This window comes from Lissotriton helveticus, chromosome 3_1, assembly GCF_964261635.1.
Source record: "Lissotriton helveticus chromosome 3_1, aLisHel1.1, whole genome shotgun sequence".
NCBI lineage: Eukaryota > Metazoa > Chordata > Amphibia > Caudata > Salamandridae > Lissotriton > Lissotriton helveticus.
The window spans coordinates 1529704140-1529992497 of NC_136061.1; the positions used below are offsets into that span (position 1 = coordinate 1529704140).

Genomic DNA, 288358 nt, shown 5'->3' on the forward strand with positions numbered 1-288358 from the left:
GCTTCCGGGGACCGGTTTCTGGCATTTCAGCCGTCGTCGGCCCGGCTTGCTTGAATCCTGATGGTGCAATGAGCAAGGGACTCACATCTGAGTATACCCTTCCACGCTTATGGTGGACAAAATGATTCAGAAAAGGGGGTGGTGATGCACAGAGTGTCTGAATTAAGCAGACCACTCTTACCCAGTCCAAAGATCAGGGCTTGATCCATCACCGTTTTTTAGCTCACTGCACCATCCCAGCTCAGAACCTGGCTACATGCAAATTAGTCTGTTCCTGTCCCAGTGCATGATGGGAACAGGGCAAACCAAACTACCAAGCCAATTCTTATACTGGGAAGGAAACAAGCTTCCGGGGACCGGTTTCTGGCATTTCAGCCATCGTCGGCCCGGCTTGCTTGAATCCTGATGGTGCAATGAGCAAGGGACTCACATCTGAGTATACCCTTCCACGCTTATGGTGGACAAAATGATTCAGAAAAGGGGGTGGTGATGCACAGAGTGTCTGAATTAAGCAGACCACTCTTACCCAGTCCAAAGATCAGGGCTTGATCCATCACCGTTTTTTAGCTCGCTGCACCATCCCAGCTCAGAACCTGGCTACATGCAAATAAGTCAGTTCCTGTCCCAGTGCATGATGGGAACAGGGCAAACCAAACTACCAAGCCAATTCTTATACTGGGAAGGAAACAAGCTTCCGGGGACCGGTTTCTGGCATTTCAGCCATCGTCGGCCCGGCTTGCTTGAATCCTGATGGTGCAATGAGCAAGGGACTCACATCTGAGTATACCCTTCCACGCTTATGGTGGACAAAATGATTCAGAAAAGGGGGTGGTGATGCACAGAGTGTCTGAATTAAGCAGACCACTCTTACCCAGTCCAAAGATCAGGGCTTGATCCATCACTATTTTAGCTCACTGCACCATCCCAGCTCAGAACCTGGCTACATGCAAATTAGTCTGTTCCTGTCCCAGTGCATGATGGGAACAGGGCAAACCAAACTACCAAGCCAATTCTTATACTGGGAATGAAACAAGCTTCCGGGGACCAGTTTCTGGCATTTCAGCCGTCGTCGGCCCGGCTTGCTTGAATCCTGATGGTGCAATGAGCAAGGGACTCACATCTGAGTATACCCTTCCACGCTTATGGTGGACAAAATGATTCAGAAAAGGGGGTGGTGATGCACAGAGTGTCTGAATTAAGCAGACCACTCTTACCCAGTCCAAAGATCAGGGCTTGATCCATCACCGTTTTTTAGCTCACTGCACCATCCCAGCTCAGAACCTGGCTACATGCAAATTAGTCTGTTCCTGTCCCAGTGCATGATGGGAACAGGGCAAACCAAACTACCAAGCCAATTCTTATACTGGGAAGGAAACAAGCTTCCGGGGACCGGTTTCTGGCATTTCAGCCGTCGTCGGCCCGGCTTGCTTGAATCCTGATGGTGCAATGAGCAAGGGACTCACATCTGAGTATACCCTTCCACGCTTATGGTGGACAAAATGATTCAGAAAAGGGGGTGGTGATGCACAGAGTGTCTGAATTAAGCAGACCACTCTTACCCAGTCCAAAGATCAGGGCTTGATCCATCACCGTTTTTTAGCTCACTGCACCATCCCAGCTCAGAACCTGGCTACATGCCCGAGCAGAGTGGCCAGCAGCAGGTGACCCTGCCCCTCCGGAGACCGTGAGGGAGCCAAGAGGGGCCGAAGGAACGAGCGCTGAACCGCTCAAAGAAAAGAAGCTGATCGCGCCGAAGCGCGACCCACGCTGGAAGCGTGTGCCTTAGGTGAGCGCTGGAAGTGCAGAGGTCGGGAGCCCACTCCGACCCTGCCTCGCACCCAAGAGCGAAGAAGAAGTGCCCAAGCGTGGAGGACGCTGTCCCTGAAGGCCCGCTGGCAAGCGCCACCGAGCGTGTTGAAGTCGGGGCTCGAATGCCCGTCGACGTCAGAAAACCTCACGCCCGATGCGTGAGTTTCGGCACGCTGTCGCCGAAGAAAGCGCGGGACCTTGCAAAGTAAGGCGGGAGCCCACCCCAACCTCACCTGGTGGTAGCAGTGGCAGGAGAGAAGTGAATCCTGATGTGTGCTGCCTCCTGAAGTCGCCTGCCGGTGAGTCCTGAGTGAACTGGGACCGAGTGAAGAGAGAGAGAAAGCCTCGTGTGCATGCAGTGACGGCGGCCATCTTGGAGTCAGGCAACTTTCAAGACAGACCCCTTGGTCATTGTAGAGCGGCCATTTTGAAGTCAGGCATACAGTAAGAATAAACAAGCATTGACAAGAGCAAATAAACAAGCATTGGCGAGAAGAAGCAAACAAGCATTGACAACATCAAGTCAACAGACAATAATAAATGTGAGTGAACTACAAGAACGAACATTGACAAACGCAAGCAGTGTAGTGAGAAAACATGCACAGGCAAAGGAAAGAGTGAGAGGGAAACAGCGACACAATGGTGACCCCCAATACTTCGCCACAGCGGAATGAAGCTAAGCCCATCATCGCGGGAGGATCACACCTCTGAGCCCCAGAACCCCTGACCGTGACCACTGGAGGGAGCATGGGCCCCAAGTGGCAAGAATGGCTAGAAGACTTCGAAGTTTATATTGAGGGGTCCAAAGTGACGGTGGACAAAGAAAAGTTAATTGCCCTCCGCAACCTAGCAGGCCGAGAAATAAGCAAAATAATCAAGGACCTTCCGCCTGCAGATGCTGCAACCTATGACAAGGTACGTGAGGCATTAAACAAGAAATTCCTCCACAAAAGGAATGTGGACTATGAACACCATGCATTTCATCAAGCGCGTCAAGGAAAAGAGGAAGCAATGAGTGCATTCATCACCCGGCTGCGGCGGCTGTCGAGACACTGTGAATTCGAAACGTTCTCGCCTGACGCTGCCATCAAATCGCAAATCATAACCGGTTGCCACTCGGAAACACTCAGAAGGCGGCTGCTGAGAAAACCACATGAATTAGAAGAGATCGAAGAAATGACTTGTGTCTATGACCAAGCTGAAGAACACGCCGCCACCATCGAAACAGGACACAGTGTAAGCCATGAGCAGGCGCACCGCGTTCAAGAAAAACCCAGTAGCAGACGACAGTACTCGCAAGAGAAGCAATGGAGACAGACCGTCATCGCGCCAAAGACGCCCAGAATACAGGAGGAGAGAACCCGGGCGAAGGGACCGGAAGCCAGAAAGGACTAAACGATGTTACCGATGTGGATATGACTATCCCCATGCAGACACCTGTCCCGCCATGGGTCAGCGATGCAGGAAATGTGGGCGGTCGAACCACTTTGAAGCAATGTGTGGAGACTATCACAAGGAGAGGCGAAGTGAGACAACGAGATCGTCTCGCTCAGACACAAGAAAGCATCACATACAAGCTGTTCGAGGTGAGTCCATGCGGTCCCCAGGCTCATCACATTCCAGCCGAGAATCGCGCAGGTCACGATGGGAACGCAGGTCCCCGTCTCGGGACTCGAGATCATCATCATCCAGGGAATCGGCGTACACCGTTGAATACTTAAACATGATTGCAGATCCTGACCAACTCAAAAGGTATCCACGCCTGGACATTAAAGTGGGGAATCATGACACCAAATTCGTAATGGACAGCGGAGCTTCGATAAACTACATTCCTGTTATGGAATACGAGAAAATGACCCCGAAGCCCCCATTGACTTTTGCACCAGTCCGTGTTTTCACGTGAATGTCCAAAAAGCCACTCCCTTGTCTGGGCAAATTCCACACGGCACTCACTCATGACACCATTACCATACCAGCGGTCATCCATGTCATCAAAGGACCTGAAGCCGACTGCCTACTCAGTCTCCCCACTGCAGAGCGTCTTCGTCTGGTGGCTATTTTATTCAAAGTCAATGACAACCAGAACTGTGTCAGCAAGTTCCCCAAGCTATTTCAGGGCCTGGGTAAGCTGAAAGGGTACCAAATTCATCTGCACATTAACGAACAGATCAAACCAGTTGCTCAGCACCCACGACGTGTTCCATTCCATCTTCAAAGTGCCGTCGAGGACGAACTTCAAGAACTCCTGTCTGCGGACATCATAGAGCGCACGGATGGCCCAACCCCATGGGTGTCGCCAATGGCCATCGTGCCTAAAAAAGGGACTCCCAACAAGGTGAGACTGTGCGTTGACATGCGCCTATCCAACACTGCGATTGAAAGGGAGCGGCACCCTGGACCGCATCTGAGCGACATGATCGCTGCACTGAATGGTGCAAGGGTATTCTCGAAGCTGGACTTAAACAAAGGCTATCACCAGCTCGAATTAGACACAGAATCTCGCTACATCACGACGTTTGCAACGCACCTTGGCCTTTTTAGGTACAAAAGGCTGAGCTTTGGTGTCTCCTCCGCCGCAGAAATTTTTCAGGAGGCAATCCGGCAACTTATTCAACACATCCCCAACACCTTGAACTACAGCGACGACATCCTGGTCTATGGGTCCGATGTTCGTGAGCACGACATCGCTCTTGATCGTGTTTGTCATGCCCTGTTGGATGCAAATCTGACGCTGAACAAGGAGAAATGTGAGTTTCACCAGGCTACTCTAAAATTCTTTGGCCACATTTTCTCAGATGAGGGCATGAAGCCTGATCCGGACAAGATTGCAACCCTGAACAATACCAAGAGCCCGCAGGACGTTAACGATTTGAGATCGTTCTTGGGGATGGCCAGCTACTGTGCCCGCTACATCCGTGACTATGCGACCATCAGTCACCCCCTTCAGATCCTCACCAAGCTGGGTCAACCATTCGACTGGACCCCTCAGTGCGAGCAAGCGTTCAAAGACATCAAGCGCGCTGTAGGGTCGGCAGACAGCCTCTCATACTTCAACCCTCAATGGAAGACTGAGATCACTGTAGACGTCAGCCCCGTTGGCTTGGGAGCCATCTTGGCGCAATATGAGAACGACTCTGACCAGAGACGGATTGTTGCCTATGCCAGTCGCAGCCTGTCTGATCCCGAGAAGAAGTATTCGCAGCCGGAGAAGGAAAGTCTTGCGGTGGTCTGGGCATGTGAACACTTTCATGTTTTTGTATATGGCAAGCACTTTACCTTGATCACCGATCATCAGGCGCTGGTCACCATCTACGGCAACCCAAGGTCCAAGATGCCTCCGAGAATTGAGAGATGGGGTCTCAGACTGCAAGAGTACACATTCACCATTGTTCACAAACCGGGGAAGGCGGATAACCCGGCTGACTACATGTCCCGTCATCCTCAGCCATCATCAGAATCCAAACCATCGATTGCTGAGGAGTATATCCACTTTGTGGCTGATCAAGCACTGCCACCTGCCATTCCCATGAACGTCATCCGGGAGGCCACCGCCCAAGACGCCGTCTTGCAGATTGTACTCCGCCGGATTCAAACCAATCGATGGAGACATGACCCACAAGAAGAAGACATAGACCCCACAGTCCGGCAAGAGATACAAGCATTCCGGCATGTCTGCGATGAATTGTCGGTCACCACCGATGGAGTCATTCTACGAGGTCAACGACTTGTGATCCCTAGTCAACTAGAGTTATCAATTTGGCCCATGAAGGTCATAGAGGAGTAGTATCTACAAAGCGAGCTCTCCGGGAACGCGTCTGGTTCCCCTTCCTTGACCAGATGGTAGAGTCTACCCTGAAGGATTGCCATCTCTGCCAGTTGACCAGCAAAAGCAATCCACCGGCACCACTACAAATGACCACCCTGCCCAGCGGAGTGTGGCAAGAAATCGCCATGGACTTCTACGGACCGCTGCAGTCTGGAAAATATGTGGTTGCCATAATTGACGAATATTCAAGATTTCCCATTGCACAAATAATGTCGTCCACAAGTGCCTCTTGCACTCTCAAGGTGCTAGATGAGGTATTTGCAACATGGGGTGTCCCCAAAGAGGTTAAGACGGACAATGGGCCCCCATTCAATGGACACGAATTTAGTGCATTTGCAAAACACATGGACTTCAAGCACAGGAAAGTTACACCACTCTGGCCACAAGCAAATGGCACCATCGAAAGGTTTATGGCCACGATCAAAAAGACATTTCAGCAAGCCACGGCTGAGAAGAAGGAGCTGCAGGCCGCACTGAATGAAGTCCTCAGAGCTTACAGGACCACCCCACACTCAACCACCGGACAATGCCCAGCGACCCTCATGCTAGGGCGACCGATGAGAAATCGCATCCCAACATGGGAAGGGGCCTTGCAAGCTGTGTCGCCAACTCACAATCACCAAGAGATGGCTGTGACTGACAAACATAACAAGGACAAAATGAAATCATGCGCCGATGACAATGGACTCTTGCCGAGTGAGTCCACTGGGGCCATGTCCTTGCGGCCACGTCGTGATATCCAACCACCAAAGAGACTCATTGAAGAGATGGATTGACGCACTGTTTGTTTTTGTTTTATTAAGAAAAGGGGAGATGTAATGTAGTTGACAGTCTAGTAGTTGGGGGGGCGGAGCTAGTCGGGTTGAGGGGAAGAAGAGGAGCTAGGACAGGATAAGGGCAGTTAGAGTAGGGACAGGGTTGACACTGGATGTGAGTAATAAAGCTCCAGTCAAACCACAAGCTGTGTCTGTGATTATTAGTAGCGCGATGCTACAACTGGCGACGAGGGTGGGATAACTAAGCCCACTGTCCACAGACCCCCACGAGAGCACCCTGTCCCGAGCAGCGTCGAGGAGAAGGCTGCCGAGTGAAGCCGAGCTGCCGCCCGAGCAGAGTGATTCAGAAAAGGGGGTGGTGATGCACAGAGTGTCTGAATTAAGCAGACCACTCTTACCCAGTCCAAAGATCAGGGCTTGATCCATCACCGTTTTTTAGCTCACTGCACCATCCCAGCTCAGAACCTGGCTACATGCAAATTAGTCTGTTCCTGTCCCAGTGCATGATGGGAACAGGGCAAACCAAACTACCAAGCCAATTCTTATACTGGGAAGGAAACAAGCTTCCGGGGACCGGTTTCTGGCATTTCAGCCGTCGTCGGCCCGGCTTGCTTGAATCCTGATGGTGCAATGAGCAAGGGACTCACATCTGAGTATACCCTTCCACGCTTATGGTGGACAAAATGATTCAGAAAAGGGGGTGGTGATGCACAGAGTGTCTGAATTAAGCAGACCACTCTTACCCAGTCCAAAGATCAGGGCTTGATCCATCACCGTTTTTTAGCTCACTGCACCATCCCAGCTCAGAACCTGGCTACATGCAAATTAGTCTGTTCCTGTCCCAGTGCATGATGGGAACAGGGCAAACCAAACTACCAAGCCAATTCTTATACTGGGAAGGAAACAAGCTTCCGGGGACCGGTTTCTGGCATTTCAGCCATCGTCGGCCCGGCTTGCTTGAATCCTGATGGTGCAATGAGCAAGGGACTCACATCTGAGTATACCCTTCCACGCTTATGGTGGACAAAATGATTCAGAAAAGGGGGTGGTGATGCACAGAGTGTCTGAATTAAGCAGACCACTCTTACCCAGTCCAAAGATCAGGGCTTGATCCATCACCGTTTTTTAGCTCGCTGCACCATCCCAGCTCAGAACCTGGCTACATGCAAATAAGTCAGTTCCTGTCCCAGTGCATGATGGGAACAGGGCAAACCAAACTACCAAGCCAATTCTTATACTGGGAAGGAAACAAGCTTCCGGGGACCGGTTTCTGGCATTTCAGCCATCGTCGGCCCGGCTTGCTTGAATCCTGATGGTGCAATGAGCAAGGGACTCACATCTGAGTATACCCTTCCACGCTTATGGTGGACAAAATGATTCAGAAAAGGGGGTGGTGATGCACAGAGTGTCTGAATTAAGCAGACCACTCTTACCCAGTCCAAAGATCAGGGCTTGATCCATCACTATTTTAGCTCACTGCACCATCCCAGCTCAGAACCTGGCTACATGCAAATTAGTCTGTTCCTGTCCCAGTGCATGATGGGAACAGGGCAAACCAAACTACCAAGCCAATTCTTATACTGGGAATGAAACAAGCTTCCGGGGACCAGTTTCTGGCATTTCAGCCGTCGTTGGCCCGGCTTGCTTGAATCCTGATGGTGCAATGAGCAAGGGACTCACATCTGAGTATACCCTTCCACGCTTATGGTGGACAAAATGATTCAGAAAAGGGGGTGGTGATGCACAGAGTGTCTGAATTAAGCAGACCACTCTTACCCAGTCCAAAGATCAGGGCTTGATCCATCACCGTTTTTTAGCTCACTGCACCATCCCAGCTCAGAACCTGGCTACATGCAAATTAGTCTGTTCCTGTCCCAGTGCATGATGGGAACAGGGCAAACCAAACTACCAAGCCAATTCTTATACTGGGAAGGAAACAAGCTTCCGGGGACCGGTTTCTGGCATTTCAGCCGTCGTCGGCCCGGCTTGCTTGAATCCTGATGGTGCAATGAGCAAGGGACTCACATCTGAGTATACCCTTCCACGCTTATGGTGGACAAAATGATTCAGAAAAGGGGGTGGTGATGCACAGAGTGTCTGAATTAAGCAGACCACTCTTACCCAGTCCAAAGATCAGAACTTGATCCATCACCGTTTTTTAGCTCACTGCACCATCCCAGCTCAGAACCTGGCTACATGCCCGAGCAGAGTGGCCAGCAGCAGGTGACCCTGCCCCTCCGGAGACCGTGAGGGAGCCAAGAGGGGCCGAAGGAACGAGCGCTGAACCGCTCAAAGAAAAGAAGCTGATCGCGCCGAAGCGCGACCCACGCTGGAAGCGTGTGCCTTAGGTGAGCGCTGGAAGTGCAGAGGTCGGGAGCCCACTCCGACCCTGCCTCGCACCCAAGAGCGAAGAAGAAGTGCCCAAGCGTGGAGGACGCTGTCCCTGAAGGCCCGCTGGCAAGCGCCACCGAGCGTGTTGAAGTCGGGGCTCGAATGCCCGTCGACGTCAGAAAACCTCACGCCCGATGCGTGAGTTTCGGCACGCTGTCGCCGAAGAAAGCGCGGGACCTTGCAAAGTAAGGCGGGAGCCCACCCCAACCTCACCTGGTGGTAGCAGTGGCAGGAGAGAAGTGAATCCTGATGTGTGCTGCCTCCTGAAGTCGCCTGCCGGTGAGTCCTGAGTGAACTGGGACCGAGTGAAGAGAGAGAGAAAGCCTCGTGTGCATGCAGTGACGGCGGCCATCTTGGAGTCAGGCAACTTTCAAGACAGACCCCTTGGTCATTGTAGAGCGGCCATTTTGAAGTCAGGCATACAGTAAGAATAAACAAGCATTGACAAGAGCAAATAAACAAGCATTGGCGAGAAGAAGCAAACAAGCATTGACAACATCAAGTCAACAGACAATAATAAATGTGAGTGAACTACAAGAACGAACATTGACAAACGCAAGCAGTGTAGTGAGAAAACATGCACAGGCAAAGGAAAGAGTGAGAGGGAAACAGCGACACAATGGTGACCCCCAATACTTCGCCACAGCGGAATGAAGCTAAGCCCATCATCGCGGGAGGATCACACCTCCGAGCCCCAGAACCCCTGACCGTGACCACTGGAGGGAGCATGGGCCCCAAGTGGCAAGAATGGCTAGAGGACTTCGAAGATTATATTGAGGGGTCCAAAGTGACGGTGGACAAAGAAAAGTTAATTGCCCTCCGCAACCTAGCAGGCCGAGAAATAAGCAAAATAATCAAGGACCTTCCGCCTGCAGATGCTGCAACCTATGACAAGGTACGTGAGGCATTAAACAAGAAATTCCTCCACAAAAGGAATGTGGACTATGAACACCATGCATTTCATCAAGCGCGTCAAGGAAAAGAGGAAGCAATGAGTGCATTCATCACCCGGCTGCGGCGGCTGTCGAGACACTGTGAATTCGAAACGTTCTCGCCTGACGCTGCCATCAAATCGCAAATCATAACCGGTTGCCACTCGGAAACACTCAGAAGGCGGCTGCTGAGAAAACCACATGAATTAGAAGAGATCGAAGAAATGACTTGTGTCTATGACCAAGCTGAAGAACACGCCGCCACCATCGAAACAGGACACAGTGTAAGCCATGAGCAGGCGCACCGCGTTCAAGAAAAACCCAGTAGCAGACGACAGTACTCGCAAGAGAAGCAATGGAGACAGACCGTCATCGCGCCAAAGACGCCCAGAATACAGGAGGAGAGAACCCGGGCGAAGGGACCGGAAGCCAGAAAGGACTAAACGATGTTACCGATGTGGATATGACTATCCCCATGCAGACACCTGTCCCGCCATGGGTCAGCGATGCAGGAAATGTGGGGGGTCGAACCACTTTGAAGCAATGTGTGGAGACTATCACAAGGAGAGGCGAAGTGAGACAACGAGATCGTCTCGCTCAGACACAAGAAAGCATCACATACAAGCTGTTCGAGGTGAGTCCATGCGGTCCCCAGGCTCATCACATTCCAGCCGAGAATCGCGCAGGTCACGATGGGAACGCAGGTCCCCGTCTCGGGACTCGAGATCATCATCATCCAGGGAATCGGCGTACACCGTTGAATACTTAAACATGATTGCAGATCCTGACCAACTCAAAAGGTATCCACGCCTGGACATTAAAGTGGGGAATCATGACACCAAATTCGTAATGGACAGCGGAGCTTCGCTAAACTACATTCCTGTTATGGAATACGAGAAAATGACCCCGAAGCCCCCATTGACTTTTGCACCAGTCCGTGTTTTCACGTGAATGTCCAAAAAGCCACTCCCTTGTCTGGGCAAATTCCACACGGCACTCACTCATGACACCATTACCATACCAGCGGTCATCCATGTCATCAAAGGACCTGAAGCCGACTGCCTACTCAGTCTCCCCACTGCAGAGCGTCTTCGTCTGGTGGCTATTTTATTCAAAGTCAATGACAACCAGAACTGTGTCAGCAAGTTCCCCAAGCTATTTCAGGGCCTGGGTAAGCTGAAAGGGTACCAAATTCATCTGCACATTAACGAACAGATCAAACCAGTTGCTCAGCACCCACGACGTGTTCCATTCCATCTTCAAAGTGCCGTCGAGGACGAACTTCAAGAACTCCTGTCTGCGGACATCATAGAGCGCACGGATGGCCCAACCCCATGGGTGTCGCCAATGGTCATCGTGCCTAAAAAAGGGACTCCCAACAAGGTGAGACTGTGCGTTGACATGCGCCTATCCAACACTGCGATTGAAAGGGAGCGGCACCCTGGACCGCATCTGAGCGACATGATCGCTGCACTGAATGGTGCAAGGGTATTCTCGAAGCTGGACTTAAACAAAGGCTATCACCAGCTCGAATTAGACACAGAATCTCGCTACATCACGACGTTTGCAACGCACCTTGGCCTTTTTAGGTACAAAAGGCTGAGCTTTGGTGTCTCCTCCGCCGCAGAAATTTTTCAGGAGGCAATCCGGCAACTTATTCAACACATCCCCAACACCTTGAACTACAGCGACGACATCCTGGTCTATGGGTCCGATGTTCGTGAGCACGACATCGCTCTTGATCGTGTTTGTCATGCCCTGTTGGATGCAAATCTGACGCTGAACAAGGAGAAATGTGAGTTTCACCAGGCTACTCTAAAATTCTTTGGCCACATTTTCTCAGATGAGGGCATGAAGCCTGATCCGGACAAGATTGCAACCCTGAACAATACCAAGAGCCCGCAGGACGTTAACGATTTGAGATCGTTCTTGGGGATGGCCAGCTACTGTGCCCGCTACATCCGTGACTATGCGACCATCAGTCACCCCCTTCAGATCCTCACCAAGCTGGGTCAACCATTCGACTGGACCCCTCAGTGCGAGCAAGCGTTCAAAGACATCAAGCGCGCTGTAGGGTCGGCAGACAGCCTCTCATACTTCAACCCTCAATGGAAGACTGAGATCACTGTAGACGTCAGCCCCGTTGGCTTGGGAGCCATCTTGGCGCAATATGAGAACGACTCTGACCAGAGACGGATTGTTGCCTATGCCAGTCGCAGCCTGTCTGATCCCGAGAAGAAGTATTCGCAGCCGGAGAAGGAAAGTCTTGCGGTGGTCTGGGCATGTGAACACTTTCATGTTTTTGTATATGGCAAGCACTTTACCTTGATCACCGATCATCAGGCGCTGGTCACCATCTACGGCAACCCAAGGTCCAAGATGCCTCCGAGAATTGAGAGATGGGGTCTCAGACTGCAAGAGTACACGTTCACCATTGTTCACAAACCGGGGAAGGCGGATAACCCGGCTGACTACATGTCCCGTCATCCTCAGCCATCATCAGAATCCAAACCATCGATTGCTGAGGAGTATATCCACTTTGTGGCTGATCAAGCACTGCCACCTGCCATTCCCATGAACGTCATCCGGGAGGCCACCGCCCAAGACGCCGTCTTGCAGATTGTACTCCGCCGGATTCAAACCAATCGATGGAGACATGACCCACAAGAAGAAGACATAGACCCCACAGTCCGGCAAGAGATACAAGCATTCCGGCATGTCTGCGATGAATTGTCGGTCACCACCGATGGAGTCATTCTACGAGGTCAACGACTTGTGATCCCTAGTCAACTAGAGTTATCAATTTGGCCCATGAAGGTCATAGAGGAGTAGTATCTACAAAGCGAGCTCTCCGGGAACGCGTCTGGTTCCCCTTCCTTGACCAGATGGTAGAGTCTACCCTGAAGGATTGCCATCTCTGCCAGTTGACCAGCAAAAGCAATCCACCGGCACCACTACAAATGACCACCCTGCCCAGCGGAGTGTGGCAAGAAATCGCCATGGACTTCTACGGACCGCTGCAGTCTGGAAAATATGTGGTTGCCATAATTGACGAATATTCAAGATTTCCCATTGCACAAATAATGTCGTCCACAAGTGCCTCTTGCACTCTCAAGGTGCTAGATGAGGTATTTGCAACATGGGGTGTCCCCAAAGAGGTTAAGACGGACAATGGGCCCCCATTCAATGGACACGAATTTAGTGCATTTGCAAAACACATGGACTTCAAGCACAGGAAAGTTACACCACTCTGGCCACAAGCAAATGGCACCATCGAAAGGTTTATGGCCACGATCAAAAAGACATTTCAGCAAGCCATGGCTGAGAAGAAGGAGCTGCAGGCCGCACTGAATGAAGTCCTCAGAGCTTACAGGACCACCCCACACTCAACCACCGGACAATGCCCAGCGACCCTCATGCTAGGGCGACCGATGAGAAATCGCATCCCAACATGGGAAGGGGCCTTGCAAGCTGTGTCGCCAACTCACAATCACCAAGAGATGGCTGTGACTGACAAACATAACAAGGACAAAATGAAATCATGCGCCGATGACAATGGACTCTTGCCGAGTGAGTCCACTGGGGCCATGTCCTTGCGGCCACGTCGTGATATCCAACCACCAAAGAGACTCATTGAAGAGATGGATTGACGCACTGTTTGTTTTTGTTTTATTAAGAAAAGGGGAGATGTAATGTAGTTGACAGTCTAGTAGTTGGGGGGGCGGAGCTAGTCGGGTTGAGGGGAAGAGGAGGAGCTAGGACAGGATGAGGGCAGTTAGAGTAGGGACAGGGTTGACACTGGATGTGAGTAATAAAGCTCCAGTCAAACCACAAGCTGTGTCTGTGATTATTAGTAGCGCGATGCTACACATGGGTGCACTACACGGGCTCCTAGAGAGGCGCCGGGATTGGTCTGAGAGGGCTGGTTTTGTGCTCAATCAGAGACTGGAAGCCTGTGTCTTTTCTCCACCCGGCGTTGCAACACAGCTCGGATTGGAGAGATCTAAGTACGCATGTGAGTTTGGCCGTCCTAAGACAGAGAGCCAAATATACATACACACTTGCCGTGCCCACCACTCCTCCTACTCCTGTTGTAGCTGCTGGCCGGCGCCAGGATGGCCCTTCCCTGCCCTAAGATTGGCTCAGATGCTCAGTCGGCTGCTCTAGCAGCCTGCAGGACGAAAAATAGAATACGAATAAATTGTTTTATCATCATTGTATATTCATGCTTGAATTCACATGGGGGTGATGCTCCTATGCTATAACAGAGGAGCCGCCGCTGCTTAGGTTAGAAGGGCTTCCTCTCAATTTCTACAAAAGCCACTCGTGCAAGTCCACTGGAGTGTGTGATTTGTGTCTCAAGACATATAATCCATATTCTACCGCTGTCTCAGCAGCGCACCGTCGTTTTATAACTCCATCATGTTGTAACTTCAGGATAAAAAGTAGAGACGAAATTTTACATTTTCGGAGGTCTTCCCCAAATGAATGTTTGTGTTATAAAGTATACACATTTTTTTTAAATTGTTTTGAAGGTTTTACTTATCTGTACACTTGACTTTATAGTTTGAGTCCAGAAATGTATTTTATGTAGTTGATCCGTGTCGGGGTCTTAATCAATAAAAACTTTTTGGACTACATTCAGGGGCGTTAGAACTTTGCCAAAGTTGTCCCTGGCTTTGTGGGTGGCGCTGTGGCATAGTTCAGACTGCCGTTGGCAGAGGACATGGGAGCGAAGGATCGTCTCCAACCCAGAAGGCAAGCTGAGCCCCATAAACTTCCACGGTTTGCTCCGGCACCCAGAGGGCACTTACTTGACGTGCAAAGAGCTGGGTGCCAGAGGACAGTCTAGGCCCAGAGACTGCTGCATTGTAGCCCAATGGCTCATAAATGGATTTGTGCCCCACTCCAAGCACAAGGTCAGTATGGGTAACGGCCAGGGCCTACTGAAGAAATTAAACTGCTTTAGCTGTAGATACGCAGGTCACTGGATGAATCAACAACCAACAAGACAATCCAACATTACCAACTTAACTGGAAGAAATAACCTACTGGACTTGGCCACGAGCTGAAGAGATTATCGAGGGAACGTAAAGCTGTTGAAGCAAAAAGTGAGCGACGCCTGCACTGCCACAAAATAGCGACAACCCCCACACCATCAGACAGATGGCCCAGCAAGCAATAAGTATCACCACGATGGCCTACCAGTTATTGAACCCTTCCCCATTTCTGGGCCACCATCCGCGCATGACCCCAAGTGGAAGTTGTAGGTGGAACCCCTGAACATGTATTTTGCCCCCGCAGCAATATAAGATAACAGGAGACACTCTCTGGTACTGCACTGAGTGCCTGGAAGACCTTTACAAATTTTCCCAAAATCTACCTGAGACCCTCTGTTTACATATGCCACCACTGCTGCCGCACTCAAACTGTGTCAGCTAGGACACAACTCTCAAGGTCCATTTTGAACCAATGGCAAACATTGATCAAGAGTGGTTCCTACTGCAGCAAGCTCGACAACGCCTGGAGGAGTCGGGGGATGCATTCTACACCCTGCTTAATGAGCTGGCCAGTACATGCTTGCAATGGCGGCTCCTCCGTTTGAGCGGAGGAGCATCGCCCACTTAAAAATCCCCCCCAAAGATGAAAAATAAAATGGTAATTAATTACAATTTCATTTTTCATCCCCTATCTTGAGCCAAGTGTCAGGACGAGGGCGGGCCGCTGCTGAGTAACAGAAGCGTATCACTCAGCAGGGAGGAGGTTGTGCTGGTATGGTACTGCTTAAAGTGCGCATTTTTTTTGGTCTGCCCTCTCGTGATGGCCAGCCACACATGCACACTTTAAACATCTCTAACCCAGCTAGACAGCTGGGTTAGAGTAAGCCAAAGCCTCCACGGTGCTATGGAGCACCGAGTGAGGCCGCTCCCACCAATCCTAGCGCTGCTCTAATGCTGGTGAGAGCAGCGCCAGGATTGGCCAAGGGAGTTTTAGCATCTTGTTCCTGTGTCGAAATAAGAGATCCGGAGCGAGGACGTCGCTGAGTACAGGTATGTTTCTTTTAATATATATTATTTTAAGGGTGCACACGCCACCCCATCCCGCATTGATGCCAGCCACCACTGCATGCCGGGTCCAGGATGAAACAGAATAGGTCAGAGCCCAGTTTATCCAGGGATACACCACTTCTAAATTTAGATAGTAGATACTGCAAGAGCAGGGCAAATCCTTACAAGACACCCAAACACTAGAGCACGGCAAAGAACTGTTAAAGGCCCAAGCCCCTCACATGGAAGCTGCATTGAACAAACTGATAAAGAGTGAGTCAATGAATCAGAGAAGCAAGGGAGAGCACCCCGAATCGAAAACAAAACTGCACTGCAGAGGCCTGTTTCCCCTTAAGGGAAACGTCAGCAGGCTCTCAGGGCCCCAGAAGGAACTCACCAAGGAGATCATGCATGCCGTCACCCCTCACGCAGGTGAGCAACAGGTTGGTGACATGGATGATGATGAAGGGGAAGAAACAGTACACATCGTACATGCCATAGACCAAAACTACACAAAGCCGGTATCTCCCCAAACAAACATGTACTAATTGGAAGGAGGCCGCTAATGGTCACAATCAAGCACCTGGATACACTTTTGGGTGATTAGTGCGCTATACAAATCAACATAACATAACACCATTCAGACGGGTGCCTCCATCCATGTAATGGCAAAGCAGCTGTTCGGCATCCTGGAGAATCAACCACCATTGAGGCCCACAGGAATTAGGGTGTGTCCATGTGCACATCAGTGTCCACTACCCCAGGCTGGCATGTTCACCACTTCAATTTCGGAAGAATACTCCACCACTCAACCCAAAGTGGGTGTCACGCAAGGCAGTACTGACATGCTGCTGAGCTGTGGGTATGCTGAGGATTTGTGGCTTATCTAGTTTGCCTTCCATTGAACTTGAAGGGCTCCTAGATGGGTTTGAGGGGTTGATTTAAAGAATTGGACCATTCCCAATCCCTGGTGGACAGTGCAAGTTTGCGACACTAAGTGACATCACGCTGAGGGGTTGAGGCAGTTACTGTAATGTGTCATTCTCAAAGAATTTGTCTGAACGGGATATGATGCAGAAGATCCCCAATTTTCTCAGGCACAAGATCGAGCCATGTCAGATGAGGCTGTGGTATTGTCTGCGACGGGGTGGAAGGGCGTCCTGATCTGTCTCCTCCAGAGAAGGTGAGAGTGCCCAGTCCTCACAGAATGTCTAAGTCAGGGGAAGACTCTGAAGGGAATGTGAGGGGAGGTTTGTATCTGGGGCCTCTGAGCATCCTCAGTACCATATCCAGGCTCATCCTACTCCTTGAAACAGATACTGTGATTAGAAACAGTAGGGTAAGGGAGCTGGAGGATTTGAAGAATTCTGAATTTTGTCAAGTTGAACGTTTATGTTGTGGAAAGGAATGGAGCATTGCACACGCTCGATTGGAGGTGTGGTATTATGTTGATGTGAGGGGAGTTTCTGGTGGCACCCCATTACTCTTTTGTGGTTTGGTTTAGCCCATGTGACCTTGGCAAGTTAATATTGAGGCCGAGGGGGAGGGCCTGGCTTGGGACGGCCGCCCGGGATCCTGTGGGCACGCTCGACAACAAAGAACTTACTGAGGCCTTTGGGTTGCAAATTTTTGAGAATAAGATCCTTGACAAAAAGGTCCAGCATCTGTCCCTCCGATTTTTCCGGAATCCCAAGGATGTGTATGTTATTTCGAAGCAGGCGGCCTTCGTACTCATCCAACTTGAGGTCGGTAGAGGTACGGAAGTCCTGGAGTTCCTTGCCTGCTACTTGGAGTTGTGAGACATCGGCCACTAGGCTAGCTGTCGTAATTTCCACTTGCTAAACCTTTTCATTTAGTTTGCCCATATCAGCCATAATGAGGTTGACATCTATAGCCACAGTGTCCAGAGAAGTCTTTACTCCAGTGATGGCGGCCATAACATCTTTGAGCATGATTTCCTGCTCCTCCTCACCCAGTTCCCAAGATCCGGAGTCTTTGGGCGCTCGGGCCCGTTGTGCATCTTTGGGGACAGTATAGCGGTCCAGTTTGTTTGATTGCGTATTCTTAGATCCACGGGGTCCCGTGGCCTGGACGTGCTCCATCACGGCCTGCACCAGCCAACTCCAACCAGTCAATTACAAGGGACAGCGAGGAGTCGTCGGATACGGTGCAGAGGTGCTTCATACGAACAGACAAGGGTGGCAGAGATGAGATAGGCGGAGGATTGATGTCACCTTTAGGAATGTGCCGCCACCATTGACCACCGCACGGCCTGCGCACCCACCAAGCACGCTGCTCTGCATCCCACTTCTCCTCCAGTGCACCCCCGGCCAGACTCAGTCTCCTTCACTGCTTCCGGCCCCACAGATCCCCCCGGTGTCGTAATCCACTGCTCCGTAAGGTATCCTCCAATGGGGGTCACGAGAGCTCGCCCCGTCTCAGTGCCTTGCCCAGGTACAGCTGCGGGCCTGGCCCGGAAAGAGGCAGACTCAACAGGCCTCTCCACAAGTCCCGGGCACCTTCGTGCACTGTCAGGATGAGAGGGGGGAGCCCCTAACACAAGCCCCATGCTCCCCACCGACCCTTACCACAATTGAGCTGGCCCCGCTCAGGTTTTCCAATGCAGGCAGCACCACGATCCCTGCTGGCAATAGGAGACCAGCGCCCCTGGTCCTATTGGACCACACCAGCCTCGCGGCTCCTCTTGCACCCACGGCCTGGGATCAAGCAGGCCAGAGCAGGGGGGAGCAGACACTCTGAAATCGTCAGGATCATCTAGGCAGGGCCCGCCAGTCCAGTCCCCCGCGGTCCGCCGATCATTAATTTGAGGGCACAACTGCGCGCTGAGTTATCACGCCACCCCCGCAAAAGGAGGGCACCGCCACAAGCGTCTCGCCGGGGGGTGCAGGCAGCAAGGGGTGCGGGTTAGAGATGTCGATGTAGTCCACGATTCTCCCGGGGGCAGGGAAGTCCACACCAAAGGCAGAGGCAACAGGAGGTCCCCAGAGTCAGGGACGCGCTGCCGCCATCTTGTGCCTCGTGGCCAGCACGCCCTGCATCGACCAGATCAACTTGCCTCTCTGCCACATCGGAGCCCCGACTAGGCTCTGCGATCTCGGCCGCTACCGCCACTGTGCACACAGGCAGTCTCTACCCAAGCGGCTGCCGCGCCAGGGATTTTCGTGCCGGCTCCCCGAGTCGCCGGGCCACCGTCGGACCGCAGAGGGCCAGATGGAGCTCCACAACCGGCTGCCCCGGCACTGTGGGCCCCGGCTTCAGGCCTTGCCGCAGGCCAAATCTTCTGGGGGCGGTCCCTCCTCCACTGGGCACCCTACGATCACCGAAACCGGCGGGATGGGCTCCGCTCGCGTTCCGATCCCAGAAGTTGTTGATGGGTAGGACGGATTAGTGTTCAGGATAGTCGTGGGCTAGGTAGGACGGCGGAGCCCCCTCACAGCACGGCCATCTTCAGCCCGTGCTTGGCCACGCCCCCCTTGGCTAGTGACATTTGAAAGTGGTGCAACGTATGGGGGTGGTGAAATGTCAGGTCTCTGCTATTGTTCGACAACCATTATTTTAATGTTAATGAAAATTTTGCACATTTGAAGTGCAGCCTTTAGTAATCCTGATTGATGCATTTTCGTCTTCTTACAAGGCAGGTAAAAAGCCTCGAATGTAGCCATGACAAAGGGAAATCTTTGGCACGCAGCACAATTATATAAAAAAAAGACTTTCTCGCCTGTTGCTCATCCTACCTAGCACTACTGCTGGCTGCAGACTCAGTGCTCTTCTCCTCCTGTCTGGAGTCAGAAGCCATTAACATGAGAATAGCTACTGGAGGCCATTAAAAAAAAACAACTACAGCTACCAAACTGCCTTCAACAGAAAGAGAAAGCTATGCATACCTCACAGCATGCAACACATAGCATGTGTGATCTTGACTCACTCATGAGCTTATATTAACTAACAGACTTTCTTTGAGCAGGAAACAATCTGGTAAAACCAGGAGTGACTGTAATCTATGGCATGTGACTACACAACTTTAAAAAAATGCATTGCCATTGTTCTAACGAGCACATATGGCCAGCTGGAGGGAGCTATATGCCTACCCCAAAGACAACAGAACCCCCCCCTTACCCTCCTCTGCTCCCCCTGGTCCAGGAGGTACTGAAATTAATGACACTTATCGGAGGTGAGTGCTGGAGTACTGAGGCGGCTGTGGAACCCTCTGTTCAAGAACGACCTGACCTTTACTGCTCCATTCTCAGAATACTGTGTGCCTTGAAGCAAGCCCAGTGCCTCGTGCAGCAGCAGCTCCAAGTAACCTTCCTCTCACTCTATGCAGACTGAAGTGATCCGTGCAAGGAGTGACCGACTCCCGGCAGTCCATGGTGTAATGTAGTTGACAGTCTAGTAGTTGGGGGGGCGGAGCTAGTCGGGTTGAGGGGAAGAAGAGGAGCTAGGACAGGATAAGGGCAGTTAGAGTAGGGACAGGGTTGACACTGGATGTGAGTAATAAAGCTCCAGTCAAACCACAAGCTGTGTCTGTGATTATTAGTAGCGCGATGCTACAACTGGCGACGAGGGTGGGATAACTAAGCCCACTGTCCACAGACCCCCACGAGAGCACCCTGTCCCGAGCAGCGTCGAGGAGAAGGCTGCCGAGTGAAGCCGAGCTGCCGCCCGAGCAGAGTGATTCAGAAAAGGGGGTGGTGATGCACAGAGTGTCTGAATTAAGCAGACCACTCTTACCCAGTCCAAAGATCAGGGCTTGATCCATCACCGTTTTTTAGCTCACTGCACCATCCCAGCTCAGAACCTGGCTACATGCAAATTAGTCTGTTCCTGTCCCAGTGCATGATGGGAACAGGGCAAACCAAACTACCAAGCCAATTCTTATACTGGGAAGGAAACAAGCTTCCGGGGACCGGTTTCTGGCATTTCAGCCGTCGTCGGCCCGGCTTGCTTGAATCCTGATGGTGCAATGAGCAAGGGACTCACATCTGAGTATACCCTTCCACGCTTATGGTGGACAAAATGATTCAGAAAAGGGGGTGGTGATGCACAGAGTGTCTGAATTAAGCAGACCACTCTTACCCAGTCCAAAGATCAGGGCTTGATCCATCACCGTTTTTTAGCTCACTGCACCATCCCAGCTCAGAACCTGGCTACATGCAAATTAGTCTGTTCCTGTCCCAGTGCATGATGGGAACAGGGCAAACCAAACTACCAAGCCAATTCTTATACTGGGAAGGAAACAAGCTTCCGGGGACCGGTTTCTGGCATTTCAGCCATCGTCTGCCCGGCTTGCTTGAATCCTGATGGTGCAATGAGCAAGGGACTCACATCTGAGTATACCCTTCCACGCTTATGGTGGACAAAATGATTCAGAAAAGGGGGTGGTGATGCACAGAGTGTCTGAATTAAGCAGACCACTCTTACCCAGTCCAAAGATCAGGGCTTGATCCATCACCGTTTTTTAGCTCGCTGCACCATCCCAGCTCAGAACCTGGCTACATGCAATTTAGTCAGTTCCTGTCCCAGTGCATGATGGGAACAGGGCAAACCAAACTACCAAGCCAATTCTTATACTGGGAAGGAAACAAGCTTCCGGGGACCGGTTTCTGGCATTTCAGCCGTCGTCGGCCCGGCTTGCTTGAATCCTGATGGTGCAATGAGCAAGGGACTCACATCTGAGTATACCCTTCCACGCTTATGGTGGACAAAATGATTCAGAAAAGGGGGTGGTGATGCACAGAGTGTCTGAATTAAGCAGACCACTCTTACCCAGTCCAAAGATCAGGGCTTGATCCATCACCGTTTTTTAGCTCACTGCACCATCCCAGCTCAGAACCTGGCTACATGCCCGAGCAGAGTGGCCAGCAGCAGGTGACCCTGCCCCTCCGGAGACCGTGAGGGAGCCAAGAGGGGCCGAAGGATTGAACGCTGAACCGCTCGAAGAAAAGAAGCTGATCGCGCCGAAGCGCGACCCACGCTGGAAGCGTGTGCCTTAGGTGAGCGCTGGAAGTGCAGAGGTCTGGAGCCCACTCCGACCCTGCCTCGCACCCAAGAGCGAAGAAGAAGTGCCCAAGCGTGGAGGACGCTGTCCCTGAAGGCCCGCTGGCAAGCGCCACCGAGCGTGTTGAAGTCGGGGCTCGAATGCCCGTCGACGTCAGAAAACCTCACGCCCGATGCGTGAGTTTCGGCACGCTGTCGCCGAAGAAAGCGTGGGACCTTGCAAAGTAAGGCGGGAGCCCACCCCAACCTTACCTGGTGGTAGCAGTGGCAGGAGAGAAGTGAATCCTGATGTGTGCTGCCTCCTGAAGTCGCCTGCCGGTGAGTCCTGAGTGAACTGGGACCGAGTGAAGAGAGAGAGAAAGCCTCGTGTGCATGCAGTGACGGCGGCCATCTTGGAGTCAGGCAACTTTCAAGACAGACCCCTTGGTCATTGTAGAGCGGCCATTTTGAAGTCAGGCATACAGTAAGAATAAACAAGCATTGACAAGAGCAAATAAACAAGCATTGGCGAGAAGAAGCAAACAAGCATTGACAACATCAAGTCAACAGACAATAATAAATGTGAGTGAACTATAAGAACGAACATTGACAAACGCAAGCAGTGTAGTGAGAAAACATGCACAGGCAAAGGAAAGAGTGAGAGGGAAACAGCGACACAATGGTGACCCCCAATACTTCACCACAGCGGAATGAAGCTAAGCCCATCATCGCGGGAGGATCGCACCTCCGAGCCCCAGAACCCCTGACCGTGACCACTGGAGGGAGCATGGGCCCCAAGTGGCAAGAATGGCTAGAAGACTTCGAAGATTATATTGAGGGGTCCAAAGTGACGGTGGACAAAGAAAAGTTAATTGCCCTCCGCAACCTAGCAGGCCGAGAAATAAGCAAAATAATCAAGGACCTTCCGCCTGCAGATGCTGCAACCTATGACAAGGTACGTGAGGCATTAAACAAGAAATTCCTCCACAAAAGGAATGTGGACTATGAACACCATGCATTTCATCAAGCGCGTCAAGGAAAAGAGGAAGCAATGAGTGCATTCATCACCCGGCTGCGGCGGCTGTCGAGACACTGTGAATTCAAAACGTTCTCGCCTGACGCTGCCATCAAATCGCAAATCATAACCGGTTGCCACTCGGAAACACTCAGAAGGCGGCTGCTGAGAAAACCGCATGAATTAGAAGAGATCGAAGAAATGACTTGTGTCTATGACCAAGCTGAAGAACACGCCGCCACCATCGAAACAGGACACAGTGTAAGCCATGAGCAGGCGCACCGCGTTCAAGAAAAACCCAGTAGCAGACGACAGTACTCGCAAGAGAAGCAATGGAGACAGACCGTCATCGCGCCAAAGACGCCCAGAATACAGGAGGAGAGAACCCGGGCGAAGGGACCGGAAGCCAGAAAGGACTAAACGATGTTACCGATGTGGATATGACTATCCCCATGCAGATACCTGTCCCGCCATGGGTCAACGATGCAGGAAATGTGGGCGGTCGAACCACTTTGAAGCAATGTGTGGAGACTATCACAAGGAGAGGCGAAGTGAGACAACGAGATCGTCTCGCTCAGACACAAGAAAGCATCACATACAAGCTGTTCGAGGTGAGTCCATGCGGTCCCCAGGCTCATCACATTCCAGCCGAGAATCGCGCAGGTCACGATGGGAACGCAGGTCCCCGTCTCGGGACTCGAGATCATCATCATCCAGGGAATCGGCGTACACCGTTGAATACTTAAACATGATTGCAGATCCTGACCAACTCAAAAGGTATCCACGCCTGGACATTAAAGTGGGGAATCATGACACCAAATTCGTAATGGACAGCGGAGCTTCGCTAAACTACATTCCTGTTATGGAATACGAGAAAATGACCCCGAAGCACCCATTGACTTTTGCACCAGTCCGTGTTTTCACGTGAATGTCCAAAAAGCCACTCCCTTGTCTGGGCAAATTCCACACGACACTCACTCATGACACCATTACCATACCAGCGGTCATCCATGTCATCAAAGGACCTGAAGCCGACTGCCTACTCAGTCTCCCCACTGCAGAGCGTCTTCGTCTGGTGGCTATTTTATTCAAAGTCCATGACAACCAGAACTGTGTCAGCAAGTTCCCCAAGCTATTTCAGGGCCTGGGTAAGCTGAAAGGGTACCAAATTCATCTGCACATTAACGAACAGATCAGACCAGTTGCTCAGCACCCACGACGTGTTCCATTCCATCTTCAAAGTGCCGTCGAGGACGAACTTCAAGAACTCCTGTCTGCGGACATCATAGAGCGCACGGATGGCCCAACCCCATGGGTGTCGCCAATGGTCATCGTGCCTAAAAAAGGCACTCCCAACAAGGTGAGACTGTGCGTTGACATGCGCCTATCCAACACTGCGATTGAAAGGGAGCGACACCCTGGACCGCATCTGAGCGACATGATCGCTGCACTGAATGGTGCAAGGGTATTCTCGAAGCTGGACTTAAACAAAGGCTATCACCAGCTCGAATTAGACACAGAATCTCGCTACATCACGACGTTTGCAACGCACCTTGGCCTTTTTAGGTGCAAAAGGCTGAGCTTTGGTGTCTCCTCCGCCGCAGAAATTTTTCAGGAGGCAATCCGGCAACTTATTCAACACATCCCCAACACCTTGAACTACAGCGACGACATCCTGGTCTATGGGTCCGATGTTCGTGAGCACGACATCGCTCTTGATCGTGTTTGTCATGCCCTGTTGGATGCAAATCTGACGCTGAACAAGGAGAAATGTGAGTTTCACCAGGCTACTCTAAAATTCTTTGGCCACATTTTCTCAGATGAGGGCATGAAGCCTGATCCAGACAAGATTGCAACCCTGAACAATGCCAAGAGCCCGCAGGACGTTAACGATTTGAGATCGTTCTTGGGGATGGCCAGCTACTGTGCCCGCTACATCCGTGACTATGCGACCATCAGTCACCCCCTTCAGATCCTCACCAAGCTGGGTCAACCATTCGACTGGACCCCTCAGTGCGAGCAAGCGTTCAAAGACATCAAGCGCGCTGTAGGGTCGGCAGACAGCCTCTCATACTTCAACCCTCAATGGAAGACTGAGATCACTGTAGACGCCAGCCCCGTTGGCTTGGGAGCCATCTTGGCGCAATATGAGAACGACTCTGACCAGAGACGGATTGTTGCCTATGCCAGTCGCAGTCTGTCTGATCCCGAAAAGAAGTATTCGCAGCCGGAGAAGGAACGTCTTGCGGTGGTCTGGGCATGTGAACACTTTCATGTTTTTGTATATGGCAAGCACTTTACCTTGATCACCGATCATCAGGCGCTGGTCACCATCTACGGCAACCCAAGGTCCAAGATGCCTCCGAGAATTGAGAGATGGGGTCTCAGACTGCAAGAGTACACGTTCACCATTGTTCACAAACCGGGGAAGGCGGATAACCTGGCTGACTACATGTCCCGTCATCCTCAGCCATCATCAGAATCCAAACCATCGATTGCTGAGGAGTATATCCACTTTGTGGCTGATCAAGCACTGCCACCTGCCATTCCCATGAACGTCATCCGGGAGGCCACCGCCCAAGACGCCGTCTTGCAGATTGTACTCCGCCGGATTCAAACCAATCGGTGGAGACATGACCCACAAGAAGAAGACATAGACCCCACAGTCCGGCAAGAGATACAAGCATTCCGGCATGTCTGCGATGAATTGTCGGTCACCACCGATGGAGTCATTCTACGAGGTCAACGACTTGTGATCCCTAGTTAACTAGAGTTATCAATTTGGCCCATGAAGGTCATAGAGGAGTAGTATCTACAAAGCGAGCTCTCCGGGAACGCGTCTGGTTCCCCTTCCTTGACCAGATGGTAGAGTCTACCCTGAAGGATTGCCATCTCTGCCAGTTGACCAGCAAAAGCAATCCACCGGCACCACTACAAATGACCACCCTGCCCAGCGGAGTGTGGCAAGAAATCGCCATGGACTTCTACGGACCGCTGCAGTCTGGAAAATATGTGGTTGCCATAATTGACGAATATTCAAGATTTCCCATCGCACAAATAATATCGTCCACAAGTGCCTCTTGCACTCTCAAGGTGCTAGATGAGGTATTTGCAACATGGGGTGTCCCCAAAGAGGTTAAGACGGACAATGGGCCCCCATTCAATGGACACGAATTTAGTGCATTTGCAAAACACATGGACTTCAAGCACAGGAAAGTTACACCACTCTGGCCACAAGCAAATGGAACCATCGAAAGGATTATGGCCACGGTCAAAAAGACATTTCAGCAAGCCACGGCTGAGAAGAAGGAGCTGCAGGCCGCACTGAATGAAGTCCTCAGAGCTTACAGGACCACCCCACACTCAACCACCGGACAATGCCCAGCGACCCTCATGCTAGGGCGACCGATGAGAAATCGCATCCCAACATGGGAAGGGGCCTTGCAAGCTGTGTCGCCAACTCACAATCACCAAGAGATGGCTGTGACTGACAAACATAACAAGGACAAAATTAAATCATGCGCCGATGCCAAAAGGAGAGCGAGGTCTCCATCCTTGCATGAAGGAGACTATGTCCTTGTCAAACAGGATCAACAGAGAAAGACTGATTGCCAATTCCGTGATGAGCCACTGCTGGTTACCCAGCAGAAGGGCACCATGCTGACTGCGGAATCTGACCAACGTCGAATCACCAGGAATGTCTCTCACTTCAAGAAGTGTCCTCTTGACATGAAAGGACCTTTGGTGAGCCTGACTGGCAATCTCGCACCGGAAGAACCCGACCATGGTGATACAGACGGCCGAGGTCAGCAGAATGGACTCTTGCCGAGTGAGTCCACTGGGGCCATGTCCTTGCGGCCACGTCGTGATATCCAACCACCAAAGAGACTCATTGAAGAGATGGATTGACGCACTGTTTGTTTTTGTTTTATTAAGAAAAGGGGAGATGTAATGTAGTTGACAGTCTAGTAGTTGGGGGGGCGGAGCTAGTCGGGTTGAGGGGAAGAGGAGGAGCTAGGACAGGATGAGGGCAGTTAGAGTAGGGACAGGGTTGACACTGGATGTGAGTAATAAAGCTCCAGTCAAACCACAAGCTGTGTCTGTGATTATTAGTAGCGCGATGCTACACATGGGTGCACTACACGGGCTCCTAGAGAGGCGCCGGGATTGGTCTGAGAGGGCTGGTTTTGTGCTCAATCAGAGACTGGAAGCCTGTGTCTTTTCTCCACCCGGCGTTGCAACACAGCTCGGATTGGAGAGATCTAAGTACGCATGTGAGTTTGGCCGTCCTAAGACAGAGAGCCAAATATACATACACACTTGCCGTGCCCACCACTCCTCCTACTCCTGTTGTAGCTGCTGGCCGGCGCCAGGATGGCCCTTCCCTGCCCTAAGATTGGCTCATATGCTCAGTCGGCTGCTCTAGCAGCCTGCAGGACGAAAAATAGAATACGAATAAATTGTTTTATCATCATTGTATTTTCATGCTTGAATTCGCATGGGGGTGATGCTCCTATGCTATAACAGAGGAGCCGCCGCTGCTTAGGTTAGAAGGGCTTCCTCTCAATTTCTACAAAAGCCACTCGTGCAAGTCCACTGGAGTGTGTGATTTGTGTCTCAAGACATATAATCCATATTCTACCGCTGTCTCAGCAGCGCACCGTCGTTTTATAACTCCATCATGTTGTAACTTCAGGATAAAAAGTAGAGACGAAATTTTACATTTTCGGAGGTCTTCCCCAAATGAATGTTTGTGTTATAAAGTATACACATTTTTTTTTATTGTTTTGAAGGTTTTACTTATCTGTACACATGACTTTATAGTTTGAGTCCAGAAAAGTATTTTATGTAGTTGATCCGTGTCGGGGTCTTAATCAATAAAAACTTTTTGGACTACATTCAGGGGCGTTAGAACTTTGCCAAAGTTGTCCCTGGCTTTGTGGGTGGCGCTGTGGCATAGTTCAGACTGCCGTTGGCAGAGGACATGGGAGAGAAGGATTGTCTCCAACCCAGAAGGCAAGCTGAGCCCCATAAACTTCCACGGTTTGCTCCGGCACCCAGAGGGCACTTACTTGACGTGCAAAGAGCTGGGTGCCAGAGGACAGTCTAGGCCCAGAGACTGCTGCATTGTAGCCCAATGGCTCATAAATGGATTTGTGCCCCACTCCAAGCACAAGGTCAGTATGGGTAACGGGCAGGGCCTACTGAAGAAATTAAACTGCTTTAGCTGTAGATACGCAGGTCACTGGATGAATCAACAACCAACAAGACAATCCAACGTTACCAACTTAACTGGAAGAAATAACCTACTGGACTTGGCCACGAGCTGAAGAGATTATCGAGGGAACGTAAAGCTGTTGAAGCAAAAAGTGAGCAAAGCCTGCACTGCCACAAAATAGCGACAACCCCCACACCATCAGACAGATGGCCCAGCAAGCAATAAGTATCACCACGATGGCCTACCAGTTATTGAACCCTTCCCCATTTCTGGGCCACCATCCGCGCATGACCCCAAGTGGAAGTTGTAGGTGGAACCCCTGAACATGTATTTTGCCCCCGCAGCAATATAAGATAACAGGAGACACTCTCTGGTACTGCACTGAGTGCCTGGAAGACCTTTACAAATTTTCCCAAAATCTACCTGAGACCCTCTGTTTACATATGCCACCACTGCTGCCGCACTCAAACTGTGTCAGCTAGGACACAACTCTCAAGGTCCATTTTGAACCAATGGCAAACATTGATCAAGAGTGGTTCCTACTGCAGCAAGCTCGACAACGCCTGGAGAAGTCGGGGATGCATTCTACACCCTGCTTAATGAGCTGGCCAGTACATGCTTGCAATGGCGGCTTCTCCGTTTGAGCGGAGGAGCATCGCCCATTTAAAAATCCCCCCCAAAGATGAAAAATAAAATGGTAATTAATTACAATTTCATTTTTCATCCCCTATCTTGAGCCAAGTGTCAGGACGAGGGCGGGCCGCTGCTGAGTAACAGAAGCGTATCACTCAGCAGGGAGGAGGTTGTGCTGGTATGGTACTGCTTAAAGTGCGCATTTTTTTTGGTCTGCCCTCTCGTGATGGCCAGCCACACATGCACACTTTAAACATCTCTAACCCAGCTAGACAGCTGGGTTAGAGTAAGCCAAAGCCTCCAGGGTGCTATGGAGCACCGAGTGAGGCCGCTCCCACCAATCCTAGTGCTGCTCTAGTGCTGATGAGAGCAGCGCCAGGATTGGCCAAGGGAGTTTTAGCATCTTGTTCCTGTGTCGAAATAAGCGATCCGGAGCGAGGACGTCGCTGAGTACAGGTATGTTTCTTTTAATATATATTATTTTAAGGGTGCACACGCCACCCCATCCCGCATTGATGCCAGCCACCACTGCATGCCGGGTCCAGGATGAAACAGAATAGGTCAGAGCCCAGTTTATCCAGGGATACACCACTTCTAAATTTAGATAGTAGATACTGCAAGAGCAGGGCAAATCCTTACAAGACACCCAAACACTAGAGCACGGCAAAGAACTGTTAAAGGCCCAAGCCCCTCACATGGAAGCTGCATTGAACAAACTGATAAAGAGTGAGTCAATGAATCAGAGAAGCAAGGGAGAGCACCCCGAATCGAAAACAAAACTGCACTGCAGAGGCCTGTTTCCCCTTAAGGGAAACGTCAGCAGGCTCTCAGGGCCCCAGAAGGAACTCACCAAGGAGATCATGCATGCCGTCACCCCTCACGCAGGTGAGCAACAGGTTGGTGACATGGATGATGATGAAGGGGAAGAAACAGTACACATCGTACATGCCATAGACCAAAACTACACAAAGCCGGTATCTCCCCAAACAAACATGTACTAATTGGAAGGAGGCCGCTAATGGTCACAATCAAGCACCTGGATACACTTTTGGGTGATTAGTGCGCTATACAAATCAACATAACATAACACCATTCAGACGGGTGCCTCCATCCATGTAATGGCAAAGCAGCTGTTCGGCATCCTGGAGAATCAACCACCATTGAGGCCCACAGGAATTAGGGTGTGTCCATGTGCACATCAGTGTCCACTACCCCAGGCTGGCATGTTCACCACTTCAATTTCGGAAGAATACTCCACCACTCAACCCAAAGTGGGTGTCACGCAAGGCAGTACTGACATGCTGCTGAGCTGTGGGTATGCTGAGGATTTGTGGCTTATCTAGTTTGCCTTCCATTGAACTTGAAGGGCTCCTAGATGGGTTTGAGGGGTTGATTTAAAGAATTGGACCATTCCCAATCCCTGGTGGACAGTGCAAGTTTGCGACACTAAGTGACATCACGCTGAGGGGTTGAGGCAGTTACTGTAATGTGTCATTCTCAAAGAATTTGTCTGAACGGGATATGATGCAGAAGATCCCCAATTTTCTCAGGCACAAGATCGAGCCATGTCAGATGAGGCTGTGGTATTGTCTGCGACGGGGTGGAAGGGCGTCCTGATCTGTCTCCTCCAGAGAAGGTGAGAGTGCCCAGTCCTCACAGAATGTCTAAGTCAGGGGAAGACTCTGAAGGGAATGTGAGGGGAGGTTTGTATCTGGGGCCTCTGAGCATCCTCAGTACCATATCCAGGCTCATCCTACTCCTTGAAACAGATACTGTGATTAGAAACAGTAGGGTAAGGGAGCTGGAGGATTTGAAGAATTCTGAATTTTGTCAAGTTGAACGTTTATGTTGTGGAAAGGAATGGAGCATTGCACACGCTCGATTGGAGGTGTGGTATTATGTTGATGTGAGGGGAGTTTCTGGTGGCACCCCATTACTCTTTTGTGGTTTGGTTTAGCCCATGTGACCTTGGCAAGTTAATATTGAAATAACCAGAGCTGGTGGCTCAAGGTAAGTACCGGCGGATTGTAATTGATGTCCTTATAATGACCTCAGGACACACCACATGTGATGTGCTCTCATGGACGGAGGCTTACTACTGCAGCTACTTTCGAGAGTAACATATGAATTAGCAAGAAATCCTATTTGTTTGGTCAGAGACAGGGGCGCTGGCTGTATCGTCACCTTCCACATACTTTCTAAATCTGCCAAGCAGTTACCAATCAAGTCGGATGAACACTCCACCGACCGAGTTTTCCTTGCACCACTCTCTGAAACTGAGGATTTGCTGTTCACGTCCTTGTTCTAGCAGGGAAACGGAAAAGGCTTATGGCATGCAGCAGCTGAGCCAGTACCAAGTCAGACTGAACTTCTTGCAGTGCGCTCACTGGAGCAAATTTTGCGCCAAAATAAGGACACAACTGGCAGGGGCGGCTCTAGGCTTATGGCTGCCCTGGGCAGGGAGCGTAGGTATGGGGCCCCTGGAAGAGGGGGTACGGGCGGGGCGGAGCGCGGAGGCCAGTGAAGAGGGGGGGTTCAGGGTGTTTGGAAGTGGAACAGAGCCAAATCCCTGCCAGGGGCAGCCACGCAAACATGTATTCATCCTCAGAGGATTATTATATTAAGGATATATATTGGCGTGGGGGCCCCTGGGGTTTGGTGGCCCTGTGCAGGTGCACAGCTTGCACATGCCTAAGGCCGCCCCTGCGACTGGTGCCAAGCGAGCTGCTACCGCCTGCAGCCTGACAGCCACTGATGCCTACTTTCGCTTAGCGGTTGTTACACGCAAGCAGACACTTGCCAATTACTGAGGCATATCCCTCCCCTAATAGAATACTACCTTATCCTTGTCCAGCATGTAGCAACCACCAGTCACAAACCCAGTGGTGATGATATGCCCCGGAACTGCACCTAATGCATCCTCCTGGTGTGGCTAGAGGCTATGTAATAAATGGACAGAGACCTCACGAGGTCTTTTGGCCACACTATAGCTCTGTGAGCGTGTGCATCATTGATACAGCAAGGCATGCTTAGACCTAGTGCCTGAAGCGTGAGGCCCTATTACACTGGCGATGAGGGTGGGATGTCCAGGCCCACTTGCAACGAGGGCTACACTGCTGTCACTACAGTGACTCCATGGGCACTACACTGCCGACTCTCGCTAGCCACCATCGACCTGTTCAGCGGTGGCGTCCGCAAGGTCTGTATCGGCTCCAGTCTAGTCAACTTATGTCAGCGGTATGCAGAACACGCATAGCAGAGATGGCATTGTCCAGCGCCCGCTGTGACGGACTGCCGACCAAGTACCTGCCTGATTTCAGAGGTGAGAACTGCACCTGACCATCGTCAACACTTAGCGCTGCTTCTGCCCCTCGGTTGGCTGTGCATGCCTCTGCTCACCTCCTCACTACTCCACCCACATCATGTGGCTCGCATCAGAGCATGAATCTCGGCCGATCGCTTAACAGCTGCCCGGCCCAGCTCAGCTGCACGCAGCGCTCAGCGGCCCTCTTTTCCAGCGTTTGCAAGCTTGGATGCCCTGTTGAGAGGGCCCAAGACCTCCCTCTGCATCGTTATGCCCGACTGCTGCCGCACTCAGCCCCTGGGCACCTATCAGAGGTAGATGCGCAAATCTGATACTGTGAAACACCAGCAAACTGAAAGAAAAAAAAAGAAAGAACCAGTTATAATAAGAGCCACAACACGTGTTAAGTGGATCATACTGAATAACAAGCATTTACAATGCAATGGTTTCGCCTTTGGAAAAGTTACAGCTATTGGCATTGCTCACACACAGAGCCCCACACACAAATACACACACACACACACAGAGCCGGACACACACACACAGAGCCAGACACATACACAGAGCCAGATACACACACAGAGCCAGATACACACACAGAGCCAGACACACACACACAGAGCCAGACACACACACACAGAGCCAGACACACACACACAGAGCCAGACACACACACACAGAGTCAGACACACACACACAGAGTCAGACACACACACACAGAGCAAGACACATACACAGAGCCAGACACATACACAGAGCCAGATACACACACAGAGCCAGATACACACACAGAGCCAGACACACACACACAGAGCCAGACACACACACACAGAGCCAGACACACACACACAGAGCCAGACACACACACACACAGAGTCAGACACACACACACACAGAGTCAGACACACACACAGAGTCAGACACACACACACAGAGTCAGACACACACACACAGAGTCAGACACACAGTCAGACACACACACACACACAGTCAGACACACACACACAGAGTCAGACACACACACACAGAGCCAGACACACACACACACTGAGCCAGACACACACACAGAGCCATACAGACACACACAGAGCCATACAGACACACACAGAGCCAGACAGACACACACAGAGCCAGACAGACACACACACAGCCAGACGCCCACACAGAGCCAGACGCCCACACAGAGCCAGACGCCCACACAGAGCCAGACGCCCACACAGAGCCAGACACCCACACACACAGAGCCCCAGAGCATAATTCCAAGAGCCGCATGCAGTGAATTCCGGCGCCACCCACGCCCCCTAGCACCTTTCTGCAGCTCACGGGACGCCGCCCGCACCCGGCCTGCATCCGCCTCTGCCACCATTAACTGGTGCTAGGCCGCGCCGCACTCACCACCTCCGGCGCTGGGTACACAGGGGCCCGCCTTCACTGCAGCCGCCGCAGTCACCAGCTCCAGACTCCCCCTGCTGGCAGGACCAGTGCACCTCACGTAGGCCCGGGCTCTTTATATGCTATTTATTCACTGCACAACGAGGCGCTCGTGTGGCCTCCAGAAGCAGTTACTTAGTTCACTCCAAACTTAGACCGCACGCCCGCAGGCTCTCGATCCCAGCTCCGACGGGTGGGGGAGGGGACATGGGGGGGGTTACTGCTCACCTCAGGTTGTATCTTCACGCAATCTCGTACCCCCGATCCAGGTAAGTACTGGCACACCCTGTTGTGAGAGCGGCCTGCGCACATGCACGCTCGTGAGCCGGCTGCCTCTGTGCGCCCCGAGGTTGGGAAACATTTAAGAAATGCGCCCAGGGGCGAATTTCTTCGAAAAGACTGATTAATCTACCAATAGGCACAGGCTTCACGGGCGCCAGAGAAAAGTGAAAAACAGCCAAATATTTGTGGCAGAGGCCGGTGGAGGACAAACGGGCGAGAGGTCGGACTCCCAAAGAAAAGATCCGTCTGGGGTTGAGTCAACAGGCATTTCAAGTAGATTTGGTAATAGTGTCCAGTTTTCTCTCTCCTGTAGCGGCATTACACTACATTACACTAATTACACTGCCACGCCCCTTTGAGAGACCCCCCAGTTTTTTAATCCCACTTAAAGCCCTGGTGCACAGTACATGTACAGATGCAAGAACGCAAGCATATCACTCTGGTATCTTATCAACGGACTATCACTGATTGGGTGGGAGGTGCAGCACTACTTCTAGATTCGGATAAAGAATGATGGTAAAAAAAGCCATAAAATATTTTACTGTTGTACTTATTATTAAAAAAAGCCATGATGGCGAATAGTGAAAATAACAATGAGACAATTGTTTTAAACTAAAATAACTCTAATGATTCCAGCATTACAAAACATTTTACGAAGTGAAAACTACTTTAAATGTTTACATACATTATCAAAGGTCACTTTCACTTCTATGAAGGGAAATTGAAGGACTAGCCAGGGGATAATTAACAATCAGGAGTGTCAACGGTAATCTCGCAGCATTTCAGATATACAAAAATCTTTAAAAAATATTGTCAGACGAATAGGTCTCCTAACTTATTCTCTGGACCCAAGAGTAATGCACTCGACCCTTGAAGTTGATGCAATATTTTATCTTCAGTGTACCAACTACAAAACAGGTCTAAATGAGTCTTACTACACTGTTCTTTGTACCAACATGTACAGCCTTAAAAGCAGCACTGGTTTCCTAATGAACTCTGGCCACTGTCAGGCAAGAAACAAGGACACATATATACCAACACATTTTCCCGTAGACACAGAATGGGAAAACCCCTAGGGTGCAACAGTCCCTAGATGTATAAAGCCCCCGTGAGCTCGCAAATACTGTGATCTGCAAAAGGTTTACAACTGTAAAGGTGCTTTTTTGTAATGTACAAAAGCCCTGTGTGGAAAATGATTACTGACTCTTAAAATAGCACTTGCTACTCTTTCCAAATTGCAACTGGGAGGGACCATGAAAGGGCTGAAACCCTTTTATTTACAAAACGAAAATATATACATACATTTTATTTTATCGGAATAGTGGTCAACACCATGGAAAACGTTTTTTGACAAAGTACTGTGAATCAGCACTTTTGTGAAATTGCTTGAATTCAGTGCAACCAGTACTACCACTTTTAGAATGTGGTATTGCTTGAATGGGCATAATTTTTAAAAAGTGTCCATGATTGCAACGAGTCAACTCATAACTTTAATTACACCGCACATTGAAAGCAGAAATAACAATATTCTTGTAAGTCTTTTACCTACTAGTACTACCTAGTGTGATACAAGTATCTTCGGGGTGAAAAATATTCAATTCTAATCTCAATGCCCTAGATTTGCATCCACAAAATTAGACTGTCATATCAGAGTTGCTGTACTTTGGAAACTCCTACTGTGCAATTCTAGAGCGCTCGGTATCATAGCTGAAGCTTGTAGACACATTTGAAACTTGCTGGACTCAATCTGCAACAAAATGTTTACCCTGTCGGAGATGAACAAGGAAGTTAGATCGATCCACTGCCATTGTAATCGTTTTGTGTTCTCATTTAATATCTTAGTCAGTGCATTCGAGTGACTGTTGTCTTCATTTACTTTGTTGAGATTAATACACCATTTTGTTAAATATAAACCCAAAATGGAAAACATCGTGTTCTGTTGACTTGGAATATTCTGACAAGTGAAGTGGGCTTTAAGAACAACACCCCTCTCTGGGCTATCCCGTTTGCCGCATGCGCCTTAAGGAATCAAAAGCAACCTCAACAATCAGCACAGCAAACAATGGATCGATGTGCTGGCTCAATTCCCTTAAGTGGAACTACACTGTTTGGAGACAGACCAAGTTGACCTGACAACTAAAAGGGACATGCACGATGTTCAACATCTTTCACCGGAGGTGGCACAGGGAGTTTTCCAATTCACGGATGTCCATAAAGACAATTGGAGCCTCCCCACCCCCACGCACACCCACCCCAATATTGTAGTGCTTTGCCAACATAAGCATACCATAAAATAGCTGTTAAAGTCTGATCCAACCGGTCATAAGGCAAAGCAAATGGGTAAAAAACGAACATATATAATATCTTCTCTATACGTTCGTTACAAAAACTTGTAGATGCTGAAAGTCATACTCCGCCCTTCCAACAACCATTAAAGTAGTTACAACTCGACAATATCATATCAACAGTGATATGATTATATAATGTGGCATGTCGTCTAACATAATGTGCAAGGTCCTGAGCAGTTTCTTTGGAGATGCTGTGGTTGTGTAATTTAAGTGAAATGTGTCGGTTTTGGATTATTACAATGTTTCGGCAACTTTTGTTAATTAACAGAACGAATGCATGCCAACATTTGGGCTGGACATCGGGGGGAAAGGGCGAATGCAATTTCACCATTTACTTGCATTGAAGTGGGGAAGGTTTTGATTAGAAAAAGGGGGATAAAAATAAGATATTTTGGCTTCAATAGTCACCCGTCTAGATCGGAAGTGTGAAAATGTGGGAACGGCTAGATGAAAAATTGCCAGTTTTTTAAATTTCTGAACGAAAACATACAGCTCATCTTGCAATACGAATAACCATGTATGTGTGTAAAATATATGCAAAGCATTACTATACTCATGAGTAGGAGGGCTGGGTGTTTTGCACAGATATAAAGATGCCCGTGCCGTGCGTGTTCTCTGCTGTCATAATTTCTTATCGTTAATGTGAGCTGTAATCTTCATGTGACCTCGGGCAGCACAAATACTCCTCCCCTACTCACCCGGAGGGACCGTAGCATACCTTCAAAGACATACGTCTCAACACACCCCAAGCAGGGGCCACTTACCAAGCCCAGCCAGGTGTCTGCAACGTCAGCCACTGTCCCCAAAGCTTGTAAAAGACAGCAGCTACTTTCCATTAAACGTAACGATTTAGGGCAGGCTCATGTATCACGTGGGGACGGACGTACCAAACCTGCGGGGGAGTGAGGATAAAGCCATGTCCCCCGGACGGAGCCGGAGAGCTAAGGAGCTGTATTTGTCGGGATTATAATCCCCAATATGGTCGCTAGATGACGCCAGAGCTATCTATCGAAGACTTTCTTGTGGTCCGGAGCATCCTTTACTTAAAGGAAATCTTCGCGGGTTTAACAAGGTGCGCGGGGACACGCGGTAAGAGGTTTGGCTGAATGCGGTTTCTTGGGTTCCTCTGTTTATAGCACCTTCAGGCTGCTTCGCGCCGTGCCCGAGGGCACACACCTCCTCTGCGGGGTGGTACCCATTGGCAATGCCCTGCTGTCTCGAGGTTCTGGTGGAGCAGCCTGCCTCCGCTTCACTGCAGTCCTCATCCGAGGGAGCGGGAGGGGGGCGGGAAAGACACAGAAGCGGGAGGGGGGGGCGGGAAAGACACGGACAGCGGGGGGGGGCGGGAAAGATACGGACAGCGGGGGGTGAGGGAGGCGGGAAAGACACGGACAGCGGGAGGGGGGGGAAGGAACGCACTCACCTGGACTTCTTCCGGCGGCCGTGGTCGGCATGAAATGAGGAAAACAAACACCAAAAAAAAACCGAAACTCCGCCCACCGCCCAATGACGATGCAAAAAGGGTGGAGAGCGAAAAAAATGCAGGAACGCCCACGAATCTGGTCCGGCCATGACGGACAGATCTCTGTTCCAATGGCTAGCCTCCATTTATGAGGCTAGCCAATGGAACAGAGGGCGGATTCAAGTCCCCCATACTGCAAAACTAAAGATTTCTCCTGGGGGCGGAGCTAAAGCTCCGTGCCCCAGGCGAAACCTAAAAACACAAACAAAGTAAAAGAGGGTGAAGGGACATGCCAAGGGACGATACCTTGTCACATCCAGATGATGCTAATGTAGCACCTCAGCCAAGGGTGTCACAAGATCTGCCTGCCCCACCACATGCAATAGTTGGTGACCTGACACCCTTCAGAGGGTTAGTGAACCCAGCAACAGCCTCACCATGTTGGTAGACATGGCTTGGAAGGTTAGAAAACGACTTCATAGCTACCCGTGTTTCTGATGGGGCCAAAACGCTTTCTCTCCTTCTTCATTATGAAGGCAAAGAAATCTACAAATTATTTGAGCACCTCCCTAACACAGGTTCTGCAACTGACTATGAGGCTGCAGTGAAAGCACTCAGTGTGCATTTTGACCCAGAATTAAACCCAGACTTTGAGCGTTTCAAGCTCCGCCAAGCTTGCCAGAGGGAAGGTAAGTCGAGAGACACTTTCTACGCACAACTGCGTGAACTAGCCAGTACTTGTACAGTTGACAATCAACCCAAAGAGGTGTTGGCCCAAATCATCCAGGGCTGCAGGAGCAAAGTACTAAGAGGGAACCAAATATCAGCCTGGATGATATTTTGATTCTGGCCAGGTCTCATGACCTGTCTGTTGCAAGAGATGCTGTATGGATATCGCAATCACTCAACAGCTAGAACGCATGCCCACGGTGAAAGTGGAACGCGCTGACGCTGTGCACACTGGCAGCAAGGCAAGGTAAACAAAGACGTCAGTGTCATGTTAGCTGGGATTGAGTTGTGATTATTGCGGCTGCAGTGAGCATATACTGAACGAATGCCCTGCTCTAAATGAGGTAAGTTAAACCATTTTACCTCCGTCTGTAGAAGTGACTGTTTAAGACGTGACACACGAAGGGGCAATATCCGGCCAAAGTGAGTCTGACGGCTGTCCACGGATTACCATACATCCTTAGGGGCCGCCAAGGTACCTCCACACCAACTGGAGAACTCCTCACCTGATGACGAGGAAGAAGTATTCCTAATATCCTTCACAATAGAACTCAAACAACACCGGTGGCCACAACCGACCTGCCTAGCTGACGTTTCAGGGTCCAGCATCAAAGCCCCCATTGACACAGGTGCTTCTGTAAATGTAATGGGAATCCAACAATATCAGCGCCTACAATAAAAGCCACTGTTAGTCAGTACGAATACCAAAATATTCACATATGGAAGCCAATTGCCGCTCCCGCTAAGAGAACAAGCATTTGCAATGCAATAGGTCTCGCATTAGGAAAGTTTGAGCTATTGGTCTTGTAAATGACAATTTTTTTATTTATGTGTTGTTTTTGAAAATAGCTAAATTAATAGCTTTGTCATTTACAATGCCAATAGTTATAACTTTTGCAAATGTGACACCTATAGCATTGGTAATGCAACATGTTTTGTATTTACGTGACTTAGATGTATTGATATTACAAATAACAATGGCTTTTAATTTTTTTAAATAATTAATACTTAAATAAAAGTGATTGTAATGTATAATGGCAATAGCTTAAACTTTTGTAAATAACTTTTGTGAAGATTATGTTCAGTGTATTTTATTGTGACGAAAATCCAAGAACAGAAGTGAAATATTAACATCTTTTTGTGACATTTGTAATAAAGCTTGAAACATTGAGAGAACATATTTGAACCAGTGATTCTGTGGTGGTGCTGAGTGATGCTGTGGTTGCACTGAGTGATGCTGTGGTTCCACTGAGTAATGCTCTGGTTGCACTGAGTAATGCTGTGGTTACACTGAGTAATGCTGTGGTTGCGCTGAGTAATGCTGTGGTTGCGCTGTGGTGGTGCAGAGTGGTGCTGTGGTGGTACAGAGTGGTGCTGTGATGGTGCAGAGTGGTGCTGAGTGATAATGTGGTGGTGCTGAGAGGTGCTGCTGAGTGATGTTGTGGTGGTGCTGGGTGGTGCTGTGGTGGTGCTGAGTAATGGTTGCTTTTGGTGAAGGCTTCTTCAGGGCAGGGTGAATTCTCTTAGCCATTCTAGCATTCACTGAAATTAAAATAAAAGGTACAACCCTAACTATACACAACTTGTGAGTTCAACAAATTCAGAGCGCCTTGTCTAGCCGTGAGACTAAAATATAACTATCCTGTTTGCACACATATACAGATTTGAAGGGTGAAGCTTTTTCCCATGATGGAAAACAATGAAAAATATATTATCTCTCTCTTTCTCTCTTATTTGTGTATGTTTATCAAGGCCGTCCCAGTGAAAAAACGTGGCCAAATAAAACATGCTTTTTGTTATAAGTGCACTAATAATCACATTTATTAATACCGCCAGAAGGCGTTATTACCTCAGATACAGGTAGCTGCCTTGAGAAATCACAGATTTCAGTGTAGAATCACTTAATAGAAGAATACAGCTCACAGGGCCAAGCTTGTGCAATTTTAACTCACTTCATGGTTTTACCTCGTGGGTCCTGGCTAAACAACTAAACAACTTTGTTTCCAACTCCTGCACATGAAAAACCAGCACAGCACAAACCTTATATATGTAGATGTGCAAAGTGCAATATGCTATTTATTGCCACAGCAGTGGGGGAGGGGCGTGGGGGCATCATGAGTTACTCAAGGCTTTACCTCTCCCGAGTCATGGCTACCTACTCCTCATACTCAGCAATGAGAATACACTGTATATTACACCCCCATCTAATCATTAGTACACGCACGCACAGCCCTGCCCCCATCACCAGCCTCCCGCACATCTGCCCTCCCCATCACCCTGTCCACCTGACTCCCGTTACCTGGCAGCTGGCAGGGCACCCCAGCTGCTATGGAGACCCGCATCTCCCGGACACAGGCGGCGCGCGCTGCCAGCAGGCCCTGCCCGTGCGACTCACCCGGTACAATGACCTCCGCGAGCCTTCGGTTATTCCGCATTCGTTGTCAGCAGTTAAGAGCCCGGTTTACCCCGCGAGCCCCGCAGCCTGGGGACTGGGTGTTTCATTTCAGCTTAAAGGCGCCCGGGGCTGGCTGGGTTGAATTTTTATATGTAGCGCTTGCGGGCCTTCTTTCGGCACTTCACGCCGCTTTGATATTATCCAATAGCACCGAACGGCCCCTTTCCGGGGACATCAATCCACGGAGGACACATTTATCTGTGTCCCACACTTGCATTTCTAAAAGCGGCACTGTAAGCAAAATAAACATTTTTTAGGAACATTTGTGGTTGGAAGAGGGACAACTAGTATCCCTGGATGAGCCGAGTACCCTTACTGATTGACTGCTCTGCTCCACGAACCACAATACAGTGTGCATTAAAATGGTTGTAACTAAACCTGCTTAGTGCAAGTAAAAACAGTTTGTGTACCATGTAATCTACTTCAGACCCATATATTAAATACCCTGCATGCCCTCATTGAGCAGCCATAGGACCCACATGATGCAATATGTATACATTTAGACAAAGATTAGTCTGCATATTTTTAATTATGTCACTACACTTTAGTTGAGGTTATTTTCCTAGCATATGTATGATTTCTGACAGAGACATACAGAGAGGTTACACTACATCTCCCAGAACTCCTTTGTTGAGCACAACCGCATGGTAACAGGAATTTGCAGCCGAGATAGACAGTCTGTCTTCCTTGACGGGTCTACGTCGCCAGTGCCTGCTCGCAAACACAAGCTGAAGAAGCAGTGTTGCCGGCGGGGGCGAAACCAGGAAGTCAGGCATCCTTGCCCGTGACATGGGCGGGGCCTGTGACGCGGCCGGAAGAGGCCAGTGTTGCTCGTTGATGCGGGGCTCCCATCATGGAGGGAGAGCCCAGCGGTAGCGTGAAAATCCAGAGAAGTGCCCCGCCTGTGGAGATGCGCTGGAGAAAAGGAGCGCAGCGAGGCGACGAGACAAAAGGGCACGGTGAGTGGAGGGGGGGATATGTGTATCTGTGTGCATCTGTGTGTGCGCGCGTGTGTGTGCGCGCGCGCGTGTGTGTGCGCCCGTGAGCCCGTGAGTGGTGGTGGTGCTGGTGGTGGGGGAGGGGGGTGCGTGCGTGTGTGTGTGTGTGCGTGCCTGCCTGTGTGTGTGTATGCCTGCCTGCGTGTGTGTGTCTGTGTGCGTGCCTGCGTGTTTGCGGGGAATCTGAGCCAGGGGACGGGCAGCCAGATACAAAAGCGCGCTCACACGGACAAATCTGAGACAGCAGAGGCGCATGGCCGAATGCTGTCTCAGATTCCCACGAAACTAAAAACAATAGGTACCGAGCTAGACAGCGCATGTTACGCATGCGCAACTCTAGCTCGACCTAAAAAATGACAGAACAAATAAGATCTGAAGACTGAGAAGTCATAGCAACTGTCCATATTGTTGACAAAGAGGCCAATACCCACATCGGCAGTCACACTGCGGAAGACCTCGGATTAGAATCTTTTGCAAGGAACATGAAAGCATTTCAAGTAGACAGATTCATCGGTCGGTTCCGCAAATTGTTCCAAGGGTTCGGGTGCCTGAAGGCCCTACCAGTGAAGTTACACATCGACAAAACTGTGAAACCAATCGTTCTTCACCACAGGCATGTGCCTTTCCATCTGAGACCACAGGTGGAGCAAGAGCCAAGCAAGCTGGAAAGCCTAGTGGTGATAAAGAAAGCATCCGGTCCAACCCTGTGGGTGTCTCCGATGGTCATCGCTGAAAAACCAAAGCAGCCTGGCAAGATACGGCTCTGCATTGATATGCAACTTCCCAACCAAGCCATAAAGTGAGAATGACATATCACTCTAACAATGGATAACCTAATTGCTGACCTGAATGGATCAAGGCAGTTCACTAAGCTGGATCTCAACACAGGATACCACCAGCTGCTTCTAGCGGAGGAGAATCACTACATCACCACCTTCAAAATGAATCTGGGTTTACGCAGATATAAGCGGCTGAATTTCGAGATCTCGTCCGCAGCGGAAATCATCCAAGATGCTATCAGAGAGACACTCTCTGGCCTTCAATGGGTCCTGATTCACTCTGCAACCACAGAGGAGCGCCAGAGACACCTCTGAGCAGCACTGAAGAGGCTGTCAGAGCACAGTGTCACCATCCACTGGGAGAAGTGCTTCTTCTTTTGAAATACTATTGGGTTCTTTGGCTATGTCTTCGACCAAGATGGAGTCCAGATTGATCCACGCAAGTTGCATGCCATCAAGCAAGCCCCAGCACAAACAACAGTATCTGAAGTTCGAAGCTTCATGGGCATGGCTACCTATTGTGGTTGGTTCATCCCAAACCTAGCAACTATTGCTGAGCCTCTACACGCCCTAACGAAAGTGGATGCCCATGGCAGTGGGGCCAGACGGAGGCAGAGGCTTTCCACAAGGTGAAAGAAGCCTTGCTGAGCAAAATCACAGTGGCCTATTTCAATCCCAAGAAACATATTGAACTCCTGGTTGATGCCAGCCCCGCAGGCTAGGCAGCCATACTCAAACAAGAAGTGGAGCCAAGAAAATGGGCACCCCTTGCATTCGCTAGCAAAGCCCTCACGCCAACAGAGACCCAATACTTCCAAATAGAGAGAGAAGCAGTGGCCATCAAATGGGTATGTGGCCACTTTCATCTATACCTCAGTGGTAGGCCATTCTGTGTGGTCACGGACCATCAGCTGCTTGTCTCTCTATTTTGCGGCACAGCTGCACATCCTCCTCCATGGATCAGGCACTGGGACATTCACCTTCAACACTACCACATGGAAATAACTTATCGACCTGGGGCCAAGAATCCACCTGACTTTCTATCCCGACGCCCACCAGCTCATGCCAAAGACAACCTCGACAGCTTGGAAGCCATCGAGGAGTATGTCAGCATGGTGACACACAGTGCATGCCCAAAAGCATGGACCATCAGCCGCTTGTCTCAGTATTTCGCGGCACAGCTCCATATCCTCCTCGATGGATTGAGTGTTGGGACATTCACCTGCAATACTACCAGATGGAAATAACTTATCGACCTGGGGCCAAGAATCCAGCTGACTTTCTATCCCGACACCCGCTGGCTCATGCCAAAGACAACTTCAACAGCTTGGAAGCCATCGAGGAGTACGTCAGCATGGTGACACAAAGTGCATGCCCGAAAGCACTCCCCCTCCAGGAGATCAGCGATGCCATGTGGTCAGACTCAGTCCTAATGAAGGTTATGGATGCCCTCCATCAAGGGTCGTGGCAGAATTTCTTAAGACAGGGCCAATGACTAGCTTGGCCCCAAAAAGGAACGCCTGATCAAAATGTAGAAGGTTCATGATGAGCTAAGCGCCATCCCAGAAGGATTAGTGCTGCGATGCACCCCCATTATAATTTCCGAAAACCTGCAAGACAAGGTGACGGCCTTAGTTCATGGAGGACACCTAGGGACAGTTCGAATGAAGTCCAGAATGAAAGAAAAAGTCTGGTTTCCGGGGCGAGAGGTAGCTGTTGATGAAGCCGTGAAACGCGGTCCCTTGTGTCATCTCACATGTCTCCAATAAACACCAGCGCCCATCATCACTAAGGAACCGAGCACCACTCCATGGTCTCAGGTGAGCCTAGACTTTGGGAGCTTCCCAGATGGACACAATACTATCGTAATGTCCGACAGCTAATTTAAAGTTTCCCATTGTTGATGTGGTAGAATCCATAGCCTTCGCAAACATAGCCGCGATGCAGGAAATAACTTTTGTGCTGTTTGGCCTCCCACATGAAATAAAGACAGACTGTGGCCCACCCTTCCAGGGATTGGGATTCAAAGAACTTCTGGACAACTTGGGGATCGAACATCGCAGCATTACCCCTCAATGGTCACAAGCCAACTGCGAAGTTGAGCGCTTTATGCACACCCTGAACAAAACCCTCAGAATTGCTGTTGCTGAAGGTGCCAATCCAGAACTGAGCTTGCACAGGTTTCTAAGAGAATATAGAGGGGCACCTCACTGCACCACACAACAGTCCCCATGGTCCCTTCTGCTCAATGGACACAGGTGTGACACCATCCCAGTCTCTCCAGAAAGAGTCACCAGAAAGGTGTCATGGTTCCGGAGAGTCGACTCACCAACCCATCCTGTCTCAGAAGCGGAGGAACAAGAGAACGAGTGGAAGAGCTCATATTAGCAGCCAGGTTCTGGGAGGCCCCGGCAAACAGCCCTACCCCTGTGTCAAGTGACACGAGTCACAATGTCGTCAACACCAATCAGGGCAGCCAGGAGTCTGAGAACAGTAACAACTGCTCCCATCACCAGCAGTACAACCTCAGGCCCAATACACTCCTAAGCCAGAGACTCAGAGATTTTGCATGCCAAGCACGACAGCAAAATCCAACAGCAAGTTAGGGAGGGATGTAACAACCAACAGGCACCGATCCCGCGGTGACTATATGCGCCGGAACTGAATCTAATGCATCCTCTGGCCAGGAGTGGCCAGAGGCTATATAATAAACGGACAGAGACGAGCTGGCTCACACTATAGCTCTGTGTCATTGATCCAGCATGGCACGCTTAGGACTAGTGCCCAAAGCGGGAGGCCTTGTTACACAGTGCACTAATTCACACAGGTGCAAGACAGTAACCCTTGCTGGACAGCTTACAGTGACCGTGATTTAGAGATTTGTGTCACTCAGGGACATCTTAATGATTTTGGGGGCCCTGGACCAAACGTATTTTGGGAGCCCCTGTTCAGAACAGCTTTGAATTGATGATCCAGTTTCAGATCTTTCATGCCCTCTTTGGCCAAGTCGCTGACAGTGGACAGGCACAGTAGTCCATATTCTAAATGTGTTTACATCTAATATTTATGGATAGTGAGGTGTGTTTTCAAAATTTTAACACAGCGGCAGCTCACTAAAATTACTGCAAATAATCTCAATCTGACATATGAATATGTGAGGTCCTGGAGGGGCGTGGCTAAGCACGCAATGGCGGAGGACGTGCTCGGGTAGAGCTCCGTGAAAAGCTCCCCTTTCCCCGAGCCGATTATCCGCTACAATACACCGAGGCCGCCGGAAACTGCAGGCGGGCAATCGTGGAGGTCGTCTCGGCAATCTGGCCGACTTTTGTTCCGAGGCTCCGTCGGGCCAGACCCCGGCCCGTCTTACGACTCTCCTGCGGACCCGGAGACCTCCCGGTCGGCAGAGCAACCACGAGAGACCGGGGCTTGGGCCTAGCACACAGGCCCCGGCCCACACACCCCGAGAGCCGTAATGGGACTGCCGCCGCACTGAGGGACGACGCCGAGGGTCCGGCGACGAACCAGCCCTGCCGCTGCTGACCTGCCCGGTGGACAACGGACGGCGGAGACACATCACCCACATCGTAGCCCCAGCGGGACTGCTGCCAGCGCGCCTGAGGCACTCCGGGAGCGCGAACAGACCCGGTGAGGAGGAGGTGAGACGGGGGGCCCCTGGGACATCGCGAGCCACCGGGCGATACCTGGGGAGTCACGGGCACGAGGGCCGGCACGAAGGAACCGGGACGGAGAGGCCGCCCACGGCTCGCCGCCACACTTGATTCGCACTCCCCGGGGGCTGCCAGCGGATCACTGCCGCACTGGGGGCGGGCCCTGAGGGTCCAGCGGAGGCCCGGCCCCACCGCCCCTGTCCTGCCCGGCGAACGACTGAGATCCAGCACCTGCACCACAACTCAGAGGTGGCTGCCACCGGCGAGTCTGTGGCGCCTGGGGTGCGCGAACTGACCCGGCGAGAGGGGGGAGACTCGGGCGGCCCCTGGGGCGCAGCACGGCATCAGGCGCTATCCGGAGAGTCACAGACCTGAGGCCAGGCACGGTGAGACCGGGGCGGCGGAACCGCCCGCGCCTTGCCGGTGCCCCCGGTCGGGCCCACACTTCGCAACTGCCGGCGGTGAGGGCGCCTGGAGGGGCGCCTGCGGACCCCCTCTCCCCCCCACACGCAAAGACACATGTGAAGAGGGGAAAAGGCCGTGAGGAAGCAGCCGACCACACACGAGACGCCCGAATCCTTGGGACACTCGCTGCGCTACGGGCTGCGTGGCGCTGCTGGACTGCGGCGAGGAGGTGACCTACTGGACCCCCACAACCCTCCCTACGAAGACGCCAACCACGGTTGGGGGGGGAACTCCGGACCAACGGACCCTTGGCACCGACAGGGGGTGATCTCGGAGGTGCCACCTGGGTGACGGAGAAGACGACTCTGCTGGACGCACACCCCCGCACATGTCAGGAGGGGTACGGTCCCGCACCGGGACTGGTGGGGCACCGCCGAAAGGGAAAACGAGCAAGCAGCTCGACAAAATGGCAGCCGAGCAATTGGCCACGAGACTTGACAGCGTGCTGGCGGCCGTAGAGCGAATGGAGCAATCGCTCCAGCAAACCAGAACATCCCTGGAGTCCAAGATAGACGGCGTGGCTGTGGACCTGACCCTCCTGCGGGACGACCACAGGAAGCTGTCCGACCGAACTAAGATCCTGGAGGGCACGGTGAAAGAGATCGAACCCAAAGTCACCCAAACGGATAAGCAGGTACAGGACCTCCTGAATAGAGTAGAGTTCCTGGAAGACAGGGCCGAGGATGCGGAAGGGAGGGCGAGACGCAATAACATTAGACTCGTGGGCGTCCCGGAAAAATGGGAGGGGAACCACCCCGCGCAACGTGTGGAGGACTGGCTACGGACCCTGTTGCCGGAGGGCACGCTATCGCCTCACTTTGTCGTGGAACGCGCGCACCGAGTGCCGACCAGGCCCTACACGACTGGCACCAACCCACGACCACTGCTCTTCAGGATACTGAACTACAGGGACCGGGATGCAGTTCTGCGGGAAACGAGGCGCATGGGTGACATACGCATAGACAATGCGTCAATCATGTTTTTCCCCGACTACACCATCCAGGTGCAACGCCAGAGACACGATTTCCTGGAAGTTAAGAAGAGGTTGCGCACTGCAGGCCTCAAATACTCCCTACTCTTCCCTGCGAAGCTGAGAGTGGTGGCGGGAGACAGCACCTACTTCTTCGGGACACCCGGGGAGGTCAGCGAGTGGCTAGACGGAGGCACGGACTCAGCGCCCAAGCACACTCGTGGGGGCGAGGCGAGGCCCAGGCGGCGAGGCCCACGAACCCGCCGGAGGCGTGGAGCCCAACAGTCCCAGCGGGCGGAAGAAGGATTGCGGCACTCTCCCCCGCTGGATCAGATGCTCCAGGAACAGCGTGACGCACTACGGAAAGTTTCCCAGCTCAGCAACCCACTCTCCCAGGACTCGCACCCCGAGGACGGACAACAGACAGCGCCCAGCGACGATGATGAAGCCATCTACGGGATCCCGAACTCGCAGATCTCTGTAGACTTGCCGGTGGTCACGCCACAAACCTCTGATCTGGTCCACTGACTCCACCGGAGAAGTATGCTCCATGGCCGCACAGGCGAGGAGGAAGCGGCAAAGGCCATTGAGACGCTGCGACATAACCGACGACGGGTGCACCCAGGGGCGCGCCCCTCTCCCCCATGCCTACCAAATGAACAGTGGACCACGGGAACAGTGAGTACTGCATAAGTGGCGCTGGCGATTGACGGGGTTGGAATTGGCGGGGTTGCCCCCTGACCCGTACCAGTCCTTGGCCGTCTGCAGGTACGGCTGGAGGCCGGTGAAAGACTTGCAACTTGAGGCTTGGGGATGGAACTAGAATCCCTTTAACAAACTTAACTTCCTCTTGGCCTCTACCGTGCTTATGCGCACTGCCCCTTAGACTGGAACTGTTGTCCCTCTCACTTGAGATTATGGACGGTGGCCCGTTTCGCCACTGCCCCTTTGGTATTTTGGTGGGTCTCACCCACAGTTGGTTATTGTTATCTAATGTTTTTCCCCTACCCAATGCCTACCAGGACAATGCGAAGTGTACTACGGGGGGTGGAGATGGGCATGTTGAGATTGACGATGGGAGAGCCCCTAGCGGAGCTGCTGTCAGTGCGAAAAATGGGGGGGGGGTACGCACCACCAACATGACTTCGATTAAAATATGCACTTGGAATATCAGGGGCATGCACACACCCGCGCGCAGGTACCAAATATATTCCTACTTGAAACGGCAGCAGGTACAGATCGCACTCTTGCAAGAGACACACTTATGTGGGGCGGAGGTGGTTACACTACGGCGCAGGTGGAGGGGTCAATTGTACGCCACAGAATATTCCTCGTTTGCCCGTGGGACACTACTATGGGTTAGGCCAGGCACCCCTTTCACAATGACTGAAGTGATAACAGACATGGGGGGGAGATATGTACTGGTGAGGGGTCGGTTGGACGGGCAGCCGGTGGTCCTGGCGTCCGTGTACTCTCCAAACACAGACCAGGGAAGCTTCCTAACACACCTCTCGGAGAAATTAGCGCCTTGGCACGGAGTCCCCTGGGTACTGGGAGGTGACTACAACACAGTGCTAGACCCTGTGTTGGACCGCTCGATCCCGCCCAGGCCAGATGCCACATCATTGGGGGCTGCGAGGGCATTCACAGGGTGGGCAATGCAGTGGGACCTCAGAGATGCGTGGCGCGCACGCCACCCAGACACCAGGGTATATTCATATTACTCGGGGGCACACGCGCTACACGTCCGCCTGGACAGATTCATGGTGACAACGGAAACGCTCCCACACATCACTGAGACACAATATCTCGGCCGGACACACTCAGACCATAACCCGCACACGTTGGCGATAGCTTGGGAACGCCCACACCCGCCCATACCCACGTGGCGGTTACAGCCCGCTCTGCTACTGGACGCCCCCTTCAGGGACGCCCTGCAGGCCCGAGTGGCACAGTACTTCACCGACAACTCAGGCACGGCGTCCTCTCCAAGTGTGGAATGGGACGCCTTCAAAGTGGTGATGCGAGGTCACTGCCTGGGCACACAAGGGGGCATACAGAAGGAATTAGAGGCAGATCTGAGCAGGGTGGAGGCGGACTTGCTCCGCTGGGAGCGAGAAGCAGTGGCCGGCACGGACGACAGGCTACGGGAGGCCCGCGAGGAACATACGTCACTACTAGAAAGGCTGAGGCACATTAATTTTGCGGCCCACTCCGCGCGGGTGCACCAACACGGCGACAAGCCAGGGAGACTGCTGGCGTGGCTGGTCAAACAGGAATCCCGCACGGAGCCGGTGTCCGCTATTAGGACAACTGGAGGGGAGATAGTGTACACACAGAGCAAGATACACCAGGCGTTTGTGGGACACTATCAGGCCCTATACAGGTCACAGATGAGGGTTTCCGCAGTCACCGTTGCGGATTTCCTTGCAGATGTCCAACTGCCCTCCCTGACGAACGCGCAACAGGAGGATCTTGGGGGACCATTCACCCAAGAGGAAATGCGAGAGGCCATCTTCGCATTGTCCAACGGCAAGTCCCCGGGCCCAGATGGCCTGCCTGCTGAGTTCTTCAAGGCTTGCTCGGACGTATTGATCCCAGAGATGCTCAAGCTATACACACATGCGATCGAGGACTCGGCGCTCCCAAATTCACTAAACGAGGCGAACCTGGTTTCGCTGCTGAAGCCAGGCAGGGATGGCACGTACATGGGATCATACAGGCCTTTAGCCATGTTAAACACAGATTACAAAATATTCACCTCCCTGCTGGCCCGCCGCCTGACCCTGGAGGTCCCGACCCTGGTACACGCAGACCAGAACGGGTTCATGCCGGCTAGGAACACTTCCCGTAACCTGCGTCGCCTCTTCAGAGTCCAGGAGGCGGCCACAACACACTGGCCGAGGTTGGGATGCCTCGTCTTGGACCTGGAGAAGGCATTCGACTCAGTGGAATGGCCGTACCTGGGAGCGGTGTTGGAAAAACTCGCCGTGGGAGATGCCTTCATGGATATGGTCGGGCTGCTCTACCAGAGACCTAGCGTCCGCGTGCGGACGGGCAGGTTGCTGTCAGAGGCGGTGCGGGTACGCAGGGGCACTAGACAAGGCTGCCCCCTGTCGCCCCTTCTCTTTTCCCTGGCCATCGAACCCCTGGCAGCCCTATTACGGGACAAAGGGGGGGAATGGGGGATCCCGCTAGCAGACGGGGTGCACACGGTCTCGCTCTATGCAGACGACCTGTTACTCTATGTGAGAGACCTCACCGCGGTGCCTGCGATACTATCGGACATATTCCGGACCTTTGAGGAGGTATCGGGCCTCAGGGTCAACTGGACCAAATCCGGTGTATACGCCTTCAGCCAAGACCTGGAGGAATGCGAGGTGCATCTCGGTGGCGCCCGACTTACCTGGTACCCAACCACGTTCAAGTACCTCGGGCTGCACATTTACAGAGACCCGCAGGATATACTAGAGGGCAACCTGGGGCGCGCCGTGTCCTCACTGAGGGCCCAGATGAACTTCTGGAAGACGCTGCCCTTGAATGTGCCCAGCCGGATCGCTCTGTCTAAAATGATTGCGCTACCGAGGCTACTCTACCACTTTGCAAATATCCCGATGTACGTCCCCACGAGGATCTTCCGCGACCTAGAGTCGATGCTCCGCGGCTTAATCTGGAACAAGGGGCGCCCACGAGTGGCCCTGGCGAAATTGTATTCCCCGACGGCGGAGGGAGGGATGGCGGTCCCCAATATGGAGCTGTACTACCTGGCAGCACAGCTGCAATGGGTTACGTACTGGCTCAGCGACTCACACCTAGACGACACTGCCAACGCGGACTACCAATGGACGCACCCACAGGTGTGCGCGCTGTTTCACCCACTGACCAAGGGACCTCGCCCTCTGCCCCTGCACATGGCCGTAGCCCGCAAATGTTTCCTCCGCTGCTTGAAGCTGACGAAGAATGTCAGACCGTACGCTCCCGCCCTTCCCCTGCTGGGTACCCCCCGGAGGAATGGGATGGTATCGTCCCGCAGCATGGAACCCTGGATTGCTGCCGGGGTGGAGACGATGGGCGACTTATACGCGGACGGGACCTTGCTCCCATTTGCGGAACTATCGGAGGGCACAGGCCTGCCGGCAGGACAATTCTTACTACACGCGTCAGTGGTGAGGACATATATGGTATCCTGGGGAGATATCCAGGAGGAGCCACCGCTCCACCACTTGATCCAATACCTGTACGTCATGGGCAGAGGCTCACACATCACGCACTGGTTGGCACAGGCGCTCCTCATACACACCCAGAGGCCCACACAGCCGATTAGGGACAAGTGGGCAATCCACCGAGGGAGAGACTGGACGGATAAAGAATGGAAACTGATCTTGGCCAGCCCTGTGAACGTCCCGCGTAACTCCCGCTTCCGCACCATTCAGCTGTACATATTACACCAGGCTTATCTATCGCCAGACAGAATCAATAAATACTTCGCAATTACCACTGCAGCATGTCCCAGATGCGATCTGCTAGATGCTGACATCCTGCACATGCTTTGGGGCTGCCCGACTCTGTCCACTTACTGGGGGGAGGTGACATCACTCCTGGTACACAGCACAGGCCCGGGACTACCCAACACGTGGGAGGCATGCGTTCTTGGGCTGTATAAGAGGACTAAACAAAACAAACCACAAGCCCGGTTCTGGGACCTAGGCCTTATCACGGCCAAGCGCCTCCTCACCAGGCACTGGAAAAGTAGAGAACCGCCAGCTCCCGCACACTGGTATACATCCTTCGTTAACTGGGCCAAAGCAGAGGGCACGGCACTGCGCGGGGAGGAGATAGCGGGTCTGAGACAGTTCCCGATTGCACACATCTGGGATGAAATCCTGGGGTCCCTGCAGGCAGAGGGCATGGCCAGGGGAATCGCGCAGCGACAGCCGAGACGGGCAGGCCCCTCACGAGCGACAACATCATAGACAGGGCTGCACACCGCGCTCACCCCCCACCTCCTCGAGGGTGCCACCGACCCCCCGGCATGTAAGCCGCGAACACAGTCAGCCACGCTAATGAGGGCTCTCCACCACGTAATGGCCCGAACGCTGCTCTCAACACCACAGCCTTGACACAGCCCGCACGGGTACACTTCCCCCCCCCCCACTTCTGACTCCCTCTGCACATTCCCATATTGAAGGTTACGCATTCCTGTTCTTCCCGGCTGCGGGTATACCCACTATCACACAGCGACAGACAGACACCACTGGCTGAACACTAGGTAGAGAACACGGGAGCGGGCGGCAACCACCGAAAGTGTCATAGAGGCGGCACATATGTTTGCCACACATGTCGTGCAACGAGCGGACAGTTGGTGGAACGCTACCGCTTATCGACCCTGTTCACCACCCGCTATACCACCAGCCACCTAGGACAGCCACAGCTCTCTCACTTCACCGATGCGCTCCTAGCACATGCATAAACAAGTTGGAGAGACATTAATGCCACACGCACCGTAGGTGCATGGAGTTGCACCGACACCGTAGGCACACTGGGACGTGCCGTTGTGAACGGTCCTGTTTCTTGTTGAAAAGTTACTGGTTAAATTTATAAATAAAATGTAAAATGAGACGTCATTTACAGTGATGGCCGAGTGCTAAAAGCACATGTTATGTATGATTTTCGCGTGACGCGATACGCCAGATAATGACCAGAAATTTGCATAATACCTTCCCCTGAAACTATCTGCCTCAACACTGCACAGATTTTTTGCAGCCGGCCCGCAGGGTTGTAGGCTCTGCTATATGTACTGCACTTTTTGAACAATAATAAACGTCTTAAAAAAAAAAAAAAAAAAAAAAAATGAATATGTGAGGTCCTGCTTTGATCTGAAAGAATGTAACATAAACGCAACATTTCTCTTCTGTTTCAAATATTATTTTCCTTTCGCTTATTTTGAATATAGGTGATGTGTGAGAGTCTATTACAATCCGTTTAAGAATTATTCACGGTCATCAGGACAAGGCTATCTGCAGAACAGAGGTGTCTCTATAAGGGCGCCCACTAAAAGGCTGGGTCCTGGGCCAGAGCCCTCTTTGCCCATGCCTTAAAACGTCTCTGGTGTCACTCAACAATTCCACTCAGAGAGGTAATGGCATGTAATAGTGCAAGGTCTGTCCGAATGGAATGGGACGCAGTTGTACAGAGAGACCTGTGCGTTGGAATTTCTAAAGTAAGAGGGATGTTATGCATATTATAGGACGTCTCGTGAAGTATCCAACCGGAGTGAGTTCCTTCCAGGAGACCTGCTTACATTTATGAGTGACGTAGTGCTCTGTTTGTACGATACGTGTACTTAGGGATTCTATTACACCTGCCAACAGCAGCAAGTACTCTCAGGAGAGGCCTCCACAGAACGCGGTAAAGCGTCCCTAGTTACCCAGCTGCTGCCTAGCAACGCATTATCGGAAGGTCCGAGACAGCCCTCTGTAGTCCCGCCCACCACCTTCTATAATTTGGCCTTGTAGGAGGAATCCCTCAAAGTAGAACAGCACGGGGACGGCTCCTGTCTACAGGTACGGAGGGCGGGGGCGGCACGGGCTGCAAGATTTACAACGTTCTCACCCCCATGCCAGTTTATTTTGTTTTTGTGATTTCTACTGAAAGCTCCTTCTCACCTCTGTGCCTGAATAACGCTCTTGTAAGCTTTGCACTCTCACTTTCCAGTGTGCATGACGCGTTTCTGTAAAAAAATAAAGTTTTTGCATGTATAGCGTCCGCGAACTCGACCCGAAGGTATCAGAGAAGGCGCACCAGTCTCTCACTGCAGGCTGACACATTCATTTTTAGGCACGGGGAGAGTAAGTGATGTGCCCAGAATCACAGGATGGCCGAGCCTCCTGCCAGACTCGAACCTGGTTGTTCAGCTTCAAAGTCGGTCGCTCTAGCCGTTAAGCCACACCCCCTCTTTGCAGGGCGCTACATCTCACCCCTCTGCGCCTCTAATACAAGTAAAGTAAGGTATGTGGGGACACCTCCTCATTCGTGTGCCTGTATAACGTGTTATCAGTGCTCTCACGTTCTGAAAATTCTTAGGAATGAGACCGAATAAATGAGCAGAGTTGGTCACTGTTAGTGGAACTACACTTTATACTTAATTACTTCACTCCAACTAACATGATATGAATTTTACTAAGCTGTTTTAAACACTAACAGCGACACGTGCACCTGTGTGTGTTCTGATCAAAGTCGGTGCTGCTTGTTCTGAGTGTTACAGCAAGTAGGGTTGTGTAGAAGTAAATAACCGGCAGAACTCTATCTATCCCTGCCTACCCCACAGTTTGTGGCTCCACCGGATGGTTGTACTCATTGAGTGGAGAGCTCAGACATGAGCAAGGGCTGCAACAGTTGTCCCAGCATGCAGTGTTTGTGCATTTACCATGTCCCAGCAGAGAGAAGTGCCATTAGATGTCAGCCATCCCCACATTCATGGTTTTCAGCAAAACGATTATATTAATTCTATGTTGTGTGCCCCGCCTGACTTTAAGACAGGGGTTCGACGTCACTACCGGGTGCTTGTGGGTATAGGTTGATGAGCAACTATATATAAACAGGAAGTAGTCCTGGATGACTTGCTACTCAGGTGGGCAATGTTATCTGAACTGGGGTGGCGAAGTGAGCTAAAGAATGATGATGGATTCAACCCAGATCTGTGACTGGGGGTGAGTGTCTGAAAAGATTCTACGCTCCATCTATCATCTCCCTGTGTTTGCTATGTTATCAAGCATGGATGGCAGAGACCTGCGAAGAGAAAGCATGTTACTCATTCCTCTGGTGGACAGACAGACTCCTCCTCAGGCTGCAGAAGCATAGGAATGGCATAAGCCTCAGCCACGGGACATCTTGCACGAGAGGATTTACAAAGCCAGAAAGGGTCCTCCACCTTCAAAGAGGAGTCCCTCTCCCGCTCCTCCAGACACGGATGTTTCTGCTGAGGAAGTGGAGCAGAGAGGGCCAGTTACATTCAAGGATCAGACCAAGCTGAAGTTATTGGACATATTAGGTCTACTTTGTCTCTTCTGCCCCCGCTTTCTGCTCCTGACAAGCGCGTTTTTTTTCACACTGTACCCATTCATAAGGCTTCCACGAATGTTAATAAATCCATTTTTCCAAGATTTTTGGATAAAACATGGTTTTCAGGAGTAGTTCCCGGCCCAGGTGAAGGTTGAAGCCCCAGTAGCTGGTCTGTCTTCTCTAGGAACAATTTAGTCTTAGATGGCTTTCCTCTGATGCATCAGATAAGAAGGTGGAAGGAGCAATTAAGCAAGGCTATGCAGGCTCTAACTTTACAATTAGAACTGGTGCCTATGCTACGTATGCAATATAATCCTTTCTGCATGATTTCCAGGCATTAGCAGAGGGACTCCAGCAAGGTGGTGATGGCACTTCGAAATTGTCCACGATGGAGCAAGAAGTCAGATTCTTGTTGGATATCTCTTTCCATCTTTGGTTTGCGGATCAGTGATTTCAGCAAGAGGGCATCTCTCTGGTTAAGAAACCTGAAAGTTGACAGAAATCTCTTGTGCCATTCTTATAGAGCAAATGTTTTCAAACTTTTTTGCCCTGAGCCCCCTTCTAAGCAAAATGTTTTAATATCAAGCCCACCCTCCAAAACTTTACGGCAAGGTTTAGGCCGCGCGGAGGAGGCATGGCTCATGAGATCTTTTTAGGAGTATTTTTTTCTATAGCTTATAAACCACACTAAATATGAGACTTACAATGCAGCAAATGAATCAAACATAAACAGTTATTGACCCAAAAATACTACCCCCTATAATTGAGGTGTTGTGAGCTCCTCGGAATCCTGATCCTCAACGCAACTACACTTGCTGCACAAATGATAACTACAGTCCTGAGTAGCAGGCTATCTCCTCTGCCTCTTATACCCCTTTGCCACCATGCTGGATCATCACTATAATCTTGAAACAGGCCCTTTAAAAAAAAAAAAGAGCTCCCACATATTGTCTTCCTTTATCTGCAATGGTGCCCTTGGTCCTAATGTTAGAAAATCAGCTCCCAAGTACCTTTTTTAAAGTGAGACAGTCATACTTGTGATGCACTGGGCCCCTCTGCCCCCTGGGCCCCAGTGCTGCTGAACCTGCTTCACTAATGTTAGCTACTGCCTTGCAAAGAGGGCAGTCACCTCTGCCCTTTGTTAAAAACATGGACTCTCAGCTAGCCACACACCCTTCTCTGTCATCTCTCTGAGGCCAAACAAAGGTGTCTCCACTGCATTAATTTCCCCCCTCCCGTGGGCTATTGCTCTGAGACTCAAATCAAGACTGGCAAGTGTACAGTGGGCCCTAATGCTAAGAAGGAAGGATAGTAAACAGCCATAATTAAGGGTTAGCTGGCTCCTCATACCGCTGGTTCCTGGTGCCACTGTACCTGCAGTACCAATGATTCTTACTGCACCTTTATGTTAAAAAGCAGCAAAGGTAACCTGGGCTCTGATACTAGCAAGGAAAATTGACACTCACTCCACTTCATGGTAAGGAGTGGAGCACAGCGTGAAGGGAGAGTGAAAGCCAAGCGAGAGCCGAGCACAGCGTGAAGCAGCTCTCGCCATCCTCACCGGCCTCGCCCCTCGCCTGGGTGTTGAGCCAGCTCAGCTCGGCGAAGTAGGCGTCATCGATGCACAGCGGGAAACGGAAGGCGGCAGTCCCTTACCCTCCCCATCTCTTCCGGGGAGGCTTGAATTGGCTCTGCGGAGCCAGGACTGAGGAGCTGTGGCCCCACCCGAATTTGTTGAGGCGGCCAGTGCAGCCTGCAAGGTGAGCGCTGTCAAGATCGACAAGCCTGCAAGTCGCATTTTTTGCCCCCAAAATCGCCCCACTCGACTAGAGGGCTTGGGGACTTTCGGAGCTTGGAGCGGGCTGGACCTGACCATCTGGGGCCCAGAGGACGGGAGTGACGTGGCAGACGTCTGGGTCAGGCCGGCCCCGTACCAGCACCAGCCCTAGCCTTGTACATACGATCCTGCTTCCCCCTGCCTCCAACCTTACTGGCAGAGGGTCTGCCAATGATTTAGCAGGAGGTGAGCCGTGGTCAAGGGAGAGTCTTGAGCAATCCAGCAGCAACTCAGCAGCAACCCAGCAGAAATCGAGCAGGTAAGGCTCAGAGGTTAAGGAGGGGGGGTAAGGGGAGGGTGGCGGGTCTTGGAAGTGAACAGTAGTAGGCATCTGTTTTCACACGCCACCAATCGGGATCTCGCAATATGGCCACCTATCAGGCAGGTTGGCAATTTACGTATCATTAACTATCTCAAATGCAATAAAATAAATCCTAGATTCCCTGTCAAATGTAAATGTGATCAAGATCAACCTCAACTCCAAATGGAAACAGAATGATGAGCTAATTTTCAATATATACATTAACCTGAGAAAGAAATCCAAAGGTGCAAAACTCCTGGTGGACTGTATATTGACACATATTACAAAACATGATAACCCCATCCTGGTGCATTCAGGAGACTTTAATCTTCACCTCTTAGGCTCCAAAGAGGATGGAGATAATCTGGTCCAGTCCGTGGCATGGAGAATTCTAGAACAAAACTACAAACCTCAGGGTAAAGTGAGCATGACAGCCAAATGCCTGCTGGAAGACCTGGATCACATTAAATTATGGGCCCTCAATGGCAGATTCTCTAATGATTCGCCACCCTCTACTTCCTTCTACTCTAAAAAGGCATCCTCAACTCTGGACTACACTCTGATTTCTCTTTCATTCTTCCATAGTGCGGTAACTTTCCGGCTCGGTGACAAGGCGGACAGCGACCACTGATCACAGGAAATCATTCTCCTGGCAACTCCGCCAACATTTGAGCCCCTATTAGGGGGACCCCCTCTCCAACCATACCATCAATCTCAAAAGAATCAAATCCTCCCTAGTAAATACTGGGGAGGTGCTTCAGGTCGCAAAATATTTAATTTACTACAGAACCCAAATGCTCATACAAAATGTTCAATTGCCAATTGGGAACAACTAACTTCCAGCTTATCAAGCACCTTCTCAACAGTAGCCAAATACCGGCCGTCAAATGACCCTATGGAAACTGGCGATTAACTAGTAATTTAAAGGAAATAAAAATAAGCTTAAACGAAATGCTGAAACTTTTGAGGCTTACACCGGTAGATCTAGATCTCAAATCATCCCTGCAACAACCTAGGAATAGCCACAAAAAGCTGAAATGAGAACTGAGAAGATCCAGGGAATAAGAGCTATGGGCGAAACTATTACATGACTCCAAATCTCATAACAGCGCATGCTTTTGGTCCACGCTAAATAAAATAATGTGTCCGTCGCACGGTGGCTTAACCTCATACATTACAGAAGAGGTATGGTCAGAGTTTTTGACATCTCACTTCAACCATCGAGTCGCGCCCAGGCAGTGCAATGAAATATGGGTCCCAATGGGCAAAGAAACCACAGAGTTAAATGACATCCTTTTTTAGAATCCTTAAAACAGTGACATTATATAAGGAAATGGAGGAGCCACCTGACATCGCTACAATCAAACGCCAGATCACCAAAGGCAGGAGAGAAGAAGCTCCAGGGCCTAACAGGATGCCCCCAGCTCTTTTTAAGCAGGACGCCGAGTTTTGGGCAGTGGCTTTAGACCCATTATTCCAGGAAGTCAGACAATTGGGGCAACTACCGCCCTCTTGGAAAGTCTCTATTATTGCTCCCATCTATAAAAGCGGTGGGACATCTGCTCCTAAAAACTACTGTCTTGTCGTGTTACAAGACAACAAAGCCAAATTTATTTATTTATTTCTTTATTTCGGCAATTATTTGCCATAAAAGATTTCAACAGTAATCATTTCATTTTAAAACAATCTAAAATCCATTTTACACACAATAATAATAATCATAATTGTCATGTTCAGAATTAATAAATTAAAAATCATAAAATTATTACAATTATGGCTGTCTAACTCAATCAGCTCAGCCAACTCTTAAAATACACAAAAGCACTCCATGACTTTTACAACTTTAAGCCTTTTTTCCTACGAACAAAGTAGATGGAATAAAGGTATCTGCTGGCACTAAATACAATAGTTTGTGATGTATCAGATTTAATTATTCTAAGTGCCGTCATACATGACCTAATTCCTAAAAGATTACACAGAGGTTTAATTCACTTTCTTCTGGCCAGCGTATATGCTGGGCAGAAGAAAAGGATATGCATGTCGTCCTCCTTATGGTTGCCCTCGCACATAGTGCATAAATCTCCTGTAGTTGGAATATCATTAGTGTTTTTCCTTGACCAACGTGCTAGAGTTGAATTAGTCTTGAGATTGCCATATCTAAATTTCATGAAAAGGGTTTTAGCAAGTGGGGGCTCAATTTCATCAAGAAAACTCTCAAACAGGGGTACATCCTTAAAGGTTAAGAAGGTACAAACCAATGACCCACCATTATTGCTATTAAATACTTGGTTGTTTATAAAGGCCCAAAATGCCTTTTTTACCACATTTTTTGAATTTGTAGGCACCCTTTCAGGGCTTTTCCAAAATTGAGATAGACCTATTTTAGTGAACCACATTCTGATATGTTTTAGCCAGACATTGGAATTGGATACATCTAAGCACAGTAACTCTTTTAACCCATTCCTATAATCATGCAGTTCTGGAGTCTGCCATAACCTAACCCAGAACATCAACGGTCGTACAATAGTATAATGATCGGTCCTCTTGAGGTCCAAGTCTAGTTGAAGGGGAACCAAGGGCGTACCTTCGGGGCCCTTACTATGCTATGCATAAATTTGTTGTCCAGAATGTCAAAAGCATTCTTTGACATCGGACCCCAAATTTCAGCGCCATAAAGAGCTGCTGGTTGAACTTTATGTTTAAAAAGCTCTACAGCTGGTGAAACCGATTTACTCGTACTTAAATTATGCTTAGTAAGAATGGGTTTTGTATTCTGTGCAAATATTGCCTTGCTTTTTTCAATCTGTGGGTTCCACGTAAATTTGGAGTCAAGCGAAACCCCCAGATAAGAAAAGGATTCAACCAATTCCAACCTTTGGCTATTTAGAAATAAAAACCCTTTGTCAGTTTTAATAGGATTCAGAGTCATGCATTTTGTTTTTTTTTCATTAATTTCTAACCCTTTCTTACTGCAGTATTCACTGAATGAATGGAGTAGTGCCTCGAGACCTTTCTTAGTTTGCGAAATTAGAATGGTATCATCCGCGAAAAGTAACGTAATAATTTGCGGGCACCTTACTTGAAGAACGCCAGCAGAACAAGGACTAATGTCACTCACCTAAACCGTTTTTTCCAAAAACACCGGAACTTTACCCAATATCTTACCACTGTCATTACTCATGGACAAGGCAACATCATCAAAACAGTCACTTGAATGAATGAATGAATTAATATAAGACTTGTAAAGCGCGGACGTAGCCCAGGGGCATCAAGGCGCTGCGGACAGAGACCAGTGTATCAGATGTTAAAGAGTTACAGAGCTAAAAGGTTAGGGCAGGTGACGGATTGGAGCAAATAAAAAGCCAGTCTTCAGGGATTTACGGAATGAAGAGAAGGTTTCCAGAGTGGAAATTGGGAGAAGAAGCAAATCCCACAAGTTAGTACGATCAGCGAGAATGCCCTCCCCCCACCTGACTTTCCTAAACCTGGGAACTATTACATGATTCTTGCTAGCAGATCTCAAGTCCTTGCCAGGAATGTATCTGTGAAACATTTTATTGATGCCTTCAGAACCCCTATTGTGGACGCAGGGACATCTTAAGGATTTTGGGGGCCGTGGGCCAAACATATTTTAGGGGCCCCTGTTCAGAATAGCTTTGAATTTATGATCCAATTTGAGCCCCTGCTTCCCACGCAGTTTCCGCTTCCTCAGCTGCATTACCTATCCAGTTTGAATAATAGGCTAATAGATATTCCTGATGTAAACGGACGCGCGCAGCTGACAGAGGTAGAATTTAGTGTTTCCTGCCCTGCTACTAGGTTTTGAATACTTGTTAAATTGTAAAAGTGTGGCTGAATTACTCTGTGCTTTCTAATAATTTCTCCTACCTACGGGCACTTGCCCTTGATTCTTCTTGTCTACACCTCCTTAGCTGCTCTGATTCGCATCTCGTTTTTCCACCAGTCCTGGTCCACCGCGGCTGATACGCTGATTGTGCGGAGGGCTAGGGCTACTATCGGGCTCCTCACTTCTGCCCACACAGTTTCGCTTCCTCAGCTGCGTTAGCGATCCAGTTTGCATCATAGGCATTAGCCTATATATTCCCGATGTAAACGGACGCGCTCAGCGGACACACGCCACTGGCACTCCGAAGGCGCACCAAAGGCAAGCCCGTCTGTGCCCAGAGGCGTCCCGGAGGCGGCCGGCGCTGGCCATGCTGCCTAGTTTCCCGCCGGTGAGTTTCTTCCACTATATTACAATGGGGAAAAACTGATTAGCCTTAGGCGGCTACTATTTTGTCAGTGTACTGCGGCTAATCCGAGCTTGGAGGTAGACTTTTGATGCAATAAGCGAAACTGGTCTCTCCTCCAACCCAGGAAACTCGCACCCATGATCCTCCCACGCAACAATAAGTGTAAAAACAATAAGAAAACAGAGGACTTAAAGGCCACCTTTTTAAATTGTCGCTCTATGCAAAAGCATGAACCACACATTTATGACCTACTTTTAGATGAACAGCCTGATCTTTTATTTCTCACGGAGACCTGGCTGTCCGAAGCCTTGAACCCTACTATCACCTCAGCCATCCCTATGGGTTATAAAATCCTTAGGAGGAACCGACCGAGTGGGAAGGGGGGTGGTGTCACCATAATTTACAACCAAAGACTAGACTGCTCTCCCATCCAGATGTAAAACATTGAGGCGCAGAGTCCTTTAGCTTCCGCTGTACCTTATCCCCCCATCATAGCGTAGCTGTTTTTCTGATTTACAGACTTCCCGGTGCAATTGGACATTTTATTACTACCCTTAATACAGCCACCACTTCCCTGGCCTTAAAATACAACAACTGCGTTATTCTAAGAGATTTCAATATACATATGGACAATGGAAAAGACCCTCAAACAATTTCCTTGGAGACGCTGCAGGCCTGCAACATGTTTCCATCTATTTCTTCGGCCACCCATGAGAAGGGCCATACCCTAGACTAAATCTTTCACAACTTTTACACATCAGTAAGACTACCTCTTCCCATTACTTGGTCTGACCACCTTCTATTAAAATTTGCCATTCCCAACTCTGCCACAGTCCCTCGGGGGGGAGACAGCCATGACAACGCGGGCTTTACACCACGCTGCCATTACGACGCTGCCATTACAACGCAAGTCGTTACAATGACTTGCACTGGATGGCGCTAGAGACTAAGGAATAGTAGATTTACTATTCCAACACCTTCCCTACTGTTGCGTAGGCTGGAGTTGGAATAGTAAATCATACTATTCCAAAATCCAGCGCCCAACGCGCAAGTCGTTGTAATGACTTGCATTGTAATGGATGCGTCGTAATGGCAGTGCGGTGTAAAAGCCCGCGTTGTCATGACGTACATCCCCCTCGGCCTAACGCAGGGCAGAGGGTCCCTAATTACAGGACGATCCATAAAATATCAATCCCGATATTAGCAGACGCCCTGAGTCGTTCCTCACTGGAGCTGTCTGGCTGCCCCGGCTCGGACGCCCTCTCAATAGATTCAGGGCTCCGACCCAACATTGGTGCAGCAGTACCAGTTGTTTCCCACTCCTCAAAGAGGTCAGTCCCACCAGCTCCATTGTTTAACGATTCCATCAGATCTGTCAAAAGAAATTGTTGAAAAATTGAATGGAAATGGCTTAAATCCTATCTCCTTGAGGACTGGAAGGGGTATAAAGACACCTTAAAAGCTCATTACAATCTCGTGAATGCAACCAAGAGAAACTTCTTTCAAGCCAAGATAGAAAATGCTCAAAATAAGAGTAAGGAAATCTTTAGCATAGTTAAATCATTTACCGCCCGAAAGCTGCCACAAAGGAAGGGTCATGCACAGAAGAATGTCCTAAGCAAAAAGCTCCATTCTTCCACCAAAAGATGTCCGTGATCCAACAAGCCTTCACTAACATCTATGGGGAAAAACTGACCTACCTTAGTTCTAATAGCAAATTTCACCTCTTGGATCCTCCATCTTTACTAGCTTTCCCTGAGTTTCAGGTTGAAGAGTCACTGACCCTCCTCCAAAGCATAAAGTCTGGCTCTCCTACAGACCCATGTCCAGCGAATATCCTGAACCTATTAGCTTCTACCATAAACCCCACGGTAAACCAGCTCTTTAATGCTTCACCTTCCTCAGGCAACATGCCGAAATTATGGAAGAATGCTAAGATTCTTCCACTGATTAAAAAGGCTAATGCCAAACCGATGGACCCTGCCAACTACAGGTCATTCTCCCTTCTTCCGGCCTTTTCCAAAATATTAGAGAAGCATGTAAACAAGGTCCTCCAAAAACACATTGAAGATGGGAAGCTACTCCATGACTCCCAATCCGGTTTTAGGGCTAACTACAGTATGGAGTCCGCTCTGCAGGAAGTGACTGAATTTCTCAAGGGTAAGCTGGACCAGGGAGGCAAGGCTGTTCTGATACTGCTAGATCTGTCGGCAGCCTTTGATACGGTCCCACATTAGAGGCTCCTGGAGATACGTGCTAACATCGGCCTTGGGGGTACCTCCTTAACATGGATGTCATCCTTCTTGGCAAATAGATCTCAGGACATCTGGCTCCCCCCTTTCTCATCCGCAGTTCCGGCCATGAATGTAGGTGTCCCTCAGGGCTCCATTCTCAGTCCTACCCTTTTTAATATATATCTATCCCCTCTTGCATTTATGATAGAGGAAGAGGGCGCCAAAATTCTTTCCAATGCTGATGACACTCAGCTGTTTTTTACATGTGAAAAAAGAACCGACTTCGACAGGGCAATGATTAAGTCTTGCCTCACCAAGGTTTTTAACTGGCTTAAGATCAAGAATTTGTCAAGTGCTAAGTGCAATCTTGACAAAACTGTAGTTGTTTTTTTGGTAATCCAGAAACGCCTGACTGGAGCTCTTGGTGGCCAAAAGATCTGCCGCCCGCGGAAAAGGAGAAAGTAAAAAACTTAAAAATTGTCATAGACAAGACACTCTTCATGCGCTTTCAAATCCAAAATCTAACTGGCGCTTTCTTTGGCATACTCTGGATGCTAAAATAATTCATGCCAATGTTACCGCTTGAGAGCAGAAAGATCAAGGTGTAGGCTCTGGTGACATCAAAGCTTGACTATTCAATAGTTTATACCCCGGTCTTCCCAAATCCCTTTTTCAACTCCTACAAGTGGTACAAAACGCGGTGGCTAGAGTCATCCTGAGAACTAAACCCAGCTCTAGTATGACCCCTGTTCTTAATTCTCCACACTGGCTCCGCATAAAAGAACGGATTGACTTCAAAGTGATGACCATCTTCTTTAAAGCTTTCTACGGCTTACAAGCCAGCTACCTAAATAAGTGCATTAATCGCTACACAACATCTAGACCCCTAAGATATTCCAATGCCAACCTGGCCATCATGCCTAAAACTGGAGGCAGATCCCTCGGCTTTCTAGGCGCAAAATTGTGGAAAAGACTTCCTGAGTCTCTGAGACTAACCACAGGCCTACTCTCTTTCAGGAAGAAGTTAAAAATGTGGCTTTTTAACAAATGATGGGTCTATGACCCACGTTTTCCTTCTGCCTTCATGCACCAGGACACTCTAGTCTGAGTAGCTGCACGCTTTATTAAATACGCTATTTCATTGAATTTCATTAGGTCCCTGACAGTGCAAAGGAACACCCGTTCATATTCTAAGGGCCTTATTTATGAGGCCTTGCTTCACTTTTATGCCGTCAGTGTGTCACTTTATTGTAACACATCGTCAGCGTAACAAATGTGCCATGTTGCGCCCTATTTACAAATTCAGAAAAGGGGGTGGTGATGAACAGAGTGTCTGAATTAAGCAGACCACTCTTACCCAGTCCAAAGATCAGGGCTTGATCCATCACCGTTATTTAGCTCACTGCCCCATCCCAGCTCAGAACCTGGCTATATGCAAATTAGTCTGTCCCTGGCCCAGTGCATCATGGGAACAGAGCAGACCAAACTACCAAGCCAATTCTTCACCAGAAAGGAGACAAGCTTCCGGGGACCGGTTTCTGGCATTTCAGCCGTCGTTGGCCCGGCTTGCTTGAATCCTGATGGAGCAGTGAACAAGGGACTCATGTCTGAGTATACCCTGCCACACCTATAGTGGCCAAAAACGATTCAGAAAAGGGGGTGGTGATGAACAGAGTGTCTGAATTAAGCAGACCACTCTTACCCAGTCCAAAGATCAGGGCTTGATCCATCACCGTTATTTAGCTCACTGCCCCATCCCAGCTCAGAACCTGGCTATATGCAAATTAGTCTGTCCCTGGCCCAGTGCATCATGGGAACAGGGCAGACCAAACTACCAAGCCAATTCTTCACCAGAAAGGAGACAAGCTTCCGGGGACCGGTTTCTGGCATTTCAGCCGTCGTCGGCCCGGCTTGCTTGAATCCTGATGGAGCAGTGAGCAAGGGACTCATGTCTGAGTATACCCTGCCACACCTATAGTGGCCAAACACGATTCAGAAAAGGGGGTGGTGATGAACAGAGTGTCTGAATTAAGCAGACCACTCTTACCCAGTCCAAAGATCAGGGCTTGATCCATCACCGTTATTTAGCTCACTGCCCCATCCCAGCTCAGAACCTGGCTATATGCAAATTAGTCTGTCCCTGGCCCAGTGCATCATGGGAACAGGGCAGACCAAACTACCAAGCCAATTCTTCACCAGAAAGGAGACAAGCTTCCGGGGACCGGTTTCTGGCATTTCAGCCGTCGTCGGCCCGGCTTGCTTGAATCCTGATGGAGCAGTGAGCAAGGGACTCATGTCTGAGTATACCCTGCCACACCTATAGTGGCCAAAAACGATTCAGAAAAGGGGGTGGTGATGAACAGAGTGTCTGAATTAAGCAGACCACTCTTACCCAGTCCAAAGATCAGGGCTTGATCCATCACCGTTATTTAGCTCACTGCCCCATCCCAGCTCAGAACCTGGCTATATGCAAATTAGTCTGTCCCTGGCCCAGTGCATCATGGGAACAGGGCAGACCAAACTACCAAGCCAATTCTTCACCAGAAAGGAGACAAGCTTCCGGGGACCGGTTTCTGGCATTTCAGCCGTCGTCGGCCCAGCTTGCTTGAATCCTGATGGAGCAGTGAGCAAGGGACTCATGTCTGAGTATACCCTGCCACACCTATAGTGGCCAAAAACGATTCAGAAAAGGGGGTGGTGATGAACAGAGTGTCTGAATTAAGCAGACCACTCTTGTGATGTATTCCTATAGGTTCTGTATCGATCCCCCTATTCCTGACCCTGTTCTGGTTAATAATGAACTAGCAGCCATCCCACGGTGCAAAAACCGTTATCTGATTAAGCCACACCACGGCACAGGAACGCGTTATCTGATTAGGTCATAACGCTTGCCATCTAATTAGGCAAGCACTATTCCTCCAGCCCCTGATAAGGCATACGGAGTTCTCAAAACAAATCAAACCTATGACAAACTGGGAAAATCCCTGCGGCCATTGTTTTGATTTCACCGAGAACTTCAGTAAAGAATGTGCTAACGACCAGTCCGTATGACATCCTTATTGACGTATCTATGTCCATCCTTACGTCAATCTCGGCACCTTACAGGTATAAATATTACCGACATTGCCTTAAGCAAACACACGCGGTGGTGACGAGATCGGAGCAGCGAGACTTGCCGAAGAGGCCAGCACAGAGCGGACCCCGCTGGCGCTGCCCAGCCTTCCTGACGCGCTGAGAACGAGACGCTGCTTTTCTCCTGCCGAGAAATCCAGCTCCGGCGCTTCCAAGCAGCCCTCGCAGGCAGCTGGAATATCAAGACCAGAGACGAGAGATACCAGCCCTCAACCATTCTAGATCTCAGGTACAGAACTGAATAACCCCTTGCAGAGAATTCTTGAGTCAGTCACTTGGCAAACAAACTTAACTTAAACTGCTACTTATCTACTCCCGCCCACGTATTAGGCTTAGGTCAGGTACACTGGGGTAGGCGGTGGTTAGAAGCACCAGTTGAGTACGATTAGTCAAATGTATATATGTATGTATCTATTTTATCAGTTTTAAATATCATATGGCTTAGAAACCATATCAATGCTTCTGCAGTATTATTTTATACTCCTGCTTTTATTGTATGCACTTTACTTAACCATAAGTATCGCAATAATATCGATTCATTTCTCTTGTACGAGAAAAGAGACTAATCAATAAATAACATCTTTTATTGAACACGCCCGTCTCTTCCTTTTCTCTACAATCTGGTGAAACTAAGAATGCACTGAACTGACTGAGTAAAATAAGTTGTCTTTTGTTTTCACACGACTCTAGAGATACACTCTTGATTAGGGGAGAGCAAAGTTGTCATGTTCTATGGTTGTCAGAAACTAAATCCCTTCTTGTCTATCCAGGGAGGTTAAACTCCTCCTTGCCTATTCGAGAAAGTTTCTAGTGAACTCTGAGCTAGCTGGCAAAACCAAAAACTTTAAGTCTAATATCGTCAGTAGAAGACCTAGTTAACCTCTGTCCTAGGTCTATACTATTGAAGGTATTATTCCAATGCGCAGAGCCTATTGGGATAATAGGAACTACACTACATGGCGCCCAACCGTTTGGATAGGCGATAAAACTAACGCAAGACATTAGAGTAACTCAGTCGTGCTTTTTCACACAGACCCCTTTTTTCCCATAATACTCCAAAGACGTCTGGAGTGGGTGAAAGGTCATATCCGCCAAACCTCGCAGGAGGAGACTCCTATGTATGGTTCTTGGTTTAGTCAACGTTGAAGGATACACTGTTCCAAAATATTGTGCATCTAATCTTTGTTTCCATAGAAACCTAATCTGCAAACAAACAGAATAACCTTCCTGTCAGTAAAATGACAGAAAGTGAAGAAGAAAGGGAGACAGTTAGACTAGCAGCTGAACTCCTAGTAGCAGACAATACTCTGCTGCAAAATGACCCGGAGGCAATACTCATCCCGGTCAACATAAGGAAATCCATAACCTTAAAACGTATAGAAAATGGACTGACACCAAGAGGTGGTACAGTCATATTCGTAATTGAGGCACACGAATATCGGCAGACAGAGGTATTCTATTCATGGATAAACTTTCCAGCAGCAAACGCTGTAACAAAAGAGTTCCACTATTATAAAATAGAGGAACCACCGGATATCTACACTCCTTTCGAGGAGGTGGAAATACCACTCAAATTCCAAGAGCACCTGCTCTCTTGTTTCATGGCGCCCTAAAACATAATAATCACATCACCAGGCTCGGTCCACTAGGTAGACCAGGAGCAACGTGGCCGGTCCTAGCCGGATATACACCACATCCAGACATTGAAGAAATGCCTGCAGCAGAGCTTTTAATACAGCTAAAACAACTAATCAAAATACATAGACAATTAGTCCAATATGTAATGCGGACTTCAACAGTCCAACCAGCAGTTAAAATTCCACAGCTGAACCCTCATCAGGGTAACACAAATAAAATTACACCACAGAACATACAGTCCTGTCTGGGTAAAGTACCCGCAAAACGGGAACAAATACCTTTCTGGCTAGCACAAAAAATCACTCAAATAGAGGCGGTGTTTCCAGACACCACCCCGGTAGAAAAACACAGGATTCTGACTATCTGTCTTCCAATGGGAATCGCACCACACGTGGAAGACTGTGACACTTGGGGTACAGTCTTTGCTTCCATATACACAAAAACACATGGTGTACCATCCATGTCAGTAATACCAGATGTGCTAAAACAAATTCAAGATGAATATGGTCCAGAACCCGCCTTAACTCTTGGTATGAAATTACTGAAAGACTTCAAGCAGGTCTCGGCTATATTATTAGCCAACATAAAGGGAGAAGCAGCAAACGTGGCGATCCGCCAAAGGTTAAAAGAGACAGATATAGCAGACCAACCAACTGAAATTGCCAGAATCATAGAGAAATCCTACGAAGAACTAGGAAGAGATAGTCTGGGTGGAATACCGGTAAAACCTCAACTGGTTGAAAGTCCTGAAAAGGTATTTATTACAAATAATTTAAACACTCAAAAAAAGAGCTGGGATGGAAACAAACAATCCAATCCTAAAGAAAAAAGATTCCAGTCCAGAGGAAGGTCTCCTCGGCGGAGAGAAAGATCTCCGAACCAAGGACGCAGGTCTCCCCAAAGTGAGCCCTCTGGGAAAAAATACAACCTTAGAAATAGGGATAATATAAAGAAACCTGATAGATATCAAGATAATGATACACGTCCCTCTCAATCTTTTCAGACTTCCTCGCAGAAATCGGAAAGAAGAGGACGATCAGAACACAGGGAAGAGCACGTCAAGTCCAAAGACAAGGAACCTGCTCATCCAAATAAAAAGTTACAATTTCCAAAAAAGAAGGTAGCCAGTATTAAAGTAATCAAAGATGCCGAGAATACTGAGAACACAGCTGAAAACGGAGAATGGGCTCAGACAATGCTAGACAGCGCAGCAGAAGTGAGCATAGCTCGCAAAGTCCTTATGAATCATCTGGAGACAGTGGACACGAATGAATACATTCAGGTGGAAACTGCAGATACCAGAGTTAGCAAACCTCATAAAATATATGAAATTACATTACGTATAGAGGGGGATAAGACTAGAAAAATAAGGGGACTATTTTGGGATAATCTGTCCAAGGGCTATGACATCCTTCTAGCTGAACGAGACTGGCCTCCAGAATTTGTCAGGGAGTGTCCTCATGGCGAAGAAATAATTATGCCTGCCTTCTCAAATCATATTCCAATTCATAAAAAATATACACTTGCTAGAAAGTGGGCAGTAGCTCAAGCTCCTGCTTTATATAAAAATCATGTAGGATGGGATGAGGACTCTCCTCCCCACAAAATCCAGTTAAAATCACAACCTACTGCACAGAGGCAGTACCCAATTAAGCAAGAAGCTTAAAAACAGGTAAAAGAGATCCTAAATCAACTTGAATACCAGGGGGTGATTCAAACTTGCACCTCACAAATGAACAATCCTTTGTTTCCTGTCTCCAAACCAGACAACTCATATCGTCTAGTTTTGGATTACAGACACCTTAACTCATGTTGCAAAACATTTGCAGTACAAAACTCGCATAGTGCTGCACTAATGAATAACATAGTGCGCAAAAAATACAAAACAACATTAGACATCTCTAATGGATTCTTTTGTCAAAATATAGCACCAGAGAGCAGATATTTGACTGCGTTCTCGGTAAATGGCTCGCAAAAAAGTTTCTGCCGTTTACCCCAGGGGCACAAGAACAGCCCAGGATTATTCTCAACGAGAGTAACAGAATTACTACAAACATACGATGACGAGGCATTATCATATGTCGACGACATTTACCTAACAGATGATGACTTGGATACTCACTTGAAGAGAGTGAACACCATAATACTTGGGTTCGCAGCAGAGGGTTACAAATTCAACTTAAAAAAATCAAGAATTGCCCATCTAACAGTCCTGTTTTTAGGATATGAACTATCAAGTGAAGGCAAAAGCCTGGCTGACAATTTCTTAGAGAAATGTGCTGTACTCCAAGCTCCTAGAACACTAAAGAACTTACAATCAATTCTAGGCTTCCTAAATTTCGGAAGAACATACATTGCAAATTACGCAGAAAGGATCAAACCCCTTTATGATCTAATAAAACCAGATTTTAAAAGAATCAATTGGACTCAAAAACACACAGAAATTTTGAGATCTTTACAAACAGACATGTTAATTAAAACAAAATTAGAAACACGTGACAACACGCGCAATCTTGTGATTCGAGTCATCCCAGGAAGATGCGGATTCACATACCTGACCTCTAATGAGGGAGAAAAGGTACCAATTGCATACAAATCACACTTGTACACAAAGGCTGAAATGAAATTTAGTCCAACGGAAAAAATTCTGACCGCGGTACAGACTGCTGTAGCAAAGGAGCGGGCCCTAGCACAAGGTAAACGAATAATCATCGTGACACCGATACCAGCCCTGGAGGCGGTAACAAAGGCAAGCATTCCGAATGCTAAAGCACTCCATCCAAGGTGGATACAGTGGGCTAATTCTCTTGCTGCAACAGACGTGGTATACGAATTTGATCCCAACTTAAAAACACAAGAATTTCTCCAATACAAATTTGAATGCCCTCCGCCAATCGAAATTCTGCCTCTAGAACATTACGGCTGTATAATATATACAGATGGATCAGCACAACCCGCAGTTGGGGGTAGACAAGCTTACAGTGCTGCGTGCGCGATTGTTAAAGGTCGCTGGCACGAAGGGAAATTTAAACCAGCGGTCACTAAAACACAATCTCTAGGAGATTGTACAGCTCAGCGAGCTGAACTACTGGCATTCAAGATGGCGCTTGAAAATACCGATCGAGAATTCCCCACACTCATAGTGTGTGATTCGTATTATTGCGTTCAGTCTTACAATGAATACTTGCAGATCTGGCTTCAGAATGGTTTTAAGGATGCAAAAGGAGGCACAATCAAGCATAAAATGCTTTGGGAACAAGTAGTTCATTTGCAAAAAGAACTACCAAAGACTCACGTGATACATACACTGAGTCATCAACGTGATGGCGTTCACGTTGCAGGGAATTCATTGGCTGATGAGGCCGCGAAGGCAGCTGTGCAAACGGCTTCCGTAGCTGCCATCACACGGTCAAAAACAAAAATAGACAGCGATATATTGCAAGCTGTCAGCGCTACAGAAAAAGATTCGATAGAAACATTCCCGAAAGGCTTTCCAGTGAAGTACTCATATATAACTGATACAAACAATGTTCCGTTTGCTCGAATCCCTGGAGTGGGGGATAGGGCAATTCCAAACATGGAACATAGGTTAGGACTAATCATAGCGGCACACGAAGGACTTGCTTCTGTACATGCTGGCGTCTCAGCCACAGTATTGTTATTAAAACAGAGATACTGGTGGCCACAAATGAGAAGACAAACACAGAACTATGTTCTAGAATGTGAAATATGTCAAAAAATGAAAGTATCAACAGTGAGACGACCAGCGCAGACGCCCCTTCTAATCTCGGATAAACCATTAGCCTGTGTTTACCTGGACCACTGTGGTCCCTTACAAAGGGATGGTAACTATAAATATATCTTGGTTGCAGTGGATTCATGCACGAGATTCATATGGATGTGGCCCCAGCGATCGGCTGACGCCAGAACTGTTATAAAAGATTTGCGGGTCTTTATCGGCACATACGCAATTGGCATGCTGCATTCTGACCAGGGTCCTGCTTTTAGCTCTAGAGCTTATAAGGAGGCCATGACCAGCATGGGCATTGCATTGCGGTATTCTTGTCCATTTCATCCCGAGGGAAACGGAATTGTAGAAAGAAAAAACCGTGACATAAAGCAATCTATAACAGCAAAGGCATTAGGTTCGGGAGCTGGGTGGGTCAAACATCTAATAAGTGTCCAACGTAGTCTAAATAACCTGCCAAGAAATTCTCTGAGGGGATTCAGTCCGTACGAATTATTGTTTGGAACTAGAATGATGGTCTTAGATCTTGACAGTCAGACTTCAGTGGTTAAAGAAAAAAGCTTTGATATCAAAGATCGTTTGGCTATTTTACAGGACTTAAACGAAACAAGGAAAGACCTGAGCAACATAAAGTTGAAACAACAGCCAACGACCACTGAAGAAAAACCACCTGTCCCAGCAAGAACTGTCTGGATTCCAAAAGTCGGGGATCTAGTCAGAGAAAAGATCGCGGTAAAGAAGGAATTTGGGCCTTCTTACAGAAAAGCAGTTCCTGTCTTGTCTATCAACGGGACAAGATCAGTAGTACTACCACCCCTTGCTGGTAAAAAGGAGAACAGAGTTGTATCAATCGACCTGATAAAACCACAATCATGTGGCCGATAACGAACAGTAGGCCGAGTGGACTCCCGATAAGTAGTAGAACACCAAGGTTTGCTACAAACAGAGAGGTTCAATCTAAGAGGCTACTCACATTTGAAATGCCAACAGAACAACAACAAGGACTATGCAACAATGCTATGGAACTTAAACCTCTAAAAACCCAAATAAAAACATTTAGCAGAGACACACCAATCTACAATGAAGTAACAAATGACTATGCTGCTGCAACAAAACACAATAATAAAGCAAACAGCAATCCGGAAACAATAGGAACAATAGACAGAACGGCATCCGGTTACTTCATCAACTTCAATGATTCATCTGAAAACCTGAGTGAATCAAAGGAACTAACATCAACAAAAACCTTTAAAGACAAAGCTAAGGAACTTTTTCAACATCTGAAAGAAACCTATCTGATTTCTCCATGGATTGAATTCTGGGTGGCCTTAGGTGTACTTATCCTCATACTTTGGCTCATCATGGTACTATGTTTGGGACACTTCATTGAGGGAAAATATGCTAAAATGGACACAGCAAGCCAGAAAATCAACTTGGTCCTCAAACCACACACGTCTTCACACGTCGAGAAAAGAGAACTTTCTTCAGTCAACTTCACAGCCAATCCTATACCCGGTGGGGTAGCATGGGACAATACTGATTATGAAATCTATGGTCCGGTTGAAATCCTGAAGTATCCACATCAAATCAAGATCTCATTGAGTGACTTTGTAAAACCAAGCTCAGTTGCTGATGATTGGGACGTTGAAAGCATTAATAATATGATGTCTGACCTAGTGATGTCTGCTAAATTTACAAAACATGATTATTTGCAGGGTTCGTCTAATTATGATAAAATGTTCTGCTATAATCACTATAGTAATCATTATCTGCATAAATCTGCACAACCTAGAAATGTTTTAAATTATAATCAATGGGAACACTGTGCAACCCCTCCAAAAGGTAGCTCAAGAACTTTTTATGACAAATATTCATATTTTTCAGGGTTCAACACAAGTAATGCAGAAACATTTTATTTCAAATTATCAAATAAGACAGGTACAAAGACCATGCTTACAAACACTAAATTGATATATTCAGACTCATTTTTTGAGCAAATGAGTACATTTGGTTTTGAATACTGGGACAAAAATGTTGAAGTAAAAAGTGTTTGGGGTACAAAGGAATGGCAAGTACAAGGTATAGAAGCATTGTTTAGAGCCTGCATGATCCCAGAACAAATTATATTTTTGAATGACACTGTTCAACAAACTACCTGTCTTGGCCTAGCCAAAATCAAAGACTTAAACAAACCGTCTATTCCAAGGCCATCAATGAACGGTAATACATCTTTAGATGAGGAGATAGACGTAAACCATATATTAAGCCAAAACAGAACACATCCTGATTGGAAACAGTGGTTGATCTGGCCCACAGATACTAATAACTGTCAAGACAGATTCCTGAACAAAATCCAGGGGTTCAAATTGACAAGGCCAGACCCTAGATATTCCCAAAGACAACACCCAGGGATAATTACCACGTACAGTGTGGGCAAGCTCTGCCTTCAATGGCTACAAACATCCACACTGGCAGAAATTAAGCAACACCTGACTTTACTTACTGATGGTGCTGACTTGCGTGATTTCATTATGGGACCGCGCAAACAGCGTCAAAAACGCTTCATAGCAGCCTCTGTATATGCAGCTTATAACGAAGCCTGGAAAATAACTCAAATTGAAACGTCAGAGAGAATACGGGAAATTGACCGTATTAATTTGGAAAAATCACTTTTTGTAGTGGACAATGGGTTAATGACTCTGTCCTCCAGAATATACTCTTTGGACAGCATTGTGTCTTCAGCAATCGACATAATATCGCAAGACTTACTGTTGTTACAACACGGTCAGTCCCAATTGCGTTCTATTGTACAACTTGGCTGGACGTTACAAAATCTGCGTTCAGGCTATGTGCCTTGGCGTTTAATCAACACAACGTCACTATTCAATATCTTTAACCTTACTGATAAACAAATCAGTATGGCACAGAAGGGTGCTGATTATACAATCCTGAGCATTGAGAAACTCGAGAGATTACCATTGACAATGTCAGAACGACCTGTCAGTGAATGGATAATACATGGAATAATTAATATTCCAATATCTACTTTCAGGTTTCAATACTGCCAAAAATATATACAGGCTGGCATGTACGAAAAATTGGGTAAAGGGTACATTAAGTCAACATGGAACTTGCCCTATTCACATGCTTGTGTCAGTAATAAAGGCCGGAAAGTGTTTCTTAGTGGCAATAATTGTGCGATGTCACTAAGCGGTACACTTCTGTGTAATGGTATTAGTTTACACGGAGCCTGTGAAGGGTCCTCAAATAACCTTTCATGTCACCAGCTAGGCACACCTGCGACACAAATAGAGCCATTCTTTAGGAGACTATCGAACGGGAGTTACATTATAATTGAAGACCGCAGATGTTGTAGCTTGGTGCCCGGAATACCTTATCTCATAACTACGACGGCGAAGGTCATGTGCTGTGAACGAGTATTGTTCCCCAGCGCAATGCCAGACAGGGAGGCAAGGTTATGGCCGAATTTGAAAATTGCTTCCATTCAAGTTGATACTTTAAGCAGAATGAAAACAGTGCTCCTTCAGACGCCGACCAGGCTCACGTCATCAAAAGAAACGTATGATCTCCAAGTTGCAAGGACAACGGCAGAGATTCATTCATTGTTATCAACTAATTCCCCCATACATTTCGCAGAAATCCTGAACGAAATCTTAAATATTTCTGATACCAGTGGAGTCTCAAATGTATTTAAGACACTGTTTTCGGGGGCTTTAACACCATTTAAAACCATTCTGGGTATTTTTCCGGACTTTGTCCATTCCATCTTTGGTGGACTTCCGCTCCTTTTGGGACTAGTGGCAGGAATCCTATTTTTGATCCTGTTATTTCGCTATGGCAAACCGTGTCACAGACAAAACACCTGCGACAAGGGAAGAAACAATCCTAGCCATTGGATACCGGGACCAGATATCTAAAATCCTTGGACTGTCCCGGCTTAGAGACCTGAACATGACTTGGTTTCTTTCATTTAGACCAATGTGGCAAAGCTGTGTTTTACCTGTATTAAGGTGCTTGCTATGCGGAGAAGAATGCGTGTTGGACACCTGTCTGACGCTATAATCGGATGCGCCAATGGATGCAGAAACTTTGTTGGGTCCGGTCACGGCTCATGCATTGTGCTGTCCCCAGCGGCTACCAATCCTGATGACGGCATTCGTGGAGACTTCACCACTACGATTGAGGGGTAGTGAGGTTCAAGATGAAAGCAGCATCAATCAGGTACGACCTTCTGTCAGCTATGCTGATCGAAACATCAATGAAGGCAATCATGCTCATGAATGCATGGTAACATCTTTTTCCGAGTTAATAGAACTTTCACAGGAAGCTGTTGACAGCTTTTTCGAGAGTCTGAATGATATGATGTTCTCACCAGAGCAGAAATAATGGCTTTTGAGCAAGCTAGCACACGGCGTTCCCAACACCCTGAATTTGGCCTTCAACTTTGATAATAAAGTATTGTGAACAATTTTTCTCCAGTTTACGGACAGCGGAACATAATTTTTTCAGCGGCTCCAAAATATGTTGCAGTTTTTCGGGACACTTATCTTCTGCTTAAAGTAGAAACTATTCTTAGAGAACTAAAATTCTATTTTAGGAACTTTAGAGACATTAGCTGCCCTCTGGCATGTTCATATATATTTTATTTTGTGATGAAATGGTCTCGCATTTTTTTTCTGTCTTAAGAGCCATTTCATGTGTAATTTTCATATTTTATTAATAATGATGTATGAATATGCGTAATTTATTTAGCATTGTTATACTGCTTGAGTGCATATAATGCATATATATATATTTTCGTATATTTCATGGTTTCAAAATGCATATGGATGTATTTTGGGGTGGTACGGTATACACGTGCTCTACTAGTATATTTACTATGCCTAGATTTGTAAATATGGACATAGTCTGCGTGGAGTGGGTGTGATGTATTCCTATAGGTTCTGTATCGATTCCCCTATTCCTGACCCTGTTCTGGTTAATAATTAACTAGCAGCCATCCCACGGTGCAAAAACCGTTATCTGATTAAGCCACACCACGGCACAGGAACGCGTTATCTGATTAGGTCATAACGCTTGCCATCTAATTAGGCAAGCACTATTCCTCCAGCCCCTGATAAGGCATACAGAGTTCTCAAAACAAATCAAACCTATGACAAACTGGGAAAATCCCTGCGGCCATTGTTTTGATTTCACCGAGAACTTCAGTAAAGAATGTGCTAACGACCAGTCCGTATGACATCCTTATTGACGTATCTATGTCCATCCTTACGTCAATCTCGGCACCTTACAGGTATAAATATTACCGACATTGCCTTAAGCAAACACACGCGGTGGTGACGAGATCGGAGCAGCGAGACTTGCCGAAGAGGCCAGCACAGAGCGGACCCCGCTGGCGCTGCCCCGCCTTCCTGACGCGCTGAGAATGAGACGCTGCTTTTCTCCTGCCGAGAAATCCAGCTCCGGCGCTTCCAAGCAGCCCTCGCAGGCAGCTGGAATATCAAGACCAGAGACGAGAGATACCAGCCCTCAACCATTCTAGATCTCAGGTACAGAACTGAATAACCCCTTGCAGAGAATTCTTGAGTCAGTCACTTGGCAAACAAACTTAACTTAAACTGCTACTTATCTACTCCCGCCCACGTATTAGGCTTAGGTCAGGTACACTGGGGTAGGCGTGGTTAGAAGCACCAGTTGAGTACGATTAGTCAAATGTATATATGTATGTATCTATTTTATCAGTTTTAAATATCATATGGCTTAGAAACCATATCAATGCTTCTGCAGTATTATTTTATACTCCTGCTTTTATTGTATGCACTTTACTTAACCATAAGTATCGCAATAATATCGATTAATTTCTCTTGTACGAGAAAGAGACTAATCAATAAATAACATCTTTTATTGAACACGCCCGTCTCTTCCTTTTCTCTACAATCTGGTGAAACTAAGAATGCACTGAACTGACTGAGTAAAATAAGTTGTCTTTTGTTTTCACACGACTCTAGAGATACACTCTTGATTAGGGGAGAGCAAAGTTGTCATGTTCTATGGTTGTCAGAAACTAAATCCCTTCTTGTCTATCCAGGGAGGTTAAACTCCTCCTTGCCTATTCGAGAAAGTTTCTAGTGAACTCTGAGCTAGCTGGCAAAACCAAAAACTTTAAGTCTAATATCGTCAGTAGAAGACCTAGTTAACCTCTGTCCTAGGTCTATACTATTGAAGGTATTATTCCAATGCGCAGAGCCTATTGGGATAATAGGAACTACACTACACTCTTACCCAGTCCAAAGATCAGGGCTTGATCCATCACCGTTATTTAGCTCACTGCCCCATCCCAGCTCAGAACCTGGCTATATGCAAATTAGTCTGTCCCTGGCCCAGTGCATCATGGGAACAGGGCAGACCAAACTACCAAGCCAATTCTTCACCAGAAAGGAGACAAGCTTCCGGGGACCGGTTTCTGGCATTTCAGCCGTCGTCGGCCCGGCTTGCTTGAATCCTGATGGAGCAGTGAGCAAGGGACTCATGTCTGAGTATACCCTGCCACACCTATAGTGGCCAAAAACGATTCAGAAAAGGGGGTGGTGATGAACAGAGTGTCTGAATTAAGCTGACCACTCTTACCCAGTCCAAAGATCAGGGCTTGATCCATCACCGTTATTTAGCTCACTACCCCATCCCAGCTCAGAACCTGGCTATATGCAAATTAGTCTGTCCCTGGCCCAGTGCATCATGGGAACAGGGCAGACCAAACTACCAAGTAAATTCTTCACCAGAAAGGAGACAAGCTTCCGGGGACCGGTTTCTGGCATTTCAGCCGTCGTCGGCCCGGCTTGCTTGAATCCTGATGGAGCAGTGAGCAAGGGACTCATGTCTGAGTATACCCTGCCACACCTATAGTGGCCAAAACGATTCAGAAAAGGGGGTGGTGATGAACAGAGTGTCTGAATTAAGCAGACCACTCTAAGCGTGGAAGGGTATACTCAGATGTGAGTCCCTTGCTCATTGCACCATCAGGATTCAAGCAAGCCGGGCCGACGACGGCTGAAATGCCTGATCTCTTGACTGGGTGAGAGTATTCTGCTTAATTCAGAAACTCTGTCCATCACCACCCCTTGTTGTTAACTATTTACAAATTGACACATCCAGGCAGATGCGCCACTTTGTAAACCCCTGCAACACATTATACCTGTGCCAGGTATAATGTATGCAGGGTGGGTGTTTCCCTGCAAAAAGCCTCATGGAAATGGTGCATTGAAATCTATGAGAACTCAGTGCACCACTTCTAGGACGCCATTGCGTCAATATCTTACACCTGCCTCACAGCAGGCGTAAGACTGATGCAGGCCCTTTCACATGGTGCTTGCCACATGTGAAAAGACACATTGCTGGAGTTGCGTCTATTTTCAGACACACCCCAGCAATGCATCACTTGTGCACCTACAGATACGTCAGAAACACTGACATATCCGTGACTCCTTGCGACATGATGGGTCATACAGTATATATGATGCATCCATCATGTCACAAGGAGGGCGCACTAAGAAGTGACGCATCTCTTTTTTCACACAGGGATGCACCACTTCTCATAATTAAGGCCCTAAATATGTTTACATCTAACATTCTTCAGGGATAGTTATGCATGTTTTCAATATTGTAACACAGCAGTAGCTCACCAATATTACTGCAAATAATCTCTGTGACGCCCTCCCATTTCTTATTTGTTAGACCTTATTTTGATCTAAAAGAAACTTTTCTTATGTATATTGCATGAAACATAAAGACATTTTCTGCAAAATGGCTGTACTAGACTCGCACACATCAGGTATATAAAAAATAAATTAAAGGAAAACAGTATTTAAAACAATCTGTTTAAGAAATATTCAAGGTCGTTGGGGCAAAACTCGGGATACCAGAGCTGCCTCTGTCAGGGTGCCCCCTGAAAGGCTGGGGCCCTGGGCCAGAGCCCACTTTGCCCATTCATTAAAACGTCTCTGTGTGGACGGCCTTATGACCCAAGCATAAGGCCTTGAACACAATTCTCCTCCCTGTGCTTTGTAGACTTTAAGGCTGCCATTGATAACATTGAGAGAGCCAATCTCTGGAAAAAGCTGGCAAATTGGAAGATCCGGCAGGCACTGCTGGGTGCACTAATATCCCTTCACACTGATACCTGGGTGCAGGTTAAACTGGGTGACGGCACACGCTTGTCAAGGCGTATTCCAACAACCGAAGGGCACAATCAGGGCTGCATGCTTGCTCCAACCCTGTTTAACCTTTATATGGCTGATCTGACGCGGACCCTAGACCAATGCAACGCACACACTCCAAGGTTAGGAGGCAAGGCTCTAACCAGCATCCTGTAAGCCGATGACGTAGTCCTAATTAGCCACACGCACGTGGGTATGTAACGCCTTTTAAACTCTCCTCAAAAGTTCTCTAATGACAACTTTCTGGAAGCAAACCTGGAAAACACAAAGTCAATATCCATCAAAAGATGAAGGGAAAAACTCCAACATATACAAAATACAACAAATTACAAATACCTAGAGGTCATTTTTGACAATAGAGACCAGTTTACAAGACCACTAGAGACAACAAAAAGGAAAGGAGCCACCCTTGCGATAATTCTGAGGCAAATAAAATCCCAGTTTACAGGCCCGAGGCTCTCGCCACTTCTTCAGATTGCGCAAGCCAAAAGCCTGCCCATGATTACACACGGTAGGGAAGCATTAAAAGGAAGAGGCTCACATACCCTGGACAGCACCCTAATCAGGGCCTACAGAGTTATGCTTAACATCCCCCCATATGCATCCGCTACCCAGATCCAGCTAGAATTTGGTCTCATCAAACAACAGCTAGCAAGGCAGGGGGCGTATATAACTTGCTGGCATAAGATCAAGAACACCACCGTAAACAGTTTCAACCATCTACTATGGCAAGAGCTTCAACAGGGAACAGTGACTCCGGCAAGTACACATCTATATCAGTGCCTTAAAAACACCGGCTTCAGCCAGGCTTGGGAAGTCCCAATCACACATTCCAGCAGGAAGAAATTTGTGCGAAAGACAATAAGGAGTATGTCATCAGTAGAAGATAAAGCTACTTTCACACAGAGAAAACCCGCCTGGATGACAATTAACGGTTATGCATCACTCAGTCCACAACCATACTTCAGTGCAGGGTTCTCCAGGACTATCCAGGAGAATTTCCTGAAACATTGATTAGGAAAATTGCCAGTCATCCAGCACATCTGCAGTGATGGTATGTGCCAACTGAAGTTTCATAACATAAGAGTACATGTACTAAGGGTTAGTTTAACTTTATTTTATTTTTCAATGAATCTGTTTGCTAATTATTTTATATGCAGTTAGCTGACAGCGAAAAAACAAAATACTCCGACTAGTTAGTTCTTTTCTTTTAGCCAACTTCTTGACACTCAGGGACCTCCCTTCACAGCACTCCGGGCTGCGTGCAAGTGAAGAAAGCCAGGAAAAGCAGCAAATGAATAAGGCCGCAGTTCCAGGCCATCTTCATTTACATGTAATTGGAGAGGCATCCGTGCAACCCTTGGAAACCATCCACGAATACCCCCGGGGGGTGCGCCACACAGTTAAAAGGCCTCTGTTATAGAGGCAGGGGATTTAGTTTCCAATGAACATTTGGCTTTTCAGGGGCAGGAACCAGGCCTTTTGAAGCAGGAGTTGTGGCTTGAGTGGCCTCTCATCTCAGATCCAGCCTACAATCACCCCTAACATTCCTCGCTCCCAAAAATCATGACTAGTCTAGGAAGAAGGGAGGAAGACTTCTCTTCTCCCATGTTTAGAGGGCAACAATAAAAGACTTTTACATTCTGCTAATTGTGTTGGAAGGGTACAGAATAGACTTCACTTCCACTCCAGAATATTTCCTCTGTCCAACTCTGGTTCTGAAGTGTCCTAGTTGCCACCAGGTCTCAGATCTTTTGGCGAAGGGAGAAATAATACCCAACTGGAAGAGGAGAGAGGCCTAGGATGTTACTCCTTGAAGACTTCTGGAGACTTTCATCAGGTTCTGGACTTGAAAAGGGCAAATCTCCATTTTCCTTATCTGAAGTTCAAGATGATAAGATCGATTATACTTCTTGTCCACCTCTTGTCCACCCAGGCCTTTCTGGCCTCCTTGGACTTATTAGATGCTTATCTGTACATTGTGATGCATATAGATTTCCAAAGATTTCTAAGGTTTTTAATCACCCGAGATCACTTCCCTCTTGCGTCCTACCCTTTGGGATTCTTCAGCCCCAAGAAACTTCACAAAGGTCTTAGATCCTCTGGTGGGTAATCTTCAAGCCCTTGGCATCTTGCTTTTTCTTACATGGATGATTGGTTAATCAGTGGTTCTTATTTTTTGAAGGCATCAGAAGCAGCCTCTGAAGTGTGCAGGATTTTGGAACATCACAGTTTTCTGCTGAAGTTGAAGAAATCCCACCTTCATCTGGCGCAAGCCTTACAGTACATAGGAGCTCTGTTCCGCACAGATCTTGAAACAGTATTTCTCCCTCCTCTGAGACAACATAAACTGATCTCTTATCTATCTCCAAACCCTGTTGCATAAGTGTTCAGCGACGGCAAGAGCCTGGTTGACTGTGGAGTGAGACATGGCAGCTGCCCATCACCTGGTTCCTTGGGCTTGACTTCAACTCTACCCCCAATTAACCATCTTCCAGCTCATTGGAACCATCATCACAAGGCTGTAAGTCAAAGATTCCAGTGAATCGTGGCATGGCTCAAAAGTTGGAATGGTAGCTGATACCAGTCAATTTGAGCAAGTGGATTGCTCTTCCTTCTCCTTTGTTTTTCACCTCATGTGCCAGTAACCCGGAGTGGGGGGGGGGCACCCTGGGTGATCTATCAGTTCAAAAGATTTGGTCACAAGTGGAGCTACTGACCTCTTCCTAAATCGAAAGAACTAGTGGCAGTCTTCATAACCTTTTTAACTTACTCTCCCCATGTGCAGAATCAATTTGTCTTGGTTTGAAGAGGCAATCAGGTAACCAGATCCTATATCAGCCATCTTGGGAGTTCCAGGCTTTCCCGCTTTGAATTTGTTGGCAGAGTGAATGAGCACATCGGCAAAGATCAGTCGCTGAGCTCTCTCTGCAGTCTGTCTTTCTAGAGTTGAGACAGGGCCTGCTACATCTTTTCATTTTTCTCAGGATGTAGTTCTCCCTGTGTTTTTCCTGTCCATGTCTTTGGACCAGGAGAGATTGTAGTACACCCACGACTGCCAGAGATCATTATCTAGTTACCGGAATAGAACATCCTCTTTCAGGAAAACAGATGCTTTTTTTTGTAGCTTTTGGTATTGCAAGGAAAGGCCATAAACCCTCTACTTCCTCTTTTAGCAGAAGGGTGAAAACAGCTATTTCCGTATCCTAGCCTATGCAGGAACTCATCTTCCCTCTTTGGTGCAGGGAAGGTCCAACAGAGGGGTTTCTTCAACGTGGGCTGCTTTTAAAGGAGCATCGTTCTCATTTTAAGCTGCATAATGTAGAGAGAATCTCTTCTTTCGGGGAACCAATTATGTCTTCTGTCACTTAAGTGGTCTTTCTTTTTCCAGATATAAAATAAATCCACTGGGTGTATCAGGATCTGAATGTGTCCTGTTCATTGGTGTGCTAAGGGCAATTTTGTCCAGCTTTGGTATTTGTTCACAAGGTTCACTGTGGAGAGGGAGACTAACGAGGAGGTAATGTTGGCATTACTTACCGGTAAGCTTCATTATTCCAAGTTATTGCCTACCTCCTCACAGTCCTTAGTCCTGTACACCCTCCCAGGTTGGGATGTTGGATAAAACTGGCAGTTTTGCTCAGTTTCTTTGTTTCTTTAATTTACGCTTCGAACCTTTGAGTTGAAGCGGTGGTCTTTCAATTGTCTACCAGTAGACTGACTATTTACCTGATTATAGGGCCTATCTAAAGTACCTTCTATAGTACTAGCTCAAACACAAATGATGATGTTTCTTCCTACAGTTTTGCATCCTTAGAGTGTACACTTTATCAGAACTCTACTCTATATACTGAAAACCCTGTATAAAAAGTTTGACCTTGACTTCAAACTTCCAACTGTCGTCTCTCCTTTTTATCTTTAAATGACAATCTACTTAACATCCATCATCTGTATGCTTCCTCTTGCTGAGTAAGGAATATTATAAGGCACGTGCATGTTTGCCTTAATATTTATTTTTGTATTTCTGCAAATTGCCAAAACCTCATCTAAAAAAATCCCAACCTGTCCCGTTTTGAAAGTCACAACCTACAGCCAAGCTATCCCTAATATCCTTTAGCACAGCTACTAAGCCCAACTAGCGTCGGCATGATCCCACATACCAACCCCAACCCACTAATGATCGCACTTAACTCCAACTAATTTAATCCACTATAAGGACATTGGAGTAAATGCATGGACTGGTATCCTTGAGAGTACAAGACCAATCCCAATGACTAACAATTACACTGAATAAACCACTAACCCTGGGTTCTGGAGAAGTGTGCTACCTGGTATAAAGTGCTTCAAGCGCCCGTTAGTGGTAGCAGGGTCTATGTAAATGCAATTACAATACAATTCGTTGCAGGAAGTGATTTCACACAAACCTTGACAGAAACACACAAGAAGAGACATCAGGGAATGGATATAAAAATCAAAATAAATGTGAAATGAATTAAATAATGTCAGCACTGCAGTAACATAAACCCATGCCTTCCAAAAGTGGTGGACTGGCACTCTAATGTTTAAAAAGTAGCTTTGTCAACTGAAGGGGTCTGTAGGAGGACTCCCACTATGGTGGGATTGCTTCCTCAAGCCTCAGTCAACCCGGAAGCTGCTTCACACAAAGTACAGCTCCACTTAGGGTTGCTATTAAAGTTCAAGTACCATCCCTTGTTAACCTTGTGACATTTATTCTCTTGAGATCGCAACCATAACTTCCTATTTGTATGTCTCACACCTTGAGGGTGAGACTTGAGGTCACGCTAAGCTCTGCAGGGAGCTCAATCTCATATTATGCCAATATGACTTGTGTTACTGTAAGCTCTGCAGGCAGCTTCCCTCCGCACATATGTATGATAGGTTACCGTAAGCTCTGCAAGGAGCTCCCTCTCACCATACTGCAGTGGCGTAGCTAGCCCTGTGGCCGCCTTTGGCGGTTCCTGCATTTGCCTCCTCCCCGCAGCGGCTGCAGTGAGGAGTGGGGGGGTTATGCTGGCTACAGATTTCTCCATTATCCGTAAACGTATTAAGGAGTGGGGGTTGCTATTGCTGCCATGAGACGGTAGGCAAGAGCGGGGGGGGAGGCCACCGCCCCCAAAACTCGTGCTGCCTGGGGAGGACCACCTCCCCCCCCCCATTAGCTACGCCACTGCCATACCGTACCTGGATTACTTGTCATAGAAAGCTTTTACGTGAGCCCCTCTTCACAGTGTGCCTGTATAGTTTGCAATGCTATGCTCTGCAGGGAGCCTCCTCTCATCCTACACTGTGTATGTTGAGTTGCTGCAAGTTCTACCGGGAGCTCCCTTTAACCTTTCTGTGCTCGGATGTCTTATTTTAAGATACACACTGGATGGAGCTCCTCTGTACCCCTTGTGTTTGTATGACTTGTGTCTAGAGGAATCTCTCACTCTCTTCCTGTTAGTATGACATGTGTTGCTGCAAAGCTCCCCAGAGAGATTCCTCTCACCCCTGTGCTTGTGTGTCTTGTGCTACTGTGAGCTTTGGGGAGAACTTCCTCTCAGAATGTCAGTTGTTACTTCGAAGGTCATTATATCATGGTCATTACATCAGGATTGTCTTTGTGCCTTTACATCACATGGTTTTATATCTGAAGTGTCTACTTTGCAGGTTGGTAAGTCATTTTTTAAATGTATTTATTTATATATATATATATATACACAGACACAACTGAAGAAACTATAACTCTAGCAATACAGTAACTATAACTCGCCCCACCCATCCACAGTGTTGTCAGAAATTACATCACTTCAGATGTCCTCAGTGATGTTATCAATGCTGTGATTGAACATGTCATGAGTGATGTAATATGTGGGGGGGCGTGGCTTAGCACGCGATGTAGACGGACGTGCCTAGGCTGAGCTCCGAGTGAAGCTCCCCTGCCACGGGCCATTTCTCCGTCATCTCCCGCAGTGGCTGTCCCAAACTTGGACCGAGTGGGCCCCGGGGCCTAATCCATCACCTGTGCGAAATTGGGGTGGATCGGAAATACGGACCCTCCGACCGGCGGCGGCCTCGGCAATTACCCGGCCAGGACCCACTTCCGGCCGGCAGCTTCGATCACCTGAGCCCGGGGATCCGGCCCTCTGAGGTAGGCCGCGCCACGCACTCCCACCCCCGATCTTCACGGGGGGAGGACGGGACCGTGCCGCTGCGCCTGGGGCATCCAGCGACCCCACTGCCCGCGAGCCCCTGCATCTGGTGGCGGCGGCGCCCCCCCCGGACACTAAGGCTTGGGGCGCCGGCCCGCTTGGACGGCAGTGCTAGGACCACCCCGCTGGGCCACGCGGTTCGCAGAGAGGGACCTCATCGCACATATTGAGGCCTCCACTGCCCCTGCTGCCTGAGAGCCCTTGCGACTGGCAGTAGCAGCGGCGAGACGAGCATACTGGATCCCTCTCCCCTCTCTACCCTGAGGTGGTCACCTGCCGGCGTCGGACCCGGCCCATATCCGTGGACCCAGCTCACACTCCACTCCGCAACGACCGCAGCCACACCTGCACAGCCTTGCTGGAAGGCGAATCCGCCGTGTATATGGTAGTGCAATACACACCGGGGATACTAGATTTGGCCACGTGGGTGCGGGTCCCAAGCAAACCCATGCACAACGCCCCGTGATTCGCCCTACGCCGTGGGACGCGACACCCTACACCACGATAGCTGTTGTCCTGTGTCACCCGACCAGTCTGATCCTCCCAGGTCCGGAGGGACGGGGGCGGCCAGAGAGACCACGTGGCCTGGCTCGACCAGCCTACACGCAGCCCCTCTAGGAGGCGAGTCGCCGCTGCGACATTTGAAGTGACATCCAGTGGCACACAGGAACTCCCACACTGACTGCGACACAACCTTCACACCCCCCCTGGGTGGTGTCACTGTGCGGGATCCCGGAGGCCCTGGCGGAATAGCGATCCCCTCACCAGCTACACGCCGTCCGGAGTAGACGACAGGGAGTGCCTGACCTCGTGGCTGACGCGCCCGGGGCTCTGCGGTGTTGGAGACCTGCCGTCCGGGCTGCCCTGCAGCGCTGACCAGTCCCATGTCTGGGGGGACTAGAGCGAAGACCGGAACCGGTGGGGCACTAAACAAGGGAAAGATGGTGAAACACCCCGAAGCTGACCAGACTGCCTCCAAACTAGACACCATGCTGGCGGCCATGGAGCGATTGGAAGAATCCATGCAGTTGACCCGTACGTCGCTGGAGAACAAGATCGATAAGGTGGCGGTGGACTTGACGCACCTCAGGGCGGACCACAAGAAACTCTCCGAACGCACCACAGTCCTGGAACAGACCGTAGCGGAGGCCTCGCCCAAGTTGGTACAGACGGATAAGCACATACGCGACCTCCTCAACCGAGTGGAGTTCCTTGAGGACAGAGCGGAGGATGCGGAAGGACGGGCCCGGAGGAACAATGTACGTATAGTAGGTCTGCCGGACCGCTGGGAGCGGAGAGAGACAGCGGAACATATGGAGGACTGGCTTCGAGAGCTGTTACCGGAGGGCACACTGTCGCCGCACTTTGTTGTGGAGAGGGCACACCGAGTGCCGTCCCGTCCGCCCCCGGAGGGCTCCAATCCCAGACCGATGCTTATGCGAGTGCTGAACTACCGTGACCGGGACGCCATCCTACGCGAAACCAGGAAACTGTCGGACATTAAGGTGGACAATGCGAAAGTGATGTTCTTCCCCGACTACACGGTACAAGTCCAGCGACAACGCCAATCGTTCATGGTGGTGAAGCAGAGACTCAGGCGTCTGGCTCTCAAGTACTCGTTAATGTTCCCGGCACGCCTCCGAGTGGTAGCACAAGATAAGACACATTTCTTTGACACTCCTGAGGCGGTCGCTGCCTGGCTGGATTCTGGAATCGATACGGGCCATGGGATGGCACCGCCAGAGCAGCGTAGAAACCGCGGCTCCCGCAGGCGAAGACGCCAGCGCCCCTCGCCGGCCAGATCGTCCGCCGCGGAAACGGACATGGGCCCCACGCCAGAACAAATACAAAGCGAACAGCAGGAAGACCTCCGGATGGCGGCCGAGCTCAACGGATCGCAGTCACCTATCCTGATCTCCAACGCCAGCCCCAGATCACGCGGGAGCGAGGATGACGAATGCTTGTATGGGCTGCCAGATGAACAAATTACAGAGGGCCTGCCGGACGTCACACCCCAAACGGCGGACCTGATAGCATAGCGTGCTCCCTCGCCCTGGTCTTGGGCGGACTGCAGCGATTGGCGCCATGCAAGAGGCTGTGCACTACATTGGGAGACCCGCTTGGAGAACCCATCGGGACACCTGAAGACCTCAGACAACACAATCGGCACCGCCTCCGGGACCAGTGCCCTGCCCCCACCCCCCCCCCCCCCCCCCTACCCCGGTGAACCCTGAGCTGCTCCCACTGCCGGGAGGGGGGTTGGAGCTGCTCTATCTGAGGCACGCCAGAGACATTGTTTTGAAGGGGTGGACGTACCCCCAGAGGTGAGTGTCCCCCTGGGAGTGGTGGAGAGGGCCCCCGGAGCAGAGCGTCCCCGCTTTGAGGCGATAGGCATTCTGGCCCTAGATGTGAACACTGACATTGACTTCTGATGCCCCCTTGGACTACAGCCCGTGGAGGGGAGACGCCGTAGCTCTCCTGGCCTGGTGAACTATCATATATTGCTTGTGTTACGTACTCTGTCATCCCCCCTTTGAACTCACGGATTGATTGAGCTCGCTAGAGCGTTTGGGCGACGACACATTTTGTTGTTGCCCTTTTGGCATTATGGTTCTGTTAATATTCTTTTTGAGACTGGTGTCAGCACTGAAATGTTACAGTTTACGTCCCTGGGTCTGTGCGGGTTGGCGGGCTGAAATCCTGGTAATCGGTATTTGCTGTTGTATTTGTGTGGCCGGGGCGGGCTGGGGGTTGGGGGAGTGCGGGTGGTTGGGCGATGTGGAACCTGTGATGAGTACTACGGTTAAAGTTTGTACCTGGAATGTCAGGGGCATGCACACACCCTCACGTAGATATCAGGTGTACTCCTATCTTAAAAGACATCAGGTACAGATCGCATTGTTGCAGGAGACCCACTTGACAGCTGCGGAGGTTGCCACACTTCGTCGTAGATGGAGGGGGCAAATATTTGCCACAAGCTTCTCAGCGTTTGCACGAGGGACCCTGATCTGGGTGCGATCGGGGGTTCCATTTGCACTGACACACAGCAACATTGACGCGGAGGGGCGTTATGTCTTCATACAGGGCAGACTAGACGGGCAACAGATAGTTATAGCCTCCATTTACGCGCCAAATGTCGAACAGGGAAGGTTCCTAGCGAGACTGTCGACGGTGATTGCACCTTGGTCTGACGTACCCCTATTGTTAGGTGGCGATTATAACAGCGTGCTAGATGTCTCCCTCGATCGCTCGTCTCCTCCGGCGTTCATCGCCCCAACCCAAGCAACTTCCAGGGCCCTTCTTGATTGGGCAGCACAGTGGAACCTACAAGATGCTTGGCGAGTCAGGAACCCCAACGCCCGGGTATACTCCTACTTCTCTGGGGCCCACTCATTGCACGTCAGATTGGATAGGTACATGATGTCCCGTGACTTGATTCCTTACGTAACAGACACCGACTACCTGGGACGGACGCACTCAGACCACAACCCACACACTCTAGTGTATGGGTGGAAGCGCCCACGCCCGCCTGTGCCCACATGGCGCCTGCAGCCGGATCTCTTGCTCGATACCCCATTCCGAGAGGAGATGTCTAGGAGGATAATACAATACTTCGAGGACAATGGCGACTCGGCCTCGTCCCCGAGAGTTGAGTTGTACGCCTTTAAGACAGTGACCCGTGGGAGCTGTCTTGGTGTACAGGCGGGCCTGCGAGGGCAGGTGGAGCAGGATCTGCTGAAAGCGGAAGTGGCATTGCTAGATAAGGAGCGGGAAGCGGCAGAGGGCGATAACTCCCAACTGATCACGGCCAGGGCAGATCACTCCCTTTTAATGGAGAGACTGAAGAACCTTAATTTTGCAGCACACTCTGCACGCACCCACAACACTGGTGACAAGTCAGGCAAACTCCTATCGTGGCTGATACGTCAAGATGCTCAATCCGCGTCGGTGCTGTCGATCCGTATGACTCAGGGCACAGAAGTCTTCACCCAAAAGCAGATACATGAGGCATTCACAACACATTACAGATCATTGTACAGCTCACGTCTGAGAACCACCGAGGTGGAGATTGCAGATTACCTAGCGACACTCCAACTACCAGCGGCCACTCGCGCCCAACAGGCGGAGCTGGGGGCGGAGCTTACTGGTGAGGAGCTACGAGAGGTGATCTTTTCCCTCTCTAATGGCAAGGCGCCGGGCCCGGACGGGCTCCCGGCCGAGTTTTACAAGGCCTATTCCTTGTTACTAATACCGGAACTGTTAAGAGTGTACAAGGCAGCATCTGATGATGCCGAACTCCCGGCGTCTCTGAACGAGGCCAATGTGATCTCCCTGCTGAAACCAGGCAGGGATGCGGGCGAGCTAGGATCGTACAGACCATTGGCGCTCCTTAACACAGATTACAAGGTCTTGGCAGCGACATTGGCTCGGAGACTCGCACCCCTAGTTCCCACTCTAGTGCACTCTGACCAGAACGGCTTTGTGCCCACCCGCAGTACGTCTTACAACATACACCGCTTCTTCAGAGTCCAACGTTATGCGACCTCCAACTGGCCACTCTCGGGGTGTATAATACTTGATCTGGAGAAGGCGTTTGACTCGGTGGAGTGGCCCTTTCTCCTCCAAGTGCTCGAAAAGTATGAGCTGGGCGACGCCTATATTCAGATGGTGGGGCTCCTCTACCAGGCGCCCGAGGTGCGAATCCGGACTGGGCGGCTATTCTCTGACAGAATGAGGATTGGGAGAGGCACCAGACAGGGATGTCCCCTCTCTCCCCTGATATTCGCACTCGTGATGGAGCCATTGGCGGAACTGCTCCGGACCTCCGGTGCCGCCTGGGGCATCCCACTAGCAGATGGAACCCACTCGGTGTCTCTGTATGCCGATGACTTACTGTTATATATCAGGGACCTCACCCGCATACCTACGACACTCACGGGCATCTTTCGAGTGTTTGGGGACATGTCAGGGCTCCGTGTCAACTGGTCAAAATCAGGGGTCTATGCGTTCAGCGACACTACGCCACAATGTGATGTGCGAATGATGGGAGAGAAGCTTCGATGGCACCCGACGGTATTCCGGTACTTGGGGATCCACATATATCGGGACCCCGTTGATCTCCTAGAGGGCAACCTCGTGAGAGCCGTCTCCTCCCTGTCAGCCCAGGTCACGTTCTGGAACTCCCTCCCATTGAATGTGCCGGCCCGTGTGGCACTGACGAAGATGATAATGCTCCCCCGGCTCCTCTACTTTTATGCTAACCTTCCGGTGTATGTGCCGACGCGCATATTCAAGGGGTTGGAAGCCCTCACCAGGCGCCTTATCTGGAACAAAGGACGCCCCCGGGTGGCATTGAGGACCCTTTATGCGGCCACGGAATCTGGAGGCCTGGCGGTTCCCAATCAGGAATTATATTACCTAGCGGCCCAGCTGCAGTGGGTTGCCTATTGGCTGAGTGGCAAGAACCTGATGGACACGGCCACAGAGGACACTACCTTGTCCCCAACTCAGGTGCTGACGCTCTTCCACCACCTGACACGGGGCCGGCCTCCCGACCAGGTCCATTTAGCTGTCGCAAGGCAGTGCTTTATGCGAAGCCTAAGACTCACCAAAAGCACAGTGCCATATGCCCCGAACCTACCGCTGCTGGGGACCCCCTGGGGGAATGGCGTGCTATCTTCGCCCGTGCTACGCAGTTGGACTGCGGCAGACCTGGACGGTCTAGGCGACTTGTATAGTGACGGGGTGCTTCTGCCCTTCGAGACTCTGACCGCCGACACAGGTCTGCCGGCGGGACAGTTTCTGACGCACGCGAGGCTTCTCCGAGTGCTGACGGAGACATGGGGAGACCTGACTCATGAGCCGACCACACATATGCTCATACAGTACCTACATGTAATGGGCGATGGTTCCCATCTGGTGCACTGGCTGGCACAGGCGCTACACTATCATACTCAATTCTCCTCTCAACGACTGAGAGAGAAATGGACGGCCGACCGAGGTAGCGAATGGACGGACAAACAGTGGGTCGCAGTACTGGCTGGCGCAAGGAACATTCCCCGTAATGCGAGATTTAAGATCATCCAATATTACATAATACACCGTGCGTATTTATCCCCGGACAAACTGAATCGTTACTTTGGCCTCGCCTCTTCGGCGTGTCCCAGGTGCGGACTCCTGAACTCGGGTCTGCTACACGCACTCTGGAGTTGCACTCACCTCACCACGTACTGGTCAGCGGTCACTGACACGTTGGCGGCGGCCACGGGCGATACCCTTCCCAAGACATGGGAAGTGTGCCTACTGGGACTCTACAAGAGAACCAAGCATACCAAACTACAGGCACGTTTCTGGGACCTAGGCCTTATTACGGCTAAGCGGCTCATCACGAAACGCTGGAAAAATACGGCCCCCCCGCGACCTGCAGACTGGCGTCGCTCATTTGCCAACTGGGCTAGCGCAGAGAGTGTGACTTTACACAGGGAAGAAACAGCGGGCCTCCGTATGTACCCAATTGCCCGAGGGTGGGACACTACCCTGACTGCATACCATCAGGCTTGTACCCAGGCTGGTATTGCATGACCGCTTCGTTGCAGAGCGAGGATAGACCAGTTGCCCCCCGCCCCGGCGTGCCGCTCCCCCCCCCACCAGCCATTGGGGTAACGCCCAACAACGTCTACTTGCTATCATTCCCTCTCACCGCCAAATGGCCACAGCAATCCTCAATCCACGGTCACCCCCACCCCCGCACAGTCCATATTTGGCGTCACACACGCCGTTAGGGTCACTAATACACTATTATTCACGCTAACACTAGTCTGGTTGTTGTTGAAGTGTTTTCCCTCCTATCTTCGTTATTTCCCCATTGTTTCTCTTGATTGGCAGTTAGCTTGTTTCTGCTGTACTCACGATGATGTTAACCTTCCCCGCCCCGTTTACCCTTTCTACAATGTTTCTTGAACACTGCCACGATCACAAGACTGTAGCCCTGTGGCTCATATGGCAATATGGGATGTGATTCCTGTCTTTAACATCATCCGTGCCCACCAGGGAACACAGCCTAGCATAATCGCTGTTGGCCAACATGACCACCTTGGTCCTTCTGCAGTGCTGAATGCTGCAGGCACTGCAACCCAAGGTTTCTACTGGAACTGACAATTGCGGACTAATGCATCTTCCCTGGCTACTGTTTATTTTCACCAATATGTGCCCAACATGTCGAAAATGTTACTGTCTGAGTAATGATTGTCGTTTATATGACATTGTATGATCTACTGGCTTATTACTTGTGAAATTAAATAAAATCTGGGACCGTTGGTCTAAAAAAAAAAAATAAAAAAAATGAGTGATGTAATATGTGAGGTATAGGCAGTGCACGGTGAGGGCGCAAGTTATGGTTACTTCATAGAGCAAGTTATATTTACTTCAGTTAACTATAACTGGTGAATATAGCAGCACTAATGAAGATCTATAAAGCAAAATGCCTCTCAGTAGCCACATATGGTAGCTCAATATGGGGATATAGTTCCCCTGATTGTTTTCAGGTCACCGAAATAAATTTATGAGATCTGTCCTTTCAGTTCCACAGTCTACGCCCTCATATACCATTCATTCCGAATTGGGGGTAGGTTTTATTTCTGACATGATAAGTATGGCTCCTGTATTATGCTGGTTGAAGACCTGGATGAACCAGGAAATCTCCCTGAACCATACTATCATGAAAGACTGCCTCCTTTTAGAAAACTATAGTAGGAGTGAGTGGTTGACTTACATTAAAAATACCCTGTTCAAACTTGGGAGACCGGAGCTTTTCTCCTCTCCGGAGTTAAAAAGACCAAAGGATATTGTTCTAATTAAGGGAGCCATGGCAGATATGCTGTCTCTGGAGAGAGAGGAACGCAAACTAAAAAAACCTACTGTAAGGGCCAATCTCATTATTGCCAGCTTATGCGGCCCTGAAACCTACCTTAATGTGGTGAACCGTCCCTTTCATAGGTTTCTTCTAACCCGCTTCTGTTTTAATTTGATTCACTTGAATTTAGGACTGTTTCCTTCCTGGAGTACCCCCGAAAAAGCACCGCCGTGTTCCTGTGACAACTTTTCCATCCAGAACACAATGCACTTTTTGATGTTCTGTAGTCACTACACGGAACTAAGGATGACATTTTTGGTCCCAATACTTAAGGAGGGGGGGCTTTCTGCAGGTCAAGCCTGCGCTCCTTCATTTGCAATTATTACAGTCTTCTAGGATCATCTTTCATGTTGCAAGCTTTTTGGTGGGCGCTGTAAGGATTAGAAATAAGAAAAACCGACTGATCAAATGTACATAAATGAACTTGGATGTATATATGTATGATGACTATACCCCAAAAATTGTCTGGGTTGGCATTTAAAAGGGTTAATGTTCTTATCTTATTTATTGCAATTTTAATTGTGAAATTTTCACCCTATGAACTTTTTTGAATGATTTTTAAATCGGATCATGATTTTGTTTTTATCCTGTATTAATGACTGTATTTAATTGTATATTTTGTATAGTTCCATTGTCTTTTTATGATATTGATTTATCGAAATAAAGTATTCTGACTGACTGACTGACTGGTGAATTTCAGTGGGTTTTTGTTTAATTTAAAACTTTACCTTTTAACTGACAGTTTCCCCTAAATGTAACGTTACATTAACCTTTGTTTTCTTTCAATTAATTTCTGAGTTTTTTTAATGTAAAGTAAGATATTAACAGATCTAAATGTAACATCACTTAAGCTTAGTTTTTTTCAGTGAATTTCTGAGGCTTTCTTTAATGTAAAGTAACAATATAAAGAGGTAACATTTTAAGTAAGGCAAACCTATTCATTTTTTAAAGAGTCAGAATGCCAAAATATAAAAAGCTCCCTTCTTGGCTTTAGCAAAGAGTCAGCATATCAACCTATATCAAACTGACCTTATGGCTTTGTCAAAAAGTCACTACAATAATGTATCAATAGTCTTATTCCAAAGTAATCCTTAAAAATATACACATTGTCAATGCATAATAATTTTTTTTTCTGCAATATTTGAGCTAAAGCATTTGTATTCCAAACAACTTGTGTGTGAGTCTTTCTTCAGCACTCTTCGACCACAAAATGTAGCCATCAATCCAACACAAGAGCTTCATCCCTCCAGCTGATGAGCATAGAGCTCCAGCTCAGTGTGCTTTGAAAATAAGAGAAACCTTTCCTGGGGGTCATGCATTTAATGACACAGGAGACACACAGTTTTTTAGGGAGAGCCTGCGTAGGCTGCGCATGCGCAGTCTCGCTGGCGAGATTTATTGATATTGAAGATCTTTCACTTGCGGGCTTTAAGCCCCACCCCTCTTTCCCATTGGCCGGCGTAACCGTTTATGCTAAACGGTGGCCAGCCATTGGGAAAGAGGTGTTGATGACGTACACTTTTCTCTTTTTCGGCCGTCCCACTTGGATGGCCTGACCTGACTTCCTTCTGGCGTAAAAGGTTTCTTATCTTTATGGGGCCAAACACATGGTCCCATAAAAATCTTTTATGCCAGAAGGAAAGCAGGCCGAGCCGTCCAAGTGGGAATTGCAGAAAAAGAGAAAACTATACGTCACGGCCAGCGCTTGTTGGGGAAGGTCGCGGGAATACAGAGGGCGGCAAGTTTTCATAACTTCCAGGGTAGGATTAGTTAGCAGCCCTGATCAGAAAGCAGTTCAGTTACTACACAGATGCTGCTGAGTGAAAGTTGCGTGTCATTACCCGGTGCTTGCTTGTGTGTGCTTGCCCTGGCTATGAGCGTTGCCAGCTGTCCCTCTGACTCCTGCTTTGTTGTGGAACGGCCCTGATTTTGGTTCTAAAAATCTGATTACCACTAGAGGAGCGGCAAGGCGTGGGTGGTGTTGTTTAGCTCGGAGAGCTTATCTTCGAGTCCAGGCTAGAGGAGTCATTGAGGAGACATAAGGGCCGGTGTTGGGGACTTGAGGCAGACATCAGTGAGTTCTGCTTTCACAAACCTTGGTATGAGGTTCTTTTACCCCGTGATTGTTGTTGCGCGCCATTATCATTGTGGAGCCAGAAGGGAGCGGGTAACCCAAGGGCCTATTACAGCACCTTATGCATGCGCTGAAGTATATCAGGGTGGAGAGGGGCTTTCTGGAGCAGTGGCTGTTATAAACTGACAGGGCGTTCTCGGCTCCCGGGGTGATGTGCAGGTCCCGCGTGCAGGGAAAATGTTCCCACGCATAGCTGCGTTTCACTCTTACTTACAAGTGCCCAGGTTAGTATTTTACACACGTAGGTGTCTGTGCATTGGCGAGAAGACCAAGTCAAAGTGAATTTTGGTTATCTGTCGCCCATCGCGACAGTGTTTCACACCGGGTAAGTTGTACTGAGATTGATTGTGCTGCCATCTGCTGGCCAGCTGTAGCCTAGCATTCTTTAATTTGATTTCGCCAAAGCCCGACGTCATTGTTCAGCTGTAGTCGAAGGTCACAGACAGTGGACTTTCACTGTAAGGACACAAGACCGTTCTTATTGTTGGATGCAGTGGTAAATGGTTGGTAGCACGTCCGTCCACTAAGCGGTGTCTTTTGCTGCAGGAGTACTTCCGTTATGGCAGCTGCCAGTGCTTTAAATGGAAACATAGAAGTGCAGACACCCTGTACCAGAGTACCTGCTTGCTTCTAAGAAGTGCCGGTACTCTCCAATTAAAAGTATTATGTCACTCTTGAGAAGTGTAGGTACTCCCCCTCGCAAACTAGAAAAGTGCCGGTACTCAGTACCGAACAGTACCGGCCCATTTAAAGCACTAGCAGCTGCTAATGTATGCTGGGCAGATCAAGACACTTGTGTGCAGCATCATGATCCCCTTGTGCCTATGGACTTTCACATGGTTGTCTGATACAGATGGTCCTGCTCCCAGATAGGAGGTATCCCACCTACTGTTACTAATTCCCAGAAGAATGTGTCTCTCTCACCTCATGGAATTGTCTCCTTGATTTATCATTCCACCGCCTGTAATGTATTGTAGGGTGGACAGTATTATTGCTTAAACATATCCTGAATCATCACACATTAAATTATTTAACTCAGAGATGCATTATATACAGAAAAGAACCTCTTTTTGTTGTAGTTTTTTCACAGCAGCAGACTGTTTTATCCTTTAGTTAGGGCTGAAAATACAAGCCAGATCTATTGGCTTTACCAATGTTGGTTGGTGTCTTTGAATAAGTAGGATTGCAAACATTAATGGTTTGTGAATTGTAACAATGTTATCCTGCTTCGGATAAGAATATTTGCAGCCCCTTATTTTACCACAAATGGCACGTTCGTGAACCTTGCTTCACCGCTTTATTATCTGCATTATTGCTGTGGTGTGTTTTTAATCCTTCAGTGGTGTTCCTGAGTTTGCGATCGCTTGTTTGTGACCGTCATATGGCTGTGGCTGCATCACTGTCATGTATTTCACTACTTGCTTCATTGTGGTTTGTTTGCTTTTTATCACAAGGACTCCTTTTCTACTGTAAATAATTTATGATAAAAATGCAAAGTTTGTGGATTTATGAAAGTCACAACTCTGGTTCAGCCATCACTTTATTTGAGTTGTGATAATTGTGAGTTACTGCCCACATATTTAAGGTTACACCACCTCCTTTGAGCTAGGCCTTCCCTGCTCTTCAACCTCCATGCAGAGAGCCAGGAATGCTTGGGAGGCCATCTTTCTATCGTAGGTTAATTAATGCCCTAGGTTAATTGGAAACATCAGCTCTGTAACCTTTGATAGTGCTTTGTTGTCACTACGAAGACAAGGATTGGGGGAAAACCTGACCCCAACTATACACTTTAACAGAGAAACAAAACAAGCAATAAAAATGCAATAGGGAGGAATTTCAATGGTTTTGTGCAAGTGAAATGTCCAGCTAACTATAACACCCCTATAACCTATGGTTTTTTCAGTGAATGTATATGTATATATATATATATATATATATCTCAACAACTCCTTCAGAAAAAGAGCAGAGGCCACAGCAGGGGTTGACAGGGAGATCTCTTTATTCCATTAGTTGCTCTCCTTACAGGCGAATGCATTTCGGCATCTCATATGCCTTCTTCAGCGCCAAGAGTCTCACAGGCAGCTGCAGGTAACGTCATGTTTAAATATTAGCCCCTTACTGATTGGTTCAGGTCCGCCCCGCCCTCGGGAACAGTGTCCTTTCTCTCCATTCGCAGTGCACTCGGTACTTGTGCACCGCAATTCCCAGAATGCAACAGGGATCCAGGTGAGAATGGCGGGTGATTAAAAGTTTAATCATCGCGGAAAATGGCTTTTATCGATGTCTTGCAGCCTTAATACCTTGCATGTGGTGAAATGTCAGTGTCCCCCTGGGTTCCCCAACCGCATCAACCTCCGTGACACAGAAATCCGTTTAGGCGGGGGTAAGACCGTAGGTACAGTCTCGCCCAGCGTGGAGCCGAAATAGCCCCCTCACCGCTCCATCTCATCCTGGCCCCGGGGGTGGGCCTTGGTGATCCAGTACCCTGGGAATGTGAAAAGTCCGCCGCAGCAGATGCCAGTGGAACCAAGGCCGGCTTCAGGATGCGGGGGCCTCTGGAGCGCGTCTCTGGCATACGCGCAAATTATAGCAAACAACTCCTTCAGAAAAAGAGCAGAGGCCACAGCAGGGGTTGACAGGGAGATCTCTTTATTCCATCAGTTGCTCTCCTTACAGGTGAATGCATTTCGGCATCTCATATGCCTTCTTCAGCGCCAAGAGTCTCACAGGCAGCTGCAGGTAACATCATGTTTAAATATTAGCCCCTTACTGATTGGTTCAGGTCCGCCCCGCCCTCGGGAACAGTGTCCTTTCTCTCCATTCGCAGTGCACTCGGTACTTGTGCACCGCAATTCCCAGAATGCAACAGGGATCCAGGTGAGAATGGCGGGTGATTAAAAGTGTAATCATCGCGGAAAATGGCTTTTATCGATGTCTTGCAGCCTTAATACCTTGCATGTGGTGAAATGTCAGTGTCCCCCAGGGTCCCCCAACCGCATCAACCTCCGTGACACAGAAATCCGTTTAGGCGGGGGTAAGACCGTAGGTACAGTCTCGCCCAGTGTGGAGACGAAATAGCCCCCTCACCGCTCCATCTCATCCTGGCCCCGGGGGTGGGCCTTGGTGATCCAGTACCCTGGGAATGTGAAAAGTCCGCCGCAGCAGATGCCAGTGGAACCAAGGCCAGCTTCAGGATGCGGGGGCCTCTGGAGCGCGTCTCTGGCATACGCGCAAATTATAGCAAACAACTCCTTCAGAAAAGGAGCAGAGGCCACAGCAGAGGTTGACAGGGAGATCTCTTTATTCCATCAGTTGCTCTCCTTACAGGCGAATGCATTTCGGCATCTCATATGCCTTCTTCAGCGCCAAGAGTCTCACAGGCAGCTGCAGGTAACATCATGTTTAAATATTAGCCCCTTACTGATTGGTTCAGGTCCGCCCCGCCCTCGGGAACAGTGTCCTTTCTCTCCATTCGCAGTGCACTCGGTACTTGTGCACCGCAATTCCCAGAATGCAACAGGGATCCAGGTGAGAATGGCGGGTGATTAAAAGTTTAATCATCGCGGAAAATGGCTTTTATCGATGTCTTGCAGCCTTAATACCTTGCATGTGGTGAAATGTCAGTGTCCCCCTGGGTCCCCCAACCGCATCAACCTCCGTGACACAGAAATCCGTTTAGGCGGGGGTAAGACCGTAGGTACAGTCTCGCCCAGCGTGGAGCCGAAATAGCCCCCTCACCGCTCCATCTCATCCTGGCCCCGGGAGTGGGCCTTGGTGATCCAGTACCCTGGGAATGTGAAAAGTCCGCCGCAGCAGATGCCAGTGGAACCAAGGCCAGCTTCAGGATGCGGGCGCCTCTGGAGCGCGTCTCTGGCATATGCGCAAATTATAGCAAACAACTCCTTCAGAAAAAGAGCAGAGGCCACAGCAGGGGTTGACAGGGAGATCTCTTTATTCCATCAGTTGCTCTCCTTACAGGCGAATGCATTTCGGCATCTCATATGCCTTCTTCAGCGCCAAGAGTCTCACAGGCAGCTGCAGGTAACATCAAGTTTAAATATATATATATATCTACATCTATATACATTTATGTCTATACATGTCATCATATATATATATCCAATTCTAAATTAACATAAGTTTAAATGATAACATTTTATTTAAATGTATCTAATTCTCATTATTTTCTAAATAAATACTTATTTCATTTAATTAATGTAATTCATTTAATTTTACTTATTTTAATTATCATAAATTAATTTTATATTACCCATCCCTGCACCTTCAAATTTGTTTACTACCCATACATTACCAATTCCTGAACTCTAAAAATCCTTACTACCTCTATGTACAACTCACCCTGAGCCCTAAGAGATGCCCATACTTCCCATATGCACTACTGAACTCTGAACTATAAAAACTCTATACTACCCAATACATTACCAATCCCTGGGCCCTAAAAATCCTTACAACCCCTATACTCTACCCATTGCTGAGGTCTAACAATTACTTACTATCCATATACAGTACCCATCCCTAAACCATAAAAATATGGTCCTACCCCTCTACACTACCCACAACATGAGCCCAAAAAAGTTCCTACTAACCCTATTCACTACCTGCCCTTGAGCCCTAAAAACGCCTTACTTCCACTATAGGCTACCCATCTGGGAGCCCTTAAAACTCCATACTATCCCTATTCACTACCATTCCCTGAATACTGAAAACTCTCTTCCACTACTGAAAACTACCCAGCCTTGAACTGTAAAATTCCCTTACCACCCATAAAACGTACTTCCTGCAAAGTTAAAGTTTTGGTGTGATCCGTCAAGTGGCTACAGAGAAAAAGGGAGTGCCCAAAACGCTTGTTTCCCTTGCAATTTCCATAGGGATTTTCGAATAGGGCCGCAGTTAAAATGGCTGAATGGATTACACCAAATATGGCAGAAAGGTATATCTTTAACCAGAAAGCATGCTTTTTTGTGATTTGGTGTAAATCTGTTCAGTAGTTTTTAAGAAATGAAGGTCCACAATTTCCTGGATATATGCATGATTGGGTTTGTGGGACTATTGAGGGAATCCCGCATGCAATGAACTTCAAATAGTAGAGAGAGTTGTTTGGCTGAGGGAGCTTTTTAGCATTTGGCTGCTTTGCTCCCACTGATTGTCTGGCTGCAACATGAAGAGAAATGATGGGCCCGCTACTATAGGACATTGGGACTTGGATATGGATGCACGTGGGGGTACACTGATGCCCTGGATCTTGTGAAGTGGTCCCATTTTTGGGGTTGGCTGTGATCCTGTTTGGACTTTCACTGGAGCCAGCGCAATCCCATTCTGCAACGGTCCAGCGGGATCGAAAAACATATATTTTTTTAATTTATGGTGTGGGTGTACCATGAGGTGGGCCAGGCCCTGTGGCGAACTCCACTCAGTGAAAGGTAGGAGGCTGAGCGCGGTGGGGTCGGCTGCCCACATGGGGATGGACACAGGGCATGGCCTGCCTCTAAGAACACCCACCCCACTTCGGCTGAGCATGGCCTGGCTGGCATAGTTTCATACGGTAATAAAATCTTACTTTACGTTTAGACAAAAAACCCTTGGAATTCACTGAAAAAAAACCTAAAGATCAAAATGACGTTCTAGTTAGATATGGTAATAATATCTTACTTTACATTTTAAAAACCTTTGAAATCCACTGGCAAAACCAAAGGTTAAAGTGACATCATAGTTAAGTGAAAATGTCAGTTTCAATGTCACATGTTAATCTAAAAAAAAATCATCAGTTATACTTAATTTCACTAACTATAACTCACACCCTCACTATGCATTGCTTATGGTCTCACGTATTACATCACTCATGACATGTTCTATCACATCATTGATAATATCACTGATAACACATGGAATGACATAATTGCTGGCGCATTTGTGTCTATGTAAACTCTGCCTGAAGCCCCCTCTCCTGTGCCTGTATGGCACAGTAGGCTCTGCAGGGATCTCCCTCTTACGATCTCAGGCAGAATTAATTGGCTACTGTAAGCGACACAGGTTGCCTCCACTGAGCTCCTGTCCTGCGTGACTTTTGCTACTGTAAGTTCTGCATTGAGCGCCCTCTCCTGTGGATGTGAGTTGTTACTTTGAGCTTTGCAGGGAGCATCACCCTCACAACATGTGAATGACTTCTTTTACTATAAGCCTTGCAGAGAACTCACTCTGACGCGTTCAATTTTTTTTTGTCCACAGGGAAAGAACCAATGCCACCCAAGAAAAAGAAAGGGAAAGGAAAGAAAAAAGGGAAAGCAAAGAAGAGCGATGGACCAGGTGAGGCCCACACGCTTAGTGTCTGGAGATGCTGATGGCTCTCTTATGTTTCCAGGATGGCCGTTCTTTCATGCTTACAGGCAGATCTCTGTAGGAATTTCTTGCACAAATCTTGTGGTATGCAGAATCCATTATGAGATCCCTAAGCTAAAGGCAAACCCCCCCTTTCCTCTTTTTCCTTCTACTGCTTCTCTTTCCCTCCTCAAAGCCCACATTTCACCCTCAAAGATGCTTACCCTCCAAAACTGTACCACTGGCAGGCATCTGCTGCCGCATCCATCTTGAAAGCTAAAATGTTATAGCACTCAGCATCAATAGCCACTGTCAAGAGTAGATCGAGCTGTGTTTAATTTGTAAACAAAATAAAGTACAGGTGCCCAAACTTTTTCCTAGTAACCTACGAAGGCACTACGGCTGCCAGGCTTTCCAGTTACTTGATTCCACCTCCGACCTCTTCTACTATGTACACTTCCTGATTCTTTATCTCACTCTAACAGCTTTTTCACTACTTCCTTTTCCCCTGTCAGTGTTCTATTATTCTGCTTTCTGTCCTTCCTTCTCCGCTTTTCCTTTCACTCTCTTGCCCTCAGTCAAAGCTCAAGGAAAAGTAAGTCCTGGTTCCTAAAAATGAGTGTTTGTGCCCACCACCAGGAACCACTGGCACAAATTAAGCTCTGTCCACGAGGGATCTCCATAGGATCTTCACACATAACTGCTAGCTTTAGTTTCACAACCTCTGCAGCTTCATCACATTTCACTTGATGACCAACACTAAATATGTAGAACTTCATCTCACCAACATGACGCCAAACTCAGAGGTGACTGAAGCCAAGACATTGAGCATTGCGCCCATCAAAAGACAGCTGATGCTTGCTTTTATGAAGTATCATGAAATCTCATGAGTTGCTCAACGCTAGTGGCTCTCATGCTTCCTTACAGACCCCTGACCCACCCTCTACCCCATCGAGTCACCTAAAATCCTACTACCCTACACTGCAAGCCAAGCAATGAAGATCATCAACAGTTGTACAAAGTGGTAATTTTCTACCAGAACACAAGTCATCCAGCAATCATGCTAAAAAGAAAAGCAGCCTCGAACCAGCAGACCTGGCCAACTACGAACCAATCGCAAACTGAGCTTTCCTTGGAAAACTAATTAAAAGAGCAGCCTTCACCCAGCATTTGATTTCCTTGGAGAAAACAATTTACTCTCAATGCAACAAACTGGATTCCACTCTAGGAGAGGCAGATATTCCGCTCTGAGGTCCATGTTGGGAGAAGTCAACAGTGGCTGGAAAATAAGGTGTAACACTTAATTCATTGGGCAAATAGCTGTATTTCATATGGTTGACCACTTTCTTCAAGAGGGACTGCAAGAACTCTGCACAAAAGAATTCCATCTGGACTGGCTAGGGGCCAGTCCACCAGCTTGAGCGATCAAACTTCATCTCCCTTCCCTCTCTAACATCACCACCATTCAGCATTAAGGCAGTCGTAGCGCATGGATCGGTCATTGCCTCGCTTCTCTCCAAGAAGAGGACCCTTGATTGAATCTGATCAATTCTTTCAGCTTGACATGTTACAGTAAGGAAGGTGACACTCAGCTCATCCTGAAACAAGAAGCACCAAGTGATCTGGGTAGATCAGGACTAAACCAGTGTCTCCAAGCCATCAACCAGAGAATGCTAACTAATTACCCCAGACTTAACTCATCATAAAAAAAAAGATCTTGACATGTGGAGGCTGGAATAGTTACCATGCCTCACCAAATGGCTCTCGGAACTTGAAGTACACAGAGGAAATAAATATGAGAGTGGTCATAGATTTTAGCCTTTCTTTGGGTCGCAAAGTAAACAGGTCACAAGAAGAGACCATTGCCCCATGTGTGCATAACAACAGAAGCTTCCGTTGACAGCCTCCCTGGTCATGCCACAAGGGTTTATCAAAGTGACTAAATCTCAATATTGCAATAAACACAAAGAATCTGGAACACCACATCAGGACACCTACTACACATTCATGTAAGTGACCAGATCACACTACCTCAGGAAGTACTACCCTGTTTACCCATCATCAGATATTCGGCTTTTCGGACTCTGTGCATGATTCAGAGGACCATCAAAGGAAAATTAAAAAAAATTGTCCATGTAAAGCTTAAAATACATTTACTGAAGAGACTACTCTGTTCCAAGCTGACATCACAGCACACCCTCCCTCCTTATAAGAGAGAAATCAGGAGAACATCCCTCTCCGTTAAAGCCGGCAAACCCTGTCTCTCTCTTCCTAAAAAGCTAATCGAGATGGGGAGAGGAGGTGGCCTTACGGCTAGAGCAGTTCACCTCGAAGCTGAGGAGCCGGGTTCGAATCTCAGCCACGACACGCAAAATCCTGTGATTCTGGGTAAATCACTTAATTTCCCGGTGCCTAACAAAAATTAATGTGTCTGTCTGTAATGCAACTGGTGCTCATGTAAAGCGCTCTGATATCTTCGGGTCGAGTTTGTGGTATATAAAACTCTTAAAAAATAAATAACAATCATTGAAAACCCAAGCAATTCAGGGAGGTTGTGAAGATGAAGCTGTTCACAAGATAATGCAAAGAAGAAAAAAACACTCCACGCACAGGAAGGGAAAGAAGACATGATAAATGTACAATAATCGTTGCAAATGAATGTCAGGATTTAAAGATAATATTTTTATTCTGTGTGCTGCAATGAAGGGTTTCTGTACACTGTAGCCAAGGCTGTGTGCGCTGAAGACTAGTGAAAATTCACTATGCATGTGAGTGTTGTGCATGAGCTTCAAAAATGAATTGTGTTATTTCCGAGGAAGGTTTACTTGAAAACGAATTCATGATGTTTCATTTTGATTCAGTTTATCAACATGTGAAAGCAGTGGCGACTGGTGTAGTCTAAATGTAGTATGGCGGAAAGTTTATACGGCAGTATAATGTCCGAGTGCAGTGACTGAAAAAGGAAGGTGTGTGTTATTCTTCCACCACAAGAACCTTTTTTTTATAAAATTTGCTCAAATAGTGGATATTAGGGCATACAGTCAGTCAATGAAAACTTTGCACTTTAGTGAAAGGCAAAGAACAACAGTACGGTGTTTTAACCGAGACATAACTGCCTACATAAATATGCGCGGACAAATAGATACCAATTTTCTGGCTTTGGACACAGTGAAACCAGAAAATCTGGATAAATTGTGGCTTCTCTGCTTAAATTATGTGATCTTAAGCAAATTCTTATTTCACCAAAACTCTTTTTTTCTTGATTATCATGTATGAAAGCACTTTCGAATATGTGAATTCAGGCTGCCAGTTGTAGTACTTCTTAGTGCAGTCCTATAATGTGCCTTAATGATGTTAAAGCTTCCACATGGTAAAGAAATAATTACATTTTGAAGAGACATTACCATATTTTACACAATTTTGTTGCGTGAATTGCATAGCAAATATTTCCAAGAATCGACTCGTGCACGGGCTCTAAGATCCAAGTCAGACCCTTGGCTCGGCTCTGCCTGGTAATTTGTTGGCTCGCCCACCTCTACAAATTTGTCGCCAGCACTGAAGCCCAAACAGACCGTCTTCAGTGAGCATCTCTACTTCTACCATTGCAGCCTGTGGCTTGTTTGTGGCTGAACACTAGTTTGAGCAGGGCCGGATTGGGAACTGAAACCGGCCCTAGCAAACTGCTCAGCTCAGCCCCCCCTGGGGTGAGGGAGAGTGCAGCCGAGCAGCTTGCGACGGCAGGTTTCGGCTGATTTTGTTAAAGGGGGGCGATATTGGCGACCCCTGGTAACAAAATCGCCCCCCCCCCCCAGGGGCCCAAAACCGGCCCCACCCTAGCGACCTATCGGGGAAACGCCCAGTGCCCGCTATGGCCAGTCCGGCGCTGAGTGTGAGGGGGATGAAAGTGATGTCAGAGGGAGCGTTTTTGGATACGCTGAACAGCCCACTGCAAGAAGCAGCCAAATTATATTTGCCTATTCATTCTCTGTGGACCTCCTTCTAAATAAATTAAACTAAGGAGACCCAGGTAAGGATGATGAAAGCACACAATACACAACAACATTTCCTTTCCTTCTCTCACCTTCCACCCCTCACATCCTACTCTCTCTGCCCCAGCCCCTCTTTCGCTGTACTTTGATTCTATGACATTACTGTCTCTGTAGCTTACTAAAACTGTCGCAGCTTTGCTGAGCTCCATTGGGCCTGTAATCTGTCAGGGTCGCAACAGACAGAACAAATCGGACTGTGGCTGCTTGGGAAAGTTCACCTGCTGTGTGATGCTGAGGGCTCATACACATGCATGCACAATTGTACTGCTATCGGGCCACGCCAGTCTCTCTCCCAAAAACCGGAAGAGCTGCTAAGCTGGAGCAGGCACATATTTCCACTGCTCTCGGTCACCTCATAACAGCAAAGATTGTTTTAAATTGTTTTCCCACCCTGGGCCCGAGGCCAGTATTTGATTGCAGGGCGGAAAGGTGAAAAGCATGTTTTAAGCATAAAGTGGTTCTCTGCAGGGGATGAATACAAAGTCAACGGTGTGAATGCCTGTTAACGATGCGCTTTGTTACACCCTGCCCTGGTGTTTGGGAGGAGGCAGAGGAGGGTCTGCCCCTCACTTAAAAGGGAGACCTTGACAGACTCTGCCGGAGTGTTTTATACATTCCTAATTGACAGGGCACAAGTCCTACAAAATCTGAAGGGGTACAGGGGGAGGGGGATGGGCGAGGCAGCCCCCCACTCAACAGTATTCAAACAATTAATGCCTCACTCATCTATACACATCCATGTACAATGTAGACCCGGTAGATACACAATTTCAATGCTACCAGAAATATGTCAAATAACATAGATTCCAAGGTCTGGACGTGTTCATCAATAAAAATACAAATACAATCACACAGGACCAGAACATTCACCTAGAATAGTGTGAAGAATAGAGAGAGTACCTCACGGTAGAACAACCCGAGGGGGTGCCCGGTTGATGATTACCGGTATACCCACTTCTCATCATTGGCAACTCTGAACAAGGGTGAGCACCACTGGTGCGCCATCAAGTGATTGGGGCCAAATATCATAGACAGACCATCGAAAGTGGGGAGTGTTGTGCAGCGCCGCAGTAAGACATCTCGGGCGTGCATAATGTAATGATTAGACCCGTCACAACTGTGTTGTTCTGAAATTGCTATTTTTAACTTGAAACAGGTGACTGTGATCAGTTTGGGTCACGGTTTTGGACACGTGGACAGCTGACACGGTGTCCTGAGGAGTGACGCTGGTATGTGCTGACGTAGCGCACTCCAGGTAAGCTACTTTGCATCTGTGTGCCAAAACACGCTGCGGGGGCAATACCTTAGTACGTGGGCATCTGAATGACGCCTTGAGCGTTTCTTTGTTTTATACATCACACAGGTCCAGTACAGGTTGAAAAGACCGAGAATAGTAAACCCCTCATATGCCCTGATGAAATCGCCACAGAAGGAGCGATGAAACATGTCGGCTTGAGGAAATGAACTTTCATGGTATATAAAGTATCCATTTTTAACCAGTAGTGCTTCGCTGCATCAGAATAAAACGGCATCAGCAAGCAAAGCACCACTACACAATTGATTTATTTTTTGTGGTGTGGTTTGTTTGGGGTTCTGGTGTGTGTATTGTTTACACTTCTAACAGGTATCAGTGGTTTGATACGTTGGTCACTATTTGTGTTTTTCCTTCACTATTCTCACGTCCGCACTACTTCTCTGTTGAGTGCACGTTTGTCTTTTCACAATAGAGAGAGTTGCCAATGATGAGAAGTGGGTATGATGAGTTCAGGCCTCAGCAAGGCCCAAAGGTACCGAAAGGGTCCGCCCTTCTGTGTACAAAGTCCTTAGACTTTCAAATGAAGTTGGCAAGGAAACTGGAAATACAAAAACTAAACCTTTAAAGGTGGTGATACAACCTCCACAACACTTCTACAGCATTGTACAGAGTAGCACACTGAATACAAGCACATGGCCCCTTTTATACACAGTGGAAGGGGTTCAGTTTACAGCTTAGACAGAGGTTACAACCACGTAAGGACATTTCCAAATATATCAGTGGGTGGAGCTAACAGTATTTCTAGAACATGGGAGGGCTATGCTAATAAGGAACAACTGTTACTTCTGCTGAGCATGCGCTACACTCTCAAGAAGGACTAATAATAACTGTTGCTAGGTAGAATCCACAGTGTAACTGGCAGAGAGGTAGGACAATCAGAACATTGAGCACATGGCAATGTAGGGCATGAAAATGGCGGACTCGAAATACAAAATGGAATCCCTATACTAGATATTTGGACTGATGCATTATGGCTTCAGCTAATGCTTAATAATACCGTTGTTTTATTTACAACAGACGACCCTTTCAGCGTTAGCTGAAGCCATTCCATTTCATAGGGTAGTCATCATACTCATCTTGAATGTCAATGCTCATAATGTTAGAAATCTCTTTAGTTAGACTCTTTTGATAAGCAGCTTCGGAAACAGCTTTCTTATTGGGTATACAAGAGGTAATGCAAAGAGAACATATCATAGGACCACAGTGAATACACATACAGCAAGTGAAAAGAATTGCTACTATTATACAAAGACCAGTGAGGATCTTCCAACCCCATGTAGTAAATAAGGTCCAAAACCAACTAGAGAAGGTCCATGTACCATTATCTACATGTATGTCAGCAGCTATTTTATGCAGTTTATTTATGGCATTATAAACAGAAGGCGAGTTGTCTGGGATGAAGACACAACAGCTACTTCCAATAAGTCTACAAGCTCCTCCCTTTTCTGCTAATATGACATCTAACACCATTCTGTTTTGCAGGGCAACAATTCTAGTAATTTGCAACTCTTCAGTTACGTTTCCTAGTGCTGCAGCAGTTTGGTTGGTCACTGCCTCTACAACTCTAGTTAATCTTCTTATCTTTCTACTGTTTGGGGCAGCTCCAACAAAGAAGAATAAACCTAAGTTAAAATCTACATATTGCTGCAAACTAGTGTCGGTCTGGTCCACATCATCAATAGATAAAGTACGTTTGTATCTATTCACAGTGGCATTATTCAACAATTTCATGTTTTTATGATAAGTGGCAGGTGCTAAAAACACTGGTGGTAATAAAAACGATACATAGCATACTCCTGACCAGCCAGCTGGTAATCGATAATATCCTCTATTACCGCATACAAAATATGTATTATGGGATGCTAAAAATGTGCTATTATTCAGACCATCTATATTTAAGACTTTAATACAATCACTAACACCTACAGGGATGTACCCAACACTTTGTACGCATAAGTCCGCTTGTGCTTGTGCAACTGAGATCACAAATTTTTCACTTTCGACAGTGTCTCTAGTGTTCGTAAAAATGTAGGGAGTAGACTCATTGTCTGGACGATATTCTTCCCACTCCCATATAGTTCCATTGGCTTGTGGATAGCCTTCTTTATTCTGGTGACATTCCTTGTTTAGTCTAAAAAGTAATCTTCCAACAGCAGGCTTTCTTGTGGCAAATAGAAGAGTATACCAGGCACGACAAGAACCATTATGAGAGAAAGGGAGAGGTATAAACGGTGTTCCCCCCTTCTTCTGGTGCGCTGGCATCATACCACATATCCAGCAATTTGTTTCATTTGTAGCAGTGTGGGTATGATGTAGCATCTGAATGAAGGTGTTATTTACAAAGGACAAGCGGTGTTTTGATTCCTGATAGGGGAGCGTATAAAAGAAATGCTCCTCTGGCACCGGTGTAGAAACCACATATAGATCACGGGCAGGAATTACATCCTCAACAAACCACGTGATAATGGCAACAACTGCCACACTAGCAATAAATCCAAAGGCACAGATCACTTTCTTTCTTTCCATGTTGAACAAATGTCTCGCAAATCTTCCTGAAACTAAAAAAAAGGCTGTCAGAACTCTTCCCCCAAGGCGGCTGTTGTTTTCTTCACCAACGGGCCAAGACGGGTGTCACTACTCTAATGCAAGGCTGATCCCCCCCCCTTGCCTCATCGGCTCTCCGTTGCACCAACCGAGAGGCCGTTCTGACAGCAGTCTAAACAGCAGCAAACTTCTTTCTGGGTCGAAGGTTGTATTTTCTTACTCCAGAAGTCGTCGGGTCCGGGAAGAACTCCTCTTGCTCATCAGGTACCACAGCAGGGCCTTTCTCTGTAGTCAGGATTTCTCGATGGTCAGTCAACACGGCAGGCTCCACAAATCCGGGTTGCACTCTACGACAATGAAGGGAGTGAATCCAGTTCTTCCGGTTGGTCACTCGGACGGCCGTTCTTGTTGCGAGCAGAACCTGCTCGGGACCGCACCATCGGGGCTCCAGGCCACTCGTCCTCTCAAACGCCTTGATGAGGACGAAGTCACCGGGTCGGAGACTATGACCCTCACCTGTGGACCGGTCAGGGAGTGCTTCTCGAACCTGTTGATGAATAGAAACCAAGTTATCAGTTAATTGTGCCAGATAGTCATTCATCAATACACAAGGTACATCATATATGGAACTTGGTTTGGGCACTCCCCAAATATTCATGGGACGACCAAACACCACTTCATACGGTGTAAGGCCGGTTCGGGAGTGTGGTACTGATCTTATTGACAACAATGCCAAGGGCAAAGCGTCGGGCCAAGTCAGAGAAGTGGAAGCCTGGATCTTTGCTAGTTTAAGCTTCAGTGTTCCATTGTAGCGTTCCACCAAGCCAGCCGACTCTGGATGGAATACTGCATGAAACTTCTGTTTTATCCCCAGACCTCTCAGAACGTACTTGATAACGTCTGCTATAAAATGAGGCCCGTTATCACTCCATAATAGTCTACAAACACCATACCTAGGGAAGAACTCCTTCAGTAGCACCTTTGCTGTAGTCATTGCAGTATTGTCCTTAGTAGGGTAGGCTTCAATCCATTTACTGAAAGCACACACCACCACCAAGACGTACTTTAGATTATTACAGCGTTCAAGTTGGATATAGTCCATTTGCAGGACTTCAAAAGGTGCAGTAGGTATTTCAAATCCTCCTGCTGGAGTGTTCCTTTCCCTGGGTTGTATTTAAGACAGATCATACAGGTCTGTACCACTCTCTTGGCCGTGCTAGCAATCTCTGGATGCTCCCAAACTTGCGCAAGCAATTTCACAATCGCTGAGGCTCCAACATGTGCTAGCCCATGTGCCATTTGAACCATAGGTTGGACAAAAGCTGTGGGCAACTTCCACCTATCCATTTGTTTGTTGCGCCAACAACCTTCATCATCCAGTTCTCCATTTTCAGACCATTTCTCTCGTTCTTTATCAGAAGCAACTCTCTGTATTTCCCTCACTTCTTTCCTAGCATCATGCCATCGTTCTGCTTGTGACTTCACAACATACATTGAAGTGGAGTCAGGTCTCATTGCAGTTTCTCGTGCTACTTGGTCAGCGAAAGCATTTCCTTGCCCTACTTTGTCAATAACTTTCTTATGTGCACTGCATTTCACTATAGCTATCTTTTTAGGAAATGTCAGGGCAGTCAAAAGATTGTGCTCCAATTCTCCATACATAATTTGTGTTCCATGTGATGTCAGAAAACCTCTTTCCTTCCAGAGCAGGCCAAAATCGTGCGCTACTCCGAAAGCATAGCGGCTATCTGTATAAATATTCACACACAACTCTGCACTAAGCTCACATGCTCGTGTCAATGCTATCAGCTCCGCTGCCTGGGCTGATTTCTGTGGTATGCGTGCTGTTTCCACGATAGTATACAAAGTAGTGATGGCATATGCTGCCGAAGTCGTACCATCCGGTAGCTTCAGGCAGGAGCCATCCACCCATAATTCTCCATCTACATCTGAGAAAGGCGTATCCTGGAGATCGATACGACCCTTTGTCTGTTCCTCAGTCACAAAAATACAATCATGTGCTTCTTGTGCCTCAGGCTGAGTCGTCAGGAATGATAACAATGTTGCTGGATTTAACGTAGCACATCTCCTCAATGTGATATGGGGAGCCAGCAACGTTAGTTCATATCCGGTCAGACGGGCACTTGTTAAATGCTGCGTCTTTGTTTGATTCAAAAGGGCGTCAACAGCATGGGGAACCAACACTAACAGCTTGTGAGATAACACTATTCCCTCACTTTGACGTATTGACACAGCTGTCGCTGCGACCGAACGAAAACACCCCGGCAATGCCCGAGCAACAGGATCGAGCAATGCTGAGAAGTATGCACACGGACGCTGCCTGTCCCCGTGCATCTGTACTAACACAGATGACGCACATCCATCTCTCTCGTGGACATATAATGTGAAAAGTTTCGTGTAATCAGGAGTGCCTAACACTGGTGCTGAACAAAGGGCCTGACGTAACTGTTGGAAAGCGTTTTCACATTCATCTGTCCAAGGAAGGGGAATTGGAGTGTCTTTTGTCAATAGCGCTAACAGTGGTTTGACTATATGTGAAAACCCCAGTATCCACTGCCTACAAAAGGACGTAAGACCCAAAAATGCTCGAACATCTTTCTGTGTAGAAGGTGTTGGTGTGTCCAGGATGGCTTGGATACGATCTGATGTAAGTGCACGCCCCGCCTTAGACAAAAGGTGGCCTAGGTAGGTCACCTTAGGTCTACAGAATTGCAATTTCTTCTTAGATACCGTATGATTGTGAGAAGCCAAAAAGGAAAGCAAGGACAACGTACACGTCTCACATTGCTCAGGGGTGTCAGCAGCCAACAAAATATCGTCGACATATTGAATAAGCACTACCCCCTCAAGCAAGACAAAGGAATCCAACTGTCTTTTCAATGCCTGACTGTAGATACTAGGGCTCTCAGTATAGCCCTGTGGAATTCTACAAAATCTATACGATCGATTATTCAAAGTGAAGCCGAAAAGGTAACGGCTATCAGGGTGAATAGGGATTGAAAAGAAGGCATTCTTCAGGTCGACAACCGAGAACGTTGTCGCTGTTGGTGGGACCAAGGTAAGAAGTGTCGTAATGTCAGAAACAACAGGGTATTGGGGCACCACTATCTTGTTCACCTCCCTCAAATCAATAATAAATCGATATACCCTAGTATCGGTGTCTTTCTTCAAGATTGGTAAAATAGGACTGTTACAAACATTGTATGGGACTTCTTCCACCACCCCCACTCGAATGAGATCCTGCACAATCTGTATGCGCGCTTCCTCACCCTCCTGTGAAATCCTATATTGAGGCAGGCGTGGCAACACAGCTCCCTCCTTTACACTAATGCGAACCGGAGGAATGACCATCTGTCCCACATCAGTGTCTGAAGTAGCCCACAACGTGTGAGGTAAAGAGGCTAATGCAGCACTTTCAGCGACCATACACACTCTCTCTTTTGCAGGGTAATTGTCATTTAAAATCACGCGTACTCCTTCAGGGGAGCAGCGGATTGTGGCTCTAAAATGTTTCAGCATGTCTAGACCCACAATGTTGTCAGGCGTGTTTGAGGAAAGCAAGAATGGACATGGTGCTGTAAATTTGTCGACATGAAATGCAAGGGGTTGGGATAATGGGCTAAGAGAAGGTGTTCCATCGAACCCTATAGATGTGATCGTTAAGCCAGACAGGGGAGCCCTCGGAACCAAGTGTTTAGACAAAGCGCTACGAGTAGCCCCTGTATCAACCAGAAACTGATCAGTAGAACCCAAAACATGTGCTGTAACATAAGGACCCCTCTGATCTACTGGCACTTCAACTGATTCCTCCCCCCATCCTACGCAATCCTATGCATATTGGGAATCATGACTTTCGGGGTGCACATAGTCAGACATCTGATACTGATTTCGTCTATCAAAGGTATTAGACCCTCCTTGTTGTTGCTCCCTAGATTCGAATCTAGCCCTGTCATTTAGGTTACCTCGTGGTCCAGAGAAACCCCCACGATTTCTCCCAAAACCTCTACCCCGTCCCATAGCCCTGTGCTCTCGCGCTAAAGGACACTCATTGGCCCAGTGGCCTCGTTGTTTACAATATGCACATTGATCTTTAGCCAAGTCTGTGCGGTTATATGTAGAATCATAAAAACCCCGACCACCTCTATTATTTCCTCTCTGGGGTGGTCCATACACTTGTGCTAACATAACTTTTGTTTTTAAATCCTTAGATTTCTTATCTTCATTACTTTTTGCTTCTAATTCCTGACGCTCGTAATACTGAGCCATTGTCAGGAGGGATGCCGGAGTCGAAGTCGTCCAGGAGCTTTCACTCGCTTTCAACCGAGCTGCTACTCCCGGTAATAAATTCGAAACATATTTGTCTACAAACAGATGTCGACCCGTGTCATCCGTCAGAGACTGACCACTGAAATCGTGAAAAGTTTCTTCAAATCGCGTAAAAAAGTCAGAAACTGATTCATCTGTCTTTTGCTTGCAAGATGCTAACATAGTCCAGTCAATCTTTTTAGGGGGGATAATCGTCTTCAATTTAATCAAAATGGCAGCAGGGAGGTCTAGAATGAGCTGGGGTGGTTTCTGCGCAGGTTTCCTAGCTCTGTCCTCCTCCTCAATGTCTTCCCATTTAGCTTTAAACGTCACTAAATCATCAATTTTCCGTACTGATCTCCACATGTCAGGGGGTAATATAAGACCAAAGAATAAATCAATGTCAGCTAATGTCATAGTACAAGAATTCAAAGCCCCCTCAACTTCTTCATAAAAGGCAGCAGGATTTTTCCGTGGGTCAGGTAACGCTTTCTTTAAGGCCATAACATCTGCTCTATTCCAAGGAGTATATACCCAATTATAGATAAAATACCCTCGGGCATCAGCTGAATCTTTATCTGAACTAGTACCCGCTCCTTTAGGAGGAACATACAAAGGCGCTGCCTCTCGCATAGGTTTAACATGCACAATATCAACCTTATCTGAAGAAAAGATAGGTGATTGTTTCCCGTCGCCACTCAAACCCGTCTCTTTGTCGTCCGCCGTCTTTTGTCGTTTTTCTTCTCGTAACCGAGACGCCTCATCCCGCAATACGAATAACCGTCGAACTGCATCAGCTGCCTGGGAAGGAGAAAAGAGACCTTTACGCAATTCTTTCTTATCTTGTATTATGTCATCAGGTTCAAGAACAGGAGAATATTTTCGAAAAGCCCCGACTACTTCATCAGAAAAGGTTTCAAGAAAATAAATTTTTTCCCTGTCCGGCCATTTGTCAAGAGACAACAATATTTCAGCAAGAGGAATTGTACCCTTAAGAATACGATAAGAAATTTGTCGGAGCTCCGCCATACGATCAGATGTTAACTTAGACCGCGTGTCTACCTTATCTTTAAATGATCCAGAATCCTCATCTTCCCCTTTCGGAGCAGACGGGCCAGCATACGGAGGCGGAGAACGATCTAGTAATGAAAAATCATCATCAGAATTATTAAGGACAGGATAAAGAGGCCGTCTAATAGGATATTGGCCAGATATCTGCAATCTACGTTCCTTTTCCCGTTTTTCTTCCGCTTCTTTTTGTTCACGTTGTTTCATTTCTTGCGCCTTCTCACGCACATTCTTCCTCTGCTCTTTCTCAATCAGCGCATGTTCACGTTTCTCACGCTCACGTACTTCTTTCACCCACATTCGCACACTCTCAAACATGTCTTGTCTCGCTCGGCGCTTACACAGGCACTGTTCCACATACTCAATTTTGCGCACATCAAACGAACCATACAAAGGCCATCTCAACTCAGGATCCTTCTTGGTATACTTCCTCCACAATGTGCTGTACATTATAGGGGAAAGACCAAACTTAATATACATGTCCCTATTCGGCGTCCCTTCTGGGGGAGCCGGCTGCGATTCTTCAAGACTTAACCGGTTTCCACAGCACCACCACTTACGTAGTGCGCTAAAAACAGGCATGCTAGAAATAGTGCGAAATACGCAATATTTATACAGAAAAATGGCACTTAATCGTTGCGCCGCTCACAACCATATGTTGGAGAAAAATCTCCACATTGCCTGCCTATATGTGTTGCAACGCATATATACCCATATTCATAATCATAATATGATCGATCATCCAAACATATCCATATCCATATCCATATCCATAAGCCACAGCAAGCGTATCCTAAAACTGCCTTGCTAATCACTGGCTACCATAAACACTCACAGTAATTACCATACAATGGTCCTTACCAAGCACGAGCGTCCAGATTCCACTTGCCAAGTTCCACAATTTGCCCAAACAGCTTATCCACGGCAAACCGACAGAAGAGGTCTCAGTCGAGGACCGGCGCCACCCAGATGGTCAGATCGGAAGGAAGGAAGAAATACCTCAGGATGCCAGGACTAAAGACGCCGCTGGCAGTGATCACTTCCCCGGCAGAGTTCCATTCCTTCGTCACGACCAGTCCTTCGAGCCTCCGAGTCGCCGATGAGCCCCACGTGACGGGCGCCAATTGATGAGTTCAGGCCTCAGCAAGGCCCAAAGGTACCGAAAGGGTCCGCCCTTCTGTGTACAAAGTCCTTAGACTTTCAAATGAAGTTGGCAAGGAAACTGGAAATACAAAAACATAGTTTAATAAACCTTTAAAGGTGGTGATACAACCTCCACAACACTTCTACAGCATTGTACAGAGTAGCACACTGAATACAAGCACATGGCCCCTTTTATACACAGTGGAAGGGGTTCAGTTTACAGCTTAGACAGAGGTTACAACCACGTAAGGACATTTCCAAATATATCAGTGGGTGGAGCTAACAGTATTTCTAGAACATGGGAGGGCTATGCTAATAAGGAACAACTGTTACTTCTGCTGAGCATGCGCTACACTCTCAAGAAGGACTAATAATAACTGTTGCTAGGTAGAATCCACAGTGTAACTGGCAGAGAGGTAGGACAATCAGAACATTGAGCACATGGCAATGTAGGGCATGAAAATGGCGGACTCGAAATACAAAATGGAATCCCTATACTAGATATTTGGACTGATGCATTATGGCTTCAGCTAATGCTTAATAATACCGTTGTTTTATTTACAACAGGTATACCGGTAATCATCAACCGGGCACCCCCTCGGGTTGTTCTACCGTGAGGTACTCTCTCTATTCTTCACACTTTTCTAGGTGAATGTTCTGGTCCTGTGTGATTGTATTTGTATTTTTATTGATGAACACGTCTAGACCTTGGAATCTATGTTATTTGACATATTTCTGGTAGCATTGAAATTGTGTATCTACCGGGTCTACATTGTACATGGAAGGGCACAAGTCCTAAACAAGCATTGAAAATGCAATAGGTCTCGCCTTTGATGTCCTCGTGTAACGTCCCTGGAGCTCATTTAAAGCGCTCCAATACCTTTGTGTCTAGTTAACGCTTTATACAATAAAAAAATCCCTCAAACTGCAGGACTACTGCCTCAATGGAACTTTAACATGCCGTTCCCTGGGAAGCAGCAAGGGATTGGAAAGGGTTAAAAAGGTGGAGAGAAGGAACATCTGTGCACCGTCCCGTGGCTGGGAGCCCCAGGTTCCAATGTTGTCCTCGGCTTAACATCCTGTGATTCTGCACACTTTCCTTAAACTCCAAGTGCCTTCGAGAAAATGAATATGTCCTCGTGTATCGTCCCTGGAGCTCATTTAAAGCGCTCCAATACCTTCGTGTCTAGTTAACGCTATATACAATTAAAAGAAATCCCCAAACTGCAGGCCTGCTGCATCTATGGAACTTTTGCATTGTACATTTCACATTTAACATGCCGTTCCCTGGGAAGCAGCGAGGGGTTGGAAAGCATTAAAAGGGTGGAGAGAAGGAACATCTGTGCAACCTCCCGTGGTCGGGAGCCCCAGGTTCCAATGTGTGGCCGACGGCGGTGTGTGAAAAACATAGTGCGTCCCAGCTTATGAAGGAGAGTGTGTTATGCCGCAAGTGAGAGATCCAATCCCGCTGGGCGGGGCCAAAAGGGGACAGGGTGGCAACCAGGAGCAGGGCCGGACTGGGAACCAGAACCGGCCCCGGAAAAGTGCTCTGCCAGCCCCCCGGGGGGGGGGAGGTCTGAGCTCTTTGCCGGGGGCCGGTTTTCAGCCGATTTTGTTACAGGGCCGATTTTGCAGCTATGCTGCATAAACGGCCCTGTAACGAAAACGGCCCCCATGGGCCCAAAACCGCCCCCCACCCTTGCGGCGTACCAGGGGATTGCTCGGTGCCCGCAACCGCCAGTCCGGGCCTGAGCAGGAGGGTTTGAAATGCCTCCGCTGCAATCATTGCACTGCCATTGGCATAATTTGTGAAGCAAAACGACGCGCACAAATGAAAACTGCAGCCGGAGCTGAGACACGGCTTCGGAATCCGTATTGATTCCAAGAAGCCCTGCTTTCGCTAAGCTGAGACCTAAAAAAGAAGGTGGGGGGACTAACCTAGTTAATCAGTATACAAGTGACATCACAGCACGTGACATCACGGCACGTGACGTCACAGGAAGTAGCATTCTAAGAAGTGACATCAGATCTTAAGCCCTCACATATATGTTTAACATGTCTATCATGAGTACATTGGAGCACATTTCCAGTATACCGGGAAGCCCTCCTGAAGATTCATACTTTTGTAAGCTACACATGAAACAATGTTGCCTTCTGTCAGCGTAAACCTCCTCTACCCATAGTGCTTTACAAGAAAAAATAGTGATATTTAAATTATTACAACACCTCCTCAGGGGTAGTAAGCACTATATAAATGCTATTTATTTTATGTAAATACTGGGAAAGACCTAGACATCTGACGTTCTTACAGTGCATGCATATCTCCTAAACAGGGACTGAACAAAGTAAAAAGCTGCCTCTCTTAAATAATTGTGAAGTGCTAATTAGGTGGGCGCCTGTGTTTCACCTCTGCTCCATTTGCTTCTAGGTGTTAGGCTCCTGACTGCTGCCAGCTAGGAGACTCGAACAAAAGGAGGCCTGATGACCCCTCAGATTCGGCCTTTGTTATGTGCCCAGCAGGAGTCGGAAATAAGAAAGCCCCCTCCCACCTGCACATTGTTGCGGATCGAAAGCAAACAACAACGTGCAGGCGCTGCTGAATGTGTCCCGGTGTTTGCAAATTATACCGGGACGATTTCAGCATATTTTTCAGACGGGCCCAACTTCTTGGCAGGATGGATGACGTCCACCCTGTGAAGAGAGTAGGTGGACGCTGTGTACCAGTGTGTACCCCCGACTTGTGCCCTGCTAATTGAATTAGAAGTGTAAGTGCTCCTGGAACTGAAATGCGTAGTAGAGCAAGAAAAGCTACACTGCCATTCAGGAACTCACCATAGATGGTTCCAGCGAAGGCGCGGAATAGTAATACATTGGTTAGGATGCAGTGATAAAATGGGGGAAGGGAAAAGAACCCAAATACCCTGGTTCAGAGTCAAGGCTGGACTGGGAACCAAAACCGGCCCCCGCAAAGTGCTCGGCCGGCACCCCGCTGCCCCACTTGGGGGGGGTTGGAGGTGCCGCCGAGCTCTTTGCCGGGGCCGGTCCTCGGCCGATTTTGTAACAGGGACGATTTTGCAGCTATGCTGCAAAATGGCCCTGTAACAAAAATGACCCCCAGGGTTCCTGAACCGGCCCCCACTCGTGTGGTGCACCGTGGGATTGCCCGGTGCCCGCTATAGCCAGTCCGGCCCTGCTCAGAATGGCGCCAACAGCAGTCTGAGATCTTCCCAGAATGTCTTCTTGGACATGGCTTGCTTGGCAAGGACATACTGTGACTAGCCCCAGTCGTGCCAAGAATCAGGCCTGGAGCCGAATGTCTCTGGACAGAATCCGGGGCTGCAGGAATGGAGCGAAGCAGCACACTGGTTCAGCAGGATGGTTGCAGGGATTACCTCAGAGACTGATACAGACTCCATGGTAGTCCTGCTGAGATGGTGAGCAGCAGCATGTTCCTTAATTCAGAGTACAAACAGGTAAGGGGGCAAAAGAACTTAGCTGTCACAAAAGCGTGAACAGAGGATAAGGAGGGGGCAGAGAACTGAGAACGGTAACAACTGCAAACCGTGAGGATCGCAAATGCTGAGTGACAAACTGACGGAAGCAAAGTAAGCTGAAACAACTGGCAGGTGTTGCCAGGCATCAACCCAATGCCTGAACTGGCCTTTTATAGTCACTGGCCCATAAGGTCCCAGAAGTCCCTGGAGCAAGAAGGAAATCAGAACTAACCTAGCTTCCATGTTCATGCCCTCTATACTTGCCAAGCTAGGCTTCTTTGGAACATAAAGGAATGTCTAAACCCTGCATGCTTGGGTAAAATGACTGTGCTAGCATTAACTTTTCTGATATTCCTGACTATAAAGAAGAAACCATGGAGCTTATGGTGCCCCAGGAGGGTGGAGTCTGCAGAGTTTATGCCATAGACAGAACTCCTGAACCCCTCAGCGACCATGAGATATTGCCCATACTGACAAAGGCCAAGCCTCTGCCAAATAAACCACAAGAGGCTCAGAGAAGAGCAAACTGCATTACAGCACAGACAGACCTACCAGCCTATAAGAAGACATGCATCACTGGGATCTTGTGCTGTATAAAAGTGGCTACGCTCGTAAACAGTCTTTTAATCAAAAAAATAGGACCTTCAAAATACTTGAGACCTGAGAACAGTGAGGATCTGCTACTGTACAAACAGTGACTAAATTACAATTGCTGTGCACACTTTTCATAAACTTGCTTGATGAACTGCAAACATCACATTGCATTTATAATGCTGCATTTATTAAATATAATGTATACTTGTGTATATAAATCTATTTTAAGAACCCCTGAATCGAAAATATATATGATATACACGTCTGTATAAACCTGCTTGCAGACCTCCTTAGTAAATCTGTATTTATAGTACACCAGTCAAGCTCTGCTCCACACTCCCAATCAGCTCTGGCATGATCAGCTTCTAACCCTTGACTAACCCTCATAAAACAAACTAAGAATGATCACAAAAAACACTTCACTATAGGTCAATCAGTCTCAAACTTGGGAAGACCTATCAGACCAACTGAAAGGAACTGCTTGAGCCATCTACATAAGTAGCACCCTAACCATGTCTCCGGACTGCCATGAAAGAGCCTGCCCGAGGGCAGTTCGCTGTCACTGTGACTTGGTAGGTAAAACTACTTGCCAAGCCCTGAACTCCCCCTTTCATTATGTCACCCCTAAGGACAGCCCTTGGCAGCCCAGAGGGCAGGGTGCTATGTAAGCAAAGGGAGGGACATGCACTTGTATGCTTTACATGTCCTAGAAGTGAAAAACAGCCTCCTTTGTTTTTCACTACGGTGAGGCCTACTCCCCTCATAGAGTAGCATTGGGAATTCCCTCACGTGCTTCGAAGTGGTAATTCCTGATCCCTGGGGAATAGCTTTATCATGTTTGGTATGGGTGGAAAAGTAGTGATAAATGATCTTTGCTGGTAAGGTTGGATTTAACACTACTAGTGCAGAAATGCCACTTTCAGACATTGTGCATTTTTCTACTCTTTGCTCTATATATCTTCCAGCCTGTCTCCAATACCCATCTGGACAGGGTGACAGCTCCCATTCTTGCATTCCTCCCTAACAGCCATAAACTCAGGAAGGTCAAGGTGTCTGAACACCCCTCTACATAAATATGCATTCCGATGTCCAGCCTGGGTAGACGGGAAGAATGGGATGTCCCACGGGGCCATCAAGGTGGAATGACCTGACCCCCCGAAGGGCTGGTGTTCCCCATATATAACTTGGCAGAGAGGACTGGCTTTAAAGGGGTGCTTGTGCACTTTAAAACCACTCTTTGATGTTTCCCCTACATCAGAGGCACATTTGGGTATAAGTACTGTGTCTCTGACCTTCCCAAATCAGACACTTCTGGACCTACACCGAATCTCTGTCAGAAGAACTGAGGTGCTGCCCAAAGGACTCAACTGGACTGTTTTTCTGGAAGGACTGCTTTCCTGCTTGTTGCCCTGCTGCTTCCTGACACTGCAGGTATGAGAGCTGGACTCTGCCTTCTCTTCAAAGTGATCTCCAAAGGCTTGTTAGCTTGCCTCCTGTTTTTGAAGTTTCAGAGAACCAAAAAATGTCCTGCAGTTCTGTTGGCGCTGCTGGACTCTGCCTTCTGTGAGTCCTACCCTTGCTTGAGGAGCCCTCTCCAAGTTCGGGGCCTCTGAAGTGGGTTCTGCAGCTGAGTTTCTGCCAAATCCAACGTGAAGCAATGCAAAGTCTCGCCAAACAGCCTCTCGGAACTGACGCCAGACAGCGCAAAACCTCTCCGCACAGACTGCGCCCCAGGATCCAAGGGACTGGGTGCAACGGGCCCAAGTGGATCTCTGTAGCCAGCCTCACTCTTTTGCGGTCAGCATTTGCACCGGTCCCTTGTGACTTTATTTAACCTTTTGAGCGCTACCTGCTCCTAAGCGCTTCATTGTATTCATTTCCACAAATTCAATATCTCGACTACTACCTGATGGATTTTATCGTTTTGGTCTTGTAATACTCTGATAAATATTCTCTATTTTTCTAAACTGTTGTTAAGTCTTTTTGTGGTGTATTTCCTGTGTTGGTGTATCAGTTATCGGACAAATACTTTACACATTGCCATCTAAGTTAAGTCTGCCTGCTCTGTGCCAAGCTATCATGGGAGATCACAGGATAATTTGGTAATGTGTTGTGACTTACCCTGATTAGGATAGTGGTCCCTACTTGGACAGGGTGCATTCCTCTGCCAACTAGAGACCAGATTTCTAGAGAAGCCCATTACCCGAACTGCCTTGTGTGTAAGGCACCCTATTTTGAAGTCAATTTTGTCCTCAAGTGGCTTCTAGTGGAGTTCTCTTAAAGGGTTGTAATGACTGTATGCATGGTACCCGTATTCCAATGCAGAGGTATCAACTTAGGCACTAGAAGTCAGATGTCAGGTTATGTCTTATGACAAATTGCTGCTTATTAGGAAACTGGAATGTAATTTTATTTCTCTGACTGAAAAGCAACAGGATTTTGTAAAAGTGATTTAGGTGACTGCCAATAAGATGTCAGCTTGTGTTCTACACACTTTTAAATGTTTGCACATGTACTATACACATATTTGAAATTATATCAACAATTAAAGTAAAGCTCAAATGAAACACTTTGGGGGTGATTATGATAGCGGTGAACCCGCCACCGGCATCCTGCCAGTGGCGGGTTCACCGCCATCGTGCAGCCAATTACCGCCCGCAAGATCAGGATGGCGGGCGGTATGCCTGGCGGGTGGAAAGCCCATCCGCCACGGGTCCGTCAGAGGCTATTGTTACGATAGCCTGTTGGGCCCACCCCGCATCCACAAAATGGTGGAGGTGCTTAGCAGGCACCGCCCGCCAGATTTGGATGCTGCATTCCTGTCAGCCTGTCTATGGCCATTGAAAGGCTAGCGGGGATGTACTTTGGGGGCCCGTTATGGGCCCCCCTTGGGCGGGGGCATATGAGTTTTGCACTTGGGGGGCACCTATGGTGCCCCCTACAGTTCTCTGCACCAGGTGGCTGGCACTGAGTGGTGCCTGCCACGTAGTGCAAGGAAATGCACAACATGCATTTTTACCATTGCGGCGGGTGCTGCAACCAGCAGCACCTGCCACAATGGTACACATGCACAATGCAACCGTCACAATGCTGGTCGCATTGTAAAGTCATGTGCGGGACCGCTGCAATATGGGCGGGCGGTCCCTATCCCCGGGACGATGTCAGTCCGCCATCGTAATGAGCCCCTTTGTTTGTAATTTTGAAGTGTGATGGAAAGGAAGATATTGATAGGATCAAAATAAATCAAGACACTTTACTTGGCAGATGATAAATATAAGCTGAAACCCGATTTCCACACATTATTGTTTTTGCGCTTTGTAATTTTACCAGTAACACTGCATGTCTATCAAATTCAGTAGCCATAACAACAGAATATGTGCTGCCTGTTAATGACGGTACAAAAGGGGGTGGTGATGGACGGAGCATCTGAACCAATCAAACACTCACACCCAGTCAAAAGATCTGGGTTTGATCCATCACCGTTCTTTAGCCCACTTTGCCATCCCAGTTCAGACATGGCTATATGCAAATCAGTCTGACCCTGTGCCTCATGGGATCAGTCCAGCCCGAACTGCCAAGCCATGCCTTCCCTGGACCGGAAACAAGCTTCCGAGGACCGGTTTCTGGCATTACAGCTGTCTTCAGCCCGGCTTGCGTGAATCCAGTGGCAAAGTGAGCAAGGGACTCACGTCTGAGCATACCCTGCCACACTTATGGCGGCCAAAGCGGTACAAAAGGGCGTGGTGATGAACGGAGCATCTGAACCAATCAAACACTCACACCCAGTCAAAAGATCTGGGTTTGATCCATCTCCGTTCTTTAGCCCCTCTGCCACCCCAGTTCAGACATGGCTATATGCAAATCAGTCTGACCCTGTGCCTCATGGGAACAGTCCAGCCCGAACTGCCAAGCCATGCCTTCCCTGGACCGGAAACAAGCTTCCGAGGACCGGTTTCTGGCATTCCATCCGTCTTCAGCCCGGCTTGCTTGAATCCAGTGGCAAAGTGAGCAAGGGACTCACGTCTGAGCATACCCTGCCACACTTATGGCGGCCAAAGCGGTACAAAAGGGGGTGGTGATGGACGGAGCATCTGAACCAATCAAACACTCACACCCATTCAAAAGATCTGGGTTAGATCCATCACCGTTCTTTAGCCCACTCTGCCACCCCAGTTCAGACATGGCTATATGCAAATCAGTCTGACCCTGTGCCTCATGGGACCAGTCCAGCCCGAACTGCCAAGCCATGCCTTCCCTGGACCGGAAACAAGCTTCCGAGGACCGGTTTCTGGCATTACAGCCGTCTTCAGCCCGACTTGCTTGAATCCAGTGGCAAAGTGAGCAAGGGACTCACGTCTGAGCATACCCTGCCACACTTATGGCGGCCAAAGCGGTACAAAAGGGGGTGGTGATGGACGGAGCATCTGAACCAATCAAACACTCACACCCAGTCAAAAGATCTGGGTTTGATCCATCACCGTTCTTTAGCCCACTCTGCCACCCCAGTTCAGACATGGCTATATGCAAATCAGTCTGACCCTGTGCCTCATGGGAACAGTCCAGCCCGAACTGCCAAGCCATGCCTTCCCTGGACCGGAAACAAGCTTCCGAGGACCGGTTTCTGGCATTACAGCCGTCTTCAGCCCGGCTTGCTTGAATCCAGTGGCAAAGTGAGCAAGGGACTCACGTCTGAGCATACCCTGCCACACTTATGTCGGCCAAAGCGGTACAAAAGGGAGTGGTGATGGATGGAGCATCTGAACCAATCAAACACTCACACCCAGTCAAAAGATCTGGGTTTGATCCATCACCGTTCTTTAGCCCACTCTGCCACCCCAGTTCAGACATGGCTATATGCAAATCAGTCTGACCCTGTGCCTCATGGGAACAGTCCAGCCGAACTGCCAAGCCATACCTTCTCTGGACCGGAAACAAGCTTCCGAGGACCAGTTTCTGGCATTACAGCCGTCTTCAGCCCGGCTTGCTTGAATCCAGTGGCAAAGTGAGCAAGGGACTCATGTCTGAGCATACCCTGCCACACTTATGGCGGCCAAAGCGGTACAAAAGGGGCTGGTGATGGACGGAGCATCTGAACCAATCAAACACTCACACCCAGTCAAAAGATCTGAGTTTGATCCATCACCGTTCTTTAGCCCACTCTGCCACCCCAGTTCAGACATGGCTATATGCAAATCAGTCTGACCCTGTGCCTCATGGGAACAGTCCAGCCCAAACTGCCAAGCCATGCCTTCCCTGGACCGGAAACAAGCTTCCGAGGACCGGTTTCTGGCATTACAGCTGTCTTCAGCCCGGCTTGCTTGAATCCAGTGGCAAAGTGAGCAAGGGACTCACGTCTGAGCATACCCTGCCACACGTATGGCGGCCAAAGCGGTACAAAAGGGGGTGGTGATGGACGGAGCATCGGGCTGGACTGTTCCCATGAGGCACAGGGTCAGACTGATTTGCATATAGCCATGTCTGAACTGGGGTGGCAGAGTGGGCTAAAGAACGGTGATGGATCAAACCCAGATCTTTTGACTGGGTGTGAGTGTTTGATTGGTTCAGATGCTCCGTCCATCACCACCCCCTTCTGTACCGCCTTTTAATGACAGCACGCTGCCACACCAATGCTCCAAAATACACCACCAGCTAGCTACATATTATACCCTTACCACTCTCCTGCTGATGGGTGTGGCACATTTGATACACTTGTTTTTTTGTGACTTTTGGGTTTTTCACATTTTCTGACATCAGTCGTGTAACAATAATGACCACACCACCACTCTGACCATTGTCGCAGCACCACTGGGTATCAAGAACTGCTGATGAACATTTCACACCTCCTCTCAGTAAACCTCTGTGAACTATGCCTTAAAGAGACGAGACCCCCAGGAAAAAGGGGAAGAGAAATAGCAACTACTCAGTAGCTGCAAACGCTCCATCTGTGAAAAAACCTCAGTGATGAAAGGAAAGATAATCATGTTCTAACAGCATATATTCTCTTCAACAATTCACTTCGGTAAATGTGACAGCCATCACCTATATACCACATGTATTTTAGGTGACTGTGTGTACTTGCACGATACAGAAATAACTTAAAAGATACAAGGATATTTATGGCATCTGCAGTCAATGTAACAATATATTCATGCCATCATATTATACACTTAGACTTGGCTCAGTGAATGGTGCATCTAATTCATGTGCGTAAAACGTGATAAGGTAACTTGTAGACTGTAGACACAGTATGCTATTTACACGGTTCTGTTGTCAATCAAGTGTGTATGTAATGTCATTATCTAGAGAAAGGCAATTTTAATCAATATAAACCCTGACAAGGCACCATCTTTCTTTGAGTGAGACAGAGAAAATGTCGCTATAAGTGCATAGTTTATTTATTACAGTTGCTCTTGTAGAGTGTTGTAACGGTAGCAAAGGACATTAACGGGTTTCACATGTCTCTCAGTCGTCACGTCTCTGTACCGCTGACAGGACTCCAGTCACGTGAATCTATGACGCACGCAGCAGCGGTAGAACCCGGAAATCACAGCTGCGCATCAGAATTACTAGTGAGAAAGTCAGCGGCTCTGAAAGCACAAGTTCAGAAACTCCAGCTGCACTTCGCGCAATAACCACTCCACGCATCAGTTAGCGTAAAAGGCAGTTTATTAGGACAGGCATGACATTCACAAATAAACATAACATCATTAACTTAAACAATCCCCCCAACATCCTGCCTTTCATCCATCATCCACTCACGTGCTCCACCAGCCACTCCCAATTCACACCTCGCCCTCTTTGCATCTCATTCACTTCCCCCTTTCATTTTCCAACTCCTCCGTCATCTCCATACATCGCACTCCTGTCTACCACTCCCCCCATCCTGCACCTGTAACCCCCTCCCTGGAAGGGTGATTCTGCCCGTCATGGACTCCCCACCCCTCCCAGTTCCCGCAAACACACCCCTACCGTGCCATCCTGTCCTAAACTGGCATGTTGCCCAACGTGGCAACTTCAACAACAAACGCCCAGCGTCCCCCATTTCAGCTGTGTAGGGTGGGTGGGCGGACAAAGCTAACTTTTCCCTGAGGCACCGGGGACAGGAAAAGGAAGTCCTTCCTCCCCTGTCCCCTTAAATAGCCTCCTAACACCTCCCACCCCTAACCTAACCCCCCTACCTAACTTCCTGCCTGTCCCTGCTCTCGCGCGAACACCCCGGGGAAAAGACTGGTCTGCCGACCTGCTTTCCCCGGGGGCCGCATCGCGCAATAACCACACCACTCATCAGTTAGCGTAAAAGGCCATTTATTAGGACAGGCATGACATTCACAAATAAACATAACATCATTAACTTAAACAATCCCCCCAACATCCTGCCTTTCATCCATCATCCACTCACGTGCTCCACCAGCCACTCCCAATTCACACCACGCCCTCTTTGCATCTCATTCACTTCCCCCTTTAATTTTCCAACTCCTCTGTCATCTCCATCCATCGCACTCCCGTCTACCACTCCCCCCATCCTGCACCTGTAACCCCCTCCCTGGAAGGGTGATTCTGCCCGTCATGGACTCCCCACCCCTCCCAGTTCCCGCCACCCAGGGAACCCCCGGAGGGCGGTTACCTGCCCCACCAAGCGTGCACCTTTCGAATTCAGTCTCTCCTACACCAGATCGATTCGTTCCACAGACAACTAATCGGATCCCGCAACTCCATCAGGTAAAATGCATTTCCCATGTGAGAAAGGTGCACGCCGTCATCCCGGAAAAGAAGTGGCTGCTCCAGCTGAAGCCCGACATGAGCCAGCACTTTGATACCCTGATCCGCACAAAAGAGTCTCATTGCCCTGTTAAGCTTTCTGCGGGCCCTCTCCACAGCCGCAGGCTTGAGAGCACCCCTCCAAATCCGTCGTGGAATAAACTCAGTCCACAAAATACAGGCGCCAGCCAGATTGCGTTTCATCGCCTCCAAATCCCTCTGCATCAAATGCAACAGTGACACCCCGATTGCTTCACCAAGTCATTTTCCCCCAAATGGATGATAAGCATGTCCGGGCAGCCCAGCTGCGACACTTTCCTTGTTAGCCATGGTAGCAGTTCTCCCCAGCGCATTCCGCTCTTACCCCACCATCGTACTTCGTGATGGCTGCTCCTCAGGCCCAGATTACGGCCGTACACCTGCCTGGCAGCGTATTTCTCCCCCCAGTGCACAAAAGAGTGCCCAACGACCCAAGTGACAGTCTTGGCCCCCGGTCCACGAACACAACCTACGGAGAGAAAGAGATTAGTACCCCAGCATAACAAGAAAAACAACAACAATCTGTGCAGCCGGCAAATCAGCACGCCCCACCCCCTCATTTACGCACGTAACGCTCACAGCACCGCGACTGCCATCGACCAATCCTCCGTATCTCCTCCCACGGCCAACCCAAACCTGCCGCTGCAGTGGCTGCCCCAATCTGAAAAGAGTGCGTGCCAAACCGCGCCGGATCCCTGCCCAGCCTCCGCAAAGCCAACCGCAGAACCGTCAGCAACTGAAATGACGTCAAGCGCTTTCGCGACGCGTGCACAAAAATCTCCCCTTCCAAACTCTGCACTTGACCACAAAAACCCAGCCACTCTCGCACCGGGCACACACCCGCACACCCACTCTCCGACAGCCATACCCATTTGCCCCGACCCATCTGGTCCGTCTTCGAGCGGCCCAACCATATATCCAACCGAACCCCATACACACGCACATCCGTAAACATCCTACCCGGCACCCCCCGGGTCCCCAGTAACTCAGACACCCGAAATGCACCAAAAAACATCCAGATCATGCACAGACGGAACAACGCCACCTCTTCCCCATCATAACAACAGAAATGCAACTCCCTCAAAACCGTTTCCAGCAAGACAAATGTGACCGCCTCATGGGGCAACACCCCCCCACCCATTTCCACCCTCACCCGCCCCCAACCCTTCAACATTCGACTCAGTAGTTCCGTCCTAGCCAGATCAAAACCCAAATACACCATGCTGTAGAAAGAAATTCTCGCCAACTTGCCAGCAATCGTCGTCTGTGACAGCCCCTTATCTATGCAGTCCAACACAAATTGCACCACCCCTCGCTCACACACATCTCTGGGCAACCTCCACACTCCCATCTCCCCCCCACAAAAGACCGAAACTCAGCCCATGCCAACCTGTATGCCCGCCTAGTGGACTCTGCTATTGACCGCTCAACCAACCCAACCACTCTCACTCCCCCCAGGCCCAGATACCCTCCGGCACCTTGGTCTTGCAAGCTTCCGCTCCCGGCACCAGCTTCCTGAAGCGCTGCCACTGCGAACGAGATAACGCATCCGCAATTTCGTTACTCGCGCCAGGCACATGTTGCGCGCGAAACAGCACATTGAAACGCAGACACAGCAGCATGAAACTTCGCAGCAAGAGCAGCACTCGCAGGTCCCTCGCCTTTTGGTTGTTCACCAAGTCTACTACAGTCATATTGTCCACATGAAACAACACTGACCTGTTCCTGAACTCCGGGCCCCACACCAACAATGCAACCAAGAAGGGGAAGAACTCCAAAAACACAATGCTCCTGCCCTGGCGCAGCCAATGAGCTGGCCACTGTTCCGCACACCAGCGGCCGTCCCAGAAAATCCCGAAACCAGCTGCACCCGCCGCGTCCGAGTAGAGTTGAACCTGCCACACCATCCTTTCGCGCGCAAAATCCAAGGACACACCATTGAAATCCTCCAGGAAAACCAGCCACACTCGCAAGTCCGACCGGACCCCCAGCTTGATCCTGATCCTGTGGTGTGGGAGAGCCGCCCCCGACATGGCCATGCCGAGCCGCCTACAAAAGGTCCTCCCAGCCCTCACAACCCTGCAAGCAAAGGTCAACAACCCCAACAAGCGCTGCACAGACCTCAACTCAAGCTTCCGGTCCTCGATCGCACCTCTCAAAGCTTCCTGCATCTCCGCCACCTTACGTACCGGTAAACGCGCCTGCCAAGCCACTGAATCCAACTCAATCCCAAGGAAAGTCAGGCAACAACTAGGCCCTTCCGTCTTCTCCGGCGCCAACGGCACCCCAAAATCCTGCACCAACAACTGAAACTGCTGCAAAGCCTCTCTTCAGGCGCCAGCGCGACCCGCTCCCACAAACAGAAAGTCATCCAAATAGGGGGACACCAGCCGGTGTCCACTGCGGTCCACAAAGGCCCACTGCAAAAAGGAGCTGAAAGTCTCAAAAAGCGTGAAGGAAATCGCACAACCCATCGGCAGAACCATGTCCACGAAGATGGACCCGTCAAACTGCATGCCCAACAGGGGGAAATCCGCCGGATGAATGGGGAGAAGGCGAAAGGCCGACTTGATGTCACACTTGGCCAACTCAGCCCCCTTTCCACAGGACCTCACCAAGCCTATGGCATCATCCACCGACGCATACAGCACTCTAGAGTCCTCCTCTGCAATAAAATCATTCACAGACCCTCCTTCCGGCCAGGACAAGTGATGAATCAATCGAAACTCCCCAGGCTCTTTTTTGGGCACCACCCCAAGAGGTGAAACAATGAGATCCGACATCGGCCAATCTGCAAAAGGACCCGCAATCCTGCCCTCCGAAAACTCCTTCTCCAATTTACGCGCCACCACCTCCGGCAACTCCTTGGCGGACCGCAAGTTCTCAGCCCAACGTCTCTCCCTCGGCCCCTGATATCCAATCCGAAAACCTTCCATGAAACCCCAATACAAACGCAACGCCGCTTCCTTATCAGGGTACCGGGAGAGCCATGGACACATGGCCTCCACCTTAACCGGAGTATGGGCCCTTCGGCCCAGGCTGCCCCCTACCCTTGGCAAGTTTCCACTGCTCTGACGGCGAAGCCAACGTGAGGCACTGTGTGACTGCGTGCCGCCCCCCGCACTTTGAACACTCATGCTTGAACTTACAAGAGGGGCGGTTGCAGAAACCTTTATTGAACCCCCAACAGGCCCCCGAAGACACTGGCTTGTACTGTTGTCCCGCTGCCCCTGACCACACAGCCTGGTTCCCCAGACCACCTGAACCTCCTTGACTACCCGCCCCAGACTGGGCGGGGCACGACTGAAAAGACCGATAAGTAACCGGAAGACCGCTAGCCGTATGAGTGGAAGCCGCCACCTGCGTCGAAGACATCCATTGAATCCAGAGTTCCTGGTCCACCTCCCCCCCCGGCTTGTCTGGATTAACGCTGACCCTGGCCCTAAACTCCTCGTCGTAGCTCAGCCAAGCAAAACCCCCGAAATGCAGCTGCGCCTTCCTGATCACGTCCATATACTTGAACAGAGCAATCGCCCGATCCTCGTGTTTCTCGCAATAGATACTTGCGTAAATCAAGAAGGCCGACGTAAAATTCTCCATCGTTACCGGCACCCTCGGCCGCCTGGTCAACTCCCACTCCTCCTCCTTAGACCCTTCCTTCGCCTGAATCTCTCTATGCAGCAGCTTAAACACATCCACATATTCATGCCTCCAAATCTTCCCCCTCGTCTTTTCGGACAAATGAGTACCTAGGGGCATCGCCAACCCCATGTACGGCAATTTCTTCCGGAGCTTCTCAACTCCATCCTCCTTACCCCCCAGGTCCTCCACCTTGTCAGTCTGCGCACTGCCGTCGTGACCTGCTTCCCCCCATCAGCCGCTACCGGCTCCACCCCAACAGGGGACCTTGTCCGCACGGACCCATCCCCCAACCCCCACCGACCGGCAGGGCTTCTTCCTCCCCCCTTTCACCCCTTCCGTCCAGGCGTCCCACCAAGCGCCCTCACCTGACAAGGTTGCAGGAGCGTCCATCTCCCGTCGCCGTGCGTCCGCCGGCTTCATGGTCCCTTTGCTGGCCCGACTGGCGCCATCCCGTGCCTCCTGAAAAGCACCAACCGTGGCAGGTGCCACCCTAGCCTTGCCCACACTCCCAGACTCACGCAACTCACCCTCTTCCAAGTCATCCTCCTCATCCTCATAATCCAACCACTCATCCTGAACATCCAGCAGCACCACTTCCGTCACCACTCTCTTAGCACCCTTCCCTTTCACTCCAGGCATGAACTCGCACTCCAACATCGCCGGTGCCCGCTCCCTCGATGGAGGGCAGGTCGCCGCGGACCCCCCTGCTTCTTCGTCCCGGGGTTTGGAGGCCGTTTTGCACCCCGCCAGCCCACGCCGGCCTCTGCCAGCTGTCCCTGCCGGCCTGCTCCCCCCCCTGAGCCTTATGCGCTCGCGGAGGCCCCGGTGCCAACAGGTCTCTGATTCGTCAAGGCAGTCCCTGAATCTTCCACCCAGACCCACTGCCCTTGGGCCCCAGGGGCCCCCTTGCCTCTGCCGCCAGCTGACCCCCTGCCACGCGCAGGTACCTGGGCCCCATCGCCCTTGAGCACCCCCCGCCTTCGCCTCCCTGGCCTCGCATAAGCACTGCCACTCCCTCTCGTATTCGGCAACGACGCGATGCTGGTCGCGGGCCCTCTCCTCCTCGGTCATGTGCTCCCACCTGTCGTACTTGGAGGACCGCCCGGACTCCCCCAGGCCTCCCCGCCCGGGCGCGGGTGCCGCAGCACTCCCCGCCGCCTGCCCCGCTCCACTCTGCTGCTGCGCCTTCAGAGGGCCTTTGCCCTTGGAACCCTGCAGCTTAACAACCCCTTTCCGGCCCCCCGAAAGGTCAACCGGCTGCTCCAGGATGGTGAACTTCTCCTCCCCCCCAGACTCCCCCCCAGACAGCGTGAGAGCAAAATCCTCTCCAGCCGCCACCTCCCACTCACCCAGGTCCTCCCCCCACTGCTCTCACTGCTCTCATCATACCCCACCAGCTGGCCCATGCTCCCCGACCCCCCGGCATGTAATGCCAGTGAAGCCTGGCCCTTGCGCCCTACCCCATCGCCCCCCCCCTCCTCTCCGGGCACCGCTTCCCCGACCTCAATCTTGGCCGGGAGGCTCAGCCGCCTCCCCCCTTTCTTGGGCGCCTCCTGCTGTTTTTTACCCCTCCCCTTCTTGGGCACACCTTCCCGAGCCCCAGCGGGCTCATCCATGCACGCTGCGACAACCGCAGCAACCCCCGCCGACGCTGACCTAGGCGTGCGGGTCATCCCGACCCACGCCTGGTCCAGGACACCGGGCTGGAGGAGGTCCGTCCTCCCAGCCCGGCCCAGCACAAGAAGCGCAGCCCTTACCGCCTCCGCATCAGGCGTTGCATGATGATTCCTGAGCTCTCAGTCCGTCCGCGAGATGCGTGAGGTTTGGCACCCTCGATTTCGACCCGTCCGCGAGATGCGTGAGATTTGGCACCCTCGACCCGTCCGCGAGATGCGTGAGCTTCGGCACCTTCGCTCGCCGCACCGGGGCACCAGGGGCGACACGCTGGCAATCCGTCCAAATATCACCCCGCCTACCTAACCACCGAGTAAAACTGTCTAATCGTCGCTCTGGGGCACCAGTAGCGACGTCCAAAACCCTGAACTCACACTCCGCCTACCTAATTAATGCTCCGCCTGCACTCACAAAGCTAACTTTTCCCTGAGGCACCGGGGACAGGAAAAGGAAGTCCTTCCTCCCCTGTCCCCTTAAATAGCCTCCTAACCCCTCCCACCCCTAACCTAACCCCCCTAACTAACTTCCTGCCTGTCCCTACTCTCGCGCGAACACCCCGGGGAAAAGACTGGTCTGCCGACCTGCTTTCCCCGAGGGCCGCATTGCAAACTCAAAGGTCGCGTCCTTCTGAACCAGTGAGAAGCGCAGGCTTGTTCTTGGGCACATTATGAAATTTGACCAAGGCCGGACTGGGAACCCAAAGCAGCCTTGCAAAGTTTGTCAGACCAACCCCTCTAGGGTGCATTATTTTAAATAATCTCTCTGATAGAGAGTGCAGCGACTGAGACTGACCACTACAAGGAGAGTTTGAAGGGAGGGGAGATTCTCCCCCCTACAAAAAGTTGTGACAAAATTGTGCATTCTACAACACCGTTTTCATTATATATTATTATATATATGAGGAACATGCGTAGAGATGCTACTTTCATTCTTAGGAAATGTCCTGAGGCAGTAGAGAGGAAGTGTGGTAGAGCAGGCTGACCACATGTCAGTGGCTGGTGTGCTGTATGCTCTTGGAGGTCATGTAAACGTGGAACATACCATCAACAGTATTATATTCGGTGCAGCTGGCCCCAAAAGCAGTCCAAACACAGGAGATATCAATGGCATTATACAAACAGTAGCATATGCTCTTTGCGGTCACTACTGGAACAACAGAAACCAAATATAAGCGGTGAGGCGTTTATGTAGAGTCGACCAGTGGATTATCACAAAAAACCTCCAAAGAGTCCATAAGAGGAGTCAAGGTACTGGAATCCTGGAATCTGTGTGCAGTCTGCACATGCGGCAGCCATGTTGAGCTGTATATACATGGTCGAGAGCCCCTTCATGTTCAGTCACATTACTGCATGTTCATGTTCAAGGCTGGACGGGCCGTACTGGGCATCAGGCGTTTCTCTGGGAGGCTGGAAGATTGGGGGGCAGTTTCTAGCAGTGCAGCAGTTTGGAAAATAACCAGCTGCAGAGTTCCTTGCACATCTAGTAGTTTTCAGGCAACATAACATTGTCAGGATAACTCTGGAGATTATTGTACATCCTGGAGAGAGATCAGAGTTTTGTCTAGTGGCAGTTTTGATTCACCTAATGATAGGGTAGAGGGTTAATATGCCTGCTGCAAAGAACGTGTACCATGCAGATCACAGAACAGTACTTACTCTGGTGAACCCAAGAGTCTGGCTACAGAGCCCTTACGTTTGATCAGCTGCTTCATGGGGTTGACTGTATGCCACAACAGTGCTGCCATCACAAGAAATGCATTTCCAGAGTTGATATTAGAGTTCTGTATTCTTGGATATAGTATCAAGGGATGTCAGGAATGTTGTTTGCTTTTTTAATCCTAGTGCTTCTATCCACAGAATGTCCTCTCAGTTATCTGGCTCATTTTGTTTCCTTCCTTACCATATCTCTTTTCCATCAATCCCTACCTCTCCGTACAATACCCCTGCACATTCTTCTTTCGTAACTTGACTTGCTCCACACACTTCCCTTTCCTTCATTCACTCCATCTCTCCCACCACTCCCTTCTCTAAAATGTCACCCTTGCCCCTCTGGTTCATTGTCACAGTTTGCCTTCCTGTCACCGCCTTTATCAACGCCCCTTAACCATCTCCAATTTTTTTCATCTGAACCCACGTTTCATAGATTTCATCTCTTTTCTCCCCCACTAATTCCTATAATATATTACTTCCACTGCTTCTCTTCTCGCTGGCTCTCACAAGATTTCTCATCTTCTCTCGAGAACAGATGGAATTGAAGAGAAGTACCGGCGTTCCACCCTGGAAGTGGAAGTTCTCCAGGACCACCTGGGTAAGAGTCTGTTCCCCCTTGACCTCATTGCCCATGACACCATTCCCTAAAACTATTTTTCCCAAATGTCTATTGTACAGGTTCACGCTTCCTATGACCTCTTTTCCCATGACTCTGGTATCCACAACCGTGTTCCCGGCAACCTACATTTCCCTGACACCATTTCGAGAGACTCAATTCCTGGTGATACTTTTACAGTGTGTTGCTTATTCCAATGACCCCCGTTTCCATCGACCTCTGTTATGCTGAAACTCATCTACAATGTGACCATATCCCATATGACCCCATTCGCATTAATCTCATTCCCAAATACTCAGTTACTGTGTGATCCCAACTCCCTCTGACTCTGTTCCCTATGAAAAACTGATTTTGAGGTCTTTGATAAGTAATAAGTATAAACTCAATGGCTGACTATTAGTCCGATATAATTTTTATTTTCAAATTATGAAGTATTCTCGAGTTAAGGCCAACATGTGTTTCACAACTAACTACAAGTCGCTTCATCACGGCCAAGAGATATGTTGCATGTCCCTGATGCAGCGACTTGTAGTCGTGAAACACATGTTGGTCTTGACTTGGGAATGCTCCATAATGTGGAAATAAAAATTATATTAGACTAATACTCAGCCATTGAGTTTATACTTATTACTTTTTAAAGACCTCAAAAACAGTTGATGATTTTTGTATTGAACACAGGACAGGAGGATTTAGTCCTGTTATTTCTTTTGGGGTCAAGTGTCAAACCCATCAGAGAGCCTCTGTTGCGTCCCATCTTGCTTTGTAGCAAATAGTTTATGTTCCCTATGACTCAGTGTATGTGGTCCCATTCTCTACGACCCTACACTCCTGTGATTCCCCCTTTCCATATCACTCTATTTCTTTTGACCACAGTGCATTAGACTCAGATTCCTTACATTTCCTGATACGTCACATCCTCTCCTTTTAGCACTGCGCAGAGATGTCGCCCGTCAGGCTCAGGCTCAGAGTGGGGTGCTGAAGATCAGACTCCAGGACCTGGAGCGGGAGCTAGAGGGGGAGCGCCATGACAAAAAGGCCATCTACACAGGTGAGTGAGAGCTTAGGGGTTGCACCATGAAAAGAAGTTCATATAGATGCGTGAACAGGTAGGGTGGGCGGAGTAGGGTACCATCTTGGCACAAAGAGCATTTCCATATGTTAATGTGGGAAGAAGCATGTTTAGGCTTTGCAATAGGTCCTGGGGTTTGGGGTTTCAAGAGGCAGGTTCACAGCTAACTCAGGGGCGGCCTTAGGCATGTGCAAGCTGTGCACCTGCACAGGGCCACCAAACCCCAGGGGCCACCATGCCAATATATATCCTTAATATAATAATCCTCTGAGGATGAATACATATTTTGCGTAGCGACCCCTGGCAGGGATTTGGCGGCCTCCGGCACTGTTCCACTTCCAAACACCCTGACCCCCCTCTTCACTGGCCTCCGTGCTCCGCCCTGCCCGGACCCCCTCTTCCGGGGACCCCTACCTGCGCTCCCTGCCCAGGGCCGCCATGAGCCTAGAGCCGCCCCAGGCTAACTATTCTCCTCAGTGGCCAAGGATAATATTGCTTGCAAAACTTTGCAAATCCTAACATAGTTCCCTTGGCTCTTCAGTGGTAGCTATGGTCAAACAAAGTTTCCTAGCTCCTTGAGGGTTGTTTTCACAAATAATATACAACCCTCCTTATAAACAGCGTACCAGCCTCATTTCAACACCTATAATAAAAAAAATAGAGAACAGTATACACATAGACGTTTTCCCAAATTCCAACCTGTGGATTGCTGATTTGAAGACAGCTTTGTGGTGATTAAATACCAAATTCATTTTCATGTACTAGAAAGTATCCTGCTGACCTGTCGGTATGAGTCAGCGTTGCATCAACCCCAAAGGTCTTCTTGATAGGAGACCACTCCTTTACTTCTCCAAGTAAAGTCATAGGTTCAGTTAAAGTGTGGCTCACTAAAGCATCATCCGGGACAAGCAAGGGCATGCCCTGGAGCTGGTTGAACTCCTTTTTTTCCTGCTACCCACCTCAAGGTTGCTCTGCTACACGAGTTGTGTCAGACTCAATTGTTCATATGGCAATCATCTTGGAATGATATTCCCCTAGAGTACTCTATGAACGTATCATTCATAATCAATATTTAAAGGTGTTATTGTTCTTTGGCATTATTTTTGAGGATTCGGTATCCCATATTAGGACTCAGTAAAAGTTTACTGACTCCTAAAATGGGATTTATACATTAAGAAAACCTGTCTTGAGGTCACAAACACTCAGATTTTATGAATCGGTGTATTTGTGACCACAAAAGACGTTACTAAAGGCCTGATTACGACTTTGGCGGTGCAGGAGCGGGGCGGCACGCCACCGCCCCGCTCCCACCAAAGTCAACTGCTGGCCGCCTGCCAGATTAGGAGATTTCTCCTGGTCTGGCTGGCAGTCCTTTGGTGTTCCCACTGCAGTGCCTTTGAAAAAGGCACAGCAATGGGAATGCCAAAGCTAGTTCCTGCACGGCATGGTCTGTTTAGTCCATGCCATTCAGGAACACTACGTTCCCCCTGGACGCACCCCAATGCTTGGGGTTTGATAGTTTCATTTCCGCCAGAAGTTTCATGGAGCAAGAACCTCCACGACACCGCTGGCGGTCCTGAAATTCATAATATGCATGGCGGTGCTGCAGCAGCACAACCAGCATATTGTGAGCCCCTGACTGCTGCGGGCCGCCAGGAAACAAGATTCCCTGGCAGTTGTGCGTATGCAATGGTGGTCTGGCCGACAAAGTTGTAATAAGGCGGTTGGACTACCAGTGCGGCGGTGGCTGGACAGCCATCATCCCTGTGAGTCTAGCGGTCCTCACACCACCAGACTTTTAATGAGGCCCTAAATCTGGCCCCATATCTCCTTAAGCAGTTTCATCAGACTGACATCTTTAGGCTATAAATGAAGTTTTATGTCCTTGCCATAATTAATATGTTTACATAATGATTTAACTAAATGCCCCTCTTCACCTGCTGACTGATCTATGCTTCACAAGTCGTAAATCACACTGTGGAAATTAAGTGCACAGAAGTTGAGCCTCATGTAATGCTACTTGCTATGTTGTCCTGGTGAAAGAGAGTTACGTTTCTATTTCAGACATGTTCTCTGTCAATAAGATTGGAGGTTTGCTCTAATTTAGCAAGATTGAAGTTGTGTACATTTGTTTATTTGGTAGGTGTTGGTGTTGGTAACTTACTGTTAAGTTCAATTACATCATTCATTGAGAAGGATAGGGGGTGCTTTTCATTTCAGTGGGCTTGGGCTAATGGTTCCTCCATATTCCTCCCTAATATTCAGCTGCTATTATTACATGTCATAATATATTTCATGGTGCAACTATGCCGTTATTACCAAATGCTACAGTGGCACAACAGCGAAATGTAATCACTGAGGGTTCACACCCCAATGTCAATGGTCTCAAATCAACTGAAAAAGAACAAAAACGTTTACAAGAGTGAATAGAAATGCAATCCTTTTGTAGGACACAGTAATAGATTACTGAGAGCTGTTTAAGTTGACTAAATCCTTTCTTTGTACTTTTTGATCTTTTTTCAACCAAACATTAAATATAACTATTCAATATTGTGAAGCAACTATGCATGGTAGATGTGTGTAGGTTTCCGTCAAAATGGCGCCCCGATTCTGAAAGCTCGTTGGTACCACACAAATGGTGGGAGGTCTCTATGTAAATGCATTCAGCATGGTGGTGGAAAGAGGCCTCATGACTGTGTATGGTGGTTGATAATGAGGAGACTGGGAACTTTTCACTCTGTGACTCTCGGTCCAGTCTTTTACCATTCTGCGGGTTGTGCCCTCTCATTTACCCCCAGGGACACTTGGAAACCACTTACTGACCTATAACTTGCCTTTCCATGTTGACAGAGGTTTGCCATATGAAGCTTCTTTGCTGGGCCCAAACTGCCGGCAGGCGTTTCCTCTCCAGGAGTTATGCAGCTAAAATTTGGCCACACAGAGCAATAAGACTGTGTTGTTCAGGGCTGGCTTTAGCGCTGATGGCGCCCGGTGCGACAACCATTTTTGGCACACCCACACCCTATGACCGCCTCCTCGGATTCTCTCACTACCACAGGGCAAAAGTGCTGCTCATTTCTCCAATCATAAATTATTTCTAAACACAGCACCCACCCTGAGGTTAGCACCCCCTTCCACAGGTCAGCGCCCAGTGCGACCGCACCAGCCACACTGCCCTAATGCCGGCCCTGGTGTTGTTTCTACCTGGTACAAGGACCACTTCAGGAATGTGGAGGAAAAGAGAAAGGCGATTATAGGCTCGGTGGTGAGTGAGCCAAATAAATACCCCTGCATTTCATGGAAAGGGGGCATGACAGCAGCCTCCTTATGAGCATCAGCATGGGCCAATATAATACAAGCATCCATTAAGGATGCTAACTCTGACAGAACGATAGGTGCAGCATTAAAGATTATTTGGGAGATACCTCTGATCTTCCAGCTCAAACATGAATTCATTAGAGTAAACAATGGGGTTGTACTAAAGAAGATCATGGATAACTGTAAACAAACAAGTCCTTGCAAAATGATGGCTGAAGTCTTCCGATATCTATGAGGGAGGAGACTCCAGGTACACCAGAACGAGCCACCTTTCAGCATCCGGCTCACATGGGATTTTAAACAGGGAACCAAGGAGGACATGGTCCAGTGGGTTTTAGACAACATGATCAACAAACGGCGACCTCCATAGGAACAGCTGGAGCCGGGTCAGCGTAAATACCTACCACGCAATTGCTTCTATTACTGAAACAACCTGCGCAGCAACCAGAATTTAATACAAAAGCACGAGGTAAAGAACAGAGATAACTCCTATTATGAATGTTATGGGATCACAGACTCTGAATCATGTAGAGCTATTAAAGACATGCAGGGCAGGGAACGCTCAATACCGTAACAGCACAGCAAACATATGTACTATCTCTTCCAGAAAGGTCTTTCTCTTATTCCTTATCAAGCAGTAACCCAGCGCAAATACCCAGGCCATTGACACCTGAAGTAGACATGATTGTTGCAAGAGATATAGGCTTAGGCACACACCAGAAAATTAAGCATAGCAATTAGCACCCTGCCAAGCCTTGAAAATGCCATTATGACATCCTGTAGGCTGATAAACACAAGGAGGAATGTTAATGTATGAGTCTGTAGCCAAGTCTCACATGGCAATTACTGCACTCAGACAAGGGGAGTTTCAGTCTGATGATCTCAAATGAAATTATTTGTATTAACAGATGCAACTGAAGGTGCTTTGGATTCTAGTTGCAATGAAGATCCCACAGTATTGAAGGACCTATTAGCATCAATGACCTGCAGAGATATAATGGAAAGCAAATAGCTAAAAAATACTGGTGACATATAGCCAGGCAGTAAAGAAAATGTGGAGAACTTAAAGTGGGTATAATTCAGCCAATAAACTGACTTCGTTTGCAGGCCAGACGGTCCAAAAAAGGTATGTTAAGGAGGGTAAATCAACGAATGCAGTGTCAGCAGTAGATGCAATAAATACCCCAGGTTGCATTTAGTGAACCCATATGAATTGTGATCTATGATGTGAGCACCACACATCTGGAAGATGAGTGATAATCTGGCAGTTAAAATAGCTAATCTGAATGTCATGCAGTTGTTTGGAAAGTAGCAAAGCAAGTCTGTTTACTGGTCACAAAATTAAGAAAAGTAGAGCAGAGAACTGAGGCATTGTAGAAGACCACCACTGAGAGTAAGGATTGGTTAAGTTCACTGAAAATCAAAAGCTGGGGGTTTCATTTGGAAGCTAGAGGATGTAGAGAATAGGCTTTGACTGCATAATCTATGCATTGTAGGGATTCCCGAAGGCACCAATAGAAACGGTACTCAGAGCTTTGCAGTTCAACTTTTTCATAAGGCTTTCAATTGCATTGCAGACTAGGACATAGATAGCCTGATGACACCCTGTTTCCCTTTTAGGTAATTACAATATCCGAATTACATTAGTAATTTCTTTTTACTTCAACTCATTTGCGATCAGACAAGACCATCAAACGCCTTAGTAAATAGTATGACATTTCATGTGTGGGTAGACCTGTAGAACGCTATGGTTGAACATCTTTGCTGCTTACTACAGCTATCTGGTGGAACCTGCAAAACTGATAAATGTTTTGAGTGCCCATACCTTGTTTTGGACTTTGTTAGGTAAGAGCAAGAGAAATGATCAATGCAAGGGAAAAATTGGATACTTTTGACAATTAAATCTTTTGTTTAAAATATGATTATAAAGATTCGACTTTCTTCTGAACCCATAAGGAGGGGATAAAGCTAAGAAGCAACATCTCTTCAGGGTGATGTTTTTGATGTTTGAATCAGTATTCTAACTGATGGCTGAGTGTAGTTTGTTTTTGCTTTTTCATCTATCCGGGGGTTCTAGTACCAGGGAAGCGAGCATGGTCTCCCTCTGACAGCTGTCATTGTGACAGCCAGGTAAGTGGGTGAATTCCACTGGTGAGAGGATATGGAATTTCAGCTTCAAGGTAGAATATGGTAGTGGCAAATGGGCGCATTTGGAAAAATGGATAGATGGTAACTGTGGTCTTGAAAATGTGCTCCTTGGCTCTCTGAGCATCATAATTGGTGAATATAGTGGTTACAATCGAAAGGAGCAGTGTTAGAATCATAACATGGAATGTAAATGGCCGAAATGCTGCAGCTACGATCTCATATGGGGAAGTGCTATAATTACAGCAGGTAGGAATAGAAAGAGTATGTCTACAAGATACTCATATCTCCTTTTCAGAAAGAGCTATGCTTCAAGTATTTACCGGGCAAGTCTAGCAGCCCACAAAAAAGCTGTTCCTATAGGGAGAGTGGCTATATTAGGTACACAGAATTCTTGGACATGTCACTCACATAAGGCAGATGAGAAAGGGTTCTGGGTTATTGTTGACTTAAAAAAGCAGAATCAACGGATAACCATTTGCTCTCTTTATGGTCCTCCTACTGATGACCTTGGGATGTTTTCACAGTTGCTATTGAAATTGGCCAACTGGGATAGCCCCCTCTTATTTAGTATGGACATGTATGCCCCTGAAACATCTGAATGTTAATTCCAGGAAGGGTAATGGCTATAGAATGTAGCAGACATGCACTGCTATACACCATATAATGGATTTCTTTGATCTGACAATATTTAGATCAAAACATTCCTGTTTCAAAACCCAGAATGTCGTTTTCCTGTACTTGTTACCTGATCCGGAGTATCACCTGAAACGGATATGGTCCACCTATTTGCCTGGTGCAATAAGGTTCAGGAATACTGGGGTCAGGTATTCAATTACATTAATAGGCTCATAGGGACCAGTGTAGAACCTTTCCCCCCAAATAAATTGTGAGTATTCATCAGCAGTATTGCCTGAGCACGAAGGTGATGTTGTCTCTGCTGTCTTAATGGCCAGACTCTGTACTGCCAAGAACTGGCTTGTGGTAGAACCTCCTAGCTTTGGTCATTGGTGGAAATACTTAACCGATTGTGCTGTAATTGGAATCTCATTGTTGACTGTTGACAATGAACAGATGTCCAGTAATGGAATGGTTGGATCTGATTAGGTGATCTAACCTTCATATTTACTGTGTTATGAGCTGTGAAAATAGTGTTGTTGAATGAATTGTTTCAGCCACTATCGTTATATTATCTTAACATATTATAAAATGAAGAAGAAGGCATTTTCTTCAGGTCACAGAGCAATCAAAGGCTACTTGGCTTCTCTTGTGACAGTTGGTGTCTTTTACTATTGGTGTGCTGGAGCCGCAATATTCTTGCGCTGCCACTGGATGACCAGACCAAGTACTACCTTTCACCTCTTGGTTCTCACTGGATAGCTTGGTGATGCAGTCAAAGCTTACTAATGGAGGTGGAATGAGGTTAGAAACTCAGTATGTTTCTCACATTAATGCACCCATCCTCAACAAGTAGCTCGTGAGCTTCTGGTAGCGCTTTAGATACCAGTGAGTAGCTCTCCTGTGTGCATCCGAGCCTACTGATTCCGAACCTTTCGCTTGGTTGGATTAATATATGTATGCAAAAACTATGTAGTCAAGGTTAAAATGTGTGTATTGGCAAACCTCATAAGGTGAAGTTTGAAGAAAAGTGGGTGAATTTCCAAAATATTTTTGAAGCTGATCTTGAGTGATAAATCATGTGGGGAGAAAATACTAATATTAGTGCTTTCGTGCCAGGGACCCTGCAGCTGTGACTGGCTTGTACCGCCCCAAGAGGCTAGGATATGCCCAGACACAGGTTCCGGCTCACTGTGCCATTGGAACTGAGCTATAACCGGCTGATGCACCCTTATCAGGGTAAAGCCAGTCCTAGGTTTCTTGTGTTCTGGTTCTGGTTCGGACCTGGCCTTGTAGTTCAGGCTGGACTGTTCCCGTGAGGAGCAGGGTCAAGGTTGAGTTGCATATGGCTGGGTCTAAGCTGAGGTGGCATACTGAGCAAAAGAGCAAAAGGTTGGGATGCTACCCCAAGCGATTGTGAGTGGTTAGACAAATTGCAAGAAATGTTTGGCTTATATTACCTACATAGAAGCATCCCAAAGTGACGAAGCCTTTTTTACATAACTGCTGGCAACCCTGACTGAGGTGATCAAAGCACTGCTAGAAATCTGCATATGGCGGCCACTAATGTCCTCTTGTCTGATCTGGCCGCTGTTACAACACTAATACAAAAAGCTTGTAATGAGTTTCATTAAACATAAGCATCTCTTATTGCACAAAAGGCTGGAGACCCCTGCATTAATGTAACAATAAATAGGATTATTTAACACTTAGATCTTTATTTTGAAAAATAAACTGCTTTAATACATATAAGCATAAAATACTACTAACACCATTAGGCTTTGCAATGAAAAACAGAAGCCTGCACTGCCTTTCTAACCAGAGATCTAACCTTCAACAGTATTATAGCTCCTAAGTGTTAAACACTAGAAATACATGTAACATGAGGCTTATAGTCAATCGTATTCTATTAAAGATATTGTGAAGACCATTGTTTGACTATACATTAGAACCAACCTACAAGTGAGCTGTGGCTGTTTTCCCATTACGCCTCCAGGGCTTAGGACCCCTGCCTTGATATACCAGCAGTGAATAATAATATTTTATTCACTCTTATTATAAAAAGAAAGTGACGTCTAGCAGCACCCTAACACACAGTGGTATAGCTAGAACTTTGGCTGCCCGTGGCGCTCCCTGCGTTTGCCACCCCGTAGCGGCCGAATGTAAGGGGGGCGATTCCTGCATTTGCTCCCCCCTAACTGACGGACACAGGTAAAAGCGGGAGGGGGGTGAGCAGGGCCGGACTGGAATTCAAAACCAGCTCTGGCAAAGTGCCGGTGCCGCCGCCGAGCTCTTTGCCGGGCCCGTTTTCGGGCGATTTTGTTACAGGACCGATTTTGCAGCTATGCTGCAAAAACGGCCCCCGGCGGCCCAAAACCGGCCCCCACCCATGTGGCGCACCGGGGGATTGCCCGGTGCTCGCTACGGCCAGTCCGGCCCTGGGGGTGAGGCTGCAGCCTCCAAAGCTCGTGTGCCTGGGGTGCACAGCCCCCCTTGCTACGCCACTGCTAGCACAACTCTAGTAGAAAAAAATTCAAAACCACAAAAATGAAAAGGAGCATACAGTTATGTATAATTCTTAAGTCAATCACAGTCAGTATCGTAAATCCATAAGATCCACAAATATTATTAAGCAGGGAGTATTGGATTATCTTTTTCCAGTTGTACTTTATTTGTCGTAATAATTAACATGCGTACATCAGCCCAGCCAACGCATGTCATCCAACATGAACTTCCTCAGGGTTGGATGAATTGCACATAAAGGCATGCTCCTTTTCATTTTTGTGGTTTTGAATTTGATTAATATTGTGACTTCTATGCAGCGGGGTCACGAAAAGTTTGAGCATAGCCTGAAAAATGTAAACTTGATAACTAATATACCAGTGCAGCCATCAGTAGCCTACACTGCTATTAGCATAACCTTATCTACTAGAAAGAATGCCTGAACCAGCCATCAGAGATTATCCAGGGCTGGCAAAACCTCCCAATCTGTGACGTGGTGAGGCGTCACTGATAAAATTAGACACAGGTGTTGTAGGCTTAAACTCCGCAGTGCCCATGGCTACATGTCAATCAGATAGTCGTCCCACCCTTTCCCAACTCACCACAGAGTTGGGAAAGAGTGGGGTGAATGAGAAGAGACTGAAACCTCGAATTTGCGACTATGCTGGTTTGAGGTTTCAGTTTCAAGAGTCTGAAGCAGAAAGAAGCAGCAGGAGTCCAAACTAGACCTGAACAGACAGTTTGGTAAGAAATAAATGCGTTTAAACACTGTATTTATATGTGTGAGAATGTGTGTCTGTGATTGTGTGTATATGTGAGCATGTCTGTGTGTCTATGTGTGTGTATGCGTGAGTAAACATTGAGAGTGTCAGTGAAGCAATGAGTCAAAGCGAGGACAATGAGTGATACGAAGAGGGAGTACAACTGAATGAATGAGTGAGGGAGAATGACAGGCAGTGCAACTGAATGTTACTGTGTGTGAAACTGAGTGAGTCTTAGGGAGTCATAGAATGAGTGAGACAGTGAGTCAGTGTGAGAATAAGTGAGACTGATTGACTCAGACTGAGTGGGAATGATTGTATCTAAGTCAGAATGAGTGTGAATGAGTGATTCAGAGTAAATAAGAACGAGTATGACTGAGTGAATCAGTGAGAATGACTAAGGCTGACTGTGAATGAAAAAGACAGAGTCACAGTGAGTCTGAGGGAGTCAGAATGAGTGAGACTGGTTGAGACTGAGTGTGAATGAGTGAGACTGATTGAGTATGAGTGAGTCACAGTAAGATTGAATCAGAATGGGTAGGAGTCAGTGAATCAGGGAAGACGAAAGAGTTTTGGTGAGTCTCAGAGACTAGGTGAGAATGAATGAGACTGAGCGGGAATGAGTGAGACAGAGTAAAACTGAGTGGGTCAAGGTGATATTGTGCGAGTCAGAATGAGTGAGACGGAGTGTAACTGAGTGAGAATGAGTGTGTCTGATTGACTATGAGTGAGTCACAGAGAAATTGAGTGAATCTGATGGAGTGGGACTGAGTGAATCAGGGAGAACGAGTGAGTCACGGGGAGACTCAGGGAAACTAGGTGAGAATGAGTGAGACTGAGTGGGAATGAGTGAGTCAGAGGGAGACTGAGTGAAACTAAGTGGCACTAAGTCAAAGTGAAATGAAGTCAATCAGAATGACTTATAATGAGTGGCATTGTATGAGAGTGATTGACAATGAATGAGACTTAGTGGGTGAGAGTGAGACTGAGCGAGACTGAATGAGTCAGTGAAACTGAGTAAGAGTTAGTAAAAGTGACTGCAAGTTCGAATGAGAGTAAATGACTAAGACTGAGTGAGAGATTAGGACTGACTGCAAGCGAGTGTAAGTGAACCCCTCCCCCTGAACCCTCCAAGTAACTGAGTTGGTCTCACTCACTGGAATTCAAGCCAAGGATTATGCCTCATCACTTTCAAACGTCACCATCCGCTACTCTAAACTAAGGACTTTTGCTGAAGGATCTCAAGCCAGAGTAAAGTATCTGAATCTGAGTAGTTTGAGGGCACAGCTTGAAGACAGAAGTTGTCAGTGTACATTTCTGCAAGGAACAGTAATGGGAATGGGTTTGTTTTGCAGAGATTTTATTTTGATAAGCGGTACAGGGATATGAATGAGGGTTCGGTGAACCATGCTTCGAAACCACAGCTGGACCCTCCAGCCTGTCAGCAGAGCCACTGCTTAAAGATCAAATTGTCCACTCCAATTTTGGAAAGCAAAGCAATTTCCTTTGTGTGCCTTTTAGTGATGTCCAGTGCAGTAAGTATTGTCTGGTGCCCGATGTGGTGGTCACAGTCCACTGGAGACCAGCAAACCAGTAGCCGCTGGACTACTAATTGGGATAATCTCACTGAGTACCAGTCCATCCTACATAGCTGCAAGGACAAAGCAGGCTCACCCTTGTTGTGGTCTTGAAGACCACGAGCTTCCACAGGGCCTAGAACTTTGTGTTGACGTTGTATCACCCAGGTCAGCCGGCTGGGAGAAGCAGACATAGTTAGCTGGGTTGTTCCACACAACCGGTTGTTGTTCCTTAGTGCCCTCCTCGAAGATGCAGCCCAATGACTTGCAGAGTCCTGCAGAGCATTTTACAGCTCATAAACAGCAGTGTTTCCAAGAGTTCCTGGACTTGCTCTCAGTCTAGAGAAGACTGGCAACCAGCAGGGATCTCACTCCTGGGTCTCAGTTCTTCTCCTCTACACAGGTGGGAAGACCTTCCTATTTTAATGAGAGAACAGTGAGCAAAGAAACTCTGCAGAGACCCAGATCCTTATCCTTCCTAGGTGGCCGGAGTGGTCATTCAGGAATAATGCTGCTATCAAATTCTGAGGACCCCTCTCCTCACAGTCCTAGAGGTGCATGACCCTGCTGGGATCACCTCAGACTGACCATGGAACATTCCAAACCCTCCCGGGATGGTTTGAGCGGGTCCAGGTGAGGCCAGGAAATGAGATCAGATTCTTAAGGAATGCAGATCTTGTCAGAAAGAAGGGGGGCCGGTTCTCTTTAGAAATGTATAACCGCAGATACTTAAAAGGTGGTGGGCAACCTCCCCCACCTATGAAGGTAAATGGTTTTAAGATGAGGGGAGAGGGGATTGTGTACACACAGGCTCCAAGGAACGGGATGGACCCTGGACAACCTTGAATAAAACCAACTACCATCTTGTCAGTGCACACACACTGGAACTACAATGGACGCCAGAATTCACTCAGTCAGTCACACAGAAACTATCCAGCCAGCTATGCATATTATACACACATGCGCAAGCACCCATCCCTTTATACACAAACTGAACAGACTTTAAACAAAGCAGGCCTTTGCTTCTTTCAGGTGCAGGTAGAAAGGGTTGTACCCCTACTACTAAAACAACTGCCAGAAATATCAGGTTTCCAAGGCCGTAGAGGAGGATGACGTCGCCCTAGACTAGAGGGGTGCACTGTGGCTGTCTCCTTCGACTTCACAGCCCGCTCTGATGTCTCACACTTGAAAATGGGAGAGCCCTGAGTGAACCTGAGGGCAAAACAGAAGAGAGCATTCCCAAAACATCTGCAGGCTGCCCGGGGTCCACGAAGGGGACCCTCCTAAGAGGGCGGCCGCCTTAGTGCCACATGAGGCACACGAGGCAGCCGCCCAGTGTTGGGGACCCCCTAAGCCAGGGAAGGGCTGGGGGCGCAGTATAATAGCCTCCCTAGCCCACCTGGCCTCCTCTTTGTTCCCAACCCTGACGCCGTTGAGGTCCTGCTGGGGACTTCTGCCGGAGATCACAGGTTAGCCAATTACTTTCCCCCGTTTGGGTCGCAACATGCGGGCCTGGCCCGGAAGGGACCATGTCCCATTTACAGGCATGTGCTAGAACTGCTTGCTGGAGAAACTGAGGCACTCTACCGAGATAATTTGTGTGGGGGTCCCAGGCATGCGCTGGAACAGCTTGTAGTAGAAGCTGCGGCACGGATTGGGGGGGGGGGGGGGTCTTCCCTCCCAACAGTTTGGTCTTACAACAGGGAGGCATAATTCTACTCCCCCGGGTAGGAGGGCACTGCGGCCAGTAATGAAATCCTCCTGGTGTAAGTTAGGCAACCAATTGGGGGCATGGTTGTTATGAGGCTCAGAGATAACACCACTGTGAGTGTGGCAAGGGGCTCGTTCAGAGGTTGCAGCAGAGTTTACAGTGCCAGGCACAGATTCATTGAACAGGGGGGTTTGGTCCATCAGGCATGGCTGGCTGCATGCTAAGTCCACTGGGAATTTGAAAGAGGATGAGGCACACCTGCCAGAGTGGGCATGGACTTTTTTTACTGGGGGAGAGGCCCTGGAATCAGCAACATGGAAGTGAAGAGGCCTACCTTGGTGGGAGGCCCTGGCTGTGACGGTGGCCACACCCAGAGCTGTAGCGGAGTTACAGGGCAATCCAGAGGCTGTAAGGTACAGAGGGGTACCCTTTGCAGGAGCACAGTAAGGGTGCTAAAGCCAAATATCCCCAGGGAGGTCCTCGCGTTGGACCCTGGAGGGCGACGGCCCCCGTTAGTCCTATGAGCGGTTGTGGACCTGACCACCGGGAGTTGCCTAGAAGGCTCCGCCCCCCCTCTGGGGGGTGAGCAAGGGGGTTGGACTGGCGGTCCACCGGTGGGAGGAGTTTTCCCCTCCCCCAAATCTGGCAAACACCGATTGACAAGGGCCAAAGTGTAATTTGGCTCATGAGGTGGCAGGCGGCGAGGGCCTGCCTTGGGATCACCCGTAAGATAACCCACCATGTTGGCATATTTGTAATGCTAATAAACCTGCAGCAATTTTCTCCACAAAGAAAGTGTCTTGTCTGTTTATTTCTCCAGGAGATTGCTGTTTTGGGGTAATGGGGAGTGTTGCCGATATTGGCACTATGAAGGCTGGACTTCATACCTCTGTAAAGACTTGCAAATGATGCTTGCCCCTACACTTCTTTTCATTTCATTTGTTTTTGCAGGGGCAAACCATCTTCTATAAAATGGAGGTCATTTACGCATCGGCAATTGCAACTTCTGCTTCCTCCCCATATTCCACACTGATGGATGCAGATCTGCACAGGCGAAGAAGCACTTCAGAGGTCGCTAAAGTGCTTGTAAATACACATCTTTACACACTCTCAAATCTTTCAACCGTCACCAACAAGGATTTTTTTTTTAATAGCAATTCTAAGAGTCTTTGTGGGCATGCAAACTAGTCCACATCTCTGATAAGATCGTCACACTCTCTTTTCCAGTGAATTCACATTATGACAAGTACGATTCTGCGGTGGTTGATGGGCACTTCCTGTTTCTCAAGTGCCAGCTTCTTTAACTACCAGAACTAGATAGAAATGTGTTCATCGTAACAGCTGGTGATGGCGTCTGTACGGAGAACACGAGATGGGGCGGAGGGACAGGTGGTGAGAGGAGTTCTTCAGTCCAGCACACGTCCTCCCGGTCAGTCATCTTACACAAACTAACGTCGAGTTCTGTGGTTTCAAGTGCTGTGTTTAGATCTTCTGAATGTAGGTCAGTGGGGAGATCCTCAATAGAATGTGTGTATACCTTCACTCACTGACGTGGCATGCGTCATCCCTGGGCCAGCTCCTCACTGGGCATACGCAGCAATGACCAACGGACCTCGTGAGGGGACTCTTTACTGGAGAACCTTTCCCTGTCCAGTGGTCAGGCAGTTAATTACCCGTTGGGAGCGCCCAAGGAGGAGCTGGCCCAGTGATGAAGCATGCCACTTCAGTGGGTGAGGGTCCACACCAGCGATAGTTCCTTTGTGAAGCATTGCCACCCCACCCGCTGCAGCCGCTCTAAATGTGAAAAATAAAATGGCAATAAAATGATTTTATTTTCATTTTATTTTTCAAGTTTAGCATGCTTCAGCTGCCAAAAATGGTGGGGTGTTCTCCTCTGCTGCCGATTGGCAGCATAAAGTGCTGGAGGAGCGTGGCTGGCTGGACGATCTAAGGTGCGCATGTCAGTTTGGACCGGCAGTCTTGCGCCTGCCAAAGTGACATGCGCACTTTGAAACTCTCCACCCCACTGTCTTAGACAGCTGGGTGGAATCCAGCACAGGCTTCAAGGTCTGAAGGAGCATCCAGCTAGTCCGCCCCATCAAATCCTAGTGCTTGTCTCATGCTGGTTACCAGCTTGAGAGTAGCGCCAGGATTGCTTAGAGGAATTGCCTGGAGGCTGGAGTCCACGGCGCAGACAGACGGGGACCGGAGCGAGGAGAGTGTCCGGTGTGCAGCAAGTGACTGTAGCGTTGTTGGCCCTAGGCCCACATGCTAAAGAAATAATGCACATACAGGCAGTGAAGATGTACTGGTTACGTGGCCATGAGCTAAGCACCCGGGTCCTTTTATTTATTTATTTGATGAGTTTTATATAGAGCTGGCTAGACCCGGCTAGACCCGGAGGTATCAGAGCACTTTACATGAGGTTTTAATTGCAGGGTCACGTCACTCGTGACACCTGTGGTGGATGAGTGTGAGGTGCAAAGATGTCCAGCCCTCGAAGGAGTGGCTGGCAAACTAAGTGTCTGCTGAGACACTAGAACTTGTTCAGCACAACACTACATTCCTCCCAAACTTTATTAAAAACAAAGTCCAACCTATGGAAAGGAACTATACACATAAGACACCACTCAGTCTCTTGGTCTTGAGAGGCAGTTTGCGGGACAACAGTGGACAGGAGCAGCTGGGAGCACCCGGGCATCTCGGCACATGTCCATAATCTAACCAGCTACTACTGGGCACTAACGATGCATTGAGGGAGTCTGGATTCTTTGGCAGCCTGTCCTCTTACACACTGTTGGATGGACCTGTGTGCTCTGGCAGTGATGCTGTTGGTGTCAGACAACTTAAATATGGTGTATAAGGAGCATCAGTGGAGTCCCACTACAGTCTTCTCTTGATGCATCTGAGCACTATGATGACAAGACTTGCCAGAGGCACCTCAGCCTCTTGGTGCTTTGAAGGTGCAATGCTCCACTCTGGTGATGATTCGCTCCTTCGCTGGATTGGGTGATGCACATGGCGATGATATTATGGTTGCCATTGCACCTGGACGATAGGTGGTGATGACTCACCGGGAGTGAGCCTGACTGGAGGGACTTTGCAGCTACTTAGCTCTGTATCTTTGCTGAGACTGTTCTTCACCCATGGCATCTGCAGTCACGAGCAGGGATGCCATCTAGCTTAGACTGCCGATGCTCAGGAATTGACGGTCGCACTGGGAAGCGTTGGGCAGAGACACAGTGCGTGCTTGCTGTGGCTTATGTTTGGTTCTCCCATTGAGCTGTCTCCAAGGATGTCAATCCACCTTGGTGGCTGTCTTGTGTCTGCTGATACACTCTTGTAGTGGTATGAGTTCTCATTCTTCTCCCCTCTTTGATCTCTCCAGTGCAGCTGTGTTCGTCCAGTTCTTCAGGTGACATGATTGTCACTCTTCCTTTCCTTCATGATGTGGCATCATGCCACATTCTCTTCTCCAAGTTGCGATGGTGGCAGCTTGCCACTTTGGACGTGCTTGCTCTCCTCCCGCCTGTAATGGGCTGATGTCTGACACAGTCTTACATCAATGTTGGGGCACTCCATTGATTGTCTCTGGTCCACTGTTGGCGGTACAGGTGAAGTGGAGCTGTAGAAGCTCTCCGACCCTGCATTTGTAGCCACGCAATGCCTTTACTCCCCTCTCTTCTAAGGGGGAACGGTGGTGGCACCTGGCATTGTGCATACCCTCTTTTGCACGTGCCTGGTAGGCAACCGGGCTCTCTCAGTCACATTGTCTCTTGAAGGGTGCTCTCGGCTCACTCCCTATATGCTTGCTCTGCCTTCCTTGCAGAGGCCGCAGACAGCTGCTTGGGGCGTGCACGACACTCTTCTCGCCCTTTTTAGGTTTTGCCTCGCCAAAAAGATGCGCTCTGCGCATCTTTTTCGCGCAGGCGAAATCCTGATGAGATCTGTAGTGTGGCTTTGGTTCGGCCCTCGTCATTCATTGGCTGGCTCCATAAATGGAGCCTAGCCATTGGACGAGGGGCCTGTCCGTCAATGCCGGATCAGATTCGGGGGCGTTCCCGACATTCTTTGGCTTTTGCCGACGTCACGCGACGCCGGGAACGCCCCCGATTCTGTTCCGGCATTGCCGGCACCTCCCTTGCTCCCCCTCCCGCTTGTTTCCTGGTGCCCGCCTTCGTGCTCCGGCCGGCCGTCGTCAGCGTCTCTCCTCCCCCTTTCCCGCCCCCTCCCGCTTGTTTTGGTGCCCGTCTTCTGCTCCGGCCGGCCGTCGTCAGCTCTCTCCTCCCCCTTTCCCGCCCCCTCCCGCTTCTCTCTGATGCAACATTAACGAGAGTCTTCATTACACGGAAACAGTCAGAAATAAAACAAAACACATCAATTTATGCACCATAGAATGTTAAGCGTGCACAACAAAATACTCTGCAACCCACACATCAGGTGTGGGGGCGATCAGTCAGTGACAGCAGCATCACGGGGGCTGCTCCTGATAGCCCAATGATCACGCCGGAGGCATCAGTGCCAAGAGCGGCTCTCGCTCTCCCCGGGCTCAAAGGGGGAGTAAAGTCCACGATCCCTCGCTCTTCCGTGTGTGACAGGTAGCTCGGGCTGTGAGAGCACGCGTGGTGGTGACCTACGGGAGTGAAGACCCCAGGGAGCTGAGTCAGTGCTCGTGAAAGGTGCGGGGCCCGCTAAGGTGCACTGGCGCTGCTTGGTCAGCGCTTACCCAACCCACCTCATCCTGCCCTTTCTCTGCCCGAGCTCACCCGCCGTTGCTGCCTGCCGCCCTCTGTCCCTTGTCATCCTGCCCTTGACCTTGATCCCTCGGGCTCACCCGCGCTGGTCCCCCCCCCCCCCGCATCTACGTCCTGCCCTTGATCCTGCTTACCTGCACGATGTGTGTGACAAACTGCAAATATTAGATCGACAACACATAAAAACATCCAATAAAAATCAAAGAACGACAAGACCAATTAAACAAGGCACACGTAGGGCCGTGGAGCTTCAGAGTGCAGAGTGGAGCTTCAGAGTGCAGAGTGGAGCTTCAGAGTGCAGAGTGGAGCTTCAGAGTGCAGAGTGGAGCTTCAGAGTGCAGAGTGGAGCTTCAGAGTGGAGCTTCAGAGTGGAGCTTCAGAGTGGAGCTTCAGAGTGGAGCTTCAGAGTGGAGCTTCAGAGTGCAGAGTGGAGCTTCAGAGTGCAGAGTGGAGCTTCAGAGTGCAGAGTGGAGCTTCAGAGTGGAGCTTCAGAGTGGAGCTTCAGAGTGGAGCTTCAGAGTGGAGCTTCAGAGTGGAGCTTCAGAGTGCAGAGTGGAGCTTCAGAGTGCAGAGTGGAGCTTCAGAGTGGAGCTTCAGAGTGGAGCTTCAGAGTGGAGCTTCAGAGTGGAGCTTCAGAGTGGAGCTTCAGAGTGCAGAGTGGAGCTGCAGAGTGCAGAGTGGAGCTGCAGATTCAGAGTGGAGCTGCAGATTCAGAGTGGAGCTGCAGATTCAGAGTGGAGCTGCAGATTCAGAGTGGAGCTGCAGATTCAGAGTGGAGCTGCAGATTCAGAGTGGAGCTTCAGAGTGGAGCTTCAGAGTGGCGCTTCAGAGTGCAGAGTGGAGCTTCAGAGTGCAGAGTGGAGCTTCAGAGTGCAGAGTGGAGCTTCAGAGTGCAGAGTGGAGCTTCAGAGTGGAGCTTCAGAGTGGAGCTTCAGAGTGGAGCTTCAGAGTGGAGCTTCAGAGTGGCGCTTCAGAGTGCCGAGTGGAGCTTCAGAGTGCAGCTTCAGAGTGGAGCTTCAGAGTGGAGCTTCAGAGTGCAGAGTGGAGCTTCAGAGTGCAGAGTGGAGCTTCAGAGTGCAGAGTGGAGCTTCAGAGTGCAGATTCAGAGTGGAGCTTCAGAGTGGAGCTTCAGAGTGGAGATTCAGAGTGGAGATTCAGAGTGGAGATTCAGAGTGGAGATTCAGAGTGGAGATTCAGAGTGCAGATTCAGAGTGCAGAGTGGAGCTTCAGAGTGCAGATTCAGAGTGCAGAGTGGAGCTTCAGAGTGCAGATTCAGAGTGGAGCATCAGAGTGCAGAGTGGAGCTTCAGAGTGCAGATTCAGAGTGGAGCTTCAGAGTGCAGAGTGGAGCTTCAGAGTGCAGATTCAGAGTGGAGCTTCAGAGTGCAGAGTGGAGCTTCAGAGTGCAGCTTCAGAGTGCAGATTCAGAGTGCAGAGTGGAGCTTCAGAGTGCAGAGTGGAGCTTCAGAGTGGAGCTTCAGAGTGCAGAGTGGAGCTTCAGAGTGGAGAGTGGCGCTTCAGAGTGGCGCTTCAGAGTGGAGCTTCAGAGTGCAGAGTGGAGCTTCAGAGTGCAGAGTGGAGCTTCAGAGTGCAGAGTGGAGCTTCAGAGTGCAGAGTGGAGCTTCAGAGTGCAGATTCAGAGTGGAGCTTCAGAGTGCAGATTCAGAGTGGAGCTTCAGAGTGCAGAGTGGAGCTTCAGAGTGCAGATTCAGAGTGGAGCTTCAGAGTGGAGCTTCAGAGTGGAGCTTCAGAGTGGAGCTTCAGAGTGGAGATTCAGAGTGGAGATTCAGAGTGGAGATTCAGAGTGGAGATTCAGAGTGGAGATTCAGAGTGGAGATTCAGAGTGGAGATTCAGAGTGGAGATTCAGAGTGGAGATTCAGAGTGCAGATTCAGAGTGGAGATTCAGAGTGGAGCATCAGAGTGCAGAGTGGAGCTGCAGAGTGCAGAGTGGAGCTGCAGATTCAGAGTGGAGCTGCAGATTCAGAGTGGAGCTGCAGATTCAGAGTGGAGCTGCAGATTCAGAGTGGAGCTGCAGATTCAGAGTGGAGCTGCAGATTCAGAGTGGAGCTGCAGATTCAGAGTGGAGCTTCAGAGTGGAGCTTCAGAGTGCGCTTCAGAGTGCAGAGTGGAGCTTCAGAGTGCAGAGTGGAGCTTCAGAGTGCAGAGTGGAGCTTCAGAGTGCAGAGTGGAGCTTCAGAGTGGAGCTTCAGAGTGCAGAGTGGAGCTTCAGAGTGCAGAGTGGAGCTTCAGAGTGGAGAGTGGCGCTTCAGAGTGGCGCTTCAGAGTGGAGCTTCAGAGTGCAGAGTGGAGCTTCAGAGTGCAGAGTGGAGCTTCAGAGTGCAGAGTGGAGCTTCAGAGTGCAGAGTGGAGCTTCAGAGTGCAGAGTGGAGCTTCAGAGTGCAGATTCAGAGTGGAGCTTCAGAGTGCAGATTCAGAGTGGAGCTTCAGAGTGCAGAGTGGAGCTTCAGAGTGCAGATTCAGAGTGGAGCTTCAGAGTGGAGCTTCAGAGTGGAGCTTCAGAGTGGAGATTCAGAGTGGAGATTCAGAGTGGAGCTTCAGAGTGGAGATTCAGAGTGGAGATTCAGAGTGGAGATTCAGAGTGGAGATTCAGAGTGGAGATTCAGAGTGGAGATTCAGAGTGGAGCATCAGAGTGCAGAGTGGAGCTGCAGAGTGCAGAGTGGAGCTGCAGATTCAGAGTGGAGCTGCAGATTCAGAGTGGAGCTGCAGATTCAGAGTGGAGCTGCAGATTCAGAGTGGAGCTGCAGATTCAGAGTGGAGCTGCAGATTCAGAGTGGAGCTGCAGATTCAGAGTGGAGCTGCAGATTCAGAGTGGAGCTGCAGATTCAGAGTGGAGCTGCAGATTCAGAGTGGAGCTGCAGATTCAGAGTGGAGCTTCAGAGTGGAGCTTCAGAGTGGCGCTTCAGAGTGCAGAGTGGAGCTTCAGAGTGCAGAGTGGAGCTTCAGAGTGGAGCTTCAGAGTGGAGCTTCAGAGTGGAGCTTCAGAGTGGAGCTTCAGAGTGGAGCTTCAGAGTGGAGCTTCAGAGTGGAGCTTCAGAGTGGCGCTTCAGAGTGCAGAGTGGAGCTTCAGAGTGCAGCTTCAGAGTGGAGCTTCAGAGTGGAGCTTCAGAGTGCAGAGTGGAGCTTCAGAGTGCAGAGTGGAGCTTCAGAGTGCAGAGTGGAGCTTCAGAGTGCAGATTCAGAGTGGAGCTTCAGAGTGGAGCTTCAGAGTGGAGCTTCAGAGTGGAGCTTCAGAGTGGAGATTCAGAGTGGAGATTCAGAGTGGAGATTCAGAGTGGAGATTCAGAGTGCAGATTCAGAGTGCAGAGTGGAGCTTCAGAGTGCAGATTCAGAGTGCAGAGTGGAGCTTCAGAGTGCAGATTCAGAGTGGAGCATCAGAGTGCAGAGTGGAGCTTCAGAGTGCAGATTCAGAGTGGAGCTTCAGAGTGCAGAGTGGAGCTTCAGAGTGCAGATTCAGAGTGGAGCTTCAGAGTGCAGAGTGGAGCTTCAGAGTGCAGCTTCAGAGTGCAGATTCAGAGTGCAGAGTGGAGCTTCAGAGTGCAGAGTGGAGCTTCAGAGTGGAGCTTCAGAGTGCAGAGTGGAGCTTCAGAGTGCAGAGTGGAGCTTCAGAGTGGAGAGTGGCGCTTCAGAGTGGCGCTTCAGAGTGGAGCTTCAGAGTGCAGAGTGGAGCTTCAGAGTGCAGAGTGGAGCTTCAGAGTGCAGAGTGGAGCTTCAGAGTGCAGAGTGGAGCTTCAGAGTGCAGAGTGGAGCTTCAGAGTGCAGATTCAGAGTGGAGCTTCAGAGTGCAGATTCAGAGTGGAGCTTCAGAGTGCAGAGTGGAGCTTCAGAGTGCAGATTCAGAGTGGAGCTTCAGAGTGGAGCTTCAGAGTGGAGATTCAGAGTGGAGCTTCAGAGTGGAGCTTCAGAGTGGAGATTCAGAGTGGAGATTCAGAGTGGAGATTCAGAGTGGAGATTCAGAGTGGAGATTCAGAGTGGAGATTCAGAGTGGAGATTCAGAGTGGAGATTCAGAGTGCAGATTCAGAGTGGAGATTCAGAGTGGAGCATCAGAGTGCAGATTCAGAGTGGAGCTTCAGAGTGCAGCGTGGAGCTTCAGAGTGCAGATTCAGAGTGGAGCTTCAGAGTGCAGAGTGGAGCTTCAGAGTGCAGAGTGGAGCTTCAGAGTGCAGATTCAGAGTGCAGAGTGGAGCTTCAGAGTGCAGAGTGGAGCTTCAGAGTGGAGAGTGGAGCTTCAGAGTGGAGCTTCAGAGTGGAGCTTCAGAGTGGAGCTTCAGAGTGGAGCTTCAGAGTGGAGCTTCAGAGTGGAGCTTCAGAGTGGAGCTTCAGAGTGCAGCTTCAGAGTGCAGCTTCAGAGTGCAGCTTCAGAGTGCAGAGTGGAGCTTCAGAGTGCAGCTTCAGAGTGCAGAGTGGAGCTTCAGAGTGCAGAGTGGAGCTTCAGAGTGCAGAGTGGAGCTTCAGAGTGCAGAGTGGAGCTTCAGAGTGCAGAGTGGAGCTTCAGAGTGGAGCTTCAGAGTGGAGCTTCAGAGTGGAGCTTCAGAGTGGAGCTTCAGAGTGTCAAGAGCAATGCCAATAGCTCTAACTTTAACAAAGGCAAAACCATTGCATTGTAAATGCTTGTTCTTTACTCTGCTGGGAAACTGTTTTCGGTGCATCAGGTACCTGGGTCTGGTGGGGGAGAATGGTGCAGCCTTTTGTGGGGGCATTGCTGGCTCCTTCGGTTCCATTACATTTGCTGGACCTTGCTTGGCCACTTGATGCTTCTCTTGGCTGTGGTAGCTTTGCGCTTCCTGTGGCTCCCTCACAGTCTCCCCCTTCAAAATGACAGGCAGCCCACAGGGGCAGTCTCTACTTTCCTTAGTAATTTGTCTCTAGTTTGTATTGCACTTTGTGCTCTGCCTGTTTGTCTCTTCTCTCATGTTTGGTGTAGCTGCTGGGCTTGTGCAACTAACATCTGTTGGAGTGCCCTGGCAGTACTGTCTTTATTTTCACTTTAGGCGACTGCAGCCTTGGCAGTGCTGTTGGCTGTTTCTGCTGGCCCTTTCTTTGCGAACGTATTCAGTATTTTTTGAGTTTTTGTGTGGTACCTCTCAATGGCCACTAGGTGGCGCTGTGGTTGCTCTCTTTGCAGGCTGCAGGAATAGAAAATAACCTGGAGGCACACTGGCCTCGTCATTGGGATGGCCTAGGGTCAGGGAGACGGGTATAATGACAGTGGGGCCTATAACTGCATCAGGCACACCAACTGTCACAACCACACTCTTTGCTCGTTTGTGCCATCAGCCACGAGCCTGACGTCACCTTTATTAAATACTCCCCGGGCTGCGCCCGGCCCAGGGGGTTGCAGTGGCAACATTGTATGGAAAGAGCCGGATGGCTCACTACATCCCATCTCACCAATCTTTGTTCAAACCACAAACTAAAATAATAATAACAAAAGAAATAAACTAACACAACAAACGTTCTTGTGTGACATGTCACTTCACTGAACAGTTTCTTAGCATAGAAAGTCTCTCAGCCTCTGACTAGGCTGCGGGTTGCTCCTCAATTGATATGGGTGCCCTCGCTTCTGCTGGTGACAAACCCTCCTCACCATTCTCCTCAGGTGCTTGCTCCTCAGCTTCACCAGGTGCCTCTTGACTATCACCTGAACTCCTCTGTTCTTCCACTCTGGTTGATTCTAGCACTGGTGACGTTGCCTTTTTGAACCGAGACACGTTCCTTGACAACTGGCGCTTCCCTCTTGCCGTGATCATGGTCCCTTGCACCCTGACAACCTCCCACAATGCTTTCTTGAAGGGTGTCCGAAATTTGCTCCCTGGATGCCTGTCCTTTACTACCACATAGTCTCCTCTTCTGGTGGTTGAAGGACGCGCTCCCATCCACTGGCTAGTGTTATCATTGTTCCTCCGTTGTTTGTTGTGGGCTCGTGCACTGTCTAGGACTGTCCATCTCCACTCTTTGCTCACAGGCACCACGTTCCGGACTGCCCTCTGCATCACCAGATCACATGGAGCGCATCCTGTTGTGCTGTGTGGCGTCTGGAGATAAGCTCTTAGAAACCGTTGGAGGCATCCTTCTAGGTCTTCACACTGGTCTACCCCAATCCTTAGTGCTTTATTAATTAATTAATGGTCCTCATAAATCTCTCAACATCACCGTTGGCTTGGGGCCATTGAGGTGTTATTTTCCGCTGACGTATGTTGTATTGAGCCATGTACTCTTGAAATTCTTGCCCCTGAAACGGAGGTCCATTATCCGTACGGATTTCCTCGGGCATGCCGATTAAAGCAAATGTCTTCTCCAGAATGGGTTTGAGGTTCTGAAAGGACGTCGAGCTCGCTAACTCCACCACAGGGACTTTCGAGTAGCTGTCCACCATGACCACTGTGTGCCTTCCATCCGGAGAGCTTCCAAAGTCCATACTGATCATAGTCCATGGCGCGGTGCTGGGGGACTCAGTGATCACTAGCTGGACGGGAGGGTCCATCCCCGTTATCAGACATGCATGGCATCCTCTTACAGTTTCTTCGACCATGCGGTCGAGCCCCGGAAACCACACCTTCGCTCGGATGCGCGCCTTCTTTTTTCTATTCCTTGGTGACCCTGATGGGTGAAGTCCACCGTCCTCCTCCTTAACTGAGTGGGTATCACTATCCTTGTTCCCCTTAAGATCAGTCCATCACCGCTTTCACTCGGCTCTTCTCGGCATCTCCACATCCCAAGACACGCCTCTTGCTCCTCCTCAGTTGGCCTCCCCGATCCTTCCAGAAACCTCTTCTACTGGTGGCTCTGATGCATCTCATTTACCACCAGCAGACACGCATCCTCTTGCGTCACCACCGCGGTCTCTTCCACTGGCAGCAATCTGGGACACATGTTGGTGACAATCTGCTTGACAAATTACTCTGTCCCCTCATCTACTTCCTTAGGTGCATGGGACAGCTGGCCATCGGATGCTGTGACAGGTAGTCCGTTGGGTTGCTTGCTCCCGGACGGTACTCAATCTCAAAGTTGTAGTGTTGAACTTGCACCGCCCATCTTTCGATTCGGGTTAGGCCTCTAAACAAAGGTACCAACGGTTTGCGGTCAGTGACCACTTTGATGCTATGTCCACACAGATATATATTGAAATGTTGGCACGCCCATCGGCTGGCCAGCGCCTCTCTCTCAATCTGAGCATAGCTGATTTCCACTGCTGTGAGCACTCGGCTGGCATACGCAATTGGCACCCACTCGTTCTGGCCTTTCTGCAGGAGCACTGCCCCCAACCCTACCGGGCTGGCATCAATGAGTACCTTGGTTGGTTTCCCCGGCTCAAAATAGGCTATTGTCGCTCCTTGCAGCAGTGCCCCTTTGATTTCCATGAATGCCTGAGCCTCTGCACTGGACCACCACCATGAGACATCCTTCTTTGTAAACGCTCGTAGCGGTTCTGACAGAGTGGCAAAGGGGGTATAAACCGGCCGCAGTAGTTTTTCACCATCCCCAGGAAACTTCCATCTGATTTTGAGGGGTGGCAGCCTCCCGAATGACCTCCATTTTGGCGGGATCCACTTGCAGGCCATGCATTGAGAACCAGTAACCCAAAAACTTGACTTCATTAGTATAGAATGCGCACGTTTCTTTGTGCAAGGTCAGCCCTTGCTCAACTAGCCTCCGCAGTGTCGCTCGGAGACAGGTATGGTCTTCTCCCAAGGACTTTCAGTAAATTAGGAGATCGTCGTTGACCCCAACCAGGCCGGACAGAGCTTCCCTGATGGCATCCTGGAAGACTTCTGCCGCCGATGACACCCCGAAACTGAGTCTCTTAAACCTGCTCAGCCCACTTGAGTAGAAAATGTGGTTATGTATCGGCTTCGTTCGTCCAGTAGTAGTTGGTGATAACCGGAGTTTAAATCCACTTTAGAGAACCATTTGGCCTTGTTGATGTCGGCCACTATCTCATCAATGGTGGGTGTCAAATGCCTTGTTTGGCAACCGCATATCCACACATAGGCGAATGGCTCCGGGTTGTTTCGGTTTTGGGTCTGTTACTAGTGGTGACACCCACAGAGTGGGCCCTGAGACCTTTTCAATCACCCCTGCTTTTTCCAAACGGTCCAGTTCGGCTTCCACCAACAGCCTCAAATGAAATGGTACTCTCTGATGTTGAAGCGCCATGGGTTTGACGGTCTTGTCTGTGTGGAGCTTCACTGTCACTCCTTTTAAGCAGCCCAGAACTCTAAATAGTTCCGGAAACTCCACCATTATTTCCTCTGCATGCGACGGATGAATCTGTTTTGCAAATGTCACCAAGCCCAGATCTTCTGCTGAATGGCAACCAAACAGAGTCCCAGCACTGTCATTGGTTATGTGGAATCTTGTCATTGTAGCTGAGTCCCTGTGTATGACTTTAACCTCAATCCCCCCTTGCAGGGGGATGGGGGTGTCTCCTCCATAGGTGAAGATATGTGCCAACGTCTTGAGAGGCGGCGGTTTGGGCACAAGTTGGTCGTACTGCGTAGCGTCAAGGATATTGACCGACACCCCCGTGTCTATGAGTGCCATGATGTGGTTCTCACCTATGCTGATACGGCACATTGGACGTGGTCTTCTCTTCATATTTGCTCTTCCTGTATATGATGTTACAGCAAACAAATGATGGACGGAATGCTGACAATGCAAACAGTCTCCCCCAGTCAAAAGATCTGGGTTAAATCCATCATTCTTTTGCCCACTACGCCACCCCAGTTGGGACCCAGCCATATGAAAATCAGTCTTAACCCTGTGCCTCATGGGAACAGTCCAGACTGAACTGCCAGGCCAGGTCCTCCCTGGACCGGAAACAAGCATCCTGGGACCGGTTTCAGGGTATGTCACCCTTCTTCAGTTAGGCTAGCTTGAATCCAGTGGCACAGTGAGCAAGGGACCCACGTCTGGGCATACCCATCCCACTTAGGGTGAAAAGTGTTACAGCAAACAAATGATGGACGGAATGCTGACAATGCAAACATACCCCCCAGTCAAAAGATCTGGGTTAAATTCATCCTTCTTTTACCCACTACGCCACCCCAGTATGGACCCAGCCATATGGAAATCAGTCTTTTTTTTTTTTTAAAGATTTTTATTGCAGAAACACAGAAAATACCAGCCTACAAGGAGCACTTCAGCTGAACCACATTAGGAAGAGTCGTAATAATTTGTATAGTGTCACACGGCCATGCAGCCCACATCCCGGAGGTCGGGCGGCATGTGTAGATCGCACGCTGAAGGCATACCTTCAAGAGCCAGTTTAGGCATTCAAAGTCTTGTCGAACTTCTGTTTTTTTTTTTTTCCTTCGTCTTTTAACCCCAACTCCCCCCTCCCCCCCAAACTGTTCATTTTAACTGAAACCAGTGCTACAGTCATGTGATGAGCCACATCTTACACTTCAGGCTGCATTTGTGATAGTTTCTCCGGATACACATGTATACTAGTGTGCAGCCCATCTTTCCCCGCCCCAACACCCCCCAACACGACACCTTATTCTTCAGATTTTTGTTTTCTCGCATCGCATTCCGGCCCTCCAATGGTCTCACATAAGGCTGTATAATCCTTTACAATTCCGTTCTAGATTACACCTGCGGTCTCGCCCCCCTTCTCTCCTCTGGCGTACTCCCTCACTGCCCCCCCTCCAATCCATGATACCGTCTCCACTTGGCCCAGACTCTGCAGAACTTTTTGGGGCAGCCTCTCGCCTTATAGGTCACCCTTTCTGCTGCCATATAAAGGTCTAGCCCCCGTCTCATTCCTCAATGTCTGGCGTCTCTGTGGCTCCCCAGTATTTTGCTACGTCTCTTTTGGCCACTACTAGTGCTAGCACCAGGAAAATGAGCAGTGGGCGTGGCAGGTCCACCTCGTTCGTCATGCCCAGTAGGGCCAGCTTAGGCTCCAGCGATAGTTCCACCCCTAGGACTTCCCCTAGTTCAGTGAAAATGTGTGACCAGTAGGTTTGTATGTTTGCGCATGCCCATATGGTGTGGTAGAAGTCCCCTTGTTGTTGGCGGCACCGAAGGCACGCCGGGTCACTAATTTTCCCCATTTTAAGGAGTCGTATTCTATCGAAATACGTTCTGTGGAGCACATTTAACTGAATGAGGCCTAGCCTTGATTTGATCGCTACTTCCCGGGGATGCATGAGGACGATCTCCCAGTCCAGATCTTCCATCACCCTCACATCTGCCTCCCATATGCCCCTAAGTTTTGCCAAGTCACCTAGCATGTTATTAGTCAGAGTTTTGTATGTGAGGGAGACCGCCTGGCCCATTATCTGTTCCTGGAGGAGTCTGCCCTCCAGTGGCGCTTATTCCGGCATTTCCGTGAGCGTGATATTTTGGGCCCTCCAAGCATGTCTCAGCTGTGTGTATTTGAACATTTGTGAGTGGTGCAGCCCAAACTCAGTCTGAAGTGCCCGGAATGACTTCAGTTCTCCCCTGGAGATCACGTCCCCTATGCTCGAAATGCTGATGTCGTCCGACCTTTGGAAGCCTCGCAGCTTACAGAGTTCTTTTAGCCATTGGCAGTGCCATAACGGCGTTTGTCTGGTGGGTTTCCCATCCCATCCCATACGTTTCGTAGCATTGAGCCAAACTCTCAGTGTGATTACCGTCGCCGGCAGGAGCGACTTCCTCGCCTTACCACCATATAGATAGTATAGTATGTTTTTGGGTGACATTTTGTACCTTTCGAGTGCATATGTCGGGTGGTCCGCCGGAGCATGGATCCAATCGTTTATCGGAGTCAAGTGTTCCGCCCAATAGTAAGCCTCTAGGTTGGGTAAGGAGATCCCCCCACTGTATTGGTGTCATGGGAGCGTCTGCAGGGCTATCCGCGGTTGCTTTCCTAGCCATAGAAAGGTACGGAGATCCGCATGTATCTTTGGTATCGTCGTGGTCGGGAGTGGGTAATATTCATTTTGAAGCGCGTACAGGAACTTGGGTAAGGTAATCATGTTGTACATTACCGCCCGGCCCAGAAGGGTGAGCGGCAACTGTTTCCACCTATTCATGTCCAGCACTGCATCCCCCATAATCCGTTCTATGTTTTTGGTAAATGAGAGCTCCCTGTCTAGGGTAATACATATGGCCTGGTACTGGAAGCCTGCGACGGTGGTGACCAGTCGCTCAGGCAAGTTCCCCCACTCCTCCCTCCCCTGTGGATCATATATAACTGACTTATGCCAATTTATGGTATGGCCTGCTCTCGCTCCAAAACTGTCCAGTTCCCTAAACAACTCCGGCACCGTAATGTCGGGTTTAGTGATGTACAGTAGTACATCGTCGGCATAGAGTGATATTTTTTCTTGCACGGCAACTGAGGCCTCTCGCAAAAAGCCATGAATATCTGGGTTCCGTCTAATCTTCAGTGCCAGGATTTCGATGGTTAGTGTGAATAGAAGGGGGGATAACGGGCACCCCTGGCGTGTACCCCTTTCAACTCGGAATTCACGGGATAGTCTCCCATTCACTCTCACTCGCGCTCTCTGGGCAGTGTATAGGAGCTGTCTCCACCCCCGAAATTTTGGGCCGAGGCCAAACCTTTGAAGCGCCGCCATGAGAAAGGGCCAGTGCACCACATCGAACGCTTTTTCGGCGTCGAGTGAAAGAAACCAGTGGGGTTCACTCCTTCCCTTGACTTCTTGCAGCCAGTTGTGTGTGCGCCTGAGGTTAAATTTGGTCGCTCTATCCGGCAGAAACCCCGACTGGTCCATATGGACGAGGTCTGGGATTACCGATCTCAGGCGATTAGCTAAGATAGTCGCTATAGTCTTCACCTCCATATTAAGGAGAGAGATGGGGCGGTAGGAGGCGCATTCATCCTTAGGTTTGCCTTCCTTATATATCGGCACAATGGTGGCCAGCGCGAGGTCTGGTGGCAGGATCCCCCCCTGGTATGATTCGGTGAAGAGGGTTTTAAGGTGGCGCATCAAGAGATCGGTTGCCTTTTTAAAGAATTCCGCTGGGAATCCGTTTGGACCCGGTGTCTTACCCGTTTTCAATTTGGTTATAGCTTCCGATATCTCGTCTAACGTGACATCCGATTCCAGAACCATACAGGTTTCGGAGGATAGTGTTGGTATCTCCGTCTGTTCCATATATTGCAACGCCACGTCGGTGTCCCCCAGGTCTTTGGCTTCATAGAAGCGTTCGTAGTGGGTCGCGAATGCCTCTACTATCTCCTCATCATTTCACACCATTCCCCCTTCCGCCGACTTAATTTGTTCCACCCACCTTGCCGCCCCTTCCTTCCTACTCAGCCATGCCAGGAGCCTGCCAGATTTATCCCCTACATCGTACAGACGATGGAGAGTTGCCAGGGATTGTGTCCTCGCCTCATTCGAGACCACCTCTCTATATTTCTGTTGAGTATCAAGCAGTTGTCGCAGAGTCTCCGCGCCCTTATGTGCTTGATATTCCTCTTCCAGATTCAAAATCGTGGCTTCCATGTCTGCTACCTCCGCTTGTTGTTTCCGTCTCTCCTCCCCCAACCTCCTCTGTATTCTATCCCGTAGCACCGGCTTCATCGCCTCCCAGAAGGTTGTCCCAGAGGTAACGGATCCTTCATTCTCCGCTACATACACCTTAATGTCTGCCCTAATGCCACGTGTGATCTCCGGTGTCTGGATATCCCAAGCCGCCAGACACCATTCAGCACCTCTCCTCCTCTTCACTCCTCCCACCTTTGCATATAGGGGTGAGTAGTCCGATATGCCCCTCGCTTTGTATTCTACCACATCATCTGCTGTTAGGTATTGCCTCGCTAAGAAGATATAGTCGAGTCTGGAAAAGGCCTTATGTGCCCCGGAGTAGAACGAGTAAGCGGTCTGTGTAGGATGGCGCCATCGCCATATGTCAGTGAGTCCTATATTAGCCATCAGTTGTGACAGAGCTGTCTGCGCTCCCCCTCTACGTGCTTGCCCCGTACGATCTTGCTCTTCAGACATAACATTGTTGAAATCGCCCCCCACTATTTATATGGTGTCTGCTGTATCTAAGAGAATGGACGTGAGTGCCTTGAGCGTGCGGGCCTGGAGCTTCGGTGGCGCATAGACTGAGATTATAGTGTACCTATGTCTCCTCCATGTCCCTTGTACTCCCACATATGTTCCTTGAGGGTCACTCCATGTGCGTGTGGTGCAGAACGGGGATGACTTTTTAATTAGGATCGCTACTCCTCTGGAGTCTGAGGTGTACCCTGCATGTGCCAAGACCTTGTGTTGACCTCTCGCTATGAACGCACACTTATCCCCTCTAAGGTGTGTTTCTTGCAATAGAATGATGTCCGGGGCTGTTCTCTTAAGGCATTCACCAATCCCCGTTTAATTTTCGATCCCAGGCCGTTCACATTCCACGTTAAGATAGAGACTCCCCTGTCCTCCCTTTGCGGTGCAGCTAATGTACCTGCCATTGTGTAGATCGATTCTCATCTACCGTCGGTACCGGTGGTGGATGTATGGATCGGTGCGTCGAAGTGCATGTCTGTAGCTCTCCTCCTACTGTTCCCCCCCCCAACTTTGTTCCCCCCCTCCCCAACTTGTTGGAACACTGCATCCCCTTGCTCCCCCCTCCTCCCCACCACCCTCCCCTTCCAGACTCATTCCAGTATAGGACAGAGCTTTCAGCGGGAGCCGGTCTGTCGCCCACCCGTGCCCTCCTATTTGTTTAACTACCCCTCACTCTTCCCCCCAATGTGGAATGCTGTGAGGTTACTAGGCCAAACTCTGTGCCCAGTCGGACAACCAAACCAACTTAAAAAACACAAACTATTTAGATGATAAAAAAAAAAACAAGGGGCAGTGTTAACTTGCGTGTCTCCGGTCGCCCCGGCCGTTGTCTCTGGTAACCCACTCCATCATTGTTCATGAATGTGAATCTTGTGTAGCTATATCAGTCCCGCTATTCTTGTCGGAGGAGTCCTGTTCTAGGTGGCGTATCTCCTGCACCAGTGGATGCATCGAGTTCTGTCCCTCTCCTTGCTTATCTTCCTCGGCTTCCGAAGCTCCACCGTCTGCGTCGTCTTCTTCCTCTCCTTCTGAACGTATCTGCTGACGAATACCCTGCCGTCTGGAGCCCGCTGTGGATGATTCCTCCGGCGACTCCGATCGCCCTCTCCTTACCCCCGTGGAAGTGCGCACCTGGTATGGTGTCCCAGGCGTGCGGGAATTTAGCCTTCTAGATCTCCTTCTTTGGGGTTTAGGAAGTCCCCACTGTGCCTTCTCCCTTAGGGACCTGTTCACTTCCTCGCGCCCTGCCGCTTCTCTGCTATTTAGGATCGGTCTCTCCTCGAGCCACTGCCAAGCGTCTTCAGGGTGGTTAAAGAATATTGATTTTGTTTTGTATATGACTTTAAGTTTTACCGGGAAAAGCAGCATGTAGGTGATGTTCATTGTCCTGAGTTTCGCCTTCACCATGTCGAAGGAGCGCCTCTGTTTCTGCACCTCCTGGCTGTAATCCGGGAAGATCATGATGTTCGTGTTCTCCAATCGAATCTCAACCCGTTTTCTTGCTTCCCGCAGTATCAAATCCCAGTCTGCAAAATTGAGAAAGCACGCGATACCCGGTCTAGGTCCCGCACCCTCCGGCGGTTTTGCCAGTAGTGCTCTATGCGCTCTTTCAATGACAAAGCACGCCGAGAATTGTGCCGCTGGGAAGGTAGTAGTCAGCCATGTGTGAAGGAACGCCGCCATGTTATTTCCCTCGATTTCTTCTCTAAATCCCACAAAGCGCAGGTTGTTGCGGCGCGCCCTGTTTTCGGCATCGTCCACCTTCCATAATAGTTGTCTATGCGAGGCTTGGAGTTCCACCATATCTTTCCGAAGCGTGGTGAGCGAGTCTTCCGCCTCCCCAATTCGCGTTTCCATCTCTGTGACTCTAGCCGACAGGTTCCTGAAGTCTTGTCGCAGGAGAGTGACCTCCGACCCCACCTCTCCGATTTTAACTTCTAGGGCCGCTCGGGATTCCTGAATGTCCGATCTTGAGGCTTGAATAGCTGCTAGTAGCATACCAGTGTCTATTGGCCCCTCCGGCGCTGTGTTGGGGTTCTCCCGACCCGGGCGAGATGTTGCGAAGTTATCCATTGGGCCTTGTTTCAGAGGTTTGGGTATTGCATCTTTTTTCCCCATGGCTGGCCGCCTCAGGTCAGTGCTGCTCATTTGCCGCTATACGGTATTGTCCGCTGCACTCGGCTCCGTCGCGACTTTTGCTCTGCCCTTATGGTGTCTGACCGGCTCCAGTTCCCGCCAGGTGTGCCAAGTGCGTCCTCGAGATGCCGACCTCCTGACCCCTTAGCACTGCCAGGTATCAATAACACCGCCGCGACGTGAGCCTTCGAACGTGTGTCGTCTCCGCTCCGTGGTGCACCCACTGCCAGCCTGGGTCCCCAGTCAGTGGTCACAAATGCTCCATGGTGTTCTGGCCAACCTCCGGATTGTGTTCTAGCCGGGCTCCCCCCCCATATGCTTTAGCTCGCTGGATCTCCGCTTCTCGCTGATTATACTGTTACGTTTCTCAGTCAGGGATGCGGGGTCTGTGGATCATCAGTGCCAGGGATTAGCGTGAGTCTCACCTAGTATGCCGCCTGCTGTCCCAACCACGAGTGCCACCTCGATCCAGTGCCTGCTACTCACATACTACTGAGAATCCCTATATCTGCCGCCGCTTGGATCATCCAGCCTCCGACTCCCCCAGCCTGTTCAGCCGCGGTTGCCCCCCTCCTGTTGGAGGCCCGGTGCCACGATCTTGCCAGCACCCGCAGGATCCCCTGCTCCCAGCGGACCCGGTTTCAGCCTCTGTCAGGGCGTCTCACCATGCCTCCTCAGGCGCCCATGTGCTGTCGCGTGCTTTCCGCCTGCACTAGCGGACCCTCTTCACCGCGCCGCCATGTTGGTAAAGGGCGGCCGGGTGTGCACTGTCCTGGTGGCTGCTCCCCGTTCCGCGGGCTCCCCAGTTGCAGCACGGGGCCTCCCCCGGTCAGCGCTCCCTTTCCTGCTCCAGGCAGGGCCCCCTAGTCGATCCCCGGGGACCACCGATAAGTTATGCCGCCATCGTGGTAAAGGGTGGCCTGGAGTCGGGGTCTCTCACCTCCGGTCTTGGGCCCGTCCGGGCGTCTGTCCCGTAGAGTCTCTGGCTCCGCTCGGGATCCGCTTCGCGTCGTGTCCTCGCCTCCCTGCTTCTGGCTCCCGACTGCCTCGTCCGCTTCACGCCACCATATTGATGAAGTGCGGCCGGGCATCGGAACCGCCCGCACCGAGGGATCCGGCTACTGGGCTCATCACAACTGTCCTGATGCCTCTCTGTGCCCGCAGAAGTCTTTTTCCACTGCCGCGGGCCTCTCTATGCTCCTTGCTGCCTCTCCGGCCCTAGATCCGCGCCAGCGTCGCCATCTTGCCTCCTTGGCGCTCTCGCCGGCCGGCCAGTCAAACTTCGATTTCACGGCTCCGGTCGCTCCGGTGAGTCCCCTCGGATAGCGCTGCAGCTTCAGGGGTCTAGGCTACACGTTTTCAGGTGTTTTCGAGTGGATGTTTGGCATATGAGAGTCGGATAATGTATTTGTCGGCCGGGAGCTCCCGGGCTGCACGTCTAGCTCGGCATGCTGCAAGCCACGCCCCCCCATATGGAAATCAGTCTTGATCCTGTGCCTCATGGGAACAGTCCAGACCGAACTGCCATGCCAGGTCCTCCCTGGACCGGACACAAGCATCCTGGGACCGGTTTCAGGATATGTCACCCTTCTTCAGCCAACCTAGCTTGAATCCAGTGGCACAATGAGCAAGGGACCCTCGTCTGGGCATACCCATCCCACTTAGGGCGAAACGTGTTACAGCAAACAAATGATGGATGGAATGCTCACAATGCAAACATTCTCCCCCAGTCAAAAGATCTGGGTTAAATACATCATATGAGATCACAAATACCTCATCCTCTTCCTCCGTTACATTCATTCTTCTGCACATGCCCTCGGCCTCGTCTACCGCCTGTGCCACATGGACCACTTGTTTGGTGGGCCCTTGCTTCTTCTGCCAGTTGCCTCCTGCCGTTTACCTGGACGCTCCCAAACAGACCTTCACAAAATGGCCGAACTTGTTACACCTCAGGCACTGCTTTCCTTGCCCCGGGCATCCCCTCTGCGGATGGCTGTCCAATCCACAGTTTTCACAACCTTTGTTTCCTGACTTGCCAGTTCCGTCACCACGGCCACGATCTGCTCTTTTCCTCCTTGATGCTATTAGGATACGTCGGGTGGTGCACTGCCGATCTCCTCGCCAACACGGACTTCATCTCTCCCACTCTCGCATCTGCCAGTTCATGCGACCTCCCCAGCACTAAGATATCGTCCAAAGATATTCCCGGTTGTCGCAGTATTAGTTCGCGGAGATCAGATGACTTGCAACCTTGGATCAGTTGCGCTCTGATTTCCAGTTGCTTATCAATTCCTGCGCATGGGCTTGCTAATTTGCGCCGACGGGCGAAGTACATGTCCACCGACTCTTCCTCTTTCTGCCTGGCTTGCCTCCGTTTAAAGTGTGGGTCAAAGTACTGATCCAATGCCCTCACGATCTTCTCATAGTCATTCATGTCCCCTGTGTCCGGGAGGTCCTGGAACAGCTCGTGCCGTTTCTACAATTAGGCAAGACTAGGCAGCCGCCTAGGGCGGCAAAAGGGTGAGGGCGGCAAAAAACATGAGTTTGGGATCTCCTTAGTGGAATCGCACACCTGACCTGGAACAACGAGCTCCCTGTGCATGTCGCCCACACATGTGGTAGTGAAGTGCATAACCTGAATAAACTTTTGCCTTACTTTGTTCAGCCCGATTGCATTTTTTCTAGAGGCCTGTCTGCACCTTTTGGGTGTTTTTGCAGAGGTGGTGGCACCTGCCTTAGTTGCCGGACTTAGCAGGTCTCGGATAGAGAAGGGGAGGGAGGCGGACGGGCGGCTCTTTCCTCCTCAAAAGCTTGTGACAAACCTTCCCTGACACGCTCCTTTTTGACCCCTTTCTGGTTTATTGAGCACTTTCTGGAGACTCCCCAGGCCTGCCCGAGGACTCCTCTCTCCGGTAAAAAGCCTCTCTGTTCATGAGAAATATTCTGCCGTTCTACAGTCCCCCTACAGAAGATTCAGTACAGGTCTCGAGTACATTATGCTGCAGTGTTACATCTCCCCCAGAAGACTCATAGCACAGGCCTCGGGTGCATTATCCTGCCGCGCTACATCTCCGCAGAAGACTCACAGCACAGGCCTCAGGTCAGTTTCAGGTAGGCAGCAGGGCTGCAGTTCCCCAGGAGGGGGTGCAGGGAGGTGTAGGGGTGCAGAAAGATTGTCCAGAAGGGTGCAGGAGTGTAGTGGATGAGGGCATGTGAGAGGTGTGGGAGAGTGTGTGTTGTTGTTGTCAAAAAGAAGGAGGACCCCACACAGACTTATATGGGACTGGGGGGAAACAAAGTTATAAAAAACTCAAAGTCCCAAATAAGTGGACAATCAAAGATATATCCACTTGAAATGAAGAATCATTAGTAGTATTCTACCAAACATAGCATGCCCCCACGGGGCGGGAGAGGTAAAGGTTCAATTAGGTATCTAAATTTTATGTCTGAGGATTATATATCATCAAAATTGCATTAACACAACAACAACCACATTAAAAATCAGTGATGGGACCACTACTATAGTCCGACAATTAGGGCACATAAATTTCATCAATTGGAATGACAGACGAATTCACACAAAAATGTGTTTGGTAAAAATTCTGATATACAATTTATTATTACAATTATTACATAATTCATAATACAAATCACAATATTAAAACATTGATAAACACAGTGACATCTTTTCAGCCCATTACCGCTTTATTGCTAGCAATAAAGCGGTAATGGGCTGATAGCATGGGCCATATGGCTCAGAGAGAGGTAAACAAGTAAAACAGGGTAAAGGTGTTTATAATAATAATAATAAAAAATGTGATATCTCATAGAGTGGAGATGGATATGCTGTACAAATTGTGTTTCTTATATATACAGTGAGAATAACAATAGCGTTTGTATAATATGTGAAGTGACCAGATATGAACAAAATTGGAATATGGTACACCTAGAAAAGATGTCACTGTGGGTTAATATAATAGAATGACAGACGCACTTTTTATATGTAAAAATTAAAGTGGATGGTAATTCTGTGTTTTTTAAACTGTTTAGAATCAGTCCTGAAGAAGGTGTTCAAAAAGAAAACCGAAACGCCGCGTCGACTCTTTGATTCTTTTTTATTCTTGATAAATTGTTTTAGATTATTTGTTTATCTTTATCAATGTTTTAATATTGTGATTTGTATTATGAATTATGTAATAATTGTAATAATAAATTGTATATCAGAATTTTTACCAAACACACTTTTGTGTGAATTCGTCTGTCATTCCAATTGATGAAATTTATGTGCCCTAATTGTCGGACTATAGTAGTGGTCCCATCACTGATTTTTAATGTGGTTGTTGTTGTGTTAATGCAATTTTGATGATATATAATCCTCAGACATAAAATTTAGATACCTAATTGAACCTTTACCTCTCCCGCCCCGTGGGGGCATGCTATGTTTGGTAGAATACTACTAATGATTCTTCATTTCAAGTGGATATATCTTTGATTGTCCACTTATTTGGGACTTTCAGTTTTTTATAACTAGGAGAGTGTGTGTTGGCAGGTGAGGGGTGCTGACAGGATGTGAAGGAGCTGAAGTGGGGTGCAGTGAGGGGTCTAGGAGGATAACTGTGGGCGCTTAGAGAACCCAGAAGGGAGGTGGAGCAGCAAGGCGCCAAGGGAGATGTGAAGAGTGAAAACCTGAAGTGTGAGCATATAGGGGGTGGTGGTGAGAGTCCTCTAGGGGACTTGGGGTACTGAGTGTGACTTGAGTATTTTTTTTTCCAAATTTAAAATAAATAAAAATGTGACGAGTAATGTGCGAGAGTTCTGTGATGGGTTAGGAGAGTATGTGGGATGAAGTGAGTGATTAGGGGACAGGTTGGAATACAGTGACAAACTTTTTTTGAGGACAGCTGTGGATCTCGGTGTCTCTTGTTTACAAGTGTCATGCTGAAGTCTAGATGCCCCCTTCAATCCATAGCCAAACTATGCAGACTTGGCAGATACCCTACAAAACGATTAAACTAGTTTCCCACACTGCAGAATAGAAAACTGCACCATTTGGCATCGGACCCCCTATCTTGTGGAATTGAACTGACAAGATATTTAGGTGAGACAAAGTACCTAGAAGGAATTGGTTTTGAAGGGTTTGAGCTTAATACATTTTCACTAAATTAAGATAAGAGCAACCTATAAAAATGCCCTTCTCCAAGATTGTTATTGTGAGTTTTGTATAGCACTGCGTTCAGCACAGGGCTGCTTCGGGGTGCTTGGACTTCTTGGCTTTGATATTGATGCAATGTTTGGCTCAGTGTCTGTGTACGAAACCTTTCAACTTAACACCTTCAATGTTTACACAGCTAAAGGAAGGGGCGCCCAGTGCGGACTGGATAGCTCAGTGGATTAGTGTACCTGCGGCAGAGATCTGCGTGTAAAACTTTCAGTTTGTGTTTGTGCTATGTTAGGAGTCGATTATTGTTTTGTTACTTGGGATCGTGATGGGGAATCAAATTGTACTTTCTTAAGAAAGAAAAATTGAGCCAAGTAGCTTACTGAAAAGAGACCAATATAATTTGCATAAAAAATGAAGCAGGGTTGTTTGTCAACGTCATGACAGATCCTTGTATAGCTGAATCTTTCCAGAGGGTGTATGCATCTCTGGTGCCCAGGGGTTGCAATACCCCTCCTTTCTTTCACTGGTATTGTATCAGCAAGAGGACCCCACGACACTCCAGTCCAGTCCAGAAATTGAACTGAGGGACAGAGTAAAGACATTTCCCTGGAGGCCACTCCTTGCCTGAGGTCCATTGATGTGGGCGGCTGGCATTTCTTTAAGAATGGGCCACGAGTGAAGGAGAGACGAGGGCTTTAGTGGGGCCAGAGAGAGAGTCTGTCAGCTCGCTGTTACCTCAGCCTGCTCGGATGCTTCTGAATAATACGTGCGGGAGCGTCTATATAGTACCTTATAGCTGGACAGGGCGCTCTGAGTTTTGGAGCCTAGACTGTTTTATAGCATAGACAGCCGGTGGCTTCTTAAGACAGGGGAGAGAGTGATGGTAGTAAAAGGGGTGGGGGGGGGGGGGGGTTATTTTTCAATTCTCGCCTAGGGCAGCAAAACACCTAGAAACGGCCCTGCAGCTCGTAGAGTTCATCCCCTCCCATGTGCAGCATGGTGGAATGTTTTACAGCGCCATTGGTCTCCCTTGCAGCGATAAAATAGTTCTCCAGCTGTCCTCTCCATTTACGCCACCACAGTGCAGCCGCCGCCGGGTCAGCCAGCTGGGTGAACGGAGTCAGGGCATTCAATGACGTGCGGGAGCTCTTTTCCGCAGGCCCCTCGGCACCTTCCCCAGCTTGCACCAACATCTTCCTGCGCGCTCCTCCCACTCGCAGGCTCCCCTGTGTGTTGCAGCTTCCTTGCTGGGGCCCTCAGTTCCCCGCAACTGTCTCCAGAGCTTAGCACCTCCCCACTCCACCGAGAGGGGCTTGAGGGGGCGGCCGACCACCGGGAGGCTCCCCCCCAGGGCTGTTTGGGAGGGGGGGGCGGTTTCGGACCAACAGCATCCATTTTGGGTTTTGGGCTTGTTTTTTATAGCCCAAATGCAGCCCAACGCCTCTCCCGGCCACCATTTTGTCATTGGTGACCTGGTGGCTGGGAGAGTAGCGTAGGGATTTTTGTGTCCCCTCCCTCCCTCCCTTCTCTTCTGTTCGCCATTGGTAAAATTTATTGGGGGGGTTTTAGTTATTTCGCGGGACCTTTCAGTTTTTGTTAGGCCCTCGGTCCTCTTTTTCAATTTTAGGGCCTTTTTGTTGGTTCTGGTGCGCAGGGTAGTTTATGTATTGTCGCTTGGAGCAGGTGCTTTGTTTTTGGGTATGCGGAGATTGGTGGAAGTTTTGCCAGGGGTGAGTGAGTTTTTTGGATTGGTTTGTTATCGTGGGGTCTTCGACAGGGATTGTTTGAGCAGGTTTATGGTTGGGGCATTTTACAGTGTTTGGGTGTTCGTAAATGGTGAAAGGGCAGGCAGGGGATTGGTGTTTTAATAGATGTTAATTGTATAAGCATATATGTTGTTTTTGAATTATGATAGTGTATGATGTAATGTTGTAATGCTGGGGTGGGGATGGGGCTCAAAGATCTGTTAGGGGTGGGGGAGGGGATGCGGGGTGAGTTATACGGCATAGTTAGTGAGGTTTAGTTTTGTAAGGCTTAGCCGAGGAATTTGATTGTAATGTGCACCTGTTCTAATAAAGCGGCCTTTTTCACACTTAGAAGTTGTCTGTGGTCTTCTCCCCCCTCTCACCCCTCCCTCCCAATGCTGTCAGCCGCACTCTTGGTTGACTCAGGTCTTTTCACCAATGTTGGCTCCCCACTCTATAGTTGCTCTCCACACGCACGGCTCCGTTGCAGGGCCCCGGCCTCTTCACCTTAGCCCTCGTGGGCAGGCCCTGAACTTCAAAAGGCCGCGCTCCTGCGCGGCACTGCCACATGCCATTGTCTTCTTCCTGGCTGCATGCGCCCCTGCACGCATCCTCTTCGCCCTACACTTACGGCTCCGCTCAGGCGAGGGCCCGCCTGTCCTCAGCGCGCACTGCCTTACGCGGCAGCACCCTCCTGCGGTATCCACACGGGCGTGCGGGATCGCGAATACGTGTTCATGCACTCACCCGCCAGGCCCGAGGTTTCGCCGCAGGCGCCTCACCGCTCACCGGGGTCACAGCTTCCCACGTCAGTGCTGGTGTCGCAGGCACGCAACCACTGCTGACTGCCATCACCTGGCACGCAGACTCCACGCACCCCTCGAGGCGTCGACACACCACCGCACCAGCATGCCGTGTGTCACCTCAATGCCTCCTCCTTGTCCCCAATGTGATGCAGTCAATGGGGGGAGGTATCAGGATGGCTTAGGGTCATGGAGACGGGTATAATGACAGTGGGGCCTATAACTGAGTCAGGCACACCAAAGAGACACAACCACACTCTTTGCTCATCCGTGCTGTCAGCCACGAGCGCTGACGTCACCTTTATTAAATAATCCCTGGTCCGCGCCCGGCCCAGGGAGTTGCAGTGGCAACATTGTATGGAAAGAGCCGGATGGCTCACTACAGTCAGGAGCTGGCAGCATGAAGAGGAAGGCTCATTCATTAATGCAGAGAGAAACACGGTGCCGGGCTGACAGCTCCATTGCTGGTCCTTTCCTTCTTCATGACGCAGGGTGCATTGCCGGCATTTGGAGAGAGGCCACATCAGCTTTAAATCACACTCGCTTGGCTCACTCTTGGGCATTGCAGGAGGCCTCAACAACTTTCCTCATGCTGCTGGGCCATGCCGCATCTGCTGCCTATCTCCTCATGCACCACGGGCTGCCCAACTTGCAAGGTGAGGCGGTGAGTGTGGGAGCTGTGCTGGCTGGTGCCCCCCTTGTGCTCCTGACAAGCTTTATGGTGCGGCTTCACAGGGCCTGGCAGTGTTGGGGGGCTGTACTGCTAGTGCAGGTATTTCAACTATGGGCTGGCACAGCGCCGCTGAGGCTGCATCCCTAGGTAGGAACTGGAAATCCTGGTGCATGGCTTTTGCCAGGTATATTTCCAGTCCTTTCCTGGTGCGGCCAGTTGTTTCATGTTGACCCCGCTTAGGACCTCTGTCTCGAGTCAATGAGGACTGGTCTCCCCACACTGCCAGTGGTGTCAGCTGAGAGGCCGCAGGGGGCTCGCTCTACTTCCACTGCGGCAGGGTCAGGCAGCCTCTCACAGCACTGGCTGTCAGGGCTGACCCGTGCTGCACTTCCTTACGGGCTTTTGGACTGCCCAATGGTAGGCACAGTCTTCAACCACACTGGCTCTGCAGACAAACGCGGCCTCTCGGGGAGCAGGGTCACACGGCGGGATGTTCCTCACCGGGCTGCCATAAGTCTCCAAGCCGGTCGACATTTTTCTTTGTTTTGTCTTTGAAAATTCAATAAAAACAAATACATTTAAAAAAAAAAGAAGGGATGGGGCGGGGGCATTCGCTGCGGCTCTGCTTTGACCCTCACTTTAAAAATTGCCGGCAGCATTTTTCACTGATTTTCTCAGCCAGCCTTCAGTGGTGTGGGAGCCGGAAGGGCTGCCTTGCGCAAAGTCGGTTGCCTATCTTCTCCAAGCCGGACTCTGGTGCCCGCGTCTCTCCATAGACTGTCGTGCTAGCAGCAGGAATGGGGGTGCCACATACTCTAGCTCCGCTTCTCCCTACGAGGAACAGTGGAGTGGCTTTCAGCAAGCATGCAGGGTCAGATCCGCCGCGTCACCATTGTAGTGTTGTGGGCCCTAGGCCCACATACTTCTAAAATAACGCACACAGAGGCAGTGGAGATGTACTGGTTAACTGGCCACGAGCATGTGTACTCGGACCCTTTTATTTGCAGAGTTGCGTCACTTGTGACGCCAGTGGTAGATGGGTGTAGGGCGCTAGTGTGTCCAGCCCTCAAGGGAGTGGCTGGCAAACTAAGTGTCTGCTGAGACACTAGAACGTGTCCAGAATGACACTACATTGACTATACATAAATTATCTAATTATTTGATACTCGCCTTGCCTCCATGCATGCACCCACCCACCACTCAGTTACCCACCCCACCGATCCATGTACTTGCAAGCCGCCCCTGGTCCACACATCCTATTGAGGATGTCTCAGTTGACCTAAACGCAATCCTAAAAACAGTATTTGAAACCTAGGACCTCTGTGACGGGACTGTGCACTCGTTTGCAGGGGATGAACAACAGTCTTCATTGCTAATCCGATATCTGCCAAGTGATGCAAGATTCGTTCTGGGAATTGACTTCTCTCAGTCCAAGTCAAGTCAAGTCAGAGAATTTGTATAGCGCACTACATACCCAGAGGGTCTCAAGGCGCTTGAGGGGGGGTGGGGAATTACTTGTCGAAAATCCACGTTTTAAGTTGCTTTCTGAATGCTAGGTGGTTCTGGGTAAGGCGAAGGTAAGTGGGAAGTGAGTTCCAGGTTTTAGCTGCCAGGTAGGAGAAGGATCTACCTCCCATGGTGGTTTTGTTGATGCGAGGTACAGTGGCAAGGGCTTGGTTGGATGATCGTAGCTGGCGGGAGGGGGTGTAGAAGGACAGTCGTGTGTTGAGGCATTCTGGTCCGATTTCGTAGAGTGCTTTGTGTGCGTGGGTTAGGAGCCGGAAAGTGATCCTCTTATTGACGGGAAGCCAGTGGAGGTTTTTCAGGTGACCAGAGATATGTTCTTTACGCGGGATGTCTAATATGAGCCTGGCTGAGGCGTTTTGGATTCGTTGGAGTCTTTTCTGGAGTTTAGCGGTAGTCCCGGCGTAGAGGGTGTTACCATAGTCCAGTCGGCTCGTGACCAGGGCGTGGGTGACCGTTTTCCTAGTTTCGGTGGGGAACCAACTAAAGGTTTTTTTGAGCATGCGAAGAATGTTGAAGCAGGATGAGGAGACGGCGTTGACTTGTCTGTTCATTGAAAGTGAGGAATCCAGGATGACGCCCAGCTTCCGTGCGTGGTCTGTCGGGATGGGTGCTTTTCCAAGGGCTTCTGGCCACCAAGAGTCGTCCCATGCGGAGGGGGAGGTACCTAAGATGAGGACTTCTGTTTTATCTGAGTTCAGTTTCAGACGGCTGTGTTTCATCCATTCGGCTACTTCTTTCATTCCTTCGTGTAGGTTAGTTTTGGCGGTGCTAGGGTCATTGGTGAGTGATAGGATCAGTTGAGTGTCATCCGCGTAGGAGATGATGTTGAGGTTGTGTTGGCGTGCGATGACCGCGAGGGGGCTCATGTACACGTTGAAGAGGGTGGGGCTGAGTGAAGATCCTTGTGGTACGCCGCAGATGACTTCAGTGGCCTCTGACTTGAATGGTGGAAGGCGGACTCTCTGGGTTCTTCCGGTGAGGAACGAGGTGATCCATTCTAGTGCTTTTCCTTGGATTCCGATGTTTCTGAGGCGCTGTAGAAGGGTGCTATGGCAGACTGTGTCGAAGGCTGCGGAGAGGTCGAGGAGGATGAGGGCGACTGTGTCTCCATTGTCCAGTAGAGTTCGAATGTCGTCTGTTGCTGCGATGAGGGCGGTCTCAGTGCTGTGTTTTGCTCGGAAGCCGGACTGTGAGGAGTCGAGGGATTTGTTGGCTTCGAGGAAGGCGGCGAGCTGGTTGTTGACAGCTTTTTCGATGACTTTGGCCGGGAATGGAAGGAGCGAGATGGGGCGGTAATTTTTGAGTTCAGTGGGGTCCGCAGTGGGTTTTTTCAGAAGGGCGCTGAGTTCAGCGTGTTTCCAGCTTTCCGGGAAGGTGGCGGAGTTGAAGGAGCAGTTGATGACGTCTCGGAGGTGCGGTGCTATGATGGAGTCTGCTTTGTTGAAGATGTGGTGAGGGCAAGGGTCTGTGGGGGATCCTGAGTGGATGGAGTTCATCAGGCGGATGGTGTCCTCAGTGGAGATTGGGTTCCAGTCATTAAGGATGTTCGAGGGGGGTGAAGGTCCAGCAGATGGTTGGGTGGGTTGGTCTCCGGGTTGGTTGTCGAAGCTGTTGTGGATGTCTGCAATTTTGTTGTGGAAGAATGAAGCTAGGGAGTCGCAGAGGGCTTGAGAGGGGGTGATGTCGTTAGAGTTGGCCGAGGGATTGGTAAATTCCTTGACGATGTTGAAAAGTTCCTTGCTGTTGTGGGCGTTGTTATCTAGTCGGTCCTTGAAGGCGGTTTTCTTGGCCTTTCGGATCAGTTGGTGGTGTATGCGGGTGGCGTTTTTGAAGGCGTCCTTGGTGCTGGTGGTTGGGTCTTTTTTCCAGGCCTTCTCAAGGGAGCGGCAGAGTTTCTTGGATTTCTTAAGATCATCGTTGAACCATGAGGCCTTCTTGCTGCCAAGTTTGCTTTGTCGTTTTTTCAGTGGTGCTAGGATGTCGGCGCTGTTGGATAACCATAGGGTGAGGTTGGTGGCGGCTTGGTCGGGGTTTGAGGAGTGAGTTGGGGGGTTTAGCAGAAGCGATGAGGAGATCTGGTCGATGGTGATTTTGTTCCAGTTTCTTTGCAGAGTTGGTAGGGGGTGGTTGTTGGGTTTGGGCTTGTTGTAGTTAAAGTGAACGCAGCTGTGGTCAGTCCAGAGGAGAGCCGTAGTGTGGCTGAAGGAGACATGATTGCTGGAGGTGAAGATGGGGTCGAGGGTGTGACCTGCGATGTGGGTGGGGGAAGTGACCAGTTGTTTAAGTCCGAGGTTGGCGAGGTTGTCCAAAAGGGTGGTGGAGTTGCGGTCGTTGTTCTTTTCAAGGTGAAAATTGAGGTCTCCCAGAAGGATGTAAGCTTTGGAGGGGAGCGCGTGTGGAGTGATGAAGTCCGTGATGTCCTCACTAAATTGTGCGCGGGGTCCTGGTGGCCTGTAAAGGAGGGTGCCTCTGAGTGTGGTCTTGGGGTCGATGTGGATCTGGAAGTGAAGGTGTTCAGAGTTGGCGAGATTGACGTCTGAGCTGGTTGAGATGTGGATGGATTTCTTATGGACGATAGCGATTCCTCCTCCTGTGTGGCCGGTACGGTCCTTGCGTATGATCTTATAATCTTCTGGGATGGCAATGGTGATGTCTGGGGCGGAGGAGGCGTTCATCCATGTTTCTGTTAGGAAGGCGACGTCCGGAGAGATGGTGTCTAGTAGATTCCATAGGTCAATGGCGTGCCTGTGGATCGATCGGGTGTTGAGAAGGATGCATTGTAGGTGGTTGGGGTCGGGAATCTGTGGTGTGGTCGTGGCGGAGTTGTTGTCGGAGCCGATGAATTTGCAGGAGTAGCATGAGAAAGGTCCATGGGTGTGTCCAGGAGCGGCTTGGACGCAGTTGGGGGAGCGGCCGGGGTTAAGGGCTAGTAGGGTGGTGGCATCGTAGGAAATGCGGGAGGGCTGGGCAATGCGAGGGCCAGGGGGTCTGGCGCTGGGCGCGGTCCAGGCGTAGACGGGCTTACCTTTGGCGCACCTTCGGCGTGGCCGTAGCGCGTGGACGCTGCGCGTGGGGACATTGGCCATTAATGGATGGTGGAGGGGGCGGAGTGTGGGAGGGTCAGCTGGGAGGCGGGATCGTGGAGGCGGGTCAGGGGATATCACAACACCAAAATGGAGGGCAGAAACGAAAGTGAAAACTGCGAGGGCACAGCACAATGCACGCCAGCAAGCAGTCTAAGGCTCCTAGGTACAGCAGACTAATTCTCCACTAAAAGCGCTATTCACCAAGCAAAGCACAAAGCGCGATGTAAATGATTGATATAAAAGTATCCTAAGCAGCTACAATACTCGCTGTTGTAATCACAGCGCTACAAGCACGAAGCGCGGTAAAATGAGTGATACAAAGTATCCTAAGCAGCTACAATACTCGCTGTTGTAATCACAGCGCTACAAGCACGAAGCGCGGTAAAATGAGTGATACAAAGTATCCAATGCAGCTACAATACTCGCTGTTGTAATCACAGCGCTACAAGCACGAAGCGCGGTAAAATGAGTGATACAAAGTATCCAATGCAGCTACAATACTCGCTGTTGTAATCACAGCGCTACAAGCACAAAGCGCGGTAAAATGAGTGATACAAAAGTATCCAAAACGCTACACCAGCAATATCTTCTAAGCGCGGTTTATCTGTTTGGCGCTACAATACCAGGCGCAGTCTGTAGGTCTGTAGGTGCAAGGGGCTTCAGCTGCGTTGTAGGTGCTGCAAATCTATTGAGCAGGGGAGCGCCGGGGAGCGACCGTGTAGGATGGAATCCAAGGGCAGATAAAGTATCGGGCTGTAATTAAAAAGCGTAATATTCAAGTTTCCGCTTGGTGAGGACTATGGTCACACTCCTGTAGTCCTCTGGTGTTGTGAAACGTATTTGAGCTCGCCCTTTAATTTGGTGGCTTCATGGTGGAACTGAAAGTGGAGTGTTCCTCAAGTAGACCTGTAAGGTGTTTGTGGGACTCCTCCCTCAAGGGGCAGTTGAAATCCTGAGCAACTGTGGAGACTCGGCGGGGTCTCACTCTGACTTGTCAGAAGCATGACGTAAAAGAAAAGAATTGGTTGCCAAACCATGTTAATTGAACGACCTGTAAATACTTGTTGCTGCTACCACTATAAGGACAGCTCCAGCTTTCACATGGTAGGTGTCAGCTGTTTGGTGAGCTCACTGCTAACACCTGGATCCCCCGTAAGCTAACCCGACCTGTGCAATCATTGAACTTGCGACACAATTCTATCCACAAAAAAGTTGTTAGTGTCCTTTATTGTGTCTTGTGCATAGTTTTGTAAGATTATTTTTGTCCTGAAATCCTACCGGGTCTAAGGGTAGCAATGCTATGTGACAAGATAAGAACAAGATTTGAAAGCCTATTTGCAGAAAGGGAGCACTCAGAAGGATACATAAAATAAGGTATGGGCCACGGAAGGGACACATTCAAGCTGGACAGCCTAAAACAAATAAAGCCAGCAAACAGAAAGCAACCAAATGTGAGTTACACACAACAAACCCAATGGTAAGCAATGGGCTAAATGCATTCCTAGGGAAGCTTTCAGAATTTCCCCCAGATGCTGTCAGGAGACATGTCTGGTAGGTTTCGAGCTAAAACAGCCTTTCTTCTACCACAACAGCTCCACTAGCGGATTAAAGACGTATCTTCCTTTTATTAACCCAACAACCTCATAGTTAGACAAGACCACTTTATGCAAATCAGAAAGGCAGGTGAAATGCTTCCACTATCCATATAACACAACTCTAAAAAGCTTCAGGATTTGACCTCTTCCCTTTGCTTTCCGTTCAGAGATGATCCGTCAGTACAAGGAGCTGCAGCTGGAGTCCGAAGCCCGGATACAGGACCTGGAGACCCAAGTAAACCTCTTGCAGGAGCAACTAGGTGTGTATGGAGCTCAGAGAGGGAAGGCGGTGGACAGGCAACCTCCAGCACTCGCTGTAGTAAACACCCAGGGAGTTGATCTCATAAGGACCAGGGGTGGGATAAATCCAGCACACAATGGAGTTCCACACACAGGGGCCTGAGAGGAGCTGTAGGGTTGGGAACGACCCTCCCTATCCTGCCAAAGAAACTCAATAATTTCATCACACAGGGGCCAAGTGAGCCGGGGCTCCCTATGGCGTAAAGGCAGGAGGGGGTGCCACCCAAGAGATCTGATCAGGAAAACGTCCTACAGATGCTAAAAGAACAAGAGTTTGTGTAGTAAGGGCAGCAAACTCCATGCAGGGTCTGTGGGAGAAATAAAGGCCAGACTTTAACTACTCGGGGACCGTAAGTGGGCCTAGCTCACCGTAAAGGTACGATCCCTAGTAGAGAAAAAACGTGTATCTACTCCCAGTCCTTTATCTCTACCACCAGCAGCAGGTATTCTGTAAAGTTAGCTCATTTCAGGATGTCAGCTGGGGTTTTGAGGTGCACTGTGACATCATTCACCGATGGGCCATTTAAAGCGCAATGATGGGCTCAGCCGGAGAGGGTCATACATTATTAATACTGGATTTCTCTGGGTCATGGCGCACAATCCTATGCATCATAGATACACCAGGCTAATCACACTACACTGCAAATGCTTGCTCACCCATACAGCCCGGTGCAGATGCTCACACACAGGTATGTAGCCCCTAGTGCAATGCTCACACACATGCTTACAGTCCTTGTGCAGGTGCTCACACACTAGCAGCTAGCCCCTAGTACACAGGGTCACATACATACATACAGCTGCCAGTGCAGATTGTCACATAAACGCCTACAGCCCCTAGGGCAGATGGTCACAGTCATGCATACAGCCCCTGGTACAGGTGGTCACATACATGCATACAGCCCCTAGTACTGGTGGTCACATACATGCATACAGCCCCTAGTACTGGTGGTCACATACATGCATACAGCCTGTGGTGCAGATGGCCACACGCACACCTACAGCCCCTAGTGCAGATGGTTACGTACATGCCTACAGCCCCGACTGCAGATGATCCCACATACGCCTACAGGCCCTGGTGCAGATGGTCACATCCATGCATACAACCTCTAGTGCAGGTGGTTACATACACGCCTCCAGCCCCTAATACAGGTGGTCACATAAATGCATACAGCCCCTAGTGCAGATGGTTACATACATGCCTACAGACCATGGTAAGGATGGTCACAGTCATGCATAAAAACCTCTAGTGCAGATGGTCACATACATGCCTACAGCTCATGGTGCAGATGGTTACATTCATGCATAAAACCTCTAGTGCAGATGGTCACATACATGCCTAAAGCTCATGGTGCAGATGGTTACATTCATGCCTACAGACCATGGTGCAGATGGTCACACACACACCTACAGCCCCTACTGCACATGGTAACAAACACCTACAGCCTGTGGTGCAAATGTTCACACACTCTCCTACAGCCCCTAGTGCAGATGGTCACATACATGCCTACAGCCCCGACTGCAGATGATCCCACATACGCCTACAGGCCCTGGTGCAGATGGTCACATCCATGCATACAACCTCTAGTGCAGGTGGTTACATACACGCCTCCAGCCCCTAATACAGGTGGTCACATAAATGCATACAGCCCCTAGTGCAGATGGTTACATACATGCCTACAGACCATGGTAAGGATGGTCACAGTCATGCATAAAAACCTCTAGTGCAGATGGTCACATACATGCCTACAGCTCATGGTGCAGATGGTTACATTCATGCATAAAACCTCTAGTGCAGATGGTCACATACATGCCTAAAGCTCATGGTGCAGATGGTTACATTCATGCCTACAGACCATGGTGCAGATGGTCACACACACACCTACAGCCCCTACTGCACATGGTAACAAACACCTACAGCCTGTGGTGCAAATGTTCACACACTCTCCTACAGCCCCTAGTGCAGATGGTCACATACACGCCTACAGCTCATGGTGCAGATGGTCACATACAAGCCTACTGCTCATGGTGCAGATGATTACATACATGACTACAACTCATGGTGCAGATTATTACATACATGCCTACAGACCATGGTGCACATGGTCACACACACACCTACAGCCCCTACTGCACATGGTAACAAACACCTACAGCCTGTGGTGCAAATGTTCACACACTCTCCTACAGCCCCTAGTGCAGATGGTCACATACACGCCTACAGCTCATGGTGCAGATGATTACATACATGCCTACAGGCCCTGGTGCAGATGGTCACACACACTCCCACTGCCTGTTGTGCAGATGGTCACAGACACGCCTACAGCCCCTACTGCAGATGGTAACAAACACATACAGCCTGTGGTGCAGATGTTCACACACTCTCCTACAGCCCCTAGAGCAGATGGCAAAACGCATGCATACGGCCTCTAGTGCAGATGCTCACATACACGCTTACAGTCTCTAGTGCAGATGGCCACACGCATGCATACGGCCTCCAGTGCAGATGCTCACATACATGCTTACAGCCCCTAGTGCAGATGGCCACACGCATGCATATGGCCTCTAGTGCAGATGCTCACATACATGCTTACAGCTCCTAGTGCAGATGGCCACACGCATGCATACAGCCTCTAGTGCAGATGCTCACATACACGCTTACAGCCTCTAGTGCAGATGGCCACCCGCATGCATACGGCCTCCAGTGCAGATGCTCACATACATGCTTACAGCCCCTAGTGCAGATGGCCACACACATGCATACGGCCTCCAGTGCAGATGCTCACATACATGCTTACAGCCCCTAGTGCAGATGGTCACACGCATGCATACGGCCTCCAGTGCAGATGCTCACATACATGCTTACAGCCCCTAGTGCAGATGGCCACACGCATGCATACAGCCTCTAGTGCAGATGCTCACATACACGCTTACAGCCCGTGGTGAAGGTGCTCACACACCAGCCCTACATACTCCCTAGAACAAACGCAATATCTCTCCCCACTGCAACTGTACCCTAAATGCATCAACTCCCTCCTACATATTCTCACACAACAGGAACTTGCCAGAGCGAAGTGCAGGCGCTGCGGGAGGAGAACGAGCGAATTCTAGTCGAGAAGGACGAGGCCATCGAGGTGCTGGAACACAAGATCAACAGCATGGAGACCGAGTACGAGAAAATCCTGCACGTGAGTAGAGTGTGAGCGGGCACTCGCGCCAAAGCATGTGCAATTCAATCAATCAAGAACATTTGTAAAGCGCGCTACTCACCCGTTAGGGTCTCAAGGCGCTGGGGGGGCTGCTACTGCTCGAAAAGCTAAGTCTTGAGTTGCTTCCTGAAGGAGAGATGGTCCTGGGTGAGTCGTAGGTGGGTGGGGAGGGTGTTCCAGGTCTTGGCCGCCAGGTAGGTGAAAGATCTTCATCCGGTGGTGGTTCTGCGGATCCGTGGGACGGTGGCGAGGGCGAGGCTGATGGAGCGGAGCTGGCGGGTTGGCGTGTAGAACGTGAGGCGGTTGTTGAGGTATTCGGGGCCCAAGTCGTGGAGAGCCTTGTGTGCATGGGTGAGGAGTCTGAACGTGATCCTCTTGCTGACGGGGAGCCAGTGCAGGTTCCTCAGGTGGGCGGAGATGTGGCTGTGTCGGGGGATGTCCAAGACGAGTCGTGCTGAGGCGTTCTGGATGCGCTGGAGTTTTTTCTGTAGTTTGGCGGTGGTCCCAGCGTAGAGGGCGTTCCCGTAGTCCAGACGGCTGGTGACGAGGGCCTGGGTGACGGTTTTCCTCATTCTAGTGGGGATCCAGCGGAAGATCTTACGGAGCATGCGGAGTGTGTTGAAGCAGGAGGAGGTAACGGCGTTAACTTGTCTGGCCATCGTGAGGGAGGAGTCAAGGATAAAGCCCAGGTTGCGTGCGTGGTCCGTGGGCTTGGGTGGGGAGCCCAGAGCAGGGGGCCACCAGGAGTCGTCCCAGGCGGAGATGGAAGAGCCGAGGATGAGGACTTCCGTCTTGTCTGAGTTCAGTTTCAGGCGGCTGAGATTCATCCAGTCTGCGATGTCTTTCATTCCGTCCTGGAAGCTGGCTCTGGCGGAGGTGGGGTCGTTGGTGAGGGAGAGGATCAGTTGGGTATCGTCGGCGTAGGAGATGATGTTGAGGTTGTGCTTGCGTGCAATGGCTGCGAGGGGGCTCATGTAGTCGTTGAAGAGGGTGGGGCTGAGCGAGGAGCCTTGAGGTACGCCGCAGATGATCTTGGTGGCTTCTGCGAGGAGACGGACTCTTTGGGTTTTGTCGGAGAGGAAGGAGGTGATCCATTCCAGGGCCTTTCCTTGGATCCCGGTGTGGCGGAGGCGGGTTGTCAGGGTGCGGTGGCAGACCGTGTCGAACGCGGCCGAAAGGTCGAGCAGGATGAGGGCGGCAGTTTCTCCATTGTCCAGCAGGGTCCGGATGTCGTCGGTGGCCGCGATGAGGGCGGTCTCGGTGCTGTGGTTCGCTCGGAATCCGGACTGCGATGGGTCGAGGGAGCCGTTCGTCTCCAGGAAGGCTGTCAGCTGTTTGTTGACGGTTTTCTCATTGACTATTGCAGGGAAGGGGAGGAGCGAGATGGCAACTGACAACTCGGCACTGCAAACAGAGAGCAGAGCCATCCCTCATCTTACACTGCTATCACAGTTATTGGAGGGGAAAACAAGAGCAACATCTCTCCCGGAGGATAAAAACATCCCATTTCGAAAGCCATTCACGTCCTCAAACACAACATACCCCGATGCAATGGCAATCTTTGGGCTATGGCGTCCCCAGTGAGTGCTATGTTACATCTAGCCCACACTGCCCAAAAGAGTTGTCTTCCTGTCCTGTACACATCTACCTCTTCCTCTGTAGGACAGCCAGGGGCATAGCTTTAGGAGGGGGCTGTTTTAGGTGTAACATCCACCTAATAAATGGATTTCTGGGAAATATTGGATACATGTGCTTTCAGTCTGGTAATGGTGAGGTGTCTGTTGGATTTAACAGGGAATTTTTACATACAGATAGACAAAAACGCACTCTTCCCCTCTCTGTTTTGAAAGTCTTCAAAAATGTTGCCCATTGTACGAAATATTGTATTTTCTCTCACTTAGTACTCTTACCAATATGCATTCGTCTCCCTTTCCATGGCTCCTTTAGCACCTCTCATGCGCCCTGCTTGCCGTAAGGTGTATTTTAACATTATATGCCAGCACACTTGTTGGAAAATCTGAAGCTCACCACGCCCCAATCGTAGTGACCAAGCTATGCCCCTGAGGACAGACGCAGCCTCATGTCCTCCTTAGTCTTCCAAACTATGGTCCTTGCCTTGATCAAATCGCACATAAGGCTCTTGAAGGTCGTTTCAGATGAGCTCCTCTTAGGGCACACATCTAAGACTGAAAGCAGGGAGCGGAACAGGAAATGGAGGGGCACATTTACAAGCCCCTATCGCCACCACAACATCACTTTTCTAGATGTGGTGGCGATAGGGGCTTCACAAGGCGGCGTTTAGGCACTTAACTTGGCTTAAGGCATCGTTAGCATGAAAAAAACGGGCAATGGGTGTTGCTGTGGGCACTCCACCGCAACACCCATTGATTTTGACGCTGCCGCATATTTACAACGGTGGCGTAAATATGGGGCAGCGCCAAAATTAAGACCAGGGAAAAGCTGCTATTACCGTGGCACAAAGAGTAAAAATGTTTAATTTCTCCTCATTTTTGCTGTTTCCATTTGTGATACGTTGTGCAGCACACATAGAAACAAAAAAAAACAATTGATTGTTTATGTGCAGGAAGGTGCCCCTTCCTGCACATAAACAGTGATTAATAAAAGATTGTGTTTTGCAACTTCAAAACGCCATTTCAGATTGTTTATGTGCAGGAAGGGAGACCTTCCTGTACATAAACAATCATTCCTCTCAACGTAGGCACCCTTACACTGTGGTGCAAGGGTGCCTGCATTGGCGCTACGCAGCTGAATTAGTGCCAACACAGGGGAAACACAAGGTTGCACTGTATTCTTTTAAATACAGTGCAGCCTTGCGTTTCAGAAGTGGCAGAGAGTGTTGTTAAGCCAAGGAGGCTAATGCTGCGGAGGAGGATGGACGAAGGGAGACTGGAGGGCTCGGAAGAACAAGAACCCAGAGAGCAAACAGGAAATCACCAATGAGACTGAAAGCCCAGGAGTCACACTTACATTCAGGGAGTGGTGCAGCAAAATCGGGGTGTAGAGAGGTAAGCAAGCAGCAGGGAAGAACCTTCTGGGGTGCGGCAGGCAAGAGCGGCAAGAGAGGAACATAGATAGGAAGACAGGGGCCTGAGCGGAAGGAAAGAGCTCACAAAACACAAAATCCTATTTAAGACATTCTCATTCCTCATATATCATCAGTCATCCCGTATTCTTCACCCCTAATGGGTGAGTGATTAGGGTGAGGGATGGTGGAGGAGGGGTGAGTGATTATGGATGATGAATGAAAGATAATATGAGGCATAAGGATGAAGAATGAAAAATGATGGATGTAAGATGAGGGATGATTGAAGAAAAATGAGGAGTGATGGATGAGGAGTTATGGGTGATAAATGAGGTGTGAGAAATATGAATGATGGTTGAAGGATGAGGGATTATGGAAGATGGATGATGAATGAGGAATGATGGATGAAGAGCTCTTAAAATGGGTTCTGTACAGAAAGCTGATTGTGACAGAAAATCGGAGTTGAAGTCGGTACAGGACATGTAGCGATGTTGGGTAGGGGCCCAAGGTTCCTGACGTAGCCAACCACACACTGTCCCGCGGTTGGCAGCAACGTATTCCTTTAAGTGGTAGGTTTTATTGTATATTTTGTATATGCACAAAAAAAGTGGTTCTGAGAAGTAAAAAAGTCAAAAAGAAATTGACTAGTGAAACAAATAAATAAATAAACTCGTGATGTTATAGTAAACAGACCGTTATGTTTTATTCATATAGGTGTTAACAAAAAAATGTTGAAAGTCAAGTCCAGTATCGGCATTTGTGTTGTTTATTACTAATAATCCCAGGCATGACTGACACAGCAGAGCTGGCGCTCCGTTCATCCAGCTGTCGCTGCTGCCTCCTCTTCCTCCAGGTCTGACCGCTGTCTCCTCTTTTCCTCTTCCTGACAGGACAGCTTGGATGGGCTTCTCTCCAAACTGGCAGTGGCCAAAATGCAGTGGACCGAGCACGCCACATCCATCCACATGGCCTGCAAGCAGACCCTGCATGAGTGTGGACTCAACCCCTTGGACATCTAACCGGTGGAAGGAACTAAGGGCGCGGACTCTTCAGCTTCTGCATGAAGCACCCAAGACAGCTCTGATGTGGACTCCGGCCGCAGAGGCTCAGGAACATTGTTCTGCTTAGGCAGCAGGCACATGAAAGAAGGACACCCAACTCAGACACACGTCCTCCAGGAGAGACGATACGTCTTGCCCGGGGTGTGGAGTCCTACACTAGAGAGACAGTAATGCACCATGAGATGGAGACAACTGGAAAGGCAACCATACTCGAAGAGGGTGTGGCAAGATACTCAACGAGTTGATAGTAATTGAGAAATGAAAGCCATACATCAGAGATGTATAGATTATAAAGGAGATTATAAAGAAGAAAGTAACTCCACCATCTTTTGCTCCAATCTATGACTGCTCAGGATCATTCAGTTTATGCAAAATATCTCAACGTGGACAACCCAGTGAAGTGAAGGGCTAAGTAGACTATGATCTTAGGATATACGACAAAGGGACCTACAGAGCTGTTCAAATCTGCCAGCTCAATGACAACCATAAACTGCGTGTCCGTCTCTCGCACCTCATCATCCACAACACCGCTAGTTCTACGTCCCATAGCACGTTAGCCACACTTCAGTGGTCCTCAGTCGCGTAACTTAGGCCCCTGCAGTCCCGAGCTCCAGTAGGCACCCTCAGCATAGTACCCTGGCCTGAGAGCTCCTGATTGAGTCTGGAGGGGGGGCCCTCCTTGTACCTTGCAAGGGGGCCCCCTCAAGTTTCGCTACACCACTGGTTGTCCTCATGTACAGCATTGAAACACTTCCCACATAGGATCAAAACAAAGACAACACAGTTCCAAGCACACACTACATAGTGTAGCATGCTAGCCCTATAGGAAAGCACTTGAGTACCCCCATAGGGATACTAGGCGCTATATAAATGTTGCAATAGTAAGTGCTATGTAGATGTTGCAAAATGATAAAATGCAGTTGTATACCAGATGCAGTCATACACAGTAAGGGGTATGTCATACATCAGAGAGGCAATCACAAGCAGAGGGGAAGATATGTGTGGTAGTTTTACACCAGAATGGCAATCATAGTCATAAAATCTTCATTTCGATATTGATATCATAAAAGATGAACATTATTTAAAAAAATGGGAAACATAACATTCCATTTGTCCACTTCTATTACATAGAAATACATCAGGGGATATGGTAATTAACTTAGTCCATCCATTAAAAAAATAATTTAAATATATTTTTGTGTTTTAAAACATCCATGATAACACTATTACAAAGGGTTAAAAAGTAAAAATCCAAGGACCATGAACATTTAGTATCCCAGAAGGAATTTATAGCAGCAAAATCTTAAAATATTTCTAAAACACAAAATCTCATTGTAAACTTACTTTGCGTGCGCGTATTATCCACATCCAATGTAGCAATTTAGCGACAGCTAAAGCCGCGAGCTCAGAGCTATTGGTTTTAAGAATTCTCAAGGCCTCACAGCCAGTGGTGATGCCCATCTGTAAACAGATAGGCTACAACCACGTCTGCCTTGGGGATTTGTATTCTGGGCAGATAAACAAAATATAGGCTATACTTTCCCGATGTGTAGGGCAAAAGGGACAGCTGGGATTATAATTGGCATTCCATTTAGAAGTAAAAGAGTTTACAGGAAGCGTCCCTACCCTAAATTGGTGGTACCTCTTCCTGTCCCCTGGACCTATAATAAAGTCCCAGTATCCCTCAAGAGCCACTTCATGTTTAAGTTCCAGAAAGTCGTCTGTGAGTGAGGGGCCCGTACAATTCCAGAACCTTATCGATGAGACCAGGCTCCAATATAACTCTCTGAAAACTTTCCTAGGGGGGAAAGAATTTGCTACAGAATGGCAATCAAACGCTGTAAGAAGGAAAACGGATATATCAGAGAGGCAGTCATACTCTGAATGGGGAGAACATCACAGGAGCAAAAGAAGTAGAACAGTGGCTATGATACACCAGAGGGCAAAGCATACACTCTAGGAAGGAAAGTCATACGACATACGGGATGGGAAACCATGCAAAAGGACACATTCCTAGAGAGGACTGTGACTTATTTGTCATCTTACACTGCAAGAGAGTACACCACAGGGACAGTCATACACTGAATGAGGGAGGGGACAAGATTCAGAGGAGCAATCGTAGAATACTAAGAGGATGTCATATGACATAACTGTATGACAATTGAACACTACAGAGACAATCGTACTTTGTAGTGGGAAAAGTCATACGTCGGAAAGGAAATTGTCCATCTTAAAACTGAAAGTCTTACAACATAGTGGTAAAGGTATATCTTAAGGGAGAAAGTCATACATCGGAGTGCCAAACATACACCTCAAGGAGCAAAGTTAAACATCATAGGAAATCATGCACCTTATGGAGGGAATTCTGCACCAGAGGCAATCATACACCTTGGAGCAGATATCCATGCATCAGAAACACAGTCATACATCTTAACGGGGGAAAGCATGCATCAGAGAACCCACTGTCCACCTTAGGGGAGAAATGTATAAATCAGAGCGGCAATTACAGCCCTTGATGAGGATAGTCCTATATCAGAGAGGCAAGTATACACATTAGGAGAGAAAGTGATACGTCAGAGAGGTAATCAATACACCCTGAATGAACTACTGGAATCAAACTCTTCTACTGTCAATTGCAGAGGACCACATTCAAGTCCGTCATTGTTCGTGCTCTGTGCCACTCTAGACAGATACCAGCCATATGCAAACCAGCCGAGACTGTTGGCCATAAAGGGACAATCCATCCCAGACTGCTTCGCCGTGTCCCCCCAGAAGACAAGCAAGCACAGTAGAGGGGCGTGTGGGTGCACTGTCTTACAGCAAGAAATGGACATGGCTGGTTTTATAACCAATGTATGCTTCAGTTGATTGCATCTCGCTGTTTTACCCTTCCTTGATGCAGCACTTACTTTATCCCATCAGGGTCACCTCGTGTACATTCAAGTGACCTCATCTGGTCCTGAGGCTTGGCCTGTTGTTTATCGTCCACATTTTCTTTTTGGTGCATGTCTGTATTTACTGTGAAGCGCTCTGATACCCTCGGGTCCAGCTAGCGCTATACAAAACTTCAATAAATAAATAAATAAATCTTTACAGAGTTCCAGACGGGCTTGTCAGAGTCAGTGATTACAAGATTCAAAACAGTTTGCATATGAACTCATGTAGGCCTATGTATCCTGAAGTGGGTAGGAATATGTATTTATGGAATATGTAGCAAAGTACTTTGACTTTCCTTGCAATCACTTCACAGCGCTATATGTTGCATGACACGGCATACCCGTTTATCGCAATCGTGAGGCACCAGTGGGGCAGCGTTACTCAGAAGAAGCAGTCATGCATAAGAGAGACAGTCATTCACTAGACCGACTGCCATACAGTGAGAGATAGTCATACTGGGACGCTGCTTTACACGAAATTGCAATATTGAACCAGAAAGTTTATTAGGCACCAGCTAGTTCTTCCCTTGCTGGGGGCGATGGTCAGGGTCACTAGAATAATGCGGCAGGAAAGGGCCAAATTATGCGGAACGGTTGAGTAAATTATGTGGCAAGAAAAGGCGCTTTATGCAGCACAATGGGGCACATTTTGTAATAGTACTACTTCATTATTTAATCATTTTAAAAATTGGTAATACTCTGGGCATTGGCTGCACCCCATTAGTACCAGTTTTACATCCAAACATAACAATATGCAAAAGAAAGGTGACACGTCCAGTTTTGCAAAGGGCCTTCGACTTCTAAGGCAACAAGTGTCGTCACATTTTAGTAACTTTTTAACCGCTTGAGCTAGAAACAATTTTTTTACTATTAGAATCTGCAGATTATGCAGCAGATGATGGATTATGTGGCAAATGCGGCAGATCCATAATTATGAAAAAATTGCCGCAGCCGCACAATTGCATAATTCCAGTGGCCCTGGCAATGGTAGACTGAAAATAGGTGCGGCCTGAAACCTGAAGGGCAGTAATGTACCGAGGAGTCCTCTGTGCACCATAGAGACAGGCATGTACCTGAGAGACATTCCTGCAGCATGAGGGCATTGTTGCACTGAAGGGCAGTCGCACAGCAAAGGGGCAGTCTGAAGCCAGATAGGCATTCTGCACCTGAGAGAGAGATTCTTACAGCACAGTGGGAATGTTACACTGAAAGGCAGCCAGAGGAGCAGGCTGAAACCAGACAGGCAGCCATGCTGTAGAGAGAGGCAAGCATGTGAAACACTTTCTTAAATCACAAGGGCAGTGTTACACCAAATGGCAATCGTACACCAGAAGAGCAGTCTGAAACGAGACAGGCAGCCTTGCACTAGACACAGTCATGCACCTGAGAGGCATTCGTACGTCGCGGGGGAGGGGAGTTACACTTAACCCCTTCAGTGCTGGCCACGTTCAGCGGACGTCGCGTGCACTACCTCGGTAGAGCTGCGCACGTCCCTTGAACGTTCCGTCCCCGCCCGCGCAATAGAACGTTCCGCACCAGCGCGGAACGTTCAGCGCAGCGGAGGGGTTAAAGACAGTAACACACCAGAGAGGCAATGTGAACCCAGACAGGCAATTATGCCCTAGACAGGCATTCATGCACTAGAGAAACAGTCATGCACCCAAGAGACATTTTTACATCACAGGGAACATATCCAACCAAAAGGCTGTTGGACGCCGGAGGGGCATTCTCACACAGGGTGGACAGGCATGTACAAAAGAGGCAGTCACAAACCAGAGAGATCATTTTATCCTGCAGGGCACTCTCACTTCAGAAGCACACTCCTGCACTAGAGAGGGGCTCCTGACCTGAAGAGAGGCTTATCATATTCTTCAGTGGTTTTATAATTGCTAAATATCTATTTTAGGTACCCTGCTACATGCCACAATGTACACATTTACTCTGTGCTCTCTAGGCCTGACGGTCTGGTGGGGAAGGGATTCTAAAAACTTGAAGGAGAGTTATGCCGTAATATTGCGGTTTTAATATTGACCCCCACCAAAATAGCGTATCTATGATATCGAATATCGACTACCAGAGTATCAGTAATGTATGTAGATGTGAGGTAAGAATAGTAAATCTATAATTCCATATACACACTGAGGGGCATATTTACTAGAAAATGGCGGAGCCCGGTGTTACGCCAAAATATGTAACGCAGCGCTCCGTCAGTTTTGAAATTCAGGTATGCGCTGTATTTACAAGAATGTGGCATACCCAAGCATTTCTCCTAGCGTTGGCGCTATAAAAGCTTCCTAGCACCAGTCCAGACACCCTTGCGTCATGTTGCCAGGGTGCCTGTGCTGCAGGGGCAATTGTTAATGTGCAGGAAGGCACACCTTCCTGCACATAAACAATGTTTACAAGCGATTTGGTGTTTCTATGTGTGCTGCAGCACACATGGAAAGAGCAAAATTCGAGGAGAAATTAAACATTTCTCCTCGTATTGCCTGATGATATTTTTGCACTGCCCCGTACCTTTTAAATATGGGGCAGCGTAAAAAAGTGGTGGGTGTTACGGCGGAATGCCCACTGCAACACCCATTGCACCTCCTTTCACGCTAAGTGCTGCGTGAATAGGCACATTATTTACAAGACAGCGTTAAGCCAGGCTAAGTGGCTTAACGCCACCTCGTAAATAAAGTGAAGGACTTAACGCCACCAGAACGACGGAAAAAGTGACGTTCTAGTGTCATTCACTCCTTGTTAATATGCCCATTAGTTTGATAATTTGTCAGAAGTCGATAGCATGGCAACAATATTTAGGCAGGTCAGTATTAAAACCACATTACTACTTATCCCCTCAAACCTCCTTAATAATTAACATATTAGAATTTAGATATTTTCCTTTGGAGCCACCACACACATACGCCTGAGCCAAGAGTAAGTCACATCAAAGACACAAGTACATTTTGTTCTGAGTCAGGAGTAAGTCATGCCAACTTACACAGGCCATTTTGTAAATCATTTCCTGACACATTTTATGCCTCTACACAATGAGAAGTATATATATTCCTATGAAAGAGTTCAAGAATGTGGTTCTATTTCTATGGTGCAGAATGGGTCATTTATTTGGTGTTATCATTGTCACCATCAAAAATTCTATTCTTTTACCTGCTTTAATATTTATTCAAAGTTTTAGCAGTTTGTAAATTGCCAGTTGTGTTGTACCGTGTATTTTCATTTAGTTAATCTCTATATCACCCATTAAGGTTGTCATGGAAATGTTTTTTTAAATGGTACATTAATATACTCTATACCTGATCCACGTGTCCTCTGTGGTATTGCACTGTTACATCGCAACTTTTACAACGAGAGTCTTTTACAACGGAACTATTACAACGCAGGATCCATTACATCGGATGCCATTACAACGCATGGCATTACATAGCAGATGCTATTACAACGCATGGTATTACATCGTAAGTATAGGTAAGTATTTAATTGTTTTTTAATTTTATTAATATTAATTATAATTAAATATATTTATTTATGTTTTTTAATATTATTAATTTATTATTTATTATATTAATTAAAGTAATTTTTAAAGTAAGTACAGGTGTACAGGGGTGTTTTTAGGTTTCAGGGTAGGGTTTGGGTTTTGGGGTACAGGGGTGTTTTTAGGTTTCAGGGTAGGGTTTGGGTTTTGGGGTACATGGGTGTTTTTAGGTTTCAGGGTAGGGTTTGGGTTTTGGGGTACAGGGGTGTTTTTAGGTTTCAGGGTAGGGTTTGGGTTTTGGTGTACAGGGGTGTTTTTAGGTTTCAGGGTAGGGTTTGGGTTTTGGGGTACAGGGGTGTTTTTAGGTTTCAGGGTAGGGTTTGGGTTTTGGGGTACATGGGTGTTTTTAGGTTTTAGGGTTGGGTTTGGGTTTTGGGGTACAGGGGTGTTTTAGGGTTCAGGGTTGGGTTTGTGCTTAGGGCTAATTAAATTATATTTACCATTTATAAATTAATTAAAATATATTTATTAAATTAAATTAATTATATTATATTAATTACATTTTTTAATTAAATTAATTACATTAAATAAATTATTTTAATTAATTTATTTTAATTTTTAAAAATATTTAAATTAAATTAATTTCATTATATTAATTAATTAAAATTAATTACATTTTTTATTAAAATTAAATTAAATAAATAGATTTAAATTTATTAAATTAAATTAATTACTATTTTAAAATGTATTTTAATTAAATTAATTAAATTAAATTAATTAAATTAACTTAATTACATTTTTTTTAAAAAGATATACTTACCTGTACTTACGATGTAATGCCATGCGTTGTAATAGCATCTGCTATGTAATGCCATGCGTTGTAATGGCATCCGATGTAATGGATCCTGCGTTGTAAAAATTCCGATGTAACGGAATGCGTTGTAAAAAACCGCGTTGTAGTGACACCAATCCGTCCTCTGTATCCTTCTGTTGTATCATAGAAAGCAACAGTCGAAATAGTGGCCAAGAAATTTGGTTAACGTCAATTTATTAATACATTTGGAGTGTTTGTGTTGATTTTATTTAGTATGTAATGCTGCTTTGTGTGAGGATTAATCGAATCGAGCATGAAATCCATTTTTCACTCAAATCAACAGCTTATGTGGTAAAAGGTGGATTGTGTTGCAAGCCATCAATTACACGCTTTGCCTGGGCTCCAGGTGTGTATTTACCAGTGATCCTGGATGAACCTGTTAAACAGTAATAAGTTCAGTTACTCACACTGAACCCAGTGCATTAGTAAACCCCAGGAGAAATCTGCAGGTCAGTTGTGGGACTCTCAAACACAAACTCACCTTTTCTCCGCCAGCCAATCTTTGAAACCCCATTAAATGGAGACACAGAAATAGAAAAATACAGAGATGTGGGTGGAAACCATGATATACAAATACAGTCACATTGTCCCCCAGAAATAGGCAGCCGCGGCCCATGCAGGTAAGAGCGGTGGGGCGGTAGGCCGGGTGGGAGGGATTTTACCAGACGACAATGAGGGAAAAGTAATTATTTATTTGAATTTCCCTCTTGATCGTCTGTTAAATACTCTTCCCCCCACCCCAAACCTGGCCCCACCACTTTTACCAGCATGGGTCGCGGCTGAAAGTAGGTGGGTTTGCTAATGTCTGTAAGGAAAGTCCATTGTAGGTGTGCAGCTGTGGTTGAAAAGGTGTGATGCAGAGGTAAAAGGTTCTGAGAGTTGCAAAAGTCAGGTTTATCAACAGATCAGTGGTCCAGGCCTTTCCCTTCCATAAGCTGCTTCTGAGAAAGAGTTGGGAGGGGCTTCAAACATGATTGGTTTAGACTTTGGAACGTCACCAAAATGGGTCACGAGGACACTGAGAACCATAAACATGGCAAGAGAGTACAATTGACCCCAGGCGGCCAGATGACATCAGAGGAGCTGCAAAGTCTCTTTAAAGAGGCAGAAACATTCCCCACCTCCCTCAGAAACAAATTAAGTTAAACCCCGCCAATGCAGAACAAGAAGGAATTGCAGCTCAAGACCAAAGAAAGAAGCAAGAGTATCTTCCCATCAGACCAAAGCAAAGCTTAGAGAATGGTGTAGGAATCCACTCTGTGTGAAGCCGCCACCCTCCCCAGAGGAAAGCACTAGGCCCGCTAGCCCCAGCTCTACACAAAACAACTAAGCAAAACACTCTTGGATAAGTAGCAAGTTCAATAACTTCAAGATACCATTTCAGATATGTCTACATATGGGAATGGCAGGGCTCACCACAGGTGGGTGAAATAGTATTGTGTCCGGGTGATGTAATGGCTGAATTTCAAGACACTTTAAGAAAAAGGGTGGAAGGTCAAAGGGGTCCCCATCGCTAGAAATGTATATGAAGGCCTGTCCTGCACTATGATTGGATGTTGGAAACAGGAAGATTGTCCTACAGTGCATTTGGACACTGGTGGGGCCGAGTAATGTCAATGACCCACCCAGGCTGAAGTTATTTCACAGCTACGATAGATTCTCAGTTACTTTAGCACAATAGAGACACCAGCAGTACATTTACAGGCCACATCTCTTGTCCACGGGCATCACCAAACCTGTGTTTTCAGAAGGCCTAAGTATTTCCACTCCACTTTTTGTCACAAGAAGAACCACATTGGAAGGTCCGGCAGTGTGCGCTGTAGGTGTCTGGAAAATTCCTGACTCCGATGAGTTCCTCTAAACCAACTGTGAAGTCGACTTCACTCCAGTATATTTCAAGACCACTTCTTCTTGGAGATTTTCCAGAAAATGGCACCTTTGAAAGACCAATCTGACCCACCCTACAACAGGGGATCCTTGAGCCGCCACTACCTGCCAGCATCATAACTGTACACCAGACTCCTCCAAACCACTTTACCGGTTATCGAGGAACACCAGAAAGAATCTCTTCCCCTCTCAGAGAATCCTTGGATTGTGGATTTGTGGGTTTTCTTGTTGGCCCCTTTGTCCAGGAAATGCTATAGTGATGGAAGCCAGGAGTTTAAAGTTCAAGTGAGTGCATGATCCCTTGGTATTAAATCATATTTTGAGACTGATTTGGCTGGTCGATGGTATCATGTACTCTGGAGTTGCAGCGCCACCAGTTTACGGAGTTTGTGTCCCAGCTGGCCATGTCTTCTCCTGCTACTCCTCACGTCCCTGCACAAAGGGTACAAGATATTAACGTTTTGTTAATGGCCATATATGACTTAGAGTACAATATACCCCGTAAATCAAGGCAATGGTCACCAACATGTCAATGCCATGCAAAACATTTTGGACAACACAACCACTATTTGCCAAGAACAGCACTGAACCCCCCCATGCCCCATCGCATTAATGCTACTGCATTATGATAGCAACCTTAATTCCTTATGGTTCCTACTGCTGAATCCTAGAGATGCCCCCGAATAGGCATGAGTCTTTCACAATAGTACTCTTGAAACTTCAATCCTGTTTCCCTGTTCTGTCCTAGGCTACCCAAAGATGCATTCAACTCCTCCACTTCCAGTCGACCAATACTGGCACCCTTGCTCACATGTCTTCCTGTGGATGGTACGATCTTCACTTTGGTTCATGTGCACTCTGATGTCCGCATGGGTAATGACCATAACTTGTCGATAGATAACACGCTCGAACACTGTCTAATGCTGAACCGTCTTTTGGAGGTTTAGTTGCCCCTTATTGATTTAGTGGGGTTGGCTCCTTCAAGTGTTTTTGTGCATGCTGTTTACATCTTACGCATTGGCTAGATTTCAATTTTTGACTATAGTCCAGGTACATTCGGGCCCCTTATCCCATAATGATACATTCTCTGCAGGGGGTGATTGGTGAATCCCGTACGCCTTGAATCCTTAAATGGCACACTCCTCTCAGGTGACTTAGAGACTGACATGCTTTACCCCCATTTTTGATGGCTCAGGAATCTATTTTGGAATATTCTAATGTATTTGCTTAAATCTGCATAATCCCTACTGGTAAATTGAAATATTTGAAGTTAGTATTTCGTTTTAATTTGTCATTTTTGTTATTTTTGGCAGTGCAGAGTTTTTTCAAATCCTTTCCCCACCATTAGAACTCACCTTTCTGGAATTCCCAAACTATGCCCTCATTTTGCTCCTTCTCTTCTATTTTTTCTATCCTATGTGACTGCTTCCATATCTCTTTCTTCTTGCCTCTCTGTTGCTTTCATCCTGTATCCAATGCCCTTCCTAACACACTAACAGCTTCTTGGGGCCAAAACACAAATTTACATTTTTAGGCGTTGGAACTTATTGTTTTTCTTTTTTCCTTTTCTTTCTTTTTTTCAATTTTCTCCCCTCTATCAATGTTTGTGAGTATAATGAAGATTTTATAAAGAACCAGCATTACAAAGAAGTAACTGCCAGAACCTGTAAGACAACAGCAACAGGCAGTGGACCAAACTGATGCCGCACACACAACTGATCTCGACCAAAACCAAAATTATTGAGTCAAACAATTTGAATATGACAATGTGTGCACTCACTGTAGGCACACACTGCCCAACGAGTGCCAGTCTAAGTTAGGTAAAAACAGGTAAACAAAGCAAACAGAGGTGCACTACTTCTACAGTCCTAATTCTAACTCCAAGTATATCCACAATGTTCAGGAAGTAGTTGAAATTCTTCTCTTTATTGTTGCATCATCAATGTGTATCAAAAAAACCAGCCAACATGTTTCATCCACGTACGTGTGGACTTCTTCAGGGCACAAGAATGATAAAAGATATCATTCCTCATTTGAGATAATTCATTTTTGAAGTCTATTCATCTGTGGTCTTTGAAAATACAATGAGAATCCTTTCAAAAGGTTCATCTAAAAGTCCCAAAGATCGAAGAGACAATTGTGAAATTTTGAACCCCCTGCTTATTAAGATTCGTCTTGTGAGTACTATAAATCCTTTAGCAACCTGTTACTGCTTAATCCTTATCGATAAATAGAAGAGGGGAGATGATCTGCCCGCATCCAACACTACTCTTCAAACATAGCACTCCTAGTAGCTTCCAAAGAAGTAACTGTCAGACCCTGTTCCAGGGGCCACTGAGCAGACTGCGGCTTCTGGGCCCTCTAACCAAGTTGGTTGAGTTGTTTGACATTTGCTTCCTGAGATCCCCTACCTTGTTCAACCTAGTTATGGAACCTCTCACCACCTTGCTACAAGAATCCAATGTACATTTTCACATGTACGCCGATGACACTCAACTATATCTCAAACTACAATCCCCCAAAGACATTATGCGTCTGAACTCAACGATCAGAAGCACCCAATCCTGGCTGGCCGATAACCACCTCAAACTCAATGCTATAAAAACTGAGTTCCTTCTGATCTCACCTCCCGCGAAAATCTCTACCACTCAAACCTGGCTTAAGCACCTAACTGCACTCAATGTCCAACCGACCATCGTGGATTCAGCAAAATCTTTAGGCATAACACTTGACGCAAATCTCAACATGCAGCAGCATATCAGCAAGGCAACTAAGGGAGCTAACTTCCAAATAAATACCTTGAGGAAACTTAAACCCTTCCTCCCAGCCGAGGACTTCCGAACTGCAGTACAAGCACTAGTCATCCCTCGCATAGACTACGGCAGCATCGCCCTCTGCGGTCTCCCCCTAACTACAACTGCACCCCTAAGAGCTTCGCTAAACGCGGCAGCGAGACTCATCACTGGATCTAAAAAACACTCACATATCTCCCCGGACTTTAAATCCCTGAACTGGCTGCCTTTTGAAGCCAAAATACACATGAAAATCGCCTGCATGACGCACAAGGCTATACACTTGAAATCACCCGGCTACCTCACTCAAAAGTTGACAATTTCCGGCGGGTCCAGAACCACCAGAAGTACAAACAATCTTCTGCTGAAGCCTCGAAGATTCCGGAAGGAAAAAACTTACAAACGCTCCTTCTCAGGAATGGCGCCTAGGATCTGGAACTCACTCCCTCCTGAAACCAGGCTCATCTCACCCACTCTTCTTTTTAAGAAAGAAGTTAAAGCTATCCTCATGGCTAAATACACTTGAACTACTACTCTTGATCTTTTAAGACTTTGCGTTGAGCTATATTATTTGTTTGATCCCTTTGCACATGTGTTTTACTTGTATTATTGACCTAACTGATTCTTCTTCTCCCTCTTATTTGTACTACTGCATTGACCTACCTTACCTTACCTTACCTTCCTAACTATGCTCCCTCGTGTACCCACCCTACCACTCATTTATACCTGTGTAAAGCGCACTGTTATCTGCAAAGATCTTGTTCGCGCTATATAAAACTTTTAAAATAAAAATAAAAAAATAAAAAAATAAAAAATAAATAAATCTTTGGGCTGGAATCTCTGCACCCGTGCCGTAGTCTCCGCAACCAGGCCGTACTCTCTGGCTTGGGCCATACTCTACGGCTCTGGCCAGATGAAGTGTAATCAATGGGTCGGAATACTTTTTTTTTTACAAAAAGGGACATTAGGAACGTGTAATAAATGGTAGAGGAGATCATGAAAATCAGTTTGGGCAGGAAAAAGAGTGTGGCCGGATAGTACATCATATCCTAGAAAAGTTTGCTCCTTTGCATCATGGTACACACAGTCCACAATTTGCGCCCCTCTCAGAGTTGAATGTAGTGTCAACGCTATCAACACAACAGTCAAAACTGAGGGGTGCGCAAATCGTTGCATACGCAGCCCCCAACTGGGCCAAAGGCAGTCACAGCCCCACTCACGTCTATGATGATAATGGCAGTTGCAGCCCCTGGCCTGCCCAAAGGTAGATGCATCCTCATCCGATCTATGATGTTCACAGTAGTTGCATCCCCCAACTGGGTCAAATATAAATGCAACCCTCATTGGGCCTACAGTGGTCACAGATGCTGCAGCCCACAGCTAAGTTAAAGGTACAACTTGTAGTGATTGTCTACAGGAACTGGTGGTAAGAAATCTAGAAGACCCTCTAACATGCGGGTCACTCCCAGCTCACTCTCAAACAGCCAGCTCTCTATTGATGTCTCTCAGTCCCCAGGGACATGGCCTCTCTCCTCCTGGACCGTCCCTCCATCAATGGCAAGTAGACTTCTTCCCTCACTTGGCAAAACGGCATGCTTCTAGATGCTTCAGGCTGAACCACAGCGCCTCCAGCAAACACTGCAGACTACAAGAGATGTCCCCTCTCACCTGTGGGAGTCTGACTGTCAAGCAGACACCAGCCCTGGTTGCACATAAAGTCCTTCAAGTACTCTGCAGAGAACTCCCTTCCCTGGTCATGAAGGACTTGAAACTGGAACAAAGTGGGTTTGTTTGGGGACCCCCTTTTATGATCAACCTCTGCATGAGGATGTAGAACCTTGGTCTCAAATTGCAGAACCGGTTTGGGAGGCTCTTCTTTCAAGTGCCCTCCTCCGGTGGCTCTCCACGCACAGCCTTTGTGTAGAGTGGTTCCTCTCACAGTAGGTAGAACTGGAGCAGTCTCCAACCTGGAGCAACCACAACACAGGCACAAGGAGGTGTGATGCTTCTGCACCTGGCAGTCAACAGCCCAACTGAAGGACTAATTATGGACATTCAAAAGGAGAGGCCTGACCTAGAAACGTCCTCACCTCACGCAATAGAAACTGCAGTCCCACCCCTCATCCCTGCCATCCACCAAAGGCATTGTACAAGAAGGGTAATCAGCAGCTCCTTGCCAACAAAAAGGATCATGGAATTTCTAAGCTTTCCATGTCTCGATCTTTTTACTTCAGTGTATGGATTTTGTCTCTCCAGCCACAGGAATATAAACAGTATACTTTAACTGTCTTGGAGAAGAACCCTCACCTTCCATCTTATGCTGTGCCGGACCAGCTGCATCCATATTGGATCCCACTTACCTTATAACCTAGGCTTGCTTGCAAATGCAGTCTATCACTACAGACATTCTACGCGCGCTACATATGCACATGTGCTTGACATACACACAGGATGCCAGTGCAAGATTCTGGGTATACACATAACAGCTGAACTTTACACAAGTGAAGCTAATAAGCATAACCAGATAAAAAGGTCACAGCCAGTCCACATGTCAATACCAAATGCACCCCAAGTACGGCTGCCTTCACTTCGTATATTAGCCAATGCACTTTTCTAATCAATCATACATTCCTGCTGTAGCTGGGCGAGCATTTTAAGTTCTACGTTAATACAGCTCCACACTATGAAAATGTTAGAAAAAATAGCATACCATAAACAGAGAGTCACTACCCTCACTCACTTGGGTATGGTCTGTAGTCTTCTGCCCAACATCCTTTGCCATAGCTGGGCAAATAGTCAGACCCCGGTCACGGCAGCACCGATACCCCTCCCTGTCGACCACCAATAGTGTCAGCTGCCCTGTGTCATCCTCCTTTAACCACCGGATCACCTCCTGATAGCACAGCTTCTCTACGTTGGTGCCATTTACTTTGATCAACAGGTCGCCCTCCCGCAGCCCCGCCCGGTGAGCCGGACCTTCGAGAACCACCTGGAAGGAAGCAAAGTACAGTGCCAATGGTTAGAGTCTTAGGTATGGCATCTCAATGTTGGTGGTCTGTGTTCCAAATGTTTATTGTGTGTTTGTGCGTGCTTCTCTCTCTAAAGCACTTAAAGCTTGTCTGGTTGCTGAGGTGCATACTTAAAATGGCATAAGGAATTTCCTTGAAAGCTACTTTCTCCCACACAATGATGGGACACATTCTTCGAACTTGGGCCCTCTGATGGTGCTGGTCAAGGGGTGAACTTTAAGAGTGCACACAGTCATAGGGCACCATGTCTGACATTATAGGCATGTATGAGGTCTGTGGGACTTCTCAGGAGTACAGCCTTTTGGCACTGAGCCTGGGGATTTATAACTGATTGTTGGGACCAGTGCTTAGTCTTGGTTTGGGGTTGTTGAATGTGATCAGGTCTTAGTTTTCTTTTTGGAGGGACACAGTCGCGACCGCTCAGTCTAGGCACAGTGGGTTTCTTGTGGTTATAGAAAACGGGCACATGCACTAGTTTGGTGATGTATATGTTTTTTTGGTGTGCAATCAAGGGGCAATAGACCAGAGATGATTGAATAAACCAATGTATCTGTCAACAGTGATAGGAAATATCAAGAAAGAGATTGTTGGCTAAGACCATGGGATTGTCAACCCTGATAGATCATGGTTGCTAGGCTGAGATTGTTTGGCTTTCCACTTTTTTATCAATGCTTACTGTTGGAGCTTCAAGGTTGGGGAGTAAGATGTGGCTGGTTCCTAAGTGAAATCTCGGAGTAACTCACCTGCGCGACAAAGATCTCATCCTCGTCAGTAATGTTCCCAAGTTGGAATCCATACCCAGATGGCTCTTTGTAGAGATGGCAGAGCCGAGGCCTTGGTTGGATCATCTCACCAAGATGCTGGTCACTACTGCCTTTTGCTGTATCTGGAAGGTCAAAGGTGGGATGGAGGTCAGCAGGCTCCAGACTTTCCTCATCATAGAAGAGTAAGGGAGACAGTCCAAGCTGTGTGAACAAGAACCACAGTTTTCGATTAAGTGTCTAAGATTTAGCATGCAATACAATCCTATACGACACCCGTCAGCAAGGATAGAGACCATACAGCATGAATGATTACCCCCATGCACAACAATCCAACTTGCTTTGCGTCATATTCCTCTCAAACATCCCATCCGAAGGAAAGCCACACAAGAAGATTAGTCCTTATGCTGATTGTTGAAGCTTGCCATATCATACAAACCTTTTGAGCCATCCTAAAACAAGCACAGGTATACAGCGGGATTGATTGCAGCAACTCAATCTATTCAGGTACGCCACACCAACTGTCTTCCACATCTAACCATATTAAGGACCATACAGTGGCAAAAATGACTGCATCTACGTTCAACTGTGATACTTGGCATGCTGCTCTGCAATACAATCTTTTCCCACATTAACAGTGGAGAGAAAGTAAACAGCAGAAAGGATAGTCCACATACTCCTTTAAGATGAAACCTCATACCCAACTACAAGGAGAAGGACAAAAAAAGCTGGAGCAGTCACCACTTACTCGACAATAAAACTAAACAGGTCATAAAGTCCTTTCAAACATTTAGGTAGAAGGAAACTCATATAACAAGAATTATCTTCTGCATACTCCAGTGAGACTAGCAAATCCTTACAACATATGCAGGTACCAGGGATTACAGCTGGAATCGTCATTTCTAAGCTCACCCATGAGCCTTGCCATGAATATATTGCTTTCAAACATTCAACCATCATGTGAACCATACTGCAAGAATGAACATCAAATTGCTCGAAAATGAGAATCACCACGTCACTCAACTGTCTCACCACAAAATTACCTAATACTACACAGCAAGGTGGACCATTCGCTGAAAATGTCTCTCGACCATGGGAGTAGTCCTGCTACTCAACCTTCTCCTGTCAGGTGAATGCAACCATGCAGCAGGAATCTACTCGCTTCACGGTGGCTCAAGAACAAGACTCACCATGTTGTAAAACTGGTCCCCCACATGGTCAATAACCAGCATCGTGACCTGGGTACCACTAACACAGATGAGTCCCACCACATCTTCATGCGTCAGTCCTTCCACCGCCTTCCCATTGACGGCCAGGAGGCGGTCTCCATCTCGCATACCAGCCTTCTCTGCTGGGAGGCCCACATCCACTTCCCTCAGGAACTGGCCTATGGAATGGACAGAAAAAGGTGTGATGGTTGCAACTAGTCACCCAACCCTTCATCTTCAGCCTACATTCGCCTGCGTAGACCTCAACTCATCCACACATTAGCTGAAGTCAATTTCAACCAAGTTTTGTCCCACTCCAACATTTCTGACGGACACAAACTTTGATATCAATATTTTCTGGGGCAAGTGTTGAGTTCCATAGAAGTCCGTTCAACATGCATGTAGCATTTACTGGCATGTGTGTAAGTAACATATTGTCATTGAGACCTTCGTTTTGAGAATATAGTGTTTACCAAACGTCCAGACCTATAGAGTAGTATTGGTATGTCACTGACTCCTTAACCACTCTACTGGCATTTGCGAGACCTCAGCCATATCTGGAAATTTCCCAATAGGGTGGTTGCAGTAGTGTAGTGACTTCAGCCCCACCACAATAAATGTCTCCCCATCCCTACTGGCTGCAAACTATTGAAGCAGACTTCTTGGTCCATTCATCACTCACACATCAAGCCCATTGCCCAACCAACCATCCGTCACCCATGTGCTACACTCATTCATCAGCCATCCCACTGCCCACACATTTGTAATTCCCACATTCCGTTGACTACCCTATCATAAACTACACGTCCTACAGCCTACCCAATCATTCAATAGGTTCTCTATCTCATTGCACGTTATTTCATTTCCCTTCCATTCCCCTGTACCATCTGCCTTGTTGAAATGCTTCTCTTGGCGTAGGAGGAATCCATAGCCATTTGGTCCCTTCACCATATGCAGCTTCCGGGCCTTATAAGGTATGGTGGCAGGATCCGCCATGGCTGCTGTGACCTTTAACCCTCTTCGGCGATAGAACTCCTCTGAGTTAGGCTCCATTACCAGAAGTGCCACGGCAGGGCCAGCCTGCTTGAGCTGGGAGAGGGGCCAAGAAAGCAAAATGTGTTTAAGGTGTGTGGGACCAATTCAGGATTTTCTGCGCTTCCAACCCTTTAAAGAGGTCCCGGCTAGTCAGATATTACTTTGATTTCCCACTCAACAAAGGCATCTCTACTGATGCTTACTTTTATCACCCACAGGAACTGGTATCTGTTTATTGCACCTGCACCAAACTACCACAGCTACTAGTGGGATGTTCTCTAACAGCCTGCAGGTACTCTTGGCCTTTCCCTTAGCTGGTACCTTTTTGTTGAGTTGGGTCTTGGTTAGATGGCTCACGCTGGTCCCATTAAGCTCAAGAAGCCTGGATCCGGCGAAGACCCCAGCTGCCTCCGCTGGACCTCCACTGGTCACGGTCAGATTGAACGGGCCCTTCTCACCTTCAGGCAAAACAAAAACAAGTGACGATACCGATCAAAAGGGTATGAACCGTAGAAAAAGAGAGATGCGAATGAATGAACACAAACAGCCCAGGTCACCCCTGTCTTGTTATAAGAGAGAAAAAAGAGGCAAGAGGAGGAGGAACCAGACAGCAAGGAATGATAGGAGGCTCTCCTGGGGTGCTACAGCACTGACAGGTCCACACGGGGTACTATAGCAATGACGGTGCAGTGCTGAGGTACTGTAGCAATTATATATACGTTTGTATATGTGTAGTTATTATATATATTTGTACATGCATGTAGGTTTGCTAGTGAATCCTGTTATACTTTATCATACAAGCCTATTATTGAATGTTCTATTGTTTCCATTGGTTGATGTAGTGTTTGTTTAAATGGGGTTCCATATTCCAAAGGAGTGGTACCTGCTCCTGTGCGCATGTGGATTGCTACTACTACAGCGGTTACTACGGAAACGACAGGGCAGTGTTGGAGCAGTATGGGGCAAGGTTGTGGTACTGTATTACTGCTGGGCACTACAGAACTCATGAAGGAGGCTCATGCTATAGTAGCCTCGGTATTTTGGTAATCTGTTAAGTTGTGTTAAGAAAAAAGCGAAATAAATAATTATCACTAAGGACAACGCTAGGGGTGACACTTACTGGGCACTCTGGTCCTGGAGTACCAGAACTTTGAAGGCACAATGAAAGCGTTGGGGAGCTTGTCTTGCGGTGATACCGTGGAACTTTTAGGACACTGCTTAAAAAGTTCCCCCTCCTGGCTGTCCCTCAGTCTCTAATGACACTCTTACCTTCTGCCGCTGAGATGCGAAGCCCCAAGCCACCTTGGATCCGTTGGACATGGCAGAGCCTAGGACGTGCACCAGGCTCCTGAGGTGGGGCGTGAGCCGGCAGTAACATGGCCATGTTCAGGTGACGCGCCCTGGCCTCCAAGTAGGACTTCTCATCCAGGACCGCAAGCGAGACGCGTCTCCCCCCTGCCATAATCTTCTGCGCGACCTGCAGGAAGGAGCGACAAGGAATAATATTTGTGACAATGAAGGAATAGTTGTGACAGTAAAGGGATAATCATGACAGTGAGGCAAATAGTTGTGACAGTGAAGCGTTAGTCATGACGGTGACGGGATAGTTGTGATACTGAAGCCTTGGTCATGACGGTAAGGGGATAGTTGTGACGGTGAAGGTTTAGTCAAGACAGTGAAGGGATAGTTGCGATAGTGAAGAGATGATCATGACAGTGGGGGAATAGCTGTGACGGAAAAGGACTGTCATGAAAGTGAAGGCATCCCAGGATACAGAGTACTGGGTCTCAAATATAGTGAGCCCCAAAAAAATAGCTAATAGTGCCAAAAGAGGCCAATGGCTCACAATTACTGAGACTCTTCACACCATCAGGTGAACTGGGCTCAGAAACAGTGTCCACCTGGGGCCCACTCTCTAGGACAATGGCCCCTACTCAAAAGACTGGACCAGAACCTAGTTAAAAGTGCAGAATTACAATCAAAAAGAATTAAAAACCACATAAACCGGCCACTGAAACGAAAAATGACCACACACAAAGATGACTGAAAGAACAATACATTAAAATATTCATAAAAACTGTATTCCACATATACGGCCTATATTTATATGCAGTGTGTGTGGTGAGAAAATATCGGTGTGCTTTCTGGAGCATGGCCAAAAAGATTGAGAAACAGGCAGTGTGTACAAAAAAACCCTTGTTCATATTTAAACAAAGGATTGCGTGACGGGGTTTGGTGAAGAAAGGATGATACTTGATAGTTTAAAGAAGGAGCTCTAGCTGTTCAAAGCAATCAGACCATATCAGACTCTTAACCCAATTAATCGAACATGATTTCTTCAGCGACCTGCAAGCACGGCTATTTCTTATGGATACATCTGCCTGTGTATTTCTCACCTTTTGAATTACCCCTTGCACCAGCATTCCAGAGAAGCTCATCTGGGGGATCTGGAGATCAAGGGTCTTTGGTCTACAGAGAAGAGATTGCTTCACATCAATCTTCTGGAATTGCAGGCAATATGTTTGGCTCTCAAGGCCTTTCTTCTCTCCCTTTGCGGTCAGTTGGTCATGGTCCTGATGGACAACACTACTACGATGTGGTATATCAACAAACAGGAAGGAGTTGGGTTGTATCGTCTCTGTAGAGAGGCTCTGCGACTCTGGTCCTGGGCTCAGAATCATCAGATTTGTGTAACTGTAAATCATCTGGTGGGAGTGCTAAATGTTCGTGCGCACAGTCTCAGTTGGCAATTCTCAGCGGATCACGAGTGGCGGCTTCATTGGGAGGTGGTCCATCACATCTTCAGGATTGGGGGCTTTCCCGGTTGGGCTTATTTGCCACTCATGAGAACGAGCACTTCCTGTTGTTCTGCAGTCTCCAGTATCCGATGCGGGGAGTGTTGGGGGATGTGTTTCAGTGAGAATGGGGCTCACAGCTCCTTTACGCATTTCCCCCATACCAGTGCTTAATTTGTAAAAGAACAAGTGCCAGGGCCCAAAGTTCTGTTTGTATGCTCGCAGCAGTGACTTTGCTGAGGGTGGGGTTGGGGGGGGGGGGGAGGGTTGTCCGCCCTGGGTGGCACTGTTTTTATGGGCAGCAGGTGTTGTGTCTGTCGACTACCATCACCCTCCCCGCCCCGACAACAAGGTGTGCCCGTCGGCGCCACCCCTCCCACCCCTACCCATAGATCATGTCGTCTGTCGGTCGCCCTTCCACCCCCCGGAACAAGCCGTCCATCAGCCGACACCCCCCATTCTTACCTGCACCCAAGCGGCAACCTTAGTGGCCGCCCTGGGAGGCAGTATGGCCAGCTACGCCACTGGCTCGCAGCAGGCGCCATCAAATTTAGGAGTACCCGGAACCAAGAGGACATCCTCTTGATTCCACCTCATGCCTCTTCAATCAACTACTAGACACACCCTACCTCTTTAACTCAATTTGCAGGTTATTTTTCATCCTTGCTTTCTCCCTGTGTAACTGTTATTCCATCATTTTCTTTCTCTTTGTTCCCCCTTTTGTGTTTTTCTCTTTCTTGCTCTGGATCACAGTTCGTTGAGGAAAAATAAGTCCCAGTCTGCAAAAATGAGTGTCAGTGGCCACCACCTGTAACCACTGGCTCAAATGAAGCACTGTAAACCTGTTATAGGAAAAATCCTTAATCTCTATTAAAAAATATTTCTCCTGTGATTAATAACTTTGCTTATAGGACTGTTAAGTTACTTCGGGATCGGGGGGGGGGGTTAAAGTGATGCACCATAATCTTCATCTCATAGTGGTCCCCAACATTTTAGATACAATCAAAAAAGCCACGGATTGTACTATAAGCTCTAGCCAATTGTAAATGATCTGTACAATGGGCCACAAAGTGTTGCTGGCAGCTAATTTTCAAAGGATGGCTTTTTTTCAAGATAGATGCTATATTATACACCTAGAACTTTAGACAAGATTTTCCCCTTGGTGCCTGAGCTATTAGATTCCAAATGAATGTCCTGGGTGATTGGTTACACTTTTCTATGACTTGCCCTCCATTTACCAATTTATTGAAAGTATTGACCGGGTCTTATAATGCTCCTTTGATTACTTCTGCTTCTTTATTTCATCAATTTGCAGTGCCAAAATGCACTTTATCTATGCACAGATTTGGGTGTAATATTTGATTTTTGATACTACCCAATCCAAATATTTTTAAAAGTCCTTCATCTATAACAATCACCAACAACAGCCATTCCAGAATGTTCCTTTGTTTGATGTTTGTTCATGTTTCCTACCTATTGTGACATCATTTACCGGGATGGCCCCCATTAACCATTCAGCATTTCTCACCATCACTATTAGGCATTCCAGAATGATTCATTATGTCTGCTTGGTTTTGAGACTTACGGTGACACCATTCACTAGATGACCAATATAAGGGAACATGTTGCAGACAAATTAGAAAGATGCAGTATAAGCGTTAATCTGCATGGATGATGCATAACAGATTTTATAACATGAGCCTATTGAGGTTTTTTTCTGAGATGGTAGACAAAAATTTGGACCGTGAGAATTAGGTGGACTGCGTGCACATTTGGGGACATTTTCACAAGGGAAGTGGTGGAATGAGGCGTGAGCCTTCCTGACTCAATGCCTCACTCTGCCACTTCCGAAACAAAGGGCTGCATGATATTTACAAGAATATGGCGCAGCCCTGTGTTTCCCCCTGTGATGGTGCTACACTTAGCAGCATAGTGCTAACACAGGCATCCTTGCACCAGTGCTTAATTTGTAAAATATTAAGTGACAGGGATCTGACCAGGAGGCCACTGCAGCTTGCACCACCCATTGCCCTTGTCATCGCTGCCAAAACAACTACTAACTATCTCTCTCGCATGTAAATGCGACAGTTCAGATTATTCCAGGCCCCCAAAGCAAAGGAATGGCTGGGGAGGTAAGTATTAGCAATTTTAATGTATATTGTATTCCTAAACAACCGTTCTGCTCATCTCTAAATTAGATGAGCAGCGCCACCATGTGGTAGCCTGTTCCAAGTATGGTGTTGACAATTAGGTGCTGGTGCAGAGCACCGGAAACCAATTGAGTGCCCGTGCTGAGCACCCGGAAAGCACTGGCTCAAATTAAGCACTGCCTTGCACCATAGTGCAAAGGTGTCTGCGAGCAGGGGAAGATTGTTTATGTGCAGGAAGGTCCCCCTTCCTGCACATAAACAAACTTGAAATACCGTTTTGTACCTTTTATGTGTGCTGCTTAAAGCAGCACACATAGAAGTTGCAAAACGGCATTTTTTAAAAATCATTGTTTATGTGCAGGAAGGGGGACCTTCCTGCACATAATTAATCATTGTCCTCTTGCTGTTTTCATGTGTGCTGCACAACGCAGCAAACATGAAAACAGCAAAAACGAGGAGAAATGAAACATTTCTCCTCGTTGAGCCAGGGTAAGACCAGGTTTTCCCTGGTCTTAATTCTGGCACTGTCTCCTATTTACGCCTCCCTTGTAAATAGCGGGCAGTGTCAGAATCAATGGGTGTTGTGATGGGACACCCACTGCAACACCCATTGCCCTCCCATTTTACGCTAAGCATAGTGTGAAAGGGGGCCTTATTTACAAGGCAGCGTTAAGCCACGTTAAGTGGCTTAACGCAAGCCACGTTAAGTGGCCTAACACAAGCCACGTTAAGTGGATTAACGCTGCCTTGTAAAAAAGGCCAAGCCCCTATCGCCACAGGAACGTCGCAAAAAGTGACGTTCTCTTGGCGATAGGGGCTTGTGCCCCTTGGTTTAGAATGGTATCAAAGAGAAAAAAAGTTCACAAGCATTTTCTGTACACCAAATGAAGATATATCGGAGGGATCTTCAATTTACACTGGAAGCTTTTCAATGTATTTACAAAAATTGTCCTGGAGGACATCTTGAGACACTAGGGGGCATATATACAAGCCCTATCGCCACAGGAATGTCAGTTTTTAGGACATTCCTGTGGCGATAGGGGCTTCGCCTTATTTACAAGGTGTCATTAAGCCACTTAACGTGGCTTAATGCTGCCTTGTAAATAAGGCTCCCTTTCACGCTATGCTTAGAGGGAAAGGGGAGGGTAATGGGTGTTGCTGAGGGTGTTCCGGCGCAACACCCATTGATTCTGACGCTGCAACCTATTTACAAGGGAGACGTAAATAGGAGGCAGCGCCAGAATTAAGACTGGGGAAAACTTGATCTTACCCTGGGGCAACAAGGAGAAATGTTTCATTTCTCCTCGTTTTTTCTGTTTTCATGTATGCTGCATTGGCAGCACACATGAAAACAGCAAAAGGCCAATTATTATTTCTGTACAAGAAGGGCCCCCTTCCTGCACATAAACAATCATTTATTTAAAATGCCGTTTTGCAACTTCTATGTGTGTTGCATTAAGCAGCACACATAGAAGTTACAAATCAGTATTTCAAGATTGTATATGTGCAGGAAGGGGGACCTTTCTGTACATAAACAATCTTCCCCTGCATTCAGACACCCTTGCACCATGGCGTTGGTGCTAGGCTTCTAAGTATAGCTCCAGCGCAGGGGGAAACGCAGGGCTGCACCATATTCTTCTAAATACAGTGCAGCCCTGCATTTCTGAAGTGGCGGAGTGAGGCGTTAAGCCAAGAAGGCTAACACCTCACTCAGTCACTTCCCTTGTGAATATGCCCCTAGCTTTGCTAAATTGTGAGATGCCCATGTGGAAGCAGATTTCAGAGAGATTTGCTCATGTGTGCCTTGACACATGCTGTCCGGTTATCATTTGGTGCACTGCAATATGCTACAAAAAGAGTAGTGCAAGTCTGGGATGCTAGAGGGATTTACAATTTAGTTGCAGAGCAAAAGGAAATGTGACAAATGCCCCAAAGTGGATTGAACATTAGTTAAAAGCTACTTTTCTAAGTGTAGTATTTAATGGCACCTTTTAGGCACACCCCCAGGGGAGTCTAATGCCAGAGAAGCGGGGTAGAGGGAACAAGCAGGTAAAAGAGTAGGGGCTTCACCAGCCCAGGACGAGTGATTCTAGGTGCAAAGTGCCTCTCCTTACCCTCATGGGATTCATGTCGTCCACGTACTCGCCATTCACCTCCAGGAGACGATCTCCATCCTGCAGCCCGCCATGTTGAGCAGGACCGCCGACCTCCACCTGACGAATGACATGTCCAGCTCCACCAAGCTCCCGACGCAGGAAGAAACCAAAGGTACCCCCTTCTGACTTGGTCAGTGAGCAGAAGCGGGGAGTTAGGGGACCCTCGGACTCTGAGGGAAGAAATGAGTTTGGTATTTATTCATCGAATGAAGATACCGAAATGTTTCAATATATATCCTTTTTTCCCCTCCATTGAAACAAATAGCTGGCCAAGGCTCCAAAGTTCTCCTAACACAAGCTTCCATTTTGCTATCCCTACTCCTAGCAGTAAGTAGCATTCACCTAAGTTTACATATGAACTTATCCTGAGCAGACCAGCCGATCCGCCCCCTAACACCCCAAGAATTACTTTTTGGCCCTCATAAGGCTCCCCTGGTGGCATTCCTCCTCCGCTCCCACCCATCCTCAATAACAAGCGGTCCATAGCCCCCAAAATCAAAATATAAACTCACCTATGTCATCTGCCAGGGACAGTGCCGGGTTGTCAATCCCTAACTTTGGGTTGAATTGAAATTTCCTAAAATGAACAATAAGCATAAAATTAAATGTGGTGTCCCTCTTTCCCTGCCTCCACTCCCTAAATACACACTCAATTACATATAGCAAAACAAGCTTGAGGGTACTGTGTCTGAGTTGTTGAGTCCAAGTGAAAAGGCAGTGGGACATTGACATGGCCCGTGGCAGGAAAGATATAAGTTGCGCGTGGGTAGACCATGCCGGGTGGCAATGACTGAGTGAATCTGATTGGCTGAGTGCCTGCAAGGCCTGGCGCCTGACTGAACCAAAAACCAAAGAAAGTGCCAATACTGATGAAAATTTTCAACACTGAATAGCTAGTGCAAGGATAACCAAGCCAAACACCAATACGCTTATTAATTGCTTTTATTTCCAGTATTCAAAAATATTTTTTCTTTTGAGAAACATGTAGGGGATATATACATACATATGATACAAAACAAATAAATATTTACTACATACTATTACTTCCAATCATTACCAATTCAATTATTCAAACAAACACTCACAAACATTCCAACTCCACTCAAACAATCACCACACTAAACATACACCACAAAGTCCTAGTAGGCCAATCTTAATTTTTTTTAAAAGGCCACGCCGCTATCCAAACCAAGTACTACTTAGGGTATTTACAAATGTGCCCCAGTTATTCATATGAAGAAGATTTTCAAACAAAACAATTTTTAACAGTGCACCAAAAGTATTAATCAAAATATAAGAACAATTGTTTGATAGTGGAAACACAAAATGGTCTACGCATTTCAAACCCCTATCACTCAGGGGGTTCTCATCAGGACCAGAAACCACAATCTAAAGTAACAAGCCACCGCCGTGGACTTCCTAGATTCTTGACTTATAGTGTGAATTTCCTCAGAAAATAATGCCGATGAGGGTTTAATTGTTAATGCATTCCCAAAAACTCGCTCTTAGCGCCAATGGCGGGCACCTGTTTGTTTAGGTGTTTATACACGGAAAAACCACTGCTTCCGCCTCCCCTTGCCGTAATACACTTGAAGGCTGTCACCAACTTGGATTTCTATTCCCAAGTTCGTCACGCCGCCATTGAATGTCTCGCTTAGGTTTTCATGGCCTGACTGGCCATGAAATTTTCTTTGAAGCTCTCTCGGGGAGGTGGGACAAGACGCTCTGGGGCTCAAGGGGTGGACAAACAGGACTAGTCTAGCTCGAGCCAACGCTGGAGACATTCCCCGAGACATTTCTTGTTATGCGCCGTCTTTAAAACTGGAGACAGAGCCAAAGGTGGCCAGAACTGTTAAAACCCCTACTGTCCATACCTTAAGTTAGGCAGCAAGTGAGTGACCCACAACGGATAACTGCGGTCGGGCTGCCAACCAGAGAGGGTAAGATAGAGTTGGGTGAGACTTTTCCAAGGTCGGACTGCCCTATAGGGCAATGAGCAGTGCTCGACGGGCCGGGCTCACACGCCAGTAAGTGGGCCTGTTTTTTGGGCTGCTGGTCTGGTTTTACTGTTGATTGCCCGGATATTAAAACAAACATGGCCTGCGGTAAGCTCAAATCCATGCAGTCTTCCATAACACACAAACACTTACCCAGCGTGTTTTCACACGTTCAAAAAACTGCCCTAATTTGGAAACGCGGGCCACTTTTCAGCTTTTTGTATCACTAATGAGGGCCACTTTGATTTTGGTGCCCGGGGCCATTTTCGGTCCCAGTCCGACCCTGGACTCTTCTCCTTCATCCAAGCGGTGGGGCAGTCTTTGGACCTGGCACAAAGCTGGGAACCCCAATGAGAAATACCACTAGTCCCTACCTTACCCACCCTGCCATACCACCACAGCCATCACCCCAGCGACACAAGGGCAGACTTGGCTATAACAAGTGAGTAAAAATACAAAGTGAGTGGAAGAGTCACATGTACCATCAGCAACAATGCTGGGCACCCCTATTCTGAATTACAATATGTATGATTTCAAAAGATTTTATTAAAGAGATTTTAACAGAACATGTGAAGTGAAGGCAGTACTGGTGTCTTATGCGCCATAAGGTTACAGTGGGCATAAGGTTGACATAGTTAGGTGCATGTTACATTCGTTGTCTGGCATGGTGCTGGCTCACATTGGCACACGGCCGTTCTGCGTACAGCCCTCGTGCGAGGAAAGTAAAGAAGAGAAAAAGGAGGATAGGGGAAAGAGAAGAAGGGGAGAGCGGACAGGAAAGTGTGGCGTGGGCGTTCATATGCCGCACGCCAATGTATGGGCTGTGGGGAGGCTAGTGGTCTCTGTCTAAGGTGGTTTGTGCGTGCCCAGGTAGTTGTCTAGGGGGAGCCACATCTCGCCTTTTTTGGTGGTGTGGTGAGCTGTCTGCCGTTATGTTGTCCGCCCCTCTTAGGAACGTGATCCAATTCAGCCAACTCCTAAAGGTCGCCTTTCCTGTGTCCTATACAATATGTATGAAATGCCCAGACCCAGGCTACTTAATGAAGTAGCATAAAAGTCACTAAATATACTGTACATAAGAGCTTCATCCAGCAATGGAAGAATATCAGATGACAAGAACTCACAGATTTCCAAAGTGATAGAAAGTCGAGAAACTCTACCCCTTTCCACCTGCAACTTCCAGAGACAGACCCAGAGCACCACTTTGCCAGTCTGCAAAAGTGTGAGCAAGTGGCACACTTTGTATATCTGACACCACAGGCTTGCCAGCTTTTAGCAGATTAAGCATTGGGCCGTTTTTGTGTGGCGCAGTGTATGCCATTTCCTTGGCGTCTGCGCGCTGTTGGGGTTTCGTAATGCACAAAAAATGTAGGTGCCGCAGAGGAAGGGGTCTGTGGTGGATATAATTGTCAACTGTTGGTTGTGGGCTTTTAAAGCAGGGTATTTTGTTAGGTGCGGGTTCTTATCTTGAGATAGCTTCCAACTAACCTGTGTAAGTGTGGTTAGTCTCACCTATAGAGGAGCTTCTCAGAGGTACCCTACTATCTTCCAGTGGACTGTCAGGCGTAAAGGCGTAAAACTTCACGACACAAATTTACCAGTAAACGCTGTGGAAGTTTTCAGAGGTAGACGTAACCGACAGAATCATCATATGCACCATGTAGTTACATCACAGGTGTGACACAGCATCTTCGCCTCACCATTCAAGAAAGTACAGATCCATCACTCAACAAATTCCCTGCAGACAGATCACAGGCGCGGCACAGCATCACTGCATTTCAGGACTGCAACATACGCAGCCATCAAAAGCTACCACTCAAACAATGCAAACAGAACACAGGTGTGACACAGGTCCTCGCCTGTAAGGACAGGAATCTACAGAACCCTCACCAGTGCTAAATCTGTAAATAAGTGTTTGATTTGTAAAAAAAATAAAAAATAAGTATCAGGCCCTTGCCAGCAGGCTACTGCAGCTTGTACCAAACATTGCCCTGGTAAGCGCTGCCAATGACAGTACCAATACAACTATGAACCATTACATTCCTAAAAGTGTGACTATTCAGACTATTCCAGACCCTCAAAGGTATAAGAATGGCTTGAGCGCAGGTAATAGTCATTTTTAATGTATCGTGAATTAATAAACCTCTGTTGTTGTGCTCATCTCTAAATTAGACAGTCAGCGCCATCATGTGGCAGACTGTCATAAGTGCCGGTGTTGACAATTTAGTGCCAGTGCTGTGCATGGGAAACCACCGGCTAAAATTAAGCAATGAATTTGCACAATTTGGACTGTTACCTAGTCACGGTCCACGCTCAAAACTATGCACGGATTGGATTAAGTCTTTGATTACAAAAACAAATCCAAATGTGATATAAACAAAGAGGTTGTAATAGGGATTCACGTCAACAAGCCTTAAGTAAAAAGTATTTTGATGAATAATACAATGTGAAATATTTAAATTTGCAAATTAGAGATTGGGTTTTAATTAAAAAACATACAAAGTTAAAAAGGGGGAGCCACCTTATACATCTCCAGTGCAAGTGGTCAAACTGCTAAAAGGTTCGAAAGGGATGTTAGAACAAAATATGTTTGATTAAACTAACTTTGGAACAAGTAATAAATTCAAAATATTGATTCCTCCAAGTGGGTTAAATCCATTATGATTGTTCGGAAGAAAAACAGGTGAAATTCGTTTATGTACGTGCCCTCGCACACTCAATAAAAATATCATTTTAGATTGCCATCTCATATCCAAGATTCAGGACTTGCTGGCTAACTAAAAAGAAATTGGGAATTCCCATATTTCAGATGATGATCAGTCTGAGGCTTTGTGGTGATTCAGAGGAAATGATAAAGATTCAGGGGCAGATTTACAAGCCCCTTGTGCTACTTTTGCGTCACTTTTAACATGGGAAAAGTGACGGAAAAGTGACGCAAAAGTGGCGCATGGGGCTTGTAAATCTGCCCCTCAGTCCCCACTATAAATAACTCACGTTTGCAACCGGCAGAGCCATTTTCTGATATGAATGCAGAATCTCAAGTGCCAGAAGACACTTCATCATTTTCACTGAATGAATCTGGAAGAGATGATTCTGGTGATCGAGTTTCTTCTGATTCACAGCTGAATGAGAGGTTGTGTTCATAATGGTAGAGTGCATCGCAATGTGTCCAGGTCTTCAAAGTGTAAAGATTTTTTATTGAAATGAAAGGGAAAACAAAGATTTAAAGTTTAGAAAAGTATTTAGTTTTCTCAGTATTATTTCAGCATCATCTTATTTTAATTTTGAAAAGGGGAAAGTGATGTAGTGGACTTGATGTTAGCAATTGACCATGCTTACTTGATTGTTATGTTTCTATTGTTTGCTTTGAGTTCAAATTTCCAGTTCTCCTCTCATTGGGTACAACCAATGAAGCCCTCCGGCAGCTGGAGTTGGAAGTCACTGGAGGAGACTGTGCTGGATGGGGGCTTCTCTTATTTGGAAACAAAACACTTTTCTTACTTCTACTTGTTGGAGTGACTTCATTCTTCACACTGGTTGAACCCCTTCCTTAAGAACGATACAGTGAACGTTTTCCTTCAGGGTTCTTAACTTGGTTTTGAAAACATTCATACACTATCAACAAGGGAGAGGATGTAGCCTTATGGCTAGAGCAGTCGACCTCAGACCTGGGAAACCGCGTTCGAGGCTCAGCAACGACGCTCAACATCTTGTGGTTCTGGGCATATCACTTAATCTCCCTGTGCCTAACAAAGATGATTGTGTTCATCTGTAATGAAACTGGTGCTCATGTAAAGCGCTCTGATACCCAATGCCTCGTGTCTAGTTCGCGCTATATAAAACTCTAAAAAACAAAAAAACTATTTATTTTACATCTGTTTCCTCCACCACCATGATTTGATCCTCTGAACTTGGATTTATGTTGATGTGCAGAACAAATTGGTGCATCCACCCTAGTATGGGATGACCAACTTTGGCAATGCAAACTTTTCCTTGTACTTTCCTACCCGTAAAGAACACCTCTGCCCACATAAATCCCAACACATCTATAGTACCACCTTGGATTCCAGTAGTATTTATGCCCTTCGATTCCAAATAGATCTCCCCCATGTTTTGTCCCACAAATCTTCAGGTATAATCGTGAGCATAGATCCAAAGTCCAACACAAGGGTTACTTCATTTCCATTTATGATTAATTTTGCTTCCAGCCTGCATGTTCTTCGATCACTATCTACTCCCAGCTAAATACTTTTTCAAATGGCACCTCCACATCACCCGAAGGAACATTTCTCCTTGACTTACTTTTGCAGACCTTAACAAAGTGCTCTTTTTTCCCACACTTCCTGCATTCTTTATCAAGTGCAACACAATTCTCAAAATCAGTGTTATGATACAAACGTCCACATCTATTACATGACTTGTTCCAAGAAGATCCCTTGTTGACCATAATTACACCATTTGATGGCTATCCTTCACCACCACCTCCTTTCTTATTTGCAAAGTTAATGCTTTCTAACGTCTGTCAAACTTGGGATGAATCAGCTCTAGCCGCTGACCCATCTCCTTCTCTCCTGTTGTCTTTACACTTCCTCTTCTCCTTCTTTTCTGTTGTCTTTACGCTCCCTCTGCTCCTTGTCTCCTGTTGTTTTTGTGCTCCCTCTCCTCCTTCTCTCCCATTGTCTTTACTCTCCCTCTTCTCTTTCTTTCTTGTTGTCTTTACGCTCCCTCTTCTCCATCTTCCCTGTTGACTTTACGCTCCCTCTTCTCCTTCTTTCCTGTTGACTTTACGCTCCCTCTTCTCCTTCTTTCCTGTTGACTTTACGCTCCCTCTTCTCCTTCTTTCCTGTTGTCTTTAAGCTCCCTCTTCTCATTCTTTCCTGTTGTCTTCACGCTCGCTCTTCTCCTTCTTTCCTGTTTTCTTTACGCTCCCTCTTCTCCTTCTTTCCTGTTTTCTTATCGCTCCATCTTCTCCTTCTTTCCTGTTGTTTTTACGCTCCCTCTCCTCCTTCACTCCTGTTGTTTTTGTGCTCCCTCTCCTCCTTCTCTCCTGTTGTCTTTACACTCCCTCTTCCCATGTTTTTCTGTTGTCTTTATAATCCCTCTTCTCATCTTTTTCTGTTGTCTTTATGCTCCCTCTTCTCATTCTTTCTTGTTGTCTTTATGCTCCCTCTTCTCTATCTTTCCTGTTGACTTTACGCTCCCTCTTTTCCTTCTCTCCTGTTTTCTTTTTACGCGTCCTCTTCTCCTTCTTTCCTGTTGTCTTTACGCTCCCTCTCCTACTTCTCTCCTGTTGTTTTTGTGCTCCCTCTCCTCCTTCTCTCCTGTTGTCTTTACACTCCCTCTTTTCATTTTTTCCTGTTTTCTTTATGCTCCATTTCCTTCAGGCAGGCACTGGATTCTCCTATTATTTTGGCTGTTGATATGGCTTCCTGTAAAGTTGGATCCTTCACAGCCCATAGCTTTTCCTGCACCTAGAATTCAATTACCTCAGTGGCATGAGAACACGTCATCAGACCCACTAGTAGGCCTCACATTATAACAATCCCCCGTGTAACCGCCGTACGGAGACTGAAAAGGGAAACTGTGCTGAGTAATCGCTCTCAGATCAGGTTCTGGTGCTTGGTTGTTAGATAGAATCAGCATTGCTAAAAATAACCCTGGATGATTGTGCATAAAGAACAGGCACAATAAAGTTACAGAGGGTCCGCGATACTGTATCAGAAGATTCATTATCAACATAGGGAACCTATAAAGGTTACTGAGCATATTTTCTTAGTGGTAATAAAAGCCTTATACCTTTTATTCCTATTGAATGTGCATGGAAATTATGCTGCCTGAACTAGATGCTCTTACCTCACACTAACCTTGAATAGTAAGTATGACAGCCTGGCTTTGCTACCCGCTCAGAATCAACGCTTTAAAAGGAGGTACTTGGCATCACAGTGAGCTAACATTATTGCCTAGTGTTCGCGTTTAGAGGGGCAGTCGTAACAATTGTTGCGAGGAATTCTCAGGTGCATTTGAACTGTCCTGGCCCTGAAGAACTAGACTGACACATATATAAGCAAAGATGTTGTGCTGCACTGTGTATGCAAGCAAGTGCCTGTTGAGCTGCGCCCTCTACAGGCACATGCATGAGAGACAAGTGCAGGGCTACAATGTGTGTGGTGAGGCAAGCATAAGTGAAGAATGCACACCTGAGTATGCTAATGCATGCATCAGTAGAAAGCAATAAGCGTTGCTGTGTGCAGTCACATGCTTAAGTGATGAGTGCTGAGCTGGACTATTTTCTACCACATGCAGACAGGGACATTTTAAGGATTATGGGAGGACCTGGGCCAAACATATGTTGAGGGCCCCTGGTCGGACCAGCGCTGACTTTATGATCCAATGTTAGCTCTTTAATGGTCTCTTTGGCCAGGTCACTGATAGGGCACAGACACACGCGTCCAAATTATGCAGCATAATGCGTCACGTTTTGTGATAGAATTACTTCATTATTTTGTTATTTTTAAACTTGTTAACACTTTCTGGGCATAGCATGCACCTCATTGGTACTGGTTTAACTCCTAAATATAGCAATACACGACAGAAAGGCTATAAGTCAACTTTTTCAAAAATCCTTCAACACGAGTTGCAGCGGTTTTTAGTAACTTTCGAACAGTTTGAGCTAGAAAAACATGTTTTTGTTAAAATCTGCAGATTATGCAGCAGAGGATGGATTATGCGGTAAATCCATAGTTATGCGATAAACGTTTCTCTGCAAAATGTTGTGCAATAGACTCACACATCACCCACATTAAAAATAAGGAAAACGGTATTTAAAACAGTCTGTCTAGGAATTATTCAAGGTCATCAGGGCAAGACTTTCTGTAAAACAGAGCTGGCACTATCAGGGATCCCCTGAAATGCTGGGACCCTGGGCCAGAACTCACTCTGCCAATGCTTTAAAAAGTCTATGCACGCAGACGTGCAGAACAGAGCCATGCACATGTGCAGGTAGTGCAGAGGTGCAGCCTGCATAGCATTGGTGTAAAGTGTAAAGCGCTTCCAATAAGTTGATTTCTTTCCCTCAACTGTGTTATCTGGTTGTTTGAGCGCCAAGATACTCCTTGGAGTGGTAGGTGCGCTATAAAAGTGTCCTTTACATTACATTACATTACAGCTTGTGCTAGCACATGTACACACAAAGACTGCAGAGTTGCACTGTGCGGTAGCACAAGCATGATCAAGAAAGAATACTTTCAGTAAACAGTAAAATGAAATGTATTAGTGTATTCAAATTTCAACATGGCCATCAGATGTTCATTATCTTGGAATGATAAAAAATTATACACTATGGACAATACCATTCAAAGATGGCTGCCTGGGTCAGAAGCAGTGGCCACATCGGATGTGGCACACTTCAGATTAAATGAGTGGCACGCGAGTAGCCAAGTAGCACTGTCAGGTGGGCTGCAGTATTATCCATAAAGCATGCAAAATTTAAAAAAGCATGTGCAATGCATTTGCGAGATTTTTGAGCTATTGGCATTGTAAATGACAATGTCTTTTATATATGTGTTTAAAAAAAACCTGCAATAATAAAAGACATTGTTATTTACAATATCAATAGTTCAAATTTTTGAAAGTGCGATTGCAAATGTTTGTTGAAAGTGCAAACTCTAAACCACCTTGTTGGCTTGCCTGGAGCGCGTGGCCCCTGAGGATCTCGTAACAATGCAGATCGGGCAGAAAGCAATCTGCACTAAAAGTAGAAACTGCATATTTTTTGGCCTGAAAAAACCCTTTGTATCTAGAATTCAGGCTCCTCCCTGCTCCTCACTTTCACCGTACAAAGGATTTGGATGGTGGGAAGGCCTAGAGCAGGCCATGCAACAACCTTAGGTTGAATGGATCACTCTCTTATGCATTCCTTGGGCCCGATTCACAAAAGTAATCTGAGACAAAATCCTAACTTTACGACTTTCAGTTTTTACAAAAGGCATTTAGTAGTAGTAAAGTTAGGATTCCTAACTTTACTACTACTAAACTGAGAAAAATCCTAACTTTATGACTTTTGGTATTCACAAAAGGCATTTAGTAGTAGTAAAGTTAGGATTCCTAACTTTACTACTACTAAATTCCTTTTGTGAATACTGAAAGTAGTAAAGTTAGGATTTTGTCTCAGATTACTTTTGTGAATCGGGCCCATTGTGTTTGAGCCCTATGCAGCTGAGCGTTGCGGCCAACAGACGCAGGCGGATAGTGAGTACTCCACAAATGCTGTGAGTCAATGCGTCAAACCTTGAAGCTCATTAGCGATGTATTTGTGACAGATGAATCACTTCACTCTGCCTGTCAGACACACCGGCCCTCATCTTTTGCACGCTTATGTTCACTGCCAGGGTACAGCGCCTCGCACTGGGTGAGGCACTTTAAATCTGAGTGCTGGGGACGTGCTGAAGATTTATACCTCTTTAATTGCAGCACTTCGGAAAGGGAAACGCCTCATAGTTTACTCCGCAATTATTTTACTTTAAATGTCAATGTTTTAATGACTGTGTGCTAATAGTTTCCTTTTTGATGGAGCCTTAGATGGGAGGGGCACTACGTCACAATAATTCACCTCCAGCGTGTGGCTCATGGATAGACTAGTTATACTCCCACGCTGATGCCAAGGCGTTGATTAGCATATTCCCTGTTTTTACTGACAATGCAAGTTTTCTCTTTGAATTACATCATCGTGATAGAGCAATGTACATAACACTTGGGTTAAGCAATTGCTGATTCTGACAGGAGAAACAAAAATATTTTAAAGATGATGCGACAAAATTAACTTTGCCTTGTTGCAATTAATTATGTCAATTCTGCGATGAAAGTGTTGTAATTTATTAATTCACCCTGAAACCTAACACACCTGTGTCATTCTAATTCAGATGGTGCTCTATATAAGTGCTAAGTAAAACAACAACCGTAAAAAATGTACCTTTGGAGCTCTGGGTTTCATTGTCAGCATTACGGACGCCAAGAGAGTCAGTGAGCATGGCACGCTGCTAACACAGTAGAAGCAGCCGCCATTGCCAGCGTCCCGTGAGTGCAGCCACAGTGAAAGCGCCGCATGGCGTGCTGGTAACACATTAGAAGTGGCCGCCATTGCCGTCGTCCGGCGAGTGCAGGGGCAGCCACAGTGAAAGCGCTCATGGCGCGCTGCTAACACATTAGAAGTGGCCACCATTGCCAGCGTCCTGTGAGTGCGGGGGCAGCCACAGTGAAAGCGCTCATGGCGCGCTGCTAACACATTAGAAGTGGCCACCATTGCCAGCGTCCTGTGAGTGCGGGGGCAGCCACAGTGAAAGCGCTCATGGCGCGCTGCTAACACATTAGAAGTGGCCACCATTGCCAGCGTCCTGTGAGTGCAGGGGCAGCCACAGTGAAAGCGCTCATGGCGTGCTGGTAACACATTACAAGCAGCCGCCATTGACGGCATCCCAGGAGAGGGGGGCGCGCAGCCACAGTGAAAGCACGCATGGTGCCGTGCTAACACATAGAAGCGGTCGACATTGCTGACGTCCCACGAGTTCTGTGTACATTAATTAAAGAAATAGTTCTCCAAAATGCTAATGAAAGCTCCCAAGTTAGGACACATGTAAAAGGGCCAGTCCGCATGGAAGGTTACAAATGAAGACAAGGCGGTACTAAGGAAGGACTAACAAGCCTATTAACGAATCAGAGGCCAGCATTTACGAAAGACAATGACACAAGCCAATGACAAATATGGGCGGAGAGTGGGCAGGGCTTCAAGTCCATACTCGAATACAGCATGCCTCGCAGAGCAGCGCATGCACTACCCAGGCTCGACCTAAAAAAGGAGAAAGAAGGAAATTAAATGAAATGGAACCTACAGAAGGAGTAACGCTAAGGGGATGGCCTACCAGCCATGCTACTGAAGTGCATTCATTTTCAAACAGATGTGCAATATGAAAAGCCAAAATGTTGCAACTCACAGAGCTGTGAAGCCAATGGCTATAGGAGAACGACCACAGCCCCATTCTGATTGTTTTCATGTACGGAAGCAAAGTATGAATGACACTCAAACAGATAAGTGGCAGATCATGGCTGACCCAAAACCCCTCTATTTTTGTAAATGTAGATATATAAATGTATGTATGTATATTTATTAATGAATGTTTTTGATTACAAGAGCATAGTAGACACCTAATCCTGCCCCCTAAGAAGATCAAGAATAGATGATAAAAGTGCAAATCGTCTACCCCCACGGTTTGTCAAAGGGAGCCATCAACACCAAAAACCATGTCTACGAAGGGACTCAGTGAGATTCCGAGAGGAAAAAATGCCCATCTACCGGTTTTAAGAGTCTGTAGTCACAATCCAGCCTCAAACACCTATTAGCTTAAACTTATGTTTTCATCATAAACAAGATAGCCTTAACCACTTCGGTGCTGCTCATGACGGCTCCAGGCCGTCATGAGTCACGGTAGGCGTGTGCTCATGACGGCCTGGACTGTCAGAACGTTACCGCTCCGCCCACGCGTGATTAATTCCCCGCCTGTGCGGGCGAATTAATCAGTGGGCGGAGTTCTGACGGCTCCAGGCCGTTATGAGCACACGCCTACCGTGATTCATGATGGCCGTGAGCCATCATGAGCACCGGGGCGTCACGCCCCCCCACCCCGCACCTGGGCGAAATTCACGCAGCGGCGAAGGGGTTAATGTCTTTGTTGTACTATTTCATAATGCACAGATCAAGCATATCACAGGTAACGTTACTTTGCCCAATTAATCCATCAACCTACACCTATTAAAATTGTCTTCTGACCATAACCAGCTCAGGCTGGCTGTAGTGAACATCAGCTTTTCCACATAGCCATCATCAGTCACACAGTCAAAAAAAAAGAAAAATATATATATAAATATGCAGACTATGGGGAATACCAAGGATTCTAACAGTGCAAATCTTCTCCCAAGGTTTATCTTCGGGATTGGCCAACTCCAAACCACTTGTCTACTACGGTAATCTGTGAGATTCTGTGCCACATAAGACCCATCTACCAGCTTTAGCACACTGTAATAACGATCCATCCTTTATTTCAAAATAAATGAGTCAGACCTACTGCGTTGTGGTACATTTTCATAATGAACATATCATACCCATTACCTCTGACATAACTTTTTAAAAGGACCAACCAGGCCTTTGGCCTCAGCCACTGGTTTGTCGCCACGAACAGCTCAGGTGTACCGTACTGAGCCTAAGCTTTCTTACAAGGCAATTATATGCAAAGCAATCTTAAATTTCAAATATCTACAAAATTACTGTTGACAAAACAAGATACAACCCCTAGGAAGAGGGCCTAGAAGGATTCTCGCAGGCAAATCTTACACAGGTTATGGCAGATGTTTCACCAACACCCTTGCCTCGCTCAGTAATTTGCCCTGCTGCCTTCTATAATATTGTGAAAGAACTATTCACCTTTAAAGGCCTATTGGCTTTAACATATGCTTTTCACAATAAAAGTCAGGCCTACAGCTCAATGGCAGAAGAGGTCTGAATCAAAGTCCCTCTATATTTGTTTATTTGTGCATATATGTGTAGGTATATATTTCTATTAATGTTTTTGCTCACAGGAACCTGGCAGACAGCTCAACCTGCTCTCCTATGAGGATCAGACATAGATTATAACAGTACAAACCTTCAACCACCGAGAGTTTGTCAAAAGGAGTAATCAACACACACAACGAAGCCTATGAAGGGAATCTGTAACAAAACACTCATCTACAGGCTTTTGGTGATATGGAATCTAACAAATGAGTGTAGGTGTAAGCCTGCTTGGTTTATTGGGGGGCATTATGTCAGATGTCAAAGGCTAAATCCAGTAGGCCTTGAGGGTGGATTGTTATTCCATTCTGTTGAAGCCTGTAGCCTTTTCACAAGAAATATCAGGTCTATTGCAGTTGTTGTAACTTTCGATTGTAACTGGATCAGACCGATGACCTATGACGTATTTTTTCCCATAGAACTAATCAAGTCGATAGACTTCATCTTTGGCTTGTTGCCATTACCAGACCAGGCCTACTGAATTGAGCACAAGCTTTCTCCTAGGGCAGCCATCAGATATACAGTCATAACAGTACAACTGGAAAATCAATATCACATATGATTTGATGCATCCTTTACTTATTTCCTCAAGAGATAAGACTAATAAACATACATTAGAGTTTTTTTAACTCTCCCGCGCCCCTCTCATATTAAATAGCCAAACCTGATCATTCAGTTGGATGATGTCTTCTCCATTATATGGCCTCCTCCAGAATATGAGCCTATTAACATTAACCCAAGAGGCCCAATGGACTAGTAACTTTAACAATTTGGTTATTTCTCAGCTGCCACACCCTTCACTTGCAACTCGCATTCCATTTAACTCCCCTGTTAAACCCTTACTCAGCTATCAGTACTTTATATCAATATCATAAGGTAGAATCAGAAACCTTACATACCTTCCTACCAGCATTGTAAATACATTACCTAGGGCAATCAGAAGGTTTTATGGACTCTTCAACTTCTCTCAATTGACCCACTCTGACTCAGATTAACCCTGGTAAACCTGGTTCGGGAAATTGTCTGCCACTACTAAGGAAAAGTAACACCTTACTCCCAGCATGCATCGCAAGGCTATTTGATGGCTTTGTCAATATAAGGCTTATTATTACCTGCACTATCTGAGATCACCTCTGTTTCTCTTTCCAATTATGCACAGGATTTGATCACGTCTTATGCACTCGCTCACACGTGTATCACTTCCAATGGAAGGAATTAACACGTTTGATATGGAACACCAGTGTGACCACTTTCCACAAGTGTACTGTCCGAAACAATACAATTAAAGTAAATGATGGGTTTTTCCCACTTTTAGTTGCCGAAACAGACTTGAGAAAGCCTCAGGACTTTGCGCTTTCAGGGGCTAAAGCATGTGTTTGCTGGCAGATGTATTCTTTCAATCTCGAATGATCTCTTAATGTAATTAGTTCTCTCATCGCTTGAACAGTTGAACAGACATCGGATACATAATCTCTGTTTCCATCTGTTTTTTCTTATCTTTAATGATATATAATAACATTATTTTAGAAAAGGAATCTTTTATCTGTGTAGTTCTTTGGGTTTCCATGAACAAGTGAGTTTATACGTATAACACTAATATCAGCCATCTACACATCACTTGAGTCAATATACAACCACTCCTAAAAGCAACTGACATGGATTATCACTGGGAAAATCTTCTTCCCTGGTTTTCTTCAGAAGGGCTAACCAACACCAAAACTCTTGTGTACTACTGTAATCTGTGACATTCCGTGTGACAAAATACAGTGTTCAACACTGTGTAATAACAAGCCACCCTCAAAGGCCTTTTGGCTTTAAGAATTGCCTTACACAATAAATAAGCCAGGCCTACTGCCTTTGTCCTTAAATTTCATAATAAACAGAGCAAACCTATGGCATCGAACATAACTTTTCTTAGTGAAGCAGTCAGGTCAATAACTTATATTATTGGCTTCGAATGTAAGGATAAGACTGTTACAGATCTATAGAGCGAAATGCCAGGCAATAGCCCTTTACGGGGCTGAAGTGTGGGGGCACGCTAATATTAGCACTCTGCAAGTGGCTGAGAACACTTTCCTAAGATTTTTATTAGCGGTACCTAAGTCCGTGTCCACGTTTGCATGCCACATCGAACTGGGGATTCCGTTTATGGTGGATTTAGCAAAAATCCAACCACTTCTTCTCTGGCGTTGAATTTGGACATCGAAAAAAAAACGTATTTACCCAACAAATAATTACAGATTGTATGACACTAGACCATTCACCTAAAATTAGATGGTTATCTTATGTAAAAAATTTCCTGAATGATCTAGGGCTAGGGAATTATTACACTGCACCTGATACGATTTGTGAATTATCAAGGAAGACATTGAAAGTAAGGTCACTCGGCCATTAAGAAGAATTACGAATCGCCAAGGAAGTAACTAAAGCTTCCGTGCAACATTCTATGGCGGTTCAAACCTCTCTTTCAATTCAGCCGTATTTAGCATATGACCTCACTACTTTCGAGAGATTACTCCTGACCAGGTTCAGGCTAAACATCTTCCATCGATTAGTCGTTTTCCCAGTGAGAAATAGCTGGGACCCAGCGTTACCTCCCTGCCCATGTGATGAGATTTCGGAGCAGACAAATATTCACACTTTTCTATTTTGTAAATTTTATGATGGCCATAGAAAGATCTGGTTGACACCCTTGCTTAAATTGTTGGGTATTAGAAGATGTCGCCCAGCAATGTTGCGATTGCAGTTCCTAGAGACAGAATGGACTTGTAAATACATAGTTAGATTCCTGAAATGTATTTTTAGACACAGAATGAATTTGTGATAAGCCTTCCCTTCTAATAACGAAGAGCCTTAGATACTTTAGAATCACTATGTATTAGGTAGAATGGTTAGGGATCCCCGTTGCTGCACATGGATTATTGTGTTTAATAGGAATTGTAATTCGTTTTTAATTGTATATTATCTGTGAAATTGCTTTTATGTTTTTTTACATTATAAAACCAAATAAAGAGAATAATAATAATAATAATAAACAGAGCAAACCTATGGCACCGAACATAACTTTTCTTAGTGAAGCAGTCAGGTCAATAACTTGTATTATTGGCTTTGAATATAAGGATAGGCTTTCCTTGACCTAACCATCTGGCGTACAGTCATAAAATTACAAATACATGCTAAATTACGGTTTGAAAAAAAAATACATTCCCTCCGAAGAAGGCCTATAAAGGATTCTCACAGTGCAAGTTGTCTACTCCGGTGTTTGTCAGAGGAGGTAACCAACACTAAAACCCTTGCCTACTTTGGTAATACGTGAGATTCCATGTAGCAAAAAAAAAGTTTACAAGCTTCAGCTTAGTGTAATAAAAATCCATCCATAAATGACCATTGATTTTGACATATATTGCTTTTCACTATAAATATGTTAGGCCTAGTGTCTTTGTCCTTATTTTTTATAATAAAGAGGTTGACCTATTGCCTTGATCACTGGCTTGTCACTTTAACCAAATCGGTCCTGCTGTATAGAGCACGAGCTTTCCTGCATGGCACAAAGGGCAATACGAGCACTATTTACAGAGAAAGCTCACAACTTCTGTGTAAACAAATCCTGTACTCATGGAAATAAATATAAAGGTGCAGCCAAAGCTTGTCTCACAGTAGTGTTACTTAAAGCTCTTTTTCTGATGTTATTTTGATTCTGATGCCTGACATAATGTATGGAAACAGGTGTGCTATCAAGGCTGTCCTTAAAAGGAATATACCTATAAGCTTTGAATTAAGAAGTTTGGTGTAGAGTCCAGCGTCTGAAGGGTCGCCGAGGCTGGTGTTCACGACGACCCTTATGACATTATATTATTTTACTTAGAAAGCGCAGTTTATAAATCGGCCAGCAGGAGGCGCCTACGCACAAGTGTTTTCTTGTACAGCTCCTCTGATTGCTCGATCTAAGCCGGTTTATTGGGTATTGAACTAGTCTCTCACTTCCTAGAGCTGTAGGGGCTTATTTACAAGCCACTTGCTTCGCCGATGCATCACTTAACATGGGAAAAAGTTACGTGCGGGCGGCACAAGGGGCTTGTAAATAAGCCCCGTAATGTGAGATTAGGTCTTGCCCTCAGGGAGACTCCGTTCTCTGGTTTCTCTTGTTTGATCAACAAATACTGCGCTCCGGCGCTGATCACCTTATCTTATCATTAAGCATTGATTACATTTGCTCTGTTAGGCCGGCCATTTTCTCCGCCCCACGGTGGCGGGGCCTACCACGTGTATGCACATGCAACGAGTAATCACACAGACTCCAATATACACTTAGCCGGAAAGACCCCGAGCGGTCTTCCGCTTGTTTATTTATACCGAGGGGCGAGCCCGCCCCAAGGTTGCGTGTGCGTGCGTGCGTGCAAGGATACATTGTAGGTGAGAGCCCGGATGGCTCTCTACATCCCTCCTTTATTTTAGTCTCTTTCTGCAGGCACATTCGTAGTCTCTTGCTCATGGAGACGAACAGGCAAAGTCCAACAACCGTTGACTCGGCCTTGGATTGGGCCGCAAGTTGTAGCGACGATCCTGGGTCCGAGGTAGTTCGACAACCCCGGCCGGGGCTGTCCTCGGACCCTCGCTCGCATCTTCGACCCTTGGCTGACTCCGCCCGACCTCGGGGCCTGGTGACACTGGCCTTGGTGGAGTGGCCATTCGTGGCGGAGTAGGTGTTGGACCAGAACAGTTATCGAAGTCCATGTTTTCTTGGTCTCCATGTTCCGTTCTCTCGGTCCGTTGACGCACATTGACATTGTCCAGTATCTTCTTGAAACACGAGGCATTCCTCGTCACGGTTTGGCCATTCCTCCTAGCTGTAACCATAGTCCCTTGCACTCGCTCCACTGTCCACACTTCTGGCTCAAAGGGAGTCCGAAACTTCCACCCAGGATGGCGATCCTTGACAACGACTGTGTCCCCCTGCCGGAGGGCTGGTTCTTTGGCATGCCGATGTGCACTCGCTTTGATGTTGGTGGCCTGTCGCCGGGCCTGTATGGCCTCAGCGTCCCTTTCTCCCGGCGCCCACGTGCTGGCAGTGGGAATGCCATCCCTTGGAGCTCGCTTGAACAGAACATGAGAGGGAGCACACTTTGTCGTTGAGTGAGGTGTCTGCCGATAGGCTCCAAGGAAGTCGTCCAGGGCGGCCTCCGGGTCTTCACCGTTATCAACCGCAATCCGGAGCGCTCTGTTTAATGTCCGCATCAGCCTTTCGACTTCCCCGTTGGCTTGGGGCCACAGGGGTGTGATTTTCCTATGTTTGATCCGGAGAGCCTCCAAGTAAGCCTGAAACTCTCTCCCTTGAAAGGGGGGCCCATTATCGGACTTGATTTCTTCAGGGAGCCCCATCGTAGCAAACACTCGGTTTAGGACTTTCTTTACTTGCGGGAATGCAGTGGATGCGATGACTTCCACAACTGGGAATTTGGAAAAAGAATCTACCAGCACCAGCATGTGCCGACCGTCCGGAAAGCTGCCAAAGTCAATGCTGAGTTGAGCCCACGGGGCCTGGGGTGCTTCTTCCGTGAGCACGGGCGCTGGGGCAGGGTCTCCGCCCGTGATCGTGCATGCGTGGCAGGCCTGTATCATGGCTTCCACCTGGCTGTCCATCGCGGGAAACCATACCTTACTCCTCAAGCGGGCCTTGGTTTTTGCAATACCTTGGTGTCCCACGTGGGCCAGGCTCAGGGCTCGTTGCTGGAGGCTTTCGGGCATGACGATGAGGTGCCCGCGCAGCACCACCCCCTCATCTCCGACGCTAAGTTCACTCCGTATTTGCCACAGCTGCTGCCTGGCATGACGCACCTCCGGCCGGAGGCACGAAGCGCCATCAAGAAAATGGGCCCAGCGATTTCCCTCGAGTGCCTCTCTAACTTTCACCAGGGTCTCGTCCGTCGCAGTGGCGTCGCTAATTTCCTGGAGCGACATGTTCTCGGGGCACGCCGCTTGGGTGATCATGTGCACTATCTCTTCCACTTCTTCCCCTTCGTCAGCGAGGGCCGGTGGGGGGGTGACATCCGGATGACGCGACAAGTAGTCGGCGGGGTTGTGTGCTCCTGGCCTGAACACCACCTTGAACCGGTAACCCTGCAGCTGGACAGCCCACCGCTCGATGCGTGGGGGAGCAAGCCGGGACGTTCCCGCAAAAAGGGGCAACAGGGGTTTATGGTCTGTGACCACCGTGAAGTCCTGCCCACAGAGGTAGAGGTGAAAATGCTGGCATGCCCATTTGATGGCCAGCGCTTCTCTTTCAATTTGGGCATACCTGGTCTCCGTGTCGGACAGGGCCTTGCTGGCATAGGCGACAGGCTTCCACTCTTCCGGCCCGTACTCCTGCAGCAGAACGGCTCCCAACCCCACTGGGCTGGCATCGACAATCAATTCGGTCCGTCTCCGAGGCTGGAAGTAGGCCATGGTGGTGTTGTCGAGTAGACTGGCCTTGATGGCCTGGAACGCCTTGTGTGCAGCAGCAGTCCAGTCCCATTTCTGATCAGCACGGGTGAGGGCACGGAGGGGCTCCGCTAAGTCAGCTAGGTTCGGGATGAACCGGCCACAGTATGTGGCCATGCCCAGAAAACTGCGGACTTCGGTTTGACTCCGAGGCGTGCTGGCTGCTTTGATGGCTTCGGCCTTCTTAGGGTCAACTTTAAGGCCTTCCCTCGTAAAGATATATCCAAAGAAGTCCACTGACTCCTGATAGAAGGCACATTTGGCGCGGTGGAGGGTGAGGCCGCTGTCGGCGAGTCTCTGCAGGGTCGCCCTCAAGTTGGCGTGGTGCTCCTCGAGGGTCGTTGAGTATACTAGGATGTCATCACTCAGGTTGATTACCCCCTTTAGTCCGGAGAGCACCTCGCGAATGGCGTTCTGGAAGACCTCGGCCGCCGACGAGACCCCAAAACTGAGCCGAGTGTAGCGACGCAGCCCCACGTGCGTCGAAAACGTGGTGATGTACCTGCTAGCCGGCTCTAGCTCCAGCTGGTGATATCCGGAGTTGAGGTCTAGTTTAGAAAACCATTTCGCCCCGTTGAGGTCAGCTATGATATCGTCCATAGTGGGGGTGATGTGCCGTTCGCGCTTGACAGCGGTGTTGGGGAGCCTCATGTCCACGCACAGACGTATGGCTCCCGGCTGCTTCGGTTTGGGGGCAACTACCAGGGGCGAGACCCAGGGTGTCGGGCCCGACACTTTCTCGATCACTCCCAACTCCTCAAGCTTGCGAAGCTCTTCCTCAACTTGGGGCCTGAGGTTGAAAGGCACTCGCCGGTGTCTGAGAGCGACAGGTTTCACCGTCGCATCAATGTGTAGCTTAAACTTTTTACCCTTGAGCTTGCCAAGGCCCTTGAACAGTTCTGGGAAGTCCTTTAACATGAAGTCCGCGTGAGCCTGGTGTACTTGGTTGGCGAAAAACACCAGTCCCAGATCCTCTGCTGTGTGGCAGCTCAGGAGGGTGCCTTTCTTGCCCTCAGTGATGTGGAATCTGGTCACAGTTGAATATTCTCCGTTGATCACGGTGGTTTGAATCACTCCACGAAGAGGCATGGGCTCCGTCCCGCCATAGGTGTAGATGCGTGCCGCGGACGGTGCCAGCGTCGGTTTTGGGGACATGCGCTCATACTGGTCCGAGTCCATGACGTTCACGGACGCCCCTGTGTCTATCAGCGCATTGACACTCGTCCCATCCACTGAGACGGAACACATTGGAGGCGGTCGTCTTTTCGTGGATGCCCGGCTCACGTAGGAGATGACATACACCTCATCGTCTTCGTCGTCCTCGTATCTGGGCCGGCGGTCTTGAGCCTCCGTGTCGGGAGGGGGTCTCTCCTGGTCGAGAGACAGTTGTCGGACCCGCTGGGTCACAGTTCTGGCGCGCGGGCCTGCTGCCCTGAACTTCCCTCCCCGGCAGACAGCAGCGAAGTGATTCATGCGCCCACACTTGAGGCACGTCTTGCCTTTGGCACCACACGTGGCCGTGGAAGGGTGGTCCACACCACAGTACCCGCATTGGCTGTCCCGTGGCGGGCCACCTCGCGGCCTTGCTGGCGGGAATCTTCTTTGGATCGCCTCCACCCGTTCTTCTTTGATGGCCGGGGCCCTTGCCCCAGACGGGGCGATCACCGGGGTGCGCAGTGCGACCTCCATCTCTTCTGCCCGGGCATCCGACAACTCGTGCGACCTTGCCAGGACGAGGATCTCGTCTAGGGTGATCCCTGGCTGTCGGAGGATCAGCTTTCTCAGTAACTTAGATTTGCAGCCGACGATGATCTGGTCCCTGATTTCGTCGCGAGGGTTGGTGAAAGGACACGTGCTCGCGAGCCGTCGGAGTCGAGTGTAGTACATGTCGACTGACTCGGAGTCCAACTGCCATGCGCGCTTGAATTTGAATTTTTCGAAATCATTGTTCAACTGAGGGTCAAAGTGCGCGTTGAGGGCCGCGACCGCGGCGTCATAGTCATCCTCGGCTCCGGTGTTCGGGAGCGATTCAAATAAGTCATAGATCTCCTGACCCCCATAGAGAATGAGGAGCGACCTTTTCACCGTACCGTCGGTTTCTCTTGTGCCCCTGAAGTACAGATTGAGGCGTCCGACCCATGCCCTCCAGCGGACGGCCGCCGTTGCCGGGTCTGCTGATTCGCTGAACGGCGGTATGGGTGCTGCGCCGGCGTGCTGATGCGCATGGGGCGCGGGTGCGGGAGGACCTGCTGGGGCACCCGCTCCGGCTTGTGCTTGAGTCTGTGGTTGAGCGGCGGGCGCAGCTGGTTGCTGCTGGAGAGCCTGCTGGGGGGGCTGGCCAGCCCCGTCTTGGGCCGCTCCTGGTGCGGCTTGGTTCATGGCGAGGCGTCACTCTGGCCTTGCTGGTGCTTTCCGGGATGGCGGCGGCGTGAGGCGCAGGGCAGGGGCGCAGGCCACGCCGCGTGTCGAGGCGCCTCAGGGCGTGACGCAGGAATAGGCAGCAGTGGCGAGGGTTAGGAGCTCAGGGACCAGCCGTGATGGCAGGGTCTATGACGCACGGCCTTGTGTGAGCCAATGTCAATTGAGCTGCCTTCTTGCATGTGCCAATGCTTGCTTGATTTTTCTCCTCTGTGCTTTATTGTAGGTGCCAATGCTTGTTAATTTTTCATTATATACTTTTCTTTTTTTTTTTTTTTTGTAGTTCGTGAGAATGGTCCTTTGCCCACCCTAGACGGTCTCTAGGGCAGGAGCACAGCAGGAGGGGGCCTGGCGTCGTGCCTTGCGCGCGCCTCAGCAAGGGCGCCTCATGCGCAGCAACTCTGAAGAGCGAGGGCGGGCCGTCACGTGGTGCTCGCGGGCCTGCAGCCGGCAGGCGCGCCTCCTCCGCGGTGGCAGGCGGAGTGCGGCAGGCAGGGGCTGCGCAAGCGGGGCAGACGATCACTCACCCGCAGGACCTTCACCCGGCTGCACGTCGGCTCCCGCCGGTCCCGAGTCCCGCCAGCTGAAGGCGCTCCCTCACGGGAGACGCGTGGGCGGGTCTCAGGCGCACGGGGAGCCGGGACAGCACAGCGGCATGCACCGCAGCGCGAGGCAGGCGTCGGGCAGGCGACCCGGGGCACCAGGCACGCGTGGATGCAGGTAAACACCGGCCTCGTCGCCAATGTAGAATGGTGAGGCGGGGCCTACCACGTGTATGCACATGCAACGAGTAATCACACAGACTCCAATATACACTTAGCCGGAAAGACCCCGAGCGGTCTTCCGCTTGTTTGTTTATACCGAGGGGCGAGCCCGCCCCAAGGTTGCGTGTGCGTGCGTGCGTGCAAGGATACATTGTAGGTGAGAGCCCGGATGGCTCTCTACAGGTGGCAAAGAGCTGGCCTTGTTTGTGTCATTTTTTACCACATAGCGCCGACAGCGTGGAGTAGGTGACTGAAAGGTACTGGCACTGAGACCCGGTATTCTATTCCAAGGGGAGCCGGATCAGGGCTTAATTTGTGGGAAAAAACACAAGTGTCAGGGCTATATTAGAAGGCCAACGCAGCTTGCACCGCACATTGCCACTGCCAGCGCTGCCAATGACAATACCTACACAAGTACTAACCAGCACACTGCTACAAGTGTGACAGTCCAGACTGTTCGAAGCCACCACCAAAGCTATAAGAACGACTTGGTTGGCAGGTATTAGTTGTTTTTACTGTATATTGAAATAATGAACAACTTTTGCTATGCTCATCTTTAAATTACACAAACAGCACCACCGTGTGGTAACTGTCATAAGTGATGGTGTTCGCAATTAAGGGCTGGTACCGAGCACCGGAAACCAACCTCTCAAATAAAGTTGCCAGTGCCCAAAGTTTTCTTTGGGAGCCTGCTGCCGCTGCTGCCGACTGTTGGGATTGCTGAACAGAGAGGGTGTCTGGTCGCCATTCCAAATCATGCCTCTTTCATCTGCTACCAGACACTCCTTCCCTCTTTGTCTCACTTTTGTAGATTTCTTTACATCCCTATTTTCTCCCTCTGTCACTGTTTCCCCCTCTTTCTCTTTCATCTCCGCTATCTCGTTTCTGCCTGCCTACTCTTGTTCTGGACAAAAGTATGATGATGAAAAATAAGTGCCGGACCCTAAAAACGAGAGAGGGTGGGGCCCACCTGCAACCACTGGTTAATATTAAGCTGAGTCCCTCACAAGTCAAGGTGAATATACGGCAATCAGAACACAGGTGTGACACAGCACCATTGCCTCACTGGAAACAAACTACATTGTGTTATTATAATTTTTTTCCCGTTTTTGCACCGCTCAGAGAGCTGTGAGGCGACGCTCCTCTGCCTTAGCGGAGGAGCCGCGGCTGTTCCAGCGAGGCGATGGTGCTATGTCACACCTGTGCTCTGTTTAATTTGTACTCGTGATGGTTTGAAAATGCTCTGAAGGTTCCTGTCCTGAGAGACAATGATGGTTGCTGTGCTACTCCTAGATTCTGTTTGCATTGTGTTTGCTGGAATTTGTGCTGGCTCTTAATGTCCAGTCTTGAAATGCAATGATGCTGGGTCACACTTGATTTGTTTGCAAGGTGCTTATAATGCAGTGGCTGTGGTATTTTCATTTTATTTTTCCGCACTGGCTCAGTTTGGTTGCATTTTAGATGCAGTGCGCAGCAGGGCTGGGCTGTTGTCACACCCAGCAGGGGGAGGAGTGGTGAGCACTTTCTAAGTCTGCATGACGGTTTGGCCAGCCGTCTTTGGTCGGCCAAACAGTCATGCACATTTAGCATTTCTCCACCCAGCTGTATTGCACAGCCTGGGTAGAGAACATGACCAGGCTCCCACTCCCTGTCTGAACGTCGAACCAGGGCACTCAGACCAATCACAAGTCTGCTGTCATGATGGGGACAACAGCATTGTGATTGGCTAGGGGAATGTGGGAGTAAGTGTGCTTCCTGCTTTGTTGACGGAAGAAGGACGGAGGCGAGGCGGTGGCAGGTAAGTCAAAAAAAATGTTTTCGAATCACCACAGCCACAGCCCTTTGCCCCGGCCCTCTGCCCCCAAAGTACTATTAACTAGCAGCCACCACTTCACTGGAAACAAACCAACATGGTCACCTCACCATAAGATTCTTGAAGGAAGATCAATTTTGCAACACATCATCTTCACCTCAAATTAGAGGATCATACAGAGCTATCAGAATAAGTCATTTCAGATACAATGTAAACTGAACACACGTGTTACACAGTACCATTGCTTCTTGAGGTACAATCCTACAGTGCAGCTGCACCAGGAACCCCTTGCAAACAGATCATAGGTGTGTCACAACACCTTAGCCTCAATGGCCAGGAACATGTAAAGCGGGAAAACCTACGGAGAGTAGGGGTAACCTGAAGTACTCTTGAAGCACAAAAGTGCTGTTTCTTGTAAAACGTGGTTGATCCAAAAATAAATTTTCGATTTATTCTCAATAGTTTTTATGTATTTCAATCGTTTATTTGTTAGTCAACATATTCCATTCATATGATTGAATATTGTTATCGTCGTCTATTCCATTATTGAATTTTCAAACAACGTGATACAAATCCACATATTTATGAATTCCCCAATGCATTTCGCACAACCGTGCGCTTCCTCAGGGGGTCTGCAATTAGAATAGAAATAACAACAGTGGGTATACTGATACATAACCAGGAGACGGAAAAATTAAAAGCGGTTGTACGTGAATACGTAAAGTCTAGTGCAAAGTGAATGGGAAATGTGGGAAAAATGAAAGAAACGTGCAAGGTATACACCAGAACCAGAATAAACTCATTACTAGTACCCAAAGTGCAAGTCCTGAGTGCATAGTGTGAAAGGAGGAAAAATTTTTCCGTGGAAAAAGCGAGAGTCCAAAAGCAAAGCGCAAAAGCAAAGCGGTGACTGTTTTCAAATTTAAGACAAAACCGGGTTATGTGACTCAAGAAAAGAACGGTGTACGGCGAAACCTCTAATTTATATCCCTTCATGCAATCGAAGCAAGTCGTCAAAGAGCGGTGGGTTTACGCATAAAACAAAATAAAAGCAGCAGTATCTTACCAGTGAAAAAGGCAATTCAGAGAGTCAGCGTGGAGTAATCAAGTGTTGGCGAATGCCCGGCTCCGTGGAACCCGGAAGACGCCACGCATGCGCAGTAGCGCATTGAAAAAGTGTTTGGAAAGTAAACACAAATGAAAGACTCACGCGACTTACGAATATGAGGAGGTAGCCGAAAAGGAAATAAAAAAAGTGAAGGACATGCATCCATAGTAGCCTAATTATAAACAAACAATCTTAAAAACGAACATGTAAAGCCACAACAAATCACCACAAATACACCACTTGCCTGACACAGCAATATTGCATCTCCAAAACGAGCGTCCAAAAATAAAGGGCCCCTGGTAAAGTTGAAGGGAGTGGGACAAGGGAGAAGCCAAAGAGAATCAAAGTAACCCCATCTCCCAAAACGTATTTCAAGAATCAGCATTTCGTCATTATATAAATATCTTTTCATTTATTCAAGCACAATTCTATCAATAATAAAACTCCTTTCAACACAATAGTACTAGTTTTATATACAATTCTCATCATATATTACAACATACAAGATGCAACGTGGAATCACTGTCTCTGTATGTTGCCCGTAGCCATCCCTCTTCAATTAATACCGAATTGAATTCACATCACATACACTCCCACTCATTCTACATCATAAAATTCTTTCAGCCACACATACATCAACAGTGTCAAACAGGAAAAGCTGCTATTTAATTATCAAAGAAACATATTTTCATCATACTCATTAAATATTTTATCTAAACATATATACTGGTAATCTCTTTCTCTTGATAGTCAATTATGTCATATATTTATGTTTTTCATCTCCCTGATCATCTATATATGTTCTTATTTTACTCCTGTTGTAACCTCCATTGATGTCCTCTGTTGGTTCTCAAAGCAGTTTCTATGACGCGCTCACGCAATTTTTGTGTCACGTTACCTATGTACATCTTCCTCAGGGCACAGATAGACCAGTCTATAAAACAGAGGATGGCTAGGACAGTGATAATGATTACCTACTACAAATTCCAGGCTCAAAAAGCATACTGCTATACGGGCAAAGAATACACTCACTGGGGTACATAGGTGTAACCTAATCTTCTTTGTACAAACAAAACTATTTTGACTCCTAATGCTTGGTTTTATTTATTGTATTTCTTATGAGTGGGACATGTTATACTTAATTGTTTGTGTAAATATTATGTAATTTTGGTGTACGCTCTGACCACCAATGTTAATTATTTGCTTTTTTCCGTTTTTAAGTTTATTTGCAATGTTTGATATATAGTTTTTGAATATGTTATATTCAAAAACTATATATCAAATATTATAGATAAAACCTAAATTAGCATTTAACATCGAATGACATAACTGTTAAAAACATGAGAACTAAAACTAAACAAACAATTAAAATCAAACTATAAACATCCTTAACCCATTAAATCATACAATTAAATCAACAATATAAAAGGCAAACTCATTTTATCAACTAAATATTTCAAAAATGACAAACGCTAGAAGAGGAAACTTTGCTGCATTCTCTGACCAGTTCCTTAAAAAAGAAATATATACATCCTGACAACTATCTAACTAAAAAGTTAAAACTTATATTTAAACTAAAATGTATGTGCAAATAAATTTAAAAAAAGGAAAATAGCAATTAACAAATACTTTCCAACTTCTGTCTCTTTAAATGTACTTCCTAAAAGAAAACACTACGACTTCGAAAAGTGATAAGCTGACAGAAAAAAACATCTATCACAAACCAGCAAAAGGATATAACTAAGTTTGCATACATAAATTATTTAAAAATATGAACTCATCCCTATAGCAAGTACAAATAAATAAAATGACCTCTTTACAAACTACCAACAAATAAACATTTAAAATTAAACTGATGTTTTTTTCTTCAAACGGAAGAGAAACCAAATGCTACCTATTGGACCCCCCCAAAAGGAAAAGCTGCAAAACAGTGTGAAACATCTAAAAAGAACATGCATGTAAGTATACAAAATAAAACTAGGTGCCTAATTTTATAAGTAAATATGATATATGTATACGTGTGAACCCAGACCCTGGGAAAATTCAATAAATCTGCTTCTTAAAAGAAAGGATCCTTATTCTATTGGTGGTCGATTGAGAAGTTGAAGGATATTTTCGCCCTAATTCTTAATAGTCCAATCGGTTTTGAGAAGTTGGTTCATTTAGTTTTACAATTCGATCATTTAATAAAAGAGAGCAGAGGCAAAAAGAAGAGGTTTGAAGGAAGGGTTTGGTATACGAATCTGGATAAATCAAAAACTAAAGGGAGGCCCCTCTCCCCAGAACCAACGCAAATAGGAGCAGTGATACCACCCTTTTTTTCAAGAATAAACAGATAAACAGGGAAAAAACAATATATGTTTATACTGTGAGTCTAATCAACTTTTTTCGAAAGAATGTAGTAAAAGCCCATCAAAGTCTTGGAAGGAAACTGCTTCCCTTCAGTGATGACTGGATTCCCAACACTGATTGGAAAGGGCCGGACTCCAAATAATAGGCCTACAAAAAACACAGTGGACTTGCGATGAAGACATTTAACCATTAATGTATCCTTTGTGTCTCCTAAGACATATCAGTTAGTGCTTTCATTGCTTCAGGTGACTTGGAAATGACACAATGACATCACCAGTGAAAGAGAAAACAAAGGTACAAGAAGTCAGTGCAGTAGATGGTACATTGTTATGTCCTGGTCCTGTGACTCAGAGTACATTACCAATCACCAAGACATGTTTAGGGGAACATCAAGAGACATTTATTTTGATTTAACTGATGCTCCTCAAAATCAACGAAGACTATATAACCATTGCATAACCTGAAATAGACATCAAGGCCATCCAATCGTGAGCAGAGGGTTGACCCAAAGCCCATTCTTAACATATGTTATGTTTTAGAAACAATAGGTCAACCAAGAGGCAGCTAAGGCAGTTTGTAGGAAGGACCTAAGCAAGGCTATACAATCATGAGAAAGGGCCTGATGCAAAGCCAGCTCCTAGGCCCTCATTATAAGTGGCATAGTTTTATTGTGTTATGTGTGTAAATGAGTTTTGAGATAAATATGGGAAGGTGAAACCTGATGATATTTATTGGGGCAAACACCCAGGATTGGCCAGAGCGTATGCACCAAATTCCGCACGCTTATCCCCCAAAACTAAAAATTGAGTAACAAGTATCTGACAAGAGAAATTCACACCTGGCAGAGTCGGATTTTATCACGCTTGATAAACATCATGCAATCAAGCGGCCCACTCATGACGTCCTACGTATACATTATGTATTGGAAACTACAGGTCTTCATACAGATTGCTAAAGCTGTCTCTAGCCGAGGCCTGAAAAAGTGTGACGCAGCCCCATCGCCTCTCACGATCCGAACCTACAGAACATCCCAGTTGTCCCAACACGATCAAAAAGAACACCGCTGCATCCCCTGTTGGGGCAGGAGTCTACAGAGTTGTCACAATCACAAGCCACAGCAAACATGATGCAAACAGATCACATGTATGACAGAGAAGCATCGCCCTTTAGTAAAGGAAGCTACAGAGAATCAAAAGTAGTCACCAAAGCAATCCAGAAATAACGCTGGTGTGGAAGCAAAATCGCCTGTCAGCACAGAAACCTGCAGAGACACCACAAGTCCCCGCAAACATGATGCAAACCCTAGACATGTGATTGTGGAACCTGCTGAGCCATCAGGCCATGCAGAGGTACAGTGCAAAGAGGTCAGAGGTGTGACACACAGACAGAGTTCGGAAGACTTCACATACCTGATAAAATACCACATTGTCACTGGGCCAGCACCGGGCGGACTGGAGATCCAGGGGGGGGGGGGCAAGAGCCCCCCCCGTCGCCTCCCCCTGCGGACGCCCATGCATACCTACGTCACTGGACTGTAGCTCCAAAAAACGCTGTGGTGGTGCTGACCGCTAGAAGAGCCTGCTTTATGAGGCTTCCATCGCCCAAACTGGAGGCCTGGCCCTGCCCTGGCACCGTCACTGTCACTGGCACAAGCATTCGCAGTGACGCATCATGTATTCCAGGGACCTGCGGCCATGGTGCCTTCCCAGTAACTCCCACCACCCCTCTCCCCTTTCACTTCTCTCCGCCCAATAACCCGCCACAACTTGTCCATTTCTGGTGGCGGTGTGGGTGCCAAACTTACCGTATCAACTCGTTGTCGTTTCCGGTCCCTGCGAGGTAAGAGAAAACAAGGGGTCAGAGGTCATGGGCTTACAAGTCGTCTCTGTATATATGTAGCGCTTTCATAGCAGAGTTCACTGCCTTAGGCGCTTAAAAGAGATGGGGCGGTGGGGTCAGTGACGTCAGTCACATGCCAGACTAACTATCATACAAGTCACAACCACTTCCACCTTCCTACCCAAGACCCCGGCTACGGTGGTGACAACGACAGGCATGTAGGTTTAAGCAAAGCACATTCTAGTACTAAACTGAACTGATCGTGATACTGATAACCCAGCTCCAGTCGAGATAGTAAAATCCACCAACCAGCCCGGCTCCTGAAGCCCCCACTGCGGAAATGACAGACAGCCACCACATGGAAATAATGTTAATTAAACACACTGATAACCTAGTCTCAAATAAAGCCTTTAAGGTACAGTGCACTGATAGCCTGGCATCAGATAAACCCCGTAATGAAAACACATTAATAACCAGGGGGTGCCTCTGCGCCCCAATGACTGTTAGCGCATCATCCCATGATATTTCCTTGTCTGTGGTCCTTGCTTGCCACTGCTGATAACCTCTGCCTGAACCCGCCAAAACCCAACTTACTTGGCTCCGGAGAAGTCGTCAGCCTTATATCGCTTGTCAATGAGCCTAGAAGACGTGCATTGCTTCGCAGGCGCATTCGGGCCCCTCTCCTTCCTCACACAGAGCGCTAGACCCCTCTCGGCCCTGTCTCTCTCCAGCCCCATCCTCTCTCCTCACTGAGGACCTCTCTCCTCCAGGGCCCCGTTTCCTCCCTCCGCCGTCCCTGCAGCTTCCCGCCTTCTTCCCGGGGCCCTCCTTTCTCTAGGGAGCTCCGTCCCCTCACGGCAGGGGTTCCCAAACTTTTTTGGCCTGTGGCTCCCTTGACCCTATCGGCAGTTGGCCGTGGCTCCCCACCATTTGTTTACAAGTGGGCGGGTGGGGGGGGGATGTAAGCCTGACCTCGGGAGTACTTCCTGTTGTCTTCCTTAAAGTAATTGGGACGCAATGATGGTTGGAATGCTTAAATTATTAATCTCATCCAGCAATCACTTTGGCTGCATCCCAATCCATCGTTTTTTTCCTCAACAGAATGCCTGGTCCCAAAACCTTATTTATGCCAGTTGCTGCTTTCAGTAGCTTTTGGTACTGAGACCCGCTCTGAGGAAATGGAACATTGAGTTTGGTCTGTTGTATTCAGTATCCCCAGCCTTATTTTTTCACTAAAAAGGAGGGCTCCTTATGAGTGGCTTCACCGATCCAGAGTGACTCATGCAGGTGCAGGACTATGCGTCCCAATACCTGTGTAAAGTCTTCACGCAGGCCTATGCGGAGAAAGCTATGTGCCTGGCTTTAAAACTCATTCACCGCTAGCAACTTTTTTTCCCCCGCCCTCTTCTCGACTGGGTTTTTTATTTATTTATTTTATTTATAAAGTTTTATATAGCGCGAACAAGATCCCGAAGGATATCAGAGAGTTTTCCAAAAGGATTGAAGGAATCAGAATCAGTTACCCCACAAACGATGCCAATGAGCAAATAATCCCCCAAATGGGCACAGAACCCAATGAGGAGAATGCTGAACTCAAATATCTGGCCTGCATTTAATCAGCAAATGCATTCTCTGTTTGCATATCATCCATTTCATCAAATGCACTTTAGGTAATCAGAAGCCCACAGAGTTTCTAATTAAGTTTTTTTAAAACGTTTGGCACACCTAGTGAAATAACCTTGCTTGTTTTCTTTCCCTTCTTTCGTTTCAGAATATTGCCTACCAGACTTAGTGCTCGGGAAGTCTGTAGGACCGACTGTGACAGCAGCTCCAAATAATTTAACCAAAAAGGAATTCGAATCTTCCAAACCCTGTGCACAAAACTGGTGCACCATGCACTGCATCTACACTGCTTATGTTGCAATTTAGGCCTACTTCACATGGCATGATATGTGCCTGTAGTAAATATGGACATTTTAGAAGTATAAACCAAGCACTGCAAGACAGCTATTTTACATGCCAGCTTCTCTCCTGGTCCATATCCCATTTTCTCCTACACAGTGTAGCCATTCCTGAGATCAGTCAGGCAGCTGTAGCGCCTTCAGCAGGCTGGCTCGAGTTAACTATAGGTGGCAACAGCACAGTTATGGTTGAGTCTGTTTCCATAAAAAATTAATTATCTTTTTTCCTAACAACTTTGGTGCTCTTCGATGAGTCTGCATGAACTCCCCACCCCTTCATAAAAAAATCATATACGTTGGTTCCTTAATACTAGTTTTGTGGAGCTCTGTCAAGTGCGGGCCAGGAAAAAGAGGGGGGGTCCACAAGTGTAATTTCTCATTTTCATTGGAAGTTTTGACACAGAAAAACGGTTACCAAGAATTACACTAAATTTGGTGACAAGTTAAGAGGTTTACTGGAGAATGTGTCTCTGTTAAATTGTTTTCGAAAATTTTGTATTTAAAGAGGGGTGCAGGTGGACATGTAGGGTTTACATTTTATAAAAATAGAGCACACTTTGATAGCCAAAGATCTATGGATATACATAAATCCAAAAATTTAAATAATACTCATGTTCTATTGAGAGAGGAAGATTTTGTCAAACTGCATTCCAGAGAGTAAAAGTTATCAAAAAGTAAATTGGAAAAGGGTACATTCCTAGAATACAATGCATTCCAATACTCTTTAAAAACACAAAGACAGGCACAGAATACTTGAAACAAACTGTTTCCCAAACCTCTTAAATGGCACACATACCTCCTTTCCTATAAGCCAGTGATGTTTAAAGGGCGGCCCCCGAGTTCCATTCAGTCTGTGGCTGGTGCGCGCTCCGTTGGCATTTCCTGTTATCACACGGATTGCCAAAGTGTGCATTAAACTGCGTCCAAGCCGTGCCTGCCGAATGACGGACGGCTGAGGGCTGTTGACAGCAATTTCCCACAGTGTGCCCGCGGCGCCCCTAGCACCTCATTACGGCGCACCGGGGTGCCGCGGCGCACAGTTTGGGAACCACTGCCTCACGGGGTCTCACACCACCCCAGGGCCCAGGCCCTCACACCGAGGACCCACGCCGCCAGAGGACAGGAATGTAGGGCAGGCAGAGGGACTCTGACCTCCTCACCCCTCCATTCCTGAAGCTTGCTCCATCCTATCCTCACCTGAGGCTCACGGGCAAGGCCTAATCCCTCACTCCCTCCCTCACACAGGCCCCGCAGCTTCAGAGTCCCATATCCTAGGGCGACCAGAAGTTTAAAGCCAAAATCCGGGATTTTTCACAAAAACAGAAGGACTACAATGTTACTTCAAGCGATGAGAGCACTCCTCAGCAGAGAATTACAGAACAGGCAGTTAGAACATACATAAAATGCAATTTTTAAACCCAGTAGCTTGCCTGTTAATTAAATTGCTTTCTTGAAACAACTGCTAACTATCCCTGCTTTGCAAAAAATAAAAAAAACACCTCCCCCCGTTTTCAGTCGACCCTGTTAATGATGAGCTACATTTCTTGAAATTTGCTGGGACAGCTGCTTAAAAACTGGGACCGTCCTGACAAAATGGGGACGCCTGGTCACCCTACTCTATCCCTGAACCATCCCTCCGTCCTCACCCCGTCCAGGCCCAGCCTCTCACTCCTTCCCTCACACGGGGACCCCCTCCGTACCTTCTGTCCCCCCTCCGTACCTTCTGTGCCCCCCATTCCAGAAGCTTCTCCACAGAACCGATCCCCGGCTGCCCCGTGCCCTCACATCCTCGTCACTCTGAGGTACCCCCAGCCCCGCCCTTACCTTTCCACCCCATCGCCGAGCCGTTCCTCCTTCTTCGCCGGGGTGCAAAGTACAGCGCCGGGGCCGAGCCAGCTTCCTCGAGACACTGCGAGGTTAATGGTTAATTAACATAGTCAAAGCAGGGGTGTCTGCTCACGCCTGGCCCCCCGAATCCCATCACTGGAGGCGTCAGACACCGAAGAGCTGAGGGGATCAGGATCCGATCACTGACCCCCCCCCCCCTCTCCTTCGGGCTGACTGTACTATTTATAAATACTGTATTGACATTGAGATTGTAAGTTAGACATTTGTTGCCAAAATTCACACGGTGCAGAAACTGCCACAAACAAGGCAGTTCACAGTGGCCTTTGTCTTGGAATGCGACCAAGATCAAAGCTCACAACCCCCTGTGTCTGACTCCTGTGATCTTGTCTGCATACGCTCTGCACCGACAGAGAAACTATAGCGCTTAGTGCGTAGGCGCTCGAATCATGTTTGGGCTCAGATACCTCAGCTTGAACTATTGGTTCTGGTTTTACCCACCAGTAATTCCATTATTGTGGGTCAGTTCTTCCTCGTTCCAGGCCTTTCTCTCTCAAGGCATTTCTGCTCTCCAGGCAGAACCTCAGTTTTTCTGCTTCCTCCCTCCATTCTATAGGAACACACCATCTGGTACATAAATGATGGAAAACCCGCAACAGTTTATTTCAATAATGTTCTCTAAGACTCAAACATATACCCATCATAGCACAGATGGACCCTGTCTCGGACATGTGAGGGGTGGTACTTTTAGGTCAAAGGTCAATCATCGAAATATCAGATAAGCGTACATCTGTTGCTAAAAGATGGACCAACATCTCCCATTACAGGTGTGCTTTTGATGAAAGAAGATGTTGTGTGGGAACTCGCAAACCAAATAATTGAACAAACCCATGGATTAGAGGTTTTGGCTTGTATTTGTTATTAGAAGAATCAGTAAATGACATAAAAGTTATATATATATATATATATATATATAAAATTGGATCTGCATTTTCATCAGAAATTTCTGTTTTAGTTTTTCTAATAACTTTGACGCGTTTGACGAATCTTCTCAAAACTTTCCACAAAAAACTCTCCTCCACCTCAGCTCCTTCTTGAAAGTTTCAAGGTGATCCGTCAAGCGAGGTCCAAGAAAGAGGCGGTACCCAAAACAAGTTTTCCCAATTAATTTTTCCGTAGGAAAATTGAACAATGATACTGTAAACACTGCTGGACGGAATGAAACCAAATTTGGCAGTAAGCCAGATCTTGGTACAGAAAGCGTTAATTTTGTGATTTGGCATAAATCCACTCAGTAGTTTTGGAGCAATTAAGGATTAAAAAAATGTATATATCACACCACTTAGACTGCGGGATACCCTGAACCCCTAGGCATGGTGAGGGTGTGGGGTGGAGGCAGTCCCAGAAGGACCCCGTCTTGGGACACAAACTTTTTCATAAAAAACGTGCGCTACTGAAATAAATACCCCCCCCCAGGGAATGCTAGGGTCTGGGGGGAGGCAGAACATGTAATTAAGAGGAGGGGAGTGCTTGGTCCCCTCTCCCTGGACCTCAATAGACCTCTGGGACCCCATCACCAACAGCCGAACACCATTCAAAAGGGAAGAGGCACATGCTCCCCCCTTCCGAACCCTCCTCAGGCCCAGGGGACCCCAATCCCTCAGGGCCGTCATCACAAGAAAGGGGAGGGGGTGCCCGCATTCCGCGCGCCTCCCTAAGCCATAATAGGCCCCTGGGATCCAATCCCCCATGGCAGATTTAAGATTAAAGGGGAGGGGGTGCATGTCTCCCCTCCCTGAGCATGTAAAGGCCCATGGGACCCCATCCCCCATGGCAGGTATAATTATGTGTCCCGGGATGCCCACCTCAGGATACAGTAGTTTCCCTGCCTGCAATAGCGCAGGCAGGAACCATATGTCTGCTCCCACCTGGCAGGAGAGTTTTTAGGTCGAGCCTAGCGCAGTGCACATGCGCTCCTCTAGCAAGATTTATAGTAAGGGGGCTTCAAAAAGCTCACCACACGTTCATGCGTGTGGCCTATTGCTTGCGGTTACCCGTACAGGCACCATCTGCAGACTTATAGTAAGTGGCTTCAAAAAGCTCACCACACGTTCATGCGTGTGGCCTATTGCTTGCGGTTAGCCGCACAGGCACCATCTGTTTTGAATTATCGTGCCCAGACGCGTGCTCGATAATTCAAAACAGATGTCTCGCTGTGGCACGCGCATGCGCACCACTTGCATTCTTGTTTATCAGAATATGTTCCACTCAAACAGTGTCCGTGTCTTGTCTCAGAGGCTGGGCAGGTCCTTCCTGCTGGGCTAGCTTGGGCCTGGGGCGGACAGCGTCTAACTCCATCTCAGGTCTCAAGAACTGTGGCAGTAGAGCCGAGTGCCCATAAATCACACATTTATTGTGCGAGGTACAACACACGCTCGAGTAAACTGAGAGCATTTGTAAGTATTTTATTTTTATTTTCATTTAAAATCAATCACAGTGTTCTTGCCTTCGGAGGTCGGTTTACAGATGTGAACGGGCACGTTGTGGTAGCTGCTGCTGGCTCCGCCATGACTGAGTGCGTAGGGCAACCCAAATCCATAACACCCAGGAGGCATCTACCACTCGGATGCCCACTGCACTCGTGCCGCGTTTGGGGTTAAAAAAGAATAAATCATTTTAAAGACATTTGCAGAGTCAGCATGGACTTATGTCATTGCTCATTATCTAATGACGAAAAATCAGGGTAATATTAGAAAGCGGCAAAGAACTTATAAAAGTTATAAAAACATTTCATGAAAGGCTATGGTGATTTTCTTTTGGGGCTAATATGTACCAAATAGCGTTCAAAAATGGGGTCAGGGCTCGTATTAATGTCACAGCAAGGTGAAGTTGTCTGTGCAACTTTGCACATACTTTAAAAAACGTAATCATTTTGCTGCATACAAAGAGGATTAACTTTTTTAATTAAATAAAGGTACCAGCGGTGCGGGCGGATCTTTTATTCAGAGCAAGAGGAACAGGGACTGGCGATGACGTGGCCGAACATCAGCCCCTGGCCTCAGGTGTCAATGAGGTAAAAAAAAAAAAACTGCAGTGTGGTGTCCCCTTCGTACTGGGTGGGACATGCTGGGGCAGTGATTTATCAAATGTATCTACGGCTGTCTCTGGAAATATCTCAGTGCTTCGCATTTCTTCGTCAAGTAGAACATTCTCCAAGTTTACTTCACTATGCAGCTAAAATTAAAATCTGAGCCTCTCAGCCTCGGTATTTGGTTGATGTGTAGTCCAAAGGTCAAACGATGTCGTCATAGACACAGGGCTCCAGTAGGTAGTGCAGTAAAGAAGTGGGTTGTACCAGTACTGTCAAAAAGGGTGAGCAACTCGACTGTCAGCGCTATTCCATGCCATAGCTATAGGGGTATTTACATGCATTTTCGGTCTCTAGACTACACTTTTTTTTCACTTGTAAACTTTTGCCCCTATGATACAGGTGTAAAGCTGCTGATTTCCACAGAGTGTGGAGAAAGAGAAGACTGCCCACGGCAAAGGTGCTTCCAAGTAAAGGGAAATGCATAAAAAAAAAACAGGGAAATTGTTCATTTCCCAAGTCCCATGGATTCATATAGTGCACGGTGCTAGCAACATACACACTTGGTTGTAAACATAGGTGGCCAAATGTGTAAGAATCTCTTATTATGGTCTGCATGAATTCGGAAAACACAAAACGCATCACAGCTTTGCATATCAACCCTAAACGGTAACCTCCACAGTTTGTAGGCATAAAGATATGTAGACACAGATATCTGATTTTTGTGAATTGGTTCTGTCTGTAAAATTCGAGCAACGTGATATGACTATATCACGTGATATAGTCATGGCAGGACTGCCCTATCTATGTATGCATTCAGCGGCCAATACAATGAGAACCACAAGTCAGGAGATAGATCAGCAGCCTATTAGGTTCCAAGATGCACCTCAACTTGAGATGTGCAGTACACATGGACCATTCTATTGCAGTTTATGATTGATGGCATCTGTCAAACACCACTGTGAAATGCTTGGTGAATCCTGGTGAAAATGGAACACTATGCACCTTGTTGATTATCGTCTGAAATGAAAGGGAGCACAGGTGCATGTGGCCTGTACTTATGATTGTTCGCCCTAAGTTGGCAGGGTATGCTCAGATGTGAGTCCCTTGCTCACTTTGCTACTGGATTCAAGCAAGCCGGGCTGAAGACGGCTGTAATGCCGGAAACCAGTCCTCGGAAGCTTGTTTCCGGACCAGGGAAGACATGGCTTGGCAGTTCGGGCTGGACTGTTCCCATGAGGCACAGGGTCAGACTGATTTGCATATGGCCATGTCTGAACTGGGGTGGCGGAGTGAGCTAAAGAACGGCGATGAATTAAACCCAGATCAGTTGACTGGGGGTGAGTGTTTGTATTGTCAACGCTCCATCCATCACCACCTTTGGTTTTTCTCTGTACTTATGATTGTCACACAGTGGTGACTGGCCAAAACAAGTCCTTTGCCAAATTATGACTTTGTACAACGTGCTGAACAGTTATGATTGCTTTGGAGTTCAGTCTGACTCATGCTGATTATTGGGTTCATTTTTCATACCATACACAGCCACCTCAATAGGCTCGAGACAGGCCTGTCAGACCTGCAAGTGTGAAAAGGGGCAAAAAGAGGCTTTGTGCCAGTTTTCGTAATTGCTGATAACAGCTGCCAGTTGCAAAACAATGTGGTAGGGCATCATGTTCAAAAGGCTATTTGAGAAAACAACGGCTCCTGTGGACGAATAAGGGATCATTTATAGTAGATTTAACGCACAATGGCTATGAAAAAAGGGGTTGGGGATATCAGAAAGAAAGCTGACCATACACCTGCGAGGTTTGTTGAACTAGCGTAGTTATTTATATAGAAATCGCATAGATTGCATAGTACAATCAGGCATATTTACAGTGGACAATTGTATTTATACAAAAACTAAACATTTAGACAGTAGTGTCTGGTGTCCCAGTGAAAGTGAAATTGAACCTAAGCTACACAGTGACTTCAAAAACGTGAAAGATGGGTAGGGTGATGTTCAAAAGGGGCACAAAATGTTTGCCTGGTATGCCATTTAAAAAATTAAATGGGTACACACAACTTCAGTGCCTGCCACAAATGCTAGTTGAGCACTGGTGATTGTGCACCCAGTTTTAACAAATGGGTCTAAATGGCTCTATATGTCGCTTATGAGATATTGTTTAAGTGCTTATGATAGATAGCACACATTAACTGTTGCTGCAAATGGGTGCCCTCTGCAGGATACTCTTGACAAAAAATATTGGGCACACCAGCGAATTCCTCATGTTGCTCAAATAGTTAAGGTATACCAAGCGACCTTTAGAAGCAGAGTAAACGGACATGTTTCTCATGAAACCCCTCCCATTACCTATCAGAACAAGCATTGGCATAGCCAATAGGTCTAGCTTTTTGGACCTTATAAGTATTTAGTTATGCAGCACAATACCCTTGGTGCACCAACATCAACCATTGCATGGCTAAACACTTATAAGGTCCCCAAGGCGAACCTATTGGCTATGCCAATGCTTGTTAAATTTCCTGCCCGCTGGGAGCAGACATGCCTTCCCTACTCACAAGAACACGGGCAGGGAAGGCATGTCTGCTTCCACTCGATGAGAGCTTTAAAAATGCTCCCCCCCAGGTAGGAGCAGACTTTTGTTTTCCTGGCAGTGTTCTTGCAGGCAGGGAAACTCACATTGCTCCTGCCTGGCCAATGCAAAGAAAAACAGCTTCTCCCGCAATGCTGACTCCCACAGCACCCACTATGGGTATGCAGGGAGCTGGTGGGGCAGTGGGGGCCATGGGGCTCCCCCACTACCCCAAGTTACTGTTAGGGGGTTGCCTCAGGTTGGCACCGGGGCACCAGCGCACCCCCAGTGAGGCCCCAGGGGATGAGTTCCCCAGGGGAAGTATTGGCTCAGGGCAGGGGCCGCGTGCCCTCCTCACCTTAAAGTATACAAAACAGTGATGGATGGAATGCATGAATTAATCTCAGTCACTGGTAAACAGTGAGGGCCGCATCCCGATCCATCATTATTCTGTACACCATGCCACATCAGTTTCGACCCAGTTATATGCAAGTCAGTCTTGATGCTGCTCCAATTGGAACAGTTAAACCCAAACTGCTAAGCCAGGTCCTCCTTGCACTGGAACACAAGCAGCCCATGACCGGTTTCGCTCTAGATATGGGCTCATCAGTCCGATACAGCTTGGTTCCAGTTACACAGTGTGCACGGGACCCGCGTGTGAGCATACCCGTCCCACTAAGGGTGGCACAATAAGTATACAAAACAATGATGGATGGAATTCTTGAAATAATCTCAGTCACTGTCAAACACTCTGGCCGCATCCCAATCCATCATTATTCTGCACACCATGCCACCTCAGTTTGGATCCAGCATGGGAATGTTCCTGTGAGGGGCAGGGGCAGACTGATTTGCATTTGGCTGGGTCCAAACTGAGGTGGCACGGTGGACAAAAAACAATGAATTGAGATGCAGCCAGGATGAATGCCAGTGGCTGACATGAATTCAAGCATTTCATCCATCACCTTGTTGTTTTTGCCCTTCACCTTAAAAGCCTCGGTAAATGGGGTCCTCGGTGCCCCGTGTGGCTCAGGGATGGGGTTCAAGTTCCCACTGCCCATAACAAATATCTTTTGGCTCCTTAAAAAAAATGTCCCAGGGGATGGGGTCCCTTGGGCCAGAAGTGGCTTGAAGAGGGGGGGGGGCTGCACCAATGGAATGCGCTTCTGGAGGCCTCCCCTTTCAACCTTGGCCCCTTGTTATCTAAGATGGAAGAAAGCATGGCCAAAGAAGAACAACCATGTCTGCTAGAGCCTTGAACCTCTTGATCCTCACTAGAACCCTTGAATGAGCGGGAAACATCCTTTACAACAAAACTTTTACAACGCAGTGCTATTACTACGCAGGTTTTACAACGAAAACCATTACAACGCATTGCACTGGGGGGCGCTCTAGGATAGGGAATAGATTTAATTTACTATCCAACACCTTCCCTACTATCAACGGGGACTGGATTTGGAATAGTAAATTAAACTATTCACTATCCAGCACCCCAAAGCGCTATGCGTTGTAACAGCATGCGTTGTAAAAACTGCGTTGTAACAGCATGCGTGGTAAAAGCATGCGTTGTAGTGTCATACATCCGAATGAGCGGATGTTAGGGAGATACATAGAGAAGTACCTGCCCTCCTAGCTCCCTCCATCCTGGTCCTAGAGCATGAAGTTGAAATTATAGCATTCTCCCTACCTGCAGAAAGCTCTGACACTGGTTAGCTCCACTTTCTCCTTGAAAATAAACAGACTCAGACAATAGTAAGCATGAACCAAGTCGACTCGTGTGAAAGCTCCTGCGACAGTGTACGCACGACTTGAAGACGTTGCGCATGCGTGTTTCTACACTTTAAGTGACCTTTCCATAAAGTGTATTCACGCTCTGTCGCAGCTGAACACCTAGTAGGATGTCTCAACTTCGGCCTCTCCTCGGCTAGTATTGCCAGTGGCGGCCGGCCAAATCGTCATGCCCACTGACAACAGTGCACCTACCAGTCCCCCTTTGCCTGTCATCCCCAAGCCTCCCGCCCCGTAGACAAATACTGGTTTATTATCGTTTTATTTATCATTTTAAAGGGTGCTGGGAGGGTGGGTGATGCTCCTCCGCCATAGAGGAGGAGCCGCCGCTGAGTATTACTGATCTGATACATAGTGACTTAGGATACGGAAAAGCATGCAAGCCAACAAGACAGGAAGGTAATGGTGGCAAAAGTCTCATGATTCGTATTAAGGACAAAGTGACACTTTGGGAAAAGAAAAAAGCATAGTTGCATCCACTATAAGTAGGAGGAATGTGCGTAGCTTTGGGAACAAAAGTCACAGTTACAAGTTAATGGCTCATTAAAAGCACATATTTACCAGAGGAAAGCAGAGGTCAAAGTGGGTGGCATCTGTTGAGAACAAAGTTTCTAAGCTTTGTGATTTTGTAAAAACAACTCCCATACTTTTTGTTTTTCTGAAGAAGGAACTGGTTCCTAATTGTTATTCACAGCACTGGCTTGCCCAAGACGATGGTACAGGAATTGGAGTCCTGTGTTGTTATCCAAGGCATGTGAATAGACAGATCATGAAAAACACACAGACACCTTTTAATGGTTTGTTTGCCAGGGCCATTGCTTGTTGCATCTGTTTTAAATTTATTAAAATGAGCACATTGTTGGAGACACCATGGAGGAGGTTTATAGGGAAATTAGGTGGTACCAACCCAATATAAATCTCATATCTGCTGCATCTTGTTCACTACTAGTCCCCAGGATATAAAGCTACCTGGGCTGGCCGTAGCTTTGGGTATAATACCTGTCGGATGCGGAATAAAATGCCAATGTATCTCAAAAACCAATCGAATCTTTGAAGGTTTCGAAAACAGCTTAAATCGTGGCTGTTTCCTTTACATTTATCTCTTAATAAGTTGTACCTGTGGCCGCTTGCCCTAGATGACTGCTTTAATTCCTAGCACCAAGACACCCATGGGTATTTGCGCACTTTAGGAATTACATTACATTACAAATGCAGCACACCACCCAAATTGCAGCACTTCGTTGCGCTACAAGGAAAGAGCAGCGCTGTTACATATTTACTAAGATACAGCACTGCTGCTCTCGTCCTCACACTGCTGCTCTTTCAGGCTGCCTAGCGCCAAGTGCACACCTTTGCCTCATAGCTCAAAGGTGTGTGTACGTTTGACGTCTAGCATAGGTCTTGTACCAGAAGGGTTCTCTTCCTGTACAAAATACTAATCTAAGACATGCTTTATTTACAATGTTCACATTGTACAAATATAGCACATATGCATTGTTTGAAAAGTTACAAGTAAAACCCTTTTTGCCTGTTAGCACCTGCCTTAAGGAGGTGTTATTTTTTCTGCAAGTCCCTGTCTACCATTGTTAGCAGGTTGAGTTTTGAGTCAGAAACCATGGGTGGTAGCCCACTTGGTAAAAATTATTAACAAACAAAACAAAGTATTATTTGCTGTACTTTTAGAGCTACTTTCTAGTGCAAAAAAATCATTGCGCTGGAGAATAAATATTTTATCAACACGTTGTGCCACTTTTGTGACATTGCCCCAGCAAAAAATGTTGGTAAATACGCCTCTATATACTGTAATTAGCTACAGTAAATGACAGCTTTGAGATGTGTTTGCGCCCTGTCAGATGTGAGTGGGTGCATGTTGAGCGGAGTCTGCCATGTTGTGGTGTGGCACCCATTAATGGAACATGTCTGAAACCATGTATGAGAAGATCTTTCTATGCACTTAAATCCCCAAAAGCCTTTTTCTGTGTAGGACTAACATTGTAGCCGCATTTGATGGGACAGGCTTGTATGCAGCAAGTGCAATATTCTGGGGGCTCCGGTTGAAGGAAGCTATTAAGTGTTCGCTGTGCTGAAAACAACCTGGCAAACAGTGGCCAGCACCTTCGGCCAAACATATTCTGTGATGCTTTACTCTCTGCTCTCCATAGATTATCAAGAGCTAAAACCTATCTACATCCTTTCATTTATCCAAAGCCAGACCCTCAAGCGTGCCATGGTACCTAAATGAATTTGGTCCTGATTTAGAGTTTTGCGGAGAGGGCAGTGGCAAATGTAAATTAAAACGATGTTCTTGCATCGTTGTAATCAGGGGCGGACTGGCTACCTGGGCGTTTTGGCATGCTGCCAAGCTGGGGGCTGATTTCGTTGATGGGGGCCTGCGTGTGCTGAATGAAATTCGTTTTGCTTTGTTTATGTCAAAGCACACGCAGGTCTCCATCAACAAAATTAGCCCCCACCACAGTGACATCAGCCCCCTGCTCAGCAGCCTGCCAAAACGCCCGGTAGCCAGTCCGGCCCTGGTTGTAATTTAGTTTTGCCGGCTCCTAGCCAGCACTGTTGGGAGGGGCGGGTCTGAGGCATGGGAGGGGGTAGGAGGAGTGCTAGTGCACTCCACTCCCTAAGTGCTCATATGTGTTTTGCTGGTCGTCTCAGGCTGACATAAACACACATGCGCACTTACGTTTTCTCCGGCCCAGCTGCATTGAGCAATCGGGCTGGAGAAACCCCACAAACTCCCTGGTTTGAGCATGGCTTCTTTCCTGCCTGCTCAGACCAATCCCTGCACTGCTCTGCAGTGTGGGGATTGGACAGGAAGTCTGTCCCTGGGGCTGCTCGGCCCAGCAGGCAGGAAGAGGAGAGGTGGCGTGAGGAGACGTGATGCTGGAGTGAAAGGCGGCAAAAGGTACATTTTCTTTTTTTTAAATATTCAACACCCCCTCCCCTGCACGACTCCTCCTGGGTGACCCCACCCGCCTCACCACCCTTCATGTATGGCCGCCGCCGCTGGGAAAGGGTACCAAGAAAAACTGAAGGTCCACCCACCTGATTTACTGACAGGTAGATGGTACATATGACAGCGACGGAGACTATTCTGTCTGTCGCTGACATACTCCTCTGATGGTGCAATGGAGTACGGTCTGTCAGAGGCTTGGCCATTGGACTGTCCACCTGATTTAGAGTGGAAGGTAGAATGGCCAGTTTTCACTGTCCATCACCGCTGGATAAAACACGGAGGTAAGGGGCAGTGAAAGCTGCAAAATGACCCCCACTTCATGGGAGGCAACTCCCAGGGTATGGTGGCCATTAGTGTTTGTACTCTTCCCCCACCCCCAGAAAAGCTGCTTTGGCATTTTGTTTTTGAAAACTCAAAAACATGTTAAAAAGTTTAAGACGGTACGGTCATGTTGACAGAGCCATCTATCAAACTATTAATACATTGGCAGGAACCACATCAGATGGATTCCTGCCATTGTTAAGAGATGTTGCCTGGACCGGCTGAAATCACTACATTTTGCGGGTGGAGTACCCTCAGTGTGTCAGGAGTAAAGTACTCGCCATACAGACGCCTCTCAAACCTGGGGCCTGACTGGGAGTCTGGTGGACAGTTACTGCCTCACAAACTTGAGAGATTGACTGTCCAGCCAAATACATGTGCTTAAGGATAAAATGCACTTGTAAAAAAGTGAAGGGGATATCTGGCAAGTTTGTGAAGGAGTTACCCACCCACTCTTCTGTTAATCTCACTCCCCAATGTGCTCTCTGTTGAGTCTGGTGCTCATGTGTCCTCCCAACATGATACCCCATTCTCTTGATGGGAATACCCTTTGACTTCATGTGTGGTCAAGATACTTTGGTGAAAAGGAGGACTTTGCAAGGAATTTCATTAACTATCAAGACACGCCTGCCAACCACCACAGCGTGTTAACTTCGCATTTGCTGTGGTATGGGTCAATATTATATTGTAGTTTTCAGTTCGCACTGATATCTTAATTATGTAATGTGTTCCTTTCTGTAATGTTCATTAGGTAGTGAAAATACTGCATTCTATTGGATGCAACTCACTGGAAGGATCTCTCGGGGAATTTCACAAAACATTTTGATCATTTAGTTTTATATATATAGGAAAACAAATATCTACTGTGTGATTTTAAAACTGCAATTCTGCACTGTGCCTACCTGTCGTGGCTGCCTTATGCCTGTATATGTAAGGCCAACACATTATAGATGATTGGCAGCTTTAAACATATCAAACTATCTAAACATTCCAGTTATGTTCAGTTACCCCTCTTAAAAATGCCGTCATATACATGATTGCCAGCTAGAGTTGCCACCATTCCAAGAGAAAAATACTAGCCACTGCCTGAGGATTTAAGATTCTTAAGTAGAACTATATATGAAATCGCCTGTATTTCTTCTTTTTTTTCGCATGGCCTTTCTATCTTTGTTTACTTTATCAGTCAGGGGGCATTAAGACAGCTGGAGAACACATTTTAAAGTGTTTTCTTTTATCAGGCACTGTTTATAGTATGTACTAATAATGGGAAACATATTGGCTTCATCTGATTTTCCAGGGACATTAAAACACCAGTCATACCAGTATAAAACTGGCCAGGTAACCCTTTTTGCCCGCATGCTATGGACTGCCTTGTCTCCTTAAAGTGTAAAAGTATCCAGTGTGGTCCTTTATCAAAAATGGTGGGAGGGACTTTGAGGCCTATTAGACAGCCCCCCTTTCACACGTACTAGTAGCCAGGGCACTAGTGACATAACATGTTACTGATAGACCATTACAGAGTGTCTCACTGCCAATCAGTTTTGTTTCACTAAAAACATAACACTGCTTTAGCATGATGTTGCAGTATGCCTGTGCCATGAATGAGAGAACTATGAGAGACAAAACTAAGTTATATAACCTCGAAATTAAGTCAGGAGGATAGAGAGGGGAACCTTATTAGGAGCATAGGTCCATATGTACAGAATTTAAGGATCTAATTTAGATTCTTTGTTGATCACATTTAGGAAACTGCCATTCCTAATGTACAGAAACATACAAGTTGGAAATAGCGATTCATAATGGGGTCGCAATAGACCTAGCTCACGAATAATAATGAGGTAGGTTGCAAATTGACCCCTGGACATGATACATTGTGAACTGTAAGGTTTTTCAATGCCCCTTACCACCAGGAAAAAGCTGGCATTAAGGGGCACTGAAAAGTGCTTAATGCCCCCTCACCATAGGAGAAAACTCCAATGGCAAGGGGCAGTTTTTTAATTTTATTTTCAAAGAGAAAATCCTGCCCTTGGATTTTCTATTAGGAAATTGAAACGAACTTTGCAAGTTTACAGTAAGGAGCCATCTGTCAAATTTACAATGCATTGACAGGAACCAGCATGACAGTAGTTCCTGCCAAGGCTAGAAATGTCCAAGGCTTGAAATGTCCCTCAGTACAATAGAGTCATTCACTCCGTTAACCTGACAGATTTAACCCCGGCTGCCACAATATAAATTAGGTCCGTAGACTAGATGAGGGTTTGGCCTGAAGGGAGTAGCAGAGTGGGTCAGGTGCTTTGCTGAAGAATAAAGCTCACTTATTGAACTACTTCCTCTTTGGAGGACCATGCTAATATTAGTAATAATAATAATAATAATAATAATCGGATGTACGTCATTACAATGCATGCTTTTACAACGCATGCCTTTACGACGCAAGTTTTACAACGCAAGTCATTACAATGACTTGCGTTGGGGGGCGCTGGATAGTGAATAGTTTAATTTACTATTCCAACTCCAGTCCCCGTGGATAGTAGGGAAGGTGTTGGATAGTAAATTAAAACTATTCCCTGTTAGAAAGGCGACCCCGGGGGAGGCAGAAGATGTCTGACTGACCACCCCTAGGTCCACCTCTCCGTCGAGACGTAGCCGAGCGTTACCGAGAGGCCTCCTGGGGGAGGGCCCTCTCCTAGGATCGTTCAGCAGAGTAATCACAACACTACAAACGGACACCACACAGGAGGTCAAGTTCTCAAGCTTTTATAAGGAATACAGGTTGCGGATTCTTGGCAGTATATACAGGCGGATCGAGGGATCCGTAAAGTCTCGAAAAGGGGGCGAGGTAGCAGGACAGTCTCGCTTCTGGGGGGAGGAAGGGATACCCTGCGCACAGCTCTCAATCCTCGAGCTGGGGGGTTCCGAGAGGTTCGAGCCGCGGCCGTGCCAGCAGGCTTACAGGATGGTTCAGCAAGGTAGGCCGCGGCAGCGCCAGCAGGCTCTCAGATGGTTCAGCAAGGTAGGCCGCGGCAGCGCCAGCAGGCTCTCGGATGGTTCAGCAAGGTAGGCCGCGGCAGCGCCAGCAGGCTCTCGGATGGTTCAGCAAGGTAGGCCGCGGCAGCGCCAGCAGGCTCTCAGATGGTTCAGCAAGGTAGGCCGCGGCAGCGCCAGCAGGCTCTCGGATGGTTCAGCAAGGTAGGCCGCGGCAGCGCCAGCAGGCTCTCAGATGGTCGACGGGTTACAGGAAGGATGAGTTCGTCTGGTGTCGGCCGTGACAGCGTCAGTAGGGCTTCCAGTCCAGGATACAACTGACGTCCTACTCCGGGGCTGGCCCAGATATAGGACGGAGGTCCTTTGATGTCCGGACCCTCCCGCCTGGGGGGTCAGAGGGGCCGGGATGATGGTGTCCAGACACCCAGCAGGGGGGTGGAGCCAGCGCCCAGTGAGGCCGGAGGGCGATCGATACCAGGCGTCCGGGGATGGCTGGAGGGCCATCGAAACTCCTCTCCCTCCGGGATCTGTCGAGTGGCCACTCGACCACCTGGGAGGATCTTGGTGCCTTGATGTCGGGGCTTCGCTGGGGCCTGGGCCGAGGCCACGTGGTCGTGACGTGGGGGACCCAAGATGGAGTCGGGCACGGCCTCGTGCTTAGGTTATGATGGGCCTACGCCGGAGCCAGGCTGGTGATGGGGATCCGGGATGGCATCCGGATCGGTGGTGTTGGGGCGTGCGGGGTCGGGCCGAAGGGGCCGCCCGAGGTTCGGAGGAGGGCTGGTGTCATCCGGGGCCCGCCATGCGGGAGGGGTAGGACCACACCATGAGGCCGGGTCCAACACGCGTCCCCCCCAGCTGAAGGCAGGGGAGAGTCACCCATCTTCTTGGGGATTCTCCTCGCCGAGGCGGAAGAATCTGGACAGGCCGTCAGCATTGGCGTGGTCGTTGCCGGGGCGATGCTCCACAGTGAAGTCCATCCCCTGCAGAGAAATGGACCAGCGCAGCAGTTTCGGGTTCTCTCCCCACATCTGCATTAACCACCGCAGGGGCTGGTGGTCGGTCTGGACTCGGAAGTGGGTGCCGAAGAGGTAGGGCCGGAGCTTCTTGAGTGCCCACACCATGGCAAAGGCTTCCCTCTCGATGGTGCTCCATCGCTGTTCTCTTGCCAGTAGGCGTCGGCTGATGAAGGCCACAGGCCGGTCGATTCCTTCGGGGTTAACTTGGGACAGGACCGCCCCGATGCCGTGCTCCGAGGCGTCGGTTTGGACTACAAACTCTCTACTGTAGTCGGGGGCCTGGAGCACAGGGGCGGTGCACATGGCAGTCTTTAAAGTCTCAAAGGCTGTTTGGCACGCAGGGGTCCAATGCACCTTCTGGGGTAATTTCTTGGAGGTCAGTTCTGTAAGGGGCCCCACAATGCTCCCGTAGTCTTTTATAAATCGCCAATAGTATCCGGTGAGCCCCAGGAAGGCTCGGACGGCGGTTTGGGTGACCGGGGGCTCCCAGGCCTGGATGGCGTCTATCTTTGGTTGGAGGGGAGCTACTTGGCCGCTCCCCACTTGGTGTCCCAGATAGGTGACGGACCCTTGGCCAATCTGGCATTTGCTGGCTTTGATGGTTAGTCCGGCCCGCCGGAGGGCCGTTAGGACCTCCCAGAGGTGGGTCAGATGCTCATCCCACTGAAGGCTGTACACCGCAATGTCATCTAGATAAGCGGCGCTGTATTCCTCTAGTCCGGCCAGCACCTGGTTCACTAGTCTCTGGAAGGTGGCCGGCTCATTTTTCATGCCGAAGGGCATCACTTTGAAGTGATAGTGGCCATCAGGGGTCGAGTTGGCCGATCGCTCTTGTGCACCAGGAGTAAGGCCGATCTGCCAATACCCCGCCGTGAGATCGAAGGTGCTGAGGTATTTGGCGGCCCCTAGGCGATCGATCAGTTCATCCGCCCTGGGGATGGGATGGGCGTCGGTCCTGGTGACTGCATTCAGTCCCCGGTAGTCAACACAGAACCGGAGCTCTGGAGCTGTTCCGGGGGAGGCGGCCTTAGGGACCAGGACAACGGGACTGGCCCAGGGACTGTTGGAGGGTTCGACTACCCCCAGGGCCAACATCTTGGCCACTTCTGATTGGATGCAGGCCCGAACCCGGTCGGGCGCTCGAAAAGCTCGGTGTTTTACAGGTGGGCTGTCCCCGGTGTCCACATCGTGGACACACCACCGGGTGACCCCCGGCGTGAGGGAAAACAGATCCGCAAACTGCCCCAGCATCTTCCGGCAGTCTTGTTGCTGCTCTGGGGTCAGGGTAGAGGAGAGCCGGACCCCTTCGAAGGAGCCGTCTTTCTCGGTGGTGCTGAGGAGATCCGGTAGTGGCTCGGAGTCGTCTTCAGCTCCGTCATCGGTCGCCAGCAGCAGACTCAGTTCAGTGCGGGCAAAGTGCGGCTTGAGCCGGTTAGCGTGTAGAACCCGGAGGGGGTTCCTGGGGGACTCCATGTCTACCAGGTAGGTGACGGGGCTCTTGCGCTCCACCACTTTGAAGGGCCCCGTCCATTTGTCCTGGAGGGCACACGGTTCAACCGGGGACATGACCCAGACTTGCTGGCCCGGCTCGAACTCGATGGAGGAGGCGTTCTGGTCATACCAGCGTTTCATCTCCTCCTGGCTGGCCTCGAGGTTGGCCTCGGCAAGTTCCCGGAACTTCCGAGTCTGATTGCGGAGGGTCAGGAGGTACCGGTAGACATCCGGCGGGGCATCTCGAACTGCTGTCTCCCAGCCTTCCTTGACCAGGCTGAGGGGGCCTCGAACCGGGTGTCCGTACAAGAGTTCAAAAGGGCTGAACCCCAGAGATTTCTGGGGTACCTCTCGGTAGGCGAACAGGAGGCAGGGCAGCAGGACATCCCATTTGCGCCGGAGGGGCTCTGCGAGGCCCTTGATCATTCCCTTCAGTGTCCTGTTAAATCGTTCCACTAGTCCATTTCCTTGGGGATGATACGGGGTGGTGAACTTATAGGCGACCCCGCACTGTTGCCATAGGGATCGCATATGCTTTGAGATAAAGTTGGAGCCCCGATCACTCACGACTTCTCGGGGGAAGCCGACTCGGGAGAAGATGCTCATGAGGGCTCGGCCCACCACGGGGGCCGTGATGGTTCGGAGGGGGATGGCCTCAGGATAGCGGGTGGCATGGTCCACCAGGACTAGGATGAAGCGGTGTCCCTGCGAGGTGCGAGGGTCCAGGGGCCCTACGATGTCTATTCCTACTCGCTCGAAGGGGGTGGTCACCACGGGGAACGGCTGGAGCGGGGCTTTGACTTTCCCCCCGCTCTTCCCGCTGGCTTGACAGGTCGGGCAGGTTCGGCAGTGGTTATGCACATCGGTGCGCATTCTTGGCCAGTAGAAATGGGTCACCAGGCGGCTGTAGGTTTTGTCCTGCCCCAGGTGCCCGGCGAGGGGCACATCATGTGCTAAGTTCAGGAGGAAGTCTCTGAATCGGAGGGGTACGACCAGTACCCGGCCGGCCCCTAGCTCAGCAATCTTCTGCTCACTGTAGAGGAGGTCGTTGTCCCAATAGACCCAGTGGGACCCCGCGGGGTCTCCAGCGGCTTGAGTAGCGGCTTGCTGTCGAATCCCCTCGAGGGAGGGGCAGGTTTTCTGCTCCTGCCGGAACTGTTCGCGGGTGGGGCCACCTTCTTGGCGCCATTGAGCGAGTTCTGGGAGGTGGTTGAGCTCGGTGAGGTCTTCTTGGTCGGGCCCTTGGGGGCCGTGTTCGGGGTCGGCGTCCTCGGGGACGACGGGTGGTGGAGGTGCGGGCCACTCGGGTTCCTCAGTCGGAGCTCCCCCCGCGGGGGTGGAGGCTCGGGCGGACATGGAGCGGGTGGTCGCACAGACCCACTCGGGAAGGCCCAGCATCCCCAGGTGCTCTCTTCGTTCGACGCCGGCCCATGGGGAACTTTCCAGGTCGTTCCCAAGGAGGCAGTCCACGGGGGCATCGTTGCGGACAGTCACTTTCAGCATGCCCGACACTCCTCCCCACTCGAAGGGGATGCGGGCCATCTGGCACAAAGTCTCTGAGTTATCTGCGGACCGGACTGGGCACAGGACGTTCGGAAGGATCTGTTCTGGGGTCACCAGATGGCAGCGGACCGCTGTCACGCTGGCTCCGGTGTCACGGAGGGCTTCGGTCCGGCGACCATTGATGGTGACCCACTGGCGGTATTTCTGGGTGTTGCCGGGGATCGGACCTCGAGGGATCAGGTCGTGGGTACCCAGGCAGGCCAAGGTCATGGCGGCGGGCTCCCACTCGGCCTGTTCGTGGTCGTCGTCCTCTTCCTCACTTCTTTCTGCACCCAGGGCCGCCGCCGCGATCTGGTGGGCTGGGGGCCCGGTGGTGCCGGGTCGCTGGTTCATCGGGCAGAGGGGGTCATTCGCATAATGACCTTGTCGCTGGCACCTATGACACGTAACGTTTGGGCGGGGCCCCGGTCTGGCTGGGGGGGCCCCTCTCCGGCCCAGGGAGGGCGACGTGGAGGTAGGGGAGGACCCCTGGGGGACGTCTCGACCCCGGCTCTGGCCTACCCCGCCGCCTCGTGGTCGGTGGTTCCCCGGGGATCCCCGGCCGTAGTCTCCCATCGTGCTCCGGGGCACTCGGGTGCTCGCCCATCGATCCGCCTCAACAGCGAGTTTTCGTGGCTCCGTCAATTTGCTGTCGAGGAGGTGCTGCCGAAGTTCGATGAAACAGTTATTGGACAGATGTTCCCATAGAATGAGGTCGACCAACTGCTGGTAGGTGGTGACCTGGCAGCCCCAAGTCCACCCCTCGAAGGCTCTACTGTAATAGTTCACGTATTCCACCCACGTGGTACCGGGGATTTTTTTGCAGTCTCGGAATCGCTGCCGGTACATCACGGGGGTGAGTCCGTAGCGAGTGAGGAGGGCGGTCTTCATGTGCTCGTACGAGGTCCTCTCGGTATCAGGGAGCTCCAGCAAGGCATCTCTCCCTTCGTTGATAAACTTCCCCCACAGGCCGGCGCCCCAGTCCTTGAGGGGTACTCGATGGGCGGCCATGGCGACCTCGTAGGCTTTGAACCACTGTTGGATGTCGTTGTTCTTATAGTACTCTTTGACGACATCCTTGGGTATGTGCACCTTCGCGTCCACCGGCGGGGGTGAGGTCTTACTCCCGGCGAGGGCAGACTCGTTTGCCTTGGCTTTGAGTTCTATTTCTTTGAAGACGCGCTCGTGCTCGAGCATGAGTTTTTTTTCCTCGAGGGCTAGCTTCCTTTCTGCCAGTTGGATTTCTCCTTCTTGTCGGAGTCGAGCCAGATCCAACTCGTGGAGCCGGTTCCTCTCTCGTTCTCGGCGTCTTCGGGGAAGAGGCCCGTGTTTGGGGTTGCGGGTCTCCCTCCCGCTGGGTTCACCTCAGCCTCCGGGCGTCCGTTCGGGCCCGGGTTATCTTCACTCAGAGGTGGCGCCTCGCCGGCGTCCACCCAGGCCTGTAGGGCCGATTTAAAGTCTTCTTTGGTGCTTAAGCCAGAGGTAGCGATGCCTAGGTCTTTGCAGAATTGCTTTAGCTCCTTGTGACTGTAGTCTTCCATTTTCTCTTTCTGGAATTCTGTGCTCATGGTCGCAGTGGGTTTCTCTTGGTAGCGAGTGAATCACTCCCTGTACGATCTACGTGGGCTCGGATCCCGGCGCTTGCCACCAATGTTAGAAAGGCGACCCCGGGGGAGGCAGAAGATGTCTGACTGACCACCCCTAGGTCCACCTCTCCGTCGAGACGTAGCCGAGCGTTACCGAGAGGCCTCCTGGGGGAGGGCCCTCTCCTAGGATCGTACAGCAGAGTAATCACAACACTACAAACGGACACCACACAGGAGGTCAAGTTCTCAAGCTTTTATAAGGAATACGGGTTGCGGATTCTTGGCAGTATATACAGGCGGATCGAGGGATCCGTAAAGTCTCGAAAAGGGGGCGAGGTAGCGGGACAGTCTCGCTTCTGGGGGCAGGAAGGGATACCCTGCGCACAGCTCTCAATCCTCGAGCTGGGGGGTTCCGAGAGGTTCGAGCCGCGGCCGTGCCAGCAGGCTTACAGGATGGTTCAGCAAGGTAGGCCGCGGCAGCGCCAGCAGGCTCTCAGATGGTTCAGCAAGGTAGGCCGCGGCAGCGCCAGCAGGCTCTCGGATGGTTCAGCAAGGTAGGCCGCGGCAGCGCCAGCAGGCTCTCAGATGGTTCAGCAAGGTAGGCCGCGGCAGCGCCAGCAGGCTCTCGGATGGTTCAGCAAGGTAGGCCGCGGCAGCGCCAGCAGGCTCTCGGATGGTTCAGCAAGGTAGGCCGCGGCAGCGCCAGCAGGCTCTCAGATGGTTCAGCAAGGTAGGCCGCGGCAGCGCCAGCAGGCTCTCGGATGGTTCAGCAAGGTAGGCCGCGGCAGCGCCAGCAGGCTCTCAGATGGTCGACGGGTTACAGGAAGGATGAGTTCGTCTGGTGTCGGCCGTGACAGCGTCAGTAGGGCTTCCAGTCCAGGATACAACTGACGTCCTACTCCGGGGCTGGCCCAGATATAGGACGGAGGTCCTTTGATGTCCGGACCCTCCCGCCTGGGGGGTCAGAGGGGCCGGGATGATGGTGTCCAGACACCCAGAAGGGGGGTGGAGCCAGCGCCCAGTGAGGCCGGAGGGCGATCGATACCAGGCGTCCGGGGACGGCTGGAGGGCCATCGAAACTCCTCTCCCTCCGGGATCTGTCGAGTGGCCACTCGACCACCTGGGAGGATCTTGGTGCCTCGATGTCGGGGCTTCGCTGGGGCCTGGGCCTGGGCCGAGGCCACGTGGTCGTGACGTGGGGGACCCAAGATGGAGTCGGGCACGGCCTCGTGCTTAGGTCGTGATGGGCCTACGCCGGAGCCAGGCTGGTGATGGGGATCCGGGATGGCATCCGGATCGGTGGTGTTGGGGCGTGCGGGGTCGGGCCGAAGGGGCCGCCCGAGGTTCGGAGGAGGGCTGGTGTCGTCCGGGGCCCGCCATGCGGGAGGGGTAGGACCACGCCATGAGGCCGGGTCCAACATTCCCTATCCTAGAGCGCCCCCCAGCGCAAGTCATTGTAAAAGTTGCGTTGTAATGGTTGGGTCGTAAAGGTACTTTGTTGTAAAAGTTGCGTTGTAAACGCTGTTCCCCATAATAATCACATTTATAAAGCGCCTGGTTACACTAGGCCAGTGTGTCCCCGCGCTGCGGTGCAAACTGCCCTCAGCAGCTAACCTATACTAAAGGAGGGACTATACAGAGGGGAAAAGATAAGTTTTACATTTTCTCCGGAGGATGACCTCCGAACCCTCCAACCGGAGGCTCTGGGGGAGTTTGTTCCATTGCTGTGCGGCCACAAAGCGAAAGGAACGGCCACCCATCCTTGCTCTCTTAATGGTAGGAACACACACCTGACCCGTCCCGCTATATCTAAGTTGCCGGATTGGTGAATAGAGAGGGAGTAGATCAAACAAATAGGAGGGGCCCGTCCTTTGAATGATCCGGTGGCCGACGTACAGTGCCTTGAACAGGACTCTCTCCCTAATCGGCAACCAGTGGAGGGAGACCAACGCCCTCTTAGAAGAGGCTCTCCTCGGAAGCATAAGAACCAAACGAGCTGCTGTGTTCTGGATACCTTGGAGTCTATGCACACATTTAGCGGAAGCACCAAGGTACAGTATATTACCATAATCAAGGCGCAATGTCACCAGGGCATGCACCATGGTCTTCCTGGCTGCAGTAGGCGACACATCCAAGGTTTTCAGAAGGCCCCGCAGGACTCCAAAACAGGCACCTGCCACCCGCCTGGTATGGTACTCGAAGGAGAGCTTGGTATCCAGCCATACCCCAAGGTTCTTAGCCTGAGCGCAGGGCGTGGGGGTGGGCCCCAAACTCTGGGGCCGCCAATGCCGAAGACCACACTGACGGAGCGTTCCCTATCACAAGCACCTCGGTCTTATTGCCATTCAATTTCAGGCAGTTATTAGCCATCCACAGTGCTAGTTCTTGCATGCATGCCACGAAGTTGGAAGCTGCTACTACAACCAACATCCCTGCAATGGGCATTTTTGCTGATTGATTACCCTAATGCGCCCAAGTGTCTAAACAGAAATCACAACTTTGTTTAACTCATGTTTGATATTTAGCAGTGCTTAATTTGAGCCGGTGGTTTCCGGTGCTGTACACCGGCACTTATGGCAGCTGCCCCATTGTGGTACTGTTTGTGTAATTTAAATATGAGAATAACAACAGTTGTTTATTAATCAAGTATACATTAAAAACGAATATTACCTGCCAGCCAAGTCATTGTTATAGCTTTGGTGGCTTCAAACAGTCTGAATTGTCACACACTTGTAGCAGTGTGATGGTTAGTACTTGTGTAAGTTCTGTCATTGGGCAGCACTGGCAGTGGCAATGTGTGGTGCAAGCTGCGGTGGCCTCCGGCCCTTGCGCCTTTTTTTAAACCCAAATTAAGCAGTTATCCGGGGGCTCCTTGAATAGAATGCAGGGTCTCAGTGCCAGTACCTGCACATTGTTGGCGCTACGTGGTAAGAAGTTAGATAAACACGGCCCGCTCTTTGTCACCGTGTGGCGAAGTTAATGGCCGGCCAGCTGACAGAGCAAATGTAATCAATGGCTAATGATAAGGTGATCAGCGACGGATCCAATCACCGAGCGCAGTATCTCTTGAACAAACAAAATAAACCAGTGAACGGAGTCTCCCCGAGGTCAAGACCTAATCCCACATTACAGCTCTAGGAAGTGAGAGACTAGTTCAATACCCAATTAATCAAATCAGATCGAGCAATCAGAGGAGCCGTAAAGAGAAAAGACTCTGTAACTCTCGTGCAATGGCACCTCCAGCTGGCCGATTTATGAACTGCGTCTTCGAATGAAATAATACAATTGCAGCATACGTCGCTAACACCAGCCCGGCGTCCCTCCCGACGCTGGACACTACACCACACTTTTTAATTCAAAGCTTACAGATAGAATACTTTTCAGGACAGCCTTGAAAGCACATCTGTTTCCATATCTTATATCAGGCATCAGAATCAAAATAGCATCAGAAAAAGAGCTTTAAGAAACACTACTGAGAGACGAGCTTTGCCTGCACCCCTATATTCATTACCATGAGTACAGTATTTATTTATCTCATAACGTGCCGCATTATGCCGCAAGGTGTGACTTTTCTTGCCGCATAATTAGCCAACTCTGCTGCATAATTTGGCCCTCCCCTGCCGCATAATTCCCGTGGCCCTGCACACGAGAAATGGGGGGGGGGGGGAGTGTTACAGAGATTATTTACATTAATATTAGTGAGCTGCAGCTGTGCTACAATATTGAAAACACATCACTGTCCTCGCATATTAGATGCAGACACATTTAGAATTTAGACGAGTGTGTCTATGCACTATCAGTGACCTGGCCAAAGAGCGCATTAAAGAGCTCACATTGGATCATAAATGTGAAGCCGTTCCGACCAGGGGCCCCCCAAATTCTTAAGATGACCCTGTTTGCATGTGGTAGAAAACAGTGCAGCTCAGCACTCATTATTTAAGCATGTGACTGCACACGGCATAGTTTATTGCTTTCTACAGATGCACGCATTAGCATACGCAGCTTTGCAGTCTTCACTTATGCATGCCCCAGCACACACATTGTAGCCCTGCACTTGTCACTCATGCATGTGCCTGTAGAGGGCGCAGCTCAACAGGCGCTTGCTTGCATACACTGTTCAGCACAACATGTCTTTGCTTCTATATGTGTTAGTCTAGTTCTCCAGGGCCAGGACAACCCAAGGGCAGCTGAGCAATCGAACACTAGGCACAACTGCTAGCTCGCTGAGATGCCAAGTACCTCCTTTTAAAGTGTTGATACTCAGCGGGAAACAAAGTCAAACTGTCATAACTTACTGTTCAAGGGTAGTGTGAGGTAAGAGCATCTAGTTCAGGCAGCATCATTTCCAAGCACAGTCAATTGGAGTATAAGGTATAAGGTTTTTATTACCACTAGGGGCCAGATGTAGGAAGGCTATTACTGGTCGGTAACGACTTCAAAGAGTGCTTCTGGCCTTTAAGGATTCGTAATTTACCACCAACTATTAGTTGGTGGTAATACCTTCCTTTAAAAACGTGCTCATGCACTCATCTAGGTCATTGGAAGTTAGTGAATATAAACTGCATGTAAGTGTCTAATATAATATAAAGCATTAAAGTCTCATCTGGATTGTAGTGACATGTGCACCATTGTCAGTGACTAAATCCTTTGGTGGACCTTCAATTTTAAATATTCCGCATAAACATTTAATCACTGATAAAGTACTAGGTGAACATGTAAACCCATTTTGGAAATTAAGACTAACACATAGTTTTTGTCACTCACCAGCATGTCAAATGGACCCTCAAAATCAAAAGCTACTTTACACCGAACATCCTCAGAAAGAGGCACTATGGGGCAGATTTATAAGTCTGTTGCGCCACTTTTGCATCACTTTTAACATGAGAAAAGTGACGCAATAGTGGCGCAAGGAGCTTGTAAATCTGTCCCTATGTGCACAGTATTTTGGTGTGTTTTCCAGGGTTTGTTGGAAAGTTGACATGTGTCACAGGAAGCACCCATTTGGAGACCTGTGCATCTAATGAAGGACACAAAAATAATTGCTTCAAATTCTTACAAGTTCTCCCTACCCGAGATGATCTCCCTCATGGACAGCCTGGATTAAAACTTCACGATAGGTGGAACACACACTTCATGTCAAATGAAAATATCTCCAATAATGGACAACTCACTGCCAGCTTGTGCAAAAGGTTTCAGTGTAGATTCTAAACTTCTTTCTTTAGGCCACCCTTTTTAGGTCTCGCGTGGCGTACTGCGCACATGCGCAGTCGAGCTTGCGAGATTTTATGTTTTAGGGTGAGTTTCTCTAGAGAGGGTTAAGCCCCGCCCCTCTTCTTCATTGGCTGGCCTCCTAAACGGTGGCCAGCCATTGGAGAAGAGGTCGTCATGACGTATTTGTTTCTCTTTAAGCCCCGTCCTTTTCAGACTGTCTGACTTGCCTTACGTTTGTGGTAAAAGCTTTCTTATCTTCTTTATGGGTCCAGATGGCCCCATAAAGAAGATAAGAAAACTTTTACGCCACCAGCAAGTCAACCCGAGGCCGTCGTGGGACAGGGCTAAAAGAGAAAATGACACGTCACGGCCAGCGCTTGTTGGGGAAGGTCGCGGGAATCCAGAGGGCGGTGCAGAATGCAGAAAGTGGGCCCCGAGATTGACAGGTAAATAAGCCAGCTCGAGTTGAATTGAAAGCCTCCTGACACAAACACAAGCGTTTCCTCCTACAATACATTCCCTCCATTTTTGCCTCCCATAGGCAGCTTTCTGGTAAAAATCTGCTCTTGTTGTTCGTGCTGCCGCTTTATTTTTTAGTGGCACTACAGTTTTGAAGGTTTTAAGCTTATTTCTTGAAACTGCCTCCCCGCGCTTGGGAAGGCGTGGTACATTCAGAAGCGTGGCAGACCAGCTGAGAAACACTCACTCAAAGCCCTGCTCCCCCAAGAGGGGCAAAGGGGTCAACACCCCTTCCTTTGTGGAGGGATGGTTAGCTCGGTGTTAAAAGGCAGAGTTGTTTAACGTGCTACAAATGAGGGACGAGTTCTCACACAATCAATGACCCCTCTCTTCACAGCACAAGGACAGAGGGTTTTTTTTGTTTGCTAGGTGAGGGGGTTAATGGTCACTGCTGGAATGTGAATCACCCCTCCCCCTTACACAGGCGAAGGATACAAGCTTTGGTGAAAGATACACGAAAGATACACGCATGCAAAGTCTCGGTGACTCGCAGTCGCTCCATCCAACTGCGGGTTGCGTCCTCTTCCTGCCAACAACAGGGGAACTTTTTGAAGGGAACATCAAGCGAGAGGCCAAGTGACGTATGCTATAGGCACGGGGCTTCTATAGGGAAATAAGTTGTGCCTAACAGCAAATGTTAGGGTTGCGAAGCCAGAGGTGTGTATCTCAGCAGAAGCAGCAAGCAGGCAGGGCGTGGGAGGAATTTGCATCGGAGACGTGAGAGCCCCGAGAGCGCAGTGGTGACGTGTTGAGGAGGGTGAGAGACGGGCAGGGGGAGGGCTGGTCTTAATAGTGCGATCTCTGTAGATTTTAATACAAATTCAGCTACGGTATTCTACTTTGGCTGCAATCTTTGTGTACTTTTTATTTTAATTCACTGTAAAGCGATCCACATATACTTGTAATGGGATTTGTTTTTGTGGTTTTTATCAAACGTCTTTACGTTAAGCTGAGATGTCTGTTTACTTTGAAGGAAATCCAGCAATGTTACATCGGATACTCCCCTTTACTAACTCTTGACTTTGTTGTGTTAAAACACTTCCTCCCTCGGCGTTGTGCCCACGGGCACACACTGCCTGCGAGCCAGTGGGCTTTGTCCAGTGTAACGCTTTGTGGTATTTTAGACGCCAATTGCCTAACAGACAAATGTTAGGGTTGTGAAGCCAGAGGTGTGTATCTCAGCAGAAGCAGCAAGCAGGCAGGGCGTTAGAGGAATTTGCATCGGAGACGTGAGAGCCCCGAGAGCGCAGTGGTGACATGTTGAGGAGGGTGAGAGACGAGCAGGGCAGGGGGAGGGCTGATCTTAATAGTAACAATGAAAATAGACTGTTTAATTTATTTTCAGGGCATTTCAGACAGTAACCTCTTCAGTGTGCCCTGTACGCAGAAACCACACCTCTAGATAAATAAATAGTGAATCATATGCTACGGTATGTGTGCAATGTCACTTCATGCCCAAGTGTGTTGTTTTGTGAGATGATCTCTTATGTATTACAATTTTTTGATATGTACTTGTTATGTGTTATTTTATGTAATGTGGTCATGTTACGTTCTGTAATGTTGCGTTACTATTTTCCGTAATGTTGTTATGTTAGGTGCTATTCTGTTATGTTGACATGTTACATTATGTTATATTGTGTTATTCTACCTATGTTACGTTGCTTTACATTATATAACATTGTTATTAATTTTTCTTATCTTCTAATGTTATATATTATTTTATGTTATGTTGTCATGGTACGTTACAGTAAGTTTTCTTATATTTTTTATATTATTATTTTATATTATGTTCTTACATTATGTTATTTTATGTAATATTATCATGTTACACTGTTACGTTATGTTGCATTGCGCTACGGTACGTTATGTTACATTACGTTACATTTCGTTGTGTTAACTGATATTAATTTTCTTATCCTATAATGGTATGTATCATTTTATGTTATGTATTGTTGTTTTATGTTATGGTGTGTTATGCTATGTTACCCTTCAGTACGTTATGTTATAGTACCTTATTTTTTTCAATGTGATAGATTCGATCTTGGTGTGGAGTGTGTATTGTTTTATGACTCTGTATTTCTTAATATGGCATCCACCACATCCAACACATCCACCACCACCACATCCACCATATACACCACCTCATCCATCACCACCTCATCCACCACCATCACATCCACCGCCACATCCACCACCACCACCACATCCACCATATCCACCACCACCTCATCCACCACCTCATCCACCACCACATCCACCACATCCACCACATCCTCCACCACCATATCCTCCACCACCACCACATCCACCACACCCACCACCACGTCCACCACATCCACCACCACATCCACCACATCCACCACCACCTCATCCAACACCACCATATCCACCACCAGATCCCACACCCACCACATCCACCACCACCACATCCACCACCACATCCACCACCAACACCACATCCACCACCACATCCACCACCACCACCACATCCACCACATCCACATCCACCACATCCACATCCACCACCACATCCACCACCACATCTTCCATATCCACCTCATCCACCACCACATCCACCACCACCATCACCACATCCACCTCCCCGCCACACCACATCCACCACCACACACACACCACATCCACCACATCCACCACCACCACATCCACCACCACCACATCCACCACCACCACATCCACATCCACCACATCTACCACCACCACATCCACCACCATATCCACCACATCCACCACCACCACCACATCCACCACCACCACCACATCCCTGACCACCACCACATCCACCACCACATCCACAACATCCACCACATCCACCACCACCACCTCATCCACCACCACATCCACCACCACCACATCCACCACCACCACATCCCCCACATCCACCACCACACCCACCACCACCACATCCACCACCAACACATCCACCACATCCACATCTACCACATCCATCACATCCACCACCACTACCACATCCACCACACCCACCACCACCACCACATCCACCACCACATCCACCACCACCACATTCACTACATCCACCACCACATCCACCACCACCACATCCACCACCATCATATCCACCACCATCACATCCACCACCACCACCACCACATCCACCACCACCACCACATCCACCATCACATCCACCACCACCACTACCACATCGACCACCACATCCACCACCACATCCTCCACATCCACCACCACCACATCCACCACCACCACCACATCCACCACCTCATCCACCACCATCTCATCCACCACCACCACATTCACCACCACCACATCAACCACAGCCACATCCACCACCAACACCACATCAACCACCACATCCACCACCACACCCACCACCACATCCACCACCACATCCACCATATCCTCCACCACCACATCCTCCACCACCACCACCACCACATCCACATCCACCACATCCACCACCACATCCACCACATCCACATCCACCACATCCTTCCCCACCACCACCACATCCACCACATCCACCACCACCACCACATCCACCACCACCACCACATCCACCACATCCACCTCATCCACCACCACCACATCCACCACATCCAACACCACATCCACCACCACCACATCCACCACATCATCCACCACCACCACATCCACCACATCCACCACCACATCCACCACCACCACATCCACCACCACCACAACATTCAGCACATCCACCACCACCACCACATCCACCACCACCACATCCACCACATCCACATCCGCCATCACATTCACCACCACCACCACCACATCCACCACCACCACCACATCCACCACCACATCCACCACTACCACATCCACCACCACCATGTCCACCACCACGTCCACCACCACCACACCCACCACCACATCCACCGCCACATCCACCACCACATCCACCACCACATCCACAACCACCACCACATCCACCACATCCACCACCACCACATCCACCACATCCACCACATCCACCACCATCACCAGATCCACCACATCCATCTGTGTGTGTGTGGCTCTGTGTGTGTGTGTGTCTCTGTGTGTGTGTGTGGGTGCAAATGCAATAGGTCTCGCATTTACGAGAGATTAAGCCATTGGCATTGTAAATGACAATGCCATATATTTTCAAGACCAACACATAAATAAAAAAATTGTCATTTACAATACCAATAGCTCTAACTTTTGCAAAGGCAAGACCGTTGCATTGTAATCCCATTACAGTTTGCAAAACAGAATCCTGTTCTAGAGCACTCATGAAGTCCTGAACACCACCTCTGGATTCCAAAATGTCTTCAACTAATCCTGCCACACACTCTACATCATCCAAACAATGATCTTGGCCAACCATACCCAGAAGCATTCTTGAAAGGTAAGCAGCCCTAACATTTTTCCCACCAGAAATCTATATTGATGGTAAAATTAAATTCCTGCATTCACTACGATAATCTGACCCGTCTTGTTGAAGCTTTTCTGGACGCATTTCCATTTAGTATGTGGATTAACGGTTAGTGGTCGGTAAATATATAAAAATGAGAAAAACATTAAAAAAAAATAATTTATACACTGCTCAAGAATATGCCAATGCTTCTCATTCAATCATACCATAGTGTGACTCAGGTTGTTTTAAACAACAAGAAGCAAAAGCGGCAGTCTGTTCTCTGTTATTAATCCACTGAGAAAGGACAGTACCCAACCCGCCCTGACTAGCATCAACTGTCCCAAATAGTTTTTCCCTGTTATGAAAGGAGAAAGTGCTGGTGCTGAAACAATCAACTCTTTGATCTTTTCAGATGCTTCATTAGTCACATCACACCAGACATATAATTTATGCCTTTCTTCAAAAGATTGCGTAATGGTTGAACTCCCAAAGGCATACTCTTGAATACATTGAAAGTAATATTCACTCTATCTTAATAAAGATTTCAATTAATATTTGTCTTTAGGAGGAGAAACTCTTGTATTGCCTGGATGAGTGAAAAGTTAGGTTTTATACCAATGGACGTAAAACAAGACCTAGTTAATCTAATTCTTTGGTTAAAAATTGACACTTTTCGAGACTTAAAGGGATACCAACACCTTTAAGTAATTGCCAATATTTATTCCAAAATTACATTGAGTTCTTGAACTGTATCTGCAAAGATCAAAACATCATCCTGATTAGCTTTTACATCCTTAATACCTTCAAAAATCATGTCCTTCAGCAAAGGGATCTGATGATAAGCAGATCTCAAGCCAGGAACTGAAAAGAATTTTGCTTGTCCAATGTTAGTCAGAAAGTCCTGAATCTTAGGTAATGGGTGACAATCTAAAATTATATTTTTATTGAGTGTGCGGGGATCCGTAAATAAATGAATGTCACCTGTTTTTGTTTAGAACAATCATAATTGGACCCACCCCCTGTGAGGAATCAGTACTTTGAATAATACCTTCATCAGTGAGTTTATCCAATAATTTCTTAAGATGTTCCCTAATGCATAATGGCACCGGTCTGACTACAGACATATTAGAATTAACTTTGATAATTGAAATAGATGCATTGTTAACAACAACTGGAGTATCAGATCTGAGTATAAGCAGTGACCAAGATTTGCCGGATCTTGCCACCACACAATGTTTAGCTCTCGCCTGCGTAGGCTGCTCATGCGCAATCTCACTGGCGGGATTTTATGATTTAGAGGGGCTTTGAGTGTCGGGCTTTAAGCCCCGCCCCTCTTTCCCATTGGCCGGCGTCACCGTTTATGCTAAACAGTGGCCAGCCATTAGGAAAGAGCATTCTGTGACGTAGACTTTTCTCTTTTTCTGCCATCCCACTTGGACGGCCTGGCCTGCCTTCCTTTTGGCGTAAAAGGTTTCTTATCTTTATGGGGCCAAACACATGGCTCCATAAAGATAAGAAACCTTTTACTTCAGAAGGAAAGCAGGCCAGGCCGTCCAAGTGGGACGCAGAAAAAGAGAAAATGACTACATCGCCAAAGCGAGCGCTTGTTTTACTTTGTGCTTCAAAAAACGCTCCATACCCAGCACAGGTCAATATTCTTTTGTGCCATTACCTGATAGAGTGCGCAGGTCACCCGACTACAATTTTACCAATACTCACCTGGGCGCATAATTCAATTTTTCACAGTTACTTAATCAGGTAACCCACACTCCACTACCAGTCTATTTTATTCCACTAATTCCTATACCATTGACTTACCAATCCTTGTCACTGGTACCTATGACCTCAATGGATCAGGGAGTTAGTTGTAAAGAAGGCAGTCGATAACAAAATAACATTTGCACTCATATAATAACCACAGACTCGGGAAAGGTTTAAACTCTTTATCTAAATTTCATCATAAGTCATGATCCATAGATTAAAAGCGATGAGGCTATCAATAACCAAGATTAGAAACAATGTATAACTATGCAAAAGATATATTATGCCAACCATTTAGCAAATTGAAATAAAGGGAAGGTAAACAGGGAACATGCTATTTTAGAAACGGACTTTCGCAACTTGACTAAAGGAGGGTAAATAAAGGAACATACTAAATAATGTAACTTTAAGCAATTGTAAAAGGGTGGGTAAGAAAAGGAAACATAACACGCAATTATGGAAACAATTAGACTTACCTATTGGGAAGGTAAAATTGGAAACACACTATTAGATCTAATAACCAAATTTAAGTATTCTCAAAAGGGAGGGTTAGAATAAGGACCAAGAAACATATACTATGCAATTATGAGAACATTTCAGCATAACCTATAGGAGGGTAAGAAAGTGGAACATACTAGTATATCAAATAACGTTTTGATCATTCAAAGGGAAAGGTAAGAAAAGGAACATATACAATCAGAGATTTTATCGATTAGGGAGAGTAAAGAATAAGACGCAAAGTATAATGACAATTTCCCACACCAATTCCTATTTACCTAGAATGGTGTGAAGACCAACCCTGGCCACCGGTCAGTTTAAGGACAGAAGAAACCCCAAAGAATGCAGTCGCCAGTAGGCCAGCAGGTGCAGATCAGAATCAGGACAGGATAAACCAGATTTGGATCAGGACAGGACCACCAAAGGTTAGGACCAGCACCCGCAGTTCAGTCGCAACGCCTGCGCTACTCCCTCTCTGCAAGAAATCAGCCAGAACCCCGATTGGGTTACAGCATTTACTGACAAAGTGCGCCGCCAGCACTTCAGCTTCCCGAACCCCGATTGGGTCAGTAAAGACTTTTGACCGAGTGCTCCGCAGCCCTCTGCTCTTAATCACCTATTGAGTGCGTTGGGTCAGTGACAGGTCAGCCATTCGGACAAGTCGGACAATTTCTCTAGCTAAAGCTACGCTAGTTATACTATTTTCCAGGTCAGTGTACCACCCCCCAATGTTGCAAGTGTAAGGATCCCCAATTTCGATTGGACAAAGGAGGAGGAGAGGTCGTCACACCATACCACATTTTAGAATTTTGTCATCTCCTATTCAAATTAACATTCCCGCCCATCGAATTCAGGTTCTCATGACATCTGTATTTCACCTAACAATGGTTGTTCTATTGACAAATACATTGTATGCAATTTTAGCTTCTTCTAGCCGGGTTAGAAGTCATCTTCCCAGGCGCATCTTGGCTGTGACTGTCTCTTGGCCCAATTTCAATGACAACGAGTTCAGTTGCTGGCCAGACTGGGTCATGCGCAGAAGGATTTTCAAAATGGAGTAATAGCACCTCCCAGGCCCAAAATTACGACACATGAAAAGTAAAAGGAAACATGATTAGTACAGGAAAAAAATGAGTACATTGTATACCATGAATTTCTAATCTATCCCTATTAACTTAACTTTAACTATGGCATTAGGATTAGGCAGAAAGAACAGCTTAGCAAAAGCAACAGTGCAAACCTCTCGCATGTGAGAACACAGAGCAGCCATATTAGCTCTAATGCACAGAAGCAACAGATTCCCTCCAAAGCTGCGAGTACGTCAGGTCACGTGGGTATGAGTGGAGTGGTGTGGCTCACTGGTTAGATGCGGCAGACCCGGAAGCAGAGAACGGCCCGGGATCAGGGTTCAATTCCCGACGCGGCAGGGTCGTGGACCAGGGTCAGCGGACTCGACAATTCTCGCCTCGGTGCCTACTCTAACCAGGGATCACACTCGGCAACTCTGGGCATTAAGCTTGCCTCATCTCTACAACGGCCCCCCACAGATGCCGGGGATGCCTGGTTTCACCTTGGAGATACCCAGAAGGGACCATCTCACAGGGAAAGCCAGGACGGGTTCCCCAGCGGTCTCCAGCGCCGGGACGCTTACGGGCAGCTGTGCGCTTTACAAGTCCAACACATTTACATTTACATATGACAGACGCATTCCCAGTAGAAATTCCCGCGTAGCAGCAGCCATTTTAAATGCAAGCGTATAAGGATTAGTAAACGCATAAGCAAGATTCACTCGGATACCCAATATTGATGAAAAAGGGGCAAATTAATAAGACAAACATGTTGATTACATAATTAGAGTTATTCGAGGTTCATGAGTTCAAGCAAGTCGCTTTTCGTGCGAATCCTTGCTCCATCACCTTCTACAACAAAACCTCCCTGCTTTGCTTTACCAAATGTTGGTATCTGTCCATAACTCGTTTTATAACACAAGACGATTCCAGAAATAGGGCAGAAAATAAAAAAAGTCGAAGATATTTTTGACGAGGACCCATCTTAAATTGTGTTGCCTGACCTTAAGCAAACATTCAAAACGATTGATCTGCTGCAAACAGCTGTGAATAAATGCCATCTCGTCTTACAATGAGCAATTCTTACCCTGGGCTGACAGTAACAATGCATCCATAACAGGACCCACATGATTATTATTTATGTAAACTTTGAAAGAATGGCACACAGGCATCAAAAAGATATTACTCTCCGAATGTAAAAGCACTGTATTAGAGGAGCGTTGAAAAGAGAGTGGAAGACACAATAAATGGGTCTGCTGTCAACGTTGAAAAGCCACTGGGAGAGGTGTGGAAGTGACGTGACATGTTTAAATTCACAATGGTGCTGTTCGAGCTCTTGTCCCACTCACCGCTTAGCATTGTCGAATGCATTGCACAGAGAGACTAAGCTATAATAAACTCACATTCATTTAGCCTGATTACATTTTTTTATATATATGTGCAGCCGCATTTGCCGCCCTAAACGCTACACTAACTGGGGTGTGGAAAGTGGCCTCTCCCAGGGACATAAATAACTAGCTTTTGCAATGCAATAGGTCTCGCAGCATTAAAGTTTGAGTTATTGCCATTGTATATGACAATGTGTTGCCTTAAATTTTTTGCAAAGTCTGTATTGGGGTATAAAGATGATTTGCAAGATGATAGCTGTTGCAAAATATTAAGCAATGTTGGCAATAATATTATATTATAATAATATTGCAAGTTACTGTTGTACTTATAAGCATTTTGGTAGCGAACAGTGATGTTGTGGTGCCCCTGAGTGATGCTGTGGTGGTGCCGAGTGATGCTGTGGTGATAGGATAGATAGTGAGGGCGATAGATAGATAGATAGAGGAAGGGCGAAAGATAGATAGAGGGAGGGTGAAAGATAGATAGAGGGAGGGCGAGAGAGAGATAGAGGGAGGGCGAGAGAGAGATAGAGGGAGGGGGAGAGAGATAGAGGGAGGGGAGAGAGAGATAGAGGGAGGGCGAGAGAGAGATAGAGGGAGGGCGAGAGAGAGATAGAGGGAGGGCGAGAGATATATAGAGGGAGGGCGAAAGATAGATAAAGGGAGGGCGATAGATAGAGGGAGGCGAAAGATAGATAGAGGGAGGGCGAAAGATATAGGGAGGGCGAGAGAGAGATAGAGGGAGGGCAAGAGAGAGATAGAGGGAGGGGGAGAGAGAGATAGAGGGAGGGGGAGAGAGAGATAGAGGGAGGGGGAGAGAGAGATAGAGGGAGGGGGAGAGAGAGATAGAGGGAAGGCGAGAGAGAGATAGAGGGAGGGCGAGAGAGAGATAGAGGGAGGGCGAAAGATAGATAGAGGGAGGGCGAAAGATAGATAAAGGGAGGGCGAAAGATAGATAAAGGGAGGGCGAAAGATAGATAGAGGGAGGGCGACTTTGGAGTCGAGGCGAGTCTGGTAATGTCTTGGTTCAGGTAAGTACCGTAGAGATTATGCCCCGGGCTCTGGTGCAAACATGGAAAACGGGCCGTGCGACTGCTGGGGCGGGAGTAAAATGAGCGATTGTCAGGGTTTAATGCGCTGCTTGGGAGCCGGTGCCACTGCACCTTCTGCACCAGTGGTCGCTGCGCCTCTGAGTGATGCCGAGACGATGAGGCGCAAGAGCCGTTGGCTGGGAAGCAGGGCTGCGCCATCCCGAGGGGGGTGGGTGTCAGGTCAGCAGAGTTGAGGGGCCGTTTGTAAGCAGGGCAGGTGAGAGATGGTGGTTGCAAGCAGGGTAGGGCAGAGGGGCCGTTTGTAAGCAGGGCTAGTGAGAGATGGTGGCTGTAAGCAGGGTAGGGCAGAGGGGCCGTTTGTAAGCAGGGCAAGTGAGAGGTGGTGGTTGTAAGCAGGGTAGCGAAGAGAGGTCCATTGTTGAAGGCAGGGGAGAGGAGGTGGTTGGAAGCAGGGGAGATGAGGTGGTTG

The 288358-nt window shown here is 48.3% G+C and overlaps 2 protein-coding genes across 5 annotated transcripts; one reads left to right on the forward strand and one right to left on the reverse strand.

Moving 5' to 3' along the window:
- The first annotated feature begins 54045 nt into the window (after positions 1-54045).
- DRC12 (dynein regulatory complex subunit 12 homolog) lies at positions 54046-196461 on the forward strand. Its single transcript, XM_078682181.1, has 7 exons — positions 54046-54098; positions 103478-103555; positions 137458-137520; positions 138467-138586; positions 185926-186018; positions 189113-189243; positions 193198-196461. Exons 2-7 carry the CDS (start codon positions 103489-103491, stop codon positions 193324-193326), a joined length of 603 nt encoding a protein of 200 aa, XP_078538307.1. The 5' UTR covers positions 54046-54098; positions 103478-103488; the 3' UTR covers positions 193327-196461.
- Positions 196462-200813: 4352 nt separating this feature from the next.
- On the reverse strand, positions 200814-252668 carry NHERF4 (NHERF family PDZ scaffold protein 4). Of its 4 annotated transcripts, none has more exons than XR_013608814.1 (12): positions 252622-252668; positions 248802-248829; positions 218982-219046; positions 218428-218639; positions 212638-212845; positions 211690-211826; positions 211218-211422; positions 210316-210512; positions 209108-209329; positions 208076-208324; positions 201683-202975; positions 200814-201618 (listed from the first exon to the last, which is right to left on the reverse strand). XR_013608814.1 is itself a non-coding variant. In XM_078682184.1 (11 exons), the coding sequence occupies exons 1-11, from the start codon at positions 252632-252634 to the stop codon at positions 202961-202963; spliced, it is 1551 nt and encodes a 516-aa protein (XP_078538310.1). In that variant the 5' UTR covers positions 252635-252668; the 3' UTR covers positions 200814-202960. The 4 variants fall into 4 exon arrangements, 2 of the variants coding, with proteins under 2 accessions (XP_078538310.1, XP_078538308.1); XR_013608813.1 differs by lacking the exon at positions 252622-252668 and adding an exon at positions 252518-252619; XM_078682184.1 differs by having other exon boundaries at positions 200814-202975.
- Positions 252669-288358: the final 35690 nt, after the last annotated feature.

Coding starts and splice junctions, on each gene's coding strand:
- NHERF4 (XM_078682182.1), bottom strand. Junction 218,640..218,981: donor GTCCCTGGCAGATGACATAG/GTGAGTTTATAT, acceptor TTCTTCCCTCAG/AGTCCGAGGGTCCCCTAACT. Junction 212,846..218,427: donor ACGACATGAATCCCATGAGG/GTAAGGAGAGGC, acceptor TCCTTCCTGCAG/GTCGCGCAGAAGATTATGGC.
- DRC12 (XM_078682181.1), top strand. CDS start 103,489: ATGCCACCCAAGAAAAAGAAAGGGAAAGGAAAGAAAAAAGGGAAAGCA. Junction 137,521..138,466: donor AGTTCTCCAGGACCACCTGG/GTAAGAGTCTGT, acceptor CTCTCCTTTTAG/CACTGCGCAGAGATGTCGCC. Junction 138,587..185,925: donor CAAAAAGGCCATCTACACAG/GTGAGTGAGAGC, acceptor CTTTCCGTTCAG/AGATGATCCGTCAGTACAAG.